This window comes from Solea solea, chromosome 7, assembly GCF_958295425.1.
Source record: "Solea solea chromosome 7, fSolSol10.1, whole genome shotgun sequence".
In the NCBI taxonomy this organism is placed as follows: Eukaryota; Metazoa; Chordata; class Actinopteri; order Pleuronectiformes; family Soleidae; genus Solea; species Solea solea.
This window is the reverse complement of record NC_081140.1, coordinates 20888927-21177284: the sequence shown is the minus strand read 5'-3', so window position 1 is coordinate 21177284 and position 288358 is coordinate 20888927. Positions and strand designations below refer to the sequence as shown.

The window sequence follows — 288358 nt, the reverse complement described above, 5'->3', positions numbered from 1 at the left end:
TGTCTTTCACCCTGTTTCTGTCTGTCGGTTCTTCTTCTTCTTCACTTCTGTTTCTTCCTGCTCGTCTTTCTCTCAGAGCCTCACTTTCAGCTTGTCCTGTCTCTCTCTCTGCTCTCAGACTTCAGACTTTATGCCACACTGTCATACATAATGTGCAGTTCATAGACAGCCAGAGGCTCAAATTAAGTCAATCTTCACTCTTCATTTAACAAGCCCTTGGAAAAACTTTCCCCTCAGTTTTTATGTGTCATAGTTTGTTTTTGTTTTGTTTTTTTAAACAATATAATGGTGTCTACAAGTAGAATAGAGTAGAATTTTCCCAACAGAACCAGGAATTCCCCTCTAGATATTTCTGAATAGCACTCACACATTAATGCTGATGTTTATCTTAGTGAATTTCAGCATGGATTAGCAGTGATCTCTCCCTGCTCTTTTAGAAATGTGATGCAGTCAAAAACCTGAGTCACTCAGTCTTAACATGTATTTAGATCTAATTAAAGCTACTGTGCTGCAACAGCTCCAGTGTCAGAGCCAGGGTGGTGATGGATGGAGTAGGTTTAATTTACAGGAAAAAGAAAGAAAATTTCACAATGAACTGTCACTGCTAGCTTGTCCAGGCCACCTCCACTTCCAGGAATAGACATCAGGTTGCCAGGTTGGTGGAAACAAAGCCCCTGGTTCACTTATTAAAAGGCAACAGTAGCCCCTAGTGACCATGAAATGGAAGTGCAATCATGAACCTCAAACATAACCACTATTCTATTCTATTACATTTAAAGCACCCCACAACAGCCATGAGCCCACTTACTGTGTTTGTGTGTGATATTGTGAAATTACTCAATAAGTTATAGAATAACAGAGAAATTAACAATTTAAATTTGTCAGCAAAAGTACAGTAAAAGACTACACTTGTGACATATGCTGTGTCCTGATTGTTTTGTGTGTTGTTTGTTGTCTTTTTGTATACATTTGTGTGTGTGTGTGACTCATGACTGGACACTGTTGCAACACACACACTGTGTTTGTTTATGAAGTCTATCCAGACTTGCTCTGGAATCACTCTCTTTTACACGTGTTGATCCGTGTTCTTTTGTTTTGTTGATTTGCTTTCACTTGTCTGTGTTTTGCGTCCATCCAATGTGATGAGTGTAGGTGGACCCATCTATGATTTAGATTTAGATTTAGATTACATTAACGAAATGTCTGTTGAATTAAAGGAGGGTGTGATGGGAGGGGTTGGTGTGGTGGGAGGGGTTGGTGTGGGAACGTTCTTGGCCAGTTGATCCCTAACACACACATGTTTGTCTCCTTCTTGAGGGTCACAGACGAACCTGAGCGAATCAGCAGATCTCCGGTCACAAGGTGAGTAAGGATTTACATCCTATGAAGTTTGACCACCACAGTAATTTAATTATTTGATGAATATGTAAATGTATGTGTCAACAGCTTTTTTGTAAAGTTGGACAAAGACAATTGAAGCAGAAATACTTGGGTTTGTGTATATGTTGGCCAACATGCACTTTAAGTATAAATGATGATGTATTTATAAAGATAAAGAAGTGTTTTCAGTCCAGGCATCTTCATGGAGTCTCAGTGTTCTTTGTGAGCCACTAAAGGAACAGAGATACTTATCAGGCACAGATCCTGAAGCATACAACTCACATGTGGACACTTAATTACATTTTTCCGTCTCACGTGGTGCAAACATGCAAAAATACACAAAGAACAAATTAACACTTTTTAGTCATTAACCTACATACAACAAATAAACAAATTCATCCATCAAGCCTTGTGAAGCCAATGGCCTGTAGATAACATCATTTAGCGAGCTATAATGTATTGTAATCTTATGACAGTATTTCAGGGTTAGTATGAGGTCGTCGGTGTGTAACTAAACATCTTGTGTACTTTCTCTCAGCCTCAGCTTCTCCAGTCTGCAGGTAAACCAGGGTAACACTAGGTGCTGTGACTGTAGATGCTGATCATTGCTCCCTGTGGTAGACAATACTGTAATGTCTTATCTTAATATATATATATATATATATATATATATATATATATATATATATATATATATATAATAATTATTATTATGTTGTTGTGTACACCCCCCCTCCCCAAACAGATTATGGTAGAAAAACTACCCATTACAAAAGTGAGAGGTATTTTATAGAACATATTTCATCATAAAGTATTAATCCCAGCACAGGGTTACAGTTGTGTTGTGGTGGTGTTCAAATCCTTTTGACCTTGTAAATACACTGTGACAATAGACAAGTAGAATACATAATCATGTATGTGGACATTGGTATGTAGATGTAGAAATACAGTGATGTATGATATATTATTCTTCTTCCTTTCTTCTAATCATTTACGCACTCATACTCATATACAACTATACAAACCAAACATAACCTTGCATACATTTGTCTGTTCACACATCCATTTTAATCAAATACCTTTACATTAACTCTTTTGTCCTTAAATCTCTTCATTCATGCTCCTACATATAAATGATCCCCTCTCTCCCCTCTCCCCCCCCCCCCCCCCCCCTTTTGTTCATCTAATCTTTCATTTGGAAACACCACAAATGATCATCCAAATCAACTTTTTCCATTCCCCATTTGCCTCTTCCTTCCCTTCCCCCCTCATCCAGTCGCCATCTATCTGGGCATCAGAAGGCGGCCGAGCCCCGGACCCCCCGATGCGGATGGGATGTGAGAGTGCGGAGCGCCCGCGACCCGGCCGAGGTGGTGCTAGCACTGCGTGAGGCGGCGCAGGGCTGTGGCTGCCAGGTCCACCTGGCTGGGCCTTTCCTCCTGTCCTGCACTCATGGAGCAGCCGGGGCCCGGGTGGCCTTTGAGGCCGAGGTCTGCCAGCTGCCCAGCGGGCTGGGCCAGAGCAGCGGTGTGAGGTTCAAGCGCCTGTGGGGGGCACCGTTAGCCTTTAGAGATATTGCCACCAAAGTGTCCAAGGAGCTGGAGCTCTGAGGGCGACAGGAGGCGGGGCAGGATTAATGGCAGTCAGGAAACGTTGATGAAAAAGTAAGGAGGAGGAGGAACAATGAATCACACAGCATTGTCACCTCCTCCTCCTCCCTCAGCTCCACCTAATCTGATGAAGCTAGCGATGCCTCGCCTCCTCCAAAGACCCTCTTCCTCTGATGCCACCAAATGCAGCCAAACAACGGATGAACAGACACTCTTAGAAAACCATTGGCAGATTTTTCATGACCCTTGACCTTGGAGATGTCAGTCACTTATAACCCCTGCTTAAACATGTCCCCACCTCCATATTACGTGAACCCATGGAGTCAAACTGTCTGTTTCTATTCTTCGATTTCATATTGGCGATGATCAGGATGGTGGTGCTGAGAATGATGGAGACTGAAATTTATTGTTTTTGACATTGTTATTTCTTGTACCACATTTGTCATCATTCCTTGAAGAGCTGCTATTTAATTTTTTTTTCATTTTGTGTATTAAGTTTATTTTCTTTCTTTAATGCTTAAATTGGGCTGATGTTTGACATCTTTTGGAAGCAGACATCACATATTTTATGAGTGAGGGTTAAATGTCCTCTCTGCCGGTTAGCCTTTAAGCTGCCAATAGATGCAGAACCCAAAATGAAAGAAAATGTGAAAACCCAATTATTTATGCCTAGCTTAGTCCTAGGATTTGTTCATGGATATATTTTGAACAAGACAGTACAAAAAATGTCTTATCATTATTATTATTATTACTACAACCTAATGTCTCAGCTCTGTGAATTTTACATGCATTTCTATCTGGAAGTACACAAACAAAAAAAAAATCACCACCTTTTTTACGTAGTAAAGTCTTCACTCAGTAGTTTCAAAATTTCAAATGCAAATTTTGTCAGCCAATATCGATCCATTATTATAAGACAATTGCCTTTTGAATGGTTTATTCAAGCTAACAATAATTTGAACTCGATCACAAAAAGATTTTTTTAGCACATATCAAAAGTAATTTTTCTCTGCCACTGAGGTTTGAAAATCTAAATTTCTCATCAAATGCAGTTGGTGCATGTGATTACTGGTCAAATGGCATGGCTTTTTTTATAACAGATTTTTATTTGGTGTGATGGTTATTTATAACACTAATACTAAAACAAAAAAAACAAGGCCAGTTCAAAAAAACAAAGACTGATTCACTTTGAAAATAAAGATTTAAATTGTTGGCCACTTTGGTTCATTTCCAAAAAGTAAAAAATTATCTTCTCACTGATGTTCTTGTAATTCTGATTGCAGCACTGTGGCATACCTGCACTCCCTCGCCTGTCTGAATGCCATCACTTTCCTCAGGTGAAGTGCAAAACAAATTTAAAGCCAAGAATTAAGACTTGAAAAACTTTGATTTAGATTTGACATGGCGCTTTTTTAAATTTTTGATATTACTAATATGTTGAAAATCATTTTGCACTTTTCTTTTTTTTTTGCTTTTTAGTTTGTATCACATTGTTCTATTGTGGCAGTGTTCTGCATTTTTCTTTTATTACATTTTTAAAAATCACATTGTTTCACACATTTAAAGTCCTGGTGTCCAGTTAAATTAAAAACAGACACTGGATGCCTGTATTTTCATGAATGTGCCTATAATGGCCTCTTTACATCGTTCACCCTCCAGAGAGAACCAAATCTACAGCATTAAAAAGAAGTTAAAATCAGCTGAGTTGATGGTTTCCAATTAAAGGCACCATTTAATTCTGTTGATGTCACAAAGTTGTAAAAAAGGATCGACTGTTGATATACATATATTAACTGTAGATTTTTACCCTCACCCGCACTGATGATAGGTTTATGACTGTTGACCAATCGGATGCCATTATTACTGTAGGAGTTTTAAGACTGTTAATCAGACTTCTGTCTCATGTATTATTGAAAAGTATGCAAGGTGTGCAGTGGTGAGGCAGTTGTTCCTGACAGGAATATAACCTTGAGTGACATTTGGGAATTTAATTTAATTATTACCTTTTTTTTTTTTCTTTTTTTTTTTAAAAAAGAAAAATAATTTCCGTTCAGCACAGAACAAATCAACCAAGATTCAAGAGAGAAAAAAAAGTGTCCACCAAGTGCTACGTTGACACTGACTAGGTTGTTGTACTTAGGTCATTACCTTTGAAAACCAAGCAAGTAAAACGTGCGTTTGCAAAGAATGCAGCACCACTACTGTGGGGAATTTAAAAGTATAATATTGCAGCAGTGACGGCCGCAAGATATACACGTTTATCTGTCTCGTGCGAGATTTCCACCACCACTGTCTGAAAATGTGAAGCTGTGATTAGGACTAGTTTTTGAAATTTCTGTTTTTGTGTACAACTGGGCCTCACTCTGTGAACCTGTCTCTAGATACAGTTCAGGCCTTGCTTTGTATAGTGTGTTTGAAGCTGTCGCTGTTATCAACAAAATTTAACTTATGGGGTGAAATGATAGAAATGATCGACCTGCAATCCTGCATGTCTCCAAGGAAGTGATGTGTGACTCAAAATAAAGACTTTCAACTTCTTTCTTAATTCATGTCTGTACTTTTTATAGATATGTGTTTGATGTGGTTTCCAAACAGTGATATTGTGTATCACTGAATTGTGTGTCCATTGTGTGTCCATTGAAAGTTTGCAAAACGAAGAGAAACTGTTGTTTCCCATAAAGAAAACATGAGAAATAAGGTTTGATTGTTACATGGGGCAAATTTTAATTGTCCAGTTATAGTTTACAACCAAAAAAAAAATGATTTTGGTGTACATAGCCACGACCAGACTATGCATGGATTGATCCCAGGATGTTACAAAGAAGATGGGGTGAGAGATGATGACAGTGATAGTAACTCAGAAGGATGAGTCAAAAAAACAACAGGAAAGGAAAAGGTGAGTGAGGTTAACAGGTGAGTAAGAAAGAAAGGAGTGGAGAGAAAAGAGGAGTGTCTTCTTGACAGAAATAAGCAGAAAGTAGCCAGTTTGAAGGCTACCTGTTCATTTTTTTTTATAAATAAAAATATAAACACAGACAGTTATTCAGTCACTGGTTGTCTGTCCACTTTACTTCTGGGCGGGGATCATGTCATCAATGGACTCTCCCTTCTCCAGCTTCTTCTCCATCTCAACCATCAGCTTGACACCATCAACCACCATCTGGACCTGCTCCACCTCAGAGGAGCCCAGACGGTCAGCATTGGAGATGTCAAACACACCACCCACGGAGGCTGTGTCCACACCACCTAGAGGGGAAAGAGAAGAGTAGATCCGGAGTCAGGACAGGCAGTGTGAGGAGAAATAACTCACATCCTTTAATGTAAATATCATCTCTGGAGACAGACCTGCTACATTGATTGAACTTAACGCCAGGGGGTAAGACATGTTCCAGTGTAAAAAAATTATAGTGCTTTTCTTGAAACTTTCTTGGTAACATAAACGCTGTCCTCCTCTGATGTGATCCAAGTTCTCACTATAGTGGCTGAATAGTTTGCCTGTTTTCCATCTTAAAAACATGTCCTTGTGTTATGAATAACTGGAGAGATATTTTGATTGCATTGTTTATATCTGGTCTTTCGACTGGAAACATTTTTCCTAAAATCTAAAACATTTTAATGACAGAGTTTGTAGATAATGCTTCACTTCCATCTGATTTATATCATAAAATCTAACACCACATCTCTCAGAGCTTCTCTGAAAATATTAGTCTGAGATTGATCCATGATATCGACTTGTTTCTGATACCTGTGCCACGCTTCTGCAGACGCAGCCTGGTCAGGATCTCCTCGAACTTGGCATGTGTGCTGAGCTTGGCAAGCTTGACGTGCACACCACCACGCAGACCAGTTCCCAAGTTGGAGGGGCAGGTCAGGATGTAGCCCAAATGCTCATTCCAACTGAAACCATGGTTGTGCTTCTTGAAGATCTCTTCAATCTGTCCACCAAAGTGTAAATAAATGTAAATTATAAATATTAAAATAATGTTTGGTCACAGAATGAAAACTTGCATTGACACATGTAGAATTTTGTGTTTCCATGCTTTACCTTCTGCAGGCCAACGCAGAAGCGTCTGAAGACCTCCTTCATGTTGCCTCCCTTCTGCATTGAGATGACACGCAGGTGGTCCTCCTCGTTCACCCAGACCAGGAAGCTCTTGCTGTCGTTGTGCCTGGGTGAGGCAAAGTTGTATACAAATAATTAGCAAATAAAGATAAACTTTGAGATGTAAATGATATGACCCACTGAGCCGCACAGTAGTAAATTAACAGGATGCTTTTCCCCAGTAGGGGTGGGTTAAAGGGCAGGGAGCTGTGGTAGTCATGAAACATTTTGACAGGTGGTGGAAAACATGAATAATCTAGATTTTCCTGTTAGGTCTATGGCAGACTGAAAGTCTTAAAAGGCCAGATGGAACATTTTACCTCAGATGTACTGTATGTGTGTGGTTTTTTTTCTTTTCAAAATGGTGTGTGCATATGTGTTTACATACTTTTGGACCACAAAATCAGATTTTACTGTCAATGTGTATCTGTGCTCCTCACCAGATGCCTCTGCCATCGGGCCAGTCGCGGGCCATACCAGCGCAGGTCAGCAGGGGGGACACAGGCTTGTCAAACAGGAAGTGGTCAGCGATCAGCTGCTCCTGCTCAGCATCAGTCATACCATCCAGGGGGTAGTACTTTCCCTTGAACTCACCCTCCAGGCTGGCCAAGGCTGAGAGGAAAGACCAAAGGAAGGTCAGCTTCCAACACTTGCATAGTACATTACATTTGTGCTGCTTGTAAAAAAACTAGTCAGATAATCACCCTCAATGGACAGCTTCTCAATGGCTCTGCGCTCGCCACGGCTGTTGTGGGGGGGCAGGGTGAATCCCTTGATGCTGCGGCCAGTACGGACACGGCTGGACAACACATAGTTGGGGTCCAGGTCATCACCACCCTGAAAGAGAATGAAAAACACAACATGTGTCTCCACCCTGATCCCAGGTGTATTGCAAATTTTAACTCTAATCCAGTAAACGAATGTGTCCATTTATATGTTTTTCTATCCTTTGCTGTTAAGCAAATATTCAGTTTAGTTTACGATAAGCAAAATTAAAAGTTCAGGTCAAATCTAAAATGTGCATAAAATCAGGCTGATGGAGAAGCCCTTATTTTATACTAACCCTAACACAAAACAATGGCTACATTACACACAATATAAAAAAGCATCTTCATTATTGTGTGTAATGTAGCCATTGTTTTAAACTCTGGTTTAGAGTGTTTTAACCTGCTTACTTCTGTCAATAGAAGACTTGTAATGTGGGTAAAACAGGCCAGTGTGCCAGGGTTCTTCTAAAACAGCACTATTATGCATTTGTACTCTCCTAACCTTCAGGTGCTCGAAGTTCAGGTCGGTCCTGTGCTTGTCGGTGGGTTTGTATCCAGCATGACGGTCGGAGATGATGGGGTCCAGCAGCTCCTTGAAGTACTCATAGGACTCCTCATCACCAGCAACGCAGCCCACGGTCATGATGAAGGGGTGACCTGGCAAAAAGGAGAGAAGATTCGGAAGAAGGTTACATTTGATTGACATGCCACCTCATAATGTAGCCTTGAAATAGATGTAAGTGTAGTGTTTCTCAGTGTATAACTCAGTTATTTGAAGTCTCTCTAACTCATGCTGTCTCTAATCTTTTGACTCTCTTGTTCTTACCAGGGTTGTCAACACCAGTCTGGATGACATCATCCACGGTAAAGCCACTGGGGGTGGATTTGCCCCTCAGCTTGCCATAGATGTCCTTGGTCAGCACCTAGAGCAGATAACAGTGTACAGGTCAGTGTTTTCACAGTCACATGACTCCAAACTTCTGAATGACAACGCAATGTATCTTAGCACTCAGATCTGAGCTTTATTATAATTTGTCCACAAAAAAGTTGGCTGAGGTAAAATGTAGTGCAGGGATGAAAATAATGTCTACTGCTAAATGTCACTGGCACCTGTGGTTTGGTATGTGTGCAGCAATGAATAGGCAACATCTGAGTAGGATTCATACCTTGGCCATGTGGTTGTTGTGCAGGGAGAGGTCGGGGAACTCCTCGTCCAGGGTGAACTTCATTTTGTAGTCGTTATGACAGTTCTTTGCCATGGCTGCGATTCTTACTCCGTCTGAGAAGAGGCAACAAAAAGAGACCATGTAGAGTTATTTAGAGGACATTTTTCACATCTCATCAAATGTCAACATAGTAATCTGATGAGTACCATATGACATGTACCATTTGTCTTATCTGGCATTTCACCAAGTTTTTCAAAGAGTCTGTCTATGAGTCTTCTGGTGAAGAGGAGACACCGTTTCCTCATTTTCTTTCTTTCTTTCTTTCTTTTGGCTGTCACTACATGTATCTCTGTCTGACCCTCTGCCGTAACCCCACCCCCAGCCCACCTTCACAGCAAAGTTTATAAATAGTGTAACTGTGCCCCCACTTTGCAGGGAGTTACAGTCTTTAGCAGATAATGGTGAATTATTCTTTCTTAAGCTCTAGACAATATTAAATGTAGTGTGGTTACTTTTGTATGAGAAGCAAACAACCTTTCATCTAGTTTTTTAAAACTGAAAATATAAGAAAAACATGCATTTACATGACTTACTTTTGTTTCATTAATATTCAATTAATTACATTTTATTTTTCTATTTAATTCCTTGTCAAAAGGTAATTATTTGTTATATGATCTTACACACGTACTTTCAGGACTTCATGATCCAGTCAAATGAGTTTAAGAAAATGTCTAAGTGCTGGAAACTGGAATTCACAGAGCTGCAGCTGCACAGTCAGCCAAAATAGATTTGTGGGGTCAAGAATAGATTTACGACCAGCAGCCACCATTCTTTACATGTGTGGTACACTGAAAGGTCAATGCTTGCATGGCTAACAGATGGCTCCACACGTCTCATGTCTAAATGAAGTGCTTCTAAACTATTCACAAGAGACACACCTCAAACCTGTCCTGCTAACATCAGCAAAAGCTGAGTGACATTGACACTACCCATTACTACAGCTGACAGGTGCGACCCACATCCAAGAAACAAGTTTCAGGTCTTTCAAAAGAAAAAAAGCAAGATACAGAGTTCACTGACGGTAAAATGATCAAAGTAGATTCAAGTAGTTTCCATATGAAGGAAAAAAACGTGCAAAGCTTTAGAGGAATCCAAGACAAAAATGCTATGATGAATCTGTATAACAGATATTTGGTAAAAAAAATATTTCCCCTTCTTAGAGCAATTTTTTTGTTCATGAGGTTTTGTCATGGATGTTTTTGTCCATACTTATGTCAAGAATGCACCATAATCAAAAAGTCTGACCGAAGGATTTTTTTGGCTTTTTACCTGCTTAGGAGAAAAGAAAGAGGTAACAGATCCCGGGATCAGATCCTGTCCACCAAATGTAAGGGTTGCCCAACTTTGTCAGGTGGTGGACTTTAGTATTTATACCACAAACCCTGTCCCTATTGGCTGACGGAACTTGGGGGACCCTCGTTTGATTGGTTGCAGGGGGTCTTCTGTCCCTGCGTGAGTTTCTAAAAGGAAAAAACCAACACCACACAACACTCGACAAGAGATGAGACAGGTGACAAGGCAACAGCTGCAGCTGCTCAGTTCAACCTCTTCACCTTCTGCCTGCTCGTTTGGTGCATGCAGGAAATGAATATTACACCATAGATATAATACATATGCCCACTATCTTCTATATTGTAAAAATGAATTTAATGCATATTTAAAATAAATAGAAAACATTAATTCTTGTTCCAGGATCACATAAACCTCACCTCTCTATTTTGTCCACTTCCCCAGTGAGTCAGTAATAGAGCCTTTCATCATATTCAGGTGTTAAATTAATTACTTTATTTTACACTGCATTATAGTAAATGTTCAGGATTACAGATTGAATCTGTCCTCTCAGTGAGGATACCTACATGTGTGAGTTGTGTTACGTCTCACGGTGTCAGATGTCATGTAGCACTACATAGTGAGAGTTTTGTGCAAATGTCTGACAACTGACAAATCAGATGCAGGAAAACATTAAGTTCTGTCGTATTTTTATTTGTATGTGTCAAAAATTATAACTCTTAGTAGGTGCACAGCTTGTCTGGGCTCAAAGTTACAGTCAAAGTCAAACTTGTACTGTGTGCCAACATCACCACCCCCATTGGTAACGTGATAGATCTCAGATGTAATCTACCCGCAGACAGATATTAAATCACACACATCATGTGACAGTGTAGAAACTGTGGGGTGGAACTCTTGGTGACGTGAGCAGCCATCTGACTTAGGATCCAGGTTTTCCTCGAACACAAGACAGTTTTATCCCCATTTCATGTTTGATAACGGTTCACAGTTGCTTTTTTTCCATTCGTAAAAAAAATATTAATTGATATTTTTTGTATTTATACAAGATACTAAAGGATTAAAACAGAATACAATTTAACTATTTAGCTCCTTATTATGTGTAAACATTTGATAAATACCTAGTTTTTCATAGAAGTTCATCAGCAAACACTGAAAAGTAAACAGAGACAAGTTTTTTTTTTTTTTAAATTAAATTAACCTTGACATCAAGATCTCCAAGACACAAATGTACTTAAAAGTAAAAAACAACAACTTTTGTTTAAGTTTCATACAGGAGACTATGTTAGTTCCCTTTGATGGAACCCCTTTAACAAGTGCTTTGAACATTATTGAAAAAATGCTTCAAGTCAAACTCAAAGTTGGGTGGAGAAGGCAAACAAAGACAGGTAGTGCTTGTGTTTGTGTAAACAGAGAACGGTGTTATTGTTTTATGACAGAACTTGTGACTTGAGACACAGGAAAAGCAAAATGAGAAGCTTTCTCAAAACATTACAACCTTGAAAGGGCCCATGGAATCATTACACCACTGACTTACGAATAGACAGACTGACTGACTGACCGAGTAATACGTAAGTGGTAAGTACTTTATTAATCCCCTTAGGGAAATTCAATTATCCCTCGGCTCACAAAAACAAATCACACAGCAATGAATAGTGGTTGATTCAAGAAAGAAGCAAAATACCCAATAATGCTTGAACAAATCTAACACAGAGATATTTACTGCACCATCTTAATGTCCACGTCATGGATTTTCACTGGTTTAGACCTGTGATAATCCACCAGCATCTCTGTGTTTTTTGATGTATTCAGGAGTTAGAAGTTCCTGTCGCTTCCTTCAGTGAAGTCCCTTGTCAACTGCCCGTACTGTCCTTCCTGTCCATTCCTGATACATGCCACAATCACTGTATCATCTGGGTATTTTTGGATGTGGCATGACTCAGACTTGTACATAAAGTCCAATGTGTATGGTGTGAACGGTGTGAACAGGAAAGGGGCCAGGACAGTCCCCTGTGGTGCCACAGTACAACATACCACCATCTCCAAGACACAGTTCCCCAAACTGGTCAACTGTGGTCTTCCTCTCAGACAACCAGTAATCCAGCTACATGCTAAATGAACTGCACATTAGTGTCCTCCATGTAATCAATGTACATTTAATTGAATGAGATGTACAGTAAGTGCTCTAGTAGACTCCACACACACTGGTGTGCTACAGGTCTACGTGTTATCACTCTCTCAGCTTTCATGACTGATGACTGTGCTGTTCAGGAGCCCTGACTTCATTTACTCTTAATCAGAAGTGTCAAACTCAATTACTGTGGGGCCCGAAATTAAAAACTGATTCAACATCTGTCTTACATGATGTCCTCTGCTGTATTCCAATACATACAGGCCTGAAGTCACGTGTATCCAATAATTTGTTGTACTCCACATTTAATTTGTTTGTTTATTTTAACGGCCTTGGTAACTTTATGTGTGGCACTACTTAGTGTGTCAATAGAAGTGCAATAAAGATTTAGCATATTATCTTGCAAGGCAAACACAATTGTATGGCGGGCTGGATGTGGCCTGCGGGCCTTGAGTTTGACACACATGTTCTAAATCAACATGTGGGCTGCAGTTTCACTACCATGGCCTGACATTAACAGACCTGAATTACCAAATGACTTTTCCACTATGTTGACCAGCCACTGTGAGCTTGATCTTATGTGCATATAAACACACTCATTACCATGACGACCAACCACAGAGTGTCAATGTAGAGACCAAATTATAAATGCAGCAACAAACACATGTATAATTGGTTAGTAAACCAATGTAATAAGTTAACGATCACTGAGAAGTAAGACAAAAAGTTAAATGGCACAGACGTAAAGGTCAAATTATTATTAACACAAACACAGGTATAAGGTACTTAAGCTGTTAATTGCTATGATGCATAAAAGGGGTGTGGAAAACTCAAAGGTCACACTGACTGAAGTGTGATATGTGCTGTGTGTGTGTCTTCTACCCGTTCAGACCATTAGTTCTTTAGCTTGAATGCCATTGTGGCACAGTTCCAGAATCCCAGTTTAGACTGTCACTAAATCCCTCAGTGCCCCCCCCCCCCCCCCACACACACACACTAATCTCACAGCACACACAAAGCCAAACAGCACCGGAACCCTGCAGCTGCCCTGTTGAAACTGGCACCAAGGGCAGTTATGTAACCCGGAACACTGTGTGAAATGTTCATAATGATTCTTGTTTAAATCTCATGAGCAAAATTTGCCAGAAAAATAATCCATATAGTTTAAATGTTTAATTGGCATTATGACATGCAGACAGGGGATGAAAGAGTTTGCACAGCCTGAGCTGTTCACAGTTGTGGATGAGACCTCAGAGTGTAGGACTGTGCATGTGCAAACATGTTTGGATGTGCAGGCACACAGTTGTTTATGCAATTCATACATTCTGTTGAACAGTGATGTAACATTGTGGTACTTGTTTAAATAAAAGTGGATATGATTCAAACCTCCAGGTATGTGAATTTCTTAAAATGTCTTGTTTTGTTCACAAACCAAAGAAACTCAGTTTACTGTCGAAGAGGAGCAAATAAACCAGAACATATTCAAGAAGCTAAAAACAGTTAACTTCTCATCAGTGAACACACAAACTGGTCAATCAACATGCCGATTAATTTAGTAGCTGATTATAAATTATTTAATTATGTCAGCCCTGTGTTTTTCTTTCACACTGTATTGTTACTGCAGCTAAACATTAAAATGTGTTATTTTTGCATTAGTGATAGTGAATTTGACCTCTGCATTTAACCCATAATTTTTACACACCAGTAGTAAACACACAAGCCGGGTGCAGGGGCAGTGGGCAGCACTTTTCTGCGCCCCAGGGAGCAATGACCATTGAGTGCCTTGCTCATGGGACCCAAACCCAATTCCTTTCATCTTGGCTGTAACCAAATAGAGTGTGTCAGAAGTGGCATAAACATTTGTAAGTGTGTGTTTGTTTCTGTATCTCTATTTTATTACCACATTTTCCAAATCAAGTTATTTTATAGGCTTTGTTTCAAGTGGCACCTGTTCTCTTAACAGTTTCTTATTCACAGCAGAGGCCTGAGGGAACAGTTGTAGGTTATATGTATTCACACATTCACACATGGGTGTTGCCAGGAACAACTGGCAGTCTTAGCCAATGCACATTCATGTTGTGTGTATCTGCATCATACAGCCTCTCTCTGCTCTGTGACCTCTGTACTCAAAGAAAAATTGATGTGATGTGAAAAGGATGCACATATTCACCAGTTTCATGTGTGTTTTGTTTTGATTTGTATTCATCATTGTCTCTTGACGTCTCGACTTTAGTGTTTCAAACCTGAGCTGGTTTAAAAACAAAAAATGTCACATTGACACAATACTTAAAATCAAGAATTTTGGGAGGCAACAGCCAGGACTGAGGGTGTTACTTTTTTTCTTTAAACTCTGCAGATTTGACCTGGCCTGTTTGAAGCATACAGTTCATGTTTGAACTGCAGCATGTTAACAGTTAGAGGAACCCAGAAATAGACGCAGATATTTGTAAGATGACTCTTCCATCGTGTGTGCATGGTTAAAGTGCTGGAACGGAGTGAGCAGGGCTAAATGTAGAGGAGTAACAACATTTGGGCCAATGAGATGTGACATTTTGAGTGTGGTTAAGCACAACAGTCTATATATTTGTGATGAAACAGCTGGTGATTCTGAACATGTGTAAGAAGTGGTTGAGGTCAGGGACTGTGGGCCCCAATTACTGACAGTTTATTTAATGAATATGTACAGAATTGTGCAAAAGTCTAAGGTTTGCTATAACGACTATACAGTATAATTATTTCTCAATCACTTTTGTATGCAGTTTTAAAATGACAAATTTTTCAGAAGAAAAAAACAGCTTCTACAGGTTAAAGTGTCAAGTGTTTAGTGTGACCTACCCTTACACTTGAAATATATCATACCCTGGCTCTGTTAAACCTGGAGTGGAGCCCTAATTAATGTTACTGGTAAAAACATTTTCTTCAATATTACAATGAGACAGCAGCCTGAGAAACTCATGTGAGTAGGAGGGGGTCATAGGGTGAGTGGCAAGCCGGGGTTGTAGGGCCTTGGGGTGACCAGTGTGATACTATTTTCAGTGCCACCTAACTGGGTCTCCAGTGCAAGTTCTCCCTATTGAATTGCATATAGTCAGCTGTCTATCCTCCTCTCCATTCCTCCATCTATTCGTGTTTCAATTCATATTTCATAAATAAATGTAAAGAGTACATTTTAAATGTATAGCGCACACCTTATTACACCAGAGGTTTTCAAACATGACTGGATCTATATGAGTTGAGTTTTAATGTTAACCTAAGTTAATATAATAACATGCCAATGTAGTTCCTATGCAACCATTGTGTATTTTGTTTCCTCTCTTTGTAAATTTGACGTTTTGTTTGTAATCGGCTGAACTTGTTCTGTACATGTGACGTCTGTTCGTCCTGAGAGAAGATCCTCCTCTGTGGCTCTTCCTGACGTTTCTCCCATTTTTTCCCTGTACATGGGTTTTTGTGGAGTTTTTCCTCACAGATGTGAGTCTGTGCAGACTGTAAGGCCTGAGGCAAATTGTGATAGTGATGTTGGGCTATATAAATAAAATTCGACTTGACTATGCACACTGGTGCAAATTCTGAAATAACTTAATTCTTAACTTAAAAATTACATTTCAATGGCTTCTCTCAAAAATGTGTGAAATGTGCAATATGGAAATTGGTCAGGATGCTCTAGACAAAGGCATTTTGTTCTAAAAATGAATATTGAGCAAACCAAGCCTTTTCTCTCCCTGTACAGTATGTGGAGGTGAATGTTCTTTCTCTTTGTTCTCCTGAACTCAGCAGCTTCTTTTTCTTTTGCATATTTATCCATGTCATGATTAAGCATGTCAACAATCACATAGTCTTACACCAGCCTGAACTGTCCCTGCTATGGCCTGTGTGTTGGTTTCTAGCAGCAGAGTTGCCTTGCCAGTGTGAAGTCTCATCGGCACTCTCATCTTGGAATTGATCTAATTTCATGTGCTTAGCACCTTGTAACCTAACACAAGCATAGATGCACTCGCATACACACAAACATGGATACATGCAGCTCCATCCTAGTGTGTGAACTTTAGAAAGAAAGAAAGATGAGTCCATTGTTAAGTTTTCATTTCAATAAATGGTGTAATTTTCAGTGTTTCAGCATTTTATTTTTTATATTTGATGACATTTTTTTTATTAAAACACAAAAGTGAAATGCTAATAGGATGTGCAATATATATATATATGTATATATATATATATAGTTCTATTTAATTGAGGAACAGCAATATTCCACTGTGATCTCACAGAGAAACACTGCCATTTTACTTTCAGTTCAGTTTTACCATGCCTATGCTGAATCTTGAGCACAGGTCTATATTTTTTTCTTGTCAATATAAGTGTGCGTTATCTGTGCTGAGAGGATTGTTTGGTTCTTGTCAGAATCAAATAATAATGGTGCTGCTGACTGAGGAGAGTTCAGCCAAGTGAGCTGTGTTCTGAAGATTGTTCAGAACCCTTTTCGACTGAACTATCCAGTTTCTGCGGGGACAGGGAGTTTATCCTAAACTTAGGACTTTTGGTGAGCAGAGTCTGAAGCAAATGTGGTTTTAATTGAAAAAGGGTGTCTGGTGGATCTTTGACCTGACTGCTCGGTGCAGGTTTTCTGTTGTGAAGCTCAAGCACAGGTCCATATTTGGTTTTAGTCCATTTCATCAGTGGTGCTGCTGAGCGAGGAGAGTCAGTGTCTCTGAGTGATTTCCTTGCTGCAGATGGGTGTGCTTGTCCAGACCCCTGCTCTTCAGTTTCAGTTTCTCTTTCAAAATCAACTCCTGCAGCAGAAGAGCTTTGTTCAGGATCCGTGATATCTCTGATATACTTGTGTAGGGAACTCTGAGACGGATGTGTTTCGGGTGGAAAGACTGTTTCGGGTCCAATGTGCAGAGAGCCCGTTGTAAACTCAGTACAAGCTCTGCTCAGCAGGGCTTCGGGAGAGTGTGAGTGTGTTTCTGAGGTCACTGGTGAGTCTCTTGGCTTTGAAGTTTGACCAGGCTCCTCCTTGACAAGGGTCTCAGGCACAGGTTTTAGTTGAAGAAGGGTGTCTAGTCGATATTTGAGGAGGCTGTTCTGTGATGGTTTTCTATCGTGTTTCTCGAGTACAAGGCCATATTTGGTTCTAATCCATTTCAGCAATGGTGCTGCTGTCAGAATGGTTTGTTCAAGGTCATTGTCATCTCCGATTTGTGAGCTCTCAGGCAATTGTGCTTCTGAAGAGGGTGAGGATTCTAAACCCTCTGAAGATTGTTGAGACTCTTTCTCGTCTGAATGATCCGATTCATGAATGGTCAGGGAGTACTCTATTAACTCAGTAGAACCTGTGGTGAGCTCAGTCTCAGGTGCTTGTGGTTTTAATTGAAGAAGGATGTCAAGTGGATCTTTGAGAAGATTGTTCTTGAATGGCTTTCTTTTGTAAATTTTGAGCACAGGTCCATATTTGGTTCTACTCCATCTCAAACATGGTGCTGCTGACTGACATTTTTGTTTAAGGTCACTATCACCTTCATGTGAGGCCTGAGGGTGATGGGATTTTGATTCAAGAAGGGCTGTTCCTTTAAGGTCAGATTCTCTGATAAGTGAGTCTGAAGTTTGGGATGTCTCTGTGCTCGGGGTTCTTGAAGTATGGGAATAGGATGAGTCTTTGTTTTTCTCTGTAGTTGGTTTAGGCTTCTTCTTAACTGTTTTAACCAATGCCAGCGTGTATGGAGCGAGGGACCAATAATCAATAAAATGAGTGCAACCTGTGGTTTCTGAGGTCTCAAGTGATTCTGATTCGCATTCAGTCTGATCTTCTGAGAGCTGGCCCTTTTCTGGCTTTCTCTTTAATGCATCTCTTCTCTGAACCTTGATCACACGTTTCATTTTGGAAGTAGTCCCTTGTTGTTCAGTCCCCTTCTTGGCTACACTATCCAGTTCCTGCAGTGACTCAGTAGAACCTGTGGTGAGCAGACCCTGAAGCCACTCAATGTATAATTGAAGAAGGCAGTGTTCTAAGACATGTGGGTAGGCTGTCTCAGCATGTTTTTTTAACAGGCTTTTACAATAGTCTGTTCCTCTTCCAAGACATTTAGCTATATTTGAGTTAGCTAGCACCAACTCATTGTTGAGTATGTTATAATACACACTGGAGATTGGGGCTTGTTCCATACCATCAGCCATGAAGCTTTGTCTACACAGCAAGTCCTCAAACCACACACGCACATTCAGGTCAGTGGATAAACTGATGAACATTTTGTCCTTGACATTGTATTTAATGTGTGTAATGGGTTTGACATGTCCAGTCAGTTCATAGACACAGGACAAGGTTCTGTTTGGTAACCACAGCCGCACCACACCATCAGTGCCACCAGTCAATAGATATCCTAAAGGCCAGTATTCAAAGCACCTGAAAAACTCATAATTTCCTTTGCTCTCAAAGATTTTTTTGGAAGGTTTGATTCTGCATGAAGCAGGGAGGCTAATGAGGGCCATCATCTTGTGTGAAGCACTGCAAACGGCAAACGAGTTAATCATTGGAAAGAATTCAACCTGCCTGCACTCGTTATTAAACATGGGTACTTTGAAACAAAGAAATTTGCTAAAGCTCTTTTGTAGCATGGTTGAAACATAAATAGTTGGATACTCCTGCCCGGGGGGTTGCTCATACATCTGTGGGCGGAAGAGGCTGTGTACCTGAATAACATACGTGACAAACACATACAAATAACCTCCCGTATCACCATAGGAAAAGACTGCTTTACTTCCATTGGACCAGTAGTCCATCGCGGTCACTTTGTTGTCTTCTACTACTAAAGAGTGAATGGGCGTAAACTCATCAGGGTCCTCGATGCACTTACAGAATAACACTTCCCTGTCAAGGCCGATAGCCATCTGTTTCAGTTCTTTCATGTACACCATATCTTTGACACACAGCTTCTTGTCGTGCGAATAAGGAAGTGTATCAATTTGGTTGTGTAATACAATTGTATTTGAAATCTCAAAGGTGTCAGACCAGAAGATGAGCATACCATCTGAGCTAATGGAGATGTATTGACCTTTCTTGTATGTCCTGATTTTTCCTTCTGAAGCATCTGTATCACAATCACTCTCCGTGTCCTCCTCAGTGGGAATAAATAACAGTCTAACAATTTCCTTGTAGTTATCCACAGGTATGATTGCGAAAGGTTCTGGAAAGGGTTTTTCATTATCCGAACAGTCTAAAGCAAGTTCTTGAAAATCCAACCCTTTAAATCCATCATGATCCACCTCTTTGAAGGCCTTCGCCATTTTTGTCATATGAGTAAATTTGTTTTCTGCCTTTGCCGTCAGTGCCACTCTATAAAGAACTGCACCTCTCACCTCTTCTAATTTGTTCTATATGTTAGTAAGGTTTGCTTTTTTTAATACAAATATGTTTCTTTGATGTCAACATTAAAAAAGTGATGTCATATATTACGATCCTTTGATGTCAAATGTTATATGTGCGGTGCACAGTCAGTCTGCTGCAAATTATAAGAGGATATTGAAAAGCGCCAATAGGTCAATACTTATATTTTCGACTTCCCACGCCCATGCAGTCTATTAAAAATGATCCACTAAAACCACAAATTAACTTTCTGAGTATTATTCTGGTCAGCTTTTTGAGTTACTGGTTCAATATCTATGCTTTTTTAGTCCGGGCCCCCACTAACTGGAATGGAGATCAGACTGGCAAGCTCTTAATCCTCTGTTAAACCCTTTTTAAAAACTGATATTTACAACTGGGCTTTTTCTGGGTCACAGCCTTGATTTGTTTTATATAATCTTAAATAAGTAAATTGTGTTATGTTGGGAAGTTTTGTTAATTTCATTATTTTTATTTGTAAAACACTTTGTAACCTTGTTTTGAAGAGTGTTAAATAAATAGTTACTATATACAGTAAAGCATTTGTCAAACACTTTGTAAGGTAAGAGCCCGTATAGGGCTCAATGGCTAAGGCAGGAACACTCAACATTCCTATGGTCTTTCTGCCAGAAATGTCCAGTAATAAACAAGGCTGTGTCAATGTCACTGAAGATATACAGTAAATGTGGAAGAAGGTCTAACAAAACACCAAAGAAAATGAACACATTATAGGAAATGTCCAGATTCACTTTGACTGACATGCATGTTTGTCGTGTTTTAGCTTCTAGAAACAGGTGGAAACCATTTGGAAGAAGCTGGGGGTGTTTTTATTCAAGGAGCTTGGGAGTTGCACTCCTGTCGGCTCCGTCTGGGAGCTGGGAGCTGCTGAGATGATTGTTGCTGCAGCCTCAGTGAATTTAACTAATGCCCTCAACTAGGAAAAATGATGATGAGTAGATTTTGCATACATGTATATGACATCAAGCATTAAATGATCAACAAAATATTAAATTATTCTCAGTTATAACTCAGTTAAACGGCAGAGCGGCCACACATTCAACACAAAATAAATTTGATTTCTTTATATTGTATTCTTATTTAGTGCTTGTGAAAATATTTGCATCGCTGATGATAGCAATAATTATCAAATTTGATGATGAACAAATGTTGAATTACCATATAACAGATTCTGTGTGTTTTTTCCTGGAAAACTATTCCATGCTGAGAGTATCTGAAAGCATAAAGAACATAGTTATTGTTAATATTTAATTTATTTGGTGGATGATTATGATTTACCGTAACTGAATTTAATTTCATTCCATTTGTTCCTTTCACTTCTGTGCATTGATGTTGTTTTTCCTCATTGACTTACACAGATCTGTCAATAGTTGTCCAATCACAGTGGACATTCCAGCTGTGACCCTCATGGGTGGACACCAGGCAGCACGTTTTTTCTGTAGTGAGTACAGAGGGAGGAGTTTCCCAGGGGACCAGTTACCTTATATGGTTGGGTCCTGCCTTCCCGCTCACCACAGTGAGTTGCTGGTGCTTCTCTGCCTACCTGACAGCTGAGCTGTCTGTCAACACACTCTTATAACTGTTGCACTTAGACACACAGATACAGTCTAGTTTGTTGGACTGCTCACTGTCTCATTCTCAGCAAATGTTCATTTAAATGTATTTCACTTTTGTGGCATGCTTCCATCAAGGGAACCTGTCTGAATATGTTTTAGGTGTACACATTTAGATAAGGGTAGCACAAACCTCCTTAAGCCTGCTATCAAAATGTAAACATTAAAAACAGATGAGGAAAAGAAATATAAAGTTCAGGAACTCCAAAGAACCAGATGTAGTGTGATAGGCGAGACACTGGGCAGGAAGTATCATCAGATCATTTACGAGAGTAAAAGTTGGATACTCCTCTATCTATCCATCCATTACTTTTCTTCTGTTTAGCCAATCACAGCTGTCAGAGGGTGAAAGGCGGAGTACACCCTGGACATGTCAGCAGTCCATCGCAGGACCAACATACAGAGACAAACAACCATTCACTCTCACACTGAAGGTCAATTTAGAGCACTGGTTCAACAGCTCTGTTTTTGTTATAGTATTGTATTAGTAGATCATTATCTGACATTTATAAACCATATAAAGATTAGATATTAACTATATGAATCATAGTGCTGGTTATATGGCAGCTTTTATCTGGAACAAAAACTCAATTGTCAAGCTCCTTTAAAAAATTCCATCCAAAGTCTGCAGAATTCTTTTTGGCACGTTGTCCTTCCTTATAAACATTATTGTGAAAAGGGCTGTTCCAACAACAACACAAACACACAGACATATTTGTGCAGCTATTCTTAGGACACTGCACTGATTTTGACTCATGTGGACAGCCTAAACAAAGCATTATCACCAACTTTAACCATTACCAGTTAATGCCATTAACCTTAACAGAGCTTGTTTGTTTCAAGTGACTTGATGTTAAGCTGCTCAGCACCACTGAATCTGTATAATGCTGCTTAATGTCGCTTAGCTGGTGAAGGAACAAGGTTTTTGAACTCAACCTGAGTGAATGTGACATTAATAAGACTAATGCTGGTTCTCTCGCTCTCTCTCCCTCTCGCTCTCTCTCTCTCACACACACACACACACCCACACACACATCATCATGGACATACCAGTAACATAAATAAACAAAATGCACTTAGATAAACAATAAATTAAATTTGTACACACATTTTATTATTACAAATAGTGTGTATTGACATAGCAACTTAGGTTCATTTATTTAGGATAAGAGCTGCCTCAGGTCCGCGCGGTGTATGGTGGGAAACAAGGGATCAGGTAAGCTTCTCGAATTCGTCAAGCCAAACAAACATAACGCGACAACAGCAGGAAATAGTGAGAGTTTGCCTTCAAAATAAAATAAAATTGCAACGTACAACCATTTAATTTAGACATTGTTATGTCTATACAATTTTACAAACCTGGACACAAACTACAGTTGGAGGGAATGTAATTTCATTCATTTCAATTATCATTGTTATTGTGAATTTCTACAATTCAACAACAACCTTGTTATCAAAAATGTGTTGGACATTCATGTGACAATTTAAAAAAATATCAAAAAAAATCTTTCTTTTTGAAATGTTTTATTGTAAAGGAATTGAGAGGGTAGAACAATGCAGGTCAAAGTAGATAAGAGCACACATCAAGGGCAATGTCCATGTGTTGGTATGTGCAATGTGTTGGTGCTCTAGCAAATACAGTACATGCGTCCCCTTTCACACAGTATGCTTTTAAAGCTGCCAGGTGTACAGTTTTTGGATGCCAACCTCTTTTCCTCATAGACAATTTTGTTCACTGAGTGTGAGAGAAAACAGAGTGGATGGAGATTTTTTTAAATTGTGTTTTTAACTCGTTGGCCATTAAACATACACACTCTCAAACTGAATACACAGAGACACACATGCACACACACATTTGGATAGAAATACACAAGAAAGACACCTGCACACACACACATTCAGAAAGAGAGACACATTCAGATAGAGACAGAAATACACAGACAGGAAGAAACACATGATGAGATGACTCAGTATTCCCAACTGCAATTTCAGGGGAATACACATCTTCCACTTATACTAATACATTTCACAGTTTTTCAATCACTATCACCTCATTTTCCCCCCAGCTGATTTAAACAAATCGGGACAATTCAAAACCATCATTCAAGACATTCTTGCTACAATTTTTTTCCCCTGATTGTTCTCCATCCAACACACAAAATATGTAAATGTCACACTAAAATATACATACAAAAATACAAAAAATCTAAATAATAAAATACACATGTACGTAAAATAATTGGAAAGTAGAATATCTGAATACAGTATCAAATATCAGCTAAACAGAGAATTGGGAATTAAAAACATGAAATACAGTACAGTTTTTTTTTTTTACCATAGTGAAAGGGAACATGGTAGTTAGTGTATAGCGCGGTCGCTCCTGGTTGAAAAACCTGCTGGTGAGAGTGAGACAGCAGCGTCGACGCGCTTGTGCAGTTTTTGGCCTTTTATTTTGAAGGCATGGACCGGAAGCTGGGGCGTGGTGACGACGACGGGAGCAACAGAGTGCTGAAGAGTAGACGGCAGGTGGATAATTTACAACCTCTACGTCTTCATGTCTCACCTGTTCAATGTTAAAACCGACAGGTAGGTTCTCCATCCGCAAATGTCCCGCTTTTGTTGAAACTTCCTCGTGCGAAATTAAAGAATAACAACATCAGCTCAGAGTGGACAAAAGGACACAACCACGCCGGCGTAGTCTGGGCTAAGCAGGTAGGCTATTAATAACTGTGTATGTGAATGTGTGCCTGTTTGTGTGTGTGTGTGTGTGTGTGTGTGTGTGTGTCGCACGGCAAGCTGCTTATGTTTTATTTAGTCAGAGCGAAATAATAATAAAATGGGGAAATTAGCACAAACTGGTCGCATGCTGATGCTGTCACTGTCGTGTGGTAGTAAGTGTGCTAACTAACACGGTAACAGCGACTGTAAGGAAATACTCTTAGGCCTGTAGCGCCGCCCACAGTACACAGTAAACAAGTGTGTGCGCGCGCGTGTGCGTGTTATGTAACACTCTGGAGTCCAGGTCGATTGTTGGTTAATTTCCTCTGACCTTGTGTAGTCACCCTCATAACAAGTTAATAAAAAACATATACAAATCAAGTAAATAAATAAATACATACACACTTGTGTCTACAAATATGCCATACAATTTTGTGGCATTTCCTTTCCTTAAAATGATTACAAAATAATTTAAGGTTATTACAAGTAAATTTTTTTCACCATTAACACACCCCAACTTTAATTTGATGAAGCATGATGAAAATGAAAGAATATACTGTTTAATGCTACAGTAAAGACGTCTGCCAGTGTTGGCCATATCACTCCAACTTCCTCCATCATTTCTACTTCAAATATGCGGACATCTAATAATTCTAATGTTGCTCCTTGACCTACTGCCACTTATTAAGTTTTAGAGACTAAAATGGCTTTAATAATGGTGCTCTTTCACCTGTTATGTCAAAACAACCACTTCTGCTACTGCCACTCTTCCACTTCCTAATTCTAGTTTTGTCATATTATCTCTACTGCTGCTGACACGACTAATTCAAGCTCCATGTAATAAAAAACAAAACAAAATAACATAGGAAGTACAATCACAGCAATCACGACAAAGACAAAATTCAATACGTAGGCAATCGTGTCAATGCTTATACAGTCATCATTATTCTGTCATCATTCAAATGTCCAAGGTATTTTATTTCCTTCTGAGTTAGAGTTAGCTATTAAAAATACAACACTAGTACCACAAGTACAAACTACAATGACTTACTTAAGCTAATTAATGTGATGCTCTTTTTCTGTTCCAAGGTCACTTACTGTGAGAGGAGGAACCTTGAAGCTGCAGAAATGTTGTCAGCAGAGGAGATTCTGTGCAGCACACAACAGGTGATTTCAGGGCTAGAGGCACTGAGAGAGGAGAATTGCGGTCTTTTGGAGAACTTGCAGCAGGTGATGGAGAGCCAATCGACTTTGGAGACCAGCAGTGTGGAGCAGGAGAAGAGTGGCATCATCTGTCAGTCACTGGAGAGGATAGAGCTGGGGCTGAGTGAAGCTCAGGTACAAACAAAGGAATTTAATTGAAAAAGGGCAAAGTCTTGATGATTGCTTCCGATTTGCTTTAGCTTACAATTAAAACAGTTAACATTTGGCAGTAAAAAGTACAGTGTAGGTAATAGCTTCAAGGTTCTAATTTTAGAAAAACATTTTCCTATGTACATCATGTTTTAATCCTGTCTCATACCTTCAGGTGATGATGGCATTGTCAGCTCACCTGGGATCATTGGAGGCGGAGAAACAGAAGCTGCGAGCTCAGGTAATTTTTTCTTCAAGGGTCTTTGTCTGACTTTGTACTGAAATCGTCCTCCATCTCCTTTTCTTTCCTATCCTTCATGTATTTTATCATTTGACCTTTTTCCATATTCATTCTGTTCTTCCTTCTGAATTTTTTTTGCTTTATTTTTCTATTCTTTCTATTATTATTCTCCAAACCTTCCATTGTCTCCTTCTCCTTTATTTATACCTTCTGCCTTCTCTATAGGTGCGCCGTCTCTGTCAGGAGAACCAGTGGTTAAGGGACGAGTTGGCCAGAGCTCAGCAACGGCTGCAAGACAGGGAACAGGTGGTGGTCACCCTGGAGGAGCAGAATAGGCACCTGCAATTCATGTCCTCCATACGCAAATATGACCAGGATGAACCGCAGCAGGTTAGACAAACTATATGCATGCACAAATACACACGTTAGTTAGTTCATCAGCCAACCAGATGTGCAATTAACCAAATATTTAAATGTGAATAATACAACTTGACAACATTATATGTCATAGAGAATGAATCTGTTCTTTATTTAAGGCTTTCATCAGGTACGTGTTTTGTATATGAAGTGCATTGAAACTACTCAACTACTCACTAAACCTGAGAAACATCAGTGTAGACCTATAGACCCTGAAATCTTTTTGAAAAATGTGTTAAAAGACAAACTAGAGTGAGCTTTTAAACTCACTCTTGAATCTGTAATAACTGTATCTTGCGACCTCTAAGGAGGAAAAGCACACTAAGACCTGCCACATTAGGGTACTATGTGTAAATTTTTTTGCCACTGAATATGGTTTTCTTGCCTGTAGTGGCTGTGATCATTCACAAGAAAAACCAGGCAATCAGAGATGACCGACTTCACCCCATTTACGAAACAAGCCTCTGTCGGCCTTTGTTGGTCATACCGGCAAGTGTGGAAACACAAACAAACAGACAGACAAACAGAGCCTCTAAAAACAATACTTCACTCGCACTCCGTGAGGTGAAGTGATTTTTTTTTTTGTCACATTTTGGACGACATACTAACCTATGACTTTTTTGCCTCATTTTGGACGACATACGAACCTATGACTTTTCTGTCACATTCGGGACCACATACTAATCTATGACTTTTTTGTCACATTTTGGACGACATACTAAAGTATGACTTTTGTCACATTTTGGACCACATCCTAACCTATGACTTGTTTGTCACATTTTGGACGACATACTAAAGTATGACTTGTTTGTCAAATTTTTTCGACGACATACTAAAGTATGACTTTTTTGTCAAATTTTGGACAACATACTAACCTATGACTTTTTTGTCACATTTTGGACAACATACTAAAGTTTGACTTCTTTGTCAAATTTTGGACGACATACTAACCTATGACTTTTTTGTCACATTTTGGACGACGTACTGAAGTATGACTTTTTTGTCTCATTTTGGACGACAGACTAAAGTATGACTTTGTCAAATTTTGGACGACATACTAATTATGACCTTTTTTGTCACATTTTGGACGACATACTAACCTGACTTTTTTGTCAAATTTTGGACAACATACTAAAGTATGACTTTTTTGTCTAATTTTGGACAACATACTAAAGTATGACTTTTTTGTCACATTTTGGATGACATACTAACCTGACTTTTTTGTCAAATTTTGGACAACATACTAAAGTATGACTTTTTTGTCAAATTTTGGACGACATGCTAACCTATGACTTTTTTGTCACATTTCGGACGACGTACTTAAGTATGACTTTTTTGTCTCATTTTGCACGACATACTAACGTATGACATTTTTGTCAAATTTTGGACGACATACTAAAGTATGACTTTTTTGTCAAATTTTGGACGACATACTGAAGTATGACTTATTTGTCAAATTTTGGAAGACATACTAAAGTATGACTTTTTTGTCACATTTTGGACGAAATACTAAAGTATAAATTCTTTGTCTCATTTTGGATGACATACTACAGTATGACTTTTTTGTCACATTTTGGACGACGTACTAAAGTATGACTTTTTTGTCAAATTTTGGACGACGTACTAACCTATGACTTTTTTGTCACATTTTAGACGACATACTAACCTATGACTTTTTTGTCACATTTTAGACGACATCCTAAAGTATGACTTTTTTGTCACATTTTGGACGACAGACTAAAGTATGTCCTTTTTGTCACATTTTGGACCACATACTAACCTATGACTTGTTTGTCACATTTTGGACGACATACTAACCTATGACTTTTTGTCACATTTTGGACGACATACTAACCTATGACTTTTTTGTCACATTTTGGACGACATACTAACCTATGACTTTTTTGTCACATTTTGGACGACATACTAACCTATGACTTTTTTGTCACATTTTGGACGACATACTAACCTATGACTTTTTTGTCACATTTTGGACGACGTACTAAAGTATGACTTTTTTGTCTCATTTTGGACGACGTACTAAAGTATGACTTTTTTGTCAAATTTTGGACGAAATACTAAAGTATAAATTCTTTGTCTCATTTTGGATGACATACTACAGTATGACTTTTTTGTCACATTTTGGACGACGTACTAAAGTATGACTTTTTTGTCAAATTTTGGACGACGTACTAACCTATGACTTTTTTGTCACATTTTAGACGACATACTAACCTATGACTTTTTTGTCACATTTTAGACGACATCCTAAAGTATGACTTTTTTGTCACATTTTGGACGACATACTAAAGTATGTCCTTTTTGTCACATTTTGGACCACATACTAACCTATGACTTGTTTGTCACATTTTGGACGACATACTAACCTATGACTTTTTGTCACATTTTGGACGACATACTAACCTATGACTTTTTTGTCACATTTTGGACGACATACTAACCTATGACTTTTTTGTCACATTTTGGACGACATACTAACCTATGACTTTTTTGTCACATTTTGGACGACATACTAACCTATGACTTTTTTGTCACATTTTGGACGACGTACTAAAGTATGACTTTTTTGTCTCATTTTGGACGACGTACTAAAGTATGACTTTTTTGTCAAATTTTGGACGACATACTAACCTATGACTTTTTTGTCTCATTTTGGACGATATACTAACCTATGATTTTTTTGTCTCATTTTGGACCACATACTAGCCTATGACTTGTTTGTCACATTTTGGACGACATACTAAAGTATGACTTTTTTGTCAAATTTCGGACAACATACTAAAGTATGACTTTTTTGTCCATTTTGGACAACATACTAAAGTATGACTTTTTTGTCTAATTTTTGACAACATACTTACCTGACTTTTTGTCAAATTTTGGACAACATACTAAAGTATGACATTTTTGTCAAATTTTGGACAACATGCTAAAGTATGACTTTTTTGTCAAATTTTGGACGACATACTAACCTATGACTTTTTTGTCACATTTTGGACGACATACTAACCTATGACTTTTTTGTCACATTTTGGACGACATACTAACCTATGACTTTTTTGTCACATTTTGGACGACGTACTAAAGTATGACTTTTTTGTCTCATTTTGGACGATATACTAACCTATGATTTTTTTGTCTCATTTTGGACGATATACTAACCTATGACTTTTTTGTCTCATTTTGGACGACATACTAAAGTACAACTTTTTTGTCTCATTTCGGACGACATACTCACCTATGACGTATTTGTCTAATTTCGGACAACATACTAAACAAGGTGATCAGAGATGGCAGACTTCACTCCATTCACACTACAAGCCTCTGTCTGCCTTTGTGTAACAGACTCTGTGGCGCAATGGCAGTGTGTTTGACACCAAATCTGAGAGTTGTGTGTTCAAATCCTGTCAGTTTCAGAAATTCTCGGGCAACATACATGTGCCTGGTGTGTGTTCATCACAACTTGTAACATACCTCTGTTGCTCATTTTGGCAAGTACGGAAGCACATATACACAAAGCTGACAAAAAATACTTACCTATGACTTTTTTGTCTCATTTTGGACGACATACTAAAGTACAACTTTTTTGTTTTGGACGACATACTAACCTATGACTTTTTTGTCACATTTTAGACGACATACTAACCTATGACGTTTTTGTCACATTTTGGACGACATACTAAAGTATGACTTTTTTGTCTCATTTTGGACGACATACTAACCTATGACTTTTTTGTCTCATTTTGGACGACATACTAAAGTATGTCTTTTTTGTCTCATTTTGGACGACATACTAACCTATGACTTTTTTGTCACATTTTGGACGACATACTAACCTATGACTTTTTTGTCACATTTTGGACGACATACTAAAGTATGACTTTTTTGTCACATTTTGGACCACATACTAACCTATGACTTGTTTGTCACATTTTGGACGACATACTAAAGTATGACTTTTTTGTCACATTTTGGACCACATACTAACCTATGACTTGTTTGTCACATTTTGGACGACATACTAAAGTATGACTTTTTTGTCACATTTTGGACGACATACTAACCTATGACTTTTTTGTCTCATTTTGGACGACATACTAAAGTATGTCTTTTTTGTCTCATTTTGGACGACATACTAACCTATGACTTTTTTGTCACATTTTGGACGACATACTAACCTATGACTTTTTTGTCACATTTTGGACGACATACTAAAGTATGACTTTTTTGTCACATTTTGGACCACATACTAACCTATGACTTGTTTGTCACATTTTGGACGACATACTAAAGTATGACTTTTTTGTCACATTTTGGACCACATACTAACCTATGACTTGTTTGTCACATTTTGGACGACATACTGAACTATGACTTTTTTGTCAAATTTTGGACGACATGCTAACCTATGACTTTTTTGTCTCATTTTGGACGACGTACTAAAATATGACTTTTTTGTCTCATTTTGGATGACATACTAAAGTATGACTTTTTTGTCAAATTTTGGACGACATACTAAAGTATGACTTTTTTGTCTCATTTTGGATGACATACTGAACTATGACTTTTTTGTCCATTTTGGACAACATACTAAAGTATGACTTTTTTGTCCATTTTGGACGACATGCTAAAGTATGACTTTTTTGTCAAATTTTAGACGACATACTAACCTATGACTTTTTTGTCACATTTTGGACGACATACTAAAGTATGACTTTTTTGTCAAATTTTGGACGACATACTAACCTATGACTTTTTTGTCACATTTTGGACGACATACTAAAGTATGACTTTTTTGTCTCTTTTTGGACGACATACTAACCTATGACTTGTTTGTCACATTTTGGACGACATACTAAAGTATGACTTTTTTGTCACATTTTGGACGACATACTAAAGTATGACTTTTTTGTCACATTTTGGACAACATACTAAAGTATGACTTCTTTGTCTAATTTTTGACAACATACTTACCTGAATTTGTCAAATTTTGGACAACATACTAAAGTATGACATTTTTGTCAAATTTTGGACGGCATGCTAAAGTATGACTTTTTTGTCAAATTTTTGACGACATACTAACCTATGACTTTTTTGTCACATTTTGGACGACATATTAACCTATGACTTTTTTGTCACATTTTGGACGACGTACTAAAGTATGACTTTTTTTGTCTCATTTTGGACGATATACTAACCTATGATTTTTTGTCTCATTTTGGACGATATACTAACCTATGACTTTTTTGTCTCATTTTGGACGACATACTAAAGTACGACTTTTTTGTCTCATTTCGGACGACATACTCACCTATGACGTATTTGTCTAATTTCGGACAACATACTAAACAAGGTGATCAGAGATGGCAGACTTCACTCCATTCACACTACAAGCCTCTGTCTGCCTTTGTGTAACAGACTCTGTGGCGCAATGGCAGTGTGTTTGACACCAAATCTGAGGGTTGTGTGTTCAAATCCTGTCAGTTTCAGAAATTCTCGGGCAACATACATGTGCCTGGTGTGTGTTCATCACAACTTGTAACATACCTCTGTTGCTCATTTTGGCAAGTACGGAAGCACATATACACAAAGCTGACAAAAAATACTTACCTATGACCTTTTTGTCTCATTTTGGACGACATACTAAAGTACAACCTTTTTGTCTCATTTTGGACGACATACTAACCTATGACTTTTTTGTCACATTTTAGACGACATACTAACCTATGACTTTTTTGTCACATTTTAGACGTCATACTTACCTATGACTTTTTTGTCACATTTTAGACGACATACTAACCTATGACTTTTTTGTCTCATTTTGGACGACATACTAACCCATGACTTTTTTGTCACATTTTAGACGACATACTAACCTATGACTTTTTTGTCTCATTTTGGACGACATACTAAAGTACAACTTTTTGTCTCATTTTGGACGACATACTAACCTATGACTTTTTTGTCACATTTTAGACGACATACTAACCTATGACTTTTTTGTCACATTTTAGACGACATACTAACCTATGACTTTTTTGTCACATTTTGGACGACATAGTAAAGTATGACTTTTTTGTCAAATTTTGGACCACGTACTAACCTATGACTTTTTTGTCACATTTTAGACGACAAACTAACCTATGACTTTTTTGTCACATTTTGGACCACATACTAAAGTATGACTTTTTTGTCACATTTTGGACGACGTACTAAAGTATGACTTTTTTGTCTCATTTTGGACGATATACTAACCTATGATTTTTTTGTCTCATTTTGGACGATATACTAACCTATGACTTTTTTGTCTCATTTTGGACGACATACTAAAGTACAACTTTTTTGTCTCATTTCGGACAACATACTAAAGTATGACTTTTTTGTCTAATTTCGGACAACATACTAAACAAGGTGATCAGAGATGGCAGACTTCACTCCATTCACACTACAAGCCTCTGTCTGCCTTTGTGTAACAGTCTCTGTGGCGCAATGGCAGTGTGTTTGACACCAAATCTGAGGGTTGTGTGTTCAAATCCTGTCAGTTTCAGAAATTCTCGGGCAACATACATGTGCCTGGTGTGTGTTCATCACAACTTGTAACATACCTCTGTTGCTCATTTTGGCAAGTACGGAAGCACATATACACAAAGCTGACAAAAAATACTTACCTATGACTTTTTTGTCTCATTTTGGACGACATACTAAAGTACAACTTTTTGTCTCATTTTGGACGACATACTAACCTATGACTTTTTTGTCACATTTTAGACGACATACTAACCTATGACTTTTTTGTCACATTTTGGACGACATACTAAAGTATGACTTTTTTGTCACATTTTGGACCACATACTAACCTATGACTTGTTTGTCACATTTTGGACGACATACTAAAGTATGACTTCTTTGTCTAATTTTTGACAACATACTTACCTGAATTTGTCAAATTTTGGACAACATACTAAAGTATGACATTTTTGTCAAATTTTGGACGGCATGCTAAAGTATGACTTTTTTGTCAAATTTTTGACGACATACTAACCTATGACTTTTTTGTCACATTTTGGACGACATATTAACCTATGACTTTTTTGTCACATTTTGGACGACGTACTAAAGTATGACTTTTTTTGTCTCATTTTGGACGATATACTAACCTATGATTTTTTTGTCTCATTTTGGACGATATACTAACCTATGACTTTTTTGTCTCATTTTGGACGACATACTAAAGTACGACTTTTTTGTCTCATTTCGGACGACATACTCACCTATGACGTATTTGTCTAATTTCGGACAACATACTAAACAAGGTGATCAGAGATGGCAGACTTCACTCCATTCACACTACAAGCCTCTGTCTGCCTTTGTGTAACAGGCTCTGTGGCGCAATGGCAGTGTGTTTGACACCAAATCTGAGGGTTGTGTGTTCAAATCCTGTCAGTTTCAGAAATTCTCGGGCAACATACATGTGCCTGGTGTGTGTTCATCACAACTTGTAACATACCTCTGTTGCTCATTTTGGCAAGTACGGAAGCACATATACACAAAGCTGACAAAAAATACTTACCTATGACTTTTTTGTCTCATTTTGGACGACATACTAAAGTATGACTTTTTTGTCTCATTTTGGACGACATACTAAAGTACAACTTTTTTGTCTCATTTTGGACGACATACTAACCTATGACTTTTTTGTCACATTTTAGACGACATACTAACCTATGACTTTTTTGTCACATTTTGGACGACATACTAAAGTATGACTTTTTTGTCACATTTTGGACCACATACTAACCTATGACTTGTTTGTCACATTTTGGACGACATACTAAAGTATGACTTTTTTGTCACATTTTGGACGACATACTAACCTATGACTTGTTTGTCACATTTTGGACGACATACTAAAGTATGACTTTTTTGTCACATTTTGGACGACATACTTAAGTATGACTTTTTTGTCAAATTTTGGACAACATACTTACCTGACTTTTGTCAAATTTTGGACAATATACTAACCTATGACTTTTTTGTCTCATTTTGGACGACATACTAAATTACAACTTTTTTGTCTCATTTTGGACGACATACTAACCTATGACTTTTTTGTCACATTTTAGACGACATACTAACCTATGACTTTTTTGTCTCATTTTGGACGACATACTAACCTATGACTTTTTTGTCACATTTTAGACGACATACTAACCTATGACTTTTTTGTCACATTTTGGACGACATACTAAGATATTAAGACTTTTTTGTCACATTTTAGACGACATACTAAAGTATGACTTTTTTGTCACATTTTGGACGACATACTAAAGTATGACTTTTTTGTCTAATTTTGGACGACGTACTAAAGTATGACTTTTTTGTCTCATTTTGGACGACATACTAACCTATGACTTTTTTGTCACATTTTGGACGACATACTAACCTATGACTTTTTTGTCACATTTTAGACGACATACTAACCTATGACTTTTTTGTCTCATTTTGGACGACATACTAAAGTACAACTTTTTTGTCTCTTTTTGGACGACATACTAACCTATGACTTTTTTGTCACATTATAGACGACATACTAACCTATGACTTTTTTGTCACATTTTGGACGACATACTAAAGTATGACTTTTTTGTCAAATTTTGGACGACATACTAACCTATGACTTTTTTGTCACATTTTGGACGACATACTAAAGTATGACTTTTTTGTCACATTTTGGACCACATACTAACCGATGACTTGTTTGTCACATTTTGGACGACATACTAAAGTATGACTTTTTTGTCACATTTTGGACGACATACTAAAGTATGACTTTTTTGTCACATTTTGGATGACATACTGAACTATGACTTTTTTGTCAAATTTTGGACGACATACTAACCTATGACTTTTTTGTCTCATTCTGGACGATATACTAACCTATAATTTTTTTGTCTCATTTTGGACCACATACTAACCTATAATTTTTTTGTCTCATTTTGGACCACATACTAACCTATGACTTGTTTGTCTCATTTTGGACGACATACTAACCTATGACTTTTTTGTCACATTTTAGACGACATACTAACCTATGACTTTTTTGTCTCATTTTGGACGACATACTAAAGTACAACTTTTTTGTCTCTTTTTGGACGACATACTAACCTTTGACTTTTTTGTCAAATTTTGGACGACATACTAACCTATGACTTTTTTGTCTCATTCTGGACGATATACTAACCTATAATTTTTTTGTCTCATTTTGGACCACATACTAACCTATGACTTGTTTGTCTCATTTTGGACGACATACTAACCTATGACTTGTTTGTCACATTTTGGACGACATTCTAAAGTATGACTTTTTTGTCACATTTTGGACAACATACTTACCTGACTTTTGTCAAATTTTGCACGACATACTAACCTATGACTTTTTTGTCACATATTAGACGACATACTAACCTATGACTTTTTTGTCAAATTTTGGACGACATACTAAAGTATGACTTTTTTGTCTAATTTTGGACAACATACTTACCTGACTTTTTTGTCAAATTTTGGACGACGTACTAAAGTATGACTTTTTTGTCACATTTTAGATGACATACTAACCTATGACTTTTTTGTCAAATTTTAGACGACATACTAAAGTATGACTTTTTGTCTCATTTTGGACGACATGCTAACCTATGACTTTTTTTGTCAAATTTTGGACGACATACTAAAGTATGACTTTTTTGTCAAATTTTGGATGACGTACTAAAGTATGACGTTTTTGTCAAATTTTGGAACACAAACTAAAGTATAACTTCTTTGTCTCCTCATTTTGGACGACATACTAACCTATGACTTTTTTGTTACATTTTGGACGACGTACTAAAGTATGACTTTTTTGTCTCATTTTGGACGACACACTAAAGTATGACTTTTTTGTCAAATTTTGGACGACATACTAACCTATGACTTTTTTGTCAAATTTTGGACAGCATACTAACCTATGACTTTTTTGTCAAATTTTGGACAACATACTAACCTATGACTTTTTTGTCAAATTTTGGACAACATACTAAAGTATGACTTTTTTGTCAAATTTTGGACGACACACTAAAGTATGACTTTTTTGTTAAATTTTGGACAACATACTAACCTATGACTTTTTTGTCACATTTTAGACGACATACTAACCTTTGACTTTTTTGTCAAATTTTGGACGACATACTAACCTTTGACTTTTTTGTCAAATTTTGGACGACATACTAACCTATGACTTTTTTGTCACATATTAGACGACATACTAACCTATGACTTTTTTGTCAAATTTTGGACAACATACTAACCTATGACTTTTTTGTCAAATTTTGGACAACATAGTAAAGTATGACTTTTTTGTCTAATTTTGGACGACTTACTAAAGTATGACTTATTTGTCAAATTTTGGACGAAATACTGAAGTATCAATTCTTTGTCTCATTTTGGATGACATAAAACTGTATGACTTTTTTGTCACATTTTTGATGACATACTACAGTATGACTTTTTTGTCACATTTTGGACGACGTACTAAAGTATGACTTTTTTGTCAAATTTTGGACGACATACTAACCTATGACTTTTTTGTCACATTTTAGACGACATACTAACCTATGACTTTTTTGTCAAATTTTGGACCACATACTAAAGTATGACTTTTTTGTCACATTTTAGACGACATACTAACCTTTGACTTTTTTGTCAAATTTTGGACGACATACTAACCTATGACTTTTTTGTCAAATTTTGGACGACATACTAAAGTATGACTTTTTTGTCAAATTTTGGACGACATGCTAACCTATGACTTTTTTGTCAAATTTTGGACGACATACTAAAGTATGACTTTTTTGTCAAATTTTGGACGACGTACTAAAGTATGACGTTTTTGTCAAATTTTGGAAGACAAACTAAAGTATAACTTCTTTGTCTCCTCATTTTGGATGACAAACTAACCTATGACTTTTTTGTTAAATTTTGGATGACGTACTAAAGTATTACTTCTTTGTCTCATTTTGGACGATGTACTAAAGTATGACTTTTTTGTCACATTTTGGAAGACATACTTAAGTATGAATTCTTTGTCTCATTTTGGATGACATACTAAAGTATGACCTTTTTGTCAAATTTTGGACGACATACCAAAGTATGACTTTTTTGTCAAATTTAGGATATTTTAGACGTTTTAGACTCACATTTTAGACGACATACTAACCTATGACTTTTTTCGTCACATTTTGGACGACGTACTAACCTATGACTTTTTTGTCACATTTTAGACGACATACTAACCTATGACTTTTTTCTCAAATTTTGGACGACATACTAACCTATGACTTTTTTGTCACATTTTGGACCACATACTAACCTATGACTTTTTTGTCACATTTTAGACGACATATTAACCTTTGACTTTTTTGTCAAATTTTGGACGACATACTAACCTATGACTTTTTTGTCACATATTAGACGACATACTAACCTATGACTTTTTTGTCAAATTTTGGACAACATACTATAACCTATGACTTTTTTGTCAAATTTTGGACAACATAGTAAAGTATGACTTTTTTGTCTAATTTTGGACAACATGCTAAAGTATGACTTTTTTGTCAAATTTTGGACGACTTACTAACCTATGACTTTTTTGTCACATTTTGGACCACGTACTAAAGTATGACTTTTTTGTCTCATTTTGGACGACATACTAAAGTATGACTTTTTTGTCACATTTTTGACGACATACTAAAGTATGACTTTTTTGTCTAATTTTGGAAGACAAACTCAAGATGACTTTTTGTCTCATTTTGGACGACATACTAAAGTATGACTTTTTGTCTCATTTTGGATGACTTACTAAAGTATGACTTTTTTCTTAAATTTTGGACGACATACTAACCTATGACTTTTTTGTCAAATTTTGGACGATGTACTAAAGTATGACATTTTTGTCAAATTTTGGAACACAAACTACAGTATAACAGCTTTGTCTCCTCATTTTGGATGACATACTAACCTATGACTTTTTTGTCACATTTTGGACGACATCCTAAAGTATGACTTCTTTGTCACATTTTGGACGACATACTAACCTATGACTTTTTTGTCAAATTTTGGACAACATGCTAACCTTAGACTTCTTTGTGACATTTTTGACGACATACTAAAATATCCCACTCCCACTCCATGGAGTTTACAATCTGAAATGTAATTTGAAATTATCAAATCCCAAAGAAAGGGTTTATGCCACACTCCTGCCCTTCTGAGATTGTTTATTTTTTTACACTTAATTTATTTACATATGATGGTGTCTCATATGGTAATGCTCCTGCACATTTAAAATCTTACACATAATGAGATGATATATTTGCAGTTCTTGAGTGTATGTGTGTGTGTGTGTCTGTCCCTTCAGGATGATAAAGACACATCCTCCAACAAGGGGTCTCTGGATGATCTCTTTCCTACCGCAGAGGAAGAACAGTCACAGAGTAAGTTTCTTCTGGGGTGACTGTCATAATGTGTTTAAAATCATTCACAGTTTAGATTATATATGCTCATCTATCTAAACAAAGTCAGGTCAAATAGTTTTAATGTCCTTTATCCACAGATAAACTCGCTGTATATGTATTTACTCTGCTTTTGATATTTTGAGGAACATCTCTTAACACACAGCAAGTAGGTTTCAAGCAGGGATGTCACATTTTGAGCATCTGCAATACATGCAGTGATAATGATTTTGTAGGTAAGAACATCAGCAAAATCTTTATACTCTCATTCAGCAAGTTTGTTCTTCAAAGGCATCAAGCATCTTTAAAATTAAGTGTTAATGTTGTATAAATAAGACTCTTATTTTGAAAACAGTACATGCATGAGTGGACAGCCACATAAGACATTTTAAAGCTGCGATGTAATAATAAAACCTTGTCAAAGATTTTCAGTTTACTTAAGAAAATACTAAAAAAATTTCATGTGACCTTAACATTCTTAATTTGTTTATTGCTGTACAGTGTCCCAGCCTCACCACAGTAGTGCAGCAGCTGCAGCTCAGCAGGGTGGCTACGAGATCCCTGCCCGCCTTCGAACGCTCCACAACCTTGTTATCCAGTACGCATCACAGGGACGATATGAAGTTGCTGTGCCTCTTTGCAAACAGGTATGGGTTTGGTTTAGGTCCTATTACATGTTTCTGAACATCTGAAACCTGTACCAGCTCTGGATACTGCCATAAGAGAGGTTTTTGTTTCACGTTTTCACGTGACTGTAGCCTTATCCAGAGATTATAATTTACTATTTATCTTCTCTTTATAATGATGTCTCAACAGGCCTTGGAAGATCTGGAGAAGTCTTCAGGGCATACACACCCTGATGTAGCCACAATGCTGAATATACTGGCGTTGGTGTACAGGTGAGGTTGGTGTTTGATGATGGAAGATAATTTACACCTGTTAACTTCTGAGGTTTATCTGTTATACTGTGTCTTCCTCTAATTTGTATGGTCTTATAAACCTGGATTACACAAACAGTAGGAGAAAACTTTAGACAAGACTTCATTATAGAATTAGAAATAATACAATTCTGTATGTAAACAATAGCAAGTCAAATCACTAATAATGAAACAAACCATGCTGTGATTTAAATTTTTGTGCGACACATTTTGTTTTTTCTTTAGAGACCAGAATAAATACAAAGAAGCAGCCAACCTGTTAAACGATGCATTGGAAATCCGGGAGAAAACCCTTGGGATGGACCATCCAGCTGTGAGTTCACTTCTCTTTATGAAGCAGCTGCAGCCACAGACACTTTTTGATGAGGCAATGAAATAACTTCTGACACAAAATGACTCTGGGATGTGATGTATATTTTGTACTTGTGTATATACACACACAGGTGGCAGCAACGCTTAACAACCTGGCAGTGCTTTATGGGAAAAGAGGAAAATACAAGGAAGCAGAGCCGCTGTGTAAAAGAGCTCTGGAGATTAGAGAGAAGGTAAAAAGACACACACATTTATTTGACTGCAGTTGGGAGACCCCCAGTCCCAAATCCATCTCTCTTCTTTGCTTTATATGCAAATATTCATAGACATAATTTCTGTCTGGGCCACATGGTTGGTGTAGTGGTTAGCACTCTTGCCTTTGCAGCAAGAAGACCCGGGTTCGAGCCCTGGTTGGAACAAGGGCCTTTCTGCATGGAGTTTGCAGGTTCTCCCTGTGTGTGTGTGTGTGGGGGGGGTTTTCTCCGGGTTCTCTGGCTTCCTCCCAGTCCAAAAACATGCAATATGGGGATTAGGTAAATTGGACACTCTAAATTGACCATAGGTGTGAGAATGAATGGTTGTTTGTCTCTATGTGTGCGGCCCTGCGATGGACTGTCAAACTGTCCAGGGTGTCAATTCAACTTTGTTAGGAAAAAACAACATTTGTTGCATAAACAAACTCGTAATCAAGTTGCTACCATGCTTGCAACCTTTAGAGTGGTCAGAGCCACTGGAGTGGCAGCCAAACAGCCAATTACTGAGCAGTCAAGTTTGGTTGCGGCATCCTCTTCCTCGTGTCTCACTCACAACAACAGCATCGAGTGAGCAGAGGCGAGAATGAGCACTGAAAGCGAGGAGATAATTAGTTAAAAGAAAAAAGGACACACTACCTCGCCAGTATGGCTGTTTTTTGGTTACTTAAAGTCTGACCACAGTCACGCCAATGTCACCTACAAATTACGCCAGGCGAGCATACGCACCAAGAGCTTATTACTTATTTTCAACAAACTTATTCTACCAACTTCGTCGCACACACCCCCTGGATTACACACACTGTGCGGCATGGCCATCAACATCATCTGCTGCTACTTGTGGAGATACGCAGACCGCCCTATTGAGGTACTCTGCAACAGTGTTTTTACATCCTCAGTGTTATTTGTTGACCCTCAGGTCCTGGGTACAGACCACCCAGATGTGGCCAAGCAGCTCAACAACCTGGCTCTGCTGTGTCAAAACCAGGGGAAGTACCAGGAGGTGGAGCAGTACTATGAACGCGCTCTGCACATCTATCAGAGCAAGCTGGGACCAGACGATGCAAATGTAGCCAAGACAAAGAACAACCTGGTGAGATGTGAGATACTATGATGTCTGGTTTATTTTTTATATAACATGTAAGTGGTGTTTGCCATGTCATGCTAATGAAATGACATCAAATGTCACTGTACATCATTTGTCACTTTCTCTCGAATGAAACATGTTCTCTCTCTTTGCCAGGCATCATGCTACCTGAAGCAGGGGAAATACAGACAAGCTGAGGCTCTTTACAAAGAGATACTGACCAGAGCACATGAAAAGGAGTTTGGATCTGTAGAAGGTACAAAACAGTTAACTTGGATATTTTAAGTAGACAATATTGCTATATATACTTTTTTATAATTTTGTTTTATACAAGTGATACTTATTGTTTTATGAGACACGGGACATGAAAACGATATGTCTCACAACTGAACTTAATGTTTTGTTTAACATAGTCTCACTCTTCCTGTTGGTCCTCTTGGCAAAGCGCTGTCCCTCCCATATCACTGGAAGTACTGTAGTTTTTCATAGTAGAACTGGGGGTTTTGCAAGGTCTACAGATATTTCAGCCAATGAGATGAAACATTTTTCAGCAGCAAAACATAAGTAGTGGAGCTTTAAGTCATAATAGTAATAAATGAGACCAGCATTGGATCAGTGATACATTTCCTGGTTCAACTTTAACTTTTTACCGCATCATTAGTTTTACATTAACTGATCTTGCACCGTATGATCCACCAACAGACATCAAACCATGTAAGAAAGTTTTTTAGGCAGTTAATGGTAACTTATTCTTTCAGTTTTAATTTAACAGATTTTTTTTGTCATAAAAGACAAGAACACACACTGTGCTTGTTGAAGCTTACAGTATGTTCATCCAGGTGACGGTCGTCCGAGTTGGTCTGAAGGTGATGATGGATGTTCCAGACAGGACGGACTCGGTAGCCTGAAACGCAGCGGTTCCTTTACCAAACTGAGAGAGTCGATACGCCGAAGTAGTGAGAAACTGGTCCGCAAGCTGAGAGGAGTCGAAATGGAGGAAACGACCCCAAGGAATGCTGGGTAAAATTTGATTATGAAGATGATCAAATTCCCACTGTTAGTGTAACTGGAGCTGAAACCACATCATATCAGGGAAAAGAAAGCTGTTCTTTCTAGAGGTTTAAAGGTCAAAAAAACACTCAGACTGAATTTATTGTAGAGATGACTATTAATCGATACAGAATGACACAGAAAGAAAATATGACAAAGGTCAGAGACAGAAATTTGTAGACACTGGGGGAAACGGTGCAACGGCGCGATGGAACATCATGGACACATGTACACATGGAGTCTGAGTTGACTGTCTAGAGCTAGACTATATCTCTGACTGCTACCGGATGCTGAAACATGTTTTCTTTGTCAAAATGTCATAAAAAAAAAAAAAAAAGGAAATGAAATGTATGATGATAATGGGGACGGGACTAGTTATGCTTTGCTTCTCCCGCTTTCCCTTTCGGTTATGTATATTGTGTGAACTGCAATGTTATGTGATGAGATCTAAATGTCATGACCGAAATAAATAAATAAATAAATAAATCAGGACGACACAAGAGCTAAACACTGAGAAACACAGAGGCTTAATAAGCCCTTTGTGCAATAATTTGACAATGGTTTGAAAGCAAGACATTTAAAGAATTATAAAAGTTACACACAGTGTTGCCTGTATTTGCCTCAACAAATCGCACTACAGCCTGACTCATAGGCTTTGTATTTTGTTTTAAATATATATTTTTTTCTCTCTTAGTGTTTTTATTTATTTATGTATTGTACGGTGTCCTCGAGTGCCCAGAGAGGCGCCTCCAAATAAAATGTATTATTATTATTTTTATATAATAACATTATGCTCCTTTCTAAAGATTAATGGTTCACTATGATTCCATGTCTTGTTTTTAGAATGAAGAGGGCAAACTCACTGAATGTGCTGAATGTTGGAGCCAGAGACAATCAAGATGGCACTCAGGTGAGCAGACTGGTTTTTTTAGTCCTTTGAACCAGTGACCTGTGTATACTTAAATTGATTTTTTTTGGTGTTTAACTATTGCACAATGAAGATTTAGAATTTTAAAAACCTAGTAATAAACATTTTGTTAAAGGATGTTCAGTATTATGTACTATGTATATCACAGTTTTAGCATATCAAATTTAGATATTAGAAACAGCAGTTTAATGAAATAAACTAAATACGTCTTTTACTTTCATTGTAATTACCAGTTACAATATTTTAGGACCAAAAAGTACATGCCCTCATTCAGTTATAAGACTACATTTTCATTTTATAGAGTTATGCATCTGGTCAAAGAAGAATGTTGCACTTCAACACTAATCACATGCCTTTTTTTTTTCTCAGTCGAGCCGTTTGACAGAAAATCGTGGCCTGAGCTCCAGCACACAGAGCCTGACGAGACGAGGTTCACTCGGTGGTACAAGCTAACACACACACACTTCTGTTTCTGTGAGGACACTGATTTACGAAACGCATTCCTGAGCTTAAAACAAATTCACCACCACAAACAGCTGAGTGCAAGTTTTCAGAAATTCCAATTGGGCCACATAACTCTTAGGTTTAGGAATAACTGAACTAGAGAAAGCCAATCAGTTTCCCGCAGTGTCAACGCACTCAAAAAAGATAATAATGGGACCATAACCTCAATCTCCAGAAAATGTTGTCAAAATCTTAGCATTAAGGAAAAAAGCACTTAAATGTAAACACAAATCAGGCCTTATTATTTACAGGTTACCTAAAGTTAACAGTAATGCATTATAAAATGTATGTCCCTCGTGCTATTATACCACTTGGGTACATTAATTAACAACACTAAAATTATATAATTTATAATAAAGATTTGGCATATCGACAGCACAGATTATCTTTTTAAGAACATGTTGTAAATTAATTTTTGTTGGCACACAGATTTTTTTTTTACATGATATTCAAAAATATGTACGAAAATGTAAAGGTTACATTTGGTATCAAGGTAAAAATGTTTGTTTTTTTGCCCTTAAAATGTGTAGGTCAATTAATTTAATATTTCCATATAGTTTGCACCAAAGTCCATTTATGTCATTCCATTTTATGAAAATATTTTTGTTATAAAAAAGTTAAAAAGAAAAGAAAAAACAACACCACCAGCTCTACAAAAAAATGGCTATTTTGTCAATAATACCTGAAAATATTTAGTGACGTCCAAAAAACTATGATCTATATGATCTTTTTTTCTAAATTTACATATTAAATAATTAAAGATATATTGATGTCTAAAATTATTGCTGTGTGCCTGAGAAAATGCTTTGGATTGATGTGAAAAAACTCACTTAAAGTAATCATCAGTATGTTTAATATTACTCGACAACACAAGCTTAGACAGACCACACAGATGCTACCTGCTCAGAGCCAAAAGCAGGAATGGGAACACGGTTAGTGGTTAACCTGTGAAGGATGTCAAAACAATTAGCAGCTAAAGGGTCAAGTGGAGTTAGGAGATTACGGAGATGGAAATCCCAGGTGTAGATAAACTTTTTTGGAGTTTGTCTTTCCCTTGAAAGAAGCTTTAACATTAACCAAATAAAGATCAACTGAGGCATACCCAAGTATAATTTTAACCATTATCACTGTTTCTTTTGGACACAGGCACCAAAAAGACATTTCAATATAATTCATTTTATGTTAATATTGTCAACTTGATAGCAAACAGTTTGTTTGTGTACATATTTAATGTTAATATTTGCTCAGTTTTTGGTGTCAATCATCGCCTGAGGAAACATGATTGTATTCACTAATGGCACTTTTGTACTATATAGTTCCAGCATGACTCAGGTCAGCACGGCACGATCCTACTTGTTTGGTATTGTTTTCCATTACTATAGTTCCTCCTCAACGGGGGCGGACTCATTGTAGCACAGCTGCATGAAACTGACGTGACATTGTTTTATACGCAACACAAACACAGTTGTTTTCGACATAATGAATCATTAGAATCAGTTAATTAAAAAGATTAATTCAGCACTTCCAGCATGACCGGGGGGCAGACTGCGTCCGATACAGTCACTGAGCTGAAATAGGTTGTGAATCATTTCCAGATCGCCGCTTTTAAGCTGTGCTGTCGCTAAATACACCAGACTCCTCTGGTAAATATTGAGATTTTAGTCACATCTTCAGGTCTTTTTAACTGCATCTACAGTTCGGCATTGTTTGGTTCGATTCATTACTGGTAGCAGGTACTATCGCAAATGGAAAGGTGAGTAAAGTCGAGTCGTGCTGGAACTGTGTAGTGGAAAGCGCTACAACTTGTCTTTAAGACTATCACATCACCAGGCTGAAGCAATTTGTGTCGCTTCAGTATGTGGTCCTAGATCAGATATCTATCCAATAGGTGTCCATGTGATTAGATATAAGTGAGAAGATTCATATCAGTAACCATGCAGGTTTTTAGTGTAGCTTATAGCTTTTTTGTTGAAAATTGCTGCTGTGGCTGAAATAAAAGCCATGAGAGCGTTAGAAAATGACAGCTACACAATGAGCTGAAAGAGCTGAAGCTCTTAAGACTGTGATGGCTGCAGATTATGGTGATAATTCTAAGTAGCAGTGATCATAGCCACTTTGAATACGTCTTGAATTTTTCATCTATCCTAAAGCATGCTTATTCACTCAAATGCCTGAAATCCACAATGCATCAAGTCACTATTATAAATTGTAGAATAGCTTTTAATATCGTCGATTTCAGTTGTACTTTTATTTTTGTGATAGAATTAATTACTTCTTGAAGTAGTTATTTAAGAATTGCAAGATTGTGTATCATTACATCACTTGTGATGTCATGCTCTTACTTCAACTCACTAATTTAACACTCGAGGAATGATAAAGTATGATAACAATGCAAATAAATGCTGCTCAGATATCTTGGCTCCCTGAAAACGACATCACCTCTGCTGTTCTTCACTACCATTTGTTTTTGCCCATTCAAATATACCCTTAACTCTATTTTTCCCATCGTGGCAAACTACTGATCATACATTTGTGGTCGTAGAAGAGATGTTTTATAAGGAACGACACCACACAGTTACTATAAAAATTATATTTTACACACATGCTCTATAAAGCACTTATGATTGTTTTATGCAAACTGGGAAAAATATGTAGAAGATGGACCATATTTGTTTTTATACCTGCAAACTTGAACTGAAATAAAGTTACAACAAGTATGTTTCAGAGTTGAAATGTTGACAAGTGAATGTCATTTATTTTTGTTCTACTAATATTTGCCCTAGGCTTGATTTTGTTGGATGGAATTCACAACAAGATTCAAACAAAAGTCAGGTGTTAATACATGTACAGTATATTGCAGCCTCCAGGTGAAAAAACACACAAAAATATCCATGTTCACTATAAAATGTACAGTTGCAGTAGTAAACAGCAGTCATGTCTGTATGACAGACATTAAATTAATATTACACACAGGTGGCATAATATTTCTGTTGTTAATGCAATGTTTTGACACTGATGAATTATTGATTTTAATTATTTTCAACACTTATGCAGGTTTGTTTGGTTTTAAACACAGGAAGTAAGTAACAGTTTGTGCAGCATAACTGAAAGAATTCAATGTGTAATACTGAATATCATACAGAGCATACAAAATGTTGAGCCCATACAAAACCCTTCCTTCCTCTACTTGTCGTGTGGTGTCCTTTACTAACAACAGCTGCTCACTATGTGCATCGGGGAGAAAGAAATAAAGATGGGTTTAAGAATACTGAATGGTGCAATAAGTGTCAGTTTATAACTAATATCTAAGTCAGACATTACTCAAATTTCTGTTGCAACATTTAGCACAAACTAAGGGTTTTACAATGAGCTGAAAGTTGTATGTGGTCCTGAAGTACAGGCTGACCAGTGGACTGAAGATGTACCTAATGAAGAACAGTATTGGTTTTGAAATTCTATCACATTCTGGTAGGTGATTGGTATTAGATTTGATGGACTTTTCTCTGATATAAAAATGGACAAACACATCAAGTAGAGCACCTGGCTGAAGGTGGGTTGCTCATATTTACCAGACTCTGTGTATGATATATTGAATTGCTGAGGGGCTCTTTATGAGCCTCATGACCCTGATGGTATTTAATCTTGGACATATTGACAGTTTCTCACATAGAATACATTGATTTTACCAGATTTGAGACATCTTTAAATGTCTCTATACAAACTGGAAGAGACTAAAATATAAAAGGCAAATAACAACTTAGAAGAAATGTAATGTTACATTTTTTATCTGAATGGTCTGGATGAGGTAAACCCTGGTAAACTAAGAGCTATTTAATCCACTGGATTATGGCCATTGTCTTGGTGATGATGCAGCAGTGTATCACCTTCATGTCTGATGAGCGATTTGAGCGATTTTCTGCAGCATCTCCTCCGACTCCAGCTGCTCGAGAGTCAACAGAGACAGGCCCAACTGGTCCTCCTGAAGACAGACAAGATAGAGAGAGAGAGAAACCTCAGGGTAACGTCCCCAGTTCACACATAAAATACAAATACAAGGAAGCAGGAAGCTGCTGTATGCTACATCCAGGTTTTTTATATGCCTGCAAGGAAACTAACTGGCTACAAATCAATCTTTTACAAGTTGATATAAAATTATAATCTTAAAGTTTTGCACTGCTTGGATGAAATCCGTCTAGCTCCGTGTTCAACTTTTCCCCCTGTGAGCAAAGTCTGTGACTGAAATTATACTGCCACAACTAGTGAACACCCCAGAGGCAGAGTTAAAAAAAGAATGATATGAAGCACAGTTTTTTTGTGGTGTGAATCGTACCTGTCTGAAAGGCTGAGCCATCTGCCGCAAGAAGTGCTTGGAGAGCTGGACAGCCTCGTCTACTGTGAGGTTCAGACTGCCATCGTTAATGTGCTCCTGAATCCAGCGAGGAAGCTTCCCTCGTTTGTCTGCTCGGGCGTAACGCTGTAGAGGACAAAGTTACACTAGATTCAATAATCTTTACTCAAGGCAATGAACCAACTGCTCCGAGATACTACTAAGCTAAAATCATAAGACTGTGGCTAAAGAAAAAATGACCTAACAGATGCTAAGAATTTGTACAATGTGCTTAAAGGCATAGAGCACAAAAAACGATTAGATGAGAGGATGGAAATTTAGACTAAATAAAAAAATATTACACACCTTATCAGCAAAAATCATGAGTCCATAGTCGGTCTTGCCTCTGAGGGCTCTGCCCACACACTGTGCTGCGTGACGCATGGCGTCAAATGTGAGGAAGTCATTTTCCCTGATCTGAAACTGATCCCGAAGGTACTCCAGACGAGCCTGAAACATCAACATTCATATTAAAATATTTGTGTTTCAATAAAGACAATTTCAGTAGTGTTTGGTGTCAATTAAAAGACACAAATGTTGATGTAAAGATTCTCCATGATATCAAACAACACCGCAAAACATTACATACTATATTTTGTTACTTAAATCTACAACACATAATAGGTTTCTACAGACACTTCTAGAACACCTAAGGTTTGTTGACATCTTCAAGTATATCAATATCAGAGGGAATAGTTATTTTTACATAAGTGATATTTGTGCAAACCTGTGAGAAACAAAGATGTTTTCTTCAGTCTGTAGAACATAACGTGTATAGGTCAGGACAATATTTAATCTCAAATGGTAGTTTGACACACATTTTGGCTTTAAGAAATATTGTGCCTCTTGCAATTAGAAAATCGTAGTAGGCCGTATTGCGATTATGATAACATTTCGATTCATTCTAGAGCCCTACACGAAAGGAATGAAAGAAAGAAATCTGGAGTCTGGGACTCTAGCAATACTGTAATTAACAAACCCAGTTATTTCATTCAGGCTAATCAGAATTGATTTGCAGTGTTCCCATCACTCACCAACCTGCACAACTATGCAGTTCATTATGAACAAAACAGGTGATTCAGACACATGGAGTCATAGTCAACAACGTGTCCTCACAGCACAGACGGAGGAAAACAAGAGCAGTGCAGCGGTTGCAGGACAGTCTCCTATTGCAAGCTTTTACAGACCCCTACTTTTTTACCCCAGACAATATTGATGACTAATCATGAAGAGATTTCAACAAATACCACGAAAGGTGTTACAGAAACAATTATGGTCTCAAGCTTTTCATACTATCCCTGATTAATGAATCTGGGCCTTTTGATCAAATGCCAAAACCAGAAATGTAGCTAAAACAGCAGAAAGTTAACAACATAATATGTAGTTCATTATGTAAAGTAGAGCTGAAACAATTAATCGATAAATCAATTATTAATCGATAACTAAATTAATTGACAACTATTTTAATAATCTATTAATCAGCTTAAAACAAGATTTCCGATTGTTTAAGCTTCTTAGATGTGAGTATTTTCTTCAGTTCTTTGCTCTGGATAACAAAGAAATCATTAGTTAGTTAGTTAATGATTTTAGTTTGTGGACAAAACAAGACATTTGAGAACATCATCATTTCCATGTTTGACGAACACAGATCAACATTATTTAAGGTTTTCTGATATTTTATGGACCGTACGATTAATTGATTAATCGAGAAAATAATCGACAGATTAATCCATTATGAAAATAATCGTTAGTTGCAGCTCTAATGTAAAGAAAAGTTTAGCTGCAGTGACAGTTCTGACCTTAAGGATGCGGCTCTGTGTGTAGACGTAAGGCACTCCAAACATGATGACTGCTCGGCCAAAATGATGCACTGAACAGAAAACACAACAGTCAGGGTCAATATGTTGAAAAACTGAACTCAACATACAAACACACACTCAACATAAGGTTAAGTGTTGTGCTGCATTGCTTGCATTGTTTCCTTTCTTTCTGGTTATTTACCAAAATCGATTCCTTCAGACACTTTTCCTCTGGCCACAGACAGAAGAATGGCTCCTCTGCCATTTTCACACGCCTAAAGATCAAAGTAAGACAGAAAACTCAAGGTCAAAAGTCTGGGACCATCAGCAAAAACAAAAGATAAAAAATATTACCACGAATATGCAATTATTCCCACATTGGTAATGCTAAATTGAACAATGAAAGGCATTATGTCCCCAAAGCTATGATTATTTCTTCGTGTTCTGGGCTGGGACTACACACAAACAATGTCACAGCTTTTATATTTTAGCAGGAAATACATAATTAAATCAACAGGCCATTATAGGAAACGGATGAGGCTGCAAGTCCATTAATGCATTAAAAATCTTACATACAGCCCCTTTCAGTAGAGATATTCCCGACTTATCGAATAACAATAATAAGATACAATAAGATAAGATGTCTTTCCTCACCTCTTGGAATTTTTCCAGGGCCATGCTCGTCTCTGCAGCATCCGGAGTCTCAATGAAGATCAACTTATTTCTCTGGATATTTTCCAGAATACCCTACAAATAAATATGAAAAAGGTTTTTTCCCCCTCCTCATTTACCCAGAGATGTCTCATCATCATCTTTACTTTACTTTACTTTATGAAGACTGAATGAGATCCATGTATAAAAATGCACAGACACACTGACCTGTTCATACCAAGACGCCACTATGTTCTCCATGTACACATAGCTGGTGAAAAATGCCACAATACCATCAGGGACAATGGCAGACATCTCAAGTAGTAGGTTGCCATAGTTACGAACCACAGCTGAAAAACAACGTTGTTGTATTTAAAGTTTTGTTTTCAGAAAAGTTTTAGTGTCAAATGTAATGACATGTATATGTTCTAATACAGTGAATAATGCTGGAGATGTTTCTACGAACCAATGTCGTCTCTGGTCTCAAACCTTGAGCTCAGGGCTACCTGGTCATTTCCTCTTCCAACAATCTGCAGGACAGAAGATAATAAAAGTGGCAAAGTTCCAAAAATACAGTATTACAGGTTCAATGTCGATATTATATATTACAAATTTGGTGATGGTCAAGAATGTTTGTTTTTGTGACATTTTCTTTAGTTCTGTCCCTTAACCATTTTCAAAATGTCTCTTAAAATCCACCAGAGGCACCACAATGACTGTGTTTCTGACTGTAGATACACACCAGAGGACAGAGACAGGTCCGCGCCAGTGTCATGGTGAATGATGCGATGGTAACAGGGCGAAAGTCCAGGATTCTGGGATAGATGTCCAGTGGAGACAGAGTCTGAAGAAGACAAACGAAAAACAAAATGATCATTCACTCTTTGGTGCACATCACAATCATTTTGTCTGAAGCCAACAGTGTTAATACAAATTGTCAACAAGCTAATTACTGTGATGCATACTTTTTTTTTGTGAATTAACAAAAAGTGAGCAGGGAAAACACAAAACACACACAATATGATATGTGCAGTTTCTAGTAAGAGCTGTTTGGTATAACCATTTAAAGGAGGACTGAGGAACGATAATGGAGGGATTAGTTAAAGTCCTCAATAGAACCACAAGAGAAATAAGAGAAAACTTCTCTTTAAATTAACTGATTATCACTTACCATTTATTGCATGGATTATAATCTGACATGCCATTGCACACAGCCAAAAAAAACCTAGAGTAAAGAGACAGTGCAGTATCTAACTTACCCCTGAGGTGATGATGACTGACTGAAATCTCTGAAAAACAGGTTTGATGGCTATAGATGGGTCCATGCAACTGGGAACAGAGGAGAAAGAAAGTCACTTGTTTTCATAGTTTATGGATATAAACACCTCAATAATCATTGTGTAAAAATATTTAGGTGTCATAGTTTATAGTTTTCAGTGATATGCATCTATTAAATAAAATAAGACCGAGAATGTGAAATACTGCAGAGTGTAATGTAAAAAGCTGTCTCAATAATCGGTCCTCTATATAAATAATATATATATATATTTATTTATTTTTTCTTTTAAAGGTTATGAGGCAACTCTCCCTCACCTGAAGTGTAGCACAGGGTTTGCGATCGTCGGAGTTCTGTCTTCAAAGGGCTCAATGATTATGGTAAAACCTTCAGAGACCAAGAAAGAAACTTGTAATAAAGTTTGAAACATCCAGCAAAAAATCTTTTTAAGCAGACCAATGAATGTTATGCCTTTTTATGTTTTTTATTTATGTAAAAACTATAATGAATCAACAGCAGGAGCTATGATTACAGTACATGCGGAACATAAACATCAGAGATCTCAAAAGCTAAACTTTACTTCTACCACACATCTTGCTGCACCAGCCAGATATTTTATCAGCATTTTGTTTTAGTACCTTGGCTGTAGGTGCTGACCAGGGTAGCAAAGTTGGAAATGAGAGTAACAGCTGAGAAGTCTGCTATGTCGACAATCTCCAGAGTTCGCAGTAGTGACTGCAACCGCTCTGCACAAAACCTGGAGAGACACAGATGTTGATAGAAAAAGAGAGGGCATTTAAAATGTGAATGACATGATATAATGATAAGGATGTGTGAGATGTGACAGTGTACGATGGAGGTTGCTGAAAGAAACTACTGAGAAAAAAAACACTGAGAAAGTGAGAGCACATGATCATAGAGCTGAGCAAAGCTAATGTTTGTATGGAGAATTCAAGCATAAAAAGGAAGAGCTCTATAATTTCATTATTAATGTGATGCAACCAAGACTGACCTGAGAGGCTTGCGGTCGATGCAGACTTTGTCAAAAATGTCTTTGAGGAACTGTGGGGCGCTCTCCTGTACAACATGTTGGATCCTCAGGCGGGACTTCAGGTACTCTAGGAAACGCCTCAAGAAACCAACAAAGTGCTCGGCTGTGCGAATAGTACCAGGGATTGCCTCTGAGAGAAAAAAGCACAAGGACACAATGTATCAACTTTTTGGTTGTAAAAATAAAAGTACTTAGCATTAAGTATTGAGCTTTAATGTCCAGTCCTGCTGATGGCTGCACCTTGAAGAATTTCATCTGGCAACACTGGATTGGCGAGGTAGACGTCTGTTTCTCTGGCAACATTGGCTTCCTTCAACCCCTCCACCAGTCGCCTGTACTCCTCCTTCAGTTTAGCAGCATCTGTCTCTTTAATCCTGTCAGAAAGCAACAGGGAGCGAGCAAAGACAAGAAGAGAAAACAATGCATTATTTTTAGCTTAGGCTTTGTAATGTCATGTGCCAATGCCATGAATCACAGAACTGTCGAATAGAATTGTGAAATAAATAAATTCTCTCTTTCTTCACACACTTCCAGTAATAACACAAAATTAATTTAGCATTTACAGTAGCCAATGGTGCTCTGGGACAAACTTGTCTACTATCACTCCTTGCACATAAGCAACACAAGACTTGGGTGAGGGTGAGTGTCAGTGTTTCAGTCTTTGCTGTGCTGACTGCGGCACAGCTCTTACTTCTGTATGGTGTTCTGCAGTGTGTCCACGTTGGTCTGGCACCGGTCCAGTGTTCGTCTGGTGATGTTCACACTCATGGAGTCGATACAAACGTTGTCTGAATAGAGAAAATAAACACAATCATTCACACAATTATCACAATTAAGAAAATCATGTTTTTTTTATCTGATATAAAGGATGTGATAATGAATTCATTTTATTTCATAAAACCATACAGTTACGCTCAGTTCAGTCCCTCACCAATATTATGAGCTTCATCAAACACCACTACAGATTTTTTGGACAGCTCTTTGGATACCAGGTCCGCTATTTTGGGGTCCAGAAGATAATGGTAGCTGTACACCACAATGTTGGCATGAAGAATCTAGGAAGGAAAAACAAAACGGCTCTGAATAAATTGCAACACTGAAAGCAATCTGCAATATTTTAGTTTAGCCAAATACAAATCCATTCAAAAATAGATTTAACAATATACTATATAATATAATTCTTACTATATAATACACTGCCTGGCCAAAAAAAAAGTCACCACCTGGATTTATCTGAGCAAATAGGTAAGGGGTTGCTGCAGTTGGTCAGGTCTAGGTTCAGCAACATTATGTGCCCAAAGAATGGGGTCAGCTGACTACCTGAATATATTGAATGACCAGATTATTCCATCAATGCATTTTTTTCTTCCCTGATGACATGGGCATATTCCAAGATGACAACGCCAGGATTCATCAGGCTCAAATTGTGAAAGAGTGGTTCAGGGAGCATGAGACATCATTTTCACACATGGATTGGCCACCAGAGTCCAAGCAGGCAGTGTATATATACTATATATATAAAACACAAAAAGATTCACACAAGGATCAGTGTGTAAGTAGAAAACTGTAGTGCAACGTTACGTACCGAGTAGCGAGCCAGATAGTAAGGGCACCAGCCTTTCCTCCTGCCAAAGTCCTTCAGGTCGTCAAGGTTGTAGATGCCAGCGGGCAGTGGCACCTGTCGTCCGACTGCATCAAACTCCTATACAAACAAACAAGAGCAGCAGCAGACCAATTAATTTTGAGTTTCTGTGGCGAACGTCAGTGGTGTCTTATGTATATTAAATTCTTAGATCCCTAACATCTTAATCCAACGATATAACCTCAACACCTTTATGGGGCAATCTAATGTCCACCCACATAACAACTTGAAAATAAGATACGCCTTGTCTACTTTACTCACCCCTTGGGAAAAAAATCATCTGCTTTAAATGAGAAGAAATCAAGTGATCTTTTACCTCATAGAAACGACAGGCAGGCAGGTTGGGGTCGCTGTGACGTTGTGCACGAATGTACGATGCTGTCAGACTGTGGCATTTCCCATCAACCTCCTTCCCAAAGCGCAGAGCACTCACCTGGATATAAGCAGAGGATCCTTGTTCACAGTTATGAGGGACAAAAAACACTTTCAAACATAAAGCAAAAACAAAAAGAGCCACAAAAAGGCATCTAAAAGACAACATAAAAGGCTACTTTCTAGGTCCTTGAGAATGTGTGTAAGCACAGATGTTTGTACCTCAGGGTGGATACAGAGGTTTCTCCTGGAGGAAAGGGCCAGAGCCAAGAAGTTGTTGCTTTCCCCAGTTTCCTTAGAATAAAACTCCATCAGCCTCCTCAGCTCCTCCACAACCTAATCAGAGGGATGATTTCAATGTATGATACAAGTTGTGAGGAATTCCTGCAGCATCTTTTCACCAATGTTGAACTCAATATTTTGGTCACGTCTTTGACAGTTTACGTTTGACACTCACCTTCTCGATCTCAGGAACTGTTCTGGAGCAGTAAATTAACTTGGTCACTTCTAAAGGAAAGGCCTGAGAGAAAAAGAGAGAGCGGGAAAACTTTATTTATAAAACTGTTTGTGTGGCACTGATTGGTAGGAGGCCACAGAAGACGACAGCTGAGAAAAACTGAAACACCACCCGATCTGAAAACCCATGAGGTTAGAGAGATGGAGAAGCTTCACTCACCCGCTGGTAGGCAATGATGAGAGACAGCAGAGAGATGGTCTTCCCTGTACCTGATGGCATCTCCAACACTCCATGTCCCTGCAGATAAACAGCAGGTGGTGAGACAGTTAACATTGTGTAGCTATTATACCAAAGATGCAAACAGAAAAAAAAAAATAGGTCAATTTTAACTCCACCCTTGATTTGTCACTTTGAGTAAAAACAAGGGACAAAAAACTGATGAATTGTCTTAATACTATTGTCCTAAATGGCAGAAACACAATTGTGTACTAAAGACTGGCTTTCAACAAGCATGCATATGGTCATGTTAGCATTGTTTAACTTTGCACAGGACAATGACATTTTCCTGTCCAGCAATTGACCAAAACAACATGTTGTTGCAATAAACAACCCTTTACCAGTTAATAATGTACTCGGATTTTGTGATGAATAAAGTGATGAGTGCTGAGAGTATGTGTGTGATATCAAATTAAATATGACCTATATCTTTATCCTGGGCATGAAACACCACCCACCTTAGCATCCAGTGTCCTTTTTAGCTCCAGCATGTAGGAGTACTGCTCAGGATAGATGTAGTCATATGGAAAATACACCAACAGACCGTCAATGTTGAGCCTGAAATAAAAGCATACTTGTAAGCTGCAGATTTACTTAGAGTACAGTCTGTCACAGAAAACCACCGCAAGCTCCAGCTTTTTCGATCAGCTTCTTGACCCTGCTGTTTTTGACACTTTCAAAATGAAACATTTAGCTCGATAGATAGATAGATAGATAGATAGATAGATAGATAGATAGATAGATAGATAGACTGTATCTCCACATATGAATGATGCTAGCGCTAACGTGAACGCTAGCTCTGTTGCAGGCGATTAAACAAAAACACAGACGATCACTTTACGACTCTCGATCTCACTTCACGACATGAATAAAGTGGTTCGGTTAGTTTCAGCTTTAATGTTCAGTTAACAAACACCGACTGTTGTTAAACTAACTACTACCACCATAGCATTGCGGTTCATTCAGCAGGAAAATAGCAAGAAATGTTGAGTAGAAACACTCACTTCATTTCGGTAACAGCGTGTAGCAGCAGGTCCTCTTCTTACTTTACAATGAAATTGTCAACAACTTGTGATTAAGTTAAAACGACACACAAACAGCAGCAGAGAAGAGATGTGTATATCCTCTTCTACTTTTACTTCGTTTTCCTTTTCAATTCTTGTTCTCTCCCTCCTCGTTCTTCTTCTACTTCTACTTCTCTGTCGATGGAGGCTCAAAGGCAAGTAGCGCCCTCCACAGGCTGAATGATAAACTTGAACGAATAAATGAATAAATAAACAACAGTTAAAAAAGTAAAGGTAAAATAAGAACACATTGTGGTACCGGTACACACAATAATAATAATTTTAAAAAACACACAAACATCCTGCACTACCCAGTCAAATTAATAGAACAGGTTTGACTAAAGTGCTAAAGCTATTTGCCTTAGCTTTGTAATATGTGAGAAAATCGAACCTACGCTAACCATTGTACTGTTATTTTGAAAGGATTAACCGGAACAGAGGGAAGGGGACGGATGTGGTGGCTTGTGGATGGGGTCTCGACTGTTTACTGCCATCTAGTGGTCATAATATAGAACTACAACGTAGTATATTTGTGAAGTTTACGTTAATACACAATCCAAAACGACTTCCGTGTACATATTTTGAAAGGGTATGTCGGAAGTGTAGAGCAGTACTATGTCTTCGTTGACGCTAGTTTTACTAATACAAACTACTGCAGTTCTACATTATGGCCACAAGAGGGCAGTAAATAGTCTCTGCTCTATCGTTACTACTTGCCGCGCTCCACAACAAGTTGGCGATAATGAAGATTACACTTACAGTGAAACTTTCGGTTATTTATTTTGAAATGAATGACCGGTATTATTCTGTATTCTTTTAAGGTTAGTTTTACTAACTGAACATTTTGCAGTCCCATATTATGGCCACAAGAGAGCAGTGAAAACACACGACATACAATACACAGAATGAGTTAGTAAAACAGCGGTAATGCAGACAATACACTACAATATGACTTCCGGTAATTCATTTTGAAATTATTAACTGGTAGTTTCCTGTCTTTTTACTCGACAAAATGCTGTCCCAGTCGGACGCCTCGGCACTACCGTGATGGATTACTGTAGTAATGACGGCAATTCATTGCGTTAAGTACAACTATAGTCACATATTTTGAAAGGGTTAACCGGTAGTAACAAATATATTTTTAACGTTAGTTTTTCTAATTCAATATTTTTGCAGTTTTACATTGTGGCCACCAGAGGGCAGTAAACATGATCGATTACAGCTACAGTCAATCACCACTTCACGACAAATTGAGTTAGTAAAGGCACTGGTAATGCAGACAGTATTCAACTTCCGTTACATATTTGTACAAAATACGTTGACAAAAAAATAAAACAATATAATCATAAAGGCGATTGTATATGACTCGGACGCTCATGTTTAACAATTCAGATCAATTAGAAACTGTTTTAAAGTGGTCCCACCCACATACAAGCTAACTTACACAGACCCAGACCCAAGCTAAGGGGCTTAACTCTTAACAAAATGTAAATCAGTTTTCTTACAGTCAGTAGTTTAGTAATGTGATTTAATGTCAAATTATTCCTTCCAGATCATTTGAGTGATCAATTCTAATTGTTTAGAATTAGTTTTTATTTGCATACATACCTCTGCATTTAACCCATCCTTTTTAGACATCAGTAGTGAACACACAAACCAGGCACAGGATAGCATCTTGTTCAGCCCTTAACTGTCTGGGAATTTAAACGATCTACATTTTTCATTTACAAGGCATAAACTACAACTCTGGTGGAACCCAAACCTACAACCTTTGAATCACTCTCTGAGTATTATTGCTAGAAGTCCAAAGCGCTGTCCATTGCACCACAGAGCCTCTCTCATTGTGAGAGCAGAACAAATGGACTTGGCAAACAAAACAAAGCAAATGTGTCTGCCCAATGGACATTTGTAAATGTATACTCATGAGAACCATTCAAGTTTTCATTTGACACCATCCTAAGGAGTTCAGAACATGTTTACAAGCTCTAGGTGCTGTTTTTCAATACTTTAATACTTTAACCCTTAGTGATCACATGGCATGGATCTGTGCCACGTGTGCACCCTTGGTAAATTTGGGTGGGAATAATACACAATTTCTTATATATATGAGGCCTCATTTCTGCCCACAGAGCCATGACAGGAATGACAATGACTTCTCTGGGCTTTGGTGTTTGGAAAAGCTTTATTTTCTCAAACACTTTTTGAGCAGCACCATTTTGATACTTAGACGCATGGATGTGTGCGTTTCTGTGTTTATAAATTGCAATGACACACTTTGATGTATGACACATACCATGTGCAAAATGTTTTTTAATTTAAAAGCAAAATTAATTCATTTCTTCAACATTCACTCAACACCAAAATTTATTCTTTAGTTTTGTGACATTTGAAAACATTTCATAGTGATATTTGTTTGGCTATCTTGCCTCGCCCTAGTGTGTCATTAAAACACAACAAAAAACCTTTTATTTTATTTATTGCACAGCTCCTCTGTTTATTTTTGAGTGTGAAGAATTGTCCATGAACCCAAAGCATTTTTATAAGAACCTTTTATTCATACATGTACAGTGATGTATACATACAGCATAAATGACATTTGATTAATAGGCTACTGTGATAATGCAGACAGTGAATGCTTGGGAGGCTGACAGTGAGCCACATCATGGATGAGTGATGTGTATTTTCAAAGAGCCAAAATCTGAAATTGACCAACAAAGCAGCACTTTTCTTATACGTAAAACAATTTATTAGTTCAACTAAAGCATAAACCTTCTCTGTGTCCCTTTAAAAAAAAGAAGAAAGAGCTGCTTTTTTATGAGCTTATATACTTAATTTCACTACTGATTTACTGATGAATTTATGTAATTCATAAATAAATTGAATTGGATATCTTCAGTTGATCCACAAAGACAGTGAAATGAGTGGTTCCCCACATTATATGTGGCCTTGAGGGATTACAGTAAAACTGAAGTCTTTTTTGTTGCAAGAGAGAAATGTTTAGCAGCCAATAATGCATGAAGACATACTATGACTTACAGCATAATTTATTTATGTTTGTAATACAGCTTAACATGACTGAGCACATGTAATATGAGTTCTGTTGCAGAAACACAAATTTGAAGTTTTAAAAATGCACTTGTTATTAGCTGCAGTTTTCACCACAGACAAGAGAGTCCTGCTGCTCTTTAATATTGATCGCCACTCGTAATCTATCCTAATTTCATGGGTCAGTTAAGACATTTACATCCGACTCATTCTCTAAGTCAGAATGGTGGACAACACATATGTGGACAGAGGCTGGTGTTTTGTCCAGAGAGAAGGGGAATGTGCTCCCAGAGGCAACTGAAGTTCAGCTCATTGTTTTCCTACACTTTGACAGTTTATGAGATCATGATAAAGGCTCTTGAGGACCAGCCTGTTGCCTTGGTCGCTGTCATGTCGGGCAGAAACGTACCAGCACTTAACAATAATGTCCATGTTCCTTTCAGCTCTCCAAGTCTTTCATTACCTTACAACTCAGCTGTCACTCTTTTGGAAGAAGACATTTCCTCCACCCTACATCTTCAATTCCTCCTCAGACCTTCTTGTCCTTCTTAGAACTCTACACAAAGTTATTAACGATATATTAAAACATATATAAAAAAAATATCTGTATATCACATAACAAAGCTTTCCTTTCACAGCTCACAGCGGTTGTCCATTGTCTTGTAGCGGTCCATGATTCCGAGTACGTCCTCCAGGATGGAAGGACCCAGATCCAGGTCCAACCCCATCATAGATTCTGACCGTGACACACCAGGTGATGTTGTGAGAGCGGCTGGATGAAAGGCAGCACAGGGAGACTCACTGCGTTCACTCCTCAGATCCTCGTTGCTAAGGCCGACGTCAGAGTCCAGACTGAGGCCTCGACGAACGTCCATGGGCCCACAGGTTTCTGACATGGAGTCCTCAGAGGAAACCTCTGAGAAGGAGCCAGACGAGGGGACAAGCCTGCGAAGGGCAGGTGAGAGGGAGATGTCATGGCAGGGCTCTGATGCCAAACGACCCACCACGCCATTCTCACATAGCGACAGATTGGGGTGATGCTCGGTGTGGTTTTCTGTGTGATCATAGCTGTTGGTCTGTTTGTAACTTGTCTCTGTCAACTGCTGACGATGCTGAAGGTGGTTTTGTTGAGGAGGCGGGAAGGGAGGGGAGGGGTCGTCCAGGTGGAGGCGAGGAGGTTTGGGGGGTGCCTGTTCGTGGGCGATGAACACAGGCATGGAGATGGTGTTCTTCAGCAGGCCGGCAGAGGAGTGCTGATAGTGGTAACCATTGTAAGCGTAGTTGTGTGAGTCCTGTTTTGCAGTGAAGCCGTCATCCAGGTGTGTCTCCATACTGTGTGAGCGTACACTGCCATTTTGTGTCCGGCTCTGGGATGGCAGCATGTCCATCTTCCCCTGGAGGAAACCCACATCTCCAAACATGTCGCCCTCCCCTTCAGGACCCACATGAGCACTGTGACGTACGTCGCCTAGCGGTGGGCTGATCATGTCACTTGAGAGGATGTCACGGAGCTTCAGCTTCTTTCCCTTCTTGGGAGTCGTAGTTTTTAAGTATATTGGAGCCTTTGCTGGCATTTTGCTCCTGAAACGTTGTGAGTTGAATCAGTCTGTCCAGAGAAAAGCGTGTCCTTCTCTTACAGGCTTCTCAGGTCCACTCCAAACTAAACAAGCACCTCTGCAGTTTTGTGGAGCTGTCAGTTTCTCAGGGTTAATAAACCCAGCGGGAGTTATTTCACAAGCAGCAAACACAGAGTGAAGCTCTTTTTCACGTCCAACTGAGTGATCCAGTCTATATTGCTTCTCCAAGTGAGTATACAAGTATTTAGGTCGGTCAGTGTAGTGATAGCAACCCAGGGGGTTATGCCTCACACTGACATGTGACTCGGGCTGGGGTGAGGGAAGCAAGGGCCTGACCTGTGTCTTTTTCTTACAGAAAAGCCATATCCAAGCAAACACTGGGGCCTCCTCACAGTCTCTCCAGTTGTCTGCAGACAAAAACGGAAGAAGGGATAAAGCGTGTGATCTGTCTGCTGTCGTCTTCTGAATTCTCCAAAAAACGTCAGGAATGTGACATCAAAACATTGGACATCTGTGAAGAGAAAAAAAAATGTTGATGAGATGGAGGAAAAGCAGGGGGAGATGGAAGGGGCAAAGGGGAAGGGAGGAGGAAGAAGCTCAGGGGAGAGGAGTGAAGGCAAGAGGAGATTTACAACCCTTTTTTCAGTGAGCCGGAGGACATATGATGGAAAACACTCCAAGAATCCTGAGTGTTTGCTAAGAGGGGGCTGCCTGCCCCAAACTGTGTGAAAATGTGACTGGAGTGGGTGTTGAGGCTGCTTTTACATTGACTCAGTCAGTGAATCAGTCCAGAAACATTGGCCACACATTCCCAAAGACCTCTCAGTGCATTTAGTGGAGACACAAATTACTGCACAGAAATTGTTGGTTTTAAAAGCTTTCAGGCCTCATGAGTCTGCGTCCTCGTCTCATGTGTCGGCCTCTTATCACTGAGAAAGAATCTCTAAAGTCTCTTTCTTGAGACAAATGCTGTGAATTATGGGATGAGATGCGGGCTACGCCTGAAGCCTCTGTGATCTTGTGATCCCATCACCATTGTAAATGTGCCTCTGGTATTTACCTCTTTAAAACATAAAGATGGGCAATGTTATATGTTCAAAATCACATTGTTACGGAAAGTGATTTTGACCATTTTAAGGAGGAAACCTTTACTTTGACAGAACTGATAAAAAAAAAAAGCTGACTTTATGACGAGGACTTAAAAATCTTAAACAAAAATCAAATTTTAGAAAGCCGCACTTTGTCTTTAAAAGTCAAAAGGAAGGAAATTTGTTTTACTTTTGCTTCTCAGATCTTGTGATTTGATGAATGTTTGCTGTGGAGATGAAGTGTCACTGTTGTTAAAAATGGAGAGAAACAGAGCGTATATTATGGATCTCGTGGTTCCTCTTAGTGGTCACTAAAGAGATGAACTGAGGAATGTGTGGATTGTCTGAAACTAAGCATGTTATACATTTAAAAGCCTTATTTATTCTCATCACTCACAGTGAGTTGGGTTGTTGAGGAGTTTTGCAGCATCATTACTATTAAAATCCATCTATGGTAATAATAATAATAAAATCATAGAAGAGTTTTCAGCCAAAATAGACTTTTCTCCATCACAGCATCAGCATGATGGCATCTGAAACCATTCTGTGAAGGTTCACACAAGGTTCACACTTCAATTACTACACACAGGAGCTTCACACAGATGAACAAGTGAGGCTGAGGGAAAATACAGTATAAGGCTGTTAATAATATTTTAATCTTCTTCTGCTCCAACTCATCTAAAAACCTGTGTGAGTATGTTCTGTGACCAAACGCACCAGTTGAAGTTTGTGTGAGATTGAGGACAACAACAGATGCTGTTGTGGTGAACCAGAGCAATATTTCACTTTAGGTGGAGACTTTTCATTTCAGCATGAACTCCACAGTTTCAGGAGTGTCTAGTTCCTGTGTTTTCTTTTTCCCTTTTAAATTTTGCTATGAGGACACAAACGTAGATTAAACATCTTCGGTCTGATTGCTGACATTGAGGTTAAATGTGTTTAAGTCTAAATTGCACATACAAACATAGAAGCATCACATAATAATATTTTCAAGGCTCCATACTAATGTTTTTCACTGGGGGCACAAGCACAACATTTAGGAGCACAACATAAATCATTATGAATGCAACAAATTAAGACTTCTTTCATCCAAGCTATATGACTGATATACGCTTTGGCAATAAAAAGGTAGTTTACTGAAATAAGAATCTGCTGGTTTCAAACAAATGACAAAGAGAGGCTGTAATTTAAGAGTCATCACTGGGCCACAGTAATAAATTGTTTTAAGGTTTACTTTTATTTACTTTTAAGGTACCTTTGATGCTTTTCAGGCAAAATGACTGAGCCACAATAGTGGACTCTGAGGTCTACAGGCAAAAAGACATTTAGACCATTTTTTTACGTCAAATATTTAAATGTCAAAGTTCAATCAGATATAACCACAGTCATTCAGCTGTATTTAAATCTTAAACACTGCAGTATTACCCATCTGGTGAAGAGTTGTCCTTCAACAGTGGTGCATGTAAAGCTTTACTACAGAGACATTTGTGTCCATGTAATCAGCTCAGTGATGACAAACTCATGTGTGATCAGATATCAACACATCTGTCTGTAATTAAACACGTCTGACTCTCTGACATTAACACCACGCACCTCTGTTTACTGACCATAATATGAAATAGAAATGACTGCTGGTGAAATACTGTCCATCTACTGATACTGTTTTTCCTATAGCTGTAGGAATATTAGTATTGGTCAGTTGACACACCACTTTGGTAAAGACTAAAAAAGTCTAGTGATTATTTTCACAGCTGCTTATTTTTTGGTTCATAAAATGATCACTGGTTTTCCAAACCTCATAATGACAACACCCTTAAAAAAAACCTTTTTATTAACTGCCATAGAAAAGCAAAAAAAACTGAAAATGACACAACAAAAAAACAAAAAAACTTGCATAGTTTAATGACTAATAAATCGAGTAATCGAGTGTGGCTGCCCTATTGTGAAATATTTCTATAAATGTCCACACCATGTTCCTCTCTGGCTTTTTATCTGTATTTTTCTTTCACCCTTTACAATAAGCCACAGGAACTGATGAGAGAGAAACAAGATTTTCTCCATCCAAACCACACATTTATAAAGGAGATCTCACACAGTCTAGTCGAATTTAGACTAGTCTAGCCTTAAGCCACCGTGTCATAAAAAATAAGACATGACTTTGTCAGCCCTCATTTTTACACAAAGCAAAACAATAGCGACTATATTTATGCAGCATGCAACAAAGTGGATTAAATGAATCTTAGCGAACATTCATGTTTAATGAAGGGAGGACGTGCACTGTTGGATCAATTAAAGCCCACAAAAAAAAATAACAGAGACAGACAGTGAAATGTGACAGCAGCGTAACCACAACAGAACAAACACACATAAACACACAGTGTAGAACTAAAGCAGTCAGAACTGCTTCAGACGGGTGGAGATATTTATGTGCTGACGTGACAGTTGAAGCACTTATTTCAGATTGATGAGTTTTTGTCTTTCACTCAGAGGAAAGGTGGAGATGTGGGTCAAAGACCTGCTCAGCTGCTCCTTTAGAGTATAGTTTGTCCAAATAAGGAAAACGTGTGTTTCTTTTGTGCTGTTTATATCAAGCAATTACCATGAAAATAATGTTGATATAATCTACCTTCAGCTTTTGAAGGTCTTGGATTTTCTGCCTTTATATGTATTTTTCGCTTCTCTGTTTCACAAAACACTGGTGGAGTTGTGGTGAAAATCAATATATAATAAAAACAAGTATAAACTTTGTGGGACAAATACTCTGGTTTGTATGATCAGAGATCAGAACAGCTGATAATTGTTGCGCTTGTTGGAAATGCTTTCACAGCATTCTGAATCTGAAAAATGAATAAATGATTAAAAGAAATGTCTTTATAATCTGTTTATTTAGTTGGAGGCTGTCTTGATCATCTACTTGCAGCTCCAAACATCCCAGTCTTTCATGAATACACAGCTACAGAATGGTTTCATATTTTAACCATTAACCCAGTTTCTGCTAAAGCAGTAAACATTCCCTCTGAGCTGCAGGGCAAACATTTTCAATTTACTTTGAAGCTTCAACAACATTAAGACATTCATCTGTGAAGGCTGAATTGGTGACAACGAGCCACACACTTCATCTGGGTTTAATGAGAGTTAATTTCATCACTGAGAAAAGAGTCACGTGATCAGAGCTGAGTCCGATTGAAATAATTTGGTTTTGTTAGTATGAGCCGAGTCTGTTAATTAGAGAAATAAGTAATTTACAACTGAATATTGAAATATAGAAACTATATATGTTGATACACACATATACACAATAAGCACACACACACAATCAGTATAGCTCATAACATTAACCTAAATGTGATCGACCTTTAACCCTAAAACAAAGTCAAACCCTCAAAAAGAAGAAGTGGTGAACAAACACAACGTTGACACTTTTTAATCAGTTAACATAAATGACTGTTGTGGCTTTAGGGGAGGAAATAGTCATCAGAGTTGACGTTTTTCTTTACTCTGTGCATCACCTTTCCTGGAAGCAGGAATTTGGGACACTGTTGATGATGCAATCAGCCGCAGTGGAGGCTGATCTGACATCTGTTTCTGCTCTCAGGCTCCATTTGCTGCCTGTTTCCACTAAAGCAGGACAGAAAACTAGTGAGCCACTCGTGAGTCCTGTCATCATTTAGGACAAACACGCACAAACGAACACGCCTGAACTCACGAGGACTCTGCTCCTTCCATTGTCACTGCCAGACTCCTGATTCGTGCGTAAATGCGCACAGCAGGGGGTGGAAAGCCATTTGCTGATCTGCTAATTAATGTGCTTAGACTATAAAAGTAAAACTGTCTTTGTCCGGTCACTGATATGGCTGTTTTCCTCCCAGGCTTTCTACCTAAGCTTGAGTCTACTAGGATTAAGTTTAAGTGATGACAACATTTTCCTGTACAGAGTTGTTAAAGTTAAGGTTCTCCAGTTCACTTTTGTCCAAAATTCTAAATAAAACCGTCAACTATCAGTAAGTATTGAATACGTTTGTTTTCATTTTAGTGAGGTGGTGTGCAGCTGCAGCACTGATTCCTCTCTCACGTGGTGAAAACATTTTCACTAAATAGAATAGAGAGCAGCAGAAGAATATAAGCGACTATCTGAAAACAAAAAAAGTGATCAACGCATGAAGCAACTGAGATGAAGAGAAAAGCTTAACAACAGGAGTGAACTCCCTCTCTCTTCCTCCGTGTGTTATGTAACTGCAGCCTCTGAAGTCACCACTGTCCTGCTCAAGACTGAGGAGCAGCAGAAAAACACAGATACAGCACAGCACTTATGTTTCAACCTGTATGATATGAATACATTTAGCTGTGGTCATGACTGACCCATCACTGAACTTGAACCTGGAGAAGCTTGTGGTTTAGCTTTTTTTTTAAAGAAACATTAAACCAAGGCTTTTCAAAAACACAATCAAGTGACACAGTCTCCCCACCAACAGGTTGTGACCTCTGTCTCTGGCAACAGAGAGGAGCTTATTCCTGGATCAGTGGCTACAGGTAGCAGTAACCTCCAGTCTTAGTCACTGGATGTGATAACATTGTGTAAGATCTCTCCACTTTTTTATGACGGGGGGGATTTCACACACAGAAACATCATCATACCACATCTGACTACTTCTGTAATCAGTTTGTGAATAAGATCAACATAAAAAAAAGAGTGGGTGAGATTTTACTGCTGTAAATAAACTGTGTAGTGAAATAATCTTCTTAGATGAGAGCAGGAGTCTCATGTGTCACAATAAAACATGATCAAATGTTGTAAAAACTTTGTGATTACATTTGCGGAGTGAACTATGTCTGAATAAAATATGTAGGCTGTAAAGTATATTCTGATTTTTCACTCCACAATATTTAGGCACCCTTAAAACACACACACACACACACACACACACACTGAAATCAAAGGGAGTGTCACTCACACGCTGTTGACAAATGAAATGTTGCACTGGACAGTTTCTCCTCTTTTTGTTATCGACAATGAACATGGAAAACAATAGTTCAATTCAACAAGTAAACAGCGGCCAGCGACTGACCACTGACAGACCACAGTTACACCTACAGTACGAAACTAATTAACACATTTGACTCAGTGACATTTACCTTCAGCGTGAAGCGTGTCTCATCAGTTATTCCTCATGGGAAACAAAATCACGATTGTTTTAAAGTCCAACGACAGACACAGAAGTGTGCTCCGAGGCAGGTAAACCTCTTAACGGCGGGTTAATACTGACTGACTGTGAAGCCTGTGTGCGGAGAAAGTGAGGAGTGATCAGCGTCTGCCCCCAACTGAGGGGAGGTGTCAATGTGCATCCGGTGAGGAATTTCAAAGTAATAAAAAGAGGGCCTATACATACATATGTATATATATATATATATATATATATATAAAACATGGCATGAAAATATGGCAGCCTCTATAAAGCAAAGCCTTTGCCTAAAGTACATATGAAAGGCTTATTCTGACGCTACAAAATGAAGTGATTATACACTCATAAAGTATAACGTATAACACAAGGAAACAGACATACAGATATGCAGATATGCAGCAACCCCTAATAATACAGAAGAAACTAGAAAATAACAGTAAAAATGTAAAAATAAAAGTAAAATGTTTTTTAAACGGTTTATTTTTTTAGCTTTTGACTATATATATGTCAACTCTATATGATTAATTTTTAAGTTCATATCAAGGGGTAAAAAGGTTGAGAAGTGCTCTTTTATCTCACACACATTCTAACAAAAGAGAATAGAGTATCTTTGATTTTTTCTCTGATAGTTAAATATGCTTTTATTATATAAGAATCCATCACTGACTTCCGGTATTATTTGGGCTAACGGGAACGGATTACACATCAGATAAATGACTAAACCAACATTTTTATGTAAGTCTGTAATATTTGAACAAAGCGTTCAGAGTAGTTCTGAAACAGAAAGATAAAGTTATCGATAAACTTCACTATAGAAGACAAGTTCTTTTTTTTAATGACAGTGGAGTCTCTTTGATTAACAGGTGTGAAGTCAAAAAAGGTCAAAGGGGAAGACATAAAATATCTTGGAGTAGCAAAGACATGGGCCTCCTGAGCAGCAGAATTTTCCTTGCAGGTCCATCATTTATTCACCATGATTTATGCTCTAACAACAACTAAGTTTATTACCCTTAAAATGATTGTATTGTTAATGTAAACTCATACTCAGTGCAGAAATGTGACACTGTTTGTTCTCTGATTTATAAAGAAGCAATTCATGGTCACCTGTCTGCTTCATGCAGCCAGTAGGAGAGAAGTCTTATTGTGGATATCTTGCTGTGACAGACGATGAAGCCACTGTTCATTGGTTTGATTAGCAAGAGACAGACAACACAAGTAGAATTACTGGTTCATTGTGCTAAACTAAAAGATAATCAGCAGCTTTACAGATTGAGAACCATTTAAAAAAAAAATAACATAGGAGTTTTCAGTTGTAAGATTTAAATGTCACCTTTACAATCTGCAGGCTCAGACTTGCAATATTTGCATTACAAGAAAACTGAAATGTGGGTCTGCAACAGAACAACACCTGTGGCAGTGTTAGGAAATATTTCACACAATATGACATAATTTGATGAAGAGCATGCTGTGAAGTTAAGTGTTGAGACTGTAACAAATGCCAATGTGCTGATGTCATATATCTGCCAACAGCTACTGTTGCACTATCAGGGTCAAATTCAGTATTTGCCTTTGTTTCCACAGAGAAGTAAAGTCTCTGCATTCTGTGGAATAATTAGACATTTAAATGGTCCTTCAGATTTTTACTGCTTTGTTTGGAAGGGAGGCGTGAGAGGGAAATGTGGAGGCACATTGCAGTGGCCCCAGCAGGGCTGGCACTGAGCATAATTAAGAAGAGGTAATGAGGTTTTAACAAATGGAGAGTGCAGACGTTTGCTGTTTGTCGGTCAGACTGCAGACACATCTTGTTTATAGCTCCTGCAGAATGGCTGCAAGGTAAATTAAACCCATTCCCTCTTCAGTCATCCACTGGTGTGTGATTTGCGCTTGCCTGTAAAGAAAGATGGGCATCTTTTCCGCTGAAGCAGCACCACTCATACAACAATGATGACCTTTCAAACAAGAGGAGATGCTGTTACAGTTTTAGAAACAGGTTCATCAGGACTTCTTTATACTCCAGCTTTTATTGGAGTTCAGTTTTCTCCATATGTAAGTCAAACCTCAAAGTGTGCAGAGGACAAGAGACACAGCTCTTTAACTGTCTCACTGTCTAACTGAATCGCTCTCACTCTGTGTATGCATTTGAAGCCCAGTGGAATGTGTAAACTAGATAAGCAGTGAATCACACCAAGTATCTGAAAGATGCAGTTACATCACACAGCACACACACACTTACCCAGATATGACATCAGCTAAGTGAATCAAGATGGAATCAGGGCTCTGTGGAGCTGGTCCACACCTTTTCACACACACACACACACACACAAGCACACTGGACCATTTGAACATCCAACACTACACAAAGTATATCCCCTAACCAGTTAATGCCTAACCCTTACCTTAGACTTACTACAATTCAAATCTTAGTCTCAAACATAACTAGTTCCTCATAAATGAGTTTCTGCCTCATTAGGACCAGGTTTGGGGCACCCCTATGGGAACACTCAAATAAGGGGTACTAATAACAAATACAATCACACACACAAACACAATCCACCAGGCAAGGTTCCAGTCCCCCAGGTGTCCCCCTCCCCCAGACTCCCAGAGAGACTGGCATTTCTCCAGTTCTGAGACACGAGGTAGGGGGTGGAGGTCTGATTGTGTGTTACTGTTTACCCCAGCCATCAATTTTGAACTAATGTGAGGTCTTTTGTGGCTTCTTAAAAGGTGTTTAAATGCACAAAAAAAGGAATTCTGGAGAAGAAAAGGTAGAATATAAAAAATAGAGTAAACAATTGGTATAGTTCCTTGCCTTAAATTGTGAAATGAAAGAAACATTAGAGGGATGAGAATTACAGGACATTGCAAAAAGGATTATCTTTGTACCCTCATTGTATAGGGGACAGTACTATTACTGTAAACTGATGCTGGCAGACAGGATGACAGACAGACCCAATCTGCCCTCTTTTATTTCAGGTATTATGCAACACGCTCACTCAGCCAGGTGGAATGAATCTGTTCCCATGACACTTACAGTCTGAGAGATTTCACAATAGAAGAGTCAAGATGTTGAGTCACTTCCAATCTTCTTCCCAGAAAGTTTATTCACTCACTGAGCAAAGCCTGGTTTCAGACTTAATTCCCCTCCTTAAATTTTCCCTTACGTAGAATATGATTTTCTCTCTCTGTACTTCTATTTGTCACAAAAGAATGAGAACATTAACCATTCTGTATTTGCTTCAATGAAAAAATACAATGTGATAACAATGGGACAGATGATCTGTGTATCATTTTAGATATGTTGGTATTGTTCAAAAATAGATTAACCTCATATTACATATTAAGTTTAAAACCACTGAATGTTGATTGAACAATGATTTAATTAAGTCCACTGTATTTTAACTTATTTTAGGAAAAGTTGTGTTGTCACCATCTGAACATATATCTGTGTGTTTATCTGAAGTAGTACTCTAAACTGTCCAAGATAAACTATAAAGTAAATGTTATTAAAAAAAATACTTGGTTTGATCTCAGTAGTCCTGACATACATGTATATGGTCCAACAACCAGCCAACAGTCGTTCCTGTTGACCATGAGATTATATTTCAATTTCCTACTAGTGAAAGTCATGACTGGTATACAACAGAGGCATCAAGTGACCTCATACCCAGGAATTCTGGGAATCTGCCAGTAAATGACCCTCCATGTGTTTCCATTTAGTTAGCTGTGATTGAAGCAAACTGCAGAGCCTCAAGGGCGATTGGCTGAAAGAAACAAGAAAAATTGTTCAGGAGGAGGGATGACAGCAAAACAAGAACAAATCCATAAAAGAAGAAGAGGAGGAATAGTTTTAACAAGTCAGTTGGTCATGTTTACAGCTTGCGTTTGACCATAGTGATAAACAATTAACAGCTAACAGAGAAACGAGGCTGAGAGAAATGACCTCAGAATGAGAAAGCAAAGTGGTTTCCATCTGTGCTCCTACATCTGGGAAATACTAACCATGTTTCTGTTAACTTTAAACCAACAGTAATTCCACTGTTCAACAACTGAACTTTTGTGAGATTTAAGAGTCAAATTCTTCAAACAGAGTGGATTGAATTGCACAGATAGAGAGCTAATAGTAACATTTGGGACTCAAAGAAGACATTTCTAACCATCCCAGCGGTTTCTCTAGGGCCATCATTTGTGTCTTTTGCGTGAAGTTCAAAACATTATTTATGTACCATAAAGGGAACAGCACTTTTAATTTGTTTTTGAAACAACATAAGAACTGTTCCATTATTTGTCAGGTTAACATGTTATCTCAAATTCCAGTTCAAGTTAAAGCTGGAACTTTTGGCTTAGACTCGTCATTATGGTGTTAAACCAAGTATATTTAATCTTTCGAACACTACAAACTGAGAACAGTTTTCACCTATTATCATTCCACAAGAGTGTTACACAACAAAACACCAGCTCTGAGGAAAGGCTGCATCTTTATGACAGTGATAAAACAGGAACCACTAGTTGTCTGTTGTCCCTTTAAAGAGGCTCATATGCTACAGGGCTGCCTTACAGGCTATAACAGCTCAAAGTTTTTCCAGCAGCATTTTCCAGAGAGTGAGCAGGCAGTGGAAAGCAAAACAATAAAATGATGTAAGAGACTGAGGGCAAAATAACACAGGACACTGTAAATGTGTCAACTTCAGCATCAAAATACAGAACAATTGATAGCAGTTCACATAGAAAGTGTTTTTGTCTAAATGTATTAACATACAGTGAATATACCATAACTATTACACAAAGGTCTGGGGTCTCTCTTTTTCTCAAGCATACACACTACATGATGCACCACATACACATGTTTCACCCAGTCCCTCCTCATCCATGGCTGATACTCCTTTGGCCTCCTTCAGTTCCCACAATCCTGCCCTCCCCTCCCCTCCACTCCTAGGGTCTCCCCGTGTTCCCTCCCCTTTTTTCTTCCTCCTCTTACCCCTCCTCCTCTCTCAGTCAAGGCTGAGGGTCATCCGGAGGGACTCTGCCTGCCTGGAACAAACACACCAAAATAGACAACAGCAGAGAAAGAGAGGAAGGGAAGCAACAGGGTGGATGCCTTTCTCATCTAACTCTTAGTAAGATGGGGAAAAAAATTAAGTTGAATTTTGCTTTTGACACTTGTTTTTTAGGTCAAGGTCAATTAGCTTTGTGTTGATGATAGAGGTAGTGTACATGTTTATTTATGTGTGATTGACACAATAGACCTGGGAACATAATGGCTGAACAGTAAGACAAACAAACATTCAACTCATGACTTGTTGATACTGGAAAGTTCCCAAAATGACTGAGGTGTATTTGTGTATGTGTGTGCACCTGTGAGTGTGTGTGTGAAAACCTGTAATATTTTTTCAAAATATGAAGTCTATGAGAGACCACCAAATTAAACAGTTGTATGACATTGTGGTCCCATATGTGTGCATGACAAAAATAATAAAAAAAAGTGTGTCCATTCTTAAACAACACGCAAAAGAGGCAAGTCTAAAATATTGTGCCAATGTCTACTCCAGTGTGTGTTTGTGCGTGTGTTTGCATGTGTGTGTGTTTGGACCCTTGCCAGCCATGGTCAGTTTTAAATTTGTCCTGTGGTTTGGATCAGCCTGCTTCACAACAGGAAGTTAAGACGTTGATGCTGGCATCTCTGGGAACAGAGGATGACGATGCCTGGCGGACAGACATGACATGTTGTATCAACAGCATTTGAAAATCTTCCCTTGCGTGTGTACTCCAGTCTTACTCTGTGGCAACAAAGTGCAGATCTGTGGTGTTTCTGTCCACAGCACTGTACTCACGTAATGCTTTTGATTTGCTCCCAATTCCATAAACACTCACAAACTCCTGACCTGCATTTTCAAGATTGTATGCAATGCTCTGTGTCACCATGAATGCCTGATTGTATAATGAATGAATATGCAGGTGCACAGGTGTTCCTAATAAACTATGTGGTGAAAGTATACACATGTATGCATTAGGCAGCATAAACAGCATGAAGACAAGTGCCACAAACTAATAAAGAGCTCTGAAATAAACCAGATGTTTCATAAACTGAGCTCACATAATCACAGCACAAAAACAAGCTTCACAAGATTAATTTTCATTATCAAAAACCTGCAGAAACAGAAAAAGAGCATTCACACTCATCGACATCTTTATGTACAAGGTTTCCCAGATCAGGGACATACAAACACACCACAATAATGATGTTTGTCAATTCAAGGATTGTCATCATTATGCATAGGAAATAGAGGTGCATGTTTTTTAGCAACCAGACAGACAGGACGGCTGCAGCATGACTGAGAATATAATGTTCCTTTTGCTTTGAACAGGAAAGCAGACCATTGTTTACTTGAAGTGATCCATCACGGAGGAGAAATGGGCTTGTCCCACTCTGGCCAATATGGAGTACAAGGAGGAAAACAGGAGGAGATATGAAGGGAATTTGTTTTGATGAATGCAAGGTCAATGGCCATCAAGCCAGAAGTGAAACACAAGAACGTAAACTACAGTAACCTCAGCACAAACAAACAGATTAGAAAAGAAAAGAAAAGGAAAGTTAAGGAAAAGAAAGAAAAGAAAAGATGTTACATCTTTAACGTCTTTTCTGACATTAACACTGACCTTGTCAGTACCAGTAGTCCTAATGGAGACCAAATCCTGGTTCTAATGAGGCAGGCAATGTTAAGTTTAGGGCTAAGGTTTTATATTGTTAGGGTTAGACATGTTATGTAACTAGTTATAATCAAGGTTAAGGATACTGCTTTGTTTTGACTGTCCAAATGAATGGAAGTCAATGCAGTATGGGCAGAGTAAAAGTATGGGCATTTTTGTGAGGATGAAAAATGTATAATCCATAGGGAGTGAGGACATTTTGGGAAAGAGAGGACATTTTGGCTGGTCCTCATGTTCTGTCACAGCTTAAAGGGCTTTTGGGGGATTAAGACTTGGTTTTTGGTTGGGGTTAGGGTAAGGAGCGAGGGAATGCATTATGTCTATGAATGCTGTGCAAACATGTGTGTGCTTGTGTGTGTGTGTGCATGTGCACGTCCGCCATGGCCTCATGGGAACTACAGTCATTACAATCCCACACTCTTAGCATGACACAGTGCAGGAATACATATTGGTATCATAATTAACAACACACTCTTATAAAAACATACAAACATACTTAATGAAGCATCAGCAGCCTTCATATCACTATAGAAATAGGCCATACAATATCACACAGCATTGGCCCAAATATAAGGTTGTTATGTTTGATTTTATAGTGTGTTGTCTGTCAGTGACTCAAATGTACATGTTGCTGCAGCTAAACTTGAGCAGATGTACTGCAGGGCTTTAATGCAATGATTATGTGTTTCTTTACAATGTGTGTATTATGTTGTAAAATTTCACAAAATGCTAGTTTGACGTGACATTACTGATCTGAGATGTAGATTGACGGCAATGAGAAACACTCACACAGTCAGTCATACATACTTCATTGTGTACACGCAACACACATACACGCACACAAAGAGAGCCACTATATAGGCATGTGGCTGCCACAAAGGCCCCTGTCACATGTTGCACACATAAATACCAACACAGTGATGTCAGTTAGTACATCTCACAACCTCACACTGCTGATCCATTTATCAGAAACTCTACAGTTGAAGGCCACGGTGAACACTGATGAGTCTTTTCTCTATCAGAACATCTCATGGCCAGTAAACCAAGACTTGTGTGTGGCAAAAAAAAACCTAAACAAATAGTTTGTGTAACTGTATAATATGATGAACACCTTTGTCAAACTGTATGTTCCGCATATTTGTAGAGACTTAATTTTCAGCTGATAGGAATTTAAACACTAACCGAACAGCAGGACAAGAGGAAACTCACGGGCAGTTTAGTATAAACAAGAGGAAGAGCTGCGACAAAATTAGATGCTACCCTGTGCGCTTTGGACAAGCTTTTTCTAGGTGCTTCTAAAACTGTCTCACTGACTGAGAGCTTGACTTTAAAGTGAGATGAGTAAATGTAACATTGAAAATGTTTGCATCTCCTTTTACACTCAAGATACACAATAATTAAAATTGCCATGGTCTCTGGCTCATGTCAAAAGGCTCGTCTTTACCTCAAGATAACAACCCCTGTCTGAGGTGGTAATTCTGGTTATAGAGGGAAGCCTCTTGTTTGACTGAAATATGTTGATGTAGGCATAATTTAAAGTACAAAGAAACCTTGATTTATTATTGAACTGTAAATCAATTTGGAAATGTTGCTGTTGACATTCTGTGACACACAAGACCTTCTGATACAACAATCAAGTCATAAAACAGTGATGGCAGGGTTTTATCTGCTGGAAGGTCGCATTCAGCACACACAGTAACTACTAGTCTCCCTAAATATGATGATAAAACAGCAAAGACAGTCAAAATATAGAGCAATGATTCATTTCAACCTAAATACAAGTTCAAGTGTTCACAAGGTTTCCAAAGTTTGGCCTGACAGTTATCTGGAGGTAAATTCACTGTTTTTGAGCTCAACTATCTCCCAACATTATACGACACATTGAATCAGAAGGAAGACTTTATATCTAACAGATGCTGTTATCTGAAATGTTACAATAAGCAGCTCACAGAGACAGACCAGGAGGGCACCAGGAAATGAAAACTGTCACAATAAATTATGTCTGCTTCACTGTGGTGCTGATCATGATGGCTAAATGTTAAGTGCATTTTCATGGTTTTAGTGCATTGTTTTAGAGATTTTGAGCTTTAATATTAATAACCAGATGGAATAATTCTCCCTAACTTTCTTTACCACTGTTGTCATGTGCTCAGTTTGGAACAGCATGTGGGAATTATCTCAGTATTATGACATTTATAAAGCACTGAGTCAGAATAATGAGACAGACAGATACAAACAAGCAGAGAGAGACAAAACACATCTAATGAATGGAAAAGTTTCAGCCCAGCCATCAACATTGGTATTCACAGACAGCGCCCTCCCGAGCACAGACACAGCACTGCAGCTATCAGGCCGTCAATATCCAAATCCCATCCAAAGCCCTCTAAGAGGATCAGATCTTCTATATATAGACACTTACCGCAGATAGTTTCGCTGAACAGGGAGCTAAGCAGATTACTGATAAAAGATAGGGTGAACACACAACTTCACAGAACTCCAGGAAAACAATAGAGGTGAGGCAGTGCAAAAGCACAGTAACATTTCTCACATGTTCATTTTGCCTTTTTTCATAGTACTGTATTTCTTTATTTGACATTAGGGGAGGGCAGGAGGTGAGGGAAGACAGTAGATAAGATGCAACAAGGTCCCACTTGCGGTTTGTTTTGTAAAGTGAGAGTCATATTCAAAACATTAAATGTCCCCTTTACAATTTTTAATTTACTGACTCTCCACCAACAACTCTCCCATCTGCTACACAATCACAGTGAAACTATTGCTCATGTGACACACTTCCATGGTTGCACAGTACAGGAATCCACCTAGCTCAATTATAGGTGGCACCACAATGTGTGTTCATGAGAATAGAGAAATGATTCAGAAAACCTTGCTTCCCAGCTCACTGCTCTGCTGGCCTCAGCTTGCATCAATCTTTAAACACGACTTGCAGATCACACAAGAGTTTCTGCACATCAGCATCTTCACATCAAACACGTTTTAACATGTATCATCATGGTGGTTGGTAGCAGTTTTGACAGTTGAGTAGACCTGAAAAATAAATAGATTTCTAATCCTTTTTGGATTACTTTTAGGACTATATGACCCCAAAATTATAAGACATTTGACAAGTGTCAGTTTTTATTAATTATCCCTATAGAAAGAGCACATCAAACACATTTTGAGTAAACAAATCAAAATTTAGCTAAGGTTTGAAAGTGGTAAAGGAGCGTATTTGATATATTGGCATGTGTATCTCAAGTGCCAGAAACATCCATTAAGGTGGCGGTCTCTAGCTATTTAGTTGATGACCTCAACCTCCTTGTGATTATTCTTCATTCGCATCTAGATTGAATATGTAATAATACACCAAATGATGCACCAAAACTGAGCACTCTGTGAGTTTTAGTTACCTTATCTACAGTGTCTCCTGACCTTAACTCCAGCAGGCATATTTCGATTCTTGACTAAATAAAGCATTAAACAAGTTTTCCCTGCACCCCAATCAAAAAAAATACACACAGTAAGGCGTGTGCAAGTGTGTGTGATCTGTGTGAGACAGAGTGAAAGATAGGAAACCTTTGAGGTACTGGATGAATAGTTTGGCTTCCTGGAGCCAGTGATGCAGGATGGGAGGGGAGCAGGAAGTGACTCACTGCAGGATCGTAGCGAACAAGTGAACAGGCTGCATGCTGCTGGGATGTTGATCCAAATCCAGAGAGGCCAAGCCATGAGCTGCAAAACTACACTCACTGGGGCTAAATATAGTAAGAAACTATGTCAGAAAAACTGACAGCAACACACCAGCAGTAGAAGAATTATAGAATTTAGAATTCAGGGTCAGAGGGAATTTTAAAATAATTTATGATTTAAGTGAAGAAGCAAAACAGTAACAAAGGGGAAAAATGTAGTTACAGACAAGAAAGGTCATTTCAGTGACCACAGTCTCAACCCTAGTGAATGCTCCTGATTTACTTAAGTAGCTTAAAATAAGCTTCCGAGTTTTCTTAGCAACATGCTGTTAGGAAACAGGAAAAATCAACACTAAATATCAGTCATATCCACACTTACAAAGTTGTAACTCTCACAACTCACAGTCCTTACAAGAATAAACAATGGTGACACCTTTGCTAATTTTTCTTGATCAAAAACAAATGTTGGTTTATGGTTAGGTTTATGCCAGTCGAAAGGCCACATGTGGTTCCTTACCCATTCCAGACAAACAAAGAAAATTTGTGTAAATAGTTATAACTGGTTGATCACGAATCAACTTTATTTAAATATTTTGACAACCTTACCTACAGTGTACAGTTAGAAAACTCCACTCCCCAAAGACAGGATACTGGTCAAATGTACATGGCAAGAAAAAGGAACATAGAGAAATTTATAAAACAAAGTCATTAAGGGACAAATGAACAATCGTGTTCACACTTGCTATAGCTGACATTCAGCCATCTAAGAGGATTTCTGATGTCCTGGCAAGAAAGAGCAAATAGTGAATCTTTTGTTAGTTTGGGTCTTTATACACAAAACCAAATTTTAAAAAAATATTCTCCACTCTTTACACTGTTGCAGGCTGCCTGCATCCCACTGAGGTGAATGGTACTTTCATAGTCCTGACATATAAAATTATTCAGTTCAAAAATGATGAATGAGGAAGTATATTTACCCAAGTATATAAAAAAAATAAATTAAAACAATCAACATTTATTCACAAGACAGTTGACGATGATCCTGACAGCTGTTGTACAATCAAACTTCTTAAAGCTCCACTACAGTGAACAACAAGCCTGGCAATGAAATATCTGGCCCATCAGGCAAAATGGGAATAAACATCCTCATCCTCTTTTCAACTCTTTCTGGTATAAGGCATAAACTACTTGGGAAGTTCTGGAGATATAAACGCTCATCTTTAACTATGAACATTACCACCATTAAGTGTGCACATCTTCAACTGTATGTCTGAGAGAGAAAAACATTCTGTTTGTGTTCAGTGCTCAGGCCGATGATAGAGGGATCACCTGTACAGGTCAATGCAAGATTTATGCATTATTAAATTTTTAGGTCCAATTCTATTCTATGATTGTCACCAACCACTAGAGACGAAAGCTGAAAATCGTAATTGATGCTAAGTCTTCATTTTTCTCCATCCTATGTCTCGTAGGATTTCTCTCAATTCTTAAATAAAATCAAGATGATGTTTGAATCGGTGAATCAAAGTTTCCTCTTTTAAACAAGGTGAAATAACTTAAATGTTGAGTGACCAAGGCTGTTCAATTCCAGGCTGAGCCTTCGTGCAACATCACCTTTTTAGCAGAGGACAAAAAAACTCCAGAAATGTTTTAAATGTCCCTTCAACATTGCTGAAGCTATGGCTAACCACCTACCAGCTAAAATGTGCCACTGGAGCAAGACCTGATGATTTGTATCTTGAGTTTGAGCAGCAAAGTCTCTTTTACACGTTTACTACCCCCAAGCAACAGAAGATATCATTTATGAATTGAACCTTCTCAAATTTCACAGATTGATAAAACAAAAGTAAAAGTCACACAAGTATATGATGGAGGGACATGACAGTGGTGTAGAGAAGCAGTACTGAAAGGTCACCGTCACTTTCTACAACAGAGAAAGTGACTGTTTTAGGTAAGACCTAAATATCTGAAATGAAACCGTAATTTATCAGTTGAAGGAGCTATAGACATTAAAATATTGATACAACCCTCAGAGGACACAAACTGACAGTGCAAGTAGAAAAATAAATACTTAGAAAACAAACTGAGCAGAAAATAGATTTAAGTTTAGGTATTTGCAAGAGTTTCAGCAAACAATGTGACATAGCGGGTCATATGGACAAAATATAGGCTTTGTTAAACAAAACTAATGAGCTTCTTAAAGTAATTAAGAACAGTGAAAAGGCAGTGACATAGCAGGAATATGTTTCTGCAACAGGACTTAAGAAGTTCTGTTCCGTGCCATTTTTAATAACGAAACACAAATGAGTATCTTTTTTGAGAAAATCTGACAAAAACAGTAACCTATCCGTTTATCTGTGAAGTGCACTACCAACTTCAATTATCCAACAATGCAGACAAGCACATCAAACTGTTTATAGATTAAAAGATTTACAGAAAGTGAAGCTCAAGACCTGAAGAAAAAAAATGAAAAGAGATATGAATATAAATGTGTTTTTTGCTGCTGTCTGAATATCTTTTCATTAAGCACTGAGATGAAGAGAATATATTTTATTTGTACATCAATAATTTTGTTTAAAATAGAAATTAAGAGATTATTCTTTTAACTCTTCCCATACCCCAAGTCTTTCATAGAATCTGAATCTGCAACACTGGTAAAGTATGTTTGTGTGAGCATTAAACATGTTGCATATCATCAGTTTGTTCACAAAGACTTTGTTAACCAGTTTTGCAGGCCATTGCCTCTGTGTACCTTTCTCTCTTTTTTTTTTTAAACTGATCTGTTCAGTGTTCAAAACTGTTAAAAAAAAGCCAATGTCAACCACATCATGGGCTGTTAGGGTTCTAAGGTCAAGGGGTTACTGACAGAAAGGTGAGGCTGTGGGGTCAAAGCCTTTAAAAACGTCCTTCAATGAGGCATTGTCCTGCTCTGTGGCCACCTGGTCAGGCTGTGCTGGGCTGTTTCCTCCAAAAGGGCTACTGGTCCCACCGGGTATGGTCGCCTGCTTCACCACGCCAAACAAGGAGGACACCGGTAGGTTGTGGACACCTGCAGGGCCCTGGTCTGAAGCTGCTCCAGGAGCACCCTGACCTCCGGCTGCAGTTACACCGGCTGCATTGGGCCCTCCCTGGACTGTTGTGTTAGGAGAGGGGGCAGGTTTGGGTCGGGGCCTATTATAACTGTTGTATCGATCTGTCCCTTGTTCTCCACTTTTCTCTGGCTCTGGTTGGTCCAGGGCAGACTTCCGAACAAACAGAGGCTCCTTGGACTTGGGTTTACTTGTTGTGGGTTCACTGACTTTAGACTCTGTGCTGGTTGAGTTGGGGGAATTGTTAGAGCCACCACTAGTACCAGGACTGCCTGGTTTGTTAGTCCTAGGGTCATACAGACTGATGCTGCTCAGTACACTGGCTCCCCCTTGTGTGCCAGCTCCCACACCACGTCCTGCCCCACCTGCAGAAAGCAGTCTTGGATCATAGGGGGCAGTAGTATGAGGGGGTGAGCTAGATGTTGTTGTTGGAGTTGAAGATGAGACGGGAGGTGGTGCAGGCTCTGATGGTTGCTTCAGAGCCGACTTCTGTGGCTGGAGACGGGGGTCAGTTGGGACTTTACGAGCCACACGGGGGTCAGCTGGTTTTTCTGCAGGGGCAGGAGGCACGACGGGAGTTGGACCCAGCATTGTCATGGGGGGAGTAGATGTTGGTAAAAGAGGAGGGGAGGGGGTCTGGGATGGGCTGGAGTTAACAGTTTTCAAAATGCGAGACAGCAGCTCAAAGTCTGGGAGAGAGGAAGTGGAGGAGGAGGGAGCAGGTGGGTCCAAGGAGGGAGGAGACTGTACAGGAGGTGAAAGAGGGAGTGATGTGTGGTGCTGCTGCTGAGCACGGGAGAGACGTGGGTCTAGAGAAGAAACAGGAGGGATGCCTGGAGGGAGAGGAAGGAGGTCTTGCTTAGGGATAGGGAGTGGGAGGAGATCTTCAGGGGACCAGGTGATAGTTTTAGCAAAAGCCGGCATGTGGAGAACAATATCCTTCTTAATGTGGCTAAACTGCTGAAGCTGAGACCGTGGGTCTCTCAGTGCCATGCCCATGAGTGGATCCAAAGGAATTGGTACTGGCTTATCCCGTAGAACTCGCTCTGTCTCCTCTTCATCTGCTGCTGGGGCTGTAAGTGGCGGGGGTTTGTAGACCAGAGGAGTTTCTGTCTTCGTGGCAGGAGGTGAATGGGATGTGGATCCAGCCGAGGCAGCAGCAGCTAGTCGAGCTAACCTGGGATCTGCAGGTGGTCCAGAGGAGGACGGAGTGGACAAGTCAGAGACTTGGGCTGACTCTGTGGTACGTGCCAGGCGTGGGTCCCTTATCAAGCGGGGGTCAGCTGGGCGAGGTGTAGGATTGGCAGCAGAGGCTTTCTGTAGCCGTGGGTCGCTCGGAGGGCCATCAGGTTTTTGAGGAGCCTGGGTCTGCTGACGGAGTGTCTTTAAGATTGAGGTCACACTACCACCACCATCTTCATCCTCACTAGAATACCAATTCCCTGAATCACCTAGAAAAGGACGACATGTTTGGGTCAACTGCATTCACAAAATCAACAGCAGATAATTCAAGTAACTTGGGGGTTGGGGCTATATGTATATTAATAGTGTACACATTCCACAGTGAGCAGTATTTTTCTATTTCTCCTAAAGACGATGGGATCTGAGCAATACAACTAAAACAATGTATTTTAAGACATCAACATTAAACACAAAGGCCTGCTTTTCTTTTACCTTCAGCCTCTCTACTCTTCTCTGCTCCTCCCTCAGCCATTCTGCGAGCTCTTTCCTCTTCTTCCTGCTGCTTCTGTTGTATTCTCATGAACAGGACACGTTGTGCCGGAGGCAGGAAGTCAGGTACAGAAATCCCTCCCTGATTGGCTAAGGCTCCATTGGAAGAGCCTTCTTGACCACCTGATTGATTAATAAATTTTCCTGCTCCTCCTCTTTCATCCATGCCAGCAAAACCTTGATAGTTGTCACCTAAGACAGAACAGTGGTTGCACTTATTAGAAGAAAAACAGTGACTGCCATCACCTGAAGAATATTATTCAAAATAATTCAAATAAATATCAAAATAAAACAAAAATCAAAATAATTATTCAAAATTAACTGTGTTCAATATGAGTTAATCACCTTCTTGAACCACACCTTCCATATTCATACCCCCCTGCTGATTGAAGAAGTTATTATTGTAGAAATTTCCTCCACCCTGAGGTGGACATGGTGGCATAGGGCCTCCATGTGGAGGAGCATCACCAGATGGATATCCTCCCATCATGGGAGGTCCACCAGGGCCCATGTTTGGGGGGCCCTGATTCATCCCAAGGTTGGGGCCCATGTCTGGAGACATCATGCCTGGAGGGGAAGGGAAGTGGGTTGAGGTGGTGCCAGGGGCTCCTTGGGGTCCAGGTGCAGTCTGACCCTGGTTACCATTGGGAGTCTGGCTTCTGATACAAGACGGACAATAGGAGATGGGGGGGGGGGGGGGGGTAGTGACATAATCACAGAATAAACAATCACAATCAACAAACAACAAACATATTGGACTTTGTGTTCCATGAATTGTTATTTAAAAATGAGCAGTGCTATAAATATGTGTAATTTACATTGAAAGGAATACATGCCTGAAACTCTAACATGAATTGACAATGTACTATATATAAACTTCATAGCAATCATTTAACTGATGTGAAGACATGATCAAAGCAGCTGCCATTCTTAGTGACAGAGCAACCTAAAAATGTTCAGAGCCTTCTTTTTAAGGCAAAGGGTAAATGATTTCTTTAGTAATCTACAAACAACTCGGATCCAATTTTATCAAACAAGTAAGCTTTCTATAAATGTGAATATAAACATTAAATCTTCATGATCATTTTTGTATCTCTTACCTGACAGCCAGTTTCTGAGCCAGCTGTCCTGTTGGCTGAACTTTGATCTCAAACAAAGAGGGGATTTTCTTCCCTGCACCACCACCCCCTGCAGAACAAGGAGGTGGGGGGCCCATGTGGGGAGGAGGAATATTGGGATTTGGTGGCCCGCCTTGGAAGGGACTTCCATCAGGGCCAATTACAGGAGGACCAGCACAGGGATTAGGCACAGGAACCGGTCCTGGTCCAGGGGGTCCTTTGCTGGTAATGGAAACCTGGTCAGGAGGACCCCCAAATTCACCTGGTGGAGGCCCACCAAAATCCCCAGTCCCTGTGTTGGCATCCACAGGAACAGGCCGTGGAGGGGTGGGGAGGAGGCCAACTCCAGGAGGTGGTTTAGGAAGAGGATTGATTCCCTGCTTTTTCAGTTCCTCTACCTCCTTCTCATCCTCAGCTCCAGCCTCTGCATCCTCAGCCAGCATCTAGACATTTCAACAATATTTATTTGATTTATTCAAATTAAATCAAGTATATAAATATATTTGAAATATCTAAATTTGACAGTTGATATTCAAGATCATGTCATAAGCATATTTGACATGGGTATGTGTACCAAAGATGTTGGGTGCGAGTTCTCCAAAGGTTTTGATGGTATTATGTTGCACATATTTTTGCAACTATGTACCTGCAGTGTCTAAGAGAAAACTGGCCGAGCACATACTTCAGATATCTTTTAGAGGGGTTTTTGTAAAGTGATTAACTTATAATTTATCTTATGTAATACTTGTGTAAATAAAATGAGTTACAATGATTTAAAAAAAAAATTCAATGTATGTGATGACTACTATATGCATTGTATAAACATGGCTTTAAGATTAGGTCACTTTCCCAGGACCTTACCTTGTTAAGCAGCTCCTGAGTGTCATCATTAAGGGGTTCATGTGAAAACATACATTCATCCCCATTGACACAGTTACCTGTGGTATGGAATAGCTTACAGGGGAATTCACGTAACATGGGAGTCAAGGAGAAACAAAAACAGCAAAAAGATTCATGCAAACAGTATTATTACAGTTAAAAAGAAAAATAATACTTTGTCACCTTTGTTTAACCACCTCTATTCAGAGGGACACTTTGAATTCAACTGCATGAAAAAACTATTTACTCAGAATTGCCTTCTATTAATATTCACTCTGTGGTTAATAGTGAAGGATATCATGCATGTAAGGACAGTGGTCAGCCCGTGCACAGAATCCAGTGATGTAGAACTTGCATAGCTCTTTCTTCTTTGGCAGCTCTACATCGTGGCTGAAGTTGCAGTGGTCACCCTGGTGGTAAAAAAAAAGGTCATGATGAAATCGGAATTTCAAAGGACTTTGAGAGATCAGTTTGGATTACCTGTGGACACTGTTTTAATTTTAATATAGTAAGCACAGTACATATCTAACCAAATTGTTTTGCAAATATTTTGTGATCAACTGAAAACATGTGTTGAATAATTGATAATTTCAGCAAAAGCTCAGCATCTTTGAGAAGATTGTATATACTTTAAATATTAGATGCAAAAAAATAATATATATTTATATATATAAAAAATATTAAAATGAATAATAACATTATAATTAAGAAATAAGTAGGCAGCAAACTAAAACCACAAAATGTTCTCAGTCATCAACCCCAAACATAATGTGATCTTACCCAGGTACATCTCCCTTCAATGTAGTACTTGCAGATGGCCTTTCCTTTCTTATCCTGGTGTTTTTCATTGTGATTCCTCCTTCCGATTCCTGGACCGTCACCTCCAACTCCATCCTAAAATACAAAAACAGACACGTTCAAATTTAACATACTTTGGAGCATGTAGTGTGTTTTAAAATCAGAGTTGGGACAATTTGAGCAGAACAACAACCATACCAGCCTTACCCCATTGTCCATGTCATTGTCATCGTCATTCCCCATATCACCTCTTCCTCTCCCTCTGTTTCGACCCTTTCCTCCTCTGATCATACCACGCCCACCTTTACCTCTGCCTCGACCGCGGCCTCCTTTAATTCCTGGAGCAAAAGGTAAAGACAGAGTTCGATATTGAATTTGTAGGCAAAGACAGACAGGTCAGCACTGTCACACAAGTGAGTTGCCAGCTATTCAATATGTGCATAACCATCACAGCCAATGTGTCCTCAAAAAGAGCAATAGTAATTTCACCAAGAGAGATAGATAAACTAGGCACACAAACCTGGACAACCACAAGATTCAAACTCACCTCTGCCTCTGTCTTTAGACCTCTTATAATGAGTGAGATCTTTTGAGTAGTCATCGTAATCCTCATCTCCCATGTTTTCATAGTCCTCATCTCCATACTGTAAGGACAAATTTAACAGCTGTCACTTAATTGACTCCTTCAGTAGTTTGGTGATAACCTAAACTATTTGACATATAATTCCATTAATGAGAAAATCTACCATCAAAAGTATTGATTTGTTAGTGGCAAACAGTGATTGTCTGTGTTTGTCAACTTCGGCTTCCTTTTAAATAATTTTTTTACAACTGTAATTGCACAAAACAAAACAGAGGAACAACTTATTCCCAGGAGTGTGGCCAAAGCAAACACACACTGAATATAAACTGATTTCTAAACCTAACCTCAAAGTCATCTACATAGCCATCTCCGTCTTCATTGTCTCCTCCCATCTTTCCACCTCGTCCTCTTCCTCTGCTTCCTCCTCTACCCCTCCTTCCTCCCCTCATTCCTCCTCGGCCTCTCAGGCATTTCATACGACCTCTGCCCCCTAAAGAAATGCAGACAAAGAGAGAAATGAAACAAGAGTTAAGAGGCATTTAAGGGATATTGGCAGTATATCTATGGAATTTTGGAGTGATAAGTTTGGACAAATAAGCTCCATTATCTGAGAACAACATAGCAGATAAAACTGTGTTGCAAGTGAAAAAGCACACAGTGACACATCTTGTCACACTTTCAAAAGCCTTAAGGTCAATGAAGACTTCTAAATAACTTTTTAAAAGTTAACTAGTAGTACAAGTAAAACCTCAATGTTTTTAGAAACTTTAGAAATTAGAGATTTTCACTATATCAGGCCTTAAATGTCAGTCTGCCACCAGCGATATCCTAGTTTAGGTGTCATATTCACTACCTTTAATTTAATAACAGTCAGGTAACAGTTTTAACCAGACAGTCAAGGACGCACCTCGTCCGCCCCGGCCACCTCCTCCCTCCTTCGCCTTGCGGTACTGATTGAGCTCCTTTGTGAAGTCGTCATAGTCTTCCTCCACCATGTCCTCTTCTTCCTCTCCCTCGAAATTTTCCTCTTCATAATCTTCATAGCCTCCATAGCTCTGCTTATCCATCTTCATATAGCTGCCTTTCTTTGAGCCACTGTAGCCTGCATGTGACTAGAGATGGTTAAAAATATTTGGTTTTCACTTGAGAATATTTTAATATCAACAAATCAAGTATGTTACAATACCTTTATTCAAAAATCCAATCTAGTTAAACAAGAATGAAAATGCTTGCTTTAACTTACAGGAGGGGGGTACTGAGGACTGTACTCTCTGTATTTTCTCTTCTCACTGGGACTGTAGTCAGAGTCCTCACTGAAGTCAGAGTGGTCATCATCAGAGGATGCATGACGCTGGAAGAAAGACAGTGAAACAGATTTGCAGAGAAATTTAAGATAAAGACAGCTGTTAATTTTTTTTTAAAATAAAGATGGGACTGTGCAGAACTGAAAGGGTCTTTTGAGTTCTGTAGTTGTTACAATTCTCACTTTGTGTTTGGATTTGCGTTTTTTCTTGGCTCTCCTCTTCTCCCTTTCTCGCTCCTTTTCTTTCTTCCTCTTCCTCTTCCGACGATGGGATCTTTCTTCATCAGAACCGCTGCTGGCATGGCGCTCCTTACTTCGAGGAGGCCTCTCCCCAGCCCCTTCCCCTCCTGCCTCATCACCTCCACATGCTTCATCACCCCCCTCTTTGGCACCTCCTGCTGCAGATGCATCCCCACCGATATCCTCCTCCACCATTTCTCCTCCATCATCTTCCAACTCGCCTTCTTCCAGTTCTCCATCCTCTGGCCTAGAAGTGGAGAAAATACATATGGAAGAATGTTATGTATTTTGGCTTCTTGTGGGCTGTTGCGGTTTCTAACCAGCCATTTGCCAGCACATTTGTACGATATAAATGTTTAAGTAGCAGTAGATGTATAATAAAAATAAAAACAATTACAAAATAAAATCACTGTGTTTTCAGTGGCAACATATTCATTTGTCAGAAACCAAGTACAGAGGATTGGTAGCAACCACAAATCAGTCTTTTTTTTTTACTGTAGAATAATTTCCCCAAAAATTTTCACCAACATTTTATGAGTTGAGCAGTTTATGTATCCAACATATATACATACACACACACACATAATTAATTAACTAATCCAGGTGGAAAATTCTATCTTAAAGATGTTGTGAAATAATAGCTTGTGAGGTCAATAGTAACAAAAAGGTTGACTCGATCGTGTGCCGTAGATAAAAGTTATAAAATTGGCCTTAGACTACTAGACTGACATCCTAATAACACTTATTGCTTTCTGTCATGGCTATTTCTGACACTGAACAGACCACAGGATAGTGTATTGAAAACATCTGACACAATTTTGAAAGGACAAATGTTTCTGTAAATTTAAAAACTGAGAGCCATGAATCCATAGCAAAAAGGCATGAAATTTACAACTGTAATTTTGTGCATGCCTGTAATTCTGCCAGGTGGTTTTACAATGAACTCCCAAATCACCACTTGATCTTTTCATTGCCTCAAAAACTGCACCAAAAATCCCTCAGAGAACCAAGCAATACCCTAGAACTAGCCACTCATCATGTAACCAAGGTAAAGCCTGCACCAAATGTCATGCACAACTGAAAAGCACTTTAACATTAACTTCACGGTACTGTGGTCATATTTTAAAACCTCAGCTGACTATGCTACCTTCAATAGATCTGTGCTGTTCACTGAACAGAGCAAAGCCCTCACATGCAGACCAAACCATGAGATCTTAATTGATATGGATCACAAGCTGACCTCTTCCTGCAGAGTTTAAATTAAAACTTACAATTTCTATGTCATTCCTAGTAGCATGCTCTGTAATGTCAGCACTATCCAGCTACAGCTGAACTAGACACATACACAAAAAACACTTGGTGTGTACACATTCTTGTATTGGCCATTATTTTGGAATTCATTTTCATGGGTCAAAATGAACTGATATATCTCAAGTGACTTGCAAAGTCGACCTCTTTTAAGACAAAATGTGAGCTCAGCTGCACTTAACTTGTAATAATTAGTCTTAATGACGTGTGGGTTGTCAGTGTGACACAAGCTAAATGTTTGTCAGAAAAGCAGTAAACACTACTGTGATCAATTAAGAAAAGAGCCACCAGTAAATGCTAGTCAAGAGCTATTGTCATAAATGAAATGCACAGTAAACATCAATTTCTCATAAAATACAGACTTTGCAAAATCATTATATAGTAGCCAAAATGTGTTCAATAAAACTGTTCAAATATTTATCTGACAATAAGGCCAAATCTATCAAGTATCTGTTTCAAGAAAGCCTTTGCAGAGTGAAGATCTAAATTAGCTTTTAGTTAAACAAATGTATTCAACTTATTTTTGAAGCCCTAAAACAGGGGTAAAAAGCCTTTAGTTGCTCCTTGTAAAAAAATCCAAAATGGAATTTAAGGTTTGCTCCATTGTTCCTTAAACAGTAAGCAAGTTACAATGAGCATTTTTATATATATACATTTTTTTCTAAAAGGTTCTATACAAAACACTGTACTAATACCAACAACCCTAAGGTTTCTCAGGTTATTTGCCCAGCACCAGCCATCAGATTTAAATCCAAAGTCCATCAACTCAGAGAACCATCTTAACATATCTTTTTCTCCCTCCTGATAGTGTATTGAGAATATAAAGTTGCTGGGGTTCACTATGAGAAGGATCTAATGGCTTCAGTCCTGACATGACATTTAGCGCCCATCAATTGGAGTCAACCATGGAGAAAACGCTACAAAAATAACAAGTGAGGCCAACTGTGCATGTAAGAGTTACTACTGAAATCTACCAACACAAAAGTAGATTTAATAGACCAGCAGAGGAAAAACAGTCACTATTACCTTAACAAGTCATTGATTAGACTCCAGACAAGTAACATGCTAGACAATTGAATGTACTACTAGCCTGTGCTCTATTGATAATCCATGGAAAGTTTCAGATCAATAGCTACACCACACTGAAATATCTAAGCACATCACACTAACAAGCAACTGAGAACTTCAACAGAGCACAAGATTATCTCTGAAGATGACTGCATCAGAGGATTTACCATGCATTAAGAACCAAGCGGATGCTCCCTAACTGAACTTTAAATGCAAAGGGCCATTATTAAAATGGGGAATACTTACTGTGACAGGTTTTCTCCACATTTTGCACTCAAAACCATTGAACAGTTTTTTGCCTAGCTTTTAAGGGCCACTGCTGCGTTTGTGGGACTTGGAAGAGGGGTCAACTGGATTACACATAGCAAATTTGCCAACTGGGGACTGGAAGAGGGGAACTTTGTGTTTGGCTTGAAACACTTCTTGAATGCTTTGCAGACGTTTTACACATTTTGGGGGACTTTTGTGGATGTTTGGGACGAATCAGTATGGGCACGTCTGAAAATAAAAGTGATATATTATACAGTTTCACAAGACCAACAAACAATCCAAACACGTTTTAAATGCTATATTTTGTTATTTTACCAGCGATCTGTCTGGTTCGATAAATCATACAAATTATTTTGAAACTGCAGCAGAACATTTCCTAACTGAAAAAAAATCCAGGAGTCTAAATGGGTCAGAAAGTTTACGATTACATAGGCGACTCCTGTAAAAATATCAAGTGCGTAGATTAGTGGAGCGACACGCTGTGCAAGAACACCGTTTACGTCAAAATCAACGAATCAAATCGGCTTTAATGTTCAGTTAAAATACTATAGTGACTGTTACTGCTGTGATGCGTAATACTGTACATTCGACAATGCGACGGGTATCAAAAGAATGACATTAAGAAAGCCATTGTCATTAGCTTAGCATCCTTATCTCTTGCCAAATATGTTCGACATCTTAGCTAACAGGCTAAAGTTGATACGTTAGCCTGAAATAGGCCCACCGTTAGCAAATTAGCAAAATGCGATCGCTTGGATTTGTTGAAACTGTGTTTTTATTGTAATTGTCACCACATAAAACTGAGTTAGCATCATTTAACCGAACAATTGTTAAAGGAATGGGCAAGTATTTAGGCAATACTTTGTGACCATCGAGTTGGCGAATATGGCGGAAAGTATAATTGATCAAATGTGTCGGTCGTCATTTTTTTTCTTCAGACAAGATGACTCGAGTCGATAGTGATGTTGTGCTAAAACACGGGGAATAACATTATTCCAGGTGCTATTTGGCCTCCCAGTTGGCGTTGTCGTGTCAACATGGCGTTCTTTACCTCTGCACTCGTTTTCCAGAACAGGCGAATTAAAATCCCTCTGACAGAAAAAAAAAAAAAAAAAAAAAGAAACCTCTGGCTTTTGTGTAAAAGCACAGGACAAATAAATAATTTCATATAAATATGATTGTAGAATTACTCGACCTTTCGTCAGTCAGGAGACTGGTGTGTTCGTGGTTGGTAGTTGGGGAGTTTGGATGGACAGTCATGCTTTCCACAGCCATTTCCTCTAGCTACATTGAGGTGCAAAAAATTACAACTCGACGCTGAAATCTACTGGCTTATGCGTCACTTCACTAGGATCTACTTGTTTTGGATTTTAGGAAAAGGTTCAGTTCATAGTAGGCAATTCTCCACAACAGTTGTAATGGAAATATGATGAAATTGAATCCTGTTGTTGTCCGTCCTACTGTAGCGCTGTGAAATGACGACTGATGAACATAAAATGGCCGCCTGTCTTCTCCACTGAGAAAGGGGGAGGGCTTCTCCGAAAGCGCCATCGGTACGAACGACGTTTACACGCGTCCGACGGAAATTGCCGAATGTGAAAAATATGGGGTAACAACAGCCCCCGAGTTTGACTCGCAGGTGTTTTGAAAGTTATTGCAAAATATTTGAATAGTGACTGCTAAATTAAGCATTGGACAATTTCAAAACATACTTGTGTAACATCAGTTCCATATTGGCTAGTTTTTCCAAATACAATTCCGTTAGTCCGTCTAATGTCCATGGGCTCATCAAATGTTGAATGGGCAAATTCAATGAGATTACCGAGTTTTCCACATTTTATTATTTTATTTACATTTGTATTATTCACTCCACACATTACTGGGTTTGCACCCGGCCCCATGACCACACATATTTTGATCGAGTCTCAAAAATGGATCGTAATGCACACAGCCACAAATACCCAAACTGGAATAATGGACAGGTGTAAACTGTATTTTGGTAATAATGAAAGTCCGTGTGTAAAATCGCAATATTTCGATCAACAAACCGAAAATACATCTGAAATAAAATAGCCCAAAAGAATCAGTATAATTTAGGAGTGCGATGTGTCTTTTGTTTCTTTCAGTCTACGTCATAATTCAGCGTCCATTCAGCGGGACAGTCGCGGTATTTGAAACATCTACATCTGTGGCTGTATAATACAGTTATTTTACACCGAAATCACCGACTTTGGAGTGAACTGAAATGATCGATATGATCGAGAAAGAGGACCCGGTCATCAGCGAGGAGGAGGCGGCACAGTACGACCGCCAGATCCGATTGTGGGGGCTGGATGCACAGAAGAGGTCAGTTAGCTTACCATGCTAATCGGTGCAGCGGAAGGTTCGTCGCACTCTGCTGTACCGGTTTTGAAATGGTATTTAACAGGTTTTTGTTGCTGCTGAATTTATCTTAAATCGTGCAGTGTGGATTCAGAATTGATCGATATCGGCTCTTGTACTGGCGTATTGAACAATGTCGATTTTATTTATTCTTCCAGATGGAATGCAATAGTCGAATTACTTCGTATAGGGCCACGTTTATTTAACGATCACAAACTGGTGACAAGGAGGAGGCATCTGAAAAAGAAATTGTGTGTGTGTTGTTTCTACAGGTTGCGAGGGTCTCGTGTGCTTCTGGCAGGGTTGGGTGGCCTGGGGGCTGAAGTGGCCAAAAACCTGATCCTGGCTGGAGTAAAAGCGCTGACTTTGTTGGATCATGAACAGGTAAAGATAGCTTTATTTATCTCACAGTGGAGAGAAAACGGCGTTACAAACACTGTACATGACACATTGGTGCCCCTTTTCCTGTCACTGTCAGAGCTTATCAGTTGTATTCTAGGAAAATAGACTGGTAGGGTGGTGTGATTAGGCTGCTGAAGTCTTTGTAGATTTACATACGTTTAGTAAATGATGCATGTGGCAAATCAATACTATTTCAATCAATACAATTTTTAAAAGCAGATGGAAGTACGCATACTGCAGTGGAAACACAGTATATATCCATATACAGTGTCATTGATTTCAGCTTAATCTAGATGGAGCTTTTGAGGAGAATTGTTCGATGTATTTGTGTCCTCCAGGTGTCAGAGGAGTCATGTCGAGCTCAATTTCTGGTCCCAGTATCAGCTCAGGGTAAGAATCGTGCCCAGGCCTCTCTGGAGCGAGCACAGAACCTCAACCCAATGGTGGAAGTCCACGCTGACACAGACAGAATCGAGGATAAACCAGATGACTTCTTTCTACAATTTGATGCGGTGAGTGTGTATTAAAGTTTCATCAAGACATCAAACCCACTGTACTGAAAACGTTCAATGTACCAAAATGCCTCTAATTAAATGTTTTTTGTTTTTTTTTATAGTATGTCTGTTTGTGAAAATCAGATGTTTAAACATGTAGCTATTTGGACTAGATTAATCATCTAACTATTTTGATAGTTGGTTATTCAGGTTTTTTAATTTAAACCAGTTTTCAAATTTCGCAGCTTCTTAAATGTGAATATTTTCTGGTTTCATCATCATTAAAGTTATTAAATCTGAAACATTTTGTTTTGTGGACCAAACAAGACATTTCAAGAACATCATCATTTTGAGGTTTGGGAAACACCTGTTAACATTTTTCAAAATGTTCTGTGATTTTATGGACCAAACAAATACTCCATTAATTGAGAACACAATCCACTGATTAATTGATTATGGAAATAATCGATAGTTGCAGCTGTAAATGTTACAGAACCACACTTTCTTGTAATCATTCTTCAAATGTGTCAAATAAAAGTGGACCTGTCTTGTATTACTCAATGTGGCCACTAGATGTCACTTGTATCACACATCATACACGAAAAGAGCTGTCATTGTTTTGCTCTTTCAAGCCACAGGACCAGAACGCCTGCATTAGGCTGAATTTGATGAAGTTAGGTGTTTGAATGCCGTTCACATAGCTGCGCACTTCAAGGAATAGTAATGGCTCCATTCAGGCTTTGATGAGTTTAATACTGGCGTCTTGTGATATAATTACTTTGGAAAAGCTAAGAAAAAAATAATAATCTGCATTGATGTTTCCATCCAGCCTAATCCAAACTTGACTGACTATTAAATCCCCAAATCCAGTTGTGCAGAGTTTGTGCATCATCCCCTGGCAGGAGTACATTTTCCCTGTCAGTAAGTTTTCATGTAGTTCAGTGTAAATTAATTGTTTAGTATACTTATACTTTGCATGAAAGGAAAGGAAAGATATACAAGACAGTGGTGAGACCAGCGGTGATGTATGGTCTAGAGACAGTGGCACTGAGGAAAAGACAGGAAGCAGAGCTGGAGGTAGCAGAGATGAAGATGTTGAGGTTCTCTTTGGGAGTGACGAAAATGGATAGGATCAGGAATGAGTCAATCAGAGGAACAGCACATGTTAGATGTTTTGGAGATAAGGTCAGAGAGGCCAAATGAGATGGTTTGGTCATGTACAAAGGAGGGACAGTGAGTATATTGGTAGAAGGATGTTGGGGTTGGAACTGCCAGGCAGGAGGTCTAGAGGAAGACCATTTTTTAGTATAAAGCTGTATCAATTCAAACAGTAAATTGCGTGAATGGGTCTGAATATTGTCTGAATGTCCTCAATCGTAATGAATATTATCATTATTATTATTATTATTGTTGTTATTATTATTATTATTATTATTATTATAATAAGAGTGTAAAAATAAAGGACTGATTGTGTTATTTTAAGATAAAAACTTATTTCAGTTGACAGCATTTATTTCCACTGGCAAATATGCTCACAAATGGAAGCTCTCTTTTATCACTACTGAGGGGAAGAATGTGCTTCAACACCACCATCAGAGCAATAGCAGATTTTTTTTCACTCCTCTTTTGTCTAAATTGTCGACAGTCTTCCTCCCTCTGGGGGTGTGAAGTGTGGGTCGGCAGGAGGGAGGAGAAAGAGAGGGATGGGGGAAGTACATGATAAAGTGAAGTGAGGACAGGTGGAGATGGTGGGTATTATTAATGAAGGGTATAGACCACATCACTTTTATCAGCTTCCAGGAAAGATTAGTGTGAGACTCAGCGGGAAGGATAAAGTATGTGGTTACAGTTTTCATATAATTAGCCCAATTACTGGATGATAAATACAATATTAAAACACACTGCTCGGTTAACCCTAGCCCACTAACCCTAACCCTGAGTGGAGTGGACTCACAGCTGACACTGTCACCTTCTGCCTGTTAACTTTACAAGTGTGAAAATGCTTGTTTGTTTATTCTTCCTTTTAAAGCCCAACAAATATACAAATGCAGGTTCCGTTTCATCCCACAGATTTGCATTTTAAAAAGGACCCCCTAATTATCCAGTGATCCTTCCAGTACTTTCATTTTTTTCTGAGGCTGCTTCAGTCACATGCTGCTCCTGGGTCAGTTATGGTTGCTTATCATCTCTTGGACAGAAAAAGGTTGGATCCTACTAAATAGATGGTTATAGATAATCAAATGTTATGGAGACTGTTAAAACCATTCAAAGTATGTGGAAACACTGTTCCACCGGTCTGTCCACTGTGCTCTGAAAGCTCTTATCAGTGGGTTGAGGGTGTTTCTGGGTGTGCTGGACTGGGTCAGCAGGATAAGGTGGTCAGTTGTTTACATCTATCCACCCTGATTTTACAATGGTAAACTGTTACTGTGTTGGCTTAAGCATCAGTTGGTCATTCAGCTGCTGCTGTAGGTGTGTCTCAATCTTTCTGGCAGCTGACCAGCCAGCGCTCAGTTGTTTTGTTGTTGCAGAGATTCAGCACACACACAGAGTTTGTCTTTAATAAAATATTGTAGTCAGTTTTCAGATGTAAAATATGTCTGTAATTCTCTCAGGTATTACATGGAAGATTGTAAAACAGTATGATTTGATATATGTTCTTATTGTAAGTGGTTATTGTTTAATTAACATAAATTAGTGAATAACATCACAACAATAAAACGGCACAGTGGCATTTCATTTACATTAATTTACCTTTTAGAGATTTCAGTTGCAGATGGGTATAAAAATGCAAACTCATTATTGACAACAAAAGATTTATGAGCATCCATTTTCGCAATATTCGGAATAATTTTAATTATTTATAGAAACAATTGTCAGGTCAGGACTCAGACGCAGAGGAAGTACTTGGAAATCAAACTTTATTGATTCTAATCTTAATGAACCTTCTTCTCAAGTACAAAAATAATCAGGCTATGAAAATGCTATGCTAAACTAAAAATCACTCTTGAGGAGGTTAAAGGCTATGAAGAACTAAAAACAAAAATCACTCGCAAGGAGGCTTGAGACTATGAAAAACACTATGAACAAAAAATCACTCGCAAGGAGGCTTAAGACTATGAAAAACACTATGAACAAAGTAACAGGTTCTAAGTAACAAAACGTATCAATAAAAATCTCTCTTGAAAACGAAGGCATAAAATCAGAATCAAGGCAAGGCACGTGAAATAAAGCAATGGCGTGAACAACGCTGGATGTGGCATGGACGATGACACTCTGGCACTGAGCAGAGGGAGGTGCAGAAACTAAATACATGAGGGTGGGGCAACAGTTGGAAACAATCGGGGCAATCAAGGTAGGTGATCAGGCTGGTGACAGGAAGAGCAAGTGGTCTGCAATGAGAGAAGAGTTACTTTCCAAAATAAAACACAGGAAATCATAATATAAAAACAGGGCAGGTCTCACCATGATGTGACAACAATACTTTTTTCTTCACGAATATAATTATATGGCCCATTTTAACATCACTGATAAAGCCTTTTTTAATTATTGCGAAGAAAATCGGTATCCCAGTTATAAAAAACAGATGTATGGCTGTGCAATAGTTGGTGAAATACACAAAACATTATAAATCAAATAATATTATATATTACATGTTATTGACAAAATTGTATTTTAGTAACAGTCACTTACTTGCATTCTTTTTAAGCCTAATTGTTTGTGTAATAGCAGAATTTGACCATATTTATAGGAAATTTCAATGTTTCTAACACATGTAAATGTCCTTTAACTAACATATATAAGATATTTTATTTTAGACTTTTAACAGTGTATTATCACTCCTTTAAGAAGCACAAACATCTTAATATAAAAAATTTCATTATCCCAGAGAAACAACTTGTTTTTTAGGCTAGGCTAGGCTACAATATACAAGATATATAGAGATATTATTTTAAGCCATATTTCCCAGCCTTACAGAATTAATGATTTCATTTATATCGTGATGCGGTACATACTGATAGCCCTAACCAGATGTACACTTAAATCAGGATCATAGATTTTTGTAATATTCAGCCATATTCAGTTTTGTTTCATGACCTTCAACTTTTAGCCACACAAAGACTTTAAAACTCACATAACAACACATAACAATTATTATAAAGCAAAAAAAAGGTCATCCAGCTTACTACTTTTTTTGTTGCTTAGGTGTGTCTGACAGGCTGCTCCAGGGACCTGATGGTGCGGGTTGACCAGCTTTGTTCTCAGCACAACATCAAGGTCTTCTGTGGGGATGTCTACGGTTACTACGGTTACATGTTCTGCAACCTTGGACAGGAGCACAACTATGTGGAGTGAGTGTGAACAGCAAAATGAAATTGCCCATGTAACAGTCATGTAGTTATTAAGTCTAATAAGTTCAGTAAATTGTATCATGAAACTTGATAGGGAGTCTTGTTTTGTTTTTCAACACTATCAATTTGTGTTTGCTCACAATGTTCAATGTCTTTGCTTCTCACTCTCAATCTTTAGGGAGAAACCTAAAATAGTGAAACCGAGTGGAGACTCTAATGATGGACCACAGGCAAAGAAAGCTAAAGTCGACCCGAACGAGACCACCATGGTGAAAAAGGTAGGTACAGTAGGTGAAGACCACATTTCACTCTTAAATAATGTCTATTTTATCCTACTATCCAAATACCTGTTGCATATTAAGATATGTTCTATCTATTTTGCTCCATGAAATGACTTAATGGGTGATGATTTAAATGATATCCACTAAATCAAGGTGTGAGAACCTTCACTGGAAATTTTATTATTGAAATGTTGAAGGCTGACAGTTTTTTCCTAATAGGGAAAGAAATAAAATAATTTAATTCAACTCAACCATATAATAATTAGTATCATCTGTGTGTTTAGGTGGTATTTATAATCTCAGATTCAAATACATATGTGTTTTCCCCTATTTCAAATGTTTCTTGTTTGTCCTCACAATTATGTTACATTTTTGTTCAATCTCAAACCAATCAGACATCTAGCTTCTGCACCTTGAAGGAGGCTCTGGAGGTTGACTGGACAAGTGAGAAGGCCAAAGCTGGTCTGAAGAGAACACCAGTGGACTACTTCCTACTTCATGGTAATTTAAGTTAAAGAAAGTATGGGCTGGCTGATAATGAAGATAATCAGTATTTGCAACTCTGGAAATTAGATTTTTTTAGTTTTTTTTAACAAATCCAATGGTGGATATTGCTTAGTTATTGAATATTTGTTTTTGCCTTAGAAGGCATAATATTTTCTCAAGAACTGAAGTATTTTAAGGATGAACAGTTCATTTAAGGATTTCTCATTTGTTGTGAATGTGTGTTCATATCAATGAGGTTTTGAAGTTGTGTGGGAGTGAGGAGACAAATACAGCTGATCATTTGAAACTGAAAATACGTAGGAACACCACACTGAGACACCTAATCACCATAAAAATGCAAAATTACTGCATTCAATTTATTTGATGAGGTGTCAAGTCATATGTGAGGGAATTATTGTCCATGAAGTTGTCATCCTTAAACTAAGACTGAAGAGTTAAATGTCAGTCTTAGCCAAGAGATGTTAGCACTGTTTGAAAATAACAAGTTAAGTTGTATTAACACTTTGCTAAATTCAGTCAACTCTATGGTGGGGAAAAAAGATTTTTGATATGCTGAGTTGCACATGAATAATTATATATGACCTGGAAACATCAACCCAAAGACTCTTTTTGACCCTTTATGTATACTGTATCTAATAGTGTCTTCCTGTTTTTTAGGTTATTTATGGTGTCTGACGACCTTCTCTTAAGACTTGTTATTGTCGCTCTTGTCACCTGGTCGTGCACCATTCCCAAATGCTGCACACTAGTTTCCATCACAGGCCGTCCATGGCCAGTCATGTGCAATGAGCATAGACTGCAGTCCGACACCTACACCTACACACACCAAGTTCATAACAACAGGAAGTAACCAAAAATGGTTATTGGGTGCTAACGTCTGAAAGGTTGTATTAAAATTGAATTCAAATTTGGCAGGGTACAAAAGTTGAATATGAGAAACAGAACAGTGCTTTATCTGCTCATTATATATTTGATGATTATGTAGAATTTCTAATAATCTGATCGATTTAAATTCTGAAAGTTTTTTTCATGTGGAAATTTTGTAGATTTTTTTGGCAGGAAGCAATTGTTGCAAATTAAGAACAGAACAGTCCCTAACCTAACCTAAAAATTATGTATGTACTGTACTTAAAACGGTCAGTTAATTAATGTAAAAACACCCTGCATCAGTTATTTAATATTATAATATAATAATTGTATTATTATCAGTAGTAGTAGTAGTAGTAGTAGTAGTATTAAAGGAGATAGAGTAGCAAAAGCCTAAAAAATATTTTTAGGATGTTTCATAAAATGTATTCTTTCCTCAGACTTAAATTCTTCATGGGGTGTACACATTTATTTTTGTTTGTTTTTGTTGTTCTTTGCAACTTAAGTTCTATGAACTCTCCTCGGATAGTCTAACATCAAGTCAGGCAGGTTTTATTGCTGAAACATGCAAATCAGATTTGACATACATGACATACATGGGTGATGGATGATATTTATTTTTAACAGTGCATAATTACACAGATGTTCTTAATCACCAGCCACATGAAATTATGTGACTGTGGGATGGTGTCTGGCACATTTGTTTAATTATTAGTCAGTCTGTTGCAAGTCAGTGATTTTGTGTTGTTGTTTTTTTTTCTTAAGTGATTGAGAGACAGTAGGCAGTATTATTCCTTCACTGTTTCTAAAATTGGAGCTAGCGGTTGTTGTTTTGGGCCACCCGGGAGGAAGTGGCTCTTCCTCTGTTACAACTGCTTCCTGTCTCACTAGGAACAGTCGGGTGATCTGAACCGCGTGTATGTGCGTGCGCATGTGTTTGAGACTTTGCATTAGAGACTCAGAAATATATTGTTCATTTTTTTTAATATTGGGGCAATCTGTCTAGACACGGTGGCCAATGAACGAAAAAAGTTAACTCTTCTGCATAAATATTTTCTTAAGAACAACTTGTTTAAGTAAAGGTAAAATAACTAAATTCAAAATTTGGACAGAAACTGAGGTTTATCACAATATGTAATAATGAATAATACAATAAAATCACATAGGAAACCAAGTGAAAGAAACCAGCTCTCCTAAATGAACATGACATTTTTCTCATGTGGAACAATAATTCTGTTTGTTGTTTATGACCTTCAAGGGCCACTTTCATCATAAAGGGCCGACTTGACTTATTACACCACACTCGCTGCTCCGTCCATGAACACATTATTCTTGTGATGAAATTCTGCTTGATTCCGTGTCCGCAGTAGACCTGAGAGGAATTTTCTACTAGCAAAGTTTCTCTGATAAAGGGCAGAGCTGAGATGTGACAATGATTTGCTGCCACTACTTGATGTTGGTGGAAATGGTTGTGGGAGGACTTCACTTCCTCATGTGGTTTAAGTTAATGGACGAACAGGAAATATGGGGGTGAGGTGTTGATGTTTATGCCTTGGTGGTGCAGTAGGAGAAGTCAGTTATTGTTTGAAATATTGCTCATGAGAACATAAAGTGCACACTTTTGATGTTTAATTTCTCAGTCGTGTGTGTGTGTGCGTGCGTGCGTGTGTGGGGAAATGTGAGTATAATCGGATGAAATGGTTGGTGATGGTGCAACCACATACTGATCTTATCCTGTTTCAGATTGAGCAGTAGTTGAGATTTATTTCCATGTGGTGATAATTCACTGTGGATGGAAGTCATTTCACCAAGTGTGATGAAATTATAAATCACAACAGTGCAATACATTAAATGGAAAATATTGCTTTTGTAAAATAGTTGGAATTTGTTTTCATCACCTTAACTGTCATGTCTTTCTCTCTGTTTTCGTTTCTTTTGCTGCTCTCCTTTTCTGCCTTCCCTCCTTTCCCACAGTCATGCTGAAGTTTCGAACAGACAAGGGTCGTGACCCAGACCCACAATCCTTTGCAGGAGACAGTCCGCTCCTGAGACAGATCCGTGATGATGTCCTAGAGGCCTTAGCGGTCAGCAGTGACCTCCTGAATGATGACTTCATCAGGTACAGGATGTCATTATCCTTTGTGATGTTAAATGTACATGTTAGATACTCAGTTAAGACACTCCACACTGTGGCAGTCAAGCAGAAGTTGTATGTTAATATTACTTATTCCTTATCTCTGTGTAATTTTCTATGATACATTCACATCAGTGTATCATAGATAAAATCCAAACATTGGTGTTTCTTTTGTCAGTGAAAAGACATTGACTGAATTCAAAGCTGCTTCCACAATACCAATTGTGTCTCTAAATATCGCAACATATTAACCACTGTTTTCAGTAGTTGCCTGTAGGCCACTAGACTGCCTTGGTTCAACACTAACCAACACTTAAGTCAAAATGGGACATTTCCTCTCTGTCCTCAGCTACTGCTTCTCTGAGATGTCTCCAGTGTGTGCTGTCATGGGCGGAGTTCTGGGACAGGAAGTAGTCAAGGTAAGGTTATTGAATAAGATGTAATAATCCTTTTTAAGTTTTGTGAAAATCCAGTTACTGGTTAACCTGTCATCTTGTTTTTTTGAACAAGATCTTGAGGAATGCATTGATCTTTGAATCTTTTTTTTACCATGAAAACCATAAATGTTTGATATGCTTAAATTCAACAAAAAGCTCTAGTTATTTGGAATGTGTGAAACTTTATTACTGTATTCTAGACATGTATGAGTATGGTAACAGCAGCATAGCTTATATTAGCATCAACAAGATTCCTCTCACGGATCAAAACATCACAATTATTTAATGCAAACAGTCCAACACCCATCTGCAGAGAAAATTAGCCCTTCTCTCAGTGTGTGACCAATATAAGATTTCTCTTGAAATACTAAGCACATTAGCATCATTTTTCTCAGAGTGTGGTGCTTGGTGTCCTCAGACTGAGGTAAACAGTGGAGTTCAGGTCAGGCAAAGAGTTTGTGTATGGAGGGAGGGAGGGAGCGGGAGAGGGAGGAGACTAACAGCTCAGAGTCAGACTGCATTATATTGGCACAAGACTTTTTATGTCATATGATTTTGCACTTTGAATTTTCACTTGGAGCAGCACAGTGGTGCAGTGATCCTCGGAGAACTGGCCACCTGTCCAGGGTGTACCTGAGTAAATATTTTGTGGTATTAAATCATTTTCTTTTAATGAGGTGAAACCACTTATTATAAAAAAAAATTTTTTTTGGAACTAACAATAATTTTCATAATCGATTAATTTCTCGATTAGCTGAGTACTTTTTTGGTCCAGAAAATGTCGATCGTTGTTTCCCACAAACCAAATTTGCTTGAGTTAATGATGTATTTGTTATATGGAGCAGAGAAACCAGAACATTTTCAAATTTAAAAAGCTGAAAAATCAGAAAGCTTGTTTTAATGATGAAAAAAAATTATTGAAACTACGTAATTAACTGATTATCAAAATAGTCAACAATTAATTTAGTAATCCATTAACAATCGATTAATTGAATAATCGTTGCAGCCCTAACTGTATCATTAGATTTCATAGATCTTCTCTTTCTCCCTGTTTTTCACTTCAGGCTCTTTCTCAAAGAGATGCTCCTCACCGCAACTTCTTTTTCTTCGATGGACGTAAAGGCAACGGCATGGTTGACTTCTTTGGACCAAACTAAACAGCCTTCAAAAGTTTTCACAGGACAGTTTTACACACAAATTTCCTTGTTTCCATCAGTGTCAGATTATTTATATCATTACTTGACAATTCCTAAAATCCATCTCTTCTTCTTTATCATTCGATCCATTTACCCACTCAATTATACATTTTCATGAGCCCACAGTGTTGCTGTTTTCTTTTTTTACATTTCCTAATAAAATGTTGTTTAGTAAAATGATTCTGCCTCAGGTTTCTGGGTTTATATTTTATATTACAACAATGTTATTATTTGCTTACATGACAGATTTAATGATGATGAGGCCTGAATTGTTTGTCCCTTTGTATAGACTTTAGCCCTAATTATTATGCTGCATTTGTGTGCTCATAAGGATATTGTGAAATCAGCCACAATTTTGCATCAGCATAGCATTTTCTGAAAAAAATAAAAAGAAATTAAGCCTTGAAGGCAAAAAAAACAACTCATAAGTATTAATAACTCGGTGAATAAGATAAACTTGTCCACTGAGCTAGAAATAATTAACCTACAAACTCAGGTTGTGCAGATAAAGCAGAGTTAGAACCCAAGAACTTCATTTTACATTCTAATAGTGTTCAAAGGCTCTATAGGTTTCAGACACATCATAGTGGATTATAGAGAATTCTGAAAGAAAAGCTTGAAGCCATGAAACAATCAGTACAGTACAATAACTCAAGCAACACAATCAGTACAGTACAATAACTTTGAACAGTGTGTTGAATCTAAAGGGTAACGACAGCAGATAGTCATATGATGTGTGACTGTATTTGGTAATAACCTCCCATTGACTAGCATGTAATTCATCAAACCAAATATGGCTATATTTTGTTTCAGGGAGCACAGTTCACATGATTTCAAATTGGCCTGTAGACAAAACCAAGCTTTTCTCATGCATCCTCCTAAATGAAGGAGTGACATGTGGCGAGTGGTAGAACTTGTGGAACCTGTACCACAGAGACAGTTTTAAATGTTTTTTTGTTTTTGTTTTTTCAGTTTTTTTGACGCTGTTTAACCTTTGTAAGTGGTGACTGTTTTCCTGCCAACAGCAGGTGTTGATTTACTCTGCCGTTTACCAGAAATCTAAATGAAACACTTAAAAATGGCTTTAGTCACTTGATGTGTAACTTTTTTTTTTAATTTAAGCAATGAGGTTTTTTATTTCCAGCACTGCTCACAAGAATATGCAACACTAGAGTACAAGGCAACTGCTGTAAGCCTTTACTCCCTTATTAATAAAATCTATAATCAAATAATGATTACTAAGTAATATAATAATTAAAGTCAGTCAATTTGTTTTCTATTTCACAAATTCTCTACAGGGAGATATCACTGATATTTTACTTCTGGCCATGAGTGTTCAATACTGAAGTTTTACCTATGAAAATCAACCAGACACCTTTGTTTTTGTGGTGGTTCTACACATAAACAAAAACCTGATGTTTTTATTCTCTAATTTGGGAGCTGCTACAGAAATGACAGACACCTAAGACTGGCACATTTATAGAGTTGGGTTCATTGTCAGTTCAGACAGAGAGAGAGTAAACATTTAGTGTTGTGCAGAGCTGTGAATCATACGGCGCAGAATGCCACTGTTCTTTTTCTGGGATTAGGAAAGGAGATTAATTAAGGAATGTCCCTTTAAGCTCATTTTGTCCGTTTAATTAAACCTTAACTCTTATCTGGCAACGCGCACATCCATCATACTCACACTCAAGTCTGCATACTGACTCCACTACACTACACTATCTCTTTCTCTGCATCCTCCTTTTCTCCTTTCTTTTTTTTTCTTTAATGTCCTCTCTTTCTTTCATGTTCTCTCTTGTGCTCATTAAACCCCCACCCACCAATCTCAGTCTTAACCCAGTGCCCACGCTGTGTGGTCACTCTCTGTTTAGGCCTGCACTCAGCAGCAAGCACCAAATGCCTGTTGTTGCAACCAATCACATCGCAGACGTTGCTCAGAGTTTTCTGATTGGCTCATTCTGCAGAAGAGTTTAAATGAGGATATCTACTCCTCAGTGTGTGTCTGTGTCTGTTTGGGTTCACTGGGAGGAAATCTGTTCTTTGTTGAGCATATATAGATTAGTAGGGCAGCAATTCTAATTCTCAACAGTGATGTATGTGCCTTTCATTGCTTTGATTCATTAATCAATTATTTTGTTTTGTTGCCAATATAGTGGTATATTGAGTTTATTATCCTTTAATTTGAAGGGAAGCATCAAATCATCATATTTAAGAAGTTGGGGGAGGAGAATATTTTGCGTATTTGCTGAAAAAATAGCTCATTGATTAGTCACAAAAAAAACTTACTATTGATAATGTAATTTTTCAGCTGCAGAAATTCTCAAGCATTTTGTACTTTTTTCAATTACTCGTTCCTTTGCTAATTAAGATTTTACTGAGAAAACATGGCACTTATTGAAATTGTGATGGGGAAACTGAAACGTTCTCGTCCCTGTAGTTTTGGCCTTGTTATGAAAAATATGAATACATAATACAATAACACGAGTAGTTAAAATCATCAAAATATGCTCTACTCTAAGTATGTTGAGACATACAGTATCTTGCACCAGATTGTCATGTTGACCATCGCTGTCAACACCTGCAGTGCTTCTGTGTGAGTGTGTGAGCAGCAAAGGTTGTGAGCTTATGTCTGTTAATCGCTAGTGCTCTACAGATGTGATAAAAACCACACAACCATCACAGATTTGTCTCATTCCACTGTCAAGCTTGGCCAGGAGGCTGTCCCCCCGTCTCCAGAGCCAATAACATCTGTAAACATCTGCTGAAAACACATTTCAGTTTACTGCTGCTGTTCTTGTCGGAGCAGATTTGTCCCAAAGCGAGATGGTGGCCTTCCTAACAAGTGGTTTGCTACACAGGCTGAATAACCAATTCTTCCCTGATGAAAATTGACACGTGTGATTAAACCTCGTTTGAACTTTTAAACAGCTTTATAGACTATTTTATAGTCTATATAAATATATATATGTGTATATACATACATATATAAATTAAATTGTACTGCATCTTACATTACATTTGACAGAAACACCAAACAAACTTAAGTCTCCTTATCTTTATTGTATAAAAAGAAAAAAAGTACAAAATTCATGTAGAAAGTCAACAATAGAAAAAAAGTTGAAAAACAGCAAATACACACTGCATGTGACTGACACTGAGCGCTGCTAGAGGGAGGGAGGTGAATGAGGAAGTGTACTCTCAAAGAAAAACAACCAAGACAGGTGCAAACGTCACCTGCAGGCATAATGGGTCAGAACTTACAGGTGTAGTATCAAATGACTTTTTTATAAAACCTGTTAGCAGTACTATATGTGATGACTGCACATATTGCTAAAATCACAGCTAGCAAACTGGTTTACAAATATGAATACACAATATTTAAACATGGGTCTACCGTGCTGGCATTGTTCGATCTTTGTATTTCCTGATCGTGATCTCTGCAAGCTGTGGCGTCCGTGTGACTTTATACAACATATTGTAGCTACGGCCAAGTCAGAGTGGTTGGTGGTCTTGAATATGGCAAAATAAAACGTGACAAAACTTTACCAAAGATCAATCAATTCCCTGTTGAATTTTTGAGGCATTTAAAGTTGGACAGGTAAAAAAAACATGGGCACTCTAAATCGAGGTACATCACAGTATATAAATATTTTGTTATTAGCATATGCAGCACCAGTCATACTACTGTCTGAATTGACACACACCTACACAGATGTGGATTTTAAATTAGAAATACCTGGTTGAGTTTTCACTTCACTCTGTTTGAGCTATTAAACAAACAGTTTTTATTGCCAACAGTCTGACACCTGATTTTTATCTTTGTGCTTTACAGAGTATAAAGGCAGAGTTTCACATATACACACAATGAACACCAATACATTAGTATCCATTTTGTGTCATTCTGTCATGCTGATAGTACCTTTTGAAGGACTGAGCCAATTTTGTTGTTGTTGTTTTTGAGACACTTTGAAAACATTTGAAATGAAAGTGGTGTGTTGTCATTCAGTGTGTAAAAGTTTAGCTTTAACACCCATCTCTGTTTTAACAGTTACAACGAAAGTACAGCTTAATTCATAGTTGTAATCAGGAATGTAAGAAAAAATAAATAATACATTACATAAAAAAAAAAAAAAAACTCTTTCAAGGATACACCCCCAAAGCTACACATATGCTACTTTCCAAAATAAATTATGCTCCTTTGAGCAATTAATATTTTCTCCCAAACAAATAATTGTACAACCGAAGGGGGCATTTTACAAACATTATCAAATACTTTTTAACAATCCAAAGATTCAAATCATATATTTTTCTTAACTCATGGAATACTATTTCAAATCCACTGGATTTAGATTCAGACTTACTCTACTGTCTCCAATGGCCATTAAGGAATACAACAAGTTTTCTCAACAAACACAGCACACTCTCCCTTAGATAAGTACTATTTTAAAGTTCATAAAACAAAATCATTTTATTTAGATTAATCACCTGAAAGAATATTTACATCAGTCAAGCAACTATAAACACTGTCAACACGAATGAGTGAAACCCTGACAGCTCCCAACACAGACAGAATGAATAGTGTGGGGGAAAGTACAGTGGCAACTGTGTGTGTGTCTGTCTGTCTGTCTGTGTGTAGTTGATTGTCCTGGTGTTACATTAGGCTTCAACAGAGTGCTAAGGCACATACATTGTATGATGAAATTAAATAGTTTCAGATTGGGAGAGTTCACTCTGCTTGGCTCCTCAGTGGAATATCACCCAACATTTCCCTGCAATCCAACTTTCACAGTTTATAAGACGGGGGCAGGAGAAGCAAAATAAAGAGATGAGGGATGAGTACATGAGGGTCAAATCACATCTGTGACAGTTCTTTAATGGGCGAAGTCAGGAGTTTATGTTGCGATAATTACCAGAGTTGATGTATTCAGAAGGGAAGAACTGAGGAAAAATCGTGTGCAAATTTGACACATCCTCCAGAAAAATGGTTGCTGACAGTAATATTAAATGTAAATGACTAATGTTAAATGTAAATGACTAATAAAGACTTGAATCTCAGAACCAGGTCATTTACAAATTCAGTCCTCTGAGGTTACCACATGGGTAAAAAGGTTTTGCTGTGGTTTCGCATTATAACTGCCATTGACTCAGATCTGCTACGCGTGCACACACACACTCACCAACTCACTCACACATACTTACGTCACAGCTGATAAATAATGCGCTGACCCCCGAGATGCTGACAAGACAGTGAAAGCAAATTCATTTTACAAAATATACAGGTAGAAAAGAGACCGCCATTTGTCCATCAGCTCCAGTCTGTACCAGCAGACTGACTGACAGACAGGGTCCAGTATCCACAGGTAGCATCCTGTTTCAGCTCACAGGTTGCAGCAATGCCATTAGCTCATTCTCTCAAAATCATTTGTCCAAGAAAAGTCAGATTTCTTGCCATGTCAGTCCTCCAGGTTCAAAAGCACAACAGTGCAGCAACCACTTGGGATTTTTCTCTTCCGTGGTGCAGGTGAGACGGCTGCCTACGTAAGCCTGTAAAGAGTGCTCAGTGTCTGGGTGATAAGGTTGAGGAGTCCTCGGCAGGCATCCCTCCAGTCCTGCCAATAGGGGGCAACATGCTGTGAGAGAGAAAGACAGTGATATTAGTTTATTATGAGTTAATTTATTAACAAAATGACCTAGAAACCGTCCATTCAATTTAAGAGAATAAATCATATTTTGACAGAGTGAGTGCTCCCCCTGTTGTTCCTGCTAATATTATTATCAGCAGCTAAGGATGACAATCACAGTCCAAAGGGACTGAAGTGAAGAGGGGAAAAACACAAGCTGAAGCTTCAACTTGTCATAAAAACAGAGAACCTGATTGGCAACATAGCTGGTCAAAAACTAATGATGTCATTGGGGATGAGAAGTGAAAAGAGAGAAGTAGACTGGATGGGCAAGAATAATCAAAGTGATCCACCATTACAGCTCAAACAAGTGTGTGGTCTTTGGGATGTTAAACTGAACATCCTTATTGTTCCCTATTTCCTTTCTGTACAATCTCCATCCCTCCTTCTCTCATTTCCTCCCTCCCTCGTTTCTTTTGTTTCAAATCTGCCTGTTTAGAATAAGCGCCTGGCTGTGCTTTTTGCATAACTGGGTTGTAAATAACACATGTACTAAATTTCCCCTTGAGAATCTTTCTCATGCACACACGCACACACACACACACACACACACACACGCACACACACACAGACAGACAGAAAAACACAAGCAGACAGACAGGACAGAAGACAGTGAAAGCAGTAACAAAAGTAATACTTGTACATGTCTACAAAAGGGCTGTTGCACCCTCATAAAGTGTACAAGAGTAGGTGATGTCATCTTTGTTTATGTGCCTAAGGCAGGATGGTGAGGGAGCGAGCTTAGTGGGGAGGTGTGTGTGTGTGTGCGCGTGTGTATGTTTGTGTAGGAGGCGGTGAGGGGGTAGTGATGCTGCCAACTCCTCACGCGATCTGGAGCTCAGAGGGAAGGAAGGTGAGTGATTAAAAAAAAAATTACAGTAACAAGAAGACATCTGTCAGTGGACAGAAGGGGCTATAATTTTAAGAGAAAGAGGAAAAACTTTATGAAAATAAAAACTGGGAGGAATGAATGAAGGAAAGAGAGAAGAGAATAACCAGCTCACAGCAAACAAATGACATTGATTCACTCTCACACATGGACGTACTGGTCTGTACTCACAACTGTGTCACACACGTAATTACAAACATGCATGAAAACAAACTCCATGCAAGTACACACTGGTCAGATAAGGTGGTGTGTGTGCATGTGAGCGTGTGTGCGTGTCGCGTGACACTCCATGTGACTGAGCTATGTTCAGAATACAGTACAACATGTACACACACCACTACAGTTGATCAGTCAAATGAAAAAAATAAGAAAGGTTCTCTACAGTTTTCTGAGTTTTTTTAACCTCTGAGTTATTAGACCTCTGAGAAAAAGACAAACTTCAGACTAATTATCTTAATAACTATACATCCTCTAAATGACACACTTAATCCCCCGCTCCTCCTTACCAGTCTGTGGAGAACTGTGGCATTGAATTGATCTCCAATGGTCCTCAGCTGGGTGGCTACTCTCCTGACATCCAGCTCCTGCACAGTCTCTCTCCTTGGAGCTCTGAGGTGTGGGGAGACCCAAGATGAGTGCTCATTCTGGGGCAGCAGGTCAGGCAGAGGCTGGCTAGAAGCTTCCTGGTGCTCCTCTATGTCTGAGTCTGCAGCAAAAAAGGAAAAATACATTTAGAGTTTTTCTTCCTCATATACTGACTCTGCATGAAGAAACATTAATGTATGAAGACACAAAACTCTGATCATGAATCATTGTATTCTAAAGCAGTGTTCATGCATTATTTCCTCGACTCATGCAGATTTTCAAAAGTGTTTGGGGTGGATTCTGTTCTCACTCACTAACAAAAATAAATCTATTAATTAAACTAACACATCAACACCTAGAAAACACACTATAATACAAAGACTTCAGAGAAATCCTCATTAACATGGGTTTTCAGGCCAATACTGATCATCATGATTTAAAGTAATATATTGAATAACTATTAGGATTGGTCCATAACATACATTTTTAATAAAAACACCTAAAAAGACCTATTATTTAATGTCCTTCATCATCTTTGATGTTAAAAAAAAACATACACATAAATACAAACACACATTTTTGATGGGGTGACGGTTACTTATGTTCCTCTTCATGGAATTTGGGAGAGTAATCTCTTAATCTGCTTATTAGGTCTGGTATGGAGAGATGCACTGTGTGTGTGTGTGGGTGGGTGCACGAGTGTGTGCACGCACGTGTTAATGTTTGTTCTATTTTTACAGATTTTGTGCGTGTGTGTGTTTTTAAAGGATACATAATGGAATAATCTGTCTTCTACTGTTTATCTTCCATTTGGCTACTTTAATGTGGCAAACAGGGCTAAATAATTATACACTCTAAAGCACTTTTAGATTATATTTTTTTATGATATCATTTTTTTTCTTTTTTCTTCAACCAGTTCATTGTGAGAAATATACAGTTTAATATGACTCTCATAAGAAATGTAAAGTATAAATATTTAATAACCTTTCTTTTTTTATTTAATTTTTCATCCATTTGATTCATACAGGGAGTGATGAATTAAAATTAAATCATGTGAAATTCCGTTGGGTAGGTTTGATGTTCTTGATTTTATAAGTAGATCCCCGTTCTAATCTTTCTACAACACACCCTCGGTACCCAGTTTGAATTCTTTTCTTTGTAGAATTACAGCTTTCTGTGTAGAGACCCCCAACTCCAGCATGAAGATGATCCCCTATGGCAACAACAACAACCCTAGTTGCCACAGAAACAGGGACTCCTGGCAACTACAGTACTTGCTTTGCTGGGATTACAACTGATCATTTAAGTATACAGGTGACTAGACCAAGAGGGAGAGAGAGAGACAGAAAGAGAGAGCGGTAGAGAAAAAAACAAATGGGAAAGCCCTGGCTTGTTGCCAAGGTAACTCTAAGGCAGCACTCCTGGATATGTCTCCGAGTGATTGGCCGAGAGGGCAGGGGCCCGGCTGTGATTGGGTGGACTGGAGGACAGGGGTAGGGCAGGGGAGAAACCTGTCTGTGTGACAGGCTGACAGAGAGAAACCCCCTGACCAGTTACACACCAGAGGGTGGATTGGTCGTGATGTATAGTATCAAGGGACTTAACAACAACAAAACTGATCAATTAATTAATGGATTTGTTCTGTGACTGTTAACTGGGTGACAACAATTATTAACTAACTGATGAATGATTCTGGTTTCTGTCTGGTTTAACTGGCTGAATTAATTAACAGGAGAGTCTAAAAGAATATCTAACTTATTGGATAACAGACACAGTCTGTGTGATTGGTAGACTGATAAAACTGAAAAAACCTGATTAATGATTGAGACAGTCGGTGAGGTCTTCATGGCAGAGATAATATGATTCAGGTCCTACCTGTTGGCGTTACCTGGCACTTACTGGTCATCTTCCCAGATAATATTTTCCAATAATGTTTATTGCCAGTACTCAGAATTTCTTCATCCTAGCACTACTCAGCCACATTTCCTTGGTTTAATCCTGATTAAAGATCACAAACCCCTCTGGGGAACATTTCCAACACTGGGTAATATAAATAAAGTTTGGCTGGACATGGCTTTGTGCTGCCTTGTTGAGCTGCTCAGAGTAGGAGGAAATGCTGCTCACTGTTTCCTTGTGCAGCCAGATGACAGAGGACAAGTCTGAACATGCCTGAGATGCACAGCTGACCTACAGCTGAGAGGAGGAGGAGGAGGAGGAGGAGGAGGAGGAGGAGGAGTGGAGTGACTTATCTGTTTACATGATTACAAATGTGTCAGAAAAACAGTGGCTCTGTGCCAAATGTAAACCTGCCTTTCCTGTAACTGCTGCCACTGTAATTTTACTTTCTATGACTTCTAAAAAAAAAAAGAGGTTATTTCAACTTTGGTTAAATCTATCCCATAAAAATTCTTCTCTTGATTCAAAGGTCACTGGTTTATCGTAACTCTTAACACGAGAGCCCAGTTTATACAGACTGAAACTTAATTCACCTCTGCGGCTGAAGGGAATCTCACACGGTGCACAAATAAACGTCTTGGTAATAGTCATTATTGTCAACTTCCCCAACTTACACCTCATGAACTCAGGACAGACAAACATTCACTGTCTGCTGAACAAATCAAGATTGACCAGTTTCACTGTCTGAGTCCTGCAGCTTCATGACTCACTGACACAGTGACATGCAAGTTATAATAGGGGAGTCACATGTGTAAAAATCCCTATGACAGCTGTAAAACATCCAATCATGTTGTACTCCCCCCTCTGCCATTCCTCCATCAACACTGCACGATATGTCTCCTGTCATGGTGACAGCTTCAGCTACAGCACACAAAAATTACTGACACTTTGGCGGTAACATTCGCGGTGAAATGCGCATGCTGCCGTCATAAGGGCAGGGAATTCAAAATCGAGTGTTTTATCGCCTATACTTACACTAAGGGGGACCACGAAAACATGACTGAGTATTCTTTTTCCACACTTTGGCGACTGGTAGGGCCTCCAGAGTCCCAAATATAAGTATTGAAATGGTTAAAAAGTTGATTTTGCATAATATGTCCCCTTTAACATTCATTCATTCATTCATTCAATCAAATCAGAAACTGCATCAACTGCTGACCTACGGTTGAAAGTGTGTGCAGCTTGTTCCTGCAGCCATGTCCATAAATCAACACTGGCTTCTTCTGCAGGTAAATATGCTCCGATACAGATCTCAGAAATAATGGTATTACGTTGTCTACTTCCCCAGTCAAAAAATGAGAACCGGTACATGAGGTTGGAAAGGCACCATTATATAAGTCACTTGCAATTGCTATTTCTGTAAGATTTATACCCTTGTCTACCCTCAGTTCAATCTGTGTAAAATCCAGTCAGTACTGACTTATCTTGTTATCTAGTCCATTATCTTACCTGACTCTTCTCCTGAGAAGGCACTGGGTTGTACTGCTCTTCCATCCCTGTCCTCGCTCTGGTTGCACAGCAGCACTGGAGGAGCTGCTAGTGATGGCAATAGTGCAGGAAACTGCTGGTGAGTCTGCGGTTCATCAGGAAGCGCATACAACAGATGGAGTGGCTGCAAAGGATGTAGAGGATGGTGGTGGTGGTGGAGATGTATTGCCCCAGAATCAGTGGAGGTGGTGGTGGTGAGTAGGCCAGGCCAGGTGTGGGGGGAGCGTGGGAGCTCCATGTGGCAGATGTGGCGTGGAAGTGGGCCATTTCCTCCTCCTCCTCCTCCTGTTTCCCCGGCACTCTCGATGGTCTCTGCACGAGCCATATCAGCAGTCACCTATAGTTTTTTTAATACAAAACCATAACTGTCTATTAGACAGTGAAGCCGGATATAATAATTATACGAGTCATTTTCATCATTGCAACTTTTTCAAAAGAGCCAACTTGCTGCTCCTCTCAATAAAAAAAGAACTGTGAGCCATTACTTTCAGATCAGCTTTATCTTTTCCATAGACAAAACAGTTGAAATAAACTGGGAAAAACAGAACTAAAAAAATTTAATAAAGAAAAATAATGAAAGATACCAGAATATTGGGCGAAACTGTGCAGAGAATTATTTATTGATTTTTTAATTAAATAACACTGCCTGTCTAATTTTAACACCATTGTGTTTTCTGTTCACTTTGACCCACCAAGCCACATTCACTTGTCGGCCGGTAGGGAGCAGCGCTGGGCACACTTCAGGACCACGAGACTGGTGTTTGTAAACAAATCCGTGCCACCCGAGCACAAGAAACTAGCGCGCGCGCACACACACACATATCAAACACTGACTCGTGCGTCGCGGCGAGTCACGCGAGCCTCGTGTACGGCAGTAAAACGAAGGGAAGCGCAAACGAAACGTTTAATTTCGTCATGGATAAACTCACGACTTGACGGTAGTTGTTAATTCACCACGCATCGTGTGCGTGTGTCTCTGCAAAACAACGGGTCAAATATTTACATAAAATCCACACGACAGAGACACGAACCCGCGTTTGACCAAGAGAAAAAACGCTGACTAATAATAAAACAGAAGCAAACAAAATAAAAATCACCGGTTTAAAGGCGACGTTTGTAACAACCACCCATATTCATTCATGTAGACATTTTTATATTTTATTATATATATATATATTTGAAGTTTCCGCGGATGACTGTGCTTTTTTCGCTGGCATGTCGGGACCTGTCACGAAAACAGCACAGCTTAATGACCATTAATAAAGAAAAGTGGATTATTCAACACCCGTGTGTTATAAATCCACTTAATTCAGTCAGTTAACGATACATGAGGAAAATAATATGAAGATTATTCATGCGACCGAAGTTTAAGGTTCAGCTTCTTCTTGTGACAGCTGTTGCCAGATACAACAGCTTCTGCAGTGTTTTGATTGATTGTTTTTCATGATTTCATTCTCACTCTTTAAAGCACTTACTTGATGAATGTGTTGATCCGTGGTGAGGATGATGTGTGCAGGTCAGACAGCGCCGGTAACAGCTGCACATCAGTCGAACAAGTAGGTGAGGCGACAGGTGAACGATCGCACGACGTTGAAGTCCACTCGCGGATTTGTGCGGTAAATATGTCACTCCATTTCAGGACTCTCGTTTAGGATTTGTACAAAGGCAAAATGTTTTTATAGTCTTAGACCCATTGAGACAAACATGTCGGTGAAGAAGTCTGCTCGTTAACTGTGCTGCTCTCTCTCTTTCCGTGCTTGTTTGGGTTTTTCAGGTCTGAGCGCGGTCTCTCTGCTTTTACACAACGTTCGTCAATTTGGAAGACGCTGAATTGACATCCGTTGGGATCTTTTACAAAATAAAACCAGTTAAGGGAAAGAACGTGTTCGTCTCCATACAGCATCTGCACTCTCATGCCTTTATTTTGAAGGCAGAAACACGGTGTTGTTTGGTGAGAATGACTTCCTTTTACCACACTCCTACACAACAACATGTGCTGACATGCTCCCTGACTGGATGCTGTTTCCCTTTCTCCACCTCTCTAGCTTTTTTACTCTTTTCACGCTCCTCTGTTTTAATCTTAGACCAGGGGTCTGCAACCTATTCAGCCCCTCTGCAGTGGCTCCCTGTATCTTTGTTTTGTTTTATTTATTTATTTATTTTTTCTTTCAAAGTGGACACCTGTAATTAGATATCAAGGAATGCGATATATTTGACAAACCATTTCTAACATTTAAATGAAGTCATGTGTCCAAGAAGGAAGTGCATATTTGTCCTTTCCTGTCCATCTTTGCATCCACATACTACACACATACAGCTTTTCTGAACCATGAACTACATAACATCTGAACACTGTTTTATTTATTTCAAAGTGGGACACTTTTTATTTTCTACAAATAACTCAAATAGATCTACAGTTGTGTGGTTTATTTTTCTGTTTGTAGTCATTTACACAACAAACTACAGTTCTTTTAAATATCTCACTATATATATATATATAACTTACTACATGAAGTCACCTTCATTTTATGGGTCGATTCGGTTTTGTGGCACCAGATTAGGTTGCAGACCCCTGCCTTAGATGTTAGCACCAACAAAACAAAAAAAACGTGCACATTTAGTATTAACTTATTTTCATGCTCAATTGATGTCAAATGACAAATTTAACTGTCTAATTTCCTGTTTACTCACCCTCCACCCAAACTGGTCTTCCTATCAATTTCCCTTTCAGTCTGACACACCTGCAACAGCTGTGAATGAACACAATGAGTCAGTCGAGTTGTGTGTTTACAAAACATTCATTGTAAATGTAGCAAGTAGTGAGAGTGTCAAAATCATTACTTTGTGTACTCACAGCTAACAGGTGTGATTTAATTTTGCATTTGAATGAAGAAACATAAAAAAAACCATCACAATCAAGCCTCAAAGTCTACAGTCAGTGTGAAGTTGTGTGAATTTTAAATTAGTAATGAATGATGAGGAAAGAATGTGACTGTAAAGATATGATAGGACCCTAACCCATAGGAAACAGCGATATACACAACAGAAATACACAATAATTGTATTTTCTATTGTTGCAGCTGCACAGATGTTCTGGTGCTATGTGGTTATTATCCTGCAGATTATCTTGCATTATTTATGAGATGAAAAAAATCTAAATCTGTTTTAATGAGGAGACTGCTACTACAGGGACACATGCTGCAAGACCATATTTTCTGAGAAATATCATTTTTTTCTTTCCAGGTAAGATAAAGCCTACCGGACCTTGAGTTAGTTTGTTTGTTGCCCCTAATTGGATTAATTACAAATGATGTAGATAAACAAACTATTTTCAATGGCCATGCAAAAATATTTTGGATGTCTTGACTCTGGCATTTTGGTACAGAATTCCTATACATTGGAAAATGTTATCCTGGATTAGTGACTGTTTTTGTCAACAGTTTAATCTGTTAATGACCAATCATTTAATCCCAGTTAAGAAGCCATTTAACACATCTGGACTGTGACAGACTACTGACATAATATGTGTGGCCCTCATAATGAATAGCTTGCAAGTTTCACTGAAAAAATCACTTAGATACTTATCAATGTGATCTCCAGGCTGTGAGGAACATGTCAGGAAGATTACCGCAGATTTTACTTAGAGAAACCTGCAGTAAAGCTCAAAATCCCATCTGCTGCATAGCTGTTCATGCTTTCACACCCTGAAAACCCTGCATAACATTAGCATGCAAAATGACTTCAGACTCCCCCGCTCTCGACCCCTGACCCTTAGATCTTTGTCTTCTGGGCACAATCTTTAGCTGCAGGACATGAGACAGGGGCGGCACAGCCAAGCTGCAGGGTCGGAGGCTGGAAATGGCAGCTTGTATCAAGACCCCCCACCCATGCTCCTCCTCCTTCTCTAGCAGCAGATTTGTACACACACACCCTTGTTTTGGCAGAAGGAGGCAGTGGATGTTGGTGGTGAAGAGGTAGGAGGGGGTCGGTCTTCTCTGTGGTACATGCCCAGGCGAACATCCTCTTGCCAGGTTTGAGACAAACAGACAAACGAACAGACTTTGCGTTATGTGGTCAGCAGTTAGATTGTAGAGAGCAGACAATGAATAATAATGAGAGTCAACAGTGTCATAAAGAAGGAAAAGACTAACATTGGCGACACTCTAATGGCTGAAGCTTTGTATTATTTCAAATCAACAGTGATATACACAAAATTGTCACACAGTGATTCGAAACCCTTAATCAGCATTTTCTGACACAGAAGCTGTCCTGACTTTTCGGAGTGTGGATTCCTGCAACAGTAGAACATGTGCAGCCTAAAGGGTTAGAGACACAAGAGACTCTCAGGTATTAAACTCACTGAGCACCAAAAACGCTTCCTGCTGCCAGTTCATAGCAAGTGCCATCTGTGATGAAGTCACCTGTCAACCTGAGATTTGGTTCCACACTGCAATATCTTCATTGTTTTCAGTCCTGCAATGTGTGTGTGTGTGTGTGTGTACTTGTATTTGTTACCCCTTTAGGATCCTTTCAGTCATAAACACTGACCTTGTCAGGACCAGTAGACCAAAACCTGGTCCTTATGATTCAGAACCTCATATCGGAGGAACTGGTTGAGTTGTGGAGAAGATTTAAATTGTGGTTAAGTTAAAGTAGGTATTAACTGGTTATAGTTAAGGTAAGGGATAGTGCTTTGTGTAGGCTGCCCAAATTAATGGAAGTTTGTGCTGTGATCTCAGAAGAATAGCTGCACAAACCTGTGTGTGTGTTGGAGGGTTGCACACACTGTAACCTGAGTGCAGCCATGCAATAGAGAGACGACATGACGCCACTAGATAAGGTATACACAGAGCTCTGACCCCCACCATAACCACACACACACACTTGAATCTTGTTAGGACACTGCATCGACTTCGAAAAACAGTACTAACCTTAACCATAACCAGATAAAGCCTGGTTACTACTGGTCCTGACAAGATCAGTGTTTACGCCAGAAAAGATCCCAATAGCCAGACATGTGCACACGCAACCACACACGCACACGCAACCACACACGCACACACACACACACACACACACACACACACACACACAATCACATGCAGTGCTCTTTCTGACAGGTAATATATACCTGTGCAGCAGTGATAAGCATGTAAATGAGATCAGCCCACTTGTGTCTCACTTCTGTAGCAGAACCAGGTCACTCCTCTTGCTCTCTCTCTTCTTTTCACAACCTCTAAATCAACCCCACTGTAGATCGGTAAAGCAGCAGTTGTCATGTTGGTGGTATGTACAGTAACCAGTGACCAGCTGTCAAATTCAGGGAAAAGTGCATATGTGGGACTGTCACATATGTTAGAAATAGTGTAGTGTTTTGACCAAACACTCATGCTTGTGTTCTTTAAATCGATTTTTATTTTTAATTAAAAAATGTTTTTACCTCCATCAAGAAGGTATTTGACCTTGGTTGTCTGTCTGTCTGTCTGTCTGTCTGTCTTTGAGCAACAAGTAATAAAGGTTGGGATTTGTATAACATTTTCTGGGATGTACTGTAGGTTATGGTCCAAGGCAGAAATTTGATTTTTTTTTTTGTTGTGATCCAGATACAAAATCTATTTTTAAACAATTACCCTTGTGATACGAGCTGTAATGTCACTATAGGAAATGTCATTGCATGTATCAAAACTAAAACAAATGAAAGCGATTTGCCGGGTTTGATATTACAATTTGAATAACATATATGTATATTTATTTGACTTTTTTTTTGCTATATTGAGAACACACCAGACTTAAAATTGAAAGTTCCATTATCTCCTCGTAAAATGACAGAAACTGAAAGATGTGTGGTCGTTGGGATTAAACTGGACTGCTTTGTTTTTCTTACTTCCTTAGAAGTTGACAGTTTTGGGGAATGAAACGTTTCCACCCACTGACAGTGTTGTCTATTGACTCGAGTCCGCCCTCACAGGCATGATCATGTGATAGCACTTTCTTCTTTTTTTTAACCTCTGCAGTTTATTTATTGATACATCACATCACTTCACTTACAATAAACATATTTCACATCCTCTTTTCAACCTGCACATGTAATTCCTTCTGTGTTAAAGGTCAATGTTAAATAATAATCTTTACAATAACATGTGGATGCATCTTTTAAAAGACACAACTTTTCCAGGTTGATTGGGTTTGTAGTGTGAATATAAACATTCTGCTAAAATTAACATCACTTTCCTGGTTTGTGAAAGGAAACCAAAAGACAAAAATAAGAGATATTCATTTACTGTACAGCAAAAGCTGAGGGTTTGTTCCCAGAGCTCACAAGTAAAGCGTCATTTTCAGATTTGAGCTGACATTTTTTTTTACAAACAGTGGGTGTGTTGTCTTGCACTGAGTGAATACCTGTTTCTATACATTTGTATCAGAAATGTTAATTTTACATTTGAATGTGATTATGAGAGGATTTTCATTTAATCTCTGGCTGCTCACACCCAGCACAAAGGATCCCTATCCTCACATCAGCACACTGCTTACGGTACACTCTACATCTGATAAGCCAACTGTAAGCTCGGGCTGAGGGTTTTTGTGGTGGAGTCAGAAAGAGTAAAGAGAAAGAGTTGACTCTCCTTTAATTAAGCTTCAATAAAAGTGTACACACTACATAGAGATGCATGTTGCTAGTTCATCTTTAAAGTCAATATTAGCACCCTCTACTGCTGATCACTGGGCTGACAAGTGGGTGTCCAGCACAAATCTGGATTTCAAAGAAAAAGATGAACAGATACATTTCACAAAATATAAGGTGGATTATAGCACTCCTTTCCTATGTCTCTCTTTCCTTGTACCCTTGTATAATGTTCAGTCCTTCAGCTGAAAATTGTTTAACCCAGTGCTACTTCAGACAGATTCAGAGGGATATTCACCGACGAAATCTGAAGTGGTCACACCAGTTACCTCACACTGTTACCTCATCCTTTTCACCTAAAAAGGAATCGGACAGATGGACATAGTGTGTGTGTGTGTGTGTGTGTGTGTGTGCATGTGCGTGTGCGTGTGCATGTACTGTGCGTGTGTGAGAGAGAGAAGAGATGGAGAAAGAAGAGAGGGAGTGTTCACCAAATCCCCTTTCAATAAGTCTAAAGTCAAAACAGTGTCTCCAGCACATCATTTCTTTTCACATGTGACTTTATTTGACCTGCAACACAAGAGCACATAAAGATGTGAACATTTTTACAACATGAATTATACTATAGTTTAAAAAGAGTTGTGTGAATAAACTGGTATATGTAACTTATTTTTGTTGTTCTTTAAATAATTACAGTAAAGTAAGTCTGTGTGTTTGCTCTCGTGGAGATGAAACGTTTGGTGGTTATGTGTGTAAAAAACAGAGTTACTTGCTGCCAACTGTGACTATAGGATATACAGTATATACTGTATGTTGCAGTAAAGTTCAGAGGTCACCATACCCCGTGAAAACAGCTTAATCCAAAAACAGAGGCTACACAGGAGGAGGCCCAGGATAAAATAGATGGCTAATACAGACACATACATTTACAAAAAAAAGGGAATGACGCAAGGCAATGACTTCCAAAAGAAAAGGGGGATGTCAGGTTTTTCCTAGATTACATGGAGGGAATTTATTGACTTTCCCTTGTGAATATTTCAGCTGTAAACTCTGCTCAGAGACACTCCATCCAGTCACTGCATTGCTGCGTAAACCCCAACAGTGCTGGTTGTTTATATCAACAAGAAAAAACAGCGTCATTTTCCTCTCTCCGTGATCAGAGCCTCTAGGGTTGTCATGTAATCCCTGGGGAAGCTGTTATTTGGCTTTCACAACAATGAGCTCATCGTAGAGTTCCCCCCCCCCCCCCACACACACACACATTCAGGTTGAAACTGCAAGGGGATCCACAAGTCTGCACTGGGCTGCCATTTCAAACCAGAGACTGGAGCTCCAGGATAAATAAACTATGGTTAATTCAGTGTACTTGGATTGCTGCACCACAGTCTAACAATGTGGATCATTATTAATTAATCAGGAGTGTTGTGTTTTCTATGCATCTGCGTGTGTGTGTTTACATAATTCATATAAAATGAAAGTACTAGATGACAAAATATACAGTAAACTGAACATATCAATAGTTACATTGTTCTGTAAATAATATACATAATGTGCTCTTGGGAACCCTTACTGTCATGACATGCTTTCATATTACTATGCAGTAATGTGTCCTCATATGACATTATATTACATGATATTAAGTGACACTTATTATGGTGTAATATGTGCATCACATTGTAGCAATATTAGAACTAAATTGACTTAAAAAAAAGTTACCATTCTATCAATTGGTGTATATAGTGATTTGGACGCCATTGTTCTTTTGAGCTGGGTTTTTTTTTCTGTGAGACTGATGCCACAGTCTGCTGTGCTTCACCTGTCTCCACCTGTAAGCCCTATTTGTATGTCTACAGGTGATATGATGCCACAGGTACCCAGCTCAAGTTGCATGATCCTATCAAGTGATTAGCAAATCCTGTGTGGTCATTACTCAGTGTTCTGCCTAACAACAGGGCAACTGTTTGTTTTGACTATGTCCACTGAAACTGGGTCACAGGATAGCAAGTTATCTCTGTGTGTGTGTATGTGTGTGTGTGTGTGTGTGTGAGAGAGAGAGAGAGAGGGAGGGAGAGAGAGAGAGAGAGAGAGAGAGAGAGAGAGAGAAAGACACAGCACAAGAGCATCCTTGTGACAGTCTGCGTATGGCTGTGCAGAGGCAGAAATGTTGCACTATTATATATATACTATACACTATATAGTGTATAATGTGCATACTACTACTACGACAAAACAAGTTAAAGGTGTTAAGCTTAAGGCAATTTTATTTTTTGATTTATTTCACATTCATTCATTCATATAAGACTACTGGTTGGTTATTACTGGTGTATTACCTTTTAGGGACAAGTTCAAGAAGGTGGAGAAGGTGTGAAAATACTTAAGTAATGTACAAGTACCTCATACCGCACATTGGAATGAGTAAGATAAGATGAGATAAGGTAAGATTTAATTGATCCATGATTTTATGACTGCTCTAGGCTCTTCAGTTGCCCCTTGAGGTCAAATAACTTTAAAAAAAAATTGAATTGTAGTTATATAAATAGTAGTAGTTATACAGTGGAACAGTTGACCCAATGTATAACTACAGGATGAAATTATGCACAATGATAAATAAGTTTAAAAAAAAAAAAGAACATACAAGGTGACAATGACATATGCTCTAAATATTGTATGATAACAATTATAATAATAATATATTCATCTGTACGTTTTGTGAGTGTGACAAACATCGCAGTTGGAGTTTTACTACCCTCATTACCTGGGAGTCAGTCGGTCAGGTTCGTTTGTTGACCGCTTGCGCCATCTTGTGGACGACCTACAAACTTTATTTTTAACTGGTTTAATTTTTCTCCATCGCTATTAACATATCTGTTAAATAGCGGCCGGATGTTATTTATATATGTGTCAGTGAGGTAACAAAGGAAAAACACAACAACAGCTTAATTGTGTCTCGTAAAAGGAGAGCACTGTCTCTTTAATAAAGTATGACGTCGGAGAGCGGGGTCATTATTTGGCAGGAAGTTAGCCGCAGCTAACAGGAAGCGGGATAATAGAGACACTTTAAGGTGCAGGAATTGGCAGCGAAGAGCCGTGAGTCCAAACACTGCTCGTTACTTTCACTACGACTCCTCCGAACAAAGGTAAATGAATCGGCCAGATTTGACCTCTGCGATGTTTTTACTTCGCCGTTTAGCTGCACGTCGTCCGCTGCTGAAGGCGCTGTGACGTGGTTCCATGGTGGAGCGGTTCGGTGCCTTTGTATGAGAGCAGACATGGCTTAGTGTGCTTACATTACATGTCTGTCCAGTAAGCACACGCTCGTGGATCAGTTTGAATGTTTCTCAGACACGCTGCACTCTATATACAGTGTTTTATGAGCTGCTGCGGCTCAAGTGACTTATATTCACATTCTGTGTCGTACGGATCTAATACCCTTACAGAAGCTTTGGAAACACATGAAGGATCTATCCATTTGGCTTGGACATACACACACACACACACACACACACTGACCTCACCTTTGACCACCTGTGACCTGAGATCTCGTGAAAGTGAAGAGGGGTCGTTCAATTGAGCCTCTGTCTGTAGCAAAGTAGGACTAATAGTAACTCATAATTTATATTATTATTTGTTGGGAATGCTGTGTTGTGCTTTAATGTATTGTATGTGCTCCATACATTCGTTCCAGTATTTTTAAGTTGTATTTTGTTTTCTCGAGGGGGCAGATCAAAGGCAGGTTAGGTAGTTGATGCACGGATCAAAGACAGCACTGTCTTATACTTCATGTGAAGAAATGATCGGTTTTTAACTTTGATTAAGAACATTATAGCATTACACCAGAAATTCTTCTTATTCTTCTTCTTATTATTATTATCATTATTATTATTATTATTGTTATTATTGTTATAAGACAACAACACATACCTGTTGAGAGTACTCAGTTTTCCCAAGTGCATTGCTGTTATTGTTAAATCCTGTTTCCCAAACCCTTTTACAGTGACCCACCTTTTAAGGAGGACAAACCATTGTTTCCAAAATAAATCACGAAAAGAGGGAATCTCTGCATAATATAACATTTCTGACTATTTTTTACTACCATTTCTGTAACACCTAATATTATTTTGAACAGGTAAACCAGTGTTTTTTTCCTAGCACATTGCACATCATGTTCAATACATGAATCATAACATAATGTTTCAGCACTAGTTACTAATATTCAGGTATCTTTAAAGACATATAAATAACATATATATACCCAATGTTGAATTGATTTTGATTTTGTGGCTGATATTGGTTACTGTTGATCTCTGACACTGAGAAATCCTTAAACAAACTGTCTTAATTTGCAAAATTTTTTTTTTTTTGAAAGTAGACCTATGAAATGCAAATTGAATATGAGCTCTTTTTTTACTTCTAGAAATTAGAGGATTTGCTTAACTTTTTGGACAGTCACGCAGTCTCCAATAAACAATAACACGATTAATCTGAATAATTGAAGTTTAAATAATGGCAATTACATGTTTTTAGCTGAGAAGTATTATCTTCCTGTAGATTATTTTGCAAACAGCTTTTAAATGTTGGACTTAAAACATGTATCATTCAACCATCCAGATTAAGTAACCAAAAGAAACATTTTTTTTTGAGGAATGAAAAACTGCCAATTTATTAATCTTGTTTAATATCAATTGACTAATCCTTTACCATGACATCAGCATTATCCTCTTTTTACAGGAGGATCAATCAGTCAGCCACCTGTGAATGAAGACAAGATTAAACTATGGTAAGTAAGAGATAAAACAATTAAAAAGTGATTTTACTTTGGTAAAGCTGATGTATCAGAATGATCTGGATTTACCTCGTGCTTTATTTGGTCCAGTTTTTGATGGTTAGGAAAGACTGACATGTTTCTCCTCTTTCTCTTCTCTCTGCTAGTCTTCAGTGGTTGATCTCAAGACCAAGGAGGAGAAGGATGCGGAGTTGGATAAACGAATCGAAGCTTTGAGGAAGAAGAATGAAGCTCTGGTCAGGAGATACCAGGTACAGAGATCTTAGCTGAAAATACATCAACTATCAAACTGTGGCAACTAAAAGGTTTCACCACTTTTATGTCCAGCCACATTTTTTCTGCCCACTTGAATTTAATGGAAGCCAGATCTTATGGTCGTGTCAGGATTTCTTTGGATGGAGATTTATGTCAAGGCTTCTGTCTCCTCACATTGTTCCCTGACTGACTCCATGATGGTGGCGTCAAGGTCTTAACATCCACTTTACTGAAAGCCTGGTCAGAATTGGCTAGCAGTTTGTATGTGAGAAATACCACCCAATTTAATCTATCTGACTTATTCTCTCACTTGATCTCAAAAGGAAATTGAGGAAGACAAGAAGAAAGCAGAGCAGGAGGGCATTGCTGTGACGACACCACGGAAACCCCGTCCCCATGAACCAGAGACAGACCGAAGGAAGACGGAGAAAGAAAACATAACTGTCACAGTTGACCTATCTAAACCAGTAGGGGTAAGATATTTTTTTAAATCATTGCATTGACACAGTTAATATCAGAATGGCATGTTATAGCAAATTCTGGTGAAAGTGAACTTAGATTAGATTACATTACATGTCATTTAGCAGACACTTTTATCCAAAGCGATTTACAATGGAATTGAGTACAATCAGCCAGGGGTGGAGTCGAACTTGCGACCATTGAGACCATGATGTCTTTCACACACAGGGTACTGGTCTTAACCACTGAGCCACTCCACCCCCCAATGATAGTCACCAATGTCCTGACAAATTAGCTTTGTGCTATGGTTATCTAAATGTTTATGTTCATTTGTAGTTGTTATTCTATTTGTCAAATTATTAGTTTTAATTAAAAAAAATTTAATCCGTACGAGTGCATGAAAAAACATGTGTGACCCAGATCCATTCGTTTTTTCTTCATTGATCCCTCACCAGGAGAATTGACCTATTCATTAATTGATTTGCCTGGCAGCAGTTCAGCTTGTGCTCTCATTCATGTGTATGTGACACAAGGCGATTCAGGTTGTGAGTTGACTGGCCTCTTTTGCTTTGAGTCCAGTTTGATGTCTTTTCCACAATCTCCACATGGTTTGAGAGGCTATGGGACTGACCCCTCTTTAAGGAAACAATAGATAAATGTTTATATTTGGTTTAATATATGCACAATGGTGATGATGATTGCAGACTGCTGATATTCAACCTACTAACATTATGAGGCAACGAGAGACCTGAGGGACAACAGAGGGTATCTGCTCCACCTGTGTCTCTGTTGGAATGGATATTGACTCAGAGTCAGCAGGTCATGGTTGTTTCATTAGTCTGTTAAACCTTTTCTATGCTTGACAACAAAACACTGATCCCTTTGCTTAAAGCTCTAGTGTGAAATTTTGTTCCCCTGTGAGGAAGTCTGAGTAATTACCAAAACCCTGCCAGAGTATCTATGCCTCTCACAGGGAGGAGAGAGGGAGGATAGTAAAGATAGTTTTCTGATAGTTTCTCAGTGGTAATGGTGTCAAGCTCAAATACAAGCAAGGAAGTAAATACAGTCATGAACTGAGCTCAGTGCAGCTTCTCCACTCAGTGACAGAGACACACCTCCTGCAAATCTGTCAGGACTCTATATGTGGATTAGGAGGAAACGTAAATGTTGTGTTGTAAGATGCATCACTTTGTGTGCAGTGTGGGAATGTCACAACACTGCTATACCGGGAAACGCAGGTGGTTGTGTGGAGCTGATAAGCTTAATAGCGTTGTGTGAACTTGTCTGGCAATAGTTACACAGTAAATCTTTAAAGGGCTCCAGACTGTTGAACAATCAACTCCTCTCCCTGCCTCACACTTCAGATTGAATTGACTGAGTGTGTGTTTAAATGTATAGTATGGAGGTTAAACTTGGGACAGGAAGTCACTGGCTGAATGGCTGAATCTTTTTTCTGTTTCACAAAAATCCATAATGCCGCAAACACTTTTATGATGCTCAGGTGTCTTTTTGACAGCCCCGAAACAGTAAGTAAAACTAATTATATGTGAATCTGGCCTTTCTGTAATTACTCTGTTTATTTCTTACAGGAGAAGAGAGTTGTGAATGACTGGAAACCTTCTACTCCTCGTGGTCGGAAGATGTCAGAGGAAAGCGATGGCCAAAAAGTGCAAAATGATGGTCATAGCCCACCCAGAAGGATGGGGTCAGGACGAGTAGGTCGTGGAGGACAGAGAGGAGGAGGACGTCAAGAAAGGAGAGAGCATGAACCAAGGGCACCCAGAGAAAGAGAAGCTGGGGAGTCTGGAGGACAGAGGCGCAGAGGAGGATGGAGAGGAAGAGGAGGAGAGTGTGGAGGAAGAGGAGGAGAGGGGGGAGGAAGAGGAGGAGAGGGGGGAGGAAGAGGAGGAGAGGGGGGAGGAAGAGGGGGAGAGTGTGGAGGAAGAGGAGGAGAGGGGGGAGGAAGAGGAGGAGAGGGGGGAGGCGGAGGGCCAGGGACACCAGGCGGCATGGACAGGAAATCAAAGGTAATGTTACTGCAAATGAACCACAGCACTGATAAGCAGGTTCACAATTTTCATATATATATCATCTGATGCATTTCATGCCTTATTTAACAATTACAGTTTTATTAGTTAACTGTAGAGAGCAGTAAAAAGATTGAGGCTCAAACAATGAAAACACATTTCAAACTGATTACTTTTTATATGATGCCTGTATTTCTGCTGTTTGTCTGCTGATTGACAGTTTTAAGAAAATCTGTCCTGCCTTGAACTCTGAAGTTGTTTTATAGCCAGTCTGTGTTTGATCGGAACACCAATGTTCATGTTCTTTGTGTTTAAAATAGTTAACTGGTAACAGTGTGACATTTATTGTTTCTTGAACAGGAATGGGAAGAGAAGAGACGACAGAACATTGAAAAGATGAATGAAGAAATGGAGAGAATAGCAGAGTATGAGAGAGGACAGCGGGTATGAGTCCCTGTTTATCAATTATCAATATTTGCAGTTCTGGTGCTTTTCTACAGATCATCCAAAGACATACTACAGAGATCCCTCCCCTTGCTTTTCTTAGACTTCCCTGTTTATTGATCAGTTAATCAGTTGTCTTACTTTATTGATGAGCTAAATAACACCATATACCATAAATGAGTATGGGAGAAACTGATTAAATGCGATAGAGCTTTACATTTTTAATTTCCTCTATTAGGTGGATGGTGATAAGCCAATTCGTAACTTCCTGGATGACCCAAGACGCTCAGGCCCAGCCCCAGACATAGACCGGAAAGAGGGCAGCAGAAGACATGTACGAAACTGGGGGGGGCTTGATTTTGACAATGTAAAGACAGGAGCGGAACTAGAGAAAGAGTGGACTGTGAGTACTGTTTCTCTTTTTTTTCCAAGAACAAGCTTCAGGGGGTTCAGTTCTTTGCCTGTGGGGCTGATAAACCCCCAAATCATTAGGAGTTTTTAGTCTAACAATACTGATTTCTCTCTCCTGTCTGCACAGAGTCGAAGACCTGGTCCCAAAGGCTCTGTGGACATGACCATGTCTATGACTGGCAGGGAGAGAGCAGAGTACCTGCGCTGGAAGAAAGAGCGTGAGCAAATTGACGAGGAGAGACTAGCACGCCATCGTAACGCCACAGGCCAATGGAGAAGAGAGTGGGATGCACAGAAGACTGAGAACATGTAAGAAAGGGGAGGAGAGGTTTTTGACAAAATTTCTTTAAATGCAACCTGAAGAAAAGCACCAAGCTTGAACAGAATTACAATGCATGTGTGCAGAATTTAAGCCCTTTAAAGTCTCAAGCTGCTCGCCATTAGGGGGGGCTGTAGCCCTAGTTAACACCTGGTCATCAGTGAGCTAATGAAGCATAAGAAATCCAACATTTTTACCATCAGTTCTTATCTAAATTTAAAATGCATGTCAGAAATATCTTGATTTCGGGTCTCCAGGAGCGACGTCCTCATTAAACACAAACAGGGGACAGGGAGAGAAAGTGTTTGACTGCTTGTCAGTTGGGATAAAGATGAAGAGAGTGGCATCAGGAGGTGGGATACACTGGGTGTGTGTGTGTGTTATTCTGCACGTTGATGTAACCCAGCAGAGGTTTTCACAGGTTCAAAGAGGACACGAATGTGGCTGCAGAGGGCATCGCATCTGAGCAGGGCAGCAGAAGAGGCAAGTCCTTACACACACCCATGCAACACTAATCTGCTGTTGCTGTGGTAACACATGGTCTGGCATGACAAGGTCAGCACAGGCCTGACCTCATCCTCATGTCCATGTTTCTTCTCGTCTGATGTGATGACACTGACATCTTGTCACATGCACATATCATAAACACCAAGCACACTTCACAGGACACAGCAGTATCTCCTATCTTCAGCTCATTAAGACCCTTATTAAATTTGAAGGTGATTAAGCTCATTATGTAAATGCTCACTGAATTTCCCCTGAGTCCAAATCAACCTCTTAAACCATAGCCAAGCTGATCTGTGAGCAGCTTTCAGAGAGACCCAAGGTTTTTCCAAGTACAGAGGAACATGAGGGAAAATGTCTAAGAATAGTTAAGTCTTTACTTTCTGTCATGAATGAGAGATGTGTGTGTCTGTAAACGAGAGCGTGGAGACAGAAATACTGTAATGTCTTTGTCTGTCTTCTTTGCAGCCCGGGGGCGTAACCCTCGTACAGAGCCTCAGGGCAGGGCTTCAGGTTAGACCACAGCATGGCTCTGAGATTGCAGTGTGTGTGTGACAAAGCATGATTTGAATTAACTACACGCGCTGGTTTCCTCTTTGTCTTGTACGCACACTGGGTCAATGTGTGTCAAAAACTTAAAAAGCAACAGTTGAAACATTAAGGGATTTTTGGCATTGTTGATTGGCATATATTTATTTCACGCCAGATATCCTTCCCGATTAAGTGACCCATTTATCTGGGCTTGGGAACGGCACCAGGACTACACAGGAGAACGTCAGTTCAGGGATTTGCTGATTTTTCTCCAGAGGCTTCTCTCTCTCTCTGGGTTAAACATACATTTTCATATTTGTTTTGCCTTCTCTTGGCACCTCAATGTGTTGCTTTTATCGACGGATTCTTCTGTCTGACTAGAACTGGAGTGTTTATGAACAGGATATGCACACATACATACCCCACATTGAAACCTTCATTTCACTTTGACATCCTTGGTGTGTTTCTCTTTTTCACCGTTTCTAATTTGTGAAATGATTCTCGATTCTCCTCTTCATAGCCCCAGGCTGCTCTGTTCAATCTCCTCATCTTCATCCTCTCAGCTTTTTCTTTTTTTCTTTGCTTCTCACTGATCCCTTGTGCTTGTCGGTTTCTCTTCCTGACCTTTTTTTTTTAATCACATCCTCCCCTCCTCTCTCCACCTCAAGCTCTTATCCACCTCCCTCCTTGCTTCCCCTCCTCTACTGGATCATTCACTCTCCAACCTTCTCTCTCCTCACTCCTTTATCTTCTGTTCATCTTCTCTCTGTTTGCTCAACATCTTTCTTAACATCAACTGTTGTCTCCTTCCTTCACACCTACATGGTTTTCTCTATTTAACTTCTTTCCATACATATTTATCTTTAACTTTAACTTTATCTCCTTTCTGTCATTTTTACGTCATACAGTATATCCATTCCATTCTAATCCTTCCTTGACAGTTACAGACTTGACACACTAGCATATTTTCGTGCAGTATTCCTCTAATACCTTCCTTGCTATCCTCTGGGATGTAATCAAGATAATCTGGGGATTATTTTTCTTGATTAATAAAAATAGTTATTTGGTTCATAAAGTGTAAGAAATCGACAGATGTTGAATGTTGTTTCCCAAACCTCAAAATGAAGATGTCACCTAATGTCTTGATTTGTCCACAGACCAAAGACAGTAGACGACCAAAGAAGCCAGAAAAAAAATGACATTAACCTACGTATAAAAAAAATATATAAATATAAAAAAAAAAAAAACACAAACATCAAAATAGTTCAGAATTGACAGTGTAGTTAAATATACCCCAAGAGGGATAATAGCCTAGTAACCAGTGCAAACCTTCAGGTGTGTAAAAATTAAAAATTAAAACTGAGTATCCCAAAGGTAGGACTTCTCTTGCTCTCTCCCTCTCCCTCTGTGGTCTGTCATCCACAATCTGCTAAAGCACCCTTGTCCCAGAGTTCAGGTGAACTCTGGACACAGCAGTATGCTGTTTCCAACTGCTGTATCCAAAGGAAGTGTGTCCCTTTTTTTAAGTATGTGTTGATTGTATTTTTAAATATGTTGATATTTGATTCATGTCTTTTAAAATTGACTTCTGTGATTTAAGCAGCAGCTGTAACCATGATAATACACATCCATCTCCTAATTTTGCTCTTTTCATTACCGTCAACCACCTTCAGATCAGTGATTGTAAAACATGTTAAATCTCAACATTATTGTCCCCTCCAGATGACAGTAAGCGGCCGCCCAAGACTCCGATATTTGGCGACTTCCTGTCCCAGGGCAGGACCCAGGGGCCCCGAGGGGACCGGGGCAGAGGGAGGGGTCGAGGACAGAAACCGAGCTACAGGTATCAACAGCTCAGTCTCTATACCAACATGTGTTTAAAGGGGTCTCTTTGACAAAACAATAACATCTATGTCAAAGACCTGTGTTGATGACATCATGAATCAGTATAGAATCATTTTAATTGGTACATGGGGATAGCTATGCAACATAATGTGCATTAATTAGAAATGAGTAGTCATGGTCCATTAGTGACAAATTAGCTCAATAAAATGCAAAAACAAAAGACAACACACTGGCTAACAAGACCGGTCATCACTTTTGCCATGTGCTTTACAATAGCCTGAAGGTAATCGGTGGTCATGTCAGTTTATGCTGTACATGCTGCCTCTTCTGGTGCTTTTTAAATTCAAAGTTCAGAGAGCCTCTATGCTTCACTCCGTAATAGTGGAACCGTTATACTGATATATCTGGATGTTTTTCACAGCATGCATGATAACCGCTGGGAAGGAGACAAAGAAGAGGAGAAGGAAAAGGAGGATAACTCAAAAAAAGAAGATAAGACAAAAATGGAGAACATGGAGGTAAAACCCAAACCTTCAACACAGAAGGTAGAGTACCGTCCACTGGATAGTTAATAAAATTATCAATTGTCATATATTTTGCTTTTTCTTGTCTTTCTGAAAAATTGATGAAGAGAAAAAGGACTTCTGGTTCATATAAATACTGAATCTACATACAAGAACCAATCGGGAATATATGTTTTATTCTATTGTCCTCTAACTCATCATTAGAGCCTTCCTGCTCTTTGACATTTTAAAACAAAGGGTGACAGTTAGTACAGTAGAGCATTCAGTTACTGTTTTCCTGAGGGGCTGGAACCTGGAGGCTAAAAGTAGAGTGAATCATCCCTTTACTAAGTAACCAGAAATGTGGCTCTCAATATTGAAACATGAATGCAAGCAAAATAGTGTTTGCTGTTTGGTTATTATCAGACTTTCCCTGTATCTCATCTCTACCCAAATTTTCTCAGGTGGTGGAGAGCAATGAAGATGGAGAGGATGATGATGATTGGGAGGATGCCAGCGATGATGAAGGGGAAGGGAGCGACTCTGAAGATAGTTCAAGGGGTGATGAGAAGAAAGACACTGGGAAAGAAAAAACAGCTAAGAGCAAAGACAAGACCCAGGCAGGAAGCCCAAAAGACCAGCGGACTCCCAGGCCAAAGATTTACATCCCTCCCCCGGCTATAGCTCAGGAGTCACCAGAGGGTGTAAAACCCCTCAGCCCCTTCTCCTTGCTGGACAGCCACCAGCCTGTGTCTGACTGGGGAGAGGAGATGGAGATGCAGTCACCACGAAGCAGCATGGGAGGTGAAAGCCCCCTGAAACCCTCAAGCACTGAGTCCAGTCCTCCGCAGAAGAAAGCCCAGGAGGAGGAGGTTGAGGAGGAGGTTGAGGAGGAGGAGAAGGTTGAGGAGAAGGTTGAGGAGAAGGTTGAGGAGAAGGTTGAGGAGAAGGTTGAGGAGAAGGTTGAGGAGGAGGTTGAGGTTGAAACAGAGGGTCAAGTCACCACCTCCAGAGAGCCTGCTGAACCACAGCCAGAAGACAATACAGGTGAGAGACTTAACCACAGATGAGCCATAATATTCTTCAATGGCTTCATTGCTGTGAGTCTAGGCTCTTTCTTACATTTCATTAATTCATTTATTGTCTAATAATAATAATAATAATAATAATACATCACATTTATATAGCGCTTTTCTCGACGCTGTACAAACACAAAACAAAAACAAAGGACAGGACTGAAATAAAACCACTACCACTTTATCCTCCACATGAGGGTCGCAGGGCTGCTGGAGCCAATCCCAGCTGACACAGGGTGAAAGGCGGGGTACACATATAGAGACAACCATTCACTCTCACACCTACGGTCAATTTTGAGTGTCCAATTAACCTCTGCATGTATTTGGACTGTGGGACTATTTTTCGACTGAAAAAAGCTGTGTAAAAACATAACATGACTTAACAAACAAATGTAAAAAAAAAAAACTACATTATCTTTGCTTGTCCCCTGAAGTCTCTTGTGGATTTGTTAAAAACAGAACTTTTTTTCTTGAGACAGAATTGCTGTTTGCAAATTTGTTCTATTATCAGTCTCTTAAAATTTTCTGTCTTGTCTCTACTAAAATGTATTGTCTTACTTTGTCCTTTTCTTTTTCCTTCTTCACGCTCTGCCTTCTCATTGTCTCTTTTCCTCTCTCTGTCCTCCTGCTGTTTGCCCTGTTTAGCCATAGATGTTTCCTCTCTGCCAGAACAGGCAGAATTCCAGCAGACGGTGATAGTGTCAGAACCTGAGTCTGTCCCCACAGACTCTGCTGCTGCAACACCATCTGATGCTGTCCCTTCTGAGTTGTCTGTGCCAGCCTGCAGTGAGATCAGTGAGGCTGCTGTGTCGTTGGACGAGGATGCACCTGCTGCTCCAACACAAAGTAAATAACAAAAAATAAAACGGAACAAAATGATAATACAGTGGTACTTTCAGCTAAATGCTAATGAAGGCATGCTAACATTAGCATGCACAGTGACGGTGATATATTCCCTCTGCACATACAGATCTATTTTATTTTATAATACAGAAATGTTCTTGGACATTGAAAATAATAAAGAGCTTAACTAATTCCATATTTATTTTTTCTTTGTCTTTGACAGTAGACCCTTTGGACACTGCTCCCCCTCCTGCCAACCTGGAAGCTGAGCAGGGATCTTCTGATCCAGCAGGAGGTAAAGCGGACGACATGGTGTCCACTGGGACCAACGATGCCCAGACAGCAGAGACAGCAGAGACAGCAGAGTCCACAGAGCAGGTGTCCTCAGGTGCGGTCCTTATCAGTGACTTTGAGACAGTAACTTACTGTAAGAAATCCACTGCATATTTCTAACGTCTGCTCGCGCTTCACGTTCTTGCTTTTGTCTCCTCGTGTTGATGTGTTGGTTTTATAACCTCTTCATTTTCCTTGCTGTGGTGTTCGTGAACTGTGAACTGTGGTGGGAGATGTCTTGTCGCATGATGAACCCAGAGATTTACACTTCCAATCACAGACATGGCATCTTGCTTGTTTGTTTTTTTTTGTTTTTTTTTACCTGATCCATGCCTCTTAAGGCATCACTACCTCCTCCAACCTTTCAGGACCTTCCTCCTCCTCCTCCTCCTCCTCCTCCTGTGATGGACTGAAAGTACTAACTCTACCTCCTGCTCCTTTTCCTCCTCAATATGAAAAGGCTCTTTTTGTTCCCACTGGTTTGTGGCTTTGATGGAAGTGCTGCATGGACTCCTGCCTGCTTTACCAGACTGTGGTGTACTGTCTGTCATTCTCCCTCCTTAAGTGTTTTCATTGTGTGTTATTTTGGACCGGAAAGCAGTAACAACTTTCGTAGATGAATTATGAAAAACTACAGAGTAAAGATTGACACTGAGTTGTGATGTGGCTGCTTTCTGTGTCCACTTTCTTCTGTTGATGTGCTGGTTCACGCCTCTCTTGATGCTTGACTCTGGTCTCACTGTTTGGCTTCACTGGACATGTTAATGGCTTACAGTGTGTCTGTTGTGTTGTGTTGTTAGGGTTGTTGTTGTTTTATTCCCATTGTTATGAAATTGTTGTTGTTGTTGTTCTCTTTTGTGTAAACCCACAAAGAAACATAATTTTTACTGAGGTTGATGCAGAAGTAGGTTTCATCGCAAAAAAACAAGCACTTCCCCGAAGTGATGCCAAAGTACATCACGGTACCATGAATCATCTCCTCTTCAGCAGGGAAGCCATCAGTAGGAACAGAAATCACTTGCGCTGGTTAGAAACACCATCATTGAGATACATCACCACATCATCTGTCTGTTTTTAACTGAGTTTAAATGAGCTAAGTGGATAAACCACAGACTAGAGGATGTCATTAGCTGCTCCCATCTCATCCACTCAGCCTTTGGGGTTAGCGCTTTGGCTAATAGCTAAGTTTTTAAATAGCAGGAGTTTCAAGATCAACTTGTTCCTTTGTAGAATCCATGTCCCCTCGGTCATGTATAATTTGACCCTCGTGTGTGAGATATAGAGGACAAAGTCTGAAATAGTCTCTTTTACGTTCATATTGTTTTGTTCCCACACATTGAGAGTCCTGCTTCCTGCATGAATGATGCAAATGGGATTTCAAATGTGAAACAACAACCACTTATTTTTTGTAACAAGGATGTGTAGGTGAAACATGTTCATATTTTTAATTTGGTTCATTAGAACAGTGGAACAATCAGGTGAATATGATCCCGTCTGATTTATGATGAATAACAGAGGTCAGATGAGCTCATGCGAGCATTATGTTGCTCCCCACAAACACTCATCTGCCAGTGTAATTGTGTAATAGTGTTACAGTGTTAGTTTCAGGGCGGAGTTCAGGAAACCAGGGAAATTAGAGGCACAATTCAGTTTTTAAAAGGCTTTTCAGAGGAAATGAGCTGCAGCGTGTCGGGACTGATGACAGAGCTGATAGAACAGATACCGTTTTAAGTCTGACTGTGGATTGAGAAGAATGACATGAGTCACTCGAGCACCAAAACCCACTAAACTGCCACTGGTTTTACATTAATTCAGAGCGTAACAGCATTATGAGAAGTAGCACTGAAGCCTCCTTATTGGATATGAATCATTTTATTTTTTATTTTCAGAGGTGCATATTAACCTTCGGACAGAGTCTGATTTGCTGTTTTCAGTCTTTCCATTCAAGCTAACTCATCTACCCTCTATGATTGTTTTTCATGTCAAGTACTGCTGATGAATACAATTGACAGATGCGCAAAAGCAAACTGTTCTTCTCTCTGACCCTCTCTCTCAAAGATTTTGGTGACCAAGAAACTGAAACTTTCATTTGAATAACTGACTTCAATGGTTCAACTTTTCTTAAAAACTAGTTCAGTGAACGCATGAATAATATTCCTTAAATTGTACATTATATCCGTAAGTGGAGCCAATTCAGTCACCCTACTAAGAAGCAAAATTGTGGTTGTGCCTCAGTGACTCAGTGAAGTTAGTTCCTAATGACAGAATAATGTTTGATTTATTGAACTTGTTAATACTTTAGATTTTTTAAATCTTGTCATGTTGCACTGAAGATGTAAGTCAGTCACGTTGTTTTGTGACTCAAAGATGGGGAAGTGTTAACTCACTGACTCGTGCAGCTGCGAGTCAGTATTGATTATTGAGGACTCAGCAGGTGATTATTTCTCCCATTCAGCAGCAGAGTAGCTGAATGAGCATTTTGGAGTCTGAAAAGATTCTCCCTTGGGGCTTTTGGCTCTCAAATGTGCACTATGGTACTGTGATGTGCTGCGGTAAAAAGCATTAGACACATGGCACAGACAGATATATATATACAGAGCAGCACATGTGTGACACACTGCACCACCACTTCCTCCTTATGTTCTTGTCAACAGGCTGATACTGCTGGAATCAAACATTCACTTCTGAGGAGGATGGAGAGATAAAAGGAAATGAAGACATCTGACTAGCATCACATCACTGGAGTGGCTGTCAAGCCCCCCCCCCCCCCCCCAAAAAAAAGAAAGAGAAAAAAGATTTAGGAGGAGGAGGAACTGTGCATCACCACCAGGGACAGGTGTTGTTTTAGATCAGTCACTATATTTTGTCTCGGTATGTCAATATGTCAAAGCTTTTGTTCTCTCAGTGGAGTCTGGAGGTTAATCACTGTTGTTCTGCAGGGAAATTGACCTACACCCACTAAGCACTCGCCATCTTTTTCTTAGCCAGTTCTTAATCCAATGCTTTGTCTTGTTTTACTTTAAAGCTTCTGTGACTCTTGTAACAATGATCATTAGTCTTTGTCATGAGGTGATGGGACACCACCCTTCAGCCTGCTCAGCTTTTATTTGCGGCTTTATAGAAGTATTTATTTTCTCTACAAGAAAAACCCCTCTAAGCATTTTTTCTAAATAATTATGTTATGATTTTAAAATGTGCTTCACTTCAGAGTCATTTATGTAAGAACCATCTGTGCAGACCTACAGTGTGTGTTGGTCATGTGGGTCGGAGTGAGACTGTGATAGAAAACTGGCTGATACTCTCACCTATGTTTAACTTGGACAGAACATTATGTGATGTCTTCAAACCGCTTCCTCATATCAAAATACCAATTATGTACTTGGAGCCGTTGGTCCATTTGCTTTTGTAATTCTGTGTCCTAATCATGGTGAAACCTCTTTATATTTGCTGTCGTTTTTGTGAGTCTTTTGGGTTGTGACTCATAGGAGCCCAGTTCTGCATCCGTCTCCCTCAGTCAGAAGACACTGCCTCTCAAATAGACAGATTTTTTTAAGGGTTTCATCCAAAAATGGTTTAATCATGAAGAAAAACAGCCTATTTAGAATGTATAAGTGACTGATTTGTTTTCACATTAAAGCTATATTTTAAAGAAAATGTAAAACCATAATAATAATTATGGCATTTAATGCATTACATAGCATTACATAGTGTAACATTTAATTCTATTAGAACAAAGAACTTCAGGCTGAACTTCAGGCTTTTTTTTTTAAATAGATTATTTTGGGATGAAACTCTTCACTCATACCTCAGCACAACAAGGGCTGTAGTTTGGTTTGTTGAGTTTGTGCTTCATTTCCTGCAAATGGCTCAGTGTTTGAATCAGTGGTTCGCCTGTGGTGAATAAAGGAGATGCTTTAAAGTTTTTATGTTCTGTATCAGAGGAATTATAATTACAAGAGTTGCATTTGAAATGAAACAAAACTGCAATATGTACAGGTTTTTTTTAAATGGAAATGTACATTCCACAGTTGGGTGTTTTGTGTAAAATGTAGCCTGTGAGCTATGATTTTTTTTGGTTTGTTTCTGCTCTGTGTATGGATCTTTGGGTTTTTTTCAGCTTCGATGACCGATTGTATTTAAAACAGTAGAAATTTTGTTGTACATCAGTTTCGACACTATCTTCCTGTTTGATAACATGATATGGCATTTGCCTTTTTAAGTGGTGTGCAGCTGTTTCCATGAAATGATCAGGATGAGCATGAATCTGAAACTGTAGCTTTTTAATGCTGTCTAAGCAACTGATGAAATACTCAGCTCACACATAAAAGAGACAGAGTCCACTTTTCCACATCATGTCCCTCCATGAAATGTAAAGCACACTGATGCTTTGCTTCCCTCCCCCATTATTGAGTCAATAAATGTTTTTCTCTGATTTCTGATGTGTTTTTGTTTGTAGCTGTGTGAGAATGATTGAAAATGATGTTCATAGTTGTTGAGTGAATCCATGTAGCATGCTTGTCACATGATTTCCTGTGTGTGTGTGTCTGTGATGACCCTGCTGTCCTCTTCTATTCCACCTCAGAGACATTAAAGCATGTCCTGCTCAGTGGACAGTGTGGTCACATAAATACTGTCTGTCCCGCAGTGTTGTGTATGATTGTGACCTTGGCTGCTGCAGCACAGGAAGATCAATGGCCCACAGTTAACCTTTTTTCACAGCACATAAATATGGTCAGAATCAACCATACACGGCCTGCATGGTTGGCTGCAGCAGCTTCTGCTTCTCAGTGATGTCTCCTGTGGACTGTGGGGACCAGCTGCTGTGCAGCAGGTACAGGATAGAAGCAGAGATGATGATCTCTAACACTATTCTGCGCCTGTATCTCTCTCATCTTGTGCTGCGGGACGTTTCTCCCTCAAACTATGACCCAATCGTTGTGTGTTGCGTACTTTCAGCCCCTCCTCGTCCGGAGCAGCGTCAAGCGACGCAGAGACACGCCGACCACTGCCGGAAACGCGGTGGACCCTCCTTCAGAGTAAGAGTAGATGAATTACAACATCCAGCCTGTGGCCATGTCCTCTTCTACTGATCTCAGCACATACAATAATGACTTGAAATAAAGTTAACGATTCAGTATGTAACAATTATGAATCCTCCACTCCACAACATCTAATTAGTTTGTGAGTTCAAGTGAGCATCTGTGCTAACGCAATGTCAAAAGCTAATATGCACCTAATACTCCTACCAATTCCATTAAATTGCAGTCTAACAAATGGGAATAACGTAAAAGTGGTGAGCACTAAATTAGAGAACTGCAGAAACATGAAACATGAATGTATCATGATTTAAGGGATTTCTGGATTATGAAAGGCCAGGCTGTAACCTCACATCCAAGACTGAATTTTGCAGATGCATCTCTGTTTAAGATGTATGCAGACTCTCGAAATCTACTGAGAACAAGATGGGATAAATGAGAGTCCCAAACATCTGTTTCTATTCTATCCTCCGAATTTGACTGATATTCATTCATAAATACATAACAGTCTTCAGCTCTTCTATCCTATACTAAAATTAATGTGTGCTTAACTCTATCAGTAGTTTAATGTTATTTAGCTGTCCTGATGCTCCTATAGTTTAATCAGTGTGGTTTTGTCCCCAGTGTTTGTTTTAAGTTATTATTGTATTTATTGTTTTCAGTTGTCCCCTCACAATTCTTAAAAGCCGTCTCAGTCACTTTGCCCTGATGCCAGGCCTAATGGGGCATGTGTTCAATTCAGTGATCTAAACAAAAGTATCCAAAATAAACTCAGCTACCAGACGTTTCCACTGAGGAAATTCTCAAAATTATAATTTCACTTAAACAAGTCTTCAATGATTCATTCAGTTTTTCCAAACTTAGAATGTCTACGATTTTAGAAAGTAATACTGTCTAATACTAGATATATTTATAATAAATACACAGTGAACCATTTCATTTGCACATATGCATGTAGGTTACAAAGTGTTTATTTTGAAAAGTCTCTCCGGAAATGCTTTCTATCTCTCTGGTCAGCTTGACAGCAGTCCCATCCAGCTGATGCTAAGAAGAGCCTCCTTGAGTTCAGTTTGCCTGATGCGCACAGAAGGACTTTGACTCCGGCAGCTCTACTGTCCCGCAGGCACGACACCGGGGGCTGCAGCGGGACCAGAGCAGCTGTCCTGCGCGTTAGACTGCGTCCCACATCCGGCCCTGAGGAGAGGAGATAAGGGGGCGGCTGGCTCTGCTGTCCGGACTCAGATGAACACACAGGAGTCAGCGGGGGATAAATCGTTGGATGCGGTTTCAGCGCTGATACCAAGATGAAAGCGGCCGGCAGACAAGTCACCGTGACCGCGGACAAGCTGAACGGGGACATGAAGCGGAGGCCGAGCTATCCCGGCGAGCTGCGGGCCAAACACGTCAACATGTCAACTAAGATTTGGGTGAAAGTCGCGATGGCGATTGCCTATTTCCTCTGCGTGTCCGTGGCCGCGTTCATCCTGGTGATCTATTATGTGTTTTTCTGGAAAATGGGCCAACAGCAGTTCCCCAACAGCACCGCCAGCCCCGAGGAACCGAACCCCATTGTAGGCTGACTTCAGCACGCACTTACGCACACATGTGCACGCATCATTATGAGGGTGACGGAGCACACCTGACACGAGGCTGCAGCGGGGACATAGGACTCCATCCCGAGTTTGGATGCGGGGGGACAGAGGGTTGAGTGCGGGCATCATCAGTGCTGTGTAGCAGGACGCTGCTGAGTGTCACTGTTTTTTCAAACAGCTGACCTGAGAGGAGGTTCATTTATGTTCTCAGTGTTTTCTTGTCACTCAAACCCACCGTTTCACATGCTTCATCCATTTCAATGTGAGTGTCCTGACTCTGAGAAACATGTTTAAGCTTTGTTGTGTTCTTGATTTTACTGTTTTAGCTGTTTTACTGTGTGCCAGGGGCAAAGTTATAGCAAACAACATGATGAGCCTCTGAGCACAGACATGTTAAATCCCCTCAGTCTTCCATGACAACCAGGCACAGGTGAACCAGAACGTTTAAAGCTTTCTTTGTCATGTGACACTGTGAGACTCTTGTTTAAATGCTTCCTGTCACAGTAGATCCACACTGACATGCCACTGTGCAGATTAAACATTTTAGGACACTGTACAGGAAATGGTCAGCCTCAGATACTAGTTCACTTTTGTCAAGACAGAGCTTTTGTTTTTCCCAATATTACGTAGAGTACATTTTAAAATTCACAACATTTTTCAAGAAATTCTCCAAGTGGTTCCTGTGTGTCAAAATCAGCCGCTTTTATTTTTGTGAGAAAATGATTATGAAACTTCAAGCTCTAGGAACTTGGGATATTTAATAATGATAACATCGTTAATAAGTATCCAGTGTAGCAGTGCAGTAATATGAAAGACATTTGCTCTCAGTATTACCATGTTTACTTTTAGTCATAAGACTCTCCTAAAAGACATGTCAACAGTCTTGACAACTATCTCTGTGTCCAGTAGTCCTGTTCATTCATCCATCCATCCATCCATCCATCATGCCCAACATCTCAATAACCATTTTAGTCCACACAGTATTTCCCAGAACCATTTCAAGGACTTCCTATCAAGGACTCCTAAAATCTTTTAGGAACATCTGGGACCCCAGGTTTCAGAAAACCCTTTAAGAAAACATATTCTCTGTAATCTCTGAAGAACTCCTGAACTGCAAAGAACCAAGAAGATCCCCAAAGATCCTCCTGCAGCCTACAACCCAAACCCCTTCCAAGAACAAATGGACATCACTGTTGAGATCCCTACTCTGTACTGATGGATATTTATTTTTAAAACAAGCCTATAGAGCAACAACTGACTTTTGACTCTTTGTTCTTTTACAGCCAGATGCTGTTTTTTATTCAGGTATCTAGAGGAACTTAAAGCGATACTGTACTGTAGCAGAAGTAGCCTAAACTGTAAACTGTGATCTCCAGTAGCTCATGAAATGCAAGGCGATCACTCAGTATACTCTCAGTAGTTGCAGCAATTTTAACTTCTTAGAGCGACATTTGTCTTGCATCACCTCACAGAATGAGTGAACAAAAAAAAATCCAGTGCATTGTTTAGTTTGTAAGTCTGTCTTGATGACAAGTTTTTGTTCACCTCACTTTATGTTCATAATTTATTCCGCAGTCCCCAAATCTGCTAGACTGTTTAGTTACGATGTAGCCTTGAGAATTTATTGATATGATATAATAAACTATGCATTTATTCCAGTGTGGGTGTTGTCATTGTGTCAACAGATGATGGTGCTGTGAGGTGTCTTCCTGCTCTGGGACATTTATCATGTGTGTTATTTTGAATTTTACATCTGAAACATCAGCATTTTTAATGTACTTTTTTACTTTTTATCTGGGAAAGTAATCCTTCAGATTAGTTCCATGTCTCTTGATTGTGTCAGATCATTTTAACCTTGATCCTCATTCCTATCAATAGGCCTGATCAGTGTTTCAGTATTATCGTTTATTAATCATACAGGCATTGAGTTTTTCTGATGGACTATGGAAAATGTTTGCGTTTAAATGTGTTTTGTTCTTATAATGTCTTCAGCCTGACGGTTTATTAATGTGAGATTTGTCCGACAGTGTTCATACAGTACATGAGGCAGACACATCGCTGCAGTAGCATCAGCATAAATCCAGTTACTCAAACACTTTTCAAGTCGACAAACCTCACACTGTTTCACACACTGTGCCACAGTCAATAATTCAAACAGCGGCTGAAGTTGTCAGCAGTCTTCCCTCATGGCAGGCTGCAGTAGCCATGACCTGAGGATGAGCCTCTTATGAATCAGCTTGTTCAGACTGCAGCAACAACAGAAAACCCACTACTGCAGTATGAACCGACAGGAGCTGTTTACACCTCGAGACCAATCACTGGATTCAGCCTGTTTTTCCTCTGTCACTGTCCACTTCAGATTTGATCCTAGTTTCATATGAATTGTAGCAATGATAGAATGAATCATAAATCTTGAATTGCATGACTGCACAACATCCATATTGATCCAAGTGTGACACATCCCTGCCTCCACTGCAAACAAGCCGGAGAGCAAGACAGGAGGTGATTTATTTTTGGGATAAATCGTAAAAGCCTTGACCAAAACTTCACACAAGCCTTATGTGTGAATTTGTGTCTTTTCACACGTTCATATTTAAGGACTAAGAAAGGACATGACTTCATAAGGTCCACAGGAAGTACAGACTGCAGTAAAACAGGAGGTGGTTTGGTGTCACTTAAGCTGCGAGAGACCCTGGAGACAAAAAACTGCTGAGCTGAGGAGAATTTTCAGGGTTGATGTTAGGTTTTCTTGTCTGTGTGTACGAAAACAGCTGAGGTGGTTTTTGATCCTGGCTCCTGGGCTTTCAAAAAGACAATGATTATTCAACCACAACATCACATGAGAGAGATTTTAGGCATTTAATGGTGCAAGATTAGTAACCTCAAGAGTTGAGCTTCACATTCTCATATGACGGGGTTTTAGGCAGTAAAATCTTGTTTTACGACGTCTGATGAAACAGGCCAGGATATTTTTTACAATAAATTCTCTCCCTCCTCTTCACCACCTTTGTCCAATACACTTGACCCCCATTAAAGTAATTAGCCGGTGAGTGATCGCTGACAGGATTGATGATGTAGCTCTGCTCTGTACAATGCATTCAGGACCTTCATCACTTCCATGCAGTGTCGTCCTCATCAAACTGCTGATCTGTGGCATTCACTGGAAGTACAAAACAAAACAATTCATCTCAGTGTCTGAGCTTCAAAATAAAGCTATCATCAGTTATTTCCATTAACTGTGTGTCTGGAAAACAAGCAGTACGTGCATTCCATCACCAGAGGGCAGTGTTATATAGAATACAATGAGACAACTGTCATAACTGCTGTAAACAGTGATGTTGAGTGTTTAGGCCACATGATGTGTGTGTAGTGATAATTATGGGTGCGTCAACATTAACGGATGATTACACTGATGATTAGGACTGTGTACTGTTTTAAATGTAACACATTCTCAAGGGTACATTAAACAAAACAAATGCAAGTAAACATTAAAATGTCACTTTTATAGCTTAATGTAAAATTCTGTGTATATTATAATGTCATATTACTAATGTTTTATATGTATGGGATATTTTTTAACATAGCTGGTCAAGGCTAAGCTGAAGTTTTATAACTTTTTCACATGTAAGCCATGAGATGAACTCCTCTGAGTTTGATAATGAAGTGGCATGAGCATTAAAATGAGTCCTTCTTTCACTCTGCCACTGTCTGCATTGACGTACAGCAATGCAGCAACAAACAAAGTTAAGACTGAAGTTCTGTTTGACACTTCAGTCTGAAATTGTTTTTGTATAAAATCGCAAGCAGGAGTTTACGATGACTTCCAAAGGTAGCAATATTTCTCACTGTGCGGCTCTGCACTGATTGAACAAACAGTCACAACAATGGTGTTAAGCAATAAGAGCAAGGAAGGGCGAATGGCCCCCATGGCATTACCTAATAACACGAGGCATTAACAATTAAAATACACAATAACAATACTATTCTAAATAAAATATCATAAATTACTCTCAGTCAGTGTCAGAACCACCACTACCATTTTTGTCTTCATCTTCAATCAGCTGATCTTCTAATTCTTTTCAGTTTAGGAGCAGGGGGACAACTTAGAGCCATGACCATGTTCCAGGAGCATGGTTTCCTGTTCAAGAGCTTTTAATATCCTTAATCATCTGCTTTCTCCATCGCCCAGAAAACATCTGTGCATCAACAACTGACCAATGTGCGGGTGGTCAGTGGCCACAGAGTAAGGATGTCCTGTAGTGTGGACCAGTGGCTGTTTGAGGTTCAGCCACCTCCTGAAACCTCTGAACACGTTCTCTGTCAGCTCTCCTGAGTTTGTCGGTGACTTGTTTGTGAAAGTTTTAAAGGTGAATTTCCTCTTCAGTCAAGATTCTCCGGGCTGTTCTGACCCAGCAGCTGAGTCCAGAGTCAGGTTGCTGCTTGATGCCATTATTTCTTGTAGACAGTTTTTCCTTCTGAATGTAAGCATCCTTGCAGGTTTGCACCCTTCTCCTGCCCTGTCTATGCCTGGCACAGCAGCAGATGTGTTCATGCCTGCAGGAGCAGAGAGGTGGTATAATTACTTCAGCTCTTCTCACTCACCCAGCCACTTTCTCTTTTCCACTCTCTTCCCCTGCCCGTTTTTCCCTCAATGTGAGAAGTGTTTGAGGTTACAGACCACATGCTCAGTCAAAAGCAGGTCACCACCTGTGTTGATTGATCTAATTCAGAGAGTGACATTCTGCTCTCTGGTTTTATCTCCAGCTCCACGGATGCTCTAACTGACCTGGAGTTTTTCCTCATTTGTCCACAGCCTCACAGGGCCTCTTCTGGATTAATCTTTGTATCTTTCTCTGATGATCCCCTCTGATACACTGTCAAGCCTTTGCTCTTTCACCTCCTCACTGTGCTACCATATATCTGTAATCACTCCCTCCATCTCTGCTCTGTGTTGTGTCATCCTTGACTCTGTGACCTCAGTGTATTTGAAATAAACAGAGACAAACCCATAAAACATTGATTGAATGCTTTAGACACATATAGTTGGAAACCTTTTTTCTTTAACATCAGTTCTCCATGTGTTTTTCCGTCTTTAATGATGATTCATATTTCTATCATACAGCCATCACTCCCAAATAGTCTCCAGTACATAACAAAACTGCAGATGGGGCACAATAGTTTGAGATGTTTCTGTTTTGTCAGCAGTGCCATACTGTCGATTAGCTCTGTGCACAAGGGGGTGTGATGGGTAATCCATTAATCTATGGGACCTAATAACAAATTGATTAGACAGAGGATCCCGAGGCATATACTGACCTTTGGTTCCCCTAAGCCCCCTTTTGCCCACTGCTCTGAAAATTAATTCCGGATGATGGGTCTTTTTTTTTCCTGCAAAAACAGCCTAAATAAATCTCATAATGCAGTAAGCAAAACAATGTTAAAAATAAAATGCTGTCTGTACTTAGTGCAATTGTTGATTTTTGAATGTGGTGTTGTAGGCACATAAATAGCATGGCTGATGCATAACAATTTTTGGTTCAAGCATACTGACTCACACTGAAAATAAATAAATATCTATAAATCCGATCTATGCTTCATATAATGTAAGCAGACGATGTTGTTTCTGTGACATGAATAAGATAGGCTAGTGTATTAGCAAGGTTGTCATTTGTGCATATCAGTCAATTATATCGTTTAATTATATCAGTGCTCGGTTGCCATGGTGCTTGGCTGCAGTTTCCCGGATGTAGTGTAACTCCCGTGCAACATGGCGTCGGGAAAGTGAGACTTCGGCTAATGTCACACAGTTTGCTCAAAGTTGACCCGTTGCAGCGCTTCTAACCCGAGGAAAGTTGTTTTCCACATCGCAGTGGAAGCAACATTGAGTTGTACTTGGAGCTTCGGGGTAAGTAATCTTAATGCCTTTAAACACTGTAGTTCAGGCGTGTGGTCAGCAGGTTGTGGCGCTTGTGTACTCTCCGGTTAGCTGCTAACGGTGGCTAATGTTAGCTGCTTTCAGGTCCAGTTAGACTGGGTTTGATAAGACACAACAGAGAGTGTCTCTTGTGGGACCCGTGTGTGTCTGTGTGTGTGTGTGAGAGAAGAAAACCCACATAGTGACATGAAAAGTCTGTTGTTTTCTATGTGTGGGAAAGTTAGAAGGTGGTAGTGATGAGTCACTTGTGAAAGTTGTTGAACAGTTAAAAAGCTCAGGTCACACTGACCAAGTTCATTTTACGCTCGCTGATCGATTTAATGGTAAATCCAAAATATACCTGGTTAATGTTAACATTAGTTGTGCTTTTCTGTGTGACAGTTTTCATGAAACTACGCGAACAATATCTTGTTGGTATTTCTCTTTGAGTGCTATCGTATTGCGCCTTTACCGGAAAGTGTAACCGGTTCTTGTGAATCTCAAACATCCTGGATTTTCATTTTCACCCATGACAGAGGAACGGGGTTGTGTGTCTCAGCCTTGTGCTTTCTGGGCAGACTGGCAGTATTTTAAAGTTGCTGTTTCTGGTCCCTGACCCCACTTAAACATTGAACATAATTTCCCCTTATCCTCTGATCGTTAAGATTTACGTGTCTTTTTTCCGTCCTTCCTCTGTTATATCGTATAGTGTATGTGCAGTGAGTACACAACTGATTATTTGGTTAGTCGATATTTTGCCAACTTTTGATAACCACAGATGCAGACAATTTTAATAATCTGCCGAATTATTACTACATTATTATTTATCTATATTTACATATTTTATGAATCCAAATCCACTAAAGTTAAAAAAAATAATAATAATAATCAAAAAATTTCAATTACCAGTTCAGGGCTTGGTCCTAATAGGCCTGAAATAGATTAATGTCGATCATTTTCAAGATTAATCGAGTAAACGGTTGGTCCATAGAATGTCGAGCAGTGTTTCTCAAACCTGTAAACTATAATGTTCTCAAATGTCTTGTTTTGTCCACAAACCAAACATTATTCAGTTCTAGTGATTTCTTTGTTATATGGAGCAAAGAAACCAGAAAATATTAACGTTTAAGAAGCTGAAAATCAGTCTGTGTGTGTATATATATATATATATATATATATATATATATATATACACATACATATGTGTATATATGTATACTGTATATATGTATGTATGTGTGTGTGTGTATATATATATATATATATATATATATACATACATACATACATACAGTATACACATACCAGTGCAAGAGTATATATACAGTATATATAACTTAGACACTCAAAAAACACTCAAACTGATTAATCGACTATCAAAATAGTTGAAAGTTGATTAATTGTCAAACTGTTTCAGCCCTACATGTATCTTTACTTTAGTTCATATACATTCTGTGTGTCATTTGTTATTATACTTCATACTTTTGTCATATGGAAGAAAGAAAGACAATCAGAAGTAAATATCAGGATATAAAACTAAAATCAGCATCATATGTCATTCACTGGCTGCCTTGATTTCAGCATTGGCATAGACCATAGAAAAAACCACATTGACATCTGGTACAAATAAATGAACAAAAATGTACTCTGAGTAAAAGTACTGCATTTGTTACAGCCCACCATTATGTATGTGTGTGTTACTTTTAAGGCTTTAATATTTAAAATAAAGAGTTTGCGAGAAACTTACTTAGTCAGCACTGTTGTGTGAATAGTGCTGGGCAAACTACACATTCCTGAGATGCCAGAGCCGAAAGGAGGGGGTCCCTCTTCTTCCTCATATACACACTGTAACCCGGCACTCCTATCAATGTACAAACCAAGGCTACATAATGCTCTGCAAGATATTCAGAAAACATAACTGTATGAGGAAGTAACACTATGTGTTGGTGTGAGAAACAATCGAGAGCACAGCCCAACAGTTGCTGATCAGCATCTGCAGCTTTCAGCCCTGAAAAGATGTTGTGATCTAAGGGTGATATGAGGAACAAGGCCCCTCATTGGTGAAATTCTTATTTTAGTTGAGGTTCAAATGTGACTATGTGCCAACAGAAGGCAATAACATTTTTTACTTACTTAATTAGGTATTAGTACTTCATTAGTTCCACCTGGTTCTGTGTTAGTTCCACAAATTGGAAATTTTCCAAAAAAATATACAGATATTTCAAATATATAATAAAACCAATTTAAATGGCTCAACACTTAATTTTGACATCATGAGGTTCCCGGGGCTCTTTATCTCCTATAATCTCCTAATCTCTATCTGATTGTTGAAAAGTAGCTGCTGGCCTTGAACCCATGAACTCTTGTTTGTTAACCAACTAAATCCTACACCTTTTTGCACTTTTGCACTCCAATGAGCAAGTATAGTTGGGATTTTTGAATCCAGATGAGCTTGCTTAAAAGACAAGATTCCTTTTGCCAGTAGTTCTTCACTTAACTCAAAATATTGAACGTTGTCCCAAGTTATAAAAAGTAAAAACTGGAAGATGAATGAATGCCTCACATTGCACTGGAAGGATTGCCTAATACTGCATAGCTAAAATGTAGATGTAGAGAAGTAGGTGAAGAAGAAATTGTGTGTTCAATTGGGTCTTGTATTACCACTAATACCAATCGCAGCTGAGCATTGACCTGGGAGTAAATGCAGATTAAACACATTCCCACTGGTTAAAAACCTGTTGAAACCCAGGATTTAACAGTGGGAACGGGGTATAAGCCACATCTAACCCAAACCCTTTCTTCAATATTGTGAGTAATAGACAAAAGTGTTTTTGGGGGTATGTCTCGTACTTTGTGAATTATAAATGCTTTAATTGGTAAATTAACATGAGGCTACATATGCTGTGTGTTAAACAACTTCTCTCCAAGGGCATGTGATGTTTTGCAATAAAGTATGCTTCAAGCAATATTCTTGTTTTTCTCTCATTCAGACAGGAGGCTTCAATTAGCTTGCTGCACCCTTCCCTGCTCTAGTAACAGTAGTAACAGTGAGTAGATATGTGGTACCCTGGAGGCTAGAATAGAGCTGAATGAAGAAGGCTTTCTCCTGTAAACAGTTCAGTTGGTTGTCAAAAAAGACTGTGGTTCAGATGACAAAAATATATATCAGGTGTAATAAAAAAATAATAATTAGACAACCCTTCCCTGATGATTTTAGAGGGTTTAATTTCACAGTTTCAAAAGCTGGTCTGTGTACTATTTTCTGGTGGCCACAATGATTAATATTGTAGCTAAAATCTGATGAGGAAATGACCATGTTAGAGAAGCCATATTCAGGAAGCACACTCTTTAGCATGAAGGTACTCACCAAAGCAGATGTGGTGGTTTTAACACATTTTGGTAACTAGCATTTAAGAGAGCTGTTAATCATGTATGGAAGTAAAGACAAGAAGGTGGAGACTGTAGATAACTGTTGACAGACGTGTCCAGCAGGGGGCAGAGCTGGAGGGATGTTATCATAAGTTTGATGTGAGATGACCTTAGGGTCAACCAGAGAGGGAGTGCGATAGACAAACACAGCTGCTATTGAAACTGCTTTTCAGTCACAGCTTTAGAATACATATATATATATATTCTTTTCTTTTTTTTAACTCACACCAACAACTAGTTTGTACTTTTCCACTTTTTGTCCTTCTTTGTTTCATTTTAAACTGTAGGTAATGAGTAAAGATAGAAACATTAAGTATGTTATTTCTTGGTATCAGATTTCACTGGTATTGGTTCAAAAAGAAAGGGATAGATTTTGTGGTCATGTTCATGATACAGAGAGAGAGAGACACAGAGACAGAAAGAGCAAGCAAGCATAAACGAGCAAAGATGAAAGTGGACTTGTTTAGTTTGCAGGTAGGTGTGGGTCCTTTTGGACAATCCAGAGAGAGTGAAGGGTGGAGGCTGGGTGTTGAGCCAAAACTATGCTGGATTCTGCTAAAAACACAGCCCAATAAGAGCTCTGCATAGAGAAAACAGTTGAAGAGCAATAAAAGTAAAAACTCACCTCAGTTCAGGACAAAACATTTTGCCCAATAGAGCTATAAGAATTTAATGAATGGTCTTTTCTTTCATTCTCTGTTTCTTGTGTTCTTATGTTCAGTTTTTGTCTGTTTATTTACTTGATTTCTTTATTTTTCTTTGAAAAACTATTCAGTATATATCAAACATATACAGTTACATTTTTATAGGTTTTGATGTTGACATTGAATTCAACTCCTTCCAAAAACAAGCTAACAAAACCCCCTGAAAAGTACCTGGAGACAGAGGATCAAGCTTAGTTGACTGGAAATGGATTAAATAAGCCCTGGGTTGGAGAGCGAGAGAGAGAAATGAAAACACTGAGGATCATATCGGACTATACATGATGATTCTTCCCTGTTATGGGTTTATTGCCGTAGAGAAGCAAAATCCTCTCAGGAATGACTGTGGTGGCCAACATCAACACAACCCTCTAGGTGCCTAGGCAAGAACACTGTATGAATTAAAAAAATTATAATATCTGACCTACTTTATAGACTTAAGTTCAACAGCCAATGGAGGTGTAGTGTAGATATTTAGCCAGTTACCATTCAGTGTAGTCCTTTTATTTGAAGTAAATAAATCAGTGTGCAAAACATCAGCAGAAACTCAAATATATAACTTGTATTTTTCTATAGACCGTATAATAATAAAAGTCGACTTCCAGGTTTGTCCTGAAGCTGAACATATATTAAATAGCCACTAAGTTTTACTGTCATAGCTGATTAATGTTTTGACATAAAAGATAAATCACAACATCAATCATCACATAATGAAAGTTCATATTAGTTTTCACTGCTGGTAATAGATTTACCCACTAGTGGAATCTAGTGTAATTGTGCTGTGGCAACTGCTTCCCTCTGTGTGTCTTTCTTTGGACCCTGGAACAGTGAGGAGTTTTATTCTTGTGTTTACATGTTTGAATTTCAGCTGAAAAAATATCAAGCTCGGGCCTGCAACTCCACAGGGATATGGAGGTTCCACACACACAAGCACACACACACAAAAACAGGATCGGGCAGTGATTTTTCTTAAGATATTGCATTGACTTCCATTCATTTGGACAGCCTAAACATAGTGCTATTACTTACCTTAGCCATAAACAGTAAATGCCCAACTCTAACCTTAACCTAACCACATTTTGGCACACATTAGTACCACTGGACATGTCAAGGTCAGTGTTTATATCTGAATAGGTCCTAAAGGGGTAGTAAACCTGCACAAGTGCACCCAAAACAAAGGGTAAAATGCTTTTTGTTTGTTTGCTTTCTCTCATAAGATTCTGGATGATGCATGCTGGTCTTTTGTTACTGTATTGTCTGCCTGTCAGTAGATAAAAGACATATTAAATTATATAAAATGTAATTATACATATATTTTTGGCATGACAATATGTGAATGATCAATACTTGTCACGTAGTTGCTGGAACTGTGATTACTGATCACTTTCCTCAACAATGTTTTCACAGCCTATGTGCTATTTAGCTATTTAGCACCAGAACACAATTTCTTACCTCCACCGTGTCTGTGGTTTGAATATCATCACAGTCACGCTATTTTTGGCAGAACATCTTGCACACAGTTATTCTCAGACCACATGGTCAAGTGATGACTGGCCGCACTAATGACAGGGAAGATTGATGTAAAGTTTGCCTTCTTCACAACAACATTATCTAATTTTCTCTGTTTTTGCCATACTTCAGGTGGTGCTACAGCTGATGAATGTGTTTGATCTTTAACATGAACATTGCACAATAGTATGTGTAAAGTAAATAGCTGAGAACATTGTTACCTGTCACCTGACTGTCAACTGGAATCGAAGTTAGACCTCAGACATGCACTGAACACCAGAGATTGTCTGGAGAGGCTGTAACAGTCACTTAGTAGCATTGTCCCTTCTCCTGCAAATTCTAGAGAATATGTGGAAACACTTCTTCAGACATTATCTGGAGTTCATGTCCGGAAATGGGAATCAGAATCAGAATACTTTTATTATCCCGAAGGAAATTGTTTTGTTACAGTTGCTCCATATCAGACTCAGTAAGTACCAGAAAGAGCACACAAGTTAAAAATTAAAAAAGAAATTAAGCTTAAAATTAAATAAAGAAAAATAGCATGTACATTGGATGTAACATTTTGCTGACACTTTATGACACTGAAACTACTTAGTGGTCAGTGAATTGTTGTTCCATCCGTTGCATGTAACACAACATGGAAAAACTTTGAGGCATCAGTACTGTGCATGTAGGAAATAATCAGTGTCTTGAAAGATTTAATCTGCCAGTCAGGTACTTGTATGCAAATATGCATATCTACTATTGTCTTTATTATGTTGTAGTGAATTATTATGTTTAATAATAAGAAATAAGAAAATCAGACTTGTATTCTGGATTCTTTGGTTTTTCTTTTTAAGAAGTTGTGTTATTTCTCATAGAGTACAGTAAATATTTAGTTATCCATTACTTTGTATCCTCCACCAGTCTGTCTGTAAATAATTTTTAGTATTTTTGTGAGGAGAGTAATACCATCACACTTGAACTTGTTGGCAGCTCATGCACCTGTTCCTGTGAACTTGACAAAAATGTTTCCGTCCTAGACTGTATCAGTGGAGGGGAAACTAGGTTCTGTGTAGTGTGTGTGAGAGAGCTGAAATATGTCTAAGCTAGCCTGTGTGTTCTATGTAGCGCTCTCTCTCTCTCTGCTGCCTTTATCGTTGACCTTTCCACATTCCACAACCTGCATCTGGAAGTCAACCCTTATTGGCTGCCACACTGAGAGCTTTGTTTGAACTCAGCCTTGGGATTGGCAGGTTTGTGTGTTTCTGGCTCTGATATGTTGAGTGGATCTGTTGCTGCTGTATTTTTACTCTTCAAAGAATGTTAACAAGCTTTCCCTTGTTGAAGCGTATACTCTCTCTGGTAGTGTATATGATAATAATAATAATAATAATAATAATAATAATAATATAATAATTAAATAATATAGACATATTTCACAGCAGTATTAAGTTGACTTTGATGTAAGAATGTTATTATAAACAGATCTGATATGCTTAAATGTTTTTCTGATGAATGTGAACGTAAATGAAGACTCAGCAACAGGTTTATTCATTCAGACACTGATTCCTTTACAGATCAGTGACATTACTTCAATAAGTTGTGTTGTTCAGTTTCCTTTCCCTGGTTTAATTTGACATGTGATAAAGAGCTGTTTACATCAGCAACATTCCCAGCAACCAGACAGGAACAAAGTCAAAAATAAATAATTCTCCAGTGTGATTAAAACAAAACTCCTCGATCATAGTTGTCTAAAATTATTTTGTGATGATGATGATGTATTTTGCAATGGCCTTGACTTGCTAACTTTGTGACTTTGGTGATGAATCTGTTTATGTGAGCTGGCAGACATGACATTTCACAATATCAGATCAGATTGTTACAATTAGACATAATTTGAGTCATACTGTTATTAGACGGAAGCAAACAACACCTTGAGAGTTAAATTGCTTGAGATGCCAACTTAATAAATAGTGTATCAGTATGATATTCATTTATTTTTTGATTGTACACTATAATTAGCAATGTATTTTAGCAAAGTATGACAATGTTCTGAATATGCCCCTGACAGAAATAAAAAATCATACATATTTACACAGATTTTACAGAATATAATCCATCACTATCGCTACAAAAAACCAAAAACAGATTACAGATATTTCAGAAAAGGTGAAATTTCAGAAATAAAAGGCACATCTGGAATCAGTATGTTTCCATGCAGTAACAACTAAACTGTTCAATTGGACTTCTATTTGTGAGCACCCATTGACTTGGTTATGTATTATGAAAGTCCAGTTCTAGCGCAATAATTCTGTTTTGTCTAATGTCATGTAAACGTACTGAGTGTTTCTCTGGTTTGGCACAAAATATGCTCCATGTTATCAGCCCCAAACACTGGCAAAAAAAACCCTTGGTGGTTAATAATGCTGTGAAACCACTGGGATATCGCACACTTCTGCCCAGGTCACTCAGTTCTCCACTGTCAATACACAGCCCTATCTTGCAAGGCTAACAAATATTATTACAAATACTGAATCTTTATTTGTAACCACATCACCATTGGAATATTATCTTCCTTAAACCATTACCTACATCTCAGGAAAATATCTACTTTACTTTTTGAGTTTTGCTGTTCAAAAGCAGACAAACATGAGCTCTTTGGTGGAGGAAATAATTTAAGTAGCCAGAGCCACATCACCTGCCAGGTAACAAGACACACCTGTGAAGACAGGTTCGTAGTGTGTAAAATACATCGGGAGAGTGTAGAAACGTTGCTTATAACTGTATACATACATACATTTTAATGGGACATGCGGTTAACAGACCCTTGGTCACCCCCCTGTCTCTCTCACACGCTATCTCCCTCACTTGCTCTCTCTGGATGACGTCATGATACTGGGCCGCTCTTTTGCTGAAACCATAGGAATGCGACACACTTTGTATAATGCTCAAAGCTGTGCTGTGCCGCGTTGTCTGTATGTGTATGTACCCCTGCAACCTCCGTTAACGCCGAATTGCCGAAATCTCCGTTGTCGTTTCGTGTTTTTATGGGGAAATAACGACGCTTCTGACGCGTGAACTAAGTTTTCATATCCTCACGGAAACAGCGCCGGCGGTGCAGTCTGTCTTTTTCCTCCTTCGTCCTCCGCTGCGCTTCCCAACATGAGATCAGGTGGATAGTGTGTGAATATGTCGCTGTACCTGGAACTAAAAGTGAGTATTCACCGACAAATTTCACCCTCGCTTCTATCACTATGTTGTATTTGAACCCCGGGTTTGGTCGTATAGCTAACAAGTTAAAAGTTTAAACTTCTGCTGCGTCCGTGCTGCGTTTGCGGGTTGAGAGAGAGATCATCTGGGCCACCAAAAACAACACGTTGTTGTTGTTGAAAACTCCCTGTTCGGATCAAGTGTAAGTCAGGAAAAAAAAAACATAATAACGTTATTGTTTGCCTGGTGTGATTTGTGCAGCGAACCGAACGAGGGATATTTGTTTGACGCAGACAGGCAGCCTTGTTGAAACGCTGAGAACTGACTGACGGTGAATTCTCCTCCTCCCTCCTCTTCTTCACCATCAAACCTCTCACTGACCCACTGCTGTCAGACAGCTGCTGGACTCAGCTGTCCAGGTCATGTGTCTTTCTGTGCACAAATGTTGGTGACACATGGACACAATGTGCTGAACAGATTCTGGAAGTGATTTGTTTTTATGCAGTGATGTTGTGTTTTGAACGCAGTAGGAAGTTGGACATTGATGTGAAGCGAGTTAGTTTCCTTCGTTTCATTTTATTGTGTTATAGCTGTGTAACATGACATCGTACTCTACTCTGAGATTATCACTGGTCGATAATTTGCCTCCAAATTTGAGGGTATTCAATTTAATCTCTGGTGTCATTGTAGACTGTACTGCTGACTTAGTTCTTTGTCTGACTGATTTATTTTGAAAGTTGTTTTTACATCCATTAATTAAAACTGGTGAAACACACATTGAGTAAAGTCTATCGAATTGTTAATCTCCTCACTCTGTTTTTTCTTGTAACTATCAGGCTGGTGTCTAATTTCAAAGTGAATTAAGCTTTAACTTATAATAAATTCAGTAAAGCTGGAATAAAAAAAACTTTAACATTAACTTGTCATTGTGACATTAAAACTGAGTCATCTTTTAGCTCAAAGAAAATGCACTATTCTGTAACCAAAGCAATTAATACAATAGGTTTCACCCATTATCGTGTTTTTCAGACGGGAGAGCTTATTACAACACAACATGACTCCCAGTGTCGGCTGGTGATTGAAAAATGTTAGGGGGCGTAAAAGAAAAAAAGCACTACACGAATCAAAAGAAAAAAACAGCTGACTGAAGTGTTGGGTGATCGATTAAAGATCAGACATGATGATCACTGTTCGGAGGTGTGAGAGGGAGGTAGAGAGAGACATGAAGAGAAAGAGAGAGACACACATGGAAAATAATGTGTCCATGCTGGTGCGTCTTTACCACCCTCACCAAGCAATAATACACAAGGGACAACAAAAGCTGTCTGACTCTTTAAAATGTAATTTTATTAATATATATAATATTTCATTAATATCTTAATATAACTTGTTGATACCTCAAGTTTATCAGATGAGGGATCTGCTTCAGTAAATCTCTTGAGTCTCTATAAGTTAAAGTCATGGATATTACCCAGTAGAGTACAGGGAGACAGTTTCAGTTGTAATCAGGGCTGGTCCTTAGTTGTTATTGTCTTTTTAGAACTGAGCTTATGTATGCAGAGAGTTATTTACAATAATGTCTTCCAAATGTTAACATATAGACTATGACATTTGTAATCCTAACTTGTGGTTATCATATAAGAGATAAATCCATTGAAAGTGTATTGTTTACATCAGTCATTTAAGAGGCTGGGTGAGGATGGTGGCATATTTTCTTCCTTGGTCACCTTGCAGATTTTCTGTAGTCTTTTACTTAAGATTTGTGTGTACATGTATGAAATATCATGCATCATATTAAGTCGTGAAATTGTAATTAATTTGTCAAGCATATACAATACATATACTCATGGCAATGGCTGTTTCAGCTGTTCAACATTGTACTAGGTATAAAATAAATTATCTGAAATTAGCAGAAATGTTATCTTATGCACAAATGTGCTCTTTATATTGTGAATCGCGTTGCTGTAGTATGTCGTCTTTCAAAGGTATGTCTACAGATCAAATTATAAAAAGAGAAACCCTGGATTACACAAAGTATCGCAGCTGTAGTGCAGTCCTCTGTGTTGACAAGCTGGTGTGCAACGCAGAACTATGTTTAACCAGTAGCATAAGATATCATTGTAATATAGTACATTATTCTTTAGTTAGATTTCAGATTTCACAATGCAAACATCAGCTATCACCTTGTCAGCTATCGTGAGACCATAAGGGTGTTAATATGCTGGTTGTAATACTTGTGTTCCCATGACATGCAACTTCATTGACCAGTTCATAGCCAGCCAAGCAGTTCTGTATCTTAACTGCCTCATCAACTGTAATAGTAGACAGATGTAAGAAGAAGGAACACTACATGAAGCATGGTTGCTGAAGCTGCCACACATGCAGTGTGAACTGGCTGATGCTCGCTTTAGCAGACAGGAGCCCCAAGGTCGCGCAGTGTACGGTATGTTTGCACAGCACTTAATGAATCAGGGAAACATTGGGAAGTGTTGTCCTTTGTGTTTGTGTGTTGCAGTAGTGTGAGAACAAGCCATTAACTGTCACTACTGAGTCAGCACCACCAACCTAATGCAAGAGCACCACAAAAACAATGACAAACTGAATACTGTGACCTAATCTATCTTGCTTTTTAAATCTACGTGTCTGTGTTTTGTCTTGCTGATGAGCTAATATTGGTGTATATGTTTTTAAAAAAAAAATACCCAATTATAATCTAACTTTGTGTGCTCCACCAGCTGCTTTGTCAGGTTACCAGTCATTGTTTAGAGGCTATTTATTGTCACATTTCCGGATGTTTTTGGCTGTAACATTTTGAAATGTCACTCTTATAGTTGCATAAAAAAGGGAGTTTGGTTTAATTAGCAACACTTAGCCTTGGAATTATAATTATTATAACTGTTATAATTATAATTGATTAAATGTGTTCAGAGGTTAAGAATCAGTTCAGGATGTATTCTGTTATGAGTATTCTGAACTTGTTATACAGGTAGTAGCATAATCAGTGTTTTGTGTGGAAGGGATATCTCAACATAAAGAGCTAGACTGGCTGATTTAAGTTCTCAGTCATACTATTTCATTACACAATCTGTTAAGTTATTTGATTAGGTTTATTTGCCTTTTGACAAGTCAGGTTAAAGCATCATCAGTGGTTAAAATCATTTTTGAAATCAATAATGGTTTATTTTGACTTTTGAAGTGTGTTGACATTGCTCCTGTCAAACCCTGGAAGTTATGGGAGGTATGTCTCAGTGGAGCTGCAGACATAAAATCATTAGAGTGGATGTAGGAAATTTGTGCACACTCTTTGTCTTAGCTGATTTCTTTCAGACTCAAAATGCATTTAATAAATCCATGGTCCTTGTAAGGGATCTGGCTTCTATTCAGAACAGATTCATATCTAAATGCACCATTACAGTTGAAGCATTCTGTTGTGGCTGATGGTATCTTTCTAAGTGTGGACCACCCATGTACAATACTTGAATCAGACCAGAGGACAGCAGTTTCATCCAGAGCTCATCAGCTTGGCTCTGGCACCCTGACTGGACAGGCTTTCTCACTGTTTAGCCAGGCATACATGAGCCACAGTGGAGCAATACCACGAGAGCGGGTGGGGGGACTTTGGAAGAGAGAGGGGGAAAATGGGAGAAGGGTGGGGGACTCTTAAAATTGGAAGGAGTGCAGAGAAAGGGCGAGATTGAGGGAAAAGGTGGGGTTAGAAGGACATTGGAGAAGACTTGGGCGGGGGAGAGAAGATGATGAGAGAGTGATGGATTTTGAGTGGGAGGGAGGGAAAAACACAAGGAAACTATAACTGATAATTTTTGCAAGAGAGCATAAACATTGTTTGAGTGGGTGGCAGGGTGCAGCAGTAAACTTCTGTTCAGCTCTCTATAAGATTTTAATGCCTGCAGTAATTTCCCATGCACTGTGTTAATTGATAGGACAGTGACTCTTAACTCTGGCTCAGTGGGTACAATCGTTAATCGTTGAGCTTTCTGTGTGGACAATTGAGACTGTGTGAGACAACAACGACATTTAAATGGCTTAATGTTTACTTTCATTCTTTTAAAAAAGTGGATGGTCCTTAGTACATTATGCTACTTCTCTGTAATCAAACTCTTTACCAAATACATGGTTTGTTTGTATGTAGCCTGAGCTGTTGGTCTTTTCATTTTGTCCACATGTTTCTATTTAAATCACCTCACCATTTCATAGATGCATTAAATTTAACAAATATTCTAGTATTCATGAAGAGCAGACATCTGTTGCTTCTGTTCACCTGTCCGGGTCAGGGAGGACTGTCCATCTGTTGGAGCCGCCAATCACTTAACTTTTGTGTGTTCCTGGACCCACCTGTTCTACTACTCTCTTCATAGTTGCTGTGGTATGGGAAAAATCATCCACTGTATTTACTGTTTATAGATTAAAACATTTGATAATATGGCTGCCACAAAGTGAATGGAGTTTTCCCTCAAAATAATCTGTTTTCGGTTTTTCACTTGGCCTTCCTCACATATGAAGTTTATTCTTTCTTGGCTCTGTGTGAGTGGCAGTAAAATTTTGTTTTTCACCCACACCCTTTTCACCCGAAGCTCCAAATACACTATCTTTTGCTGCAGAACAAATCTTAGCTTTTGAAAACCATGATACTACTCTGAGATTTGGAGCCAGGCTGCTGTCTGCAAATATAAGACTCTCACTGTCATTCATCCCCACATGACAATTTTTCATACTGATTTATAGTTAAAGCTCCTTGTGCGTTCAATGAGATATTATGACTTACACCATTGACTTACAGCCCACATTGTTCCTATCTTGCCAGTAGTGTATCTAATCAGAGGGTGCAACACATATTGGTTTGTTATTGTCCTCTGTAGGTAATTTGATTTCTCCAGCCACCTCTTCCAGACTTCATTAATTTTGTCCTTCCTTAAGGCAGTAGTTACAATCTGTGTTCCAGAGTTTCGATATATTGATTGATTATATCGCTGTCTCAGTTGAACACTAATGATGGGCCTGTACAGTGATTTATGTGCCTGTCTCTTGTTGTCACCAGACCCATTATGAGTGGAATGAGGCATTTATCACTTGTGCAGTAACTCGCTGTTATGAGAAAGTGTTACTAATGTAAACAAAACCCAGAGCTGATTGCTAGGGTGAGAACCATGTTTATTCAGAGAAATTACAATGAAAATGTATCTCAATGTGGATTAGGGCTGCAACTAACTAGTATTTTAATAATCCATTAATCTGTCCATTATTTAATATTAGTTGTTTGGTCCTTAAAATGTCTTGTGTTTCAATTAATAACAGACTTGATAACAGCCCTAATGTGGATCTAGCTACACAACACTGATGACTATAAAGTAGGACATTTATTCACTTGTCCACTTTGATGATACAGATTGTGTTACATCAATAGATGAACATTGGATTTGATATATGAAAGATGTTTATGTAAAGGATGTAGGAATAAGAATATAATGTGGTTGTATTTCTTTTTTTATTGACTAATAGTTGGCAATGTACAGTATGTGCTGTATACTGTGTTCTCATTATTTAACCCCAAGTCTAATGGAGATGATTCACCAGTAACCATCCATAAACCGCCCATAGTGCAGGTGTATTCCTGCTGATACTTGTGCATCCACAAGGACAGAAATCTAATATGGAGGCCCCATGTCGAAGCTATCCATGCCAAGGTGCAACCGAGGCTCCATTTCCGGTGAAGGCTAAAAATCTTTGCCATTGCCCAGGAAGTGTAGCCACTCTCCTATCGTGCTGTATTGGAAAGCCACCTGCACAACTTGTAATTTATAAGCTAGAAACTAAGATAACAATCCTGGTACACAATGCTTAAGGATATGCACTTTTCTTACATTTCAACCAATCTGAGTTTGAGATTTGTATTTTTCCTCTGCAACTACAAATATGCATGACTGCATAAGTCCAAAAATACTGAAGGTGGAGTTGGTATGCAAGATGCTATTGAACATTGTATGCCTTGCATCATCTTACTGATTTTGACCTTTCTAATAGGAAAGTGCCCTTTTAAATACAATATACTTCAAACTGAGTTTTGGACTGTATGCTTGTATTTATTCTGTTTGTTTGCTTCTTGTTTTGGCTGAATGAGTTATTGTTTGATCTTGGAGACTGATTAGATATTTGATTTCTGATATTTACAACAAAGCTTACTGTTGTGCCAAAGCAAAAATTAGGATAAAACTAAGATTTTCCAAACGTAGATTGGCTGATTTGAATTTGGTCTTTTTTTTTTTTTTTCGTTTGTCTTTCTGCTAAATGATAAATCCCCTTTTTGGCAAAAATTATACTGTTTGAATTAGAGTGTTGCGTTTAATTTCTATGGTGCTGTTAAAGCTGTGTTCTTGGCAGTGAACCTCACTTTGCTCAGTGTTCCTGGGTGTGTCCTGTTAGACTTGAAATACTCCTGCTGTGAAAAAGTTAAATCCCACAGAGACTGTCAGCTTGGCAGTATGAATAATGTTCTGTAACTCATGACCCACCTAGATCGCCCTCTCACTCCACTCACCTAGCCTCACACCATGTGCTAGTCCCCCTCTGATCCATCCCCACATATTTTGCATGACCTTGTTTTTAGCTTCCCCTTGTTTTTTGTTCTGTTTTTTTCATCAGTAAATGGTCTGAGTGGGAGTGGGACTTTGTGGTAGAAAATAAGAAGCAAAGACTGAAGCTGAATTTACCATGTCAGCTGCCCCCCACCCTTCAGCTGTCCAGCAGGGCCCTCTTTGACTCCTGGGAGTGTCTCTTTTGATATCCACTGACAAAGCAGCAGAGTTGAAAGGAAGACCAGTGGTTTTCGTGAAATGCTGAACTTGTGCAGCCTGCAGTAATTGCCAATAATGTTGATGATGGCTGTGCTCCATTCAAGTGTGATCTGAGGAAGTCTGAGCCTTCATTACATTTTCTTTTAAATTTCCAGTGCATGCAAGATGGTATTATGAACATTAGAAGACTGGTATGATTTAAGGAAGTATATTTACTTAGTTGCACACAGTAGTTTTCCTCGACCTATTTAATTGCTTGTTTAAAGAGGCCATAGCCCGGAAGTGCCAATTAACGCTGTGTTTGGGTGTGTATCTGCGTCATTACCTCGTCTATGAAGCCCTAAAATCCATAACAATCAGTTCAGCCACTGCTGAGAGCGCAGGGTTTTATGGTTTTCCTGAGCTCTACAAAGCGGCAAGGCACTTCTGTTGACTAATTACGTCAATGGCGAATCTCACCACTCCTGTAAACTGCAGCGCCTCCTAGTCCGGGGCACTAGAATCCGGGGACATACTTTCAACCAAAGAAGAAGAAGAACTACTCTTGTTGTAGCTGCTGAGCATATCGGTTGAGAACATGTCCAAAAAAGGTTCAGCGACAATAAACAATACCAGACTCTCCACAAGCTCCCCACCAATGAGCAAAGAAAAGCTCAGTGGATATCTTTCATATTTGATGGAAATATCCCTGCTACATTTCTCAAATACCTCCATGTATGCGGCAACCACTTCACGGAGGATTGTTACACAAACTTTGGGCAATATAAAGCAGGACACAGCACCAAACTTCACATAAAGGAAGGAGCAGTGCCAACAATACGTATATTACAATATTTACAAACCATAAAACTGTCTTTGTGTGCTTGTTCTGTCGTTTAGCATTAACGATAGTTGGCTACAGGCTAAGCTACACACGTTCACTCGTATTTCATTTGCATGTATGTGTGTTTATCATCTTGGTAACCACAACATTATCCAAGCTACAGGTGTCCCGCAGCAGTATTTGCGATGGAGGTGGTTCACTTGTCACAGTGTCTTCTGACTCGGGGTCAGACTCCGGCTCAAATGCGTAAGCGATTACGGCGAGGGGTCGTGACGATCGCATTACTCAATGTTTTGATAATTGCTAGCGGTGCATCCGCCTTTCCAGAGGGGGAGCTGCGGGTCTGAGAGCTGACGTGCCAATTACGTCACTTCCAGGTAACTGGCCAATCACAAGACAGTGGGAAAGCTCTCGTGTGCTGGCCAATCACAAGACAGTCCATGTTCTGCGGGTGTGGTTTTGGTCTGAAACAGCACGGCTGACGAGAACGTCAGTGATGAGACATTTACATCGGCTCGTTTGCAGCGACTAGGAGGTTTTTGACTATAAAAACAACTTCATGTTTGTAAATACATCTCCATATCTCACATATAAGTGAGATAGGACCATGCTATGGCCTCTTTAGTAAGTAAAAACAGCAGCAGCTGACTGAAGTTGCCCATTAAGCCTTTATGCATGCATGTGTGGTATGCTTTACATACTGTCTGCCCATAGGCATATTTACATTTGCATTTTTTTATTTTAGCAATAATCCTCATCTCTTTCCTTCTACCTTCTTGCAGGTCTCGTGCTAGGCTGCAGCTACCCCAGCCACCACCATGTTTACCAAGAAGAAGAAGTCTCGTATCCAAATCTCAGCTCCATCCAACTTTGAGCATCGTGTACATACAGACTTTGATGAGCATGAGCAAAAATTTGTCGGGTTGCCCCGGCAATGGCAGTCGCTCATCGAAGACACGGCCAAAAGGCCCAAACCCTTTATCGATGTTACCGTCATCACCACTGTCGAGCCACGCAAGGTTGGATGCTTAAAAATTTAATTGCAAACAAATACTTTAACAGCTGCTAGATCAAGCTACATTTTGAATTTTGATTGTCTATAAATTTAAGAAAAACAGTTATGTCAAATTGTTAAGATGTTTTATTTTCTTTCAGAATCCTTAAGCAGATACTAAGCTTTGTCATATCAGGTCCACCCATCCTGTTGTCCACTGTTCCACTCTATTTTTCTCCAAAATCTCCAGGCAATCGTACGAGGCAACAAGATGGCAGTGGATGGCTCTCTGACCTGGCTGTTGGATGAGTTTGACACCATGTCTGTGACTCGCTCCAATTCTCTGCGACGAGGAAGTCCTCCTGTCCAACCCCGCAGGGACTCAAGCTCATCAGGGGGAGGCGGGCAGGAGAATGGAGATCCTCACCACAGATACTACTCACAGCCAGACAGAAAAGACAGGTAAGGAATTAAACTGCTTCTCCAGCCTTAAGTAATCATGTATATATCTGTCTTACGAAACAATACATAAGCACATTTGCTTGCATCACAATTATTTGTAATTATTCCATGAATCACTTTGCCTCTCAGTCACAGATCTAGACTGGAACATCAGAGTGGAGGTGAGTCCCACCAGGGTCATCGAGCAGTCCCTTCTACTCAGAGGAATGAGGGCGTCCATGGTCGGCCACAGCAGCAGCCTCGTGGCCAAGAGCCCAGCAGGGCCCACAGGGATAGACCAGGCTCTGGCCCTCCCCCTCCCCCCCACAGAGACAGAGAGCCACGAGACAGGGACCAGGTCTGAAGATGAAACTTAAAATGTTTTGTTGATGATAATATAATTGCTGTTTATTGTTATGTTTTTGGTTATATACTGCCATTCTACCAAAATTCAAGTGTGTTGGAATTGCTTGTATTGTATTATCAGCTATCCATCTCTCACCAAATTCCGTCTTTTCCCATGAGCAGGTGGTTCGCAGGGATCAACCCAGTGATCAAAGGCCAAAGTCAAGCTACATGACACGGGAAGGCAGCCCACAATCTCCCAGGGACAAGAGGCCTCTCTCTGGGCCCAACATCCGTACCCCAAACATGCCAGTAACAGAGGGGTTAATAAAGACTGCCCAGCAGACCACTCGACCATTCAACACCTACCCAAGGACAGACAGTGATGGTGGCCGCAGCCCTACAGGACAGGTAGGGACAGAAGCAAAAACAGAAACACAAGTGTCTGTTCCCAAGCAGGGCAGGCAGTCCTGTTGGAAGATATTGACTGTGAAAAACAGCAGACAGGTGCAAATTGAGCCACAGGTTGATGGATGGTAGCTGTTACCACCTTGCTCTTTGTTCTCCTGGTCAGAATTAGCTGCTTATGTCCCAGTTCTCTTTTCTGGAAGCTGTTAGTCATGCATACATGATGGTGTCAAGATTCATGCAGTTAAATTCCAGGGATATGAAGACAAAAAAAGAAAAACTATTGTAACTCTTGATACACTTTTTGTTTTTGTTTAGTTTAGTTTAGTTTTAATATTTAGTACATTTTCCATACATATATAATAAATATACCAGACACTTCATCATCATTTTTATTCATTAAGATTTCCTTAACGAAAATTGTTATGTTTCTTCTTTTTTTTTTTCAGCCGGTTCGATACAATGAACCTTCCTCTCAAAATGGTCCTTCAAGTGGTTCAAGCAAAGGTTCTGCTAGCTCCAAACCTCCTATAAGTCATCCACATCCTCATCATACTTCCCACCCAAGCCTGGCCCCTGAGGTCTCTCAGCACCCACACACACCTCATCCGAACGTTCCGGCTCCACGGCCCCCAGTGCCCTCTGGGCCACCTGCTTCCAGTGCACCGTCCCAAGGTCGCTCACCACAGAGGGAGCCCCAAAGGGTTTCCCATGAGCAGTTCAGAGCGGCACTACAGATGGTAGTGGATCCTGGTGACCCAAGGACCTACTTGGACCACTACATTAAGATAGGGGAAGGATCCACAGGGATTGTGTGTATAGCCACAGTGAAGACCACAGGAAAGCTGGTCGCAGTGAAGAAGATGGACCTGAGGAAACAGCAGCGCAGGGAACTCCTCTTCAACGAGGTAACACTACATGATCTAGTTGATGCCATTTGGTAGACTCAGTATTTCAGAAAAATTCTGTGTGATCTCAGGAAAATGCAGTCCAGTACAACTCTATCACTAACTTTGACCTAAAAGTGATCAGTATACACCCCTGTGATTCTTTACAGTTATTCTTCTACATTCTTTAGCTGTTGAAAAATGTTTTAAAAAACATTCACATCTGCATCAAACTGCTCACATTAGCTGCTAATTGTCATTATTATATTTTAAACCTTTGAGCTCATTCATTAATGATCAGACTGCATCAACAATGCAGCTACTCAGTAGTCCCTTCACCAGCTATCTTTTTCACCAGTGTTAAGATTACTCTCTGTGTGTGTCTTTCCATCTGTTTCCGTGCCAACTTCAGGTGGTGATCATGCGGGACTATCATCATGAGAATGTGGTGGAGATGTACAACAGTTACCTGGTGGGAGATGAGCTCTGGGTCGTCATGGAGTTCCTTGAGGGAGGGGCACTCACTGACATTGTAACACACACCAGGTGAGAGAGAGCGAAAGAGAGGAGACAATGTATCAAGAAATATCAAGATGTCCATGTTATTTTATGTATTTTGGCAACTTTGAATCTTTAAGGTACTAATAAACACATTTGTATTATGACTGCCGATTGATCACACTGTTTTGCTAGAAATATTTCTCATGAAATTCCTCACCAACCAAAAGCTTTTTCTCCCATAAGGGGGCAGTGTTACCCCACACGGAGACTCATCACAGTCACTTTTTTTTTTCTTTTTTTAAATTCACAACCACATGTAATTTAATAATGTACATCACTATTTATATGATACATGGACTCATCAAACCTACTATGGTGAACGGAAGTGATTAATGCAGAAACTGATAAACAGTTGTTTGAAATGTTGAAACATTAAACATTACTTCCTCCTTTTTCAGGATGAACGAGGAACAGATTGCCACAGTGTGTTTGTCTGTCCTGAAGGCGTTGTCTGTCCTCCACACACAGGGTGTCATTCATAGAGACATAAAGAGTGACTCAATCCTCCTCACTCATGATGGCCGGGTATGTACCACACTGTCATCGAAGATTAAAGAGGTCTAAGCCATGAAATCTAGCTTTCTTTTAAAATATAAAAACAAACTGACCAGTCAAAGTTAGTGTGGCTAATGCCAGACTGCATCTCAATCTCAAATCAGATTGAGTCTGGAAAGGGTGTAGTCACTTCTCAATTCCAAGAAGCGTAACCAATGGACGTTGATGAAAATGCCTCTGTACTCAGTTGGACAGACCTACAACCAATCAGACCAATGCATCCGGATGACATATGCAGAGTGACGAAAAATGTATTAACTGTAGTTTTACAGGAGTAATGGCAATGGTAATCTGGTAATGGTGTCTAGCAAGCTACACACCCGTGGTAATGTAATTTAGTGTTTATGACACAAATCTAAGGCCTGTAACTAACAGTCGTCATGGACAGTATTGGCCATCATGTTGGCAGTAGGTGTTCCCTCCACCCCTCCTTCCTTTATGGCGATCATTGGACTAGCACCTACCCTCTCTTCTTTCCTCTTTCCTCTGTTCTTGTTGCCCTCATCCTGTGCCCTGGTGCTGATTAACTGGAATGATATGTGGCTCAGTCCAAACCATGTTTGTGCCCCATTTACAGGTTATTTATGAACACCAACACACAGAGAATAGACAGTTGTTAGACCGCAAGGAGGTATTCACTTAACTGTCTAAGTAAATAAGACCACTTCATATTCAGTGCCTAGTTATTATGTAATTAGCAACGTCAGGGCTTTTTGTGTACACATAATTGATCCAGTTTTTCCTCACAGTATGCTCAACTGCCACTGACAAAACTTGACCCACTTTTAGAGAAAAAAAAATTAAAATGTTGACTGGAAAGAGGAACTAAATGCATCTTTGTAAACCACTATTGTCGAGTTTGACAAGCGAGTTTCTGCTTTCTACACAAAATGAAACCAGCATGGTAGCACAGCAACATCAGGGAAATGGAGAACTTAAAGTTGGCATCTGATGTGTCAGTGGTCTGTGCCACTAAAACTGAAGTTTGTATTGTAGTATTCTAGGTATTGGTCCATAAAAACAACCGTCAAACCTAGAAATGATGAGGTTCTCAAATGTCTTGGTTTGTTGACACAACAAGACATTTGAGAAATTAAGAAAATGTTCACATTTAAGAAGCTTAAACAATCGGAAATCTTGTTTTAATCATGAAAAAAGCTTCAAACCGATTAATTGATTAGCAAAATAGTTGTCGATTTATTTAGTCATCAATTAATAATCGATTCATCGTTTCAGCTCTAGTCCAGATGTCATGAGAGAAGACACTGTGATACTTTGCGTTAGATGATTCTGTTGAGTAATTTTTTGTCAGGTCAGTGGAAATCTACCTACCGGATAATCTTCTGGTCCATCTTTTGAGTTTGAAATTAAAATCTTAACTATTCAGTGAATAAATGTGGATGAATTGGTTTGTTTTTACACACTTTTCACACTTTTTTTATTTTTATTCTGCACTTGACCAGTAATGTTGGGTATTTTGTCCCATTGTTTACTTCTAAGTTTTAGTATCTTAAATAATATTTAAGGGCAAATTAATCTGATGTAGGTAGATTTTTTGCTGAGTCTCTCATTTTTACACATTTCACGCCACGATGAGCGATCTTGAAAACCGCAGCGTCTTTGCCGACAGTTCAGCTGTGTTGAAGAACTGTGGTTTCACCCACTGCCTTGGCTTCCAGCAGTATGCATGGCCAAGCAGCTGTGCACAGTAACGTTCCTCGACATTGTTGTTCTGTCTGGCAGAAATAACCTGCAGATGCTGCTGAAAGGGATTTCAATAGAGTTAGTTGAATTAAATTTATTTGTTTGATGTAATGATCTTTATTTTTCTGGATATTGAACATTTCAGTACATCTTCTGTTTGGAGAAATGTGAACCCACCAGGGTTCACATTTACTTTTTCTGTGCCTTTTTTTGGACATAAACTTTCATGTGCACATGATGTTTCTATGTGCATTTTCTTTTTTAATAGTTGCTGTTTTATTTTAGGAAGTTCCCTGTGTTGCTTCCTGTTGTGTGATGTAGTGTTTTGGTGTTGGACCTGAATTTTATTAGTGCTTTGCTCTTTTAGGGGAAACAAACTCAACCAAGTATGAAGTTTTATCATCAGTAAATGGGTGTTTTAGATTAATGCACCTGCATACTGGGTGAGTGTTTTCATCTTTTCAAAGATGCATTCAGATAACTCATCGGTGTTATTATTAACAAATATAATGCTCAGGTTATATCTAGACTGCAGCTTTGTGGTCGTCATCTGCGGCGGGTTTTCTTTTTCTCAGCCATGCGCATCTTTCTCAGAAATGAGGCTTGACGAGGCTTGACCTCAGACTGGACCACTTAGAGTATAACTAGTCTCAAAATCAAAAACTTCTCTACCTCAGTCAGATTAACTACCTTTAACAAGTTTATAATGATATGCACTATAAATTCAATTCAATCAAACAATCAATGTGAAATGTTTCTGTCTGCATTGATGAGCATAAAAAAAATTATAGCATTGTATAAATTCTTCAAATATTATCTGCGACAAATTATCTTGACATTTCCTTTGTTCTCTTCCCTGTGATTTTTCTCTTTCTGCTTGCATCTGTCTCTGTCTCACTATTTCTCACTCCAGATAAAACTGTCAGACTTTGGTTTCTGCGCTCAAGTGTCTAAGGAAGTACAGAGAAGGAAGTCTCTGGTGGGAACGCCATACTGGATGGCACCAGAACTAATATCCAGGTTGCCGTATGGACCAGAGGTAACATTCTTGTGTTTTCCTCCATTTTTTAAATATCTAAACAAGCATCTGTCTTCTGGTTGTTGACTTCACTTAACTGTCCTTCCAGGTGGATATCTGGTCTCTGGGTATAATGGTCATAGAGATGGTGGACGGTGAGCCGCCGTACTTCAATGAGCCACCTCTTAAAGCCATGAAGATGATTCGAGACAACCTGCCTCCCAAACTGAAGAATCTGCATAAGGTACAGAGAACCAAATTAAAAGCACAGTGTTTTTACCTGCTTCTTATTAAACAGGAAGCTTTTGCACATCCTCATATGTAGACTGTGAATTACTGAAATTTATATGACCTCATGTGGCACACATATAAATGTGTTATTCTATTCAACGCCAGCTGCTAAGTTCAGCATTACCTTCTGGTCAATTGTGTGCTGTCATTTCCCTTTCTATTGAGCACTTAAAGTGTTACTTATAACCTTTTTACACAGCAACAGGATAGTATTATGAACAGCTGACTCTGGATGTTTTCGTCCTCTCTTCTCTCCTTCTCCCAGGTCTCTCCTGTGCTCAAAGGCTTCCTGGACAGGATGTTGGTGCGAGACCCAGCTCAGAGGGCCTCAGCCAATGAGCTGCTCAAACACCCCTTCCTGACAAAGGCTGGTCCGCCATCTTGCATCGTTCCTCTGATGAGGCAGAACAGGATGAAATGAGACGTGTGACACTCAGATTTTTCCGGACTGTGCAGGTTCAGATGAAATTGAATAGACCTACACACAGATGAGTGGCCCTCAGAGGTCAGAGGTCATGGATGAGAGATCTGTGAGTGCTCTGAAATATAGAGTTGGTGTGCATGGGTATTTGGTTTTTCTAATATGAATCACTGAACTATTAGGGGTGTATTCCCTGAATAAGAGGCAATAAGAGTGTGTGTGTGTGTGTGTGTGTGAGAAAACATATGATGCCAACACTGTTAATGACAGTGTTCCATGGCCTGTGCGTGCGTGCGTGCTTGTGTGTGAGCTTTCACTGTGGGTTGTGACAGTGGAGAAGCAACAAATTGCCTGTTGAACAATTTCAGTTGATTTCCTGTAGACATTTTGTTTTAGCTGAAAGGCCTGACCTGGAATGACAAAGGGCTGTGGCTGTTTTTATTTTTCCATTTGGACCATACCTGGATTTCAAGTGTGAGGATTGGGTTTTGCACACGAGTTAGACGCTTTTAAGGAACAGAGAGCCTGTTGGCTGCTTTTAGATATAGTCAGATACAACACTTCAATCTCACTATTGGAAAGTCTGTAAGTCGAATTTTCTTCTCGACAAGAACATCACTTACAGACGGATCCCAGATTCTGACACTATCCTTATCACACCCAGAACTTACTACTGAGGAAGGAACTTGTTTGACTCAAAAATGAGCCAGATAAACTTTATTTTGTAGCCAAAAAATGACTAGATTTCTGTTGTAAACAAAAAAAACGTACACTAAAACAAAAGGTAAACACTGGAGTTGTGTTTTTTTTTTTTAACAGATTAAATGTTCTTATTTTTCTGTGCAAGTACAATGAACATAGAAAGATATATCAGTTTGGATGTTTCGCTTTCTCAATTGTGTGATTGTTGTATTTTTATGATTTGTTTTTACTGGTGTATTTTAGAGTGAGATGTGATGATTATCGAAGCACTGTTGTCAATAGGTAGAAAGCTGCATTCCCAGTTGATTCCAGCACAGATACTATAGACTTATTTTTGTAATCAGAACAGAAGACTTTTCTGTGACTCACATATGCCACTCGGATTAGCAGGAAAGTTTCACAGGAAGTACATCACATTAAAACTGAAAGAAAAAACATTAAGGAACATACCCATGTTTTAAACTGCTTGGTTTTATCTTGTTCTCAGGATTCCATGTTTATTTTTGGTCAAAAAACAATTCAGCTGATGGTGGTAACACATCTCACAAACTGTTCTGAGGTAGAGAATGAACACAAGCTTTTATTCCTGGGTGCATGCAGGCTTCCTTCTAATGTAAACGCCCTCCTTTAACAAACACACAGTGGCTGTAGTCAGTTGCTGACCTGAGGGAGTGCTCATCCTGTTCTTCAGTTGAATCCATTAATGTTTCATTGTATAGTTAATGTAACTGCCAGACCACGAGTCCACCTCAAAGTGTACAAGCTTGAAACCAGGAAACCATAGGTTTTTGTCATCCAGCGAGAACCCTATTTTTAAAGGATACAGAAAGACTCTTAATTGACACGGCTCACAGAGAGGAACATTGGACATGTTTGTTTAGATTCATCACTTTTCTTTGAAAAGAAAACATCCCCGCGAGTCTTTCTCGACATGCTGAATAACACCACAATGAATTAATTAGATGTCAGTCTGTCCCAGGTCTGATTATTATTATTATTGTTGTTGTTATATGCCCACTTCTGTCCACAGACATCTGCAGTTACACGCTGTACCTTTTGTAGCAGTGGACAGTCATTTATACTGAGGATTGAATTAAACATGAGGCTGTGACTCTCTTATTATTCACATCACTCAAAATAATGAGATACAGAAATGTACGTAAGCAGTCTGCAGATACAGTCCCCTCTTTGGACGAACGCTGTGGTTTCCATTCCTTCTGTGTCTTCCAGTTCATTATCAGATCAGAGTGAGTCCAGAATACTTCCCCCTCAACAGGCGCTTGCTGAAAATGAACCAACACTGTCAGCTGCTTTTCTACATACAAATAAAAAATATGTTGTACACATTACACACTGTAATCCTGCTCTCCTGCTGATGAGCAGTCACTTCCTACCATCCATCAGTGTGTCTCACTTAAAACACTATCTTCTCAGTAGATTTATAAAATATTAACTATGTCCTCTTTTTTTTTTTCTTTCTCCACACAAGACCAGAGAAATTGTGCTTACAATTTTTTTTTTCATACCAAAATGAGCGGCTTAACATGTTTGTTTTGAGTCATTTCAGGCTGAACGTAGGTTACTCATACACTTTGTTCACGACACGTTATGGGGGCTTAAAAAAACGCACTGCCAAGAAACTTCTTGTTGCTGTTTTGTTCTTTTCTCCTTGGCTGCTCACCAGACTGTGCGGTTTGACACGTGTCCGTTGCGTATGTGTGATTTTGGGATGGCTGAGCTGAATGAAATGGACGGACTGGATGACAATCAGGTAGAGATGAGGAGAATCAGTTCTTCATTTCAAGCTGCAATATTTTAAAAGGAGACACTTTTTCCACTCAAAATCAGGATCTTAGAGTTGATATTGAGTTCAATAAAACCCTTACAATGTAGTCATTTTTAATCATCACTCTGTGTTTTTGAAATAATTATAATTAAAAAAGTAAATTGAGGACTGACAACACATAAACTTAATCAACTGAGAACTTGTAAAATGCATCTGGTGAAAGGATTTTTAAATTTTGCCTGTTAAAGCCACAGTTTGGAAAATCATCATTTGATTTAATTTTGTTGTAATATTGTAAGTTGTTAAATGTGTTATTGAAAACTTGATCATTTATTTTCCAAGCTGTGGCCGTAATGAAAATCCCAAACCTGTTCACTCTTATCACGCTGATGGTGTTGACTAGGAAAACTACAAGTACATGTTTGTGGACCAGACTCTACTGCTGTGTGTACATTTATAAACGTGCTTCTGTGAAGGTATTTTCTATGTACATAATGTGTGTGTGTGGACATGTAAGCATTGTCACGAGTTCATGCCTTAACACTTAACAGTCACTACTTGATGAATTTGACTCTGACATTATGAGTGTTAGTGATGGTGAAAGGAGACTTCCATTGCGCGTTACTCTGCCCAGACTACTAAAGATGGAGGAGAGTGTCTCGGAGTCAACCCTCCTCTCACCTTAGTTGTGTTTTATGATGTAGAAATCAGAATTGGATTTTTTATTTTTTAAGAAGCAGGACTTGTAACAACCTCTCTGTTTTTTATCAGTATACGTCTGCTTCACTCACAATCTTCCAAACATTTTCTTGTTGTTTTCTTTACTTGCAGTCGATGAGCGGTGACAGTGCTGCTGTTTAGGTTTCGGTGTTTATGTGACAAGCCTTGGTCTTGGAAAAACCCTGCAGGACGTAGCCTCTGGTTTTTACCCAGAAATTGGCATCACCAGAAACAATGACCACTACTGACCAACCCACTTGTGACAAAAAAGCAAAACAAATATGTTCTTCCTCTGATAAACTGTTAAGATTTTCACTGACCTGTTTTAAAGCTGACTTTGTTGATCAGTTGGAATATTGACATAAGATTCCATCAAATGTACCTACGCCATGTTGTTTTTGTAAATTTCACTGGTATTGTAAACATAGATTTCACATTGCAAATTTTACTTTTTTTGCAAATACAATTTTTGTAAAGGTCAATTGTGGTGTGTGTTTTGTATTGCAATGTTATTCTTAACAGAGAGAATCTGTATGGTGGCCTTCAGGGGACATTTACCTTCACTTAAGTCATAGTACAGCCATGGACATAGGTCAGAGTTACTATGTTTCTTGGGTTGCCCATCCATTCATCCGTCCCTTTATTTTGAACATAAGATTTCGACCTGAAGGAAATTCTTCAAAGCTGCTGTCATTGTTCTCTTGGACAATAAGAAAACTGATTTGGTCGTCAAAGGTCAAGGCCACTGTGTCCTCAGAAAGGACACATTTTAACTAGCGAATTCAGTGTCTCAGGAACATTCATTAAGAATCCTATCAAAATTGGTACAAAAATGTCCACTTGAAGTCAAAGATGACATTAATAGATTTTTGTGGTTGAAGATCAAAGGTCAACATCATAGTGACCTAATGATTTTGAGAACATCAACGTAATGACATCTTTACCTGGTAACAGTCACTCGGACTCTAGAATGATATGATGGTCTGAAGTTTGTGGTGGTGAATTTCTCAATTAGACACAATAACTGAGCTGTGGATATGATTGATCTTTAATGCAATAAGAATGGCCGTTTATAATTTTTATTTAATAATAGCTGCAATTTGTCAAACAAGTCAAACTAAACTTAACCAGAAGACCACTAGTGCCAAAAAAAACCCACCATGTCCGATCTAGGTCATTGTCGTTCTGTGTGGTTTTACTAAACAAAAGAACAAGGGAATCCTGTCTGACTCCTTCATTCAGGTAAGAAAAACTACAGACACACCCAGAGGACATTTTGGTCCCTTACCAGTCATCTGACCTTGATAATCTGTGATTATGTCCAAACCAGTCATAATAGATTACAAAAACTTGAAAATATACTCAACAGAACTAGAAATTTAACGGACAAAAATATAGCCAAAGAATAAACCACAAAATCTAATTGTAATGAAACCAAAAAAGATCTACTTGTATCACTAATAACACAATTAAAACCAATATATCTGAACACCTAACAAACAAATGCCTCATACAAAGAACTTGGAGAGACAATGTGTCGCACAAGTCATATTTATCCTCTTCAGTCTTGTTGGGTTGAGAGGAATGAAACAGAAGTGTAAGTGTTAAATTCAGTGTCTAAAACTTCATTGAGATTATTTCAGCCTTTTTGACCGCCATGTTTCTACAATAGCCCACAATGATTAAACTTAACATGTTTTGATTTTTGCTGCTAACTGAAGGCTAAAGAGTTTTGTCCAACACTCTTGGAATACAGGGGTCGAGGTATTGCACCATTTTACACACTGTCAGCTGAAATGATGATTTTAATAAATGATTGCAGAATGTATTAATAATGGTTATAATAATCTGCTGCTGGGAAAACGCCCACAATGAGCACCTCACTGTCCTCACTCTGCAGGTGTCATCATAACATGAAGGTTGCTGGTTCAACCCCAGGACAGGCCAAGGTCTGGGGTGCCCCTGAGCTAGGCACCCAATTCCCCATTGGTCCCTGGGTGCAGATAAGTGCTGTGTTCACTACTGGTGTGTGTGTGCGTGTAATAAGGATGGTTTAAATGTAGAGGACAAATTCACCACCACAAATAAGCGTGTGTGTGCAAAAATGACTAAGTCTCTAAAATCGACTTTTAAGGAGCCAGAGTGACTAAATAAATGTGTGATGAAGTTCCCACACGCTGCCTGATGAGCTGGTGTTGCTGTTGATCAGTGGAACCTCGGTTGGTGCTGTGCTTCAGCAGCAGCTACAGTCAGCTCTGTTGTATTTTTAGTACTTCCGTCAAGTCGCCCCCTCAGTGGAGGAAAGCTCTGCAGAAGGCTGCAGAGCTTTTACTGTAAGCAGTCAAACAAGGGTGGATTCCTTCAAACAGCGACAGCTATCACAGACCACAGGACAGCTGTGTCTGTGGGTCCTGGTGTTTGTCTCACAGGGACGCTGAGAAAAGAAGAAGTAGACACGTTTTCTGCTTCTCCTATTCTTTAATTTGAAGTGAGTTTAGAGTCAAATATATACATAAAAAAACCCACAAGTAATGGGTTTGTCACTTTTTAAAGACACCACAGTTTCTTTATTTTTGCACGTGATGCACATAGATAATAGAAACCAGGCAAATGTCTGAAATAGTATCAAATAAAATAAACAGAAAACATGCTGGGGGAACAGCCAGATACCTATGATACATTGAATTTCATTGGTTCAAGGAAAGTAAGCAGCAGCAGCAGCAGCAGCAGCGTGTCAGCTTCTCCAGGATTCTGGTTCAGGCTGAAAGATGTCAACAGCACTCGTTTGGTTTGCCATGAAATTGTCTTCAGACAGTCAGAATTGTGTTCAGTTTGCAGAAGACTGGCTTTACTGCACCGTCATGCCGCAACCAATGGTTTCCGTTAGAGGGACAAATACTGCAGTGTTAAAACTGAAGTAGCTACAAAACCCTTACACGTAAACATATGTCTGTTAGATTCAAACCATTGTCACATGAGTTCATGCTGGTTCTCAGACTCACAGTGATGCTGCACACAGGAAGTGATTTGTTTTATGTCAACAATGACATTGTGCTAGTACGGCAAGATGGCTGCAAACACACAGAAGCTTTTTTAATGCAATGTTTCATTCAACAGTTTCACAACATTAACATGTCTTAACATGTCTTGCCTCCACCCGCCCCAGTGCAAAGATCAAGCAGGAACAGAACAATAACGTCAACAAAAGCAAAAGTAACGCACTGCAGCTTTAAGTTGATTTAGTAGGTAAATAAAGGTGTAATTAGATAACAACTTATTTTATTTATTTATTCCACATAGGCCACATATTCCTAGTGTCCAGAGGATTAATCATTACAACAGAAGTGATGACTTGACTTCTCATTCATGACTTCCTCTCTTCTCTCTCTTTCTGTGTGTGTGTGTGTGTGTGTGTGTGATCAGTGCAGCTACAGACAGCAGGTGTCCCTTCTGTATCAAAACAGAGAAACTTTTACACTGTTTCACTTGTTCACTCTGATGATGAAACATTGTTTGTCACTTTATTGTGGAAGGTAAGGGACTTATGGTGACGTACTGTGTTCAGTGAAACACAAGCAGCTGCACAGCTCTTATAGATTATTAAGGTTAAAAATTGTGTCAATTGCTTGTTTAGTATAATATAATACAGTTACCTTTAAAAAAATCTAAAAATCCTAAAGTCAATTTAAATCAACAATATCTTATCGGCATGTTCACGTCGTTCTCTCACATTTAGACATACTTTTCTAACAGGTAACTGAAGTTTGTAAACCACTCACTCTCCCACACCAAACTCCACAGAGAAAATTGGCAATTTTAACATCACAGCACACAGGAGAAGTTCATATGTGTTATTTTGTGACTCCGGTGTTTGAAATCCTTCATTCAGATTTACATCGGTGACACAAACTGACCACACGAGGCAGCAGTAGACCAGCAGCTCCTATGTCCTCAGCTAAAATCACAGATTTTCTCAATGGGGTTTGGTTCAGGAGAGTGAGCAGTTTGTAAACTTCAGTTTCCAGGCAAAAAAAAGCATATAATTAAACTAACAAAGATTTCACTAGGTCAGTCTTCTTTTAAGTGGATAAAATCGTATTTTTGTAAGCACCTCATACAGCCACATTTAAAAATACATTAACTACGCCTTTAATATAAATAATTACATAAGAATTAAGAAGATAAGAATTTGTTAAGAATATGTGTGTGTGTGTGTGTGTGTGTGTGCCAGTCTAAGAGAGAGCGAGATATTCATATGTGGGCGGGGTTTAGCGGTCACGATCAGCCAATCAGAAGCGCGGATGTCAAACCCAGCTGATCGATGAGTCACAGGAGCGTCGCCTGAAAAGCTTCCACTTGTTGCCGAGCAGCATCGGGAATCGTCGGCTGACCATCGAGTTCCGACTCGTCTGTGCTTCAGAAGCCGAGGTTTGTCCGTGAACACATCAGGAATCGCCGCAGCCTCATCAGTGCACGATCACAGCGCCGCGTTCACGGTCCTCAGGTGAGACGTGTTTTCTGTTCAAATATGATCCATTCAAACACAAACTGTGGCTGTTTTTGTTTTTATTTTAACTTCACCAGTGTCAGAGCACACAAACACGGCGATAAAACCGCGGGTCACTCTGTTTTTATCCTTTTATGTATGTAGACTAAATTTGCTGCTCCTGTATTTTTAAGTTCATAAGTAAAACGTGAGTGTGAACTGAAATTGTAAACACGGCGTTATTAGTGATCCAGTGACACTCACACTTCATAATCACACTAATGTGACAGAGGATTCTGGTGACTCTGTTGCTGAGGAACAAAGGAGCTTTCCCCCCACATTGTGTGTGTGTGTGTGTGTGTGTGTGTATATAGGTATATATACACACACTCTCTCATGGGAGAGATGGATAACATTTGTCTTATTTCAAGAGTTTATTTTCACTGTTGCCAAATCCATCCCCTAATAACTGCTTTGATTTTGAATGTTAAAAATTTCTTCTGCTTTTATTTGTAAATCACTTATATTTGCCTTTATTAAATGTTCTTGGCTAAAACAACACATTTGACCACTTAGGACTCTGGTAGATAATTGTAAATAGTAATAATGATAATAATAATAATAAAGGTAGTAGTCTTGATCATTTAAAGTGAAAATACACCTGAAACCTCGTTCAGTGTGTTTTAGTATTTTTAAATGAGTAACCTTGTGTGATGTGTTTGCTGTGACTGACCCTCAGACCTCAGGTGTCACAACTTGTCACCACCAGATATAATAAGACATGCTTCCTCATTCTCTCCAGCAGCTCTTGATTTGTGGCTGCATTTCAATTCAGTTGCATGCAACTTAAGTAATTATTTTTTTGAGGACAATTAAACACAGCAGCTCAGGAAACACATCGGCGGATGCATACAGTAGATGAGACTAAAAAATCTCTATTCCTCTATTTCTTCCAGCTCTTGAATGTAACACAGTGTGAACCAGGAGCTGTCAAAAAATTAGTATGTTTGCTCTTCCTCGTCTTTGAGCGACTGTGTTTATTAGACTTTATGACTTAATCGGCTTACAGGACGGATTAGGTTATAAAAACAAACAAACAAAACAAAACAAATGATGTCACTGAGTGACATGTATTTCAGTGGGAATATCTCATGTACACCCCGATGGTGCGCCTCTGTGATCTGCTCATTAATGCTACATCAGCATTTCCACTGTCTGCTGTGTGTGAGTTCATTGTGTACGACAACGTTCAGAGGTTTGCAAACACCAGCTCTGAACACTGTCACATTGTACTTCACCTTAGACTTAATTCAATTATATCTAATTGTGTTTGGTACATTTGCAGGTGAAATGAAACACGTTTTCTCACACGTTTCACCTGTTTGCTTCACATGAAAAGCTACAAAGAGCAAAGTTCAGAGTGGCCTCGACAGCTACTGATCAACCAGCCTGTCAGATGTGGTTCAGTGGGTGAAGGCACTCAACACCACTTACTCCCAATTCATCCAGTTTATTTACCCAGTATCAGGCGTTTTTGTGTTTGTGTTTTTTTTGTCATCAGTGCTATAGTTGTTATTTCCACACACACAACACCCCAACGTGGCTGGAAATTCACTTGTGTGTGCCAAAAAATATTTCCAGGAAACAGGCAGAGAGTATTCACAGCAGCAAACATGACTTTACAACATTTAACTACATTTAGCATTTGTTTGAATAACCACCAACACTGTTGGCACTATAGGCCTGAACAATTTAAAATAAATATCTACTTGCGATTATTTTGTCTGAAATTGTGATATCATTCACTATATGAGATTACTGTGTGATATTTGTGCAGATCTGTGAGAAACAAAGATGTTTTCTTCAGTCTGTAGAATATAATGTGTGTAGGTCAGGACAATATTTAATCTAAAAATGGTAATTTTTCACACATTTTGGCTTTAAGAAATATTGCAGCAGGCCGTATTGCGATTTTGATAAGATTTCGATTAACTGTTCAGCTCTAGTTGGCAGCTTTTCATATTTTGAGTTTTCACAATTATTCTGTGTATTCTTCCTTGTTTCCACCTAACACTACAGCACAAGTTATAATATCGCAGAGGGTCACGATGACTAAGATGCAGACGTCCCACGCAGGTTGTGGTTACAGAAGGTGTGTGTGAGACGCGGGGGAGGGGGTACTCTCCCCTGCTGCCCCTGGTATGACTGGCATCTCTCTTGACATTAAAGAAACACACACTAAATAGACCAGAGCACTGGCACGCAGACATTTTCACACACACAGAACACTCACATGGTATTTGGGTTACAAAAATCTAATCAACCAGTCACTGGTCAACAACACTTCATTGCATGCAGGAGCATCAGAGCAAAACAAGCATCAGAATGATGTAGAAACGGGATTTCAGTGACTTTGAATGTGGCATAGGTGTGGGTGCCAGACGGGCTGGTCTGTGTTTTCCGAAAAATCTCAGAATGGTCCTAAAAAGAGAAAATATTCAGTGAGCAGCAGTTCTCAGGCCAAAATGCCTTGTTGATGCCAGAGGTCAGAGGAAGATGAATAAACTGCTTTGAAATGACAGAAAGGCAACAATAACAAGAGAAACTCATTACAAGCAAGATATGCAGTAGATCATCTATAAACGCACAACACTTCAAACCTTCAGACAAATTGGCGACAGCAGCAAAACAACACACTGTTTGTCTCTCCTGACATGTTCTCTGGTGTTTTGTGTACCTAATGAAGTGGCCACTGAGCGTCCTGGCAGATGTCTGTCTTTATTGGCACTCACAGGAAGTGTGTGTGTATGTGTGTGTATGTAGGCCAAGTGTGGTGTGAGTCATTTGTAGAAAGGTTTCTCTTTCAGTGTGAAGATGCTGTCATTGGGGCTCAGCTGTAGATCTGTGGCTATTGATCAATATGATCAAAGTTGAAACAGTAACAAGTGTGAGGTGGCGGTTTCACTGCATGTCGAGTGAAAGGTTAGACACATTTAAGTCACAGTGTGTCATCAGTCATACACAACATAAGTGTGAAGTTAATGGGCCAACTTTTCTGTGATGAGCTGACGTTGCGACAAATTTCCAAATTTACTTTTCAATGCTTGATTTTACATCTTTTGGAAAGAACCAGCTTTGTGTTATTGCCTTTCTACACCACACAAAGGAAATAATTTCAGGTGAAAAATGTGTAATGATATAAGTAGGAGAAAACAAAAAACATCCAATAAAAGGACAAAAAAGTAATCATTAACGCACAGTTGCAACAAATAGTCTAAATGATAAAGTTTCTGCTGCTTTTCTTTCTTTCTTTTCCTTTCTTTTTTACATTTTAATAATGGTGTGAATAATAATTATTGAACTTTCTGTAATTATTTAGCTTGAAGGGGTCAGGGGTTAAAATGTCAGGTTTTGCTGTGTCATTTAAAATGAAGTCCTCGGTCAGTGCAGCTGCTGAGGCCAGTGGTCGTGTGGTGACCAGTCTGAATGAACACAGCAGCAGGTTTGCTTAGTCAGCCCTCTGAGGATTAAAGCAAACAAAAACAGGTTGTTCCACAGCTCTTCACTCAGCTGTCATGTCACTTTCATGTCGCATCACTCCTGATAGTGAGCGAGGTGTCACTTCTGCCTCCTGTCTGAACATACTTCATCTCTGCTGTATGTCCTCAGGAAGTCTGGTTTCATGTCGAAGTCAGTCCTGCATCCATGGCCATGTGGACACATCCGCCTGGCGTGTGGACTCCTCTTCCTCCTCCTCCTCGCCTCCTCACCGCTCCTCACTGCAGGTACGACCTCGGAGTCCACTAAACTCCTGTGTGTGTGTGTGTTTGTCTCTGTGGTTTGTAGCAGATGATTAGCATTTAACAGTTTTGACAATTCAGTAGTTTTTCCTCAGAAATATAATTTAAAAATCATCAGGAAACTGTTAAATTTTAAGTCATCGTTTTATCTGAGAACCATTTTAATCCTCACCTGAGGTTTCTGCAAGGGATTAGAACAAAGGTAATGAGGTAAATTGTGATTTATGGATATGGGCTATACAAATGAAACTGAGTTGTTAAACTAATAAAAGGTAGGGTGAGATTTTTTCTCATAGCAATGCATATTCCCTCTGCTTTTTTTGCTTTTTTTTTGTTGTGAAACCTCAGTTAAATTGATTCAATAAAAGGTAAAGATAAAAAAGAACCAGTGAGCTGAGTTCTCCTCATCTCATATTATGAATAATAATAAAACTTTTAATAGATCCTTTAAAAACAGTCACGGTTTATATACAGTAACAGTTGCAATATATGAGAAACTAAAGTCACCTAAATAACATCTCTCTAATTTATTTAGTTAGAGAGGTTTTGTAATCTCTGAAGTTTATTTGAAAATATCTTGTTCCTCTTCTAATCTGAACCACATTTTTTTTTCAACACGTTTTCTGGTGACACAGTCAGTTTGATCCATTACAGTTTTTCAAAATAAAACCATGAAACGGCTTCAATTGTGATTACTTGAATGCTTTTTTGTTTGCTCTAATGTTGTGTCAGTGCAGACTGAATTAATCTCCTGCTCTCAGATTATAATCGAAATCCACTGAAAGACTTGATGAGACTTTTCCACCTGAAGCTTCATTTAAAGACATTTTGGTGAATTTCCTGCTCCCAGCCTCACACTTACCAACCTACTCTCCATTTGCTGGTGTTTGTGGTGAAGGAGTTTGCGCGGACAGTGGAAATTACAATTGTGCAGATGTAGAGTTCTAAGGTGATGACATGGAGGAAGTGGGTACCAGCCTTGGTTTTGTCTGGCAGAGCTGCTGCATTGAGTAATCAGAGGAAGACTGTGGCAAACATTTTGACGTTTCATCATTTTGAGCAAGAAAAATGTGAACAAAAACATTGTTTGTGAAAACCTGGGCTGCAACAATGTAATACATGAGTCAATAAGTAATAAACGTAACCAGCAACTACTCTGATAGTTAATTCATCAGTTTGAGTGTGTTTTTATTCACTCAGTGTGTTTGCTTCTCCATGACAGTGAACTGAATAGATTCAGACTAAATAAGTAATTTGTGGATTTGGAAACACAGTTGACATTTTTCATTCATCAATTCATCTGGAAAATACTCATTAGTTGGAGGGTAACATTGCCTTTTGCGTCCTTTGTTACTAAACTGCTGAACTTCTTTCTGTTCCAAACTGTTGTCACACTCACTCGTCATCCATTACTCTCTCACCTTGACACTGGGTCTGTGTGTCGCTCGTCTTGCAGAGCAGTGAAACAATAACATCAGCGTTGTTACCCTTTCACTCTCAGTCAGATGTTGCCCAGTAAGTGACCATTATCTGCTGCTGATGGACACTGAGTTAAGTTTTTATTGTCCTGTTGGTGACATTTTAAACCTATGTGACTTTCAGTGCCATTGAACCTTATTTCAAACCTATCTTGTTGTTTTCACAGGGAGACTGAGCAACTGCACCCACCCTCTGGTGCCGGAACATGGAGGTTTCCGCTGTGATCCATCTCCGTGTCGAGGTTTCCCTCAGAAGAGCTCCATCCATTTCTTCTGTGAGCCTGGTTACCACATCAACAGGGCCCGTGTGTCCAGGTGTCGCCAAGGCAAGTGGCAGCCTCCGATTCCTACCTGCATCCCTATCAAAGGTAAGACTTTAGAAGACTGAACACTCTGGATTCTAACATTATACACAATATTTATGTCGCAGTATATGAGCTATGAGTGAAGTAACTGACATGAATCAACTGGTTTGGGTTCAGTTTCTTTGATCAGATACACATCATTACCTTAAGCTCTGAGAAAATAAAAAAAATCATTATTTTCATAAATTTTATGGACGAAAAAACTAAGATAAACAGTAAAGTCTATCATGGAAATAAGTGTTGCAGCCTCACATGATCCAAACTGAGCCTCTTTGATGCTGATACTGAATCAGTTTCTTAGCATTAGCCTGCAGAAATAAATAATCTATGCCCTTTCCTGCTTAGTTACTGACAACATGAAGTTTAGCAGGATCAGAACAAAAGTCAGTCCTGTGGAGCTCATTGTTCCAGTAGTTCACTTCCCTCTCATGGTCCCACTGCTCTCCTGTCTGAAGTTTGGATTAAAACCTCCTGCAAAGATGACACAAGTCAGATTTCCCAGTTGCAGCAGCAGTGGCAGCAGCAGCGGCAGCAGCAGCAGCAGCAGCAGCAGCAGTAGTGAGCGCCCCAACATTCCTCAGCGATTACTTCAGTTTATAATCTACTTGTGATTCATCCGCGTGGTGATTCAGACAAGTTAAAGGAGGATTACTCACTTTATGACAGTTCCTTCTTGTTTCAAGTTGAACAGACAGCATGATTTAGCTCCATTCCGGATGTTTATATTTTAATTATATTTTTTGTTGTGCTCATATTAATGACCCACAGCTTCACCACTGCAGTCAATTCAGAGTTTTAATCCCTGAGGCACTGAGAGTGAAGCATCAGACGGTGTCATCACAGCACTAATAAACCATTGATAACCAAACACTCATAAAATGAGGCCCGATCCCTCTATAATATTCTCAACAGTTTATCTTTTGACCTACTTACAGAGATGCTCAGACTCTGCAGGAGAACAAGAAGCTTAACAGTTTCCTTAGTCCTGGTTACCACTCACTCACTGTTGTGACAGGAAGTCAGAGTGCAGAAAGAGGAAGTGGGCCGAGCCACCATAATAACCATTAAACATTTCCTCTGTGACAAATGTGTCAGAGCCTCATGGAAAACCACTCTTATATTGTCATGGGTACAGAGAGACCACATAATCTGTCTAAAATAAATGTATCTTCCTGTCATAGATCTCATATTAGATAATCTCTTGATCACCTTTACCACAGAATAGTTGGGTTTTCCCACAGTTGGACAAGAAAGGTAATCATTTAACTTGTTTTATAGCTTCAGCTTCTCATTGACAGCATTGTTTTTAAAAGTAACATAAATTAACCTACAACAAACACTGTGGTTCTGGGAGCATATCTTCCTTTTAAGAAGACCAACCAAACCCCCCCCAAAAAAATATTCTATTCTGTCTGTAAATATTCTGTAAATATTCAGTCTAAACAAAATTATAAAAAGAAAAAAACAAAAAAAAGTTTTACATTTGTGAAGCTGCATCCAACACAAACATTTGTTTTTTTTGCTTGATAAATGACATAAACAGTCATTCTCTGACCAGTATTGTTGATAGTGGTTTAAGGATCCAGTATGTAACATTTATTGGGTTTAATATACCACTGATAAATATGTTAAAAAAAAAAATTGTGCTTTAACGAAGTCCACCATTTTGTGCCGTCATGTTTTATACACCGGCGTTTTTTAAAGTGGAAGCTTAATAAGCTCCACCCACTAAAACCCAATAAATAAACCATTAATGAAGATGATGGAAAAGGCAGCAGGAATAGTTCTTTTCTACGAATGGAAAATGGAGGATGTGTGGACAAGTCACTAAATCTTACACACTGGACCTTTTAATGATGTGTGTCCACCATCATTTCATCCAAAAGGTTTTGAAATGTGTCTTCTGATTGTCTCAGTTCCCCACAATCTGACTAGTGTCTCTTTCCTCAGAAGGTCCCAACATGAACCCTGATGACAGATCAAACGACTCGATGCCCAGCATGGCTACCACCGCGGTGGGCGTGTCCATCTTCTTGCTCACCACCACGGCCTGCCTGGTTGCCAAGTCCCGCCTCTATCCCTGTCAATCGCACAAGTAAGAAGATTATTTACTATAGACACTGGTGAACGTTTAAGAAAATAAAGAGATAATATGTAACATTTTAGCATTCAAATATCATAAAATGACAAAACAAATGTATTTTTTTGCATAGTGTGCTTACATTAGCCAAAACATTTACAACACTATTTAAATTTATAGAAATCAATTTGATTTATTTAAGTTAGCAGGCCACTATTGACCATGAAGACTTAGCAGAACTTTATTTAACAACATGAACAGCACTTACCTCTGTCTCCACCGTGCAACCACATTTGTACACTACCATTTATGACAGTCATAAGGGTTAGGGTTAACTTGAAACATCAGAGTGAGGATGGAAATACCAACTACTCATTGGCCAGCGTGTTGTCATTTTATTGTGTGTATTTGTCACTAATGGATCACAACTACTCGTTTTCATTTGCTGTGCATTCTGCCACTGAATCACCTCAAACACAACGATTCCCATGACTCTACACAGCAAACTGACTCTTTTTGATTGAGAAAGTGAAACAGTTCAGTTGTAAACTTTAAACGAGGTTAAAGGTCAAGAGCTTCTTCACCTGTGGCTACAACACACACTGAGACTCTCTGTCTCTCTCTCTTCCAGCAGCCGTCGATCCTCTGACCAACTTGACCTGATGGTGGACGGACTTCCTGTCTCTCTTCCATCCTACGAGGAGGCGATGTATGGCAGCTGGGGACAGCGTCTTCCGGCCTGCTCAGCACCAGGACCCACCCAGCTCCTTTTGGCTCAGGAGGCTCCCGTGTGCCACCAGCTGTCCCGCTGCAACCAGTCGGACAACAGCCACCGCCCCCTGCTGTCCTCCCAAAGCCCTGACAACCCCCCGCCCCCTTATGAGGAGGTGCAGTCATCGCGTCTCAGAGACAGGACGAGTGATGGGGACGTGCGGCAGCTACATGTTGCCGAGGACAAAGACACTTGATTGACTGACTGTCTGGTTCATTTGTGACTACACTTCGAGCACACGGCCTGCAGCTGTGAAACAGTGAAAGCATGATTTTGATTGACAGCTAAGTGGTGCTGTGTTTACAATGCACATGATGGCTTATAGCATAAAAACACAGAACATGGACATGACTGCAGACTCCTGTGCTGCCTGCACTTTCCCTGGTTGGCTGTAGCTCATCAGGATTAGGACACTTGTGTCCTGTCACATGCTATTTTAGATGAAGCTGATAAGCTGTGATTGGCCCGAGGTCAGGTCACAAAGGCCCAACTAAAGAGGACTGAGGTGCATTAATTAATTAAATGTTGATTGTATAGTATTAATTGCTTGTACAGCACGAGGAGGGAGTTTATGTGCACATGTGTCTCTGCTGTCAGGTGAAAAGCTTATATCCAGAGTCTCATCTCTCAGGAGTAAAACTGCCTTGTTTTTATTGTGATGACACAAATAATGTTTTTAAAAAGATCCTTCATTTTAAATGAAAAAAAAATTATAAAAAGTATGAGGTTTTTCACACAAGTGTGTGTGTGTGTGTGTGTGTGTGTTTTTGTGTGTGCGTGTTTTCAGTGTTGTTCTGAAGACATCATATATCCCTCCCGTCAGTGACGGGGTTGATTGAGGCTTCCTTCATGAAGTCACTTTTGCGCTGTTATAGAAACCATTGTTTCCATGGCAACCGGCTCTGTTCCATCTCTGTTTGAAACTCTTGTGCAGTCGCATTTCTGGTCTTGGCTTGCTCATATTGTTGACTTGAGGCCAGTGCGGTACAGAGACACTGAGGGGTGTACAGCAGGCATATTTGCAGGGATGTGAAATATAATTGGAAACTAAACCAAATGAACTAAAAACAAACCAACAAAAAGTACACATTTAATAATAAAAGTGAAACTGACTCTGATTAGTGACCAAATTCTCTCTCACCTCACTGGCTCCCACTCTGTGACTCAGCTGAATGAATGTATCTTATGTTTTGCTAAAGAATATTAAGTATTATATGATTGTAATATTTACAGTTATTAATTGTACATTGTAATATTGCACAGAACTGTATGATGAATAAATGTTAATGAATGTTTATTTCTTTGTAGTCTTGACCTCATTTGGGAATTAACTGAATTTAATGTGTGAGGGCAGAGTGAAAATATTCTGGGATTTTGTTTGTTTTCGTTTGTTTAGTTTTTTGGTATCAGCCTGCTCTATAGGAGAACAGTTGGAGATCATTTTAGCACAGTTCAGATGAATAATAACAAGCTACATAGAAATGAATTAGTGTCATTAAAATAATGATTTAATGTTAGAAACAAACAGCTGCAGCAAAAACAGACTGACGCCAATACATTTTCTTTCCATATACCGTATATATATATCTTTTTAAAGAAAGTTATTAGCTATTCACCTCAGTATGAAAACGCACACACAGACATTAGCAATAATTTGAACCGTTGTTTTACTCTGTGGTGATAGAGAAATGCTGGATAACCTCATGTTAATATGGGAAATAATGTTTTATACACAGACTCTTTACCTCCAACAAATGCTGCACATCCCTTCCTGTGCAGTACAATTTTAATTCAAACATCCCTCCATTTGGGTTTGGGATGTATGAGGTCTTTTCCTGAGGGTTAAAGGTCAGGCTTGTGTCTCACTGTGAATCCTGGGTCTGTGTGAGGGCCCATATCCAGTTAGATCAGAAGGAGAAGTTGGGCTGGACTCGCTGATTGTCAGGAAATAAAAAGGAGAAGTGTCACTTCTGTTTACTGTAAACGGTCAGCTGAGGTTACACTCAGCTGAATGAATGAATGAATGAATGAATGAATGAATGACCACAAGTCATTGATTATGAAACTTGGAAAGAACATTTTCTGAAGAAATGTACTTATTCACACTTTTTAGGAAATTTTCTGTCGTAAACACTGACTTTGTTAGCACCAGTAGTCCTCATGGAGACTGAAACCTGGTCCTGATGAGGCAGAAACTAAACCTCTTCAAAAGAGCAGGTTAAGTTTAGGGCTGTGATCTGAATTGTAGTTTAGGCATGAACTAATTATGGTTAAAGTTGGGGATGTGCGCACCGAGCATCCACAGAGGCGAAGCTGATCACCTCTGACAACATCGCTGCTAAACTATAAATACGTCATACCTTAATACACAAACCACATTTTTTGATTCTAAATGACTAATTTCTCGCCTCAAATGATGTTAAAACTGCGTTCACAGAAAAATATTTATATTTATTTATATTTGTTTTCTCTGTTGCTATATTTTTCGGCGAAATGCATTCTGGGATACATGGCTTTCCCAAGTATGCTCAAGTCACCACCTTGATGCATAATTGGTAAAACGGGCGGAGCGAGAACAAATCTGGGTATGAGAACTGTACTCACTGCTCACGTACTTGAGAATTGGAACAGAGCTTGGACTGAGGCTGATTACGTTTCACAAGTACGGATAAGAATGAATAATGAAAAAACATTTTGAACGACAGTACAAAAAATGTGTACTTTTTGTCACATTTTGAATGAAATACTGAACTATGACTTTTTTTCACTTTTTGGACGACATACTAACCTTTGACATTTTTGTCCCTTTTTGGATGAAATACTAACCTATGATATTGTTGTCCCTTTTTGGATGGCATATTAACTATGACTTTTTTGTCAAAATTTGGACCACATACTAAAAAATTACTATTTGGTCAAAATTTGGACCACATACTAAAGCAGGACTTTTGTGTCAAAATTTGGACCACATACCGTATTGACTTTTGTGTCAAAATTTGGACCACATACTAAAGTAATACTTTTTTGTCAAAATTTGGACAACATACTAACAATGACTTTTTTTTCACTTTTTGGACGACATACTAACCTATGACTTTTTTTGTCAGTTTTTGGACAACATACTAAAGTGTGACCTTTTTTGTCAAAATTTGGACGACATACTAAAGTATGACTTTTTTTGTCAGAATGTGGACGACATACTAAACTATGATTTTTGTGTCAAAATTTGGACAACATACTAAAGTATGACTTTTTTGTCAAAATTGGGAGACATACTAAAGTATGACTTTTTTGTCAGAATTTGGACCACATACAAAAGTATGACTTTTTTTGTAAAAATTTGGACCACATACTAAAGTATGACCTTTTTGTCAAAATTTGGACCACATACTAAAGTCTGACTTTTGTCTCAAAATTTGGACAACATACTAAAGTATGACTTTTGTCTCAAAATTTTGATGACATACTAAAGTATGACTTTTGTCTCAAAGTTTTGACGACATACTAAAGTATGACTTTTTTGTCCAAATTTGGACCACATACTAAAGTATGACTTTTTTGTCAGAATTTGGACCACATACTAAAGTAAGACTTTTGTGTCAGAATTTGGACCACATACTAAAGTATGACCTTTTTATCAAAATTTGGACCACATACTAAAGTATGACTTTTTTGTCAAAATTGGACGACATACTAAAGTATGACTTTTTTGTCAAAATTTGGACCACATACTAAAGTATGACTTTTGTGCCAGAATTTGGACCACATACTAAAGTATGACCTTTTTATCAAAATTTGGACCACTTACTAAAGTATGACCTTTTTATCAAAATTTGGACCACATACTAAAGTATGACTTTTGTCTCAAAATTTGGACCACATACTAAAGTATGACCTCTTTGTCAAAATTTGGACCACATACAAAAGTATGACTTTTTTTGTCAAAATTTGGAACACATACTAAAGTATGACCTTTTTGTCAAAATTTGGACCACATACTAAAGTCTGACTTTTGTCTCAAAATTTGGACAACATACAAAAGTATGACTTTTTTTGTAAAAATTTGGACCACATACTAAAGTATGACTTTTGTCTCAAAATTTGGACCACATACTAAAGTATGACTTTTGTCTCAAAATTTTGATGACATACTAAAGTATGACCTTTTTATCAAAATTGGACCACATACTAAAGTATGACTTTTTTTTTCAAAATTTGGACCACATACTAACCAATGACATTTTTGTCAAAATTTGGACCACATACAAAAGTATGACTTTTTTTGTAAAAATTTGGACCACATACTAAAGTATGACCTTTTTGTCAAAATTTGGACCACATACTAAAGTATGACTTTTTTTGTCAAAATTTGGACCACATACTAAAGTATGACTTTTTTGTCAAAATTTGGAACACATACTAAAGTATGACCTCTTTGTCAAAATTTGGACCACATACTAAAGTATGACCTTTTTGTCAAAATTTGGACCACATACTAAAGTATGACTTTTTTGTCAAAATTTGGACCACATACTAAAGTATGACATTTTTTTTCAAAATTTGGACCACATACTAAAGTATGACTTTTGTGTCAGAATTTGGACCACATACTAAAGTATGACCTTTTTGTCAAAATTTGGACCACATACTAACCAATAACATTTTTGTCAAAATTTGGACGAGATACTAACCAATGACATTTTTGTCAACATTTGGACCACATACAAAAGTATGACTTTTTTTGTAAAAATTTGGACCACATACTAAAGTATGACCTCTTTGTAAAAATTTGGACCACATACTAAAGTATGACCTTTTTGTCAAAATTTGGACCACATACTAAAGTCTGACTTTTGTCTCAAAATTTGGACAACATACTAAAGTATGACCTTTTTGTCAAAATTTGGACCACATACTAAAGTATGACCTCTTTGTCAAAATTTGGACCACATACTAAAGTATGACCTTTTTGTCAAAATTTGGACCACATATTAAAGTATGACCTTTTTGTCAAAATTTGGACAACATACTAACCAATAACATTTTGGTCAAAATTTGGACGACATACTAACCAATGACATTTTTGTCAAAATTTGGACCACATACAAAAGTATGACTTTTTTTGTAAAAATTTGGACCACATACTAAAGTCTGACTTTTGTCTCACAATTTGGACAACATACTAAAGTATGACCTTTTTATCAAAATTGGACCACATACTAAAGTATGACTTTTTTTTTCAAAATTTGGACCACATACTAACCAATGACATTTTTGTCAAAATTTGGACCACATACAAAAGTATGACTTTTTTTGTAAACGTTTGGACCACATACTAAAGTATGACCTTTTTGTCAAAATTTGGACCACATACTAAAGTCTGACTTTTGTCTCAAAATTTGGACAACATACTAAAGTATGACTTTTTTGTCAAAATTTGGACCACATACTAAAGTATGACCTCTTTGTCAAAATTTGGACCACATACTAAAGTATGACCTTTTTGTCAAAATTTGGACCACATACTAAAGTATGACCTTTTTGTCAAAATTTGGACCACATACTAAAGTATGACTTTTTTTGTCAAAATTTGGACCACATACTAAAGTATGACTTTTTTGTCAAAATTTGGAACACATACTAAAGTATGACCTCTTTGTCAAAATTTGGACCACATACTAAAGTATGACCTTTTTGTCAAAATTTGGACCACATACTAAAGTATGACTTTTTTGTCAAAATTTGGACCACATACTAAAGTATGACATTTTTTTTCAAAATTTGGACCACATACTAAAGTATGACTTTTGTGTCAGAATTTGGACCACATACTAAAGTATGACCTTTTTGTCAAAATTTGGACCACATACTAAAGTATGACCTTTTTGTAAAAATTTGGACCACATACTAAAGTATGACTTTTTTTGTCAAAATTTGGACCACATACTAAAGTATGACCTTTTTGTCAAAATTTGGACAACATACTAACCAATAACATTTTGGTCAAAATTTGGACGACATACTAAAGTATGACTTTTTTGTCAAAATTTGGAACACATACTAAAGTATGACCTCTTTGTCAAAATTTGGACCACATACTAAAGTATGACCTTTTTGTCAAAATTTGGACCACATACTAAAGTATGACCTCTTTGTCAAAATTTGGACCACATACTAAAGTATGACCTTTTTGTCAAAATTTGGACCACATATTAAAGTATGACCTTTTTGTCAAAATTTGGACAACATACTAACCAATAACATTTTGGTCAAAATTTGGACGACATACTAACCAATGACATTTTTGTCAAAATTTGGACCACATACAAAAGTATGACTTTTTTTGTCAAAATTTGGACCACATACTGAAGTCTGACTTTTGTCTTAAAATTTGGACAACATACTAAAGTATGACTTTTTTGTCAAAATGTGGACCACATACTAAAGTATGACTTTTTTGTCAAAACTGTACGACATACTAAAGTATGACTTTTGTCTCAAAATTTGGACCACATACTAAAGTATGACTTTTGTCTCAAAGTTTTGACGACGTACTAAAGTATGACTTTTTTGTCAAAATTTTGGCCACATACTAAAGTCTGACTTTTTTGTCAAAATTTGGACCACATACTAAAGTATGACTTTTGTGTCAGAATTTGGACCACATACTAAAGATGACCTTTTTATCAAAATTTGGACCACATACTAAAGTATGACTTTTGTCTCAAAATTTGGACGACCTACTAAAGTATGACTTTTTTGTCAAAATCGGACGACATACTAAAGTATGACTTTTTTGTCAAAATTGGACGACATACTAAAGTATGACTTTTTTGTCAAAATTGGACGACATACTAAAGTATGACTTTTTTGTCCAAATTTGGACCACATACTAAAGTATGACTTTTGTGTCAGAATTTGGACCACATACTAAAGTATGACCTTTTTATCAAAATTTGGACCACATACTAAAGTATGACTTTTGTCTCAAAATTTGGACCACATACTAAAGTATGACTTTTTTTGTAAAAATTTGGACCACATACCAAAGTATGACCTTTTTGTCAAAATTTGGACCACATACTAAAGTCTGACTTTTGTCTCAAAATTTGGACAACATACTAAAGTATGACCTTTTTGTCAAAATTTGGACCACATACTAAAGTATGACCTTTTTGTCAAAATTTGGACCACATACTAAAGTATGACCTTTTTGTAAAAATTTGGACCACATACTAAAGTATGACTTTTTTTGTCAAAATTTGGACCACATACTAAAGTCTGACTTTTGTCTCAAAATTTGGACAACATACTAAAGTATGACCTTTTTGTCAAAATTTGGACCACATACTAAAGTATGACCTTTTTGTCAAAATTTGGACCACATACTAAAGTATGACCTTTTTGTAAAAATTTGGACCACATACTAAAGTATGACTTTTTTTGTCACAATTTGGACCATATACTAAAGTATCATTTTTTTCTGTAAAATTTTGGATGAAATACTAACCTATGAAATTTTTTAAATTTTTCGGACAACATACTAACCTGTGACTTTTTACAAAATTTGGACTAAATTTGGACTGAACTATGACATTTTTGTCAAAATTTTAACAACATACTAAACTATGACTTTATTTTCAAAATTTTGACAACATACTAAACTATGATTTTTTGTCACATTTTGAACAACATATTAACCGAGACCTTTTTTTCCTCATTTTGCGCGACATACTAACCATGACTTTTTTGTCTCATTTTGGACGATGTACTAAACGATGAGTCATTTCTCAGCCCGCTTTATGTCATCAGGAGCCATTTACTGCTGGTGTGTCACAGACAGGAAGTCACGTTAAGTCACTGGGTACAAAAAGCAAACACTAAGTTACTCAAGGAGATGGAGAGGAAAGACACGGACACCCTCACACTGTCTACAGAGAGAATGTGCAAACAGTGAGTGAGCAAGTGAGTTTACACAAACATCCTCACATAAACCTTTCCGTGATTTCCATCTTTGAGGTCTGGATCCTTTAAAGGGCAACAGTGTGAATATGACGGGTCATGAAGATTATAAATGAGGGCAAAATAAAACTTTATAACATGTAGCTCTGGTACAGCAATTTGTTTAAATTTTCTATGTGACTTTTAAACAAGAATCTTTTTGGTTTTTGATGGTAAGGGGTCACCAGTAAGACAAAAACAGTAAAATCTTAAGATAAACTCATTATTAAATTAACAAATAATTGAAAATATCTGATAAAACCTCTGACATGAACAGCTGAACATTTACGTTTTAATACAATTGTAAGTAAATAAGCATGTTTGATTAATACTGGACTTAAATGTTCAGTGTCCTCTGAGATACATTCTGTAGTAGAAAAGTATTTGCGTAAAAGTTTACTTTTCACCAGTGACCGTTTACTAGAATCGTTTCTTTCTTTCTATTGTTATTTCTAGTCCTACTAAAATATCTGTCAAAATAAAAGCTGAATTCCTGTGTTTCTAAATCCCGGCAGCCTGTACACTGGTGGTGTCATGATGCCACAGTTTGAAGTTCTTGGGCCGATGGTCGTTCAGTGGTAGTGCGAGTCGTCTTTCAACTTGAAGGCCGTTGGGTCCATATTCCCCACTTGGTTTGATTCCTAGGGGAAGACGCTAAAGCCCACGTTTCTCCTGATAACTGTGCCGGCAGCGTGTGAATGTGTATGAAAGATGAGAAAAAGTGCTGCACATATAGATGCGCTGTATAAAAGTGAGGGTGAATGGGTATGAATGGGTGAATGGCAAAACTGTAGTGTAAAGCAGCTTTGTTTTACAAGACTAGAAAAGCAGTACATAAATACAGACCATTTATCAAAGTTAAAAGCCAACTGCTTTAATATTTTACATTTACTGATGAGCTTCTGCATTTTTTTTTACACACAGACCACAAAACTGCTTCTGCTTCAGCAGCTTTAATTAGTTTAAGAATGCAAACAGGATAACAATTAAAAACAAGCGGTAATTGACGGGTTCGAGCTTGACGGCTCGCGAGTCCCCGTGCGTCCACGTCGCAGCGCGAGTCCTCTTCCTCATCTTCCGTTCATTCACCGCTTGTGGTACTGGTTATTTTCAGCTGCATCCCCACGCAATGTCAGGCGTGTCCTTTTAAAATGGCCGTCTTCCTGTTGGGTTTAAGGCGTGTCCGTAAACGTGTTTAGGGAAGGTACCTTGACTTACATAACAAGTTTCGTGTGGATCGGAGAATGTCAGACTTTACTTCCTGTTTCGGGAGTTGTACTTCCTGTAAGGAGGTCATCCTTTACAGACATGTTCAGGGCGGGTCTGAGGTCTGAGGTCTAACAGTGTGATTTCGTCTGTAAGTTGTTATTTTTGTGAAAAACAACTGATGGTATCAGAATTGAAGCTGAATTTTAGAAATAACTAGTTATTTTTGTGATAGAACATCTGATGGTATAAGAATTTAGGGTGCATTTTCTCTTTTTTCCCTCTATTACTTTTTCTCTCTTCCCATTTTCCCTGTTTTTTTTTTCCTTGGCCCCTCTTGCAGTACCTTTTGCCCCATCTTTCCCTTTCAGAGCAGCATGAGAAACTGTAAATGTTAGATTTGATAGATTTGTAGGCAAATGCCTCCATCATGTGGCGAACAAAGGTTACTGCACTGACGAACAACTCAGTAGAGTGGATCCTGTGTAGTGTTCTTATGTCAACACCATTGAACGATTTGTTATCATATTCAGCAAGCATTATCTACCATGTGTTTTACATGTTTTCATTCATTTTGAGTATGATACAATGAAATTTGTTAAAGTTATAAGGGAAATTGTGAAATTGTATTTTCTGTTACCACCAGAAGGCGCTGTTTTTAAAATGTACAGTTTTTGCATAAGCATCTTCAGCAAGATCCCATCATCGATCGTCACTAGTTTGGTTAAGATCTAACCTTTCATCGCAAAGTTATAAGAGTTTGTTGTTGTAGCGAAATACCAGACGTCATATTGTCTGCCGTCAACAGGGGGCGATGTTTTCAAAATGTACAGTTTTTGCATAGACATCTTTAGCAAGGGCCCATCATCGATTGTCACTTGTTTAGTTAATATCTGACCTTCCATGGCAAAGTTATAAGAGATTGTTGTGTGTTACGAGGAATCGTGATTTTCGCCAACTTTGCCGCCCTTCTTCTTGTTAGCCGTGATACTTAATGAAAAGATTTTGATACCTTTGGATCCTCAACTTGTCCACAGTGACCTCACAAAGTTTGAAGGTGATCCCATTAAAGCTCTTTGACAAGTGCGTTCACATACCATTGGTGCGAAATGGCCAAAATCTGCTAAAAATGTACTTTCAATCCAAGATGGCGGCTTTCCTGTTCGTTTCAGAGCTTAGGCTGCTTTGAATTTTTTGACCGTCCCGACCTAAGGAACGCGTGAGTACCAAGTTTAGTGCATGTACATTAAACGTGCTCCTCAGGAGGACAAGTTTTACGGGTTGTAAGAGTTTTGCCTTTTGTTGTGAGAAATATGAATGAACGCCAACTTTGGCGCCCCCTATCTCGAAAACCATGGGACATTTTGAAAAACTTTTAATAACTTTCGATCCTCAACTTGTCCACAGTGACCTCACAAAGTTTAAAGGTGATCGCACAAAAGCTCTATGACAAGTTAGTTCACATACCATTGGTGCGAAATGGCCAAATCTCCCAAAAACTTACTTTCAATCCAAGATGGCGGCTTTCCTGTTCGCTTTAGAGCTTCGGCTACGCTGACTTTTTTGACCGTCTGGACCTAAGGAACGCGTGAGTACCAAGTTTCATGCATGTACATTCAACGTGATCCTCAGGAGGACAAGTTTTACGGGTTGTAAGAGTTTTGCCTTTTGTTGTGAGAAATATGAATGAACGCCAACTTTGGCGCCCCCTATCTCGAAAACCATGCGACATTTTGAAAAACTTTTAATAACTTTAGATCCTCAACTTGTCCACAGTGACCTCACAAAGTTTAAAGGTGATCGCACAAAAGCTCTAGGACTAGTTCATTCAAATACCAGGCGTCATAGTGTCTGCTGTCACCAGGGGGCACTGTTTTTGAAAGTGAATATTTTCATATAGGCATCTTCAGGGCTGGACGATCATCAATCCAAGCAAGTTTGGTTCAGATTGGACTCGGATTCGCAAAGTTGTAGCAGTTTGTTTATTTGTCACAAATATCTGACTTTGCAGTGTTGCCATGGCAACACCGTTGGACGATTTGTTATCATATTAAGCACGCATCATCTATCATGTGTTTTGAACGTTTTCACAAATTTTGAGTTTGATACGATTAACTATGTAAAAGTTATTACCGAAATTGTGTATTTTTTGTATTTTCTGTTACCACAAGGAGGCGCTGTGCTAAAAATGTACGTTTTTTTCACAGACTTCTTCAGCAATGGTCCATCATCAACCCTAGGTAATTTGGTTGGGATGTGACCTTCTATCGCAAAGTTATAAGAGTTTTGTTGCCTGTGGCGAAAAATTTAAATTTTCATCAACTTTGCCGGCCCCTTTCTCGTACGCCATGATACTTATTAAAAAGTTTTCAATAACTTTAGATCCTCAACTTGTCCACAGTGACCTCAGCAAGTTTAAAGGTGATCCCATGAAAGCTCTAGGACAAGTTCGTTCAAATACCGATGGTGCGATATGGCCAAAATCATCAAAAAATGAACTTTCAATCCAAGATGGCGGCTTTCCTGTTCGTTTTAGAGCTTCGGCTACGCTGACTTTTTTGACCGGCCCGACCTAAGGAACGCGTGTACCAAGTTTCATGCATGTACATTAAACGTGCTTCTCAGGCCAACGCGTTTTAAGGGGTGGAGCAGTTATTTGCCCCGCCCACTTTAATTTTTTAACGCACATTCCCGGAAACACTAATAAACGTAAATTTACACCAGGTCTGATGCGGTTGCAAAAATTGGTGAGTTTTGGGGCATGTTCAGGGCCTCAAAAACACGATTCATTTGGAAGGCGGAAGAAGAAGAATAACTCTTACGATTACAATAGGGTTCTTGCAACCAAGTTGCTCGAACCCTAATAAAAATAACTAGTACCGCGCGCGGTTCTGAACGGGTTCGAGCCGACCCACGCGCTCTCACCCGTTCATTCACCGCGCGCGGTACTAGTTATTTTCAGTACTAGTTATTTTCAGTACTAGTTATTTTCAGCGGCGTCCCCGCGCATGTCGATCCAAATTTCGGGGGGGATCGGGCAACGTATGGCAAAGTTATAGGGCACTTCCTGTTTAAAATGGCCGACTTCGTGTTCGGTCAAATGCGCGTCCGTAAACTTGTTCAGGGAAGTTCCCTTGTCTTACATATCAAGTTTTGTTTAGATCAGACAATCTTAGAGGTTACTTCCTGTTTCTGGCATTCCACTTCCTGTTGGGAGGTCATCTTTTGCAGACATGCTCAGGACAGGTCCCTTGTGTCACATATAAGGTTTTGTGCAAATCGGACAACATACGGCAAAGTTAGAGGGCACTTCCTGTTTAAAATGGCCGACTTCCTGTTCGTCTGTGGAAACATGTTCAGGGAAGGTCCCGTAACTCACATATCTAGTTTTGTGTCAATCGGACAATGTAAGACTTTACTTCCTGTTACGGGCGTTCCACTTCCTGTAGGGAGGTGACCTTTTACAGACATGCTCAGGACAGGTCCCTGGTGTCACATATAAGGTTTTGTGCAAATCGGACAATGTACGGCAAAGTTAGAAGGCACTTCCTGTTTAAAATGGCCGACTTCCTGTTCGGTCAACGGCGTCTCCGTAAACATATTCAGGGAAGGTCCCATAACTCACATATCTAGTTTCGTGTCAATCGGACTATGTAAGACTTTACTTCCTGTTTCGGGCGTTCTACTTCCTGTAGGGAGGTGACCTTTTACGGACATGTTGAGGAAGGGTCTGGGGTCCCACATACTAAGTTTCAAGTGGATACAACAATCCCTGTTGGAGCAGCATCAAAAACTATAAATGTAATTCTGTCTGCTGTCACCAGGGGGCGCTGTATTTCAAAATGAATATTTTCATATAGACGTGTTCAGGGCCGGACTGTCATCAATCCTTGCAAGTTTGGTTCAGATCGGACCAGGATTGGCAAAGTTGTAACAGTTTCTTTTTTTAGAATTTTCTACCACCACCAGGAGGCGCTGTTTTAAAAATTACCGTTTCAGCTGTACAGTCGTCTTCAGCAACTAACCATCATCAACTATAGCAAGTTTGGTTGGGATCAGACCTTCCATCGCGAAGTTATAAGAGTTTCATTGTCTGTTGTGAAAAATTATTATTATCTCCAATTTTGGCGCCCCCTATCTCGTACGCCATACAATATTTTAAAAAGCTTTTGATAACTTTTGAAGCTCAACTCGTCCACATTGATCTCACCAAGTTTGAAGGTGATCGCACAAAAGCTCTAGGAGGAGATAATTGAAATACAAGCTGTCATATTGTCTGCTGTCACCAGGGGGCGCTGTTTTCGAAATTGAATATTTTCATATAGACGTCTTTAGGGCCGGACTGTCATCAATCCTAGCCAGTTTGGTTCAGATCGGACCAGGATTCACGAAGTTGTAGCAGTTTGATTTTTTGTCCCAAAAATCCGACTTTGCGTCGTTGCCATGGCAACACCGTTAAACGATTTGTCGTCATATTGATCACGCATCATCTACCATGTGTTTTGACTGTTGTCACCAATTTTGAGTGCGGTACGATTATCTGTGTAAAAGTTATTCCCGAAATTGTAAAAAAAAATTTTTTTTGTGTATTTTCTTTCACCACAAGGAGGCGCTGTTTTCAAACTTCACCGTTTTTTCATAGACGTCTTCAGCCATGGCCCATCATCAATCATAGCAAGTTTGGTTCGGATCGGACCTTCCATCGCAAAGTTATAAGAGTTTTGTTTTTCTGATGCGAAACATCAGAATCATCACGAACTTTGCCGCCCCCTATCTCGTGCGCCGTGCGACATTTGAAAAAACTTTTGATACCGTGAGCTCCTCAACTGGTCCACAGGGACCTCACCAAGTTTGAAGGTGATCGCACGAAAACTCTAGGAGGAGTTAGTTCAAATACCATTGCTGCGAATTCGCCAAAATCGCCAAAAAATCGCCAATCAACCCAAGATGGCGGATTTCCTGTTGGGTTTGGATCATGGTCATAATGTAGTTTTTTCTTCATCCTGACCCACTACACATGTGTACCAAATTTCGTGCATGTGCGATATTTGTGTTGGTCATGGTGAATTTGGACAGGTGGCGCCGCACTTATTGGCCCCTCCCACATTCAATTTTCGACGCACATTCCCCGAATCTTTTTCAGACGTAAATTTACACCAGGATTGATGCGGTCACAAAAATTGGTGAGTTTTGGGGTATGGGAAAGGCCTCAAAAAGGCAATTCATTTGGGGGAATAATAAGAATAATAATAATAATAACTAGTACCGCGCGCGGTTCTGAACGGGTTCGAGCCGACCCACGCGGGTCGCCGTGTGCCACGGCTCCCCGCGTGCCTCGCGCTCTCACCCGTTCATTCACCGCGCGCGGTACTAGTTATTTTCAGTACTAGTTATTTTCAGTACTAGTTATTTTCAGTACTAGTTATTTTCAGCGGCGTCCCCGCGCATGTCGATCCAAATTTCGGGGGGATCGGGCAACGTATGGCAAAGTTATAGGGCACTTCCTGTTTAAAATGGCTGACTTCCTGTTCGGTCAAATGCGCGTCCGTTAACGAGTTCAGGGAAGTTCCCTTGTCTTACATATCAAGTTTTGTTCAGATCGGACAATCTTAGAGTTTACTTCCTGTTTCGGGCATTCCACTTCCTGTTGGGAGGTCATCTTTTGCAGACATGCTCAGGACAGGTCCCTGGTGTCACATATAAGCTTTCGTGCAAATCGGACAACGTATGGCAAAGTTAGAGGGCACTTCCTGTTTAAAATGGCCAACTTCCTGTTTGTCTCTGGAAACATGTTCAGGGACGGTCCCGTAACTCACATATCTAGTTTTGTGTCAATCGGACAATGTAAGACTTTACTTCCTGTTTCGGGCGTTCCACTTCCTGTAGGGAGGTGACCTTTTACGGACATGCTCAGGACAGGTCCCTGGTGTCACATATAAGGTTTTGTGCAGATCGGACAATGTACGGCAAAGTTAGAGGGCACTTCCTGTTTAAAATGGCCGACTTCCTGTTCGGTCAACGGCGTCTCCGTAAACATGTTCAGGGAAGGTCCAGTAACTCACATATCTAGTTTCGTGTCAATCGGACAATGTAAGACTTTACTTCCTGTTTCGGGCGTTCCACTTCCTGTAGGGAGGTGACCTTTTATGGACATGTTGAGGAAGGGTCTGGGGTCCCACATACTAAGTTTCAAGTGGATACAACAATCCCTGTTGGAGCAGCATCAAAAACTATAAATGTAATTCTGTCTGCTGTCACCAGGGGGCGCTGTATTTGAAAATGAATATTTTCATATAGACGTGTTCAGGGCCGGACTGTCATCAATCCTTGCAAGTTTGGTTCAGATCGGACCAGGATTGGCAAAGTTGTAACAGTTTGTTTTTTTAGAATTTTCTACCACCACCAGGAGGCGCTGTTTTCAAAATGTACCGTTTCAGCAACATAGTCGTCTTCAGCAACTAACCATCATCAACTATAGCAAGTTTGGTTGGGATCAGACCTTCCATCGCGAAGTTATAAGAGTTTCATTGTCTGTTATGAAAAATTATTATTATCTCCGATTTTGGCGCCCCCTATCTCGTACGCCATACAATATTTTAAAAAGCTTTTGATAACTTTTGATGCTCAACTCGTCCACATTGATCTCACCAAGTTTGAAGGTGATCGCACAAAAGCTCTAGGAGGAGATAATTGAAATACAAGCTGTCATATTGTCTGCTGTCACCAGGGGGCGCTGTTTTCGAAATTGAATATTTTCATATAGACGTTTTTAGGGCCGGACTATCATCAATCCTAGCAAGTTTGGTTCAGATCGGACCAGGATTCACGAAGTTGTAGCAGTTTGATTTTTTGTCCCAAAAATCCGACTTTGCGTCGTTGCCATGGCAACACCGTTAAACGATTTGTCGTCATATTGATCACGCATCATCTACCATGTGTTTTGACTGTTGTCACCAATTTTGAGTGCGGTACGATTATCTGTATAAAAGTTATTCCCGAAATCGTAAAAAAAAAATTTTTTTGTGTATTTTCTTTCACCACAAGGAGGCGCTGTTTTCAAACTTCACCGTTTTTTCATAGACGTCTTCAGCCATGGCCCATCATCAATCATAGCAAGTTTGGTTCGGATCGGACCTTCCATCGCAAAGTTATAAGAGGTTTTTTTTTCTGATGCGAAACATCAGAATCATCACGAACTTTGCCGCCCCCTATCTCGTGCGCCGTGCGACATTTGAAAAAACTTTTGATACCGTGAGCTCCTCAACTGGTCCACAGGGACCTCACTAAGTTTGAAGGTGATCGCACGAAAACTCTAGGAGGAGTTAGTTCAAATACCATTGCTGCGAATTCGCCAAAATCGCCAAAAAATCGCCAATCAACCCAAGATGGCGGACTTCCTGTAGGTTTCACGGGAAAGTCGTCATCGACTTTTTTGACCGTCCCCACCTAATGAACGTGTGTACCAAGTTTCGTTCACGTACGTTAAACCCGACATGAGTTGACCTAATAGAAGTTTTTTGCGTGACTTTTTAGCCCCTCCCACCTCCAATTTTCCACGCATTATCCCCGAACGACTTTCAGACGTAAATTTACACCAGGATTGATGCGGTCACAAAAATCTGTGAGTTTTGGGGTATGGGAAAGGCCTCAAAAATGCGATTTACTTTTAGGAATAATAATAATAATAATAATAATAATAATAATCTTTTGCATTTCAATAGGGTTCTTGCAACCTTGTTGCTCGAACCCTAATAATAATAATAATCCTTCCAGTTTCAATAGGGTTCTTGCAACCTTGTTGCTCGAACCCTAATAAAAGAAAAAATATAACAGTATTTCTCCATCATGTTAAATCACCATGGACATTTAGAGCAGATCCTGTGGGTAACACAGGCTGTTACTGAAATGCCTTCTACTAAAAAGATAAAAGGCACAAACAGCTATGAAACAGCTATGTGTTATAAAAAAAAAAATCCAATTTCACATTAAATGTGGATAGTTTGAGGGTTTATGTAGCAAATGTATCCGAGTTGGAAAAAAAACCAAACCTACACATCTCTTTGTAGAAACATCACCGTACAACTGAGAAACACTAGTCTACAATCATCTTATATATGAAATTTATGTGACAAAAACAAGATTACTAGTGTTACTTACACTTCTAATGAGAATATAAGCGAGCTAACTCTGTTCATCTCATTAACTGCTTCAGCACGGAAATTTAATCAGATTATATATTTGAAATTATAATCAAACTAAATCAAACCATGCATCGATCGACATTCTGATCGCACGTGAATCAAAACAGAGGAAACAGTTCAGTCACACCTCATATGTCTGAAGATTCCCGTGACCTCACAGGCAGTATTGTATAAGCCCCACCCACCCAATAACTCAGCATGACAAACACCCTGACTAACTAGTTGCGGACTCATCTGTAGTTAACAAAATAAGATTCACAGTTTAGAACTTCGACTAAAAGAATTAACTGGGAAAAAAAAAATATATATATATATATTTTATTAAGTGTATAAAAAGATGTAAAATATGTCACTGAAGAATGACGCCACTGATATTCGCAAGTCTGTTTGTTGGTGTGATTGATTTGATTGTAACGGCAGTGAGAGCAATTTTTCACAAATGAAGAGAATCATGGGAATAACGGGAGCTCGTTCTTTACATGGAAAAATGATGACAGAAGCACCAAAACAGATTACAAGTACAATTTAGCTGCAAAAGTTTGTCTCGCTGTTAAACTCATGCAGGATTTTTTATATTTCACCTTTAGCACCACCTGCTGTTTCCATCAAACACACCGACCACATTAAATCACAGATAGCATGTAACATGAAAAGAACATTGGACTTTGCAGTATTATGTTAAAGGGAGAGAATTCTCACACCACTTCTCTCCTCATCTATGAAACATCATTGGCTCTGGTTTGATAGTGAGATATGGATGAGAAAACACATTAGTAACCGGTTCTGGTTCAAGCTACAAGCTGTGACGTCTAGTCGACCGTACAGCACAGTTATACAGCATGTGTGAGTCTATAATCATGTATATACATGTTTGTGTTGCATTAGCATATGTGCGGATGAGTATGGCATTGTCTTTTTTTGTCGAAACCTCTGTGAACTGACAAAGGTTCTGTCAAGTCATGGGGGAGAGAGGTGCAGACAGGTCAGGTGGGCGTGGTATGAATACTTCCTTCATCAGAGCTGGAAGAGAAAAACACAAAAGACAAATGTTGTAAGAGCAAACCACAAACATCAACGTGCTTCAGTTCAGACGTCAACCATCTAAACTGAAGAAGCCTCTCAAGCTCAATTCAGAAACGAAAAAGCCTCTTGGATGAGAGACCAAATGTCTCCAACTTAACCCAAGCCAATCCAGTTGCCTACAGCCAACACCTGAAGCTGCATGCATTTATTTCGTCCGCCAGAGGGCATCATGTCCCATGGAATTTGTGTGATCAGGGCCCTGGGCCTACAGTCACAAATCTGGGTTTTAAAATGCACAGTGATTTTAAATTGGACGGTCAAATTGGTGCAGTCATGAAATCCAGCATTTTTCACTTAAGACAAAGGTATAATCTATCCTTTGCGAACAGCACTGAGACTGACACTGAGTCGGTCAGACGTCCCTCTCACGTCTCCAGCTCGTCCAAAATGCTGCCGTGTGTCTTAACTGGAGCATGTAAGAAGTAACACATAACATCTATTTTAGCCTCACTTCACTGGCTGCCCGTGCATTTTAGAGTTAATTTTAAAATGTTTTTATTTGTTTTTAAATCCTTAAATGGTCTTGCCATGCCTTACACTCCTGCCCAGTCTCTGAGGTCAGCTGATCAGCTGACCAAAACCTAAATGGAAGCTCCGAGGAGACAGAGCTTCATGTTAGACACGCTCCTTCACTGTCCACTGTCCAAACGCATCTTAAAACCCATTTTTACTCTTTGGCTTTCGACCCAGTATGAGACATTGGTTTTATCTTTTTTATAGTTTTATTGTATGGCTTGTTTATTTGTGTGGTTTTTCTACTTTCTACAGTGTCTTATTGTTTGTTCTTAGGTCTATTAGGTATTGTGTTTTATTTATAGCATTTTGTTTCATCAGTTGTTGTTTTTAAAGTGCTTTATAAATAAAGTTGGATTGGATTGGATAGAGAAGGGTGCTGTGTGTCTGTCTTACCTGCAGTATCACACAGTCCCTGCATCCCTCCTAAAACAGGGTCTCTGTCTGTGAGCAGTTGGCTCCGCCCTCTTGGGGTGAGGTCTAAGATCAAATCTGATTGGTCGGTATCCTCCAGACAGCCCTGAACATAGAGTTTAAAAAAAGACAGACAGGAAACATGGAGTACAGTTATACAGTTGAGATAAAATAGAACACAAGTGCACACTGAAAACTTTATATCAGGGTTCATGAAAGTTTTAAACTCTACAAGTTTACTTAACGTGAGGGAAAAGTAAGAACGTAATGTAAAGTGAGTAAGGATGAACCTGGATTAAATCACCCGTGTGTGGTGCATGTAGCATGAGCTTTTTATCACTTTCTCTTAATAGGCTGTGTGGCATTTTGCTGCTACACCCATGTCCTGTGTTTTTTCCCAACATTTCCTGTCATTAAATATTGAGGAAATCAATATTTGTCATTTGTTTCAGAAAACCGTGGACAAACGTCAACTTGTTAACTACTTTCATTTTCTTTCTTTCTTGCACTCACCAACATTTTGTGGCTGAGAAGAATTTCCTCTTCTGTTGACAAAGAACCTTGTTTGGGCCTCTTGTCCAGAAACGACAGGTCCTTGTCTGTGACAAGAGCCCTACAGAAACGTAAAGATTCCAGTTTTATTGTACTTGAATGCAATTTTCATCAGGCACTACCCTCGGGACATGTATGATTCTTCATTTCAGGTGATTACATGATGAAACATAATTATAACTTTAAATATTTAGTATGAAGCACATTTTCTACCTTGTATCAGTGTTATTCAAGACAAAGACATCAGGTACATAAATATCTAACTGCTGTCTTTGACATGTGCCTCATACCGTTTCCTGTTCAGTGTGATAGCAGGAGACACAACTGAAGGTTCTGAAGAAGGGCCATTGGTTTCCTCAGGTAAACTGCTGAGGAAGGAAAGCTGGAAATCGTCGTCCATAGAGATGTAAGGAGCCAACATTTCCAGATCCATCTCATCCATGTTCTGAGAAAAGACAGGAAAGTGAAAAAATGTCCAAACATCCACATACCAACAGAAACCAGTCAAGAACAGAGGTGTATTAGTATTTATTACAAGGGGGCAATTGAGTTATAGATTTTTTTTCCCCCGCTTCTCCCTTTAGGGGTCACCACAGCGCATCGTCTGCCACTGACTTACATTCACAGATGTGAGAATGTTTATTGTTTACTACCTTTATCTTTATTGTCTTTGTTGCTGTGACACTGTACATTTCCCCATTGCCAGACTAATAAAGGACTATCTTATCTTATCTTGTCCTTTCCCTTGTGTCCTCTTGTGTTACCCCAATTGCCCTCATGTCCTCTTCACAACATCCATGAACCATGGCATTTTATTTCTAAATGGTCAAAATTAATTAATTAAGTATTTCTTTTATTTCAAAGTTCAAACATTTCTTGATAAAATCTGAATCTGACCTCGTCACCAGTAAGGATTTGAAAAGATAAGTATTTCATATTCTTCATGGTCGATTTTGACAATTTTTATCTATAATTTCTAAATTCCTACAAGACAGATTTTCCTCTAAGATTTATGCTCCTAATAATTGTTTGCAATCGTTTGCAATAAGTCATAGATAGGTGGATAAATAGGTTGATGTTATTAGTGACACAGATGCAGTTAAAAAAGACCAACTAAAAACACAGTTGTAAGAGGCGACGGCATGTTTTCTCCTCTGACCTCCAGGTTTTTTTTTTGCTGTTGCCCATCTTCTTGCCAAGTGGCGAAGAACTTCTCCACTTTACTTGTGTCCATCTGCTCCTTGTCCTCACTGGAGTTCTGAGGAAGATCAGCAAATTCACAGACAAAGAAAAATATGAGTTAAACCAAACAGAGATACTAATACAGTCATTTCCTAAAGTTTTTGAAAGATTTCAAGGCTTATTACAGGGACAGCATCCACTGAGGGGACTGGTGATGCAGATGGTGGTGGTGTGATGGGGTCAAAGATGGGTGTGAGGAGCTGTAGCAGCTGTGGAGTGCATAGTTTCTGAGGTTGTTCCGGCACCGAGTTCGTAGTCTTTGGACTGATGAATGACAGCTCAACAAAGCCTGATGGAGACAGAAAACACCAGAAGCTCAGAAAATAGAAGATTTAAACAGATATAATAAACCAATGAGAGATTAGGTTAAAAATGTAAAAGATGCCATAATCACTGCTACTTAATACTAATCCCATTTGTCCATCTCACCTGCTGGTGGTTTGACTGCATCTTTATCCTCAGAAGCCAAGTCAAGCTCCTCTGGTTTCTCCTTCTGTTTGATGAGGAGCTTTGCAGCACTGCTGGATTCTGAACCCACCTCCTCGGTCTGACTGAAGTTAGTGAGATGCCCCCCTTCCGAGTCAGGGGTCTCCAGTTCCTCTGGTGTAGGTGGAGGCGCCGGTGACAGGGGTTCAGCTTTCGTGAGGCGGTCACAACGGAGCTGCTCGACTGAGAAAACAACATCTGGCTGCTCCACAGCACTGCAGAAGAGTTCCCCATTTTATCAATTTGAAAAATATATATTTTTATCTGAAGAAAACTGCTTCCTATCTAATCTCTTTTAAAATAGGATACACTGGACCAATCATTACTAAAGTGTTAGGTTACAGTAATTTGCGTTCTGTTCTTTGTGTAATACTTCCATATGCCACATGAGGGGGCTCATACACGTTACTGTATAGTATCAGTCTGCTTAGGAGCTGTAATTGTGAAGTGACAAAGTAGTGAATAAAGATGTTGCACAAACATTTGTTTTTCTATTGTTTGGCTTAAACCTAAAGATTGTTTTAAAAAAAGTAGTGGAATTCTTTTTCACATTTTGAAGGAAAAGTATTTAGGAAGTACCTGAGGATGAAGTTTAGGCAGACAATGGCCTCGGGCTGCGACGTCTTGTTGCTGTAGAGGACAGTCGCCTGAGTCTCTGCCCACACAAAGCCACCGCTGTTCGCCAGAAAGCGATAGTGGCTGGTGCTCACCTGACCTTTGGTCAGCACTACAGGAAGCAAAGACACATACAGAAATACAACAAATTATTTAACTACAGATACAAAATACAGTGAAAAACCTGAAATACACTTACGTTCTTGCAATAGTGTCTGGTTCAAAGTGATTCATCTCTTCTAAACACACACACACACACTCACTCACTCACATGTGTGCAGACTTTTGTTGACGTGATCAGAGTCGAGTGCATGGTGGAACTCATAGGCTGAGCGACCAATCAGATCATCTGGTTTGTATCCTATCAACTCTGTTACCCTGGAAACAAAGGGAACAATACACATGAGAGAGTTCTAGTCTTTTCTCTATCTGTAATATTCAGTTTGTCTTGACTCCCACACAAAGGGAGAAGGTCAAAGGTGACGGTGTCATCCTACCTGCCCTCGCAGTGTGTGAACCGCAGGTCCATACTGTGGCGGCTCAGGAAAGTACATGTATCCAGAGGGAACTCAACACTGGATGGGTGAGGGATGGGCTCACACAACAAAGTCATTACTCTGGCAGCAAGGGGCAGAGTGGAGCTACTGCCAAAAGGACGCATGTGACCACTGCAGTGGAGAACCTGGAGAAAAAGAGGACATAGAGTTAAGATGGGGGAGGAAGAAACCAAGTCTTTTCACATCTTACTTTACTGAAAACAAACAAGTTATTTCGTTTCATTTAAGTCAAACTTCAGCAGTGTTTGAAGTTTTCATAACATTTATAACTGGACAACAATGATGTTTCTATATTACAGTAGTAAAACAAACCTTCCAGGTAGCAGACTTGATGTTGACTGTGCGCCCCCTGCTGGTCAGGGTGCTTTTTATTCGCAGGAAGAAGTTTCTCTCAGTCAGATGTTCTTTTGCTGATTTCTTATTCAACCCTAAAAACAACATGAAAAAATTAACAAAATAAGACAGGTGTTCATCAACTGAAGTTGCCTTTGTTAGTTTTGTTTCCAAAATGTGTATTTTTACATAACCACTCTTCAGTAGTTAAAGGGTTTGCAGTCAATTTTCATCCAGTTTAATTACTTGATAATACCAAAACAATGAGCAAAAGGACTAAAAGAAAAAATAAATAATGCATCTAATCATCTTCTAACGCAAAAAAACAATGTGACTGACCTGGCCGTGGGGTCAACATGTCTCTGAGCTCCTCTTGATCGCAGGGATGAACAAAGTCGTAAACACTCTGACCCAGCAGCTCCAGCTGTGGACAACAAGAACAACAAGTGTCACTCACAAACAGGTTGACTGATTGTAATCATCATTGTAAAGTGATCATCGTAAACATCTGTAAATAAATAAATAAATAAAATATAGACAATTTTAATTTGTTTAAATATTAACATTTTCATATGGACATGTATCAGCAAATATAAATGGTGATAGCTATATGTCCATGAAAGGCTCGGTCAAGCTCTGACCTTTTTTTTTTAAAAGTTCTTATATTATTCAAATCAAATGCAATCAAATGAAATTACTGGGAGGAGTATGGATTTCTGTTCTACGAGCAAGAATCACCACAACTGTACAGAAACAAAAGCACAGAACATTTATCTCATTCCCCGTCTATATTTAGTTATAACATACAGTTAAAATGATTAACTTGCTCTCAAAACAGAGCTAAGAATACATTTCTTCTTCCTACTGCTTACCCGAAATAGCAGCAGTACATACCGTACATTAAGTCACCAGAGCTTTAAGTGAACGTACAAACTGATTTCACAAACAAACTTATAAACACGGTGCCAAACCAGTCCAGAGAAACCGCATTTTAATTATTTTTTCCTATTTCACTTGAACTGACGCTGAATCTAAATCAGACTTTGACCTACTTATACTATATGATCTGTACAATGTATGACAACAATGACTGCTCAAATATTTGGCTGTGTCCTGCAGCCAGTGTTCCTGCTGTACCTGTGTGATGCCGATGTGTTTATTGACATTTTCTGTCAGGTAGATCATGTCTCCTTCCTCTGTTAAAACCATGAGGAAACCTGCCAACGCCTGAGGATAGAAAGCATCCATTTGATCCTCCTCCTCCTCCTCCTCCTCTTTCTCCATGTCCTCTGTATCCTCCTTCTCCTCCTCCTCCTCCTCCTCCTTATTCTCACCTGTTGTTAAAGGGACTTATTATTTCAGAGTGATGTTTTCAGTGGCCTATTAAAACATTTCCTACGACTTATGATAGCATGGGTCTTACCGGATCGCAAGAGGCGCCGCATGCGTAGGGCACTGAGGGTGACTCTCATGATGGCAGCTTTGTCCAGGTGCGTGGACACCCGTCGGGGGAGCGGAAGAGTACGAGCAAGCTCATAAAACACCTCCGTCTCTTGACTCCGCCTACACCTGGCTGCATCACGAGAACGCAGCTTCCGCTGCTCCGAACTGCTCCTGCGAGAGGAAGAAGAGGATAAAGATGAAGGATGAATATAAAACCAGGAACAGAAGAAAAGACTTTAATTACTGCTCACTGACCCCTGCAGCTCAAGTTGAAAAAAAATGTCTTTTTACAGTTTGTTGACGTAAAATACATTGTACAAGACTTAGACTGGTGTTATTGTCATTCAGTATACAACAAGTGTACCCAAAACGAAATTGTGTTGCAATTTGCTCAGCAACAGAACAGGGTTAAATTTAAAATTATGTCAAAATATATAACACGGTTAAAAGAAATACATATAAGAGTATATTGATGAATACAGGAGCAGAATACTATAAACTGCAATAGTAAAGTGACCTGTTGAGTTGGCACTAGTGTTTGGGGCAGATGTGTAGGGATTATTTTCAAAAGTTATTTATTATGTTTTCACAAGGCAGTTTCTAGGGGTCAGAGTGACTACTGTCAGAGTCAGAGTTCCTACTGTTCATAAAAACATGTGACTTTCGAACACTAAAATAAGTTTGTTAAAAAAAATTAAAGAAAATTCCCTCACGGCATCTTTTAGATACTGATTTCACAAGAATGGGACCCACAGACAGACAACCAAACATATAAAAAAGAAAACAAATGAGGGAGAAATAAGGATATGAAGAACGAATATGTGTGTATGTATTTGTGTGTGTGTGTGTGGGGGGGGGAGAACACAGGTTCAGTGACAAAAAAGAACAGGCATTTGTCCAAGAACAACAGACATTCCTGCTCATTTCACATCTTTGCCTTATTAACAACATAACCTCCCTTTCAGATCTAACACGTGTTTCACCACACAGTTCTTCTGCTGAGCAAAACCAGTTCACAGTGTTTACTTGGACTCAAAAAAAGAACATCGCTGTATGTAAACAGATGATCAAAGGGAAAAAATGTAATCGTGACATCAAAATCACTGACTGTTATGAATTCTTTCATACTGGTACATGAGTGCGCTGTTTTTACTTTTAATGTCTCAAATCATCATAACTGTAAATACGGCAACAATATTTACAGCATATACACTGAACAATATGTATATATAAACTCAACACTCTGGAATTTTGAACTGGATTGTTAAGGTCTTTAGTAGGGGTGGAAAGGTTCACAAAAGCCACAGTTCGGTTTTGGGTTCAGTTCTGTTGTTTTTATTCGTATTTTTTTACACTCATACCATGTATCAGATCTACAGCCTTATAATTAGATTTTTTCTGAAATGATGAGGCAGCTACAGTACACGTGTCCCGAACCGCGACAAGCGTACTAAACGGAATGGATTTTATTAGCGTTCCATCCATAGTCTTTAGTTTTTTCGTGGGAACATTTCACTTCCCCTGAGTTCTCCCACTCCAAACAGCAAAAACCACAGCCAAGCACTTACGTCATGTCATGCAAACTTATCTATGGTTTGTCGGAATCTTTTTAGACCTTAATTTCTACAGGGACTGAGGAGTTCAATTCTATAACATTCCTGTATTTTCTGAGCGGACAAAGTGAGAACACGACTCGTAGCAAAAATGTCCAAAACTAAAAAGGAACAAAATGTTATTTATTTCAGCTACTGGGAAACTGGCCAGATCCTGCCCGCCTTCTTCCCCCCTCTTTCCTCTTCCAGCTCTCAGTCCACCCTGCACTGCCGTGACCTCCATCAGAAAACATGTGCTGACAGGAGAAAAACAGGGACTTTTTTCTATTCTTTTTCTCTTTTTTTACACATTCGATTTGACAGAGTTTGCACAGTGGTCCTCTGCACAATCACATCACATTAGATGCAGAAACCATACAAGAACCCATTTAAACAAAGTAACAAACCTTAAACAATGACTGTCCTTTGCTATTTCAGAAACTTTTATGACATCAAAGCAACAGCAATCAAGTTATCAAGGAAAGCAATAAAAGGGAGGATTAAAGAACTGTGAGCACAGAGCTCACTCAGACAAACTTGGCAGTCAGCAAACTGCAAAAATCCAACCGGACTCCCAGTAAATTATTAATCAGCATAAGGATAGGACAAAGGATCACAGCTGAGAGTAAGTCTACTGTTTAACATTCAGGGATTATTGTCAGAAAGTGAATGGAGTACACATAGGTATGTTAGTATAAGAGTATAATCCTTAAATAATGTACTTTAGGCAAAGTCCTTGCTTTGGGATGGCCGTCATCTTGTGCCACTATGTTTATACAGCAGCCAGCATGGACAAACCAGAAAGAGTCTGCTTTAAAGCAAAACATTACTATGCAAAAGCAAGCCCACATAAACCAGATGAATGAACCACAATCAAAACATCTGTAGCTAAGAACTGTCAAAACTTATTGTGGACAAAATCCTTTCCAGTATATGAGAGTTTCCTGATGTGCTCATAGGAAAGGTGTGAGTGGAGGAGTCCTTTCATTTGTAATCAGCAGACCAAATATTAAATGTCACAAATTCTTACACCCCAGACCTCAATCACACTTTTAAATGACAACCCAAAAGACTGGAGGACATGTACATGACTGTATATTGGGATGACACCTGACTTTCCTCATCATACTTGCTGCAGTAGTTCACAGTCCTTTCAGTGAGCAAATACAAAGCATTTGTTCATGTTGTCCCATAACCTGCAGCAGCACAGACGTGTCAAATAAGGTGCAAGGACACAGTCTACCAAAGATAACCTACAGTATAAATGTCCTGGGCAGTAAGTGTTTGGCAGGTTGAAGAAAGATGGTTAGCAAATCTGGTTAGATGGCTGCCCAGTCCCTGAAGAACAATCTGAAGACTGGTGTAAAAATATTATCTCTGCCATCTGTTAAATCAATACTAAGTATCAATAAATAAATCAAGTTTTAATTTTCTCAACTTATTTTCTCATTTTTGTCAAAAAAAGAGCTTAAAACCTTTTCTTCAAAATTTCACTCAAGAACAAAATATTCTATCTTAAAAAATATTAGATATCTGCTGATTTATTATTCATTGTGATCATATTATTTTGACAATGCTGCACAGTGAAACCTTTCCACTGCCACATGTCCCTGGTCACTTTTGCAGTAAACGAAGCAGATGACCTAACTGTGTTGACATGATGAGATGTAAAAAAGTGACCTTTTACAGAAGTGACAGGCCTCAAATTACAGGATGAAAAGGGTACAGCCAAGCAACAGAGAGCCCAACCACTTTGCATACTTCCTGCACATTTTCAACTGCTTTGAAATTGTATTACAATTCTCAAACCACTTTGAGAGAGGCAATTGTAACAACAGCCGTCATAATCCATCATATGTTGTCCCTTACGTGAGTGAAATGTTTATCAAGTGCAATAAAATCACTGGCACAAAAAATTCATTAAAATTGTTGTAGAACTTTCTAGCAGGCAAAGCTATCATTCCATTTATCTATTTATTGTTATAATTGGTATCAAAGCCCTTTTTGTTATATATTAACCTTCGTATGTGCCTTTGTAAATCTATCTATCATCAGAACCTGTACGACTTGTGGGTTTTACTAACTAACTGACTAGTCTAACAGCTGTTTAATTGCTGTCTAGCTACCGCTAACTGTCTGTGTGAAATAAACCTTCAGAAAGACAGTCGAGTTGTACCCCCCGTACTTGTTCTGGTTGCCCCTTCCAGAAGGGAGTATTGAGCTGAAAGGATCAGCCAGTAAAAATCTGGACAATTGTATAACACTAACTGACCAAAACGTCTAAAACCCTAAACCAGGCCCTAAGAAATTGGCTTCTGTGCCTCTATACCTGGTATAAAAATTTTCTGTGATCGAAATTGCAATCCGATAGCACCTAGCAGGATCTGACAAACCGCTTCGGGAGGTGGTTGACCAAATTGAACAGAAATAGAATACAGTACAATAGCTCAACTTCATGTGCCGCTTACGTTGTTGATATAGCAACACACAGGATGTGACGCTGTAGTCTACTGCTGGAAATCCGTGATACCGTGATTGGATAGCAGTCGGATCTTGATGTGGACACCGGTGATGCATGTAAATACCACGTGTAAATGCATGTGGTGAAGCCAATCACTAATGATTCTAATGCCAAGTGTAAAGGGGGCCTAAGACCAGGCTTCCATCCCCATAAGGAGTACTGGTCTCATACAAACGTACATGGGTGTCAGGTATTAAGACTTGGGTTATAGCCTAACAGATTATTTATGGGGAAAAGCCCACATGTTTTTCTATTTATAGTAACTTCTGTATGGCTGCAACTATCTTGCCTGTTAATAGTACTACTACCAATGTAAATATAATACTGCTGCCTCTGCTGCTAATAATAAACTGCCAAAATTGTTCAGTGAAACAATCTCTCACACAGGAACATGAAGTCTGCCAGCTGGGTGGAGAGTAAAAGAACAGCATGTCCTTGGTCAGAGTGCAGAGCTGTCTCTTATTGCTCAATACGAGTGTGTATTTGTGTGTGTGTGCGTGTGTATGCAGGAGGTATATTAAAGCCTGATTGTTCCACAAACACTAAAGGCGGTGTGTGCACTGGAGAACAAACAGTGGTTAAGTTGTTTATTTGCAGAGCGTTCACAAAGACATGGAAGAGGAAAACACACCCACTCAATACGTCAAAAACAGACATGCCAGCAACTTCCTCCAACACACAGAAATGTAGGCTGTAGGTGAAAGTGTGGCTAGATGTCTTCTTGAGGACCAAACCAACTTAAGAAGCAAAAACATTTTTAGGAAAGTAAGGACATTTTGGCTTGTCTTCAAAACTTTCAAATGCCTCTTAAGAGTAAAGACGTAATTTAACGGTTAGGATAAGAATTAGCTTTATGTTAGGTACAGCAATGTTAGGGTTAAGGTTAGGCATTTAGCTAAGATGGTTGAGGTTAGAGTAAGGGGCTAGGAAATGTATTAGGTCAATGAGTTTCCTCATTAAGACTGCTGCACAAGAATGTATTTGTACAGTATACACTGTGGTAAAAGAACCAACATTACAGTTTCGATACAGAGAACATAGTGTCCTCGGCTGTACTTAAGTAGAGAAGGGGAGGGAGGGAGGGAGGGAGACAGAGAAAGACAGAGAGTTCTAAAACAGATAGAAGCACAATATAAGGAGGTCTAAAACAAAAACCATGATGCTTCTTGCCAAATGCACATTTGCACTTCCTGTGATTAATGCATGTTCATGCATGTACACAAACACAAGCACACATACACAAATGCGTGCGCACACAGACATACAAACTGAGAAGTCTCAAATCCCTGTTGACGTTTGCTGTAAATTTGAATACCAAGCTGAGCCCTGCTTTGTTTAGGTTGGAACATGATGTTCTCCAAAACAAAGAGTGTTGCAACAGTGAGGCTTTAATGTTAACTCAGCATTGTGGCACACTGCATGAAACAACCTCTGAACTCAAATGTTGAAATTAAAACAACTATTTACTGACTTTTGGACAACAATGATATCAATATACTTTGGACTAAAACAGCTGCCAATATTCTCTCTCATGACGCAATATCCACATAATAATAATACAACTAGTATTCTTGCCATTATTGCTAATTAAATGATTAAAAAGATAGATACATAATTATGTTATGATTAATAAAATAATAATTTATTTTGATGCATTTTTCAATAACTTCACAGTCACTGTTCTCTACATAATTATCAACAACTAATTCTAGTTATTAGTAAACGTTTACAAATCATTATCAGCCTGCATCAGAAAACTGCAGCATCAGAAAAAAGGTCCAATGTGTAAACTTAAGAGGAATTTCTTTTTGGCAGAAATTGAATAATTATGCTTAATTGCTTTAAAACTGTACAATCACCCAAGTGTATGAATAGTTGTTTTTTCATTATCCCAGGATGAGCCTTATATCAGGAGCCGTCAGCTCTACGGAGGCCGCATTTTGGACCAGGGCTGATATTAATGACGTCAGCAGCCGCAAGCCACCACTCTGGCCGTGTAAATGCCAATTCATAGTTTCTGTGTTGAACTACTGCTGACATAACATTTCTAACTGCACGTACCCATATACTGGAAAGAAACAGAATTTGAAATATGTGTGGTACGCCAGCCTTTTTAATATGAACCAACTTCTGCCTTCTGACGACAAAGGGCCAAACTCCAATACGAGCACCAACCCGTGGATGAAATGTGACTGATCCTTTCAAGTGGTGTGCACAGCCGCTAGACTTGCACTACTTTGAGGATTAAATATACAAAAAATAAAATTGTCATTACTGAGGGAACATTGTGATGTAGTTTAATTTCAGTTTTAATGCATATTCTCTCTAAAAGTCAATGACATAAGCACGGAGCGAACCCGTTTTCCGTAATTGATCTAAGATCTCAGATTGAAAGACCAGAAGGCATTCAGGACCACTGGTGTAAACTAAAATGTGGTCCAGATATAATGCTTTGTACCTCTACTGTTTATGTTGCTTTTCCCTTTTTTCAGCTAAGCAGCAGGTTTTATGTCCAGCTGATCAGGGGGGTGGGTCATCTTTGGTTTGTTTTTAATAGGCCTCTTAACCTAATGCTGCCCCAGCTCTGTCTGAATGGGGATACCATTTTACGTTTGTTAATCTGTGGCTCAAATCTATAACCAAACTTAGTCCTTACTGGCCTCCATGATCTCCGATAAAGTGACATCCTGCAGTTTAACAGCTTGGGGCTGCTTCTCTGTCCTACTACTACTACTGTTGTGATGTGGTGATAGAATGTTAAACATTAATCCCCCCAAGGTGGTTCTGTTTTCAGGAGTAATTAAATTTAGGTGGTGATTCATATATTTTTTTTAAATAACTGTTAACCTCGTGAGATTGGGGCATTTATCAACACTGTGTAAATCTGAGTGGCCATTGTGGAGGTTTGCACTTTGCGAGTGCTTCCTCTACTTCTTTTTATACATTTTCGATATTTTACTGACTGATTTTTTTCACATAATTTCATTTACATTTTCAATTTCATATTCATTTTTAAATTTTTACAACTTATATTTTACAACCAGATATTGTTAAACCAGTGAATGTATTATGCATAAGATAACAAGAACATTTTGCACCCTTGTGTCCTGAACACCATTCAACTGTACGAAAACAAATGAGACAATGGTAAATGTGGTTGTTAGTGTGCCATACTGCTAAATTACAATGGAACTAGGGCTGGATTATAATTCTATTATCAATATAGATTGTAATATAATTTTATGTTATAATATACTTCAAAATCACAAGTTACTGGTTGCTTTAGCTGTCATTCCAGATCAAAACGTAATATTAATTTAATTTAATCTGTGTCTTACGTACACACATAAAAATAGTGACATTATGCCAGTCAACAACTGGACCAGATCTCACTGTACCACAATATGACAAGTTATTACTCATGAGTAAAATGACCAGTCCTAGGCATTAACAAAGACTAGTGTGGACGACGACAACAACAACGGACATGAAGCATCCTCTCGTAAAACGATAATATACCACAGGACACTTAAGAAATGTACATGTTTATACATTGTTGTATTTCAATATGTCTGCATATTAATTTCCTGCATTACACAGGACTGAGTCTCGTGGTACTTTATGTTCTTACAAGAGGATACTTATGCACATTTACAAATACAGATCCTATTTTAACCATGAGCCTCGGAATTCTTTTTTTTTTAAAAACAACATAGACTGTCAACAGCTGTACATGAACACACTCCAACGCAATGAAACAATATAGTGCACACGTGTTAAATGAATGATTGCATATCACATAAATTGCATTAACTGCACCTGTTTTTGTAAAGCAGTACCAGTACCGGTAAAAACAGACCCTGAATACACCATTTACTAGAAAACATATTTGACTAAAAGCTGTGAATACTGCTGCTCCTCAGCTCAGTGCTACTCAGCAAGCTAGCTGTTGTTTTCCACACTGTGTTTTTGTCCATAGCTGCATGAGACTCATAACGGACAAGTTGCAGACTCCAGCATAATGAAAATGACACAAAAAACCCACATCGGATTCATAACACGTCGAGTGAGAGTTAAATAAAACGCATTCTTACCGTTTGGTCGTTACCGTCCCGTCTTTTTTCTCCATGTTTGGACTGAATGCTGAGGTAAGACTCCGCTTTCTTACGTTGTTTACAGCAACATGGCGAGATCCATATTCACCAACCCCCAGTCGCGTCAAGTTGGATAAAAATACGACTTCCGTTACAGCTTTCAAAATAAAAATCTAAACGCTTCCGCGTAGACGGAAATATTGTTTGCCATCGGCCACTGGGTCGTGATATAAAATAATTCAATTCAGTAACATACGCACTTGGGTAGATTATAAGATTTGAAATTTAACTCGACTTTACCAAAGTGAGGCTCTGTATCATTTTTGACGTACATTTGCTCATCAGCTTCAGTTAGATGTTTTGGTTGAAGCTTAACAAGGCTATGGATGCTGACATTTACTCAATTTATAATTCATAATAACGTTTTCATTTGTCCTACTTCAAAAATAATTAGTCTGATCACAAAAGAAAATTAAAAAAGCGGGCTTTTATTTTGTCGTACGGAAGCAAGACACTGGCGTTTCTCAATACTCAAGTAAGCTGGGAGTATATACTTGCCAAGTAGTACACAAGTATGTGGCTGTTTCTCAATACTCAAGTAAGCAAGTATGTATGTATTGTTCTACTGTTTGAATGGTGGCTGGCGCCAAGGGCTGCAGCCTCATTACCGACACCTAAAGTGTTGATAAATGAACATATGAAATACTTTTAATAAATGCATATATATTGTTATTATTTTCACATTTTAAATATTTAACTTCATTTATTAATTCATTTCTATTAACATATACAATACAATGTGGAAAATAGATATTACAGCATTGTATTGTATGTACTGTATTGTAAACGTGCAACGTGCAACTTTCCTCTCCTTTTAAGTGCAATATATAAAATAACATCCATCCACTCTGCTGTACAATGTACTGTATTCACTATCATATACTGCATATTTCCCTTACTGGCTCCCACTGTAAGTACTTGAAATACTTTTTTACATATCCTTCTAATTTTTATCGAAGTTATTGGTGCACTGTTTTGTTGTTTCTTCTTTTCTTCTTTTATCTCTTCACTTGTACTACTAGAGCTGTCCTTTAATCTCGTTGTACACTGTATAATGACAATAAAGGTGATTCTGATTCTGATTGTAGAGTAGTACATATATATGTGTGTGTGTGTGTGTGTGTGTGACGTTAATTGGTTTAAACGAAAAACGGACGGTCAGAACGTACGGACCAGCGCCTCTTACCGTTCACCAACGAGGGAGGCACTTGTTATTGTGAATGAACAGATAGATACAATATTGTACAGAATGAATCTACAGTAAATATGTGCTTAAATAAACTAGTTTGAAACCATTAGTTTGATAAAACATGTCTGCTGTAAAAGTTATATTTGCTGAATGAACTGGAATGAAAAACAAAAAGCAAATGAAAATAGGGTGTCTGTTTTGGTCCGTGTACGTTTTGACCGTCCGTTTTTTCGTTTAAAAAAAACGAAAAAACGTTTTCTCTTTAAACTTTAAACCAATTAATGAGAAAACGAAAAAGCACCGTTTTTTACGGTGGTAAGTCCACCTATATTATCAAATATTTTTTTCATTTCAATGCTGAAAGGCCTTCATTTCCCCACGAGCCTTACATATTAAGAAATATGATGTTATTTCTGTTTGTCCTGAGCATGGATAAGTGTGACCATCAGACTATTCATCTCATGCCTTTGAGTATCAGACACTCACAAAAGGGAAACTAATGCTGGAGCCATTTCATCTATGTGTACTGTACTTAATGTGTATAGAATCTTTAGACCATGTATATTTTTCACACTTGTTTCAAGATTCCCGCTTTTTTATAGATCTCAACCTCAGCTGAACACTTCACACCACTTCCCTGGTGAAGAAAGCCCAGCAGCGCCTACACTTCCTGCAACGGATGAGAAGGGTGTCTCTCCCCCCTCCCATCCTCTCCACCTTCTACAGAGGGACCATCGAGAGCCTGCTGGAAGTCTCTGCAGAAGGTGGTGAGGACATGTCAAGGATATTTTCATAATATATAATTTCATATTCATATAATATGAAATTATATTACGATTACTCCATTCATCGAGAATTAATTGATTATGAATATAATTGTTAGCTGCAGCTCTACTACGGTGGCCTTGAAGTGCAAATCACCAACACAAATAGGAAAACAACGTCAACTGAAACCCAACACGTCAACCGAAACACAACAACGGTAACTGAAACACAAAGGTCAACTACATCAACTGAAACAACAACCAAAACACAAGAACATTAACTGAAACTGGTTGTTGCATTTCAGTTAATGTTGTGTTTTCCCATTTGTGTTGGTGATTTGCACTTCAAGGCCACCGTAGTAGAGCTGCAGCTAACGAATATATTTATAATCAATTAATTTTCTCAATGAATGGAGTAATAGTTTGGTCCATGAAATGTCATGAAATGTAGAAAAATATTGATTAGTGTTTGTCAAACCTGGAAATGATGATGTTCTCAAATGATTCTGTTGTAATGACGTCTTTTTTCTAATGAGCAAAGAAACCAGAAAATATTCCAAAAAATAAATAAAAATTAACAGTTAACTTATTGTTCACAAATCCAAAAGATGGAACAACTCCCAATGCAGCACTTAAGTGTGAATAATAAATGAAGTTAAAGTGTCAAGAATCAGGTGACTTTTCAAAGCAATGGAAAAAAATAAAGAGCCATTTTCTATTAATTTATACAAAAATAATTCTTCAAACTTCTTAATCCACGCTGATGGGGTGAAATGGCTGTGACGCCCCCAGCTGGCCGCACTAAAACTTCATTGAATCAAAAAAGAAAAGAAAGAAAGGAGAGGAGAGAGAATGGATAGAAAGAAAGTTAGACATAAATAACAAAAAGTGGCATTGAAAGAAATATGGTGACAGAAGAAGACAGTAAAAAGGAAAGTAATAAAGGATGTAAGATAAGGAAAGAAATGAAAGAAGGGATGGAGGAAAGAAATAAAAAAAATGAATGAAAAGAAAGGTGCAATGGCAGAAAGAAAGAAAGAAGGGCTGGAAGGAGGGCCCAGAGTAGAAATGAAAAAAGAAACGATGGAAGGAAGGGGAAAAGGACAGCAATAAGAGGATGAAAGAGGACAGAAAGGAAAGAAAGAACAAAAGAAAATAGAAGGAAATCTGTTTGTCTACTCACACAGGTAAATCACATCCAGTCCAGTCACTGAAATCCAGTCCATGTGTTTCGCTGCTGGTTTCTGTGAACGCATGAAAACAGAAAATTAACTTGGGGCAACTTCACATTATCGTCTCCGTCCTGCAGAGGCTGATGCTGCTCCATCATCCTTTCCTCGTCTCCTCTTTCCTCATCTCCTTGTCACGCAAACATGGACAAAGTGTGTGCTTTAAGTAACTTTTTGTTTAAGAGCATACATTAATACATTAATACAGATGTAACAATGTAACAATGTAACAGTGTACCATGTATTGGCGCGAGTATTGGCGCACGAATGCTCAAACCAATCAGGAAGAAGGGAGAAGGGAGAGTCCACGTTCACTCTCCCTTCTTCCTGATTGGTTTGAGCATTCGCGCGCCAATACTGAAACTTCCTTTAAAAGCCACTTCCGCGATAAAAACATACAGATAAAATACATGCTGTATACAGGCCTAAAATGTTGCAAATAAACCAACAAATACCAGATGAAACGAATATCATTCAGTACATCTCTATCAATAACCTGGACAATTATAGGCCTATGAGCAAACCAGGCATACAGGTCAGGCACATCATACTGCCACCTACTGGTAGCGAGGGTAAACATCACTCTATCTATCTGTCTGTCTGTCTATTTTGTTTCTTTGCTTTTACTTTTGGGTCACATAACTTCCTGTCCTTCACTTCGTCCCTCAGAAGGAAAAAAGGCAAAATAAATAGCCAAAACAAACAAAATTGGGCTGTTTATTTGAATTTGGTTTTCTCATTTTTTGATATTGACAACGAAAACGAAAAAACAGCGTTTTTTCGTTTTCTCTTTAATTGGTTTAAACGAAAAACGGTCAAAAAGTACACAGACCCTGAAGTAAATATGCCTTACTTGGAAAAATCCACCACATAAAAGCATGTTAAAGTTTTGTAAGTATTCAATAAGATAACATTTATGGTTAAATGATTGATTCTGTGTTTACCAGTCCTGGTCCTCAGGTTGCACTGCTCCAACACACCTGATTCAAATGAAGGGGTCGTTATCAGGTTTTTCCAGAGCTGATGTCGAGTTGACCATTTGAATCAGGTGTGTTGGCGGATTGAGAAACACAACATTATAGTATTAGCTATATATCTGCCCAAAACCAGCTTAATACTTAGCACACGTACACACGCAAGAAACAAACTTAGTGTTTAAGCTTTAATCAATTTTAATAACAGATCTCCATATACAAACTGGATACAGTGATGTCATTCTGTGTTATAACTCCCACCAGAACAGGCATCAAGTGTGGGAAGGTGTGTGTGTGTGTGTGTGTGTGTGTGTGGGTTTCAGTCAGTGCATGTGGTCACTGAATGGTGATAATGGAGAATGCATATTTTACACTAGCACACAGGGACAAATAAGAACATGTGTAAAAAAAACAAAACAAACAAAACACCCAAAATATGTTAAGATAATGTTTCTTGTGGCATTAAATAGTTGAGTTGCTTTTTGTGCAGTACAGTGCATCAGGAGGAAATGTTTTAATTTTCAGTTTGTAGAATTGTGTTGACAGAACATGCAGGTTGTTCCTGTCCACCCTGCCTGTGAACAACAGTTTACTAGTTTACTCTGGCTGCAGCGCTCAGCTGTTCATGTGATCAGAGATCCCTGTCAATAATATCATTAGAATGTTGTGTTCACAGTGTGGTTCATCTTCACCTCCCTCATTCAGCTCTGGTTAAACACTCACATATCGTCACCATCCTCCTGACAGAAAGAAGCACATAATTGTGGTTTATAAATGGCATATAATTATTTAAATCCTTGGATGACTGTTTTGTGAATGAACAGGATAGTACTGGATGAAACAGGATCAGCACAGCAGTCATAGTAATTAGGCTGACAGGTTTTGACATGAGGATGTCACCCTAAAAACAAACAAATATGTTATTTGGGAATAGATTCTTTTTCTTTTTACTTCTGGTTGAATATATTTGAGTTAAACGCATATGAGCAAACACTTCTTCTCATCCGCAGTCACTGCTATTGTAGTTCTGTAATGACTGTGATAAAAAGTAAATAAAAATGCAATTAAAACTGACAATTAAGTTGTTTTTTTTCCTCCCATCTATTATCTCTAAAACAGTTGAAGTTCACACATTAGCCAGTCACATTCAATCAACGTGTGTATCATGAGCCAAAAGAAAAAAACAAAATAAGACACAGTAATGAGAAAGAGAAGAAAAGGAACAAAAAAGGTTTCAGTGTGATTGCAAGGTAACGCAATCCAAACATGTGACCATACTATACTTGGATTCAACTGCACAACCTGTGTGGAAATATTCTAACTGATTGACATCTGCTTGTGTCAAACTTCCATCTTAAGGAGAAGGTGGGTATGGATGTTTTTCATGTCGGGTTGAATTGTTTCTTTTAATGACTGACTCAAGCAGGTTCAGGTTTGTCTCATCTCTGACGTGATGAAGCATTAATTTAACCTCACAGCCAAGATGCACTTGAAAACCCAGGGGCGTATTCAAGATACACTTGTAGACGTGCTGTTGCTATGACAACAAAGATTAGAACAATAACCTCAAACTGCAGTGCAAGGAAAGGGGAGGTTTGTCCATTGCTCCAAGGGCATAACCCTGAATCCTGCAGTGTTGGAAGTTTCTTTGCTATTAATAGAATGTAAATCTATCTCTCTCTCTCGCTCTCTCTCTCACACACACACTTACTAGGACCTTGCACTGGCATATGTGGCCTAGGCTTTGGTCCCATGATAAGAAGTTGACCTCAGGAGGTTGGCATGTTCACCAGAGAAGGTCCCAAATAAGTAACAACAATGTGAACACGTAAAAAACCCAAAACACAAACCCTGATAAAAATAAACACTGCTGGCACGCTGCACTAACATCGTCCAGCTGGTTTTGATATGTCATAAATCACAACACAAGATGAGTATATCGGTTGTATCTATGGCATTTACCATCTAATCGTTTGAGCAGCCTCTGCTGCTTGTTGCTGTTGACTGGGTCGTAAAATGCTCTAAACACTGGCTCAAGCAGCTGCTGCTCTGTGAACTGAACTGAAGAACAGAAGAGGAATCCAGGCAACATGATGCAGCAAAGTTTCAAGCAAGAGTTTTTAGTCTGTTCAACGTGACAAAGCAATTCATGTTGTGTTTTTAATGTCATATTTATAATCATATCATATAATCACACTTCATCTCATCGTGTTCAGGAAAAACTATTGCAAAATGGCAAACATTGAACTTCTATGTGTCAAAGGAGATTTTTTTTCACCACACAAAACACCTTTTCACATACTGATGGCAGCTCAAACCAGGTTTTTGTTTGCAACATGTTTAGATTGTTTTCTCACTTAATAATCTGAGGAAAAATTTCAACAAGCACAACATTCAATAATCGCCTGAGACCCCGCTAAGCCAAATTTCTAATCTAGTGAAAGGTAATAAATCTTTTCCTCTCAAGATGCACACCCGTTGTATCCTCTGCAGCAAACAAATCCAAGGCAAGGTGGGGACATGGGAGTGGTTTTACACAGAGATCAGATCAGTCAGGAAAATAACACCTTCTAACATCAGCCATGACAACTCAGGATGAACTGTGAGTTTATTGTTTGTGCAAATTTTTGCAAGAGGCAATTCAGGTGCAACAGGAATGAAGTCTAAGACACAGGAAATGATATATGATGCTACACCTTAAAGGGGATTGTGTTTGTTGTGTGTGTGTGTGTGAAAGCCGTTTTTACGTTCGGAATGTGCCAGAGTGTTTGTTCATAAGACTTTTTTTTTTTTTAAGATGACGTATGTCCACGCATGTTGTTAAGCAGAATTAGTTATAACGTGAAGCTGATATTTGCTCTCTGTGCTCCACTTGGGTCAAACTCTAAAAAGTCGGACCCAAAATGCTTCCGTCCCTACTGACATATTAAACCCAGCTCATGTTCAGGGACAAACTGGAGAAACTATCACACAAAATAAAAAACACAATGACATCTTCAAGTTCCATAAAACAGCAGACATTCAACTTATAACTGTGTTCTTACATACAATAGAAGGATCTTCATATATTAATATTCTTCATCTTTTCTGCTTCTTCTTCGCTTCCTTGCTGCCGAGTCGTTTCCATACACATTTACACATTTTTTGTATTTATAGAGTATTTTCAGTATTTACAGTATAAATTACTACACAGTCTTGTGATAAAATAAATAACTTAAATACAATGGCCGTGGCTTTTGCAGTGTCTTTTTGCATGAATGAGAAAAGGGATGGCTTGGATGAAGGCAGGGCTGAGCATGGCCTGCCAATCACTCCTTGTCGCTTCAGATGAATTCTCAGAAAATGACAAATGATGTGTTTGATTCAGTGTTTGGCTGAAGCACTGAGAACACATTACTCACACGGTGACATGAGTTGAAAAACACTTCCGGACAAACAAGCAGTGCAGATCACCATAGAACATTAGGATTCATACCTGTAGCATCTCATTTTTATGACAATGTCAATGAAAATGAACCCACATGAAAAGTGAAGGATTAATAATAAAACACAGCATGTGCTTTTGGAAAAAGGACAAAGTTGTATAATAGAAAGGGCTCATCTAAAGAATCTGTACAAACAATTAATACAGATGAGTTTTTTGAATTTGTGGATCTAAACTTTGCTATGGATGACTCAGCCATTAAACTTGAATTTTGAACAAATCACCCACAGTAGTTGCTACTGTAGGACAAAATAATTATAAAAGTACAAGTTTTCAAACATTATATGGCCACAAGTATGTGGGCAACTCAACATTAGCAGCAGTGAGGAGGACATCAATGACATGTGATGGCTGATCATGCAACATAGCATCTAATTTGCTGCTGATTTTTCCAATAAATAAATAAATAAATTGGATTTTGGAATCTGTTTGTATTTTTTCCCCATTCAGCCAAATTAGCATTAGCAACACAAGGCCTTCTGCAGTTTAAAATCTACATCCCACCTCATTCCACAGCTGCTGAATTACGTTGATGCCAAGGCTCAGTGCAAGCACATCAGGTTCTCTCATACCAAATTGTGGAAAGTTTTCATAAATGACCTGGCTTGTGCACGATGGCTCTGCCATGCTGAAAGATGACAGCTGTCAGAGAACCTAGTCTATCTGCTTGTTTCAGAAGTGTTGCTCAAGAAACTGATGTCACCATGAGAGTTAAATTGACAGGAAACAGGTTTTGGGTTATGGCAAGCGCACAGAGTTATAGTGAGGGTATAATACTGCACTTGTAGTTTGGGCACAGTCTAACAATTTGAGGATAAACAGAGAGAAGATGACAAAGAACAAGGTAGGAGATGGAGGGAGGAAGGGATGAGTGCAAAGCTTCTCCTCCAGCTATACCACTGTGCCACTCGGAGAGTTCCCATTCTGTGCTGTCAAGTTCTGAGTGAGAAAGACAAAACATAAAGGACATTCAGACACAATGCACAATCAGACCTGGAAAATCCAGACTTCACTTTTAAGTGCAGGAAGTTGAGAAGCCATTATTGCAGTGCAGTGGAGATGTGATCAAATCTCAAGCTGAGTCATTTATTTGGCTTTTGAAGAGGTGAAGTCTCACATGTTCACTCAGGTTTTTTTATGTTGAACTATAAAGTAATAGTAAGTAGGCTAATTAACAATTCCATAATGAATTTCTTGAAATAAGGAAATCCACAGTGGAGGAAAATGGAATGACCCAAATTTATGTTGAAAATTGTATGAGTTAAATTCTTTTAACTAAAATAAGTAAAAAACTGACTAATATTTAGCAATTATGTAATATATATTTAGTGGAGAACTCAGAAAGGTAAAAATGTAATTTGAGAAAAATACACCAAAGAAAATCCGACATCCACTCTTCATCTTGTCTGTTTGACATCACTCTGTTTTAACTTCATGGAATATAAAATACTATCAAAATATTTTCTATGGAAAGATTCAAAGACATACCGCCTTCCCCGGCCGTGCCCAGGTGCAGATGAGACCCTCTTGGCAGGCGGTGATGATACAGTCGTCCATAAACACCAGTACTGTCAGCCTCTCATGTGCTATCTTCTTGCACACCAGTGGTTCCAGCAGTGGCACCTCATGCATGCGTGGGCACAGTGTGGTGCCTAAGACCTTAGCAGCGTCCAGACGATTGCTCCTCGGCGCCACATTGATTTTATCGTTGCTTTTGCTAATGTTGCCAAGGCTATGGTAGCGCTTATGCTCCTTCTCCACACCACCACTCCCACCAGACTTGTCTGACTTGCGCTCCTGGAGTGACAGTGTGGCAAAACGACCTATGCTGAATGGAGTAGTGTTTCCTGCTCCACTGCTTCCTCCACCTCCTCCTCCTCCCCCACCACCCTCTGAGGCACCCTGACTCTTGGAGGTATTTGCCACAGCCGGGTGGGGTAGAGAGTTGGAGCGTGAGAGGGAGCGAGGAAGCGGTAAAGGGAGTGTTGGTGGGTTGGATGTGCCAGTATTGGTGTTTGGTGGGTGATGATGCCCCTCAACCCCTCCACTTCCTCCCCCACCTGAGGTGCTGTTGACAACTCCACTGCCAGAGTTGGACAGTGATGGTCCAAAAGTGTTAGTAAAGGCGCGTGACAGTGGCAGGCGTGGGTACAACACGTCATCTGTCAGGTCCCACAGGCAGAACTGGGTGTCCTGCCCCACTGAGCCAAACCGGTATGTGACCGATGCCGAGCCACCACCTTTGGAGCTGTGCCGAGAAAGACGCGACAACGTGCTGCTTGTTCGGACACGCCCAAAGTGCATGGAATTGTTTGGCACCCCCTGGTGGAGGTCCTCCTCACTGCCACTAAGCTCCATAGGCTCATCGTCTTCGAGGGAGGTTGTGAAGGGGTCAAATGCCACCACATTGACCCACGACTTGTGGCCATGCCCCCTTGCTACCACTCTGCTCTCTGCAAATGACCAGACGGTAACCAGGTCATCCTCTCCACCCGTGGCGAGATATTTCCCATCTGGACTCCATGACACACACAGTAGCCCACCAAAGTAGCTCTTCATTACACCCTGCAGCTCCATCGAATCAAAATGGAAGACTCGCAAGCAGCCATCCTGACCAACACATGCTACATGCACACCATCCGGGGAGAAAGCAAACTCATTGAGGCCCCCCTCACCCACCGCCCATCGCAACAGCGGGTTGCGCGGCGTCTTGGTTTTACAGGCGTAAACTGCGAAGCCTTCCCCCTGCCGCAGCAGAGAGTACTGTGGGGCCGTGGTGCCACATGGGTGATCCACGTTGTAGAGGTAGAGGTGTCCACTGGCGTGGGAGGCCAGGAACAGGTTCTCTGACTTGGGAAGCCATTTTAGACATGTCACCTTGGATTTGTCTATCAACCTCTGGAAAACAGAAAGGAGGTGAGCAAGGAAAGGTTGGAGACGAGGAGGAGAACAGGGAAGAAAGAAAGACAAAGGATAAAGACATTAGGATAAAACAAAAGAGGGAATAATAAAGGAGGTGATTGAAGGAACCTATCAGAATGCAGGAGGTATGGATGGCATATTGACATATTGTATGTAGGAGCTACATTTATGTAGATTCTAGATTAAGTGATCACATTGGTACCATGATGCATGAGCTAGAATCATTTAATATAAACTACCGAGAAAAACACATGCAAAAAGAAAGAATGGGAGGTGAGTGACCACAGAGACCACAAAACAAGTGTGATTTGTAGCAGCAGAAAAAAAGATTTGATTTGCAAATCCCAGGGAGGTTAAGAGATTCCCCAATCTATCTAATTTAATTGGGAACCCCATTAAAGAGAATTCCATTTAACGGAAAAAGCCAGTTTAACACACTCTCTAAACTATAAAAGACTGCAAAAACACCTAAACATGTTAGGAGAAACACATCACATCACATCACATCACAGCATCTAAACTTGATTTAAAAAAATTGTGTAACAACTTATTTGTCAGCCTTAATCCCATCAGCATGAAAGACGTGTTTCACGTTCGGTATGTTTTGGAACAGTAAACATTGATCCACTGTGGGGCGTAAAGGCCATAGCTGCATCAGCTACTTTAAATGAATGTGCCGTCACACCTGTTCTGACATTATTCATCACAAAATGCACAAAACCAGCGTTTAATCTTCTCTCTGTCACAAATAAAGGTTTATTTATATATAACACAGTTGATGATTCTGTCGACCAATCACCGTACTGCAGTGTGACTAGCTCTGACCTTCATGTGCTAGATCACAGTGCTAGATACTATAACAGAAAGCTGGCAAAAAGTGGCATTGCATGGACTGGTTATTTTTGTACCTTTCACAACATTTGACGACTAAAATACAAATAACTGTGTTACATAAAGACTGTAGGGCTTGGTGAAAATGGGGCAGGAACCTCTGCTCTTTGGCAAGTACAGAGGAAACTACCATGCAGGCAATAGAATACCTCCTCATTGAAGAGTTTGCTGGTCTCCTTCTTAATCGGGTCGAGATACTGGACTTGGCCTGCTGAGAAACCAACAATGAGAGCAACACTCTCTGCTGTGGCCGAGTACTGGTTGAAATCATGACATGTTGGCTGAGTCCCCTTGTAGATTCTCTTGTCTATCGGCTTACTGAGGTCTACGGCCTGCAGACAAAGTGAAAAAAGACAACCATGATGTACAAGCAAGTGAGTGATGGATCACAAGCTGAGATTTGGGGCAAGAATTCACACAAAAACATAAAGATTCAAAATTTGTATTTCCACACCAAAACGCTGCTAATGTTGCTGCCCTCCAGACTTACCCCACACATCAGCTTTGAGAGAGAACGACTCTAGGTCCATATTCCAACCGTTGTCTTTCAACATTCATTTCAGTATCTCACAACCATAATCATGTTTCAGAGAACTAGGGTTAATTCCTTGACCTTAAGTTTACTACTTTACAGTGGTATATTATGCCTCTGCCTTCTCTCCATCATTTGTGATGTAAAATGCATCTATCTGTGTTACCACATACACAAAAACAACACACTGACATTTTGAGGAACAAAGACAGAGTCGTGTGGAGCTGATAGACTTAATCAGCATTGTGTGAAGTCATCTGACAATGGTTTGAAAGTAATGGATATTTGTTTACATTATATGATATTAGGTTACACACTACATCTTTAAAGAGTATTAAAGTTATTGCACAGGAATGACACACCACACTGTGATGGGGCTGTTTTCAGTGAGTTGTTTATTAAGCAGTCTTATGGCCTGGCAAAAGAAACTGTCTCTTTAGTCTGTTGGTCCATGTTTTTAAGTTCCTGTACCTCCAGAGGGCAGGAGGGAGAACAGCCTGTAGGGAGGGACGGTGAGATGTGACCTGGATGAATGTCAGGGACTTCCTGAAGCACCACTGTGTGTATATAGATCCTATCCTGTTGGATGGGGAGCTTCCATCTGATGATGTATTGTGCTGTTGTCTGTGGTGGTGCAGCTCCCAAACCAGGTGGTGGTGCAGCCTGTCAGGAGGCTCTCCATCGTGCCCCATAATGTCCCTAAGGATTTGTGGCCTCAGGTGACAACAGCAGTGGTAAGGGCGGTCATTGTCAGATCCTTGTGAAGGTGTCCACCTTCTCCACACTGTGGTGGTCACAATGATCCACTATTTTAATGCCTAAATATATACATCCTTTCTTATTTCGTGATGACTTTTCTTATTTTGATGAAAAGTTAAACAGATATTCTCATGGCAGTTTCAACTTTGATTGGATTTGTCATCTATGCACAAGATCAATGGTAAACATCAAATGTTAGTGTCAGAAAGAAAGATGTGATGGGAGAGATCCATCACAGTAGATTCAGAGTTGATCACGTTTTTGTTTCCAACTACAAAGGCCAGAAAACAACATGGCCGACAGCACAGTGAATGTCTGAGGATTTGGTGAGGTCATCCTGCATTGAATCATGACATCAACAAAACCCTGACACAGAGAGTGAGGATGATTAACTGAATCTGCAAGACAGAGATCATATGTTTCACACTGTTTTTATGTCTGACAGTTTTGCCTTGTCATGATAATTTATCTTGTTAATTCTTCTGTGCTGCCAGTGTAAATGACAGAAACCACTCGAGAGTTTATTTGAAGCTATTTTGAATACTAACAACTGAGCCAGATAGGATGACTGTGTAGTTTGTTCTCTAATGGAAGAACATTAGGAGGTTAAGTCTTAAAAGCCCAATGTGAGCACAAGGAAGGATTAAAGCAGGTTTGTATGGGCATTTGTTTTGAGGCTGTGTGCAAGCGTCAGTGAGTGAAGACAGTCCATGGAAGGAAACTACCATGGGAACTGTAAAAGGTCACAGGGAGACGTGGAAGTTGCAGTGATGAGACCTACAGTTCAAAAACATTTAGGCCTTAATGTTGTTGTAATGTAGGATCTAATGTATAATATGAAATTCAGTCACTGAAAAGCTGGTAAACTGTACAATTAGCATCATTTTATTGTTCTTGTTTCTCTGTTTTATGCATTTACATTTAGTAATCTACAAAAAACTATATAAAAAGCTATTTTTTCAGTTCTACTCCACACACACACACACACACACACACACACCTGTGTTTGAGGGCAGTCACAGTGTGATCAGAGCACATGATGACAGTGAAATGCAGCAGCAGTCTGTGGTTTGACATTGTTTCACACAGAGAGAAGCAGCAGTGAGTGGAGCAGTGTCAGAGGTTCCTGTCCCGATCACTGTGACACTGATGCCCGGCTGCTCCTCCACTGGTCTGCCTAAATATCAGACTCTCTATGTTGCACTGCATAACAAATAGAGTTGCAATGGGTGCATGTTTCCAGCATCAGCAGAAGAGGCACGGGAGACAGATGATGAAATACAAGCTAACACAGCATCAAAATAGCGGCGCAGGCTAGCACGGCTGTAGCACGGCTGTAGCACGGCTGTAGCACGGCTGTAGCACGGCTGTAGCACGGCTGTAGCACGGCTAAGCTAAGCCTGACCATGCAATCTGTCATCCTGACCAAGAGAGGAGGATGAGGGGGCTCATGCTCACTAACCTTCTTGATGTTAGTGTAGGTGTAGAAATACAGCTCCCTGCCGATGTTAAAGCACACCCGCTCCGACTCTTCGCTCGGATCTTCAGGCTGCAGTTTGACCATAGACACCCGGACCGGCGGCAGAAAGCCCGCCGGAGAAGAGTTGGCTGCAGCATTGGAAGAAGAGGAGGCGGCGGCGGCAGCGGCGGCGGCAGCAGCGGCGGCGGCAGCCCCGGGCCCCTGCAGTAGCCCGACCCCTCCGCCGGGTATCGGACCGGGTCCAGGCCCGGGGCCCAGCGTGGCTCCAGCGGACGGACCCCGCGCCAGTCCGCCCCGCTGCTGCGAGTCCGAGAGGGTGAGCAGCTTGTAGAAGCCCTCTCTGGTCCGGAACTGGGACTTAATCTCATTGATATCCTTCAGAGCGCCACCATCTCCGGCCATTTTTAGTACAAACAAGCCGCACAGGAAACTGAGGTTTTGACCTGGAAATAATAAAAAAAAAAGTACTAGGATAGAAAGAGGAGAAGCGAGCCGAGCTGAGCTAGGCCGACCAGCACGCCCGGTCTGCTCCAGTGCATTTTACACCAGGACCGGCGACCAGACCGCTGCTACCTGGTAAATAAACCCACAGAAGAAGCCACATTGAGCCAGTGTCAGCAGCATCCTCCACCGGGTCCCTGCCTCCGTTCATTCACTGACTGTGCGTAAAGTACGTGTGACGCTGCTGCTGATGCTGATGCTGCTGATGCTTCTCTATCCCGACCCCGGCCTGACTCCTGCTGCTCACACCTGTATGTGTGTGTGTGTGTGTCGTTCAGCGCACAGCGTCCAGATTTATCCCTCATTTCAGAGTGAAACTCAGCTCATCTGATGTAAAAACTACACTACAATCCTTATTTAAAAACAAGTATATTATTATTCATTAAAGGGACAGTTCAGGTATTTTTAGTGAGGCTGCACAAGTTATCTACACATTATCAGCACATTTACAACAACACGATAACAAGTCTATAATATCAAAATGATATGTTGGCTGTTAGACAATCTTTCTGACTGCACCACAATCAGTAGAGACAATCATTGATTTTTACATCACAGCACACAGGCGTTGTCTCTGTGGACTTTGGTGCATGAGGATGAACAGTTTATAAACTCCAGTTTTCAGACAGTAAAGTCTGTAAAACACTGAGATAAAGTGGTGATCATATTCTTTAGATAATGTAAACTGAAGCAGATGTTATGAAAAAGGTTAAAGGGACAGACCACGGTTTTTTGTTAAAGGTAAAAATAATTCCTCTGTGCGTATTAACGTGAAGAGATTGGTGTCACAAGAAATGACTTATGAGTTTTTAAATATTGAAGAGATGTATGGAAACAAATATAAATGTGTCTGGAAAATTGAATTGAAATTGAAAAAAAAATACATTGACTGTCTCCCTCATGTCGTTTTTTTAACAAATCAGGGAATAACAAACTAAAAATAAAATCTCTCACATGCACATACTGTATATATTAAGGATGGGTGCTCACACACAGATGGCACCAAACTACAAACAGACATGACTTAATTACCTCTAACTTTCATTAACAGTTACTTATTTCCCTCATGTCCCCTCCAAGATGGACCCAGCTCACCTCATCTTGTGTTAATTAACTTTATTACAGTGTAACAGCAGTAAAAAGTGTATCTTTGATGCAACACTGATATGCAAACACAGGTAACAAAAACAAGCAGCAGCAGCAGCACTGCTATGCTCCAGTCCTTTATCTTTGTATGTGGTGTCTTTGAAAAGCCACACATTTCAGTTCCTGCAGGGATCGACCGCAATACTGTGGCTGAATCCTCTTTAGTGCAAAAAGAGGACCTTTCTTCAATAACAGTATTGGGTAATCTCAGCTGTGTGGACTTCTGCATCTCACAAACCATGTAGGAATAAACGTGAAAAAGAGCATAACCCGCTGGATTGATGTATCCAAGCCACACAAAGCTCATGATGGTGGACCCAAATGTCTGCTGCAAGTCCCATGTGGAGGCATCCATGAAGAAGTGGAGTTTGGGGTCTCCCATCATGCCTTGAGGCAGCAGGTTGACGTTTTAGCTCAGCAATACATAGTTCTCTGCATTTTCCAGGATGTACAGGTTGGACAGCCCCGACTGGTCCTCAGTCTGATGTGTCTCCAAAATGATCATCCTGCAGGGACAAGGTCAGAGGATGTCAAACACAGATATATTGGAGTTTATCAGTTTCGCCATCACTTTACTCTGGAATGGATGATGACACTGTACAAATTCACAGTTCTCAGAGGATTGCAATTATTGACTTTGGTGATCATCTGACTTCTACCTCTTTTTTTTTGCCAATATTTGGTTTACAGTAATAAACTGTGTTTAGCCTCTGATTTGAACACCTCAACAAGCTCCTAATCCGTGTGCAGACTCTTATCTTGACAGACTCAAAACCCTTCAGAAATATGAGACAGAAGCAACAAACGCCAATGTGTCTGAACAGACAACAAAAACAGTTGCACCTGCAAAACTCAAAGCCACTGCAGCATAGAGTGAAGATACCCTGTACCTGTCTGACTGCACCAGTCTGTAGATCTTCCTGGGGTCAGTGGTTTCCTCCAGCACCTCAGTGAAACCTTGTCCTCTCCTCTGCCAGCCATGACGCCACACTGCCAACAGCGTGTTCTGGAAATACACTATACAGACCAACACAGTCAGCACTGAGCTCTAAACATCTACAACACCAACTGTCTCTGGCTTGTCAGTGGATGTTGTCAGTGGATGTTCTCACCTACAGACTCAACCTCAACAGAGAAGGTGGTGTCCTGCATAAGATGCCTGCTGCTCTTCAGCTCCCCCCTCAGATCAACTATATGTACTGACTCTGTGGATGAGAAAAGCTCAGTGTTGGTGTTTTACCAAAAAAAAAAAACATCATCAAAATTAACATCATAAATGTGTATCACTTACTTTCTACGAGGACAAGCAGTGAGCTGCTGTCCAACTGGTTTACTTGTACTGTGTCTGAGCAAGGTTTCTCTGTGGTGCGCACACATACACATACACACACACACACACACACACACACACACACACACACACACCATAACACTGTCAACAAAACAATAAGGTAAAATGAAGAAGAGAAAAAATCATGATGAACTGATTTCAACATCATGAAATCAGTTCATCATGAGACACTTAAAAGTGTGTCTTGCCTTGTGTATTTATACTTTTTTGAGTATTTAAGGGTTTTAGTTCTTAGCTTTTCTTTTTTTTAATTCTATTTATTACATTGTGTATTTTTGCACTGTCAGAAGCTGGTGAGGAACATTTCACTGGATTAACTGGATTCTAAAGTCTTATATGTGCTAATGTGTTGTCAACTCACCCAGGCCAGAGCTGGTAAACCAGGATGTGTTGGAGTTGAGGTTCATGTATTCCACATTGACTGGCACGTTGGGGCTGGACCCTCGAGTCACACCGATGCACACCAGTGGATACTCCTGCTGGGGGGACACAACCATCTCAAACACCCGCAGAGGGCTGGGAAGAGGGAAATCAAAAGTCTGCAAGCATGAAAGAAGAATGATTGAAGTTAAGAGTCTGATCTCCTTTCAATTGTTTTTTTTGTATTTAGCTGAGGTTTTTAGCTTCATTTGTGGCAGCTAACAAAGCAGCAAGTTCAGCACTTTATAGATAATTAAACCTGCAACACGTGTTAATCTATAAATGTTAATAATATAAATGTTTTGTTAATCTCTGTCTATAAAAAGTGGCAGCAGGCATTTATGAGCTGTTGTCAGTGCTGTCTAATAAAATGCTAAACACCACCTAAGTCTGTCTCATGTGTTATTCTGCTGCTTTTGGGGTTCAGTCTTTTAGGACACATTAATAATAACACACTTTGACACAGTTTGATTGAAAAATCTCTTTTATGCAGCACTTACGGTTTAAATAAGTCAAACTTTTATACCTTAATGAGCATGAACTTGTGCATGGGCTCGTACCACTGCAGCAGCACCACACTGGACTCCAGAGCACAACACAGGAACACACATCCTTGCTGCAAACTACCTGCTGCAGAACACAACAGTCACTGCAGACGATTTTCTCTCTGAACACAATGAAAGTGCAAGAAACCACACCAACTATCTGATCTACATATAACGCAGTATTTGGTCTCACCTACTGAGCAGGTCTTGCAGCCTTTCGTATCAGGTATTTTACACGTTACTGTATATTTCCTGAAAGGTAAAAACAGACGATTATCTTTTTTATCACGAGCAGATGTGGCTTAATTTATTTATTAATTTTTTTAAGACAAACTTTTAAAATAAAATTTAAAAATGCAGAATGAAATCCAGGTAGAGTCTAGTGTTACCTTGGTAACAGTCTGTGAGTTGGCAAGGCAACCATCCTCTGGTCTTTCCGAGCCTGTTCAAACAACTCCTTCAGTGAATGGGAGTGAAGCTGCGATGATTTGCCTATAAACACAGAATTTGGTGCAGTTTGAAAGTGAGATCATCATTTAAGGGAAAAAGAAACAAGTGTTAAAAACATTTAAATAAGCCATTAAAGCATTAGCAGTCTCTGTTCAATTCAATTTAATTTTCAATTAATTCCGGTTAACACAGACACAGAGCTAAAGCAGGGTTTGTTATTATGTCTTTTTTATTATTATTTACCTGACACAGACATGAGGACATTATTGATGGTGTAGACCCAGGTACATTTTCCAGGATACAACTGAAAGAAAAAGAGAATATTTTATTCAAATGAATTCCCTGCGTCGTCCTTGCACAATGTATTGTTTGGGAATTTGCAGCAAACAACTTTCAGAGAAGACTCTATAGTAAAGATAAAGATCCTACCAGCTCCATCGTGGCCTCTGAGCTGTTGAGGTTCAGGGTGTAGATCCCTTCTTCTGCTCCCAGGATCAGATGCTGGTCTGAGGTAAGAAGGTGGGGAAACAGGCTGGTCAGACAGATACAACACACGTTTGTTAGAAGGACTTGAAGAGAACTGTGTTCAGTAAATGAAACAACCTTTGGTAGCTGGGTTTTCCCAGGCCGTGGAACAATTGATTTTAAGAGGGCAGCCATGGAAGATCTTTTTAAAGTAGACCTGGAAATAGAAGGATGAAATTCAATTATTCATTTTGTCCGATCCACGTTTTTTTTACATCAATAACAATAATAAAGAAAGATTTTTTTTTTTTTTTAAATATCTGAATATATTGACAGAAATGTAAAATTACACCAGTTTTTTATCTACCAGTCTCAGGATTCCACAGTTTTCCACAGTTTGGGTGCATATGTGCAATAATTTGAGAAAATCCACATCTGAGACTTAGATAAAGGGGAAAAGGGGAGGAGAACAAACTCACAGGAGGTTTCTTTATGATGGGGCTGGCACACTCAGCAGGGTCCTGAGAGCAAAAAGGAAAACTCTATGATGAATGTATCAAAAATCTCAAAAAGTATAATATAACCAATTCCCTTCAATATCTATCACTGATTATTGACATGCCTCTATTTGCATCACATGCAACACAACTCTCATAATATTGGGCTCTCTCAAACACAGAAGTGTTTTTCATATATTACTGTTTGTCCGACCTTTGATGGAGGCGGCCGTCTGCGTATGCCTTTAGGAGGAAGTTCAGGAGGGAGAAGGTCCGGCGGGTTGACATTAAACTGGACAGGTAAGGATGCAGGGTCTGGATCACACACACCCCCATGATCATCATCAACAAAAACACTTACATTCAGCAGCTGGAAAACCAATTTCTGAAGTGATTATCAGTCATCATTTCCACACAGTATATAGTATGTGAGGAGTGATAGCAGAGGATGAAAAACTACACAGTGAAGGTGAAGTAAGTCACCTGAGTGTCGTGATGTCCGTGGTTGGGGTGTGGGTCTGACATGTGTCCCACTGGAGGTCCTGAGGAGGGCAGGGGCGTACAGAGAACTGCCGGTTCTCCTTGCCAGATCATCTTCCCCCGGGATGCTTTCCTCTGAGCTTGTCCGCACTTTGGGCTAAAACGTGTCAACATCAATAAATCAGTCAGGTCTGCTAGTTTTGCTTGTTTTCAGCATGACGTTGCATTGTTTCTGTTCACGAAGTACAAACAGAGGCAGAACATCAATGATGAATTCACCAAAATGTACTACAGCTTCAAAATTAAAATAGCGGTCAAAGGCTGATGTGTTCCACGGTCCATTTAATGATCAAAGACCTAAATCTGACATTTGCAGTTGCAGTTTGCATGTTTGAGTCCTTCTATCTAAATTCACCTCTGATCTTGGACAACATTTTAGTGGTATAATTATAAAATCTTCCAGATATTTCATCATAAAACAATAGCAAATTAATTTATAATCAAATTATTTGTCAAATAACGTGCTAATATTCATTCAGCAAGATTAATGTGTGGAGAGAGATATTCAGATTTGAATACAGGATAACTGTGTTAATAACTAATAACCAAGAGTTAACTGAGGTTAACTGCTGTCTACTCACCTTTGGAGGAAGTGGAGGTGGAGTTTCATAGCTGATGTCACTGTCGGCAGAGAAACTGTTGGTTCAGTCTTTTGGTATGAATGATGCAAATTCACATTTATACAGGTATGGTATGTGTTTTTATTCAGCTTACCTGGCGGCTTGTATCGTAGGGCTGAGGTGGACAAGAGACAGAGAGAAGGCGTCAATGCAGTGCAGTAGAAATCATTTAATAATGTGAGTAAATTTATGGCAAATGAATCTTCACATGAAGTCTATTAAAGGTTCAGGTCCTGTAACTTATAAACAAATGGACACATCGGCACTGGGATGGTGCATTCACATGCTGTGACTTATATGGAGTTGGTGAGTTTTCTGTGGCGTTTTCTTACATATCCACATCGTCATAGTCATCATCTGAGTCTGTGTCCTCATCCCTGAGAGATGACAATAAAGTCATGGTTAAATATTCTTCTTTTTAATGTGACTCCTCATTAAACAGTGACTGATCTGCGCTACATTTACCTCTCTGGACTCTTGCAACTGCCAGTCGATCCCAGTGAATGCCTTAACTGTAGATAAAAGAGAAAAGAAAACACTGAAGTTATAGTCTGAAAATTATTATTACTATTGTTATCATAATTTTTTTTGTTTTATTTGTCATTTACAGGACATAACAACTTCAACTGATAATTGTAATTATGGGCCTTTCCCTGTGGCACAAATGCTCAAACTACACAAACTGTGGAACCACAAAGTACTTAGTTTTTTATCTTTGCTAGTACAAATAAATGCAATATAAATATGCGCCAAGATAAACAATAAAACATGAAAAACATTGTATGCATGTACATTTACATACTCTATATCCGGTTTGTGAGCAGAAATGATGCATAGAAATGTATATAAGTAATTTGTCAGTACACAACAGTTTTAAAATGTGTCACATGCTTACTGTAACGTTTGGTGACTCTTTCCGTAATGTCCGCTGAGTGTAGATCTGTTCCACTGAGTGACCACAAGTGAACAACGTCACACACTGACATGGATATGCTTCATGTATCACATTTCAGTCTCTGTCTACAATACACACGATTTCAACTGTGGTGAAGGCAGAATACATTTGCATTCTTTCTTTCTTATTGTATGAGTGAACAGGCTGACAGTGGGATCAGTGAAATGCCTCAGTAACCTGAGAGCAGAAGTGACTGACTAAATAAAGATGAGGAATCATAAATCATATAACTAGACACAAATACTACTTTATTTTTACAGCTTTTCAACACAAAAAAATTAACTGTACAATAAAAATAAAAATGTCTTACAGCTTATGTCAGAGTTTGTTCTCTCTGCCCGGTTGTGTTTGTTGATGGACTGGATCCTCCTTAAAGATCCAGGAACTAATACCTAAAAAATCAACAAGAAAAACTTTAAATCCCAGTTTAACAAGAAAGATGATCGGACAGACAAAAGTATTACACATCCTTTAGAAATGATCAGGAATAAAAAAGGATCACAGACATCAACATTAATCAAAATGAACATCATTATCAAAATCACAGTTACAATGTTATAAAGAATCTGACCTCCATTTCTTCATCTTCCGTCACCTGACAAGTCTTCAGTTTCTCAGGATGGTGAAACTTCTCCAGCAGGTCCAGGGTGAGCTCTCGGTTTAGACCCGGCTGAGTCAAAAACATGTTCTGCAGAAGGAGGGCGACGTGGAGAAAAGACACAGGAAGCAGAGACAAATTTAAAGAAAAGTGAGGCTCAGACCTCCTTAGTCAAGTCCAGGTAAAGTAGGCAAAGGCTGAGTAGAGGCCAAACCCTGACTTAGACTATGTCATTAGGGGGCACTAGAGTGCCCTTTAATATTTACTAAATAGTGGCAGCCCATGGCCTAGTGGAAAGGGAACTTCGCTTGCAGAGGTCAAGGTCTGGACTGGGTACCCAATCCCCAATGCTCTCCATTAATTAGTTTAACTGGACAACTCTAAATTGATCCCAGTCATGAGAGTTCTCCCAGTGCTGGCCCCAAGCCCGGATAAATGGGAGGGCAAAAAAATATAATCTCTGAGAAAAACTGAGTTATTGCAAAGTATTTTTAAGATGCAATACCTGCAGGAAACAAGCTGTTAACACTTGTGAGGTCATGTCATAAACCTCTTCACAAATAAGAACTGTAACAGATGACGCAGATAAGGAGCAATGTTAACCTATTTGTTTTTGTTCACCTGGTGAATTTAAACCAGCTTGTCTTTTTCTCAAGATAAAAACTTTTCACTTTAGCTGCTACATGCTCCACTGTGTCTGGCCGCTGTTTTATGCTGCGTTAGTCGTGTACATGACAAATGACACAGTTAATTGTACACTGGGGAGATAAATGAGCTGGAACTCACTCTGAAGCTTTGTAGAGTCAAAGGAGGCTGCAGCGATTCATCATTATGAGTGACCTTTTTCATTACCATTGCACTTTCAAATAATCGGTGCAGTGATAATTATTATCATGTGCATAATGTGCAATATTTATTCACCCTATTTATCACACCACTCAACTACACGGTGCAATATTTATATTATTTTTGTACATATGAGTCCGTTTCTTTGCTGCTTTTTAGGTGCTCCCGTACATTTTAGTTGCTGCTTTTATAGATTGTACATTTTCTTTGAATTGATTTCAGAATGACACTTGAATCAATAGACAATATCTTATACATGAATACATGGATTATTAGTCAGTTTAATGCAGGAATAATACTATATAATGGTAAATATGTACTGACTGAGAGAATCTTGGAGGCGCTTGGTCTCTTCTTCGGGTTCCTCACCAACATGGCCTTGACAAAGTTATAAAATGTGGACGACCTGCAGACAGGAAATGTGTTGATAGCTATTTTCTAACATGGAACAAAAAAGAAACATACTATATCATTCTAATAGTTTTCTATTAAAACACATTTGTATTCAGATGATGGTTATTCATTTATATCAAATAACCAGTGTGAGGTATTTTTTGTTTTTGCTTCTAATACCCCTACATTTTAAGATTTAAGATAAACATCATCATTAACATACACAAAGAAACACCTGAGCGTAGCAAAGTGATTTATACTGTAGCAACAAACAGTGGATTATGTTTTGATTTACCATTTAGATTTGTCCTTCAGTTTAGGAGGCTGGTAGCTGCTCTTGGACATAAGAAACAGGACGCTACAGGAAGGAAAATGGAGGCCACAATCAAGAGGAATACACCATACATACATATATATACAGTATACATACATTTATGTGCATGAATGTGAAATACATATCTATGCAGGAAAAGTCTAATTAATGCTTGTGGGCTGGATCATAACATACAAACAGCATGCTTTATGTTTAAGTGAGGACAGTGTGCATGTGATGATTGCATGTATGAGCATCTGCTGGACAGACGTGTGGGTGACAGTGATGGAAACACTTGATCTATGTCATCTATGAAATATTAAGACCATCAGCATATGTCAGTATGTGTCACTGATGACTAGCACTTACGTACTTCTAGCTCTTGTTTGTAAGTCGCTTTAGATAAAAGCGTCTGCTAAATGACATGTAATGTAATGTAATGTAAGTGTAAGTAATGTGAGTGTGTGCGTGTGTGTGTGGTATCAGCCCGATACTGGTCAAAATCACTGGATTGGATATCAGACAGATAAAAATGTAAAATACATCACATGCTTCACTTCAAAATCAGCAAACTCATTTTAGCTGAGTCATGTTTGGGCCATTTATTTCTTCTTTTTGGGAGAACAGTATTTGTAACACAGTTGGAGAATTATGTCTTTGAAATGACTCAGTGGTGGTGTGGAGTGGTATCATCATATTCATAATCATAACGGATTATATCCTGTATGTGCGTGTGTGTGTGTATGTGTATATGAAGTTATGTACCAGTAAAATGTAAACACATGTTTCTGAGCTCTGTGTGAGTATTTACCGTAGAGGGTGCACATCAAACATTGGCGGCTGCAGCTCTGCCAGCTCTATCGCTGTGATGCCCACAGACCAGATGTCACATAACTCATTGTAGCCACCTTTTATCTCCACCGCTGCCACCTCTGGTGCCATCCTGAGGATTTATACATTTAACACAGGGTGATTTTTGATTGTGCATCAAGCATAACCAGAAAGAAGATGGTCACCATGGAGAGAAGCAATTTTATAGGTTTTCTGTGGTGTGTTTACAGCAAATGTGCTCCTAAATTATCACCGTCAGCTGTTTACAGGAAAATATTAACAGCTTTTGTGGGATCTAAGTTTTGCCCTCACCAATATGGTGTCCCAATGAAGGACATCCGCCGAGCCAGAGTTGCTGTGATCTGAGCTGAGATCCCAAAGTCAGCTACACAACAACAGACGAAACACAGGATACAGATTAAAACCACAACCACACGTCATATTTGAAGAGCAAATCTTGAATCTGTCTTGGTAAATATGTATTCATACATACAAAGAGGATTTATGCCCTTATGTTCAAGCACAAATCTAGGTTCTTCACACATGTCCTTCAATGATATATAGATTTTCTTTTTACATGAAAATGTGAATCAGGGTTGTGCATTCACGAAAAACTCAAACACCAAAAGTTGCATTTGCAACAGAATCTTCAGAGCTGGAGTCAAACCACCCGTTTTAACGAGACATGTGTGAATGGAGTTGTTCTGCAGTGAGTCATGTAAACCACAGCGATGCAGAGCAGAACACACGACTGTGCACACATCCACCTACCGAGCTTGACCTCGCCCAGATCATTGAGGAGGATGTTGGCGCCCTGGAAGCAGAAGAGGAGAAGCAAACATCAGCACAGACGAGGACTCTCCTTCGCCCACTCAGTGATAAACATGCACATTAAAAATCTGCATTATCTCCAAATTTTATGGGTTTCATGGAAATCATTTAACATCGAATTTTGTAAAACACTTTATCACCCACACAAAAAAATACAGTTCTTTTCATAGATTTATTGTAATATATAAGCCAATAATACATATACATATTGTAAATATAGATATTTTTACTGTTATATCTCATCTTGCTTGTTTGTTGCTCATGTCTGCTGCATGTGGTGACCTATTTTTCCCAGTTTACTTTAGACTTTTTAGCCTCATCGTGAATGAATTTAATATACAAGCAAACTAAAATGTAGAAATAAAGTCCCATAACATTGTCTGTCATAGTCACCTTGATATCTCGATGGATTTTCTTCTGTGCATGCAGATAATCCAAACCCTGGTCAAAAACAAACAGACAGAAAACATGGAATAAAAGTAGCAATGCTTGACATTTCAATAAAACATAAATAATAACAATTAGAATTAGAGATGTTCCAATACCCTTTTTTCCCTCCCGATACCGATTCCGATTCTTGTGCTGTGGGTATCGGCCGATACAGAGTACTGATACCAATACCAGTGTGTTATAAAAAAAAAATTATACCATACTACGCCTGCATGACTGTGATATGATTATCATTGGTGGTAAGGTTTGGCTCAGGTTAAACCCTCTGTAAAACATGAACGAATGTTGTTTTGACTCTGGTCCAAACACTGCAGCACTGGCAGAACTTCATGTTTCCATGACAACTGACCGGGAAAGGACGCGCGTGCCATCATTTTTACATGACTCCAGATTGTTAAAATGAGTCTCTGAAGTAACGCTAAACTTTAAAAACAGAGGCATACATACGCAGTCACGCTGGTTAGTTGTAGCGCTGCTCTTTTCGTTTAATAAACGGGCCGCTGCCGTTTGACTGTAGGTGCGCTAACGGAGCTAGAGCAGCTAACAACGCTAACGGAGCTAATGGTAAATACTGCCAAACCGCCGACACGATGAGCTAACGTTAGCTGCTTGTGGTGATCAGTTCTTCTTCACACCTCTAAAACAGCACAGCGCAACTGTTTCAAGAGCGCCGAAAAAGAACCGTGTCAGCGCTAACAGAACTTTTCGGCAGTATCAGAGGCATTTCCGATACTGGTATCGGAATTGGAACAACTCTAATGAATGTCATTACCTGTAGCATCTCCCTGCAGATGTAGGCTATCTGTGGCTCAGACAGAGAACCTGTTACTGTAGAAAACAATGCATTTTTTATTATATTAATAATTTTGATCATGTTATCTGTTTGTATCAGAGCTCTGGAACATGTAATGACAATATAGTTTCATTCACAAGCTTTTTATTCTCCTTGTTTTAAAATAAGGCTTTTCAGTGAACCAATAACACAGTCAACAGACTGTTTAACCGCACTTAGAATGGCAATATTTCGACATCAATCACAAGTTATTGTGTTTTCAAAAGTCAAACACAGTCATTCATTGCCTTGTTTTTTTTTGTTTGTTTGTTTGTTTTTTTCACGTGGTCAACATTCATTTCAGTCACATCTGTAATTTATTTTAACTAAAAAGTGGGCGAGAGTTAAAAAAAAAAAAAACCTGAAGTGAGTAGTATTGCTATAATAGAACTGTACTGATACTGATGTGTGGTGATACCCAGCACACAGAAACAGACAAGAGTTACACTGTTGTTGTTAAAAAAATAAATGATTGTATTTTGATTCAATGTGATGCAACTAGTTAACTTGCATGAATATTAAAGATAATAAAATATATAGGTAGAATAAAAACTTGACTTCACTTGACTAAAAATTGCATTTGTTATGAATTTAATTGAATGTACTTTAACTTGAAATTGCTTCTTTAAGTAATCTTTTAAGTGTATGTTTGCTTGACATGATATAACAGCTTAAATTATCACAAGTTAAACTAAGTTAAAAACTAAACTTCAGCTTGTGTGTTCTGTGATTTTTGTCCCCACAAGGACGACAATCGCCATAATGTGACTGTGTAAACAGATTTAGGTCCCCACAAGATAAGGAATACCAAGTACACACACGCACACACACACACACTCACCATGGTAGATGTCCTGGAGGGAGCCTCCTCCACAGAATTCCATACAGATCCACAGTTTATTAGCTCTGCAGACAGAAGAGGAGATTTCACTCAGAGGTAACAGATTATCACTGCCGCGTTGCTGTTGTTTTTTTACTGAGAGTGAACAGACAGATTACCGTATGTAGCTGCCATAATAAGCCACGATGTTGGGATGTTTGCAGCTTTTCACTATGACGATCTCCTGCTGAATGATGGAGAAATCGTCCTCTGTGGAACCAGAGAGACAACATGAAGAGATGAAGATGAAGCTGGGACACGAGGCATGGTCACATGCATGTCGCCTTTATACAGGGTCATAAACAGGGAAGTCTGCTAGTTTTTATATTGAAATATCGAACTATAAAAATGTAGTTTACTAACAGATAATCAGAGTCAGATGTTAACATGAGCTCCAATGAACTCAAATGATAGAGTAAACTTCAAATAAAGGTTTCACCTGGCTCCATCTTGATGACCTTGATTGCTGCCAGCTCGCCATTTTGCTTGTTACGTGCCTGAAAACACAAAACATGCACAGTTTGTGAGTAGCTTTTATGCTTTTTGATGCTTTTACTGTCATACGTTGTTTGTTTTGATGTTTTGATCTTTAGTGTGTGCACTTTGAGACCATTTTGTGATGTAAAGTGACTTTAAAATGAAATGAAATATTACTATCATTATTATTAGTTTGAGTTGTGCGTTTGTGGAGCCTCATTTACATGTTTGCTGTTCAGATCAGTGGAGGGTAGCAAGCAACTCACACACACACACAGGTTCATGCAGCTATACTTTTAAGGACTCTGTGTTCATTTGCATTCATTTGGACAGACGAACAAAATCCCTAACCATAACTAGTTCTTTAACCAGGTTTTCATCTCTGACAAGATCAGTGTTTATGCCAGAAAATGTCCTAAAGAGGCCACAAATACACATCCACCCACACACACTCTCTCACACACACACACACACACACTGACCTTTAAAGGTTTTATGTTGACTCCTATTTCCTTTATATTTCACATTAGAGTTCATATAAGTAATTACTATCTACAACCCCTTAAAGATTATGTCTGAGAAGTTGTTATAGATAAAAGTTCAAGGGAGTGTAAATTTAGATCCCTGCTTCAAACGCATAGGTTAAAGCTATTTGCACATCAGAGCTGCAGAAACTGTTTTAATACATATTATTTTTAGTATAATATACAACGTAACAACACGGTGATGAGATGAGAACAAATAAACACAACAGTGTCACCATGAATGTAACTGAGAGATCAAGTCAAGTTCATATACAAGTACAGTGTAAATTTCTCTACAATTTTGTGTGTGTGTGTATTATTTTCATTATAAATGATACAATTTAATATACATATATATTTAAAGTTTGAGTTGTTGATGCTATACAGTAACATTTAAAACCTGCTTCAGAGAGTTTTAAACTGTGGGTAAATTGTGTTTTAGTGTCCACCATCTTAATTTTGTCACATCATTTTTAGATTTTACGGTAGCTTAGATATCTAGACGCACCCTAGCGGTAGCAAATTTACTTTGCAGCCAGGGTTCCTCTGGATCCACATATCAAGAAACTTCTTGATGTAGGTCTGGTTTGCCAGGCTAATTTTATGGGTTAAATAAAAAAAATGGAATGATCCCAACCAAAGCCTGAAGATGTCCAACAAGATTTACGGTGATTCTAAAAGAGTAAAAGCCATCATATTATATTATATTATATTATATTATATTATATTATATTATATTAGACATTAAACAACCCAAACACCAACCAGTATTTAGTCTAACACGACCCCCGCTGTGAGTGAAACAAGCTCCTCTTCATTGGCGACAAACCCTAGAACATGAGCTCATAGATGAAACAAGACCTTCCAGTGTGCAGTTAAGCTATGACAGAGTTCACTGATCACCCACTTCTCTGAGAGGAAATACCCATCCTCATCACCACAGTTGTGAAGTTAAGCAGGTCGTGTTCAGTGACAGTGGAAACTCCACTGCCTCCAGAGGGAGTTTTAAAAACAACACTTGTGGATCAAAGATAGCGACTGACGTTCACAGTTACGATTCATTTCGCCGAGTAGACGTCATGAGCATTTTAGGGACATGAACACGTGATGTAATGCGGTGGCCACCACCGCCGCATTTCATTTATCACGTTATCGGAAAAATGAAGGCAACAAATCTGTAATCGCAGTTAACACTTCACAGTTGGTGTTGTGTTGCTCAACCGAAAAAGTTTGACGTTGAAAAGGTGCAGTGGAAAAAGCGTGTGCTGAGAGCAAATACATGAAAATGTTTTTTATGTCCATCCTCCACAGTGACCACAACATCCTGACTTTGAACCCGGCCATTACAACCATGACCAAAGCTAAGTGATGTCTTCATCTTGAGACGAACAGAAAATGTCCCCTTTGTGTGTCCCCGCAGGTACAGCAATATTTGTCAGGGGACAATGACCTCATTTTACAGGACAACAAACTGATGTCACTGTGAGGAGGTCTGTATTTCAGACGAAGTGATTGTTGAGCTCTTAAGTTATAAATCTAAACCCATAAACAGGACCAATCAGGGGGTACTTGACTTGAATTCAGATCAGGACTCTCTTAGGACAAATGGAAAGGTTGCATCTGGCATTAAAGAAAGCAGCCGGTGACCCTTGTGGTGACAGAGGCAGAAGCTGAAAAAGCCTTTTTTAAAAAAGGTTAAATTACTACACGCAAAATGATGCTATATCTGTGCACAGTGCAGTAAAACATTGTGTACTTTTCCTGTGCTTAGTATTTCCTCTGAGCTCAGACTGAGTTCTGACTCCTGCTGACCAGTTTAACTGTGTAATGTCTGTGCACCGGTCTACATTAAAAAACATGTTGTTCAGCTATTAAAGTAAACAGATCCATTGAGGGCCTGGTCATACTTTCTGCTCAGGTGTGTGGGATATTAAATTTCATGATCCAGCCATTTTCTACGGTGGTCTGCACAGACCCTACACCCAGCCCAATCAAATGGCAGCCAATGGGCTACAAAAGCAAACTCTTGTGGTGGTTCCACCTGAAACAATGAGGAAAAACTAGACAAACACGTTTCACTGTCCCTCATAAATTCCTACATATGGGATATGTCATATGTGACAAATGTTTATCTTAAATCAGACTAAAACTAATGCTGTTGCTAATATTGTGCACCTTTTTGATTGTATGCACTTTTATTTTACATTGCACATGTTTTGTTTAGGAGCAAAATATTTGTATTTCAAAGTGAAAAATATTATTGCTACGACCTCCGATTCTGTTCACGGAGAGTTATTTTATTAAAAAATTAAATAAAATGTGGCCGAGCTGAGTTTGTAACTGAGCAGCACTAGCACACCTACAGTTAGAGGCTGTGCGTGACCACTGTAGCACAACACAACATGTGTAAATGTGAAGCAGCTATCCACATACCTGGAACACAGACAGTACAACACGGCTCTAACGTTAAACCAGAATAACAATCATTTACTTGCCTGAATGCAAAGCTGCAAGACGGCAGCTTTTATCAAGCACTTACTCATCCAGCAGAAACAGAGCAGCATCAAACCAGCTCTGTTCAGCGGATGAAACTATGGTAAAATACTTAATCCGTAAACCTCTGGTGTTGTAAATTTGACAGTATTCTCTAGCAGTGTCTTTTGAGGACATGCATTCACATTCACATTGAAAAAAGGGGGGGGGGGGGGGGGGGGGGGTTTATGAGCTTTATGACCTTGACAGTTAGAACTGTAATCAAATTTCTATAAATATTTTCTATACATTACGTTTATAAAAATATGAAGTCACCTGAACTTTACGTTCACTAAAATTTGATCAGTTCAGCTTTGAGTCCAAGCGAATGTTTGTGTCAAAAAGAGAACAGTGTTTGTGAGATGAGGGAAATGAGGCGTACAAGCGTTTCATAGCAGAACAGTACGATATGGTCAAAAGGGTAACTTATGATCACAACCTGAGTGCAAGACAAAGACACACGTGCTGAAGGAGAGTTCAACGAGGGTGGAAACTCCATTCACTGTCTGTGTGTGTGTGACATCAGAGAGGTCACTGAGAGGAAAGTCACCTGACAGTGATCAGTAAACAACTAAACACACACATATATATGAAATGGATGTGACAGCGGAGGCTGCAGTGCTTCTACAACAACCTTTGGCTGCGTGTTTACCCGTTTATTTGTGATCAAACGCAAACAAAGGAGGGTGAACGACATGTTTCCTCTCACTGACCACTGTAGTGACGCAAAAAAAGTCCACACAAAATAATACAGAGACTCATCAACGAAGCGAATGACAGGCAACACGCTGAGTCACGCTTCCAAGAATGTGTAGAAACAAGAAAGAAAACAAAGGGGAACGAGGAAGTGGACCCTGTTTATGTCTTATAACTATACATTTAAAAAGACAATAACAGAGAATTCATCACAACTGATGGCTTAAAGACCAAATAAGACTGTTTCCTTTGTCCAATTGTCTATAACAAACACAGTGTAAAGAGTGATGTGCACTTTCCTACAACTGCATGAACTTACTGTCCTCTTTATTAGGTACACCTGTTCAACAGCAAAAACGGGCACCAGAATGTGGAAGAAAGATTTTTTTAGGTGACTTTCAGTGTGACATGGTTGTTGGTGCCAGATGGTCTGGTATGAGTTTTTTAGAAAACACTAAAAAAGAGAAATGATCCTGTGGGCGTCAGTTCTCAGAGGTCAAGAGGAGAGACTCGTCTGACTGGATGAAAAACAGGCAACAGTAACTCACAAAGGTCAAATGACCACTTGTTATTATCTATGACCACTCGTTTTTATCTATGAACACATAGAGATATATATATATAAATACTCTATCAATAAACACATTCTCCTCCATGTGAATTAACCCCAGTGTTCATCTGTATTCATTTACACATCCCAGTGAATTAGCCTTATTCTAACATTTAATCATCAGGGGTTTCCTACAAACCTCACACACTTGTGTTTGCACAGCTATATTTGTTTTGGGTCCATTCCTCACTTCTTCTTTTTGTGTCTGAGGTTTTACACACACACACATGCAGGTGCAGCAGCTTCTGTGAGGCGACAGGCCTGAAACTAGAGTTGCACTAGCAGCCAAAACTGCAGCTTAGTAGCACAAGCCACATCAGATAAGCCATCTAAGACTTTTACTGTAAGGTGGGTCAGATGCAGATCTGCAGTCTCAGTCAAGTATGAGTCATTTCCCAGGCTGTTCTTAAGACCTTTTATAGAAAAAATAATAATAATACACATGTATATATATATATATATATATATATATATTCAAAGTATAGATAGGAAGGAAAAATCAGCAACCTTAACAGGGTAAAATAAAATAAAATAAATTGTGAATACATAAAGAAATACATTTTCTTTTTGAGAAAATGACAGAAGCCTCTGAAACTGCAGAGGTACTGAATGAAACCTGAAGTTACGTGACCACAATGATGACTTTGGGGTCATGCGTTGCATTTTTAGTGTCGAGTGCACTTAGATATTGAAGTCATTCGTGTCAAAAACTGTGAACTTTTGAGGTCATATGTGCACGACCCCCTCATATGATCATATGACAGTGTGTTATTTATAAAGATAATTAATGAAATTCATTTTTGCTTATAGCATGACCTGGTTGGATGTAGTGAATCTGTTTTAATTTAAAAAAAATAAAATTATGATTTGATCTTGACACACGTATCTCCACAGTTAGATAAAGATATCCTGTATCTGATGCTGCAGAACAAGTCAAACAAGCTTCTCTTTCCAACACAGTGGTGAGCAGTCAGGACTAAAGGAAGTTTAGATTAAAGTGAAGATTTGCGAGGATTGTGATTTTTCAGGCGGTAGAAATGCTGCTGGAGTGCATGCCATGACTGCCGAGTAAACACGTCACGGGGTCTGAGTCTCTTTCTTTCACAACTTTTTTTTTTAGCATAAGCACATGCGTCATATGTGCTTTTGTGTTTTATTGGTTGATGTGGCGTTAAAATGTGTTTTAATGATATTGAATGCTTTCAAATGAGCCACAAAGCTTGAATAAAAACAAAATGTCACAGATTAGGACACACATGAGCATAAATGATGCAGAGGGAAATACAAACAGATCCTGCACAGAGTCTGTATGTGTCCTTGAGCAAGGCTCTTAACCCCATGTTGCAGCGCGCGATTAGGTGTGAAAGATGTGTGAATGGGTGAAAACTGTAGTGTAAAGCCTAGACTAAAGATTAGAAAAGCTCAATATAAATACAGACCATAATACCAACTCTTCTTCTTCTGATTTTGTTTGGTCATAACGAGCAACAAAGGAAATGTAGTGGCGCTAAAGTAAAAGTTGCTAGAAATATAAACTAAAGCACTGATACGTGAATTTTGCACTTAAGTGCGGTAAACGAAGTATTTGTACTTTGTTACATTACAACACTGACGTTAATCTGATCATCACGTAGCCTCCAACATTTTGGGGAAGCAGTGAGATGAAAGAAAAATGGAAGTTAAATGAGAGTGAGATCTGACATCAAACTTCCCAAGAATGTGGTTTAAATTTGACACATCAGATCCAGTTCATCTGTCGCTCTTTATTCTGATGATTAAAACAGCTGAGAACAATGAGAGGAGAAGAAAAACAGGTTTGAGCGACGTGAATAAAGTTCCACTTCCACTGTGGAAGTGGAGGGAAAAAACACTAAATTAAAATAATGTTAAGACTGTGCTGCGTGTTCATTTCATAATGTGGATAAAATTAACCTTTAATCTACTTTTAGTTGAACTTGAGCACAAAGCATTATGAAGATAAAAGAGTCATTTCCTGTTATATATCACATGGTTCATGGTGAACATATACAAACTATACACAATCTTAACCAGTGGGAACTATGATGTTGATAAATAGAATAATAAAGTTGTATATTTTCCATATTGTACCAAATATTTCAGTGCGTCTGCTGGATTTTTGATGCTGAGGTCATCATTATATCATATCATAGTGTAACAGACAGATATAAATGTCTATCTCTAAATAAACAGCTTCACTACAATTCAATTGTAGTGAAGCTGGTTCTCAGTCAACGTCCAGCAGCTGAAAGTCTGATCCTGAGTCACCGTAAAAACCCCTGCTGTGATAATAAAACTTTAAAGAGGAAACATTGACCAGGATATAGTATGTAACGTCTCATTTCAAGGAAGGCTTTTTCAAAATCCTCTTCACATCCTGATTCGTAGCCATCAATAAGTCGTCTGTCTGTCACTGATGGGAGCGAGTGAATCACAGAAAAACTGTAGACAAGCTTTCACGAGGAGGGAAAGTGTGGCCTTCACAGTCCTAACCTTACCTTCACTTTTGAAATTGATTTTAAAGATTTTAAAATGTAAAAAAGCCATATTGAAGCCTCCAGATTCAGGATTGGAGCGGCACCGTGACAGTTTTTGTAACCTGAGGTTCAAAGATCAGGCAACGCGTATGTGTTTTCCTTTAAATACGAGTGTAATTTACACAATTGACAGCATGTTTCATTGAAGACCTGAAACTAGCTATTGAGTCGAGGAACTCCTCAAAAAAACGTTGACTTATGTTTCAACTAAAATGAGAATTTGTCCAGATTGTACCCGGCCTTTTGCACTGTCCGTTGAGATTGGCACCAGCGCCACCTGCGACCCTCATGTGGGGGATTAAGTGGTAGAAGATGAATGAATGAGAATTTGGTTTATTTTCCCTTAGACTTCTATTCACAGAATGTGTGGATACTTCCTGGCCTTCACTTTGTAAACAAGAAGACTACATCCGTGATTATAAACAGTTTATGAGACGCACACTTGCTCAGTGTCTGGCTGTGAATTATTTCCTCACTCATTATCCTGAGATCTGCCTGAGGGAGACGTTCTGGAGAAACTTCTGCAGATCTTTGCGTCCTCACACACAGAGCCTCACACGATCTCTGGAAAATGAGTTTATCTGAAGCCGCTTCACCAAACTGGAGAAAAGATTTGAAAGAGTTGTTACCCGATCAAGGTCAAGGGTCACGTTAGTCTTCACTGGTCTTTGAAGCTGAATCTCAACATAATCATCGTTCACATCCTTAGAGCTGAAGAATATCAACAGCCGCATCAGCAACAACGGATATCTGTTTCCTCTGGAGTCATTTTCTCAACTACTCTAACTAGAATACTTTCACATTGAGTGAAAACCACTTCCCCAGCGCAGTGAATGCAGTGAACTGATGAAAATAAAAATCAATCACACTCGTGTTTCCATCCAAACTCAAGAACATCTCACAGAGCACGGCTCACTCACAGATTGAGCTCCAGGAAACAGAACATATAGTCATACAGAAATTAGACCAAACTGTGAAGGGACACAAGGGAGCAACTTGCAAAGCAGGCTGAAGTCAGACACGCTTGACTTGTTCTGAACATCTGCCTCAAAGTGAAATAACTCAATCTGAATTTATAGGTTTCAATTTTAAGTTTGAATCATCCTTGTTTTTTACTTTAAATGTTGAAGATAAACAGGATTTTCACATTTGTCACAGACTGTGTGACTCTCAGATGTGAACAAACATTGTGATCAGTGACATTCACAGCACTGAAGGAGCAGCGGCGATCTCTGACCTTGTAAACTTCTCCGTACGTTCCTCCTCCGACTCTCAGCAGGATCTCAAAATCGTCCTGAGGATTCCTGGTGGAGATATCCAGAGCTGCCCTGTGCTGGGAGTCCATATTCAACCAGTGCTGATACTATTCTTCCACGTGCATGTCTCTCTCTCTCTCTCTCTCTCTCACTCTCTCTCTCTCTCTCAGTCTCACTCTCTCACACACACTCACCCTCTCTCACACTCATTCACTTACTCACTCACACACTCACACAGACATACACATTCAGTGGCATTTACATCTATAGACAATAAAGCTGATGAACTCTTCCAGGTGAGACACAGAGCGAAGACACTCAAACACACACACCACACACACACACACACACACCTTCCTGTTTCTGTTTCTTGCTGTCAATCCTCCCTCCCTCCCTCCCCTGATCTCTCACACCTTCCTCCCCTCTTTGTTCAGACTTTTTTTTTCTCAGCTCATTTGCATAATCCGGTTTCTTGTTGAGTTGGTGTGTGTGTGTGTGTGTGTGTGTGTGTGTGTGTGTGTGTGTGTGTGCACGCATGTGCGTGTGTGTGTGGTATTTATGGTTTTCTTTAATGTGAATGAGTGAACAAGTTTGTGTTAAAACGTTTGTGAGAATCAAGGGACAAAATAATGTAAAGATGTGCTAAAATGATGCAGTTGCTGAGGTGCAGGAATAAAGGTTGAGGTGTGTGTGTGTGTGTGTGTGTGTGTAGCTGTGTGTTGGCTTCCTGTTCAGAAGCATAAATAAGGGGAACCCGTAACATCCTGTTGACTAGTTTTAAATGGTGTTATCAGGTACTAGTCTGAAAATCGGCAATCATGTAGACTTTTCACTGACTAATGTTTGAAGTCAGTGTGAAAATCTCCAGTGTGTTTGTTGAAGACACAGCTGAGGATGAGCCTGCAGACCAAGAGTCATCATGTAATGTCACATAATGTTTTATACATTTTTATCTGAATAGAGTAAAAGTAGTTGAAGGAGGAATTAAAGTGCTCTCGCTGCAGAAAACAAGACACAGTAACGCAAACGTTGATGATTTTAAAAAAAACTCGATGCAGCAAAGTACAGAGGTGGAGAAAACTTGTCTCTATTGTGCAGCCAAGTCTAATCATAATCAAACAGTGATCATCGAATGTGACCTTTGTGTCACATGAAAAGTCATCTGCATATTTTGGTCCGGATTCTCTGGAAAGCTGATAAATATTTAATTCTGGAGAAAATAGGAAACTTAGTCAAAGATCAGATAAAGATTACATGACAATACGACAAAAGCAGCTGAGCTGAGAGTGTGTTTCCCATTCAAGGGCTGAGAAAGAAAGAAAAATAAAGACCACATCTCTTTTGCCATCACATGACACCATCTCCACCGTTTGACATTTACCCACCCTCCTCTCTCCTCCTGCTGTGCAGACAAGCAGCTGTCAGAGCGTCACTGCCTACACTCTCACATCAGCCACGAAAGCTTACAACACCCACATGTGACAGACGCACAACACAGGCCGGCATGGAACATGGACCACTACCTAAAAGCTAACAAAGACGCCAGTGTTAGAAGTCAGCAGGATAATATAAATAAAATGATCAAAAAAAAACTTTATTTTCTCAACTATTCTATTCTCATTTCTCCCTGACCTTGAAGGCTACATCACGTCTCAAGCTCAATCATACAATCTTCTTTTATCTCCATGAATATTTTACTTTTTCCCCCTAAAGAAAGGGACATAAACTAACCTAAAGAGTCATGGATGGGAACAAACACTTACCAGTCACAGACAGCATAAGGTAGGACATCTGGTTACTGGTAGAAGCTGGTACTACGAGGTCAGGGACGTCTTTTGTGGATTTCTTCCAGTCATTTTGCTCCAGAAGATACATGTTTTGGTTATTGTCCCCACTCATATTGTTGTTTTTTGCAAGATATTGATGAATCTATTTTCAGAATATTGACCCTGAAGTTTTGCTGTTGAAAATAGTATGAAAATATATAGTTTGTTTTCCCTTTTTACTCTTATACAAAGACAAAGCAGTACTACATAATTATTAATTTGATTGTCTTACTTGGTTAATCACACAACAATAAAGCCGAATGTTATAGCTATGCAAATGAATAAATCAGACAATATATAAACCTCATTCAACACTGCACAAACAGAAAAGCGATCCACGTCCTAAATGTATTTTCTTAGTTTGATATCTGGTCTACAGATCAGTAACCTAGTCCCCTGGCTCTTTCTTCACTTTGTCATTTAGTTCTACTTTTTATGAACATGTATAGCTGTTTTGGTATGTTGACAAAATAAAGTTTTCTTTCAAAACTGAACAAATTAACCAAACAAATAACCCAAAAACTATGTCAGCTTTACAGGAAAATAAGCTATTTGTACGTTTATTATGAAAGTATTTTCCGGAAGTGGTAATCTGCCGTCATTGATGCATGCGTTGATCTTTTTTTTTTTTTTTTTTATTGGTTACAGTTCTTCACTATGACCACTAGGTGGATTATACTGACGTTACCGGACACGCGAGTAGCATTCACACGATTTATGTGCTTACCGCCCCCAGTGGTCACAATTGTATCTGCAACCTAGTAAAATTTGCGGTACACAACAAAGCAATTTCCGGTGAATGTTTTCAAAATAAAATGAGAACCCCCATATTACTTCGAACAGAGTGGGGGAATAAAACGAAAACCACGATAATGAAACACGACAAAGTAAAGTCTTAAATGTTAGTCAGTCAGTCTGTGTCCCCAATATCTACCAACAACACGAACAGCAACGCTTCACGTAGCAGTCCCTCGCTAATTTCGGTCCGTGTTCTTTCCGTTCCACCCTGTTAGCAGTCCTTTCCGTTCCGACCACCTCCTCTTCCCGGTGCCTTGTCTATGCAGCGGCCCACGTGTGGATATAATTCGATTTTTCCTTCTAAGTTAACAATAAACATTTGGACCAGATGTCGTCGCCTATCGAGCAGATGAGGACGAACGTGGGGAAGCTCCTGCGGGGCATCGACCGGTACGGATGGTCCTCATACCGGGCAGATAACTAGACTGAAAAGCTAACTATAGCTTAGCCTGTTTGCTAATGCTAACCTGTTCTGTTGTAATGAACTGTTACTTTGTTCCCTTTTTAAACAAGACTACGTATAGAGGAAGTATTACCGGTGGAAACGTGGTGTTTTATTTATCATTAATAGTTTGTTCCGTGTTGTGTTGAACTTGTGAACGCGTTTTATGGTGAAAGTCTGCTGCATCTTTATAATCCGGTAAAGTCAGAGATGAAAAGTAGTACCAACTGTTTCCACAGTGCAGGTGCACAGGTGTTCATACCTACATCCTTTGACCCTGACCCTGCCTGGAATCATCAGGCAGTAATCTGATTTATGTAAAGGATACTAGTTTGTCTTGCAGATAAACTTCAGCAGCAAAAGACTTTACATACACGATAAACACACTGATTCTCAATAGTATTAAGCTATGTAGCAGCTGTATTTTTTTTTCTGCTACTAGTTACACTAGAAATTAAGATTGAGACAGATTTTTTCTCAAAATGTGTTGAATTTACTGCTTCACTTTCCCCCCTTGAAACGTTTGACCTAAAATGCAATGAAAACAAAGTCAAAGACAACCATTACACATGTACGTAGGAGATACATTTTCCTGTCTCTTCTCTCAGGTATAACCCAGAAAACCTTCCAACACTGGAGCGCTACGTGGAGACACAAGCAAGAGAAAATTCTTATGACCTGGAGGCAAACCTGGCTGTCTTGAAGCTGTAAGTCTCACTGTCAGTGTGCAGGGAACTAAACATTCATTTTTCTCTACTGCTTTATCACCTTAGACAGGTCGCAGTTTAACATACAGATGAACAAACACATTCACAATCTTCACACTCACACCGATAGTCAATTTAGAGGGTCTAATTAATTTAATCTGCATGTTTTTGGAACATGAAGGAAGCTGGAATACCCAGCGAGAACCCACATTCACACAGAGAGAATTATGCAAACTCCTCACCAGCTTGGCTCTTGGTCAAACCCGGATCCAAACCAGTTACCTCCTTGCTGTGAGGCAGCAACTGAGGCAATTATAACAACCAGTTATTTTAAAATTTAGGAACATTTATTGGTTAAGTGGCAGCTGAATATCCCTTACCTCAAGCTTCCCTTTCAAATTGCACCACCTTGTGGCTGCCTCTATTCACTCACTCACTCATCATCTACCGGTTAATCCTCCACGTGAGGGTAGATGGGGAGCTGGTGGCAAATTGAGCTGACAGAGCGAAGTGTGTAATTATGGTCTTGACAGTATGTTTTCTCTCAATTATTTAAGCTTTTACACTTGTTGTTGCTCTATGTTGTGATTCGGTAACAAAATGAAAGTGTATCATTCATGATTACGACATACTGTTGCACAGAAACTGTTATCGCTTTGTCACCTGCCTGTGCAGGTACCAGTTCAACCCCGCCTACTTCCAGACTCAGGTGACCTCACAGATTCTGCTGAAGGCTCTGACCAACCTGCCACACACCGACTTCACTCTCTGCAAGTGTATGATTGACCAGACACACGTATCCCTTTGGTGCTGCTTCATGTGTGACGTCACCTGACGTGCTTCCAGTTTACTGTCTCACCTGCAGTGTAGCTCTGACCAATCAGTTCACACCCTCTCTGTAGAGTCTCACAGGAGAAATTTCCTGTGCAGCTTTAATAATTCACACACACAGGTTTGACTCATTGTCCCTTATTTAATGAAGCTTAATGTTTTGTACACAAAAACTCCATGTTTCTGAAAGAAAAACAGTGTCTTTAATGACCATGTCCACTATGCAGTCTTGGTGTAAAATGTAGTGAGCAATGACAGGTTTCTGTTTTAGGAATATTCCACATGATTTAGATTTGTGTGTGCGTACATAGTTCCCAGCAGTGGGGGGAGGGGTGGTGGGGTGTTTGAGTTGATTTGTCGGCCATTTCCTTGACTACTGTGTCGCAGCAAGAGGAACGCCCCATCAGACAAATCCTGTACCTGGGGAACCTGCTGGAGACATGCCACTTCCAGAGCTTCTGGGTATGACGCATGAATGCACACACACACACACATGCTGCAATTATGCACATATTGGCAGTTTTTTTGATATTCACATTTGATGAAAATGGGTGGAGATTGACTGAGTCAAATGCATTCACTACGGCTGGGAAACGTTGGCCAAATCTTGGCAAGGAGTGACACAGGAGGCAGGACACTCGCCCACTCAGTCATTGCAAATTATACATAGCTTTTCCTGCTGCGTTCTCACATGTTGTCACATGCCGTGTTCTCTGAGAAACGCCGTGATGAGCAGCAGAGTCAAACTAAATAAACAACACAATAAAGGAGTAAAAACAGCAAGTGGAGACACTGCACACAGTTATTTCTTATATGAACATCCCCAACAGTCAATTTGATAGATCTCATAGTTTTCATGTTGGAACAAATTATAAGTGAAAACACGTTCTTATGACGATTAAAATCTAACGGAAACCTTTTGGTATCATTGTCCCTGAATCTGTTAAACCTGTAATAAAGTAACAGGAACTGATTAGGTTTTATGTTGGTGACTAATCCATTATTAAAACAATTTCCTCTTGCTGATCAGAGCACACCATCGTTGATTTCCTTACAGTAACATGTGTTTGTTTGTTTTTCCAAACTTGTGCAACACTTTTTTTAGTCACTGTCTTTGAATTGTGTCCATGTCTTTGTCGTCCTGACAGACGAGCCTGGAGGAGAACAGGGAGCTCATCGACGGCATCACTGGGTTTGAGGACTCTGTTCGTAGGTGTGAGTATCACCGTATTTCAGTAAATACCTGCTAATGACTTCACTGAAAAGGTTGTGGACAGAAAATTAGGAAGCAGCCACACCCGAATACAAGAGCTGCTAATTATATGAATGAATAAGATGTTTGATCATCTACTTCTTCTCCCTCAGTCATCTGCCATGTTGTGGGCATCACCTACCAGACCATTGAGCACCGGTTACTGGCTGAGATGCTGGGAGACCCACTCGGTAAGACCCTTGACCCATGTCAACATGTCTACTTCAACACATGTCCCTTCACTGTGTCAGATAGTTCATGACCTGTAAAATCCCTCAGATCCCTGGTGTAAATACAGAGTTCACACCAAGCTCTGTTCTGTCTGTCTGAGGTTAAAACACTTCTATGTTTTGATATAACAGACACAGTGAGACAGTAAATATGGACAGAGAGAGAGAGAGAGAGAGAGAGAGAGAGAGAGAGAGCTTAGCAGGGACTAAAATATTTAGGATCTTCCATTTAGTCCCTGGGATGTAAATGCACGCAGTTCCTGGTAAAATCCTAGTTCTGGTGAAAGTTCCTGTCGTGGGTTCTCCCTTTTAGTAAAGATTATTTATATATTGTTTAATGTCAATACTGAAGCAAATCATGTAATTGTCTCTGTGTGTCCAGACACGCAGGTGAAGGTGTGGATGAACAAGTACGGCTGGACCGAGAATGAGGAAGGACAGATCTTCATCTTCAGCCAGGAGGAGAGCGTCAAGCCCAAAAACATCGTGGAGAAGATCGACTTTGAGAGTGAGTGTTGGTGTTATGTTAGACATTGAAGCATACTTTGGACAGGAATTTAGAGATTATAACACTGGATTAAATTAACAATTTGACACTTCTCTGCACCTCTTTTCACAGGTGTATCCAGCATCATGGCTACATCTCAGTGATTCAAACACACTCGTATGTTGTCATATTACACACCAGTCACAGCAGATTCAACCATTTGTCTTCAAAATAAAACTTTTCTCAATAAAAGTAATTTATCAATTCCACTCTGTTTGTTCAGTTCTTGGTGCTGTTCTCTGAAGGTTTTTTAAACATGATTTTTTTATTAAACTTATATCAGAATGTATTTACGTCCTCACAGAAATAATTATTACACTACCGTGTTTGGCAACAATAATAACTGAACAAGTGGCAAACGGTTGTGATGTCACCCATAAGAGTAATGTTGACATTTTGCAAATGGAGGTTTCAGACTGTGACCTACAATCAGGCACCTGTTTGTAGGTCACCTGTTGGCAGCCCGTGGCCAAGTGGAAAGGGAACTTGACTTGTAACCGGAAGGTAGCCGGTTCAAATCCCCACCCGGCCAAAAAGGGCTGGGGTACCCCTGAGCAAGGTACCCAATGCTCAGGGGTACCAATGGGTACCAATGGGGTACCCAATGCTCCCTGGGCGCTACTCAGTGTGGCAGCCCACTGCTCCTAATTCTAGGATGGGTCAAAATGCAGAGGAATACTTTCCCTAAGGGGATTAATAAAACTTTAAATACAAGCTGTCAATCACAGTGGGGTTCAGTCATGTGCCGTTCTTTATTGTCTCCTCTAATTGGGAACATAAATGTCAAAATTGACACCATGTGCTATTGAAGAAGACCACAAAACTGGCGATTAAGACCATTAACTCCTCAGGAAAACCTTTTAATCGACTGTTCATCCTTTAGAAATCTTGGTGGAGGATCTGCTGGGAAAGTTCTGGTTCATCCACACAATTCCTTGTTGAAAAAAAAAATCTGCAGGATTAGGCTAGTGTGCTAATCCTATAGAACATATACCAGTCAGTTTGTATCACCGTGTTGGCAGGAAAAGCCTCTGTAAAAATGAAATAGTTTGAATGTTGGACTGTGGAGATTGAACAATATATTGTAAAACCTGACAGATAGAAGTGGCCCGGTTTCTATTCATGAGTATAGAAATGGAGTGGGTGAGTGTTGCATGATGGGATTGCGTGACGCCAGCCACTTGCTACTCCCAGATTAAGAAGGAACCCCTCGTAATTTCTAGAATATTCAGGTATACTTCAGCAGGAAGCCTGGTGTCACCTTCCGGAACCATATATGCATCACCTAATTCGGCGGCGTCATTTCTGTCCTCCACCTTGCGTTCATTGCTGTCAGATTTGGCCATGTTCCTGTCATGAACAACCTCTGTCAGGATTGGCATCAGCGCCATCTTTGAGGTCAAGTAAACCACGTCACTACAACCCTTGTGTGCGACCCACTCTACTGTTCTTCCTCCTTCAGTCTGTGATGGTGCTGTGCTGCTCTCCTCCTCTCGTTGTGCTGTACACTGGCAGTTATGAAGTTGCATGCACTCTGTTGTGTTTCGAACAAGAGCGATCATTGCACTTAGAGTGTGGTATTCCATGCAGTCACACTCGTTGGCCGTGCCTCCCAGATGCCAAGGGTTTGAGTTCAGCTTTTTCGCGACGACGTAGTTCACTCTTCCTGCTGTGTGTTTAGCCAGCAACCTGCAGAATTGGTTTAAGCTTGCACACTTGATCAGGGGAGCGCCGTTTACACATTGAGCGAGAAACTCTGACAGAATGTTCTTCATGTTAGAATAAATGTAGTCCTCATCCACGCCGAAGAAACAGTGGTTGCTCTCTACAAGTGAGTAAATGTGCTGCAGTTTCTCAGTCCACTCTGAAATGAAGGGCAACATCTGGTCAGTGACGTACCGCAAGACCTCATTAACGAGGAGTAAGCACAAATCCACCAGCACGGTTCTTTCCAGTTGGCCTTGCTCCTTCGATCCCACCCCAATGGAGTGACTGCAGATCAGTTTGTTGAGGTCTGGGTTGGACTTGAGGTGGTAAAGACACATCAGTTGGTACTTTACAGTGGCGATCAGCTTGAGTTCTGCTCTGTCCATGGTTGAATCTGACCAATCCCACTCACTGGAAGTCCATGATTCATTTTCTCAGAGACAGATGCCACTTTCATTCTTTGATTGGTACGGTGTGTGGGTTGCACATACAGATCAAAAGGAGATAATGGACAAAGGACAATGTGTCTGTGATCTGTATGAGTTGCCATGGTTACAGGGAAGGTCTTGCAGATCAAAGGCAGTGCAAATATTAAGAAAAGACACTTTTTCCTGACTTACTTTTTGTTCTCTTCTGCGTATGCTTATATCTTTCCAAGCTGCCAAGTGTCTTTCCAGTCGTCGGCGGCCTATTCACGGTTGTCAGAAAGACTATTCCTGGTTATCGGGAAGTTCTCTAATACATCTTCTGATGCACCTGAACACATCTTCAGTGAAGCGAATGCCACCTGAACACGGGCCGTGGTCGATGGGTTGTCTGGAGGACTGTCTGATATAGAAAGACCCCGATGAACCCAGGTTACATCACTGAAGGTGTGTTCAGGTGCATCAAGATGTATTCAATTAAATGTATTAAACAACTGTCATATGAAGGAATACAGTATATCAATATATTCTGTTTTAAAAAATAGTTCCAATAAAGTAGACACTTGGTCACAATATATTGAAATAATGTAAAATAATCTATTAAATAATGAAGTTCAGTGTGGCAGCTCACTAATTAATTTTTTTTAATCAATATCCACTTATTCGCTTTGTTGTGAACTTTTGATTGAATCTGACAAGAAGTAAAGACATAGACATTGACTCCACTGCACAAGACCATGGTACTGTATCCTAAACTCTGATTTAACTTTAATAAAAGTTAAATCAGAGTTTAGGATACAGTATGAATGTATTTACTTCCTCGCAATGGAATTTTTGTTTTGCTATTTTTCCCAGAAATAATCACACTTCCTTGTTTGGCTGTTTTCTTATACATGGCTAATTAGGAACATTAAGAGCTAATATGAATCAACCAGCACTCAATCACTCACTGACTAAGGTGTTGTGTAATAGTCATTGTCGTATTGTGTTTTCCTTGACTTTGTGTTCAGGGGTGTGATAGATAATGGGTAATTCACCCTTGTTCCGCTGCTCAGAAGCATTGAAGCTTCACCCTCCATAGAGAAAATAATCAACAGAACAAGAGAAAACAAACTGTTTGTTCCTCTGATCTCATCCGTCAGGTCAACACTCCTGAGCAGTTCAAGAAGGATTCAGTGTAATTTTGAGAATCATCACATTTGTATGTTTAAATATTAAAACTGGTCAATGTTGAATTATTCGTGAAAAATAGATTAGGATTGTATTCTGTATCCCAGAACCTTATAGTGTTGTTTTATAATCCTAAACTCATTAGCCATAACTTTAAAATCTGTTTTCTATTTTAATAGAGTGACTGGACATTACATTTACATGTATATATGCATAATTATTATCTTATAATGCAATATAACTGCCATTTGTTTAGTACTTTTCCATTTTCTTGTATCATAACATACATTTATCCTTATATATATATGTGTATGTATATGCGCATACATGTGCACATAAACACGCATATACACAATAATGTGCACATCGGTATACACAGGTATGTGTTTGTGTGTATATATATTTATATACATATGTATGCAGTCCTCATCAGATACACATACAACAGCAACCACCATGAGAGGATGCTGAAAAGCTTCTAGAAAGCAGTAGTTAAAGGGCTAGTTCTATTTTTTCTCTAAATAGGAACATACTTTACAAAACTGACATCATGTGCTGAAACTTGTGATTGAGATCAATAATTCAAATCAAGTGAGAAATAATAGACCTAGTTTCCCATAAATTTCCATTCAGAGTTCTTTGTACAACCAGCAGCGTCGCCCCCTAGTGGCTATTAAATGTATAACTACGATAGAACGGTCACCAAGGCCAACATGTATCTATGGAGGGTGCTGGTTTGATTGTGTTGGCAACAGAAGTTAAGAACAATAATAATAATACATTTACACAATATTGCTGAGTGAAAAATGAAGGTGAACGAACTGGAAACCTGCGGGAGTGTCTGACCTGCATTGCCTTCATTACCTCAGGTGAGCGTCCACTCCCAGGGGGCGTGGCCTCTGCGTAGTGTGTGTTTATTACCTGCTCCAGTGAAAGCTTCACGCATTCTGGAAACGGAACAAAAGTAAAACAATATCTCAAGCCGTGGACATGATAAAGTCTCTGAGTGTGTCGTCTGAGAACTCCTTCGACGATGTGGACTCGGTCTGCTCCGACGAGCTGCTCGGCTCTCAGTCCCGCCGCTGGCTGGCGGACCTGCTCAGCGGAGACATGCCTCCAGAGAGCGGGGAGGTGAGCGCGGTGGGGCGGGACGGGCTCTTCGTGGACCATCACTTCCCGCTGGGTGAGCTGGAGATGCAGCCCGGGGTCAGGTGGAAGCGACCAAAGGTACATTTAAAAAATAACAAAGCTCCTTTATTAAAGTGCTGTTATCCATTGTTTTATTTCATTTGAAGTAGAGCTGCACGATATTAGCAAGTCAGGCGATAAGATTTACATTGTATGAGTATTGTATATGCATATATACAACATATGTGTATATACAACACACATACTATGTATATTAGACAGACATTTAAAGTTACTTATATTACAGTGTGGTTCTGTGTATGTGTGTACATGTAGTACGTGTGTGTGTGTGCGCGTTATTGAGATTCAAATGTCTAATTCACTGCGTAAGAAGATGCTGTGTAACCAGTATTATTCTTATTATTCTTATCCCCGTTTAAAACCTTTTTATAGTATGCTAAACCAAACCACCCCTATATATATATATTATTGATGGATTATTGGTATGAATAAATAAGAATCTGGGGGGGGGGGGGGAGTTGTATTTTAATTAAATATTAACATAATAATTATAATAAATTGAATTGCACTGTCCATTCTGGTCTCATTTATCTGCCCACCAAGTTTTGGGGAATGAGGGCGTTGTTGAAACCTGGTCCTAATGAGGCAGGACCTCATTTCTGACAAACAGGTTAAGTCTATTTTTTAAATTTTTTAATTGCGATTAGGTCAAGGTTTGGCATTAAGTGGTTATGGTTAAGTTTGGAGATAATGCTTTGATTAGGGTGTTCAAATGAATGAAAGTCAGGGCGTGTGTGTGTGTAGGTTCTTGTATTTGTCATTTTGTGAGGACCAAACATGTATACACTATATATAGAGTGAGGACATTTTGGCTGGTCCCTCACATGTTTAATGGACTCTTTGGGGTTTAAGTCCTGGTCACAGAAAGACACTCAGATCCCTCTGAAGGTGGGTACAGTGTCAGGCATCAGACTGGCACCTGCTGTTGTGTGTCTTCACTTCTGTTTGTTGCCTCAGGATAGTCTTCACTCTGAGAACACAAATGCCTGCAGGTCAACAGGAACTAATGAACGTGACGAATGCCTCTTCTCTTGAGTTAAATAAATGTGCGACACATATAAAAGGAGAGATAAAAACAGCTTCTTCACGTCATGACACTGAAGTGGAAATGAAAGACAAGCAGTTTAAGATAAAACAAGTGTCAAAGGTTGCATTTATAACATTATTCTTATGAGTCATAGCACTTTGTTTCTTTCACTTTCATGTTAAAAGTAACTTTCATTGAAATTGTGAAAAATGAAGGAAAGCATTTCATCATCTTTCAGTCCTTTAAAAAAAAAGAAACTATCAGATAAGTCTCCAGGATGTTTGTGATGGATTTCAAAGCATACGTGTTGAAACTGCAGAGAATGTTGTCTGAGCAAATGCTGAGCCTCTCCATCAATATCTGCAGTTAAATCATACATTTGTTCTTAAGAAATAAAATCTATTCTAAAAGACCTTTGTCATATTTTGAAAACAATTATTATGAATGATAAAAACCTGTAGGATTATATACAGAACACAATAAGTATGTCAGTTGTCAACATGTTACCACATCGTTTTATCACCACCACAAAGTCAAGCCAAAGCCATTATCATTAATTACGAGACCTTGTTTGAAAATCAATGCATTTCTGGAAGTGAATAAATGTTATCAAAAAACAGCTGAACATAATCCAACAAACCACCAGAGAATGGGACACTTATGTGCTACTTGTTTTGCCCCTGGATCTGTATATTTACCATTGAATTAGTTCCACGTCCCAGTGTTTGCATCTGACCACTTACCAGCTGTTAGCTGTTTTGTTTGAGACCAACGCCATCTTTGTATGTTCAGTACGTCTGTGACGGGTGTGAGGAAAGGTCGGAGGTCATACGTTTGGCCTCTTGTCATTAATGAAACTTTTTTAAAGGTTTTGCTGTTGAAAGTTGCATCAGATTTCTCGTATTGAAAAGGAAACCTAGCAGGCTTATGTTAAATATCTCCTGTGATGTTTGATATCCACAGGTCAAACACAAACACTTTATGTGTGGAACGTAAAGTGAACTCCTCTGGCGTCCGTATGAATCCTTTTGTCCATCGTGTCACTTAATTTCCAAAATACACATTATTCCTGCTTTACTGGTACAGTGGAATGTCACTGCGCTCAAATGTAAACACAAACTCACTGAATTCTCGCACTCTACAGAATAACATGAAGACAGGCGAATTGTCCTGAGAAAGTAAACGTCCACAGAGCATGTGACTGCATGCACATGTTGGTATTACCCTCATTTACTGCTTAGATTAATACAAGATAAGACAAAAATAAGACGCGACTTTGACAAAAGCACAGCCAGAAAACACAGTGATGTCTTATAGTATGCAGTGGTTTTTCACTGTTTTTGCTCATATGTATTTATTTTTAGAGGAAAGTCAGTTTGTGTAATGTATCATCAAAAATAATGTGCTTATTGTTGGAATATGTCCTTTAAATGCAGATTATATTGTACATGTGTATGTGTGTATTTGTCATTTATGCTGTGATTATGCTGATTATTACTAATATTAAAACGTTAGATCCGTTCATAAAAGCAGGTTTAAAGCAGTAACTGAAGAATCGCAGTAACTGAAGTTTATGAGGATAATGGGTCAAAGAATTAGTTAATAAAATTAATTGATTTAGTGTTTAGATCTTTTTTGGAAATAATAATCCTCCTGTCAGACTCTGGATAAGACAATTATTTGAAATATTAAGGCCACATTTTTAGATTGATGGCATTAGCCGCCCCTCCCTTTGGCAGGCCGCTCTCAGACAGGTTACATCCTGTTTTATTTTTCATCATCTCATTTTTCTGTCTTTCATTTCTTCTCTCTTGTTTTCCTCTGCCATTATATTCACTGCTGTTCCCAGGAGATCTGTCCATCACCTCAATTCATCATTAATGGAGCTACACACCTGGACATTTGCCAGGGGAAACTCAGTAAGTAGAAGGATCCAGCAAGAATAGATTTGAATGGGTTCTTTCTTTGTGGAGTTAGAATGGGCTCAGGATGGGGTCCAGTTAATTGGTGAAGGTAAATTGGTTTTGGGAGTGAATGTTGAATTGCACGGCTGCAACGATTAGTCAATGATTACTAAACTAATCGTCAACTACTCAACTATTTATCAAAAATGAGTCAAAACCGCTCAACTTCAGTTCACATTAAGAGGAGAAACAGTACATCATTCTCCACGTCTTGATATTTGGCATGGATTGATTTTATGTGAACTCTTACTTGTACCGTGTTTAGTATTGAATAAAATATACAGAGAAAACATGGAGAGGATAAAGTACAATGGATAATCACAGCTGCTCACAGAGGAGGATATAACGTGAAAGTGTTTCCATATCCTCTGACGTAAACTTGTCTTCTTCAGATGACTGCTGGTTTCTCTCTGCCATCGCATCGCTTGCTGTGCACCGATCTCTGCTCATCAAGGTTGTGCCTCTGGAACAAAGCTTCAAGGAAGGATACAATGGTAGCTTCACCTTCAAGGTAAATACCAGAATATTCCCTGACATGTTGTCTGTGTTGCACAGGTGTTGGTGTCATGTCTTGTCTTGTTGGTGATTTACCTGGAGTTACAGTAACAGGATTAGGAATAATTGTATGTTTGTGTGTATGTATGTATTCCTGAGCACGTTTCATGGTCTTTATTATAAAAACGTGCGTTTCACACTCTGTGTAGTTCTGGCAGTACGGTCAGTGGGAGGAGGTCAGGATCGACGACTTGTTGCCGACTCAAAACAACAAACTGATCTACCTCAGCTCCCCAGACCACTATGAGTTCTGGAGTTCACTGCTGGAGAAGGCCTATGCCAAGTGAGTCTCTGTCATTCTGTGTGTGTGTTTGTATTTATGTTTTAATTTATTTATCCTTCATTTAGTCAGGAAGAGCCCATTGAGATACAAATATTTATGGAGACAAAACAATTTGAGATATAAAACTCACAACAGAACAGAATATAAAATCTGACGGGAAGCAGTTAAAAAAGTGTAAAGAAGAGAGACATAATAAAGTAAAGTGCAGAAGTATACAGGCCATACCAACAAGATTCTTAACCTGAAGCCCTCAAAAACAACATGTTTTCTTTTCATGACGGTCCATTCTTCCTTTGATGGTGTTTAAAGAAGGCAGTGTCTCTAGTAAAGTTATGTTTTTCACCTCATTCCATGTCCATGGTGCATAGAAGGAGAAAGCTTTGTGTGTGTGTGTGTGTGTGTGTGTGTGTGTGTGTGTGTGTGTGTGTGTGTGTGTGTCTGTGTGTGTGTGTGTGTGTGTGTGTGTGTGCGTGCGTGCGTGCGTGTGCACATTATTTCATTTTATTACAGATACAGATTAAAACCTCTCCTTTTCACTTTGTTTGTGTGAAGGTCTATGAGAAACTCCTCACGTGACAATCCAAGAGGTGCACGATTGCAGGTGTAGACAGATGTTAAGTAAACTAGCTGTCAGTCAGACCCACCCAAATACAAGTGATTGGAATAAATGATCAGCAGTGCAGAACATCGTCTCTTTTGTTTTTATAACCTCCTCTAACATCGAGATCAAATTACAACATTCCCATGTACACAAACAATGTCAGAAGGTAAATTCACACATACTAGAAAGTGCTTTTTTACCCTTTTCCTTTTGTGAGCCTTTGTGTGCAGAATAACATTCTGTCGACCCCTATGTCTTATTGTTGATCACTTGATACCGGTCTTATGTTTTCTACCTCCCTGTCCCAGGCTGAAGGGCGGCTACAGAGCTCTGGACATGGGCTTCCCTCATGAGGCCATGGTGGATATGACAGGTGGGGTAACTGAGGTTTTGAACATTTCCTTGCTGCCTCAAGACCTCCCTACCATCCTCCGACACCTGCTTTCTAAAGGAGCGCTCATCAACTGTGCCAACTGCCAGGTATGGTGGAACAGGCGTGACAGCAGGAAGACTTGAGAACAAGTTCCCTCTGACATTTACATGCTGTATATGTGATGAGTCATGCATTTTCTTGTCCTGCCTGACTGTGGGTGGATGTTTTTTTCCTTTTTCCTTTAAGGGTGCTCTGGAAACAAGGAATGAACTCGGGATCATGTTCAGACATGCTTACTCTCTGACTGCAGTAGAGAAGGTAATCTCCACGGTTTGAACAAGTGTCAGCTAAAATTCATCTTTTCTATCTATCTATATTTCTTACAGTTTGACTCTAGCAGGCTTTGTGACTTTTATGGGTTTAGATTAGGTTTTAGAATAAATCCCATTGTTACAATGGGATTTATTTACAACTACAATTTAATTAAACAATCCTGAGGAATCCTGCTTAATGTCCAGAGGTCTGGATCTGGACATACTCCGTAGTTTGCTGTTTTACATATGATGACCGCAGTGGGACATTGTCCGGGTCAGATACTTTAAGCTTGGGGGATCTCTGGAGAATCCACGTAAGGGGTTGGTGGTTGGATTGAGTATGCAGGGGGCAAGACAGTCTCTCATTCACTGGATGTGGATCCTTGCCATGTTCTCACATGAGATCACTCAGTCATGAACTGTCGATTATATAGGGAGAAGGCAGGAGGCTCTTCTGCACATTCACTATTCTGCTGGAGTTTGCGTTCACACATACATTCCCTCTGCACATTGTGTTCATGTGGCAGAGAATATAGGTTACCATGTAATAGAAAACTACAGTGCGGCCTATGTCTGTACAATAGTGTTGCTGTACATGACTGACGCAGACCTAGAGGTCAGTCAGTAGGCAAAGGTCAGTGAGCTGAATTTAATTCCGGCTGCCATTGACTGCCAGTGAAGGTGGATGAGCAGCAGACTGACATGTACCCTTTCAGATCGGTTTAAGATCAGCTGGGCAGCTGCGTTTAGTAGTCTGTGAAAACTTAAATCATTAAATAATGTATGCAGGTAGGTCTAAGGTGACAGGATGAACTTCTATCTGGTGTGCTCATTTTAAACTGAGATCCAAGAGCTATTTTATCCTTTAATTGTGGTGTCTGGGTAAATGGAGTCAGAATGGGTAGATGAATGAGGTATGACAACATTGCCATTCAGACTTCATTGTTGAGTTTAAATGGAGGATTTGTGAACCTCCTTAGTAGAAACACTGATCCTTCTTTGCCTTTTCTTTCTACTGCTCTCACGTGTTCTGTTTTTCTTTGTCTCTGAAAGGTGAAGTCGGCACATGGCACAGAGGATTTAGTGCGAATCCTCAACCCCTGGGGAAACACTGAGTGGGAGGGGCCCTGGAGTGATGTTAATGGGTGGGTACACACCAGCATGAGCCAGATCAGACAGGTTTACAGCCCGATTAGTATTGAATGATAAAGAAACCATTTGCAAACCTGCAGGATTAATGTAATCTCTGTTTCTAAATCTCCCTGAGATGGTTGTTTGTTTGTTTGTTTGTTTCAGGTTGTTATTATTGGTGTCTTGGTCTGCTCAGTCTCATGTTTGTGGGTCTGGTCTGTCTCCTTGATTTAAGTTCAAGTTCAAATTCAAATTAAGTTCAAAATTCAAAGTTGACAGTGATCTGTGCTTGACTTAAAAAGGAAAACGTGAAACACACAAATGTTGCTAGTTATGCATTGTGGGGGGAAGTGAAGCCAATTTCAGCTGACACTGGGTCAGAGGCAGGGGTGACCCTGGTCACTCGCTAAACACAGGACTATGTTTTTTAACTATGGGAATAAGCCGGAGCACATGCAGAGTGAATATGCAAACTCTACACAGAAGCACCTCAGTTGAGCTGTCATTTGAAAATAGTCATGCTGTGAGCCACCTCTGCTGAGCCAGTTGGTTTGCTTTTAGTCTAAAATGATTCCATGTGTCTTGACTCCTGTTGTTGATCTATTTGTCTGTATTTACATACAGTATTTGATATTTAATGATCTTTCTGTACGCTGCTCCCCGTGTGTGTTCAACTATCACAAGGACAGAATCAGATGTTTCAAGATGACTATGAATAGATAATCACCCATGTAGTCTATGAGATGCGCACATATACGCTGTTTACCCACAATAAAAGGGCCAGGATTTCTTAATAAACTTCTTAATTTCAAAATTTGCATTGTCACATATCATCACTGTTTTTTTGCACTTGAGCAATTTGTTTTTGCAAATAAAGGTTAAGGACATTGGTCATTTACATTAGATAACTAGTCAAATATAATAAAACATTATCATGTGCACATCAAAGTTAGTCTGTTTCCCTATCATCATCTCTGAGTTTATGAATCCTGTGGTAAAATGGTAGATAATATGTAATATTTTGTGCAAAACTAAAAACAGTCTCTTTCTTTTTGTGTCTTCACGTCTCTTTGCAGTCCAGAGTGGAACAGAGTGAGCCCTGAGGAGCAGAAAAGACTGCAGAGAATCAGACGGGAGGATGGCGAGTTCTGGTAAGTTTGTGTTGTCCTTGTGATTCAGCGTTGTCTCTATGTGACATGCATCATTGACTTGATTCTTGCTTGTTCATATCCGCCCTCTGTAAACATAAAACAAAAACTCTGCCCCGAGTTTCGCCAGGAACCACAAGGCAAACACGCGTTTTGAAACACAGTCGTATAAAAGCTACACAAACACAGCTGCTGTTACACTGTGCACCGCTGACTCTGTTGATTGAGTTGAACCGAGACAGTGGACTAAGAAGAATATGTGTTCTTTCAATCAGGATGTCAATATCGGACTTTCGACAGCAGTTTGAGGTGATGGAGGTGTGTCACTTGTGTGAAAACTTCAATGATTCAAGCTCCAGTGTGCAGCCATGGTCCTGCATCATGCTTCATGGGAACTGGGTGCCACGCATCACAGCAGGAGGTTCTCCCCGAGGGGGTAAAGCAAATGATGACACATGATGTTTGATAATATCACCGTCCATAACTGCCTTAAGATCATCTCAACTAAAGAGAGAACTGTTTTAAATTTGCACAATTGTTACATTCTTGCGCATTTCCTCTTTCACGTTATAAGAGTTCCTTCAAAATATGATCAGTAATGTCCTTTCCCCAGTGAGGCTTTTTGCTCTGGAGCATTCACAGAGAGTAATTGAATGTTACTGGTTTCCAGGCTTGGTTGCTAAGACCAAAAAGATAATCCCCTTTTATGCCTGTTTAGAATGGGAACTGTTTGTATAGTATTTAATCCGATGTTTCGAGTTGAGTCAGGCTTATTTGTTCCGTCTTCAGTAACAGTTTTAAAGAGGTACTATGTCTGTCTTTCTGTCTGTCGACCCAGGACAACCTAGTTTACGGTGATTAGGCAATTCACTTGCTCCAGGCTCATTTGGCAACGCCAAACCACTGAATTACAACATGTTTATTTATTTGCAGCTGTTGAAAAGAGAGGCACAAGACCAATTTTTCACTTATGTTCATTTTTTCATTGGACGTTCTATATAGTTGTGTAGCAGTTGTCTTTTTGTTTTATTTATAGTTATTTATACATTTATCTTACACACTAATTTATCTTTGCTATAACATGAAATTAATGTGTCCATCTCCCTCAACACCTGGGTAAGATATTCTGTTGTTCATGGCAATGATTTACTAAACAACATCCCAATGAACATCACCCAACCCTAAAATATAATAACGTTCACGTAAAACCATAACATTTCTATTTCTTTGTCACAAGGGATTGATTACAACATCTTAAAAATCTTTACATATTAAAAAAAATTGTACAGTACCGTGCAAGAATCTTATATTTGTTGTTTTAGCACTGCTATAATGAGCATACTGTATAATGTTTTACTCAATCACTTTATTTGAACACATCCACAACCTATGGCAACATGTTAATAGTTTATCTCCATACCGAAAAGTCAATAATAAGACATTTGACGATTTATCACTAATGTTATACAAGTTAATGCTAAGTATAGCATTAGAACTGTGTGTGTACTTGTTTCTTTAGGACCTTTCCTGGAATAATGGTTAAAGTTAAGGTTAGGATTACTGCTTTGTTTCGGCTGTCCAAATGAATAAAAGTCAATGCCTAAAACTGTGTGTGTGTCACCAGGTTGGTTCTGGCAGAATCCTCAGTTCTTCTTCGATCTGTCAGAGGTGGACAGTAACAGCACCGGCTCCCAGAAGACCTGCTCCTTTGTTTTGGCCCTGATGCAGAAACACCAGAGGCGTAGACGTGCAGACCTTGCCATATCCCTGCATATATTCCTGGTACTCTCTCACACACACACACAAACTTGTTTTTATATCTTATTGAGGACACATCATTGACATTGTTCATTCCCTAGCCCCTTACTCTAACCTTAACCATCACAACTAAGTGCCTAACCCTTACCCTAACCCTAATCTAAACCCAAATCTAACCCCTGACCTGCTTTCATCATAGCTACAAAGGCTTTTAAAAGTCCCAGAAAACACACATCACAAATATCAATGTCTGTGAACAGAAATGTCATATGATTGAAGTCCCAGTTCAGGTGAGAGATGTTCAATGCCTCAGCTTTTAAGAGTCAAAACAGCAGCTTAATCTTCAGTTTGAGTAAAATATACTGTATGTTAAATTACAATCCAAATACTGTGTGTACATAATCCTCTTCACACGAACCATCTTGTTATGGCTGATGTCCCAACCATTTGCCGCTCTGAGAACAGACTGCATCAAATCACAGGTTTGTATATGCACACTGAGCATAATTCAGTATCCAGTGCAAATACAATACCAGCCAAGGATATTGATATTGATGATATCATAATTATTTGAATTTACCTTAAACACTGAGTGATGCACTGGAGACGTCATTGTAGTCGAAACTCAGTGACGTACAGACTCGACATGATCTATGGCCCCATTCAGACCTGCTATTTACATCTGTCCTGAATTATACACTTCACTTACATGTGGATCACGTTAAATACAGAATACATCCTCAGATCTGATCAGAAACCACATTTGGAGGTTGCGTTTGACCATATTCCTGCACTGCATGAACACAATCCGTCCACAGGACACATTAGTGATCACCAGCTCAGCTAACATCCTCTGATGCCAATTGAGCTGTTGTATTTCCCTTTCTCTCTTTATTATTGTATGGTCTTGGTCTTACTGTATGAAGTGCCTTGAGATTATGTATATTTGACATTAGTGTTGTGTGTTGATTTGTGTTGTGGTTCGAGTGGATTTTCAGATTTCACTCACTTAAATTTGGGATGGCTGATTTAGAAGATGATGGCAGGTTACATCTGGACTTAACAGTGGAATATCACTCTCATCATCTGTTTTACTTAAAACTACACACGCCTGAACAGGGACTTGAACCCTGGACCCTCAGATTAAAAGTCTGATGCTCTACCGACTGAGCTATCCAGGCTCTGTACCTGATCATTTAGACCTGTCTCATGTTTCCTATTGGTACCATAATCATTATTGTTATGTGTGCTGATGATTTCACATACTCTAAATCAGTGCTCTCCTAACAGGCACAACCATCCCAGACATACCTGTCTTCTGAGGACCTGAAGATTCGCCCTGTCCTCTCCTGCCCTCATTACTCCACACGCAGGGAAGTTGTTCTCCGTGGCTCCCTTCCTCCAGGTCGCTACATCATCATTCCTTCCACCGCTGAACCAAATCAGCAGGGTTCCTTCCTCCTGCGGGTGCTAACTGAACAGGGCAACACAGCCATGTGAGTCATTGGGTCAATTTTATAGCCAATAAATTTGACAATAACAACAAAACTATATTTATCCAACCTCATCTTTAATAAATGAGTAAATTAACACTGTACTATGTGGATTTATTTCTGAACCTCTGAGAATGTAAATTATTTAACATCCTCGTTTTGCATTTTCTTTTTCCTGTGGTCACAAATGATGATTCTAACAATAGAATTTGATCCTTTTCAACAGTGCAGCTCAACAACCGACGCAGGACATCTCTGTAGCAGAGGTAGGAGACAAGTTTAACTGGTTGTCGTTCACACAATGAAGTTAATGTGAAAAATGAAAGGCTGAAAAGTTGGACCCCATTCAGATCTGATGAATATCCTGGGTGATCAGGTTACAGGTGTGAAAGCACTCTTCACATCTCTATGTCAGATCTGATATTGTGTATTTATCATAAGCACAGCTGTGGCTTATTGCAGTCTATGTCAGTGAGATTATTCTATGAGCCTTTGGACCCTCAGATTAAAAGGCCGTCCAGGCTCCTGTAAATAAGTATGTTTTGTTTCCTATCATGTGCCCGTGCTTCACGCATGAATGTTACTGATCAAGGTATTATTTTGGGGACTACAGAAAAATAATCCTAGATTAGCACAGTTTGTAGTGTCTGTGCTGTCTGTGAACGGCCCAAACTCCTGCAGATTAATGTCTGTCAGTGCCGTCATGTTAGCTTTTTGTCACACTTTAAGGGTGTGTCCACTCCCCACCCAGTGCATGCTGGGATAGATGCCAGCAAGCAGATTGATTTTTGATTTTTACTTTGACTGCCAACTAAACCACAATGTCATGGTAAGCTGAATTCATACACATGAACCAGAAATACTGTGTTTTTCTTTCTGCAGCATTCATATCCTCACCAGGCGGCTCTCCCTCCCCCTACATCTATGAGACAGCTTTTCTTAAAGCACTCCAACAAGGTGAGATTTATCTGCAGAGCTAGGGTCAGTTCACATCTGCAAAAATGTGCCCTTGTGTGGTAGAAAGAAGATTCATGGTAATAAATATGTGAAAATACTGGCTTCAAGTCCCTGTTTTGAATGTAGATGTATGAAGAGCAGTCTCTCTCTCTGTGTACGCTACATCTTGTTTTATTAACGTTTCCTGTTTTCCGTTCATCAGAAGGAATTATGTAAACCAGTGCATCTCTACTCCCTCCTGACTGAAGCCATACAGGGAGGAGGTCAGTGACGTCTCGCTCTGATTTCTGTCTAAACATCTCAACAACAGTGCAAACGTTGAAATCACTTCATCACGCGCAGCGTCACGCGTGTTAAAATGCTCTCTGATGATTTTAATCTGTTGTCTTCAGTGTTGGCCGGCAGTGAGAAGAACCTGGCTCTCGAGCACTGCAAGAGCCTGGTGGTCCTCATGGATGTATCCTGGAAAAAACACACTTTATATTTGACACAGAATTCATTCAATTAAGTGCTTGTATGTTTTAAAATATAGAAGTATGAATTACATTTCCACATATGTATGTATTTACCATCAGGATCTTTATTTATACAAACTGTAAAGTGCTTACTGCATCTTTGAGGCTATGTCACAGGTGGCAGTCAGTTAATTATAAACATATAAAAACATATAAATACTCCCTTAAGTAAGAAACTTGAACTGACTTTAATTAAAAGTCTGAGCTTTTCAGACTTGATACATTTTGAAATAACACTCACAGACTTCACTGTGACTTCACTCATTGTAGTAATTCTGATGTGTTTCTTTTCTCTTTATACGTTAGTTCTGTTTGCTTTAGAAGAACACGGCTCTCCTTCACTCTTGAGCAGAATCTCAGTAGTATACGAGCTGTGTATGTTCCAGATTTGTCACTGTTCTGGTCTGTTGTGATGTGCCCAATTCATTTTTCCTTGACTTCCGTGGTTTATCCAGAGCCAGGGCATCGCTCGGCTGACATGGAATGAGTTCCAGGGTCTGTGGGATAAGATCAAGAGGTGGACGGTAAGCTTATCAACACACTTCAACATGGATACAATTTGTTATTATTTACTTTATCCTCCACATGAGGGTCGCTGGGCCAATCCCAGCTGACACTCTCACACTGACACCTACAATTTAGAGTGTCCAATTTCCCTAATCCCCAAATCTGCATGTTTTTGGACTGTGGAAAACCCACGCACACACGGGGAGAACATGCAAACTCCATGTAGAAAGGCCCTTGTTCCAACCACGTCGCAAACCTGGGTCTTCTTACTGAAAATGGAAAGAGTCGAGTGCAACCGACATAATAGAACTTCCCTCACCATTCATTTCATTTCAGTTCTGAGCTACAGCAGAAACATAATGATGTAGATGTACAGGGCTTATTCTGAGATAACAAATATACTGCTAATCTTAGTCCTAATCATTCTCTGTAAAACCATTCATGTTGCACTCTTGTGCTGCTCAGAATATTTTTCACTTACCATTTTAAGTAAAGCGAAAGAAATAATTTATGCCCATTATTGAGCACTTAGTAACACAAGTACAAAATGTACCCTAAACCTAAAAAGCACCACATAATTGTGTAGACCTCTGCAAATGTGAAGTTTATTTCAGTGCATGGGCAGTTTTCTCATGCTCTCAGTGTCTGAGTGCTGTGTGAATTCTCTCCTCAGGATATTTTTTTGGCGTTTGACAAGAACAAAACGAAGCACCTTGAGTATCAAGAGGTGGCTCCTGCTCTGAAGGCAGCAGGTAGGACTGAGGACACACTGTGACATAGATGAATACACGGCACTTAATAATGTTTCCCAGCTGCAGTTAGTGGTTCATATGTAACTCTATGTAAAGAGAAATGTGACCAACAGGGGGCGCCATAGCACCTCTCTTTTTTTGACATTGCCATACAACATTGTTCATCCACAAAGTTGGAGGGAACTGGATAGATTAGGAATTAACATTCTTTGTTTTTAAGAATGATATTTAACACCACACCATGTCTTGCTTTATGTTTTAACACATTGTTAACGTTTTAACTTTTAGTGTCGCCTAAATTTAGTTGTTGCTTCATCAGGAAGCGACTCAGGAAGAGTGTTGACCATTATTGTTCATTTCACGAGATGTATTTGACATTTTACCTTTAATATACTAGATGTGTTGTTAATATTTTGATTTTGTTTTTATTTGCATAGTCTCAAATCCTATAATTAAAGTTTCCTACATTCTTTATTTTTTGCCAGTCACCCATCAATTGTTTGATCGATTAAACTGTGTTTATACTAGCATGTGTGTTTACCCTAACAATACAGAAGTAATAATTCAATCAAATTAAGCATACAGTAAATTGATTGAAGTATTTCTAATTATACTTGTGTAAAACATGCATAGTCACTGTTGACTGGGTCTTTTCTTTTCTCTGCTTCAGGGATCGTTGTGGATGAGTTGGTGATGCAGCTGGTCGGACTGAGATACACGGAGCCTGACATGACCATCAGTTACCCCGGCTTTCTGTACCTGGTGATGAAAATGGAGACCATGATGCGTAAGGGAAACTTGATCACGTATAAATCACTCACAACCAAAATAATTTGAACCTTCCTGCTGCTAATTACACATGCGAATGACCTCAGGGAGAACAAAGGAGGAAGTGAGAGGCATAAAGAGAGGAGAGGAAGGATGAGTCAGGTGATGGAGGAGGTGTGGGAAAAAAGATGGGAGGATATATGAGAGGAAGAGATAATAGAATATTTTCATGTGCATGTTAGAACAGAGACGATGTTTAAGACCCTTTTGCTTTTGTTTAAATGATCAAGTAACATGTTAAAAATAATGTGAGAATTTCACCTGGCAACAACAACAACTTAAAATATACACTGTGCATAGTTTGATTTGGTTCACGAGAGGACAGGACAGTGAGTTTAAAGGGGCTGTGACACCAGATGTAATGATAATGTAGAGACAGAAGACATATCTAGGATGCACTCAGTGTGAACAGATCGCTGACAACAGTTACTGTGAAGTGTTTCATTAATGTTAATATTTTAAAACTTCTATCGCCTGAACAGGGACTTGAACCCTGGACCCTCAGATTAAAAGTCTGATGCTCTACCGACTGAGCTATCCAGGCCCTGTATGGAGTGTAACTCAATTGCGTTGTTCGCACGGACAGTAATCATTATCTGTATATCTGGGCCAACCCTAGAAAAATGTCCCAACACAGTAAACATTTAAGGGTTATCACAGTTGAAGGTTCCTCTGTTTTTGCTCTTTCTACAGACAAATTTCAAGCGTTCGACATGGCAGGAATGGGAATGATAACCGTCAGCTACAGACAGGTATGAACACAGACACAGTAACTATGTGTGTGACTTTGACTCCTCCTCCTTTATCTGCTTTACTAATACAGAAAATAAACCCAAGTGTTTTCTCTTTGGTTCCAGTGGCTCCACATGACCATGTACAACTGAGCTCACCTGGTGCACTGACACGGATTCACCGGGATTTGATTTGTTAAGTCTCTTGTTTTTATTTTTGCAAGCATGACGCCAAAGATTTTGATTATATTTTTTCTATTATTTTATACTGTACATATGTGAAGTAGAGAAATGCATGTCAAACAAAGGACTGGGTTTGCATAAAAATTTCTTGTGCCATTCATTTCTTCTCTTATATGGTGTCATCATGAAGTCACACAGTAATAACAGAAAACATCTGTTATTTAAAAATATTTTGTCATGAGTGAGGAAGGTTTATGATGATTCACTGTGTTGCGAAACTTTCAGCCGATGTCTGACAGAGTCAACTCTTATCCATGGTCCAATTATCAGGATTAAAATCCATTGCATGATTCTGCTACTTTATGTCTTCTGTTATTACCCAGAAGTCTCCAAGCTAAAGTGTAAAATGTTTCTTGGCAACAAGCTGGGATACAAACAAGAATTAATAACGGTTTTATTTTTTACTAAAGGTTAAATGAAATTTAATGTATAGTATATGTAGTTTTAGCTTGACCGAGTTAAAATAAAGAAAAAAATGTGAAATTGCATGTGTATGTGTTTTTCTTCACTTTTCTTTCTCTGTATTTTTTTTTCTCCTTTGGCTTTGTTAATTATGTTTTTGATTAAAATTAAATTTAAATGAGTCCATAATTTACTCAAAAAAACAACCTTTGACCTCAGAGAGATGTTTACAGGAGTGTGTCAGACAATTTTTGAGCTTCTGTATGTAAATGTGTACTTATTATTATTATTCCTGGGCTGCTCTGGTTATGTTTTTTTCTCCCCAGCTTTTCTTTTTCAAGATCAGCCTCCACAGTGACCCTGACCACAGGGAATATTATGAGAAGCGATTGTTTGCTGAAGTCTGGTATGTGTAAATATCCGTCTCCAGCATCATTCTTTAAAGTGAGAATGGTCAGCGATACACATACCAGAGGTTTGTGTGTGTGTGTACTTGTATTTGTTACCTCTTCAGGAGCTTTCCTGCTATATAATCTGACCTTGTCAGGACCAGTAGTCCTCATAGAGACCAAAACCTGGACCTAATGAGGCAGAACCGTCTTTCTGAGGAACTGCTGAAGTTTAGGCTTAAGGTCAGGGTTGGGCATTGGAATTCTAATGAAGGTTGTGAGCAGTTATTCAAAGGTTATGGGTTTGTATCCCACTAAAGGTGACTCTAATTCCTCATTTTGGGACTAATAAAGGACTCTAGCTGTGCCAACTTGTGTGTGTGTGTGTGTACATATATATGTGTAAACTTATTTTTACCATGTAAAGAGCAGTACCAAAACCTGGTCCTACTGAGGCAGAACCTAATTTCTGAGGAAAGTTAAGGATAACTTATTTGGCTAAGGTAGAGTCCTGACATGGAGGGCGGGGTCTCACAAATCTGTTCACCGTCACATTTTTAGGGACTTATAAGGACAAACCGTACGTCCTGTTCCTGTAAAGCGAAGGCATATTTATGATGTGTGTGTGTGTGTGTGAGAGAGAGAGAGAGAGACGTTTAAGGGTAGTGTGTAATAATCACACATCAGCCACACCCTAACATGCTGTCTCTCAGATTTCCTTATTGCATTCATATAATACATTTGAAAGATTACACACCGAGGAGAGAGCTGACTTTCAGTTTGTAGTGCTGTCAGCTTTGTGACATAACATTTGAATAGTTCACCAACATACAGTATGGTGTATTTCCAGAAAGTAAGTTACTGATAGATAAATAACAGAAGTAAGGTTAAAGGTTACTGTTATTCATATTCAATAAAATATGACTTTTTTTCCATGTTGTTGTTGCATCAGGATCATCAGCTACATTTGAGACTCACTGCCTCCCTCCAGTCTCTTATTATGCACAGTTAATTCATAAATGGTTTGTTTCTGCAAATGAGTGCACAGCAGCAGGGGAATGATGATTCCTACCTGTTGTGACCAATCACAGAGCTGCTAATGGTTGCACTGAAGTCTATATGCTGCTCTGGGCTGTGGTGACACTAATCGACCAGGACAGCCTGAGCATGACCTACTTCTGTAGGTGGCTCCTGCAGACAGGACGGTCACTCTGAGCCCGGCAGATGTAATGGATGATACTGCAGTGCAGGCTCTCCTGTTTTTATGATGTCACTCCTCTGGGTCAGTGCTTCTAAAATGTTTGCATCACAACTCTTTATGGTCACAGGCTGCACACAAATCATCCATGAAAGGCTGATTTTCCCTGACTGTATGTTTTTTTTTTTTATTTCCACTCATCACGGGAGGCTGGGACACTTTCAATAATGCAGATGTTTGTTTCTCCCTTCAGCATCTTCTTAACATACATTTGTTTTAAAGTCATTACCAGATATAATTGTCCCTGTAATGATTATTGTTTGTTCTACTTCCTTAAGTGGGTGTGGTTCTTGATGAAAGTGAAACCTCTTATGACACCTTCTCAGTAACTACTACTCCAACTACTGAGCAGACCCACTGGTACAGAGCTGAATGGAAACAAATGGTAACTGAAATGGCAGGAAAATGTCATTTACAGTTGCAAAAACACAGCACCGAAAAGCCTAGTTGGGATTTTAGTATCAGAATCAAGAATGTTTTATTGAGCCAAGAGGATTTTTGCAGTTTAATAGCACAATTGCTGAAAAGGAGGATTTTTTTTAAATAAAATGTTAAACTGTATGTAAAAAAAAACCTTTAGAATTGGAAACTAAGCTTCATGTTAGAGGATGATTTATGTATTTGTTTCATATGGAAGTTCTGAAACTTCACTGGTCAAACACTTGAATAGTTTTCAGAGTTCTGCAGCTATAATATTTCACATTTATAACACGTCGTTGTGTCAGCAGCTCACGTACAAACGCGACCTGAATATTCATAAGGTGTCTGGGGCTGGTAAGGCTGCATGGGATTTACACAGATACATACATTTATAACAGGAAGACGTCGATGACGCCTTCAAAATAAAATATCATCGCTTCATTTGAGAAAACCAAGTTTTTAATTTAATTCTTATCACCCAGTGTAACACTTGACGTAGAATTAAATATTCATGAAAAACATATAAAAAATAAAAATAATCAGATTTGTTTGGCTGGTTTGATCAAAATGTGGCTTAATGAAAAGAAGGAAAAAATAGAGGTGGGTGAGTATGGCATCTATCTATCTTATTGTGAAGGGTCGAACCGGAAGTTCCGCTGCTCACCACGGGCAGCTTGTCGGTTCTTCCCGGCAGCCTCTCGGTGCAGAGGAAAGCTTTTCTTCTCACAGCGGCAGCGGGGCTTTCTCACCGCACACACCGGCTATTCATCACAGGAAACCGCGCACTCACGGCCCAGAAAACAAGGACACTTTCTCGGTCGTGTACCCTCCCCGTCCCTCCTTTCAGTTTTGGGACGTTGTTGCCTCCCTCCCCATTTTTTTTTAATTTTTTTTATTTAGTACGTTTTCCCTCTCTGTCAGTGTCTCTGTTGCGTACTCAGGTTTCTTCTGCTGACATGGTAGATTATCACGCTGCCAATAACCAATCGTCGTCCGGCGCAGTGCAAACCTACATGGAGCAAGAGAATGATTGGGACCGGGACCTGCTCCTGGACCCGGCCTGGGAGAGACAGCAGAGAAAGGTAAGTCGACCGGAGCCGTGCCAAGCTGGGCCGAATCTAGCCGGGCTGAGAGGAGGCGGTGGCGGCGGGCGGAAAGAAAATGGCAGGGGAGGGATGGGATGGGATGGGATTGGGAGTGGAGGTCAGAGCCAAAGACTACGGGCCTCGGATTTGCTCTATAAACCCCGCAGCTGCACCCACCACTGTCCCACTTTATGTCACCCATGTCCTCCTCACAGCCCGGCTCCCCCTCTCCTCGCCCTCTGCGTCTCTTTCCACTGATCACTCGCTGATTAGCTTCTTGTCTGAGACCGTGAATGAAAAAGTACGCGGTTGTAGCTGCTGTTTTTTTGCTTTCTGTCAAACGTGATTTATTCCCCCTCCTTCTCTCGCTCTCTGACCGGAAACAGGTCGCCCCATTGTTGCACGAAAACCTAAATAGTGATTGTGTGAGTGAAACGGCGTGTTTGTGAAGGGTGTAGTAGAAGCTTGGCCCACTTGTCTGCTGCTCCAAGGCTGATAAGATTGAGGCGAGGCTGACAAATCTGACTGATACCACCTGGTTCAAGGCCGATATTTAGACTCCGGGACTTTGATTTATCCAAGTCAAATTAAGACTAGGTCCATTCTACTACATTTTAGTTTGAAAAAGGTGATTTCATGTTAAAAAAGAGAAAAGGTTGTGTGTCCAGATGTGATCTGAATACATATTTACTGTAATTGTGTTGCTTAGTTTCAGAAAGTACTTCCTTTGAGTCAAATGGAGCCTTTCATTTACAGTTGATATTCAAGTTTTTATATAAGAACAACACCCAGGAAGTGAACGCAGAGAAATGTGTCAAAAACTCGGTCACTTTTTGTCTATTTAGACTCAAACACAGTCTCAGAGTTTTGAGCCAGCAGTGTTTTTTTATACTATCACTGTTGGGGCCTCTAAAATACAAGGCTAGGGTGGACAGAGCGAACGTTGAGTAAAAAGGAGTAGTATGGGTGTAGCCTGATGCTGATCTTCAGGTAGGGCAAGCACCTTAACACAAAGCAGTGCAGTTTTTCCGACGTTTATTTGTGTTCAGTTTAAAGTTGTGAAGGGTAACGTAGCACACGTCCATTCAGGCTGCTGTAGAAACATGTTGGTACAAGATGGTGGCCATCGTAAAGCAAGGCCCTTGTCTGGAGAACATAAAGTGGTTTATTCTATGCCTGGAAAGAAACCAATTGGTTTTTATTTGAAAGTGATTTATACAGCCATCGCCATCCAACCTCCCCACCCCATTTACTTTAAAGCTACACCGGGGTTGTCTAAATTCTATAGTG

The 288358-nt window shown here is 39.1% G+C and overlaps 17 protein-coding genes and 2 non-coding genes across 32 annotated transcripts in view; 9 read left to right on the top strand and 10 right to left on the bottom strand.

Annotated features, from left to right (window-relative positions):
• mark4b (MAP/microtubule affinity-regulating kinase 4b) overlaps positions 1 to 6020 on the top strand; it is a 40842-nt gene extending 34822 nt beyond the window's left edge. The window contains exons 17-18 of one of the 4 annotated variants that reach the window (XM_058634727.1): positions 1326 to 1362; positions 2657 to 6020. In XM_058634727.1, the coding sequence (XP_058490710.1) occupies positions 1326 to 1362; positions 2657 to 2990 (371 nt within the window). In that variant the 3' untranslated portion in view covers positions 2991 to 6020. Of the gene's footprint in view, positions 1 to 1317; positions 1363 to 2656 lie in introns of all 4 variants that reach the window. The other 3 variants (XM_058634728.1, XM_058634729.1, XM_058634730.1) reach the window with 3 other exon arrangements.
• ckmb (creatine kinase, muscle b) lies at positions 5690 to 10457 on the bottom strand. Its single transcript, XM_058634731.1, has 9 exons — positions 10355 to 10457; positions 9026 to 9138; positions 8686 to 8782; positions 8362 to 8516; positions 7797 to 7929; positions 7533 to 7704; positions 7036 to 7159; positions 6736 to 6925; positions 5690 to 6236 (listed from the first exon to the last, which is right to left on the bottom strand). Exons 2-9 carry the CDS (start codon positions 9116 to 9118, stop codon positions 6058 to 6060), a joined length of 1143 nt encoding a protein of 380 aa, XP_058490714.1. The 5' UTR covers positions 9119 to 9138; positions 10355 to 10457; the 3' UTR covers positions 5690 to 6057.
• A 13517-nt stretch (positions 10458 to 23974) lies between these two features.
• On the top strand, positions 23975 to 51533 carry klc3 (kinesin light chain 3). Of its 2 annotated transcripts, XM_058633813.1 has the most exons (15): positions 23975 to 24221; positions 25317 to 25565; positions 25756 to 25821; positions 26047 to 26211; positions 38702 to 38777; positions 39297 to 39442; positions 39612 to 39694; positions 39959 to 40046; positions 40177 to 40278; positions 41216 to 41389; positions 41540 to 41639; positions 42223 to 42403; positions 43277 to 43343; positions 43731 to 43803; positions 51437 to 51533. In XM_058633813.1, the coding sequence occupies exons 2-15, from the start codon at positions 25356 to 25358 to the stop codon at positions 51484 to 51486; spliced, it is 1581 nt and encodes a 526-aa protein (XP_058489796.1). In that variant the 5' UTR covers positions 23975 to 24221; positions 25317 to 25355; the 3' UTR covers positions 51487 to 51533. The 2 variants fall into 2 exon arrangements, with proteins under 2 accessions (XP_058489796.1, XP_058489797.1); XM_058633814.1 differs by lacking the exon at positions 51437 to 51533 and having other exon boundaries at positions 23976 to 24221; positions 43731 to 47133.
• On the bottom strand, positions 46585 to 56963 carry ercc2 (excision repair cross-complementation group 2). Its single transcript, XM_058633812.1, has 23 exons — positions 56781 to 56963; positions 56235 to 56334; positions 55720 to 55797; positions 55501 to 55563; positions 55266 to 55379; positions 54988 to 55104; positions 54615 to 54731; positions 53961 to 54084; positions 53721 to 53817; positions 53270 to 53403; positions 52991 to 53159; positions 52617 to 52735; positions 52296 to 52365; positions 51962 to 52031; positions 51445 to 51546; positions 51169 to 51232; positions 50931 to 51052; positions 50706 to 50798; positions 50254 to 50326; positions 50052 to 50122; positions 48559 to 48702; positions 48196 to 48339; positions 46585 to 47844 (listed from the first exon to the last, which is right to left on the bottom strand). The coding sequence occupies exons 1-23, from the start codon at positions 56783 to 56785 to the stop codon at positions 47752 to 47754; spliced, it is 2283 nt and encodes a 760-aa protein (XP_058489795.1). The 5' UTR covers positions 56786 to 56963; the 3' UTR covers positions 46585 to 47751.
• Positions 56964 to 59372: 2409 nt separating this feature from the next.
• zgc:154093 (uncharacterized protein LOC777623 homolog) lies at positions 59373 to 67852 on the bottom strand. Its single transcript, XM_058635014.1, has 2 exons — positions 67684 to 67852; positions 59373 to 61973 (listed from the first exon to the last, which is right to left on the bottom strand). Exon 2 carries the CDS (start codon positions 61457 to 61459, stop codon positions 60518 to 60520), a length of 942 nt encoding a protein of 313 aa, XP_058490997.1. The 5' UTR covers positions 61460 to 61973; positions 67684 to 67852; the 3' UTR covers positions 59373 to 60517.
• Positions 67853 to 78674: 10822 nt separating this feature from the next.
• Positions 78675 to 92016, bottom strand: zc3h4 (zinc finger CCCH-type containing 4). 2 transcript variants are annotated; one of them, XM_058633240.1, is made up of 14 exons: positions 91704 to 92016; positions 87806 to 88109; positions 87563 to 87670; positions 87227 to 87431; positions 86664 to 86809; positions 86284 to 86380; positions 85944 to 86074; positions 85719 to 85832; positions 85237 to 85348; positions 84921 to 85030; positions 84042 to 84502; positions 83287 to 83600; positions 82885 to 83133; positions 78675 to 82661 (listed from the first exon to the last, which is right to left on the bottom strand). In XM_058633240.1, the coding sequence occupies exons 1-14, from the start codon at positions 91781 to 91783 to the stop codon at positions 80980 to 80982; spliced, it is 4113 nt and encodes a 1370-aa protein (XP_058489223.1). In that variant the 5' UTR covers positions 91784 to 92016; the 3' UTR covers positions 78675 to 80979. The 2 variants fall into 2 exon arrangements, with proteins under 2 accessions (XP_058489223.1, XP_058489224.1); XM_058633241.1 differs by having other exon boundaries at positions 83287 to 83597.
• A 619-nt stretch (positions 92017 to 92635) lies between these two features.
• On the top strand, positions 92636 to 103740 carry sae1 (SUMO1 activating enzyme subunit 1). Its single transcript, XM_058633242.1, has 9 exons — positions 92636 to 92854; positions 93163 to 93274; positions 93631 to 93804; positions 97993 to 98138; positions 98317 to 98416; positions 98815 to 98920; positions 101768 to 101912; positions 102277 to 102346; positions 103429 to 103740. Exons 1-9 carry the CDS (start codon positions 92754 to 92756, stop codon positions 103519 to 103521), a joined length of 1047 nt encoding a protein of 348 aa, XP_058489225.1. The 5' UTR covers positions 92636 to 92753; the 3' UTR covers positions 103522 to 103740.
• A 2858-nt stretch (positions 103741 to 106598) lies between these two features.
• Positions 106599 to 116023, bottom strand: LOC131463193 (uncharacterized). The gene is made up of 4 exons (XM_058634955.1): positions 115638 to 116023; positions 114124 to 114499; positions 110640 to 110839; positions 106599 to 109193 (listed from the first exon to the last, which is right to left on the bottom strand). The coding sequence occupies exons 2-4, from the start codon at positions 114485 to 114487 to the stop codon at positions 109098 to 109100; spliced, it is 660 nt and encodes a 219-aa protein (XP_058490938.1). The 5' UTR covers positions 114488 to 114499; positions 115638 to 116023; the 3' UTR covers positions 106599 to 109097.
• A 7800-nt stretch (positions 116024 to 123823) lies between these two features.
• On the top strand, positions 123824 to 137886 carry ccdc9 (coiled-coil domain containing 9). The gene is made up of 17 exons (XM_058634034.1): positions 123824 to 123921; positions 125513 to 125561; positions 125714 to 125818; positions 126146 to 126295; positions 127871 to 128130; positions 128248 to 128308; positions 128669 to 128752; positions 128991 to 129155; positions 129291 to 129472; positions 129904 to 129965; positions 130455 to 130499; positions 132240 to 132360; positions 132784 to 132907; positions 133330 to 133912; positions 134587 to 134787; positions 135008 to 135172; positions 137772 to 137886. The coding sequence occupies exons 2-17, from the start codon at positions 125559 to 125561 to the stop codon at positions 137774 to 137776; spliced, it is 2316 nt and encodes a 771-aa protein (XP_058490017.1). The 5' UTR covers positions 123824 to 123921; positions 125513 to 125558; the 3' UTR covers positions 137777 to 137886.
• Positions 137887 to 147490: 9604 nt separating this feature from the next.
• pak4 (p21 protein (Cdc42/Rac)-activated kinase 4) lies at positions 147491 to 172544 on the top strand. 2 transcript variants are annotated; one of them, XM_058633978.1, is made up of 11 exons: positions 147491 to 147650; positions 164908 to 165144; positions 165370 to 165581; positions 165711 to 165918; positions 166089 to 166316; positions 166763 to 167221; positions 167613 to 167746; positions 168160 to 168286; positions 170934 to 171059; positions 171148 to 171282; positions 171595 to 172544. In XM_058633978.1, exons 2-11 carry the CDS (start codon positions 164944 to 164946, stop codon positions 171748 to 171750), a joined length of 1986 nt encoding a protein of 661 aa, XP_058489961.1. In that variant the 5' UTR covers positions 147491 to 147650; positions 164908 to 164943; the 3' UTR covers positions 171751 to 172544. The 2 variants fall into 2 exon arrangements, with proteins under 2 accessions (XP_058489961.1, XP_058489962.1); XM_058633979.1 differs by lacking the exon at positions 147491 to 147650 and adding an exon at positions 156205 to 156496.
• A 6758-nt stretch (positions 172545 to 179302) lies between these two features.
• On the top strand, positions 179303 to 189236 carry zgc:152863 (uncharacterized protein LOC562658 homolog). Of its 2 annotated transcripts, none has more exons than XM_058633015.1 (5): positions 179303 to 179462; positions 183114 to 183229; positions 184890 to 185090; positions 187038 to 187182; positions 187802 to 189236. In XM_058633015.1, exons 2-5 carry the CDS (start codon positions 183127 to 183129, stop codon positions 188133 to 188135), a joined length of 783 nt encoding a protein of 260 aa, XP_058488998.1. In that variant the 5' UTR covers positions 179303 to 179462; positions 183114 to 183126; the 3' UTR covers positions 188136 to 189236. The 2 variants fall into 2 exon arrangements, with proteins under 2 accessions (XP_058488998.1, XP_058488997.1); XM_058633014.1 differs by having other exon boundaries at positions 179304 to 179462; positions 187799 to 189236.
• A 15900-nt stretch (positions 189237 to 205136) lies between these two features.
• Positions 205137 to 220928, bottom strand: hif1al (hypoxia inducible factor 1 subunit alpha, like). The gene is made up of 15 exons (XM_058634059.1): positions 220793 to 220928; positions 212566 to 212756; positions 212280 to 212476; positions 211482 to 211566; positions 211122 to 211237; positions 210750 to 210934; positions 210524 to 210630; positions 210217 to 210364; positions 209581 to 209852; positions 209277 to 209440; positions 209069 to 209167; positions 208200 to 208354; positions 207871 to 207970; positions 207340 to 207463; positions 205137 to 206367 (listed from the first exon to the last, which is right to left on the bottom strand). The coding sequence occupies exons 1-15, from the start codon at positions 220825 to 220827 to the stop codon at positions 206300 to 206302; spliced, it is 2046 nt and encodes a 681-aa protein (XP_058490042.1). The 5' UTR covers positions 220828 to 220928; the 3' UTR covers positions 205137 to 206299.
• Positions 220929 to 225182: 4254 nt separating this feature from the next.
• On the bottom strand, positions 225183 to 235816 carry zmp:0000000529 (WD repeat-containing protein 20). The gene is made up of 4 exons (XM_058633805.1): positions 235059 to 235816; positions 232455 to 232637; positions 229981 to 231390; positions 225183 to 229431 (listed from the first exon to the last, which is right to left on the bottom strand). The coding sequence occupies exons 1-4, from the start codon at positions 235476 to 235478 to the stop codon at positions 229384 to 229386; spliced, it is 2061 nt and encodes a 686-aa protein (XP_058489788.1). The 5' UTR covers positions 235479 to 235816; the 3' UTR covers positions 225183 to 229383.
• An 862-nt stretch (positions 235817 to 236678) lies between these two features.
• On the bottom strand, positions 236679 to 257542 carry LOC131462521 (mitogen-activated protein kinase kinase kinase kinase 5-like). Of its 2 annotated transcripts, none has more exons than XM_058633803.1 (32): positions 257172 to 257542; positions 248980 to 249037; positions 248660 to 248750; positions 248502 to 248566; positions 247601 to 247656; positions 246772 to 246819; positions 246319 to 246361; positions 245860 to 245932; positions 245528 to 245659; positions 244699 to 244761; positions 244335 to 244416; positions 243138 to 243254; positions 242877 to 242958; positions 242507 to 242559; positions 242077 to 242123; positions 241944 to 241988; positions 241706 to 241726; positions 241573 to 241612; positions 240935 to 241088; positions 240666 to 240766; positions 240434 to 240475; positions 240093 to 240171; positions 239919 to 239995; positions 239733 to 239793; positions 239429 to 239531; positions 239233 to 239291; positions 239021 to 239124; positions 238436 to 238613; positions 238015 to 238083; positions 237836 to 237928; positions 237614 to 237740; positions 236679 to 237229 (listed from the first exon to the last, which is right to left on the bottom strand). In XM_058633803.1, the coding sequence occupies exons 1-32, from the start codon at positions 257277 to 257279 to the stop codon at positions 237133 to 237135; spliced, it is 2568 nt and encodes an 855-aa protein (XP_058489786.1). In that variant the 5' UTR covers positions 257280 to 257542; the 3' UTR covers positions 236679 to 237132. The 2 variants fall into 2 exon arrangements, with proteins under 2 accessions (XP_058489786.1, XP_058489787.1); XM_058633804.1 differs by having other exon boundaries at positions 239021 to 239121.
• Positions 257543 to 260024: 2482 nt separating this feature from the next.
• Positions 260025 to 264032, top strand: eif3k (eukaryotic translation initiation factor 3, subunit K). Of its 2 annotated transcripts, none has more exons than XM_058633002.1 (8): positions 260025 to 260204; positions 260865 to 260963; positions 261639 to 261759; positions 262182 to 262256; positions 262943 to 263009; positions 263160 to 263237; positions 263659 to 263784; positions 263896 to 264032. In XM_058633002.1, exons 1-8 carry the CDS (start codon positions 260143 to 260145, stop codon positions 263925 to 263927), a joined length of 660 nt encoding a protein of 219 aa, XP_058488985.1. In that variant the 5' UTR covers positions 260025 to 260142; the 3' UTR covers positions 263928 to 264032. The 2 variants fall into 2 exon arrangements, with proteins under 2 accessions (XP_058488985.1, XP_058488984.1); XM_058633001.1 differs by having other exon boundaries at positions 262179 to 262256.
• Positions 264033 to 268038: 4006 nt separating this feature from the next.
• Positions 268039 to 283997, top strand: zgc:85932 (uncharacterized protein LOC405875 homolog). The gene is made up of 20 exons (XM_058633013.1): positions 268039 to 268352; positions 271211 to 271280; positions 271718 to 271836; positions 272030 to 272163; positions 273073 to 273244; positions 273384 to 273455; positions 274505 to 274596; positions 275659 to 275733; positions 276006 to 276166; positions 277355 to 277512; positions 278779 to 278984; positions 279208 to 279247; positions 279864 to 279938; positions 280141 to 280201; positions 280331 to 280395; positions 280909 to 280977; positions 281634 to 281712; positions 282383 to 282499; positions 283234 to 283292; positions 283398 to 283997. Exons 1-20 carry the CDS (start codon positions 268116 to 268118, stop codon positions 283422 to 283424), a joined length of 2088 nt encoding a protein of 695 aa, XP_058488996.1. The 5' UTR covers positions 268039 to 268115; the 3' UTR covers positions 283425 to 283997.
• On the bottom strand, positions 278597 to 278669 carry trnak-uuu (transfer RNA lysine (anticodon UUU)). The gene has a single exon. It is a non-coding gene; the product is annotated as a tRNA-Lys (tRNA).
• Positions 283012 to 283084, bottom strand: trnak-uuu (transfer RNA lysine (anticodon UUU)). Its single transcript has one exon. It is a non-coding gene; the product is annotated as a tRNA-Lys (tRNA).
• Positions 283998 to 286686: 2689 nt separating the features above from the next.
• The window catches only part of LOC131462598 (alpha-actinin-4-like), a 49259-nt gene continuing 47587 nt past the window's right edge, over positions 286687 to 288358 (top strand). For 4 of the 5 annotated variants that reach the window (XM_058633915.1, XM_058633913.1, XM_058633917.1 and 1 more), the window contains exon 1: positions 286688 to 287065. In XM_058633915.1, the coding sequence (XP_058489898.1) occupies positions 286940 to 287065 (126 nt within the window). In that variant the 5' untranslated portion in view covers positions 286688 to 286939. Of the gene's footprint in view, positions 287066 to 288358 lie in introns of all 5 variants that reach the window. The other variant, XM_058633916.1, reaches the window with a different exon arrangement.

What these genes read in the sequence shown, in the direction of transcription:
- ckmb (XM_058634731.1), bottom strand. Translation starts at nt 9,118, where the DNA reads ATGGCAAAGAACTGTCATAACGACTACAAAATGAAGTTCACCCTGGAC. An exon ending in TGAGAAGCTGTCCATTGAGG is followed by an intron (nt 7,705 to 7,796) that starts GTGATTATCTGA and finishes CTTTCCTCTCAG; the next exon opens with CCTTGGCCAGCCTGGAGGGT. An exon ending in CCCGATGGCAGAGGCATCTG is followed by an intron (nt 7,160 to 7,532) that starts GTGAGGAGCACA and finishes TGCCTCACCCAG; the next exon opens with GCACAACGACAGCAAGAGCT.
- klc3 (XM_058633813.1), top strand. Translation starts at nt 25,356, where the DNA reads ATGTTGTCAGCAGAGGAGATTCTGTGCAGCACACAACAGGTGATTTCA. An exon ending in CCAAGACAAAGAACAACCTG is followed by an intron (nt 41,390 to 41,539) that starts GTGAGATGTGAG and finishes TCTCTTTGCCAG; the next exon opens with GCATCATGCTACCTGAAGCA. An exon ending in ACGACCCCAAGGAATGCTGG is followed by an intron (nt 42,404 to 43,276) that starts GTAAAATTTGAT and finishes TCTTGTTTTTAG; the next exon opens with AATGAAGAGGGCAAACTCAC.
- ercc2 (XM_058633812.1), bottom strand. An exon ending in ACTATCTGGCTCGCTACTCG is followed by an intron (nt 54,085 to 54,614) that starts GTACGTAACGTT and finishes TTTCCTTCCTAG; the next exon opens with ATTCTTCATGCCAACATTGT. An exon ending in CTGCAGAACACCATACAGAA is followed by an intron (nt 53,404 to 53,720) that starts GTAAGAGCTGTG and finishes GCTTTCTGACAG; the next exon opens with GATTAAAGAGACAGATGCTG.
- zgc:154093 (XM_058635014.1), bottom strand. Translation starts at nt 61,459, where the DNA reads ATGCCAGCAAAGGCTCCAATATACTTAAAAACTACGACTCCCAAGAAG.
- zc3h4 (XM_058633240.1), bottom strand. Translation starts at nt 91,783, where the DNA reads ATGGCTGTGGAAAGCATGACTGTCCATCCAAACTCCCCAACTACCAAC. An exon ending in AGTCTCCTGACTGACGAAAG is followed by an intron (nt 88,110 to 91,703) that starts GTCGAGTAATTC and finishes CTCCACTTCTAG; the next exon opens with GCCAGAGGATGGAGAACTGG. An exon ending in GTCCTCAGTACCCCCCTCCT is followed by an intron (nt 87,432 to 87,562) that starts GTAAGTTAAAGC and finishes AACCATCTCTAG; the next exon opens with TCACATGCAGGCTACAGTGG.
- sae1 (XM_058633242.1), top strand. Translation starts at nt 92,754, where the DNA reads ATGATCGATATGATCGAGAAAGAGGACCCGGTCATCAGCGAGGAGGAG. An exon ending in GGACTACTTCCTACTTCATG is followed by an intron (nt 98,921 to 101,767) that starts GTAATTTAAGTT and finishes CCTTTCCCACAG; the next exon opens with TCATGCTGAAGTTTCGAACA. An exon ending in CTGAATGATGACTTCATCAG is followed by an intron (nt 101,913 to 102,276) that starts GTACAGGATGTC and finishes CTCTGTCCTCAG; the next exon opens with CTACTGCTTCTCTGAGATGT.
- LOC131463193 (XM_058634955.1), bottom strand. Translation starts at nt 114,487, where the DNA reads ATGGCTCGTGCAGAGACCATCGAGAGTGCCGGGGAAACAGGAGGAGGA. An exon ending in CTTCTCAGGAGAAGAGTCAG is followed by an intron (nt 110,840 to 114,123) that starts GTAAGATAATGG and finishes TTTTTGCTGCAG; the next exon opens with ACTCAGACATAGAGGAGCAC. An exon ending in CCACAGTTCTCCACAGACTG is followed by an intron (nt 109,194 to 110,639) that starts GTAAGGAGGAGC and finishes TCTCTCTCACAG; the next exon opens with CATGTTGCCCCCTATTGGCA.
- ccdc9 (XM_058634034.1), top strand. An exon ending in TGGAGAGGAAGAGGAGGAGA is followed by an intron (nt 128,131 to 128,247) that starts GTGTGGAGGAAG and finishes GGGGGGAGGAAG; the next exon opens with AGGAGGAGAGGGGGGAGGCG. An exon ending in GCATGGACAGGAAATCAAAG is followed by an intron (nt 128,309 to 128,668) that starts GTAATGTTACTG and finishes TTTCTTGAACAG; the next exon opens with GAATGGGAAGAGAAGAGACG.
- pak4 (XM_058633978.1), top strand. Translation starts at nt 164,944, where the DNA reads ATGTTTACCAAGAAGAAGAAGTCTCGTATCCAAATCTCAGCTCCATCC. An exon ending in GCCGCAGCCCTACAGGACAG is followed by an intron (nt 166,317 to 166,762) that starts GTAGGGACAGAA and finishes TTTTTTTTTCAG; the next exon opens with CCGGTTCGATACAATGAACC. An exon ending in GGTTGCCGTATGGACCAGAG is followed by an intron (nt 171,060 to 171,147) that starts GTAACATTCTTG and finishes CTGTCCTTCCAG; the next exon opens with GTGGATATCTGGTCTCTGGG.
- zgc:152863 (XM_058633014.1), top strand. Translation starts at nt 183,127, where the DNA reads ATGTCGAAGTCAGTCCTGCATCCATGGCCATGTGGACACATCCGCCTG. An exon ending in TACCTGCATCCCTATCAAAG is followed by an intron (nt 185,091 to 187,037) that starts GTAAGACTTTAG and finishes CTCTTTCCTCAG; the next exon opens with AAGGTCCCAACATGAACCCT. An exon ending in TATCCCTGTCAATCGCACAA is followed by an intron (nt 187,183 to 187,798) that starts GTAAGAAGATTA and finishes TCTCTCTTCCAG; the next exon opens with CAGCCGTCGATCCTCTGACC.
- hif1al (XM_058634059.1), bottom strand. Translation starts at nt 220,827, where the DNA reads ATGGAGAAAAAAGACGGGACGGTAACGACCAAACG. An exon ending in CAACAAAAGTCTGCACACAT is followed by an intron (nt 210,365 to 210,523) that starts GTGAGTGAGTGA and finishes TGCTTCCTGTAG; the next exon opens with TGCTGACCAAAGGTCAGGTG. An exon ending in ATCACACTGAACAGGAAACG is followed by an intron (nt 207,971 to 208,199) that starts GTATGAGGCACA and finishes ACGTTTCTGTAG; the next exon opens with GGCTCTTGTCACAGACAAGG.
- zmp:0000000529 (XM_058633805.1), bottom strand. Translation starts at nt 235,478, where the DNA reads ATGGCCGGAGATGGTGGCGCTCTGAAGGATATCAATGAGATTAAGTCC. An exon ending in CCTACACTAACATCAAGAAG is followed by an intron (nt 232,638 to 235,058) that starts GTTAGTGAGCAT and finishes CTTTGTCTGCAG; the next exon opens with GCCGTAGACCTCAGTAAGCC. An exon ending in GGGCACGGCCGGGGAAGGCG is followed by an intron (nt 229,432 to 229,980) that starts GTATGTCTTTGA and finishes TTTCTCACTCAG; the next exon opens with AACTTGACAGCACAGAATGG.
- LOC131462521 (XM_058633803.1), bottom strand. Translation starts at nt 257,279, where the DNA reads ATGGACTCCCAGCACAGGGCAGCTCTGGATATCTCCACCAGGAATCCT. An exon ending in ACTCACAGACTGTTACCAAG is followed by an intron (nt 239,292 to 239,428) that starts GTAACACTAGAC and finishes TTTACCTTTCAG; the next exon opens with GAAATATACAGTAACGTGTA. An exon ending in AGACTGGTGCAGTCAGACAG is followed by an intron (nt 237,230 to 237,613) that starts GTACAGGGTATC and finishes TTGTCCCTGCAG; the next exon opens with GATGATCATTTTGGAGACAC.
- eif3k (XM_058633001.1), top strand. Translation starts at nt 260,143, where the DNA reads ATGTCGTCGCCTATCGAGCAGATGAGGACGAACGTGGGGAAGCTCCTG. An exon ending in GTATGATTGACCAGACACAC is followed by an intron (nt 261,760 to 262,178) that starts GTATCCCTTTGG and finishes ACTACTGTGTCG; the next exon opens with CAGCAAGAGGAACGCCCCAT. An exon ending in TGAGGACTCTGTTCGTAGGT is followed by an intron (nt 263,010 to 263,159) that starts GTGAGTATCACC and finishes CTTCTCCCTCAG; the next exon opens with TCATCTGCCATGTTGTGGGC.
- zgc:85932 (XM_058633013.1), top strand. Translation starts at nt 268,116, where the DNA reads ATGATAAAGTCTCTGAGTGTGTCGTCTGAGAACTCCTTCGACGATGTG. An exon ending in TCAGGTGGAAGCGACCAAAG is followed by an intron (nt 268,353 to 271,210) that starts GTACATTTAAAA and finishes TGCTGTTCCCAG; the next exon opens with GAGATCTGTCCATCACCTCA. An exon ending in CTCTGACTGCAGTAGAGAAG is followed by an intron (nt 273,456 to 274,504) that starts GTAATCTCCACG and finishes TGTCTCTGAAAG; the next exon opens with GTGAAGTCGGCACATGGCAC.